Source organism: Leucopleurus acutus (genome assembly GCF_964270905.1).
Source record: "Leucopleurus acutus genome assembly, chromosome: 5".
NCBI classification, from domain to species: Eukaryota; Metazoa; Chordata; class Mammalia; order Artiodactyla; family Delphinidae; genus Leucopleurus; species Leucopleurus acutus.
The window spans coordinates 98,735,326-98,958,241 of record NC_139147.1 but is presented as its reverse complement, the minus strand read 5'-3'; the positions used below and the strand labels follow the sequence as shown (position 1 = coordinate 98,958,241).

Here is a 222,916-nt window from a genome sequence, read left to right as displayed (position 1 = left end):
CAGAAACTGGCCAAAAGCACTCTTTAATCTTCACTCCACTCTTGGCTTCTCAAACATTTTTACAGTTAGAAGTTGATGGTCAGTTCAGGATTGTAAAACAGGTTTTCCACCATCTCCCTTTTACACATCCTGAAATTTAGCTTTACTTTGAAATGGGGCATCTACTTTCTTCATGCCCCGGCAGACACTGACTATGTGTCCTGTTACATATGTGTGGGATTTTTCATATTGTCAAGGATAGCCAAGCTTTAGAGGCAACATAAAATTACAAAAAGATTTCTCAAAATGTGAATTAGTATGATATAAATATATTTAAATATATCTTAAGGACTAAACTTAAAAAGGAGAAAGAAGAAACTTGTAGTTAGGAGGTGAGATTGTCCTTTTATAATTTTTCTCGGCATTGTAATTTCTGGCTGTCACCTATGACACAGAATTCTTCAGCAAATAAATTTCCATAACACAAGGCAATGATCACTGATGTTTCAAAAGTGGAGGAAAATCATCAGGGCATATGATAAATTCCTGCTTCCTGCAATGTGCCGTCCTTTCCCAGTTGAAAAATAAATGTATAAGCTTTTTGGATGGGCATAGCATTTTTAACCAGCATTTATTCAACACCAGCTCTATTGCAGACACTGCCCTTAAGAGGGACACAAATAGGAACAAAGACTGTATCTCTGCCCTTGAGGAATCCACTGTCTATTGAGGGAAGTGTGAGATAACAAATAATTAATATGTAATGTAGCAAGTATTATATTCACAAAGTATGGGAGCAAGACGTGTGTGGCATGGCCAGAAGTTCTGGGTGGTTCAAACATACCATGTGTGGCAGGGAGATAGGATAAAAAGCTGTGCTGGGGTCAAATTTAAAAGCACCTCAGACATTACACTGTTCACAATGGAAATTACAAAATTGTTTTTAAAACAGAAATTAATCATCTCAGTATGCTTACAACAGCATCTTTTAAAGATAATTCTGGTGGTAATGTAAAAATAGAGCCAAAGGAGAAAATGGAGACAAAGAGACACACTTAAAATATGGTTATATTAGTCTGAGATAGAAATGATGAGTCTGGAATAAATCAACGCAGAGGGCACAGGCCAAAGATAATAGATTCAAGGGGATTTCATAAACTCCAACAGGATTTGAAGACTGAAGAAACGTGGTTGTCGAAGAACAGGGAACAGTTCCCAGAGTGCGGATTGAAGAGATGGCACAGAAATGAGTTCAGTTTTGAAGTTTTTACTTTTGAGTTAGCAATTGGAAATAATAAAAAGTAAAATATAGGTCAAGTTGTTGGGAAAGTGATGGGGTTGGCCGTGTATATTAGAGTGTCATCAGCGTATATAGAGTAACCAAAGCTAAAGGAGGAGTTTTGAAAACGTCCCAGGAGCCTTCAAAAAACTATGGAGGAGGGCTTCCCTGGTGGCGCAGTGGTTGAGAGTCTGCCTGCCGATGCAGGGGACACGGGTTCGTGCCCCGGTCCGGGAAGATCCCACATGCCACGGAGCAGCTGGGCCCGTGAGCCATGGCCGCTGGGCCTGCGCGTCCGGAGCCTGTGCTCCGCAACAGGAGAGGCCACAACAGTGAGAGGCCCGCGTACCGCAAAAAAAAGGGGGGAAAAAAAAAAACTATGGAGGAGGTGGTTTTGAGAGAGACATTCATCCGACATTGCTAAAATAGATGGGTATGAAACTCATACTTGGCCTTTTTTATCCAGCAGTGTTCATTGCAAGGTCCTCACAAATGAGCATGACACCCTGAATGAATTTATTAATGTGATCCTCAGTTATTCTCACTGTCATTCATATATTTACCACTGAGAAGCATGGACTACATAAGTGGTAAAAAAAAAAAAAAGAACTGGTATTGGTCCCTGAAACATGTGTTGCCAATACAAATACACCTACATACAACTTAGGTAAACAGGTTCAGAGTAGATGAAGATAGAACTCAGGTAAACTAGAAAGACACTTTATTTGAATATAACATTATGTTCCTTTTTTTTTTTTTACTATATCCTCTAATTTAATATGAGGTTAGTATTTCTTGGTTCCATCCAGAGATGAATAAACACCTATAGTGCACCAATAATCTGACCCTCGTTTCCCTCCCTTTGCCTGGCAACAATCTGTGAGCTTTGGCAGCCATGTTTTCCTGCACTACCCAGCCCACCCTTGTAATGATTTAGTGGACAGAGTCCATAAATAAGTGAATAAATTCAAACAACATTTTTTCTCGTGAGAATGTATATTTGAGACTGAGAGAGTGATTCTTGGGTTAACAATACTCTGCCATGTCGACTAGAGAAAGAAAAAAAAAAAAACGGAAGAAAGGACAAAATGAATTTTAAAAAGGAAGAAGGGAGGGAATTTTATGGAAGCTTTCCCTTTCCCGAGGACTAGCTACATTCTAGCCTTTGGGTTCCATGATACACTCTTATATCCTTAAAATAAATTTCCCTTTGTTACTTAAACTGGCATGGCTTGATTTCAGTTGTACAGAAAAAAGAATCTTGACTAAGACGACTGTCAGAATTGTAATACTAAAGTAACTTCCTTTATAAGGCAAGTCCAAAGTTAGATTGCCAGAGAATTATGTTAAACAATGGTTGAACATTAATCTATGTCTCTCATAATTTTAAATTAATATTCCTACATATACAAAGATAGGAAGGTCATTTGGCATTCTTTTGAAGCCATTCTATCAAAAAAAGGTAAAATCTCTTGTTTATTTTTTAATCAGCTTAATTTCTTACTTTATTTACTTTAAGTGTAGCTGTGCTAGTTTTGCTAGCAGACAGTTATTTATAATTGATGTAGCTTTAGGGAAAAGCTAACCTTAAAAAGAAAAATGCTGGCATTTCAGAGAAAAAGACATTCATTTTGATCCTTGACAAGTTTTAATAAGTGTATCATACTGTCTTCTTGAGATTTATGCACTGTTAGCTGTAGTTCATTTGGAAAATTTGCATTTTTTCTCTTATGCACTCAAGCTGGGAGGCACAAAACAAGAGTTATAAGGTTTGTTTGACATGAGATGTCTAACAGTAAATTTCTTTCATCAACTTTATTCTACAGCTCTGATCCCCAAGGGCATATTTTTCAGCATATTTTGTGAAATATTTTATAACAGCCTTACCTTTTGCAGAAGTTGCTCCCAAAACATTCCAAAGGAGCTGTTACAACTCTCTCCACTATAGAACAAACTAGATTTACCATTCTTATGCCCACTGTGAGTTAACATGACCTATGTATCCATCTTCACATTAATTCAGAAAACCATATGCATCTAATGTAGCCAGCTTTCATGAAGGTGTAGACATTCACCAAATACTTCTTGAGGACCTATTATGTCCCAGTGACTTGGATAAATAATGGCTACAATGATGAACAAGACAGATTTGCATTCTGTCCTTGCAGAAAAGACAGTTTAGATGGGAGGTACAGACAAGAAACTCAGAATAATAACTACTAAAACTGTATGAGAAATAACAGTCTAGAAGCAAAGAGGAAGGAACCTAACCCAACAGCTGAGGTTCAAGAAAGGTTTCTTAGCCTAAGTGATGCCCTATCTGGTTTTGGCCCAGTTGTTGAGTAGGAGCTCCAGACTGGTTTGGAGAAATGGGTGAAATTAGGGGGTATTCTGGGTAGAAAAACAAGCATAGGCAAACATCCCCACGATGAGTTAGAATATGGTTAAGTTTAGAGAATCTAAAAATGTCCAGCATTACTGAAACTTGAAAGGGACTTAGGAGAAGTGGGGAAGAGGGAGAAAAATAGTGGCAGTCACACAACTCTGGCAAAGACTTAGGAGAAGTGGGGAAGAGGGAGAAAAATAGTGACAGTCACACAACTTTGGCAAAGGGAGAATAAAAGCCCATTGCTATGGTCAGGCAGATACTAGTGGCCTAGGATAAGATAGCACGATTAAAAGAAAGTTTAAGGGTTCAATATTTATATGAAAAATTCATCAGTGGACTTGGAATTGATTAGATGAGAGGCTGAGGAATAAAGGGTGATCCTTAGTATCTATGGACCTGAAGATAGGATTTTTGTATTTATGTTCATGAGAGATATTGGTCTGTAGTTTTCTTTTCCTGTAATGTCTTTTTCTGGTTTTGTTATAAGGACAATGCTGACCCCATAGAACGAATTAGGAAGTATTCCCTCTGCTTCTATCTTCTGAAAATAATTGTACATGATTGGTATAATTCCTTCCTTAAATGTTTGGTGGAATTCACCAGTGTATCCATTGGGCCTGGTGCTTTCTGTTTTAAAAGCTTATTAATTATTGGTTCAGTTTATTTAATAGATATAGGCCTGTTCAGATAGTCTGTCTCTTCATATGTGTTGGCAAATTGTGTCTTTCAAGAAATCAGTCAGTTTCATCTAGGTTATCACATCTGTGGACACCGAGTTGTTCTCTCATTTTGCCTTAGGTGGCTTGGATAGAAGCTTATTGATTTTATTGATCATTTCAAAGAACCAGCTATTGGTTTCATTTATTTTCTCTATTGATTTCCTGTTTTCAATATTATTGATTTCTGCTCTAATTCTTATTTCTTTTCTTCTGCTAACTTTGGATTTAATTTTATCTTATTTTTCTAGTTTTCTAAGGTAGAAACTTAGGTGACTGATTTTAGATCTTTTCCCCTAATGTATGTATTCAATACTATAAATTTCTCACCTTAGCATTGCTTTCACTGTCCCACAAATATTGATAAATTGTGTCTTCTTTTTTATTTCGTTCAAAATATTTTTTCATTTCTCTTACATTTCTTCTTTGACCCTTGTGTTATTTAGAAGTGTGTTGTTTAATCTTCAAGTATTTGGAGACTTTCCAGCAATCATCCTGTTATTGATTTCTAGTTTAGTTTCATTATGATCTGAGAGCAGACACTATATGATTTCTATTATTTTTGTTACTGTGTGTTTTATGGCCTAGAATGTGCTCTATCTTGGTGAAAATCCATGTGAGCTTTATAAGAATGTATATTCGGCTCTTGTTGGATAAAGTAGTCTATTGATGTACTTTATATCCAGTTGATTGATGGCATTGATGACTTCAACTCTGTCCTTACTGATTTTCTGCCTGTTGGACTTGTCCATTTCCAATAGAGGAGTGTTGAAGTCTGCAACTATAATAATGAACTTATATATTTCTGCTTGCCATTCTTCCAGTTTTTGCCTCACATATTTGAACACTGTTGTTAAATATAATACATAAATATTAAGAATTGTTATGTCTTCTTGGAGAACTGATCCCTTTATCATAAGACAATGTCCCTCTTTATTCCTGATAACTTTCCTTGCTCTGAAGTCTGCTCTGTCTGAAATTAATATTACTTCTGCTTTCTTTTGATTAGTGTTAGCATGGTTTATATTTCTCCATCCTTTTACTTTTTTGTATATGGGTCTTTATTTTAAAGTGAGTTTCTTTTAGACAATGTATAGTTGGATTTTGGTTTTTGATCCACGCTGACACTCTTTTAATTGGTCCATTTAGTCCATTGGTATTCAAAGTAATTTTTGATATAGTTAAATTAATGTCTACAACTTTGTTACTTTTTTCTTTTTTTTTTTTTGCTCTTGTTCTTTGTTCTTTTTATCTTCCGCTTTTTTCTACTTTTTCTGATTTTAATTGAGCACTTTACATGATTCCATTTTCTCTCTTCTCTTAGTATGTTAGTTTACCTTTCTTAAAATGCTTTTTAGTTGTTGTCCTAGTATTTATCATATACATTTAGAACTAATCCAAGTCCACCTTCAAATAACACTAAACTGCTTCACAGATAGTATGAGTACCTTATAATAACAAAATAATCCTAATTCTCCCCTCACCTCTATTATATCACTGCTATCATTCACTTCATTATATATACATATGAATATATATATATATATATATACAACATTGAATACATTGTTGCTATTATCATTTTGAACAAACTTGTCTGTTAGCTCAATTGAGAATAAGAAACATAAAAGTTTTTCTTTTATCTTCACTTATTCCTTCTCCAGTGTTCTTCCTTTCTTTGTGTAGATCTGTTTCTGACCTATACCTTTTTCCTTCTCTCTAAAGAACTTTTTTAAAACATTTATTTCAAGAAAGTCTACTAGAAACAAATTCCTCAATTTTTGTTTATCTGAAATATTCTTTACTCCTCCTTCCCTCCTGAAGGATAATTCTATGTTAACTCTTAAATTACAGAATTCTAGGTCAGTGGGATGTTTTTCTCAACACTTTAAATATTTCATTCCACTGTCTCCTGGCTCACATGGTTTCTAAGCAGAAATCAGTCTTTACTCCTCTCTAGGTAAGGTGTTTCGCCCTCTGGCTTCTTTATCTTTGATTTTTTTATAATTTGAGAATGATATGCCTAGGTAAAGTTTTTGGCATTTATTCTGCTTCATCCTCTCTGACCTTCCTAGATCTGTAGTTTGGTGTCTGACATCTATTTGGGCAAATTCTCAGTCATTATTGTTTCAAATATTTCTCTCTTTCTTCTCCTTTTGGTATTCCCAGTGCATGTATGTTACACCTTCTGTAGTTGTCCCATAGCACTTGGATATTCTGGATTTTTTTAGGCTTTAATCTATTTGTTTTTCAGTTTTGGAGGTTCCTATTGAGATATCCTCCTGTTCAGAGACTCCTTCTTCAGCCATGTACGGTCCACTAATAAGTCTATCAAAGGCATTCTTCATTTCTGTCCCAGTGTTTTTGATTCCTAGCATTTCTCCTTGATTCTTTCTTAGAATATCCATCTCTCTGCTTACATTGCCCATCTGTTCTTGCATGATGTCTTCTTTATTCATTAAAGCTCTCAGCATATCAGTCATGCTTTATATCCTCTGAACTGATAATTCCAACATCCCTGACATATCTGGGTCTGGTTCTGATGCTTGCTTTGTCTCCTTGAACTATGCTTTTTGCCTTTTAGTATGTCTTGTAATGTTTTTCCTGATAGCAGGGCATGATGCACTTGGTAAAAGGAACTGGTGTAAGTAGGCCTTTAGTAATGTACTGAAAGGTGTGGGAAGAGGGGAAATGTTCATTTTATGACTAAGTCTCAGTCCTTTAGTGAGCCTGAGCCTCTGGACTGCGATCTTCCCATATGCTTCTCAGTTGTTCCACCTCCCCTTCAGCTGGGACAGAATGACTGAAGCAAGCTGGAGTTGGGTATTTCCCTTCCCCCAGGTCAGTTAGGCTCTGCTAAAACCCCAGCAGGTTAGACTCTGATTAAATAATTTTTCCTAAGGGTGAATCTTCTGAAGAAGAACAGAAAGCTCTGGTATATTTAAAAACAATTTTTTCCCCTCCCCTTGCCAAAAGCATAAAGGGTTTTCCTCCAATATTCACTGTGAGAACCTGGTAGAATTTCAGGAGGCAAAACACACAAAAGTGTGCGGTCCCTCCAATGACTGGGTCCTTCTGGAGTTTTTAACTTTCTGAGTTGTCTACACTGCACCTCCTTCAATTCTTCAATTACAGTTCAGGTTTCTTGGCCCTGGCACTGGTTCCCAAGGACATTTCTGGTCCAGAAAGTTGTGATTCTCTGTATTTGCCTATGGGTCTCTATAATTTGGAGGCAGTGGTTGGCCCTGTGACCTCACTTCTCTTGCGGATCTAAGAAGCACTGCTGATTTTTTCAGTTTATTCAGCTTTTTACTTGTTGTTAGGACTGAATGGTGACTTCCAACCTTCTTGCCAGTAGAAGCTCACCAGACCAGAAACCAGAATCCTATGTTTGTTTTTTAATAGTTCATATGAGACAATCATAAAAATTTGCAAATCTTAAACTTGCATTTACTTCATAGTGAGTTTAAACATTTTCTAATGGCCATTTGTATTTCTAGTTCTGCAAAGTGCTTCTTTTCAACATGATTGATTTTTAATTGTTACCATTTGGTCTCTACTGTAAATAAGGTCATCTTTTCTTTCACCCAAATTATTGAGATATATACTTAAAATGTAATACAATAGATTACACACATATTAAGTTTACAGCCAATGAGTTTTAACAAATGTGTACATGTAACTACCACTAAAATCAAGATAGAGAAAATATATATCATCCCCAAAAAGTTCCTGCTTGCCTCTTTGCAGTTAATACCCCCAAACAATCACTGGTCTGCTATCTTCCACTGTGGAATAATTTTTCCTGTTCTAGAATTTATTCTAAACATAAAGTTTGTTCTCTTTTGTGTAAATCTTCTTTCACTCAGCATAATGTTTTTGAAATATTTCCATGTTGATGTGTATATCAGCAATTTGTTCCCTTCTGTTGCTGAGAACTATTTCACTGGATAGATATACCACAATCTGTTTATACACACACCTTTTAATGGATATTTAATTGTATCTAGTTTTTGTCTCTTACAAATAAAGTTACTATAAATACTTATGTGAAAGCATGAGAGTTCAATTTGCCACCACTTCTTTTATGGGCATGACCTGGAAATTGTATGTATGCCTTCCGTCTATATCCCATTAAACAGGGCTTGGTCATGTGACAACACCTGGCTGTGAGGGAAGCTGGAAATATAGTCTGTATCTGGGAGACCAGGTATCTGTCTAAAACTCAGGGTTTCTATTACAATGGAAGAAAGTCAAGATGGAAATGTCAGGGATTGTCTTCATGCAAAGGGGAGAAGTCTAATCTGGCTTCTAGATTTTGGATGGGTGTTGGTGCCATTATCTGATTTGACATTTAAGTGGATGGATGAGTAAACTGTTCACTATAACACTCTGATATATTTCCAGCACTGATCAAAGCTGAGAATATAAATTTGGGCATCATCAACATATGGATGGAATTTAAAGCAATAGGATGAGATAAGAGTCCCTAGGGAGTAAGTGTAAGATATGGTTTCTATCTGATGATGCAATGATTTCACCAACTGCTTTCAGAGCCCAAAATATAACTATCGCTAGCAGAAGACTAGTTAGCCTAAAACAAAACAAAACAAAAAATCCTTTTACCTGGTAATATAGTAAACTACTTAAGGATTACATTTCCCAGACTCTCTAAAAGGTAGGTGTGGCTGTATGACTAAATTCTTACCAACAGAATGTGAGTGAATCTCCAGTCTGGATGCCCATCCCCAGACAGACTCTTCTATAAAAGGAAAAACTAACTTCTTTCCTATTTAAAGCCACTATATTTGAATTTATTTTTAGCAGCTTAAGTTTTTATTTTCAGGATCAGATGGCCAGATTTAATAAATAATATTAAAATTTGTCAAAGGCAACGAGTAAAAAAATTGGGATACTGACAAAAATTCACTATGAAGTCAGGAAGTTGTAGACCTGGTGTTTCTTTTATTAAGTTCTGAGGACCTTTTCCATCAGGATCACCACAGATCCTTCTTATTTTTTCCAATACAGATTTTGGGCGTCCACCTTGGATTTACTGAATCTGTCTCCTAGAATCTTCATTTTAATAAGTTCCATAACTGACTTGATATAAAATTTTTGAAAATCAACTTTATAGAAGGACATTAGAGCACTATTTTCCTCCCTCCTCAAGTAAATTAAATATAACTTTGTAGTAAGGATTTGTCCTTGGGGTAGAAAATTTATTTTACTGTAACAATAGTCAGGAACTGGTCTATCAGATTACTGTAGCAGCTTAATTTTTAACTGATTCAAGAAGTATATCCAATTATTTCTTATGCTCAACTAAATGAATCTCCACTGCCACTCATTTTATTCATTCTTATTGATTTTATCACAATCTTGGGATCTTTTTTAGCATTATTTATTTGGGTTTAGTTTTCAAAAAGTATCAGGTTGCTAGTATTTCTAAACTGCTCCAAGAAATAAAGATACTACCTTAAAGAATATTAATGAATATTTTCTTCATATACCTGCAATTCTTTCCAGTCATTGCCTCAATTAATTTTTGATGCTAAAGTTTAATAAATAATATTAAAATTTGTCAAAGGCAATTAGTTTAAAAAAAGATAGCTAATGTGGTTGTTCTCATTTCACTGAAGAGGAAACTGAAGTAGAGATAAAATTTGCCTATAAGGAAACCAAATTAATGGAGAAGGTGGAAGTAAAATGCAATTACCTCACTTCTGTCTTTATTGAACTATTGAATTACAAGTCACAACCAATTAAAAACATGATGTAAGAGCTAAGCAGTATAACCTGTTTATCATGTAAACTATGGGCCCCAAAAAACTGCCCATTAGCAGTTTGTAAAATGTTTCTTTTAGTGAATTTTATTGACCTTTTTCACTATTAAGTTTACATAGATATACATAGATATAGACAGATAGGTGAAGATGTAGAAACTATTTTTAAAATAGAAAATATATTCACTCCAAATTTTCCACACTTATCAAATCTGTTTATATCTGGATGTATTTTTTCCAGCCCTTTCTCCATCCATATCACTAATCATTTAATTTTCACATAATTGTGATCAAATATAAATTCAGATGGCATCTAAAAAACATAGTGTTTCTCAGCACAAGTGAAATTCAACAGAAATCCATTGGGTGGAGTTGTACTATAGCTTAACATTTCGAAGTATTTCTCAACTGTGTCTTTTTAACTTTTTCTCCAGTCTTTATATAGCTTATGGCTAAGCAATATTTGCTATTTGAAGACCTAAAAAATATTTTATTCCAACTAGAAATTGTTTGGAGATTATTGGTTTAGGCATTATTCTCTTTTCTGATTGTGTCTAACACAAGTCACATGCAATTTAGAATTTAATAATCCTGTCAAAGGATATAGTTGCTTATTTTCCAAAAAATATGCAGATTAATGAGATTAAATAGAAAATAACAACTGGCTTGGTAAAAAAAAAAAAAAATGCTGCTCTGTCTTTTCACCTCTCAAACTCATGTTTTTTCTGCCATCAAAAAAGACAGGTAGGGGCTTCCCTGGTGGCTCAGTGGTTGAGAGTCCGCCTGCCGATGCAGGGGACACAGGTTTGTGCCCCGGTCTGGGAGGATCCTACATGCCGCGGAGCGGCTGGGCCCGTGAGCCATGGCCACTGAGCCTGCATGTCCGGAGCCTGTGCTCCGCAACGGGAGAGGCCACAACAGTGAGAGGCCCGCGTACCGCAAAAAAAAAAAAAAAAAAAAGGTAAGCATCTGATATTCCAGCTCCTCTGAGACAAAATGCTACGTACACCAAATAGGCAAGGTTTCATTAATGTTCATCCATTCTAATACATGCTACAGAAAGTTGCCAAAAGTTTTACATATTCTTGAGGAACAAGCTCTCAAAAAAGTTTTGTACCTGCATACACAATCAGGTTAGTCTCTCTCTGGCAGAATTTCGGACTTAAGTGTGCATTAATATCAAGGACCCAATCTTAGAAATTCTGATTTAGCCATAAGAGGTGGATCTCAAGAATTTCACAGGTACCTGCAATAGTCCAAGGATCACATGTGAAAGCACCACCCTGAGGGAAGAACAAAGAAGATGGGGACTTGGCCTCAGTTAGTTCTCAGTCTTGAGCCATGGGAGGAAATAGAGGCATATTAAAACTGGCCTGTGACTCAATTAACCCTCCAATTCTGTTCATTCATCTTCTGAAGGAAGAAATAAAATTTTCTCACTTGCTCCCTAGGGTTCATTCCCCAACCCTCTCAAAAATGCACCAGCTACTTAAGTCATTTAGAAGAATGAAGGCCAAGATTGTAGTGGGAAAATGATGAGATATAGGAATTTACAGATTGTTCTAGATAAGCATTTTCTTTGATTCGTTAGGAATTACTAAAATTCTTTCTTAGGAAAAGATAATGTTCTTGAATATTCTGCTTTTTTTTCTCACAGTTTGTATATAATGGTTATCAATTTTGGTCCTAGCTGATTTCACAAGTAGTACTGGTCTTTTTATGCAGGAATAAGGTTGTGAATTTTCTTTTGCTGGGTATGCAGTAAGTATAGGCAGGATTACTAGTGTTAGAAAGCAGCCTGGCACCATGGAAAGATCATAAAGGATCCTGAGAACTGAATTTGAATCTTAATTCCATACGTAGTAGCTGAGTAAAAAAGGGGTAGGTTCTTGACACCCATGAGTTTCAGATTTGTAAAATATCAATAATAGTGCTTTAACAACTTCGTCATGATGGTTGTGATGAAGTTCTCAAGAGAGTAAATAATAAAAATACTTTGTAAGCTGTGAAATATTTTGAAAATGACAATAACCTTGTTTCTAACAACATATTCACACTTACAAGTCATTATCCAAAAGACCACTGGCTGTAAACTATGCATATGAATTGAAGGCTGGGAGTCTGTCAAAATGTTCATCAATGAACAAGTAAATCAACACTGAGCACCCTTTCTGTTTTCAGTGCAATGTCAACTCTGATACAGCCATTAAAGATATATTCCTCATGGGCTTTCCTGGTGGCGCACTGGTTGAGAGTCAGCTTGCCAATGCAGGGGACACAGGTTCGAGCCCTGGTCTGGGAGGATCCCACATGCCGCGGAGCAACTAGCCCCGTGAGCCACAACTACTGAGCATGCGCGTCCGGAGCCTGTGCTCCGCAACAAGAGAAGCCGCGACAGTGAGAGGCCCGCGCACCGTGATGAAGAGTGGCCCCCACTCGCCACAACTAGAGAAAGCCCACGCACAGAAGCGAAGACCCAACACAGCCATAAATAAATAAATAAATAAGAACCTATTCTAAAAAAAAAAAAAAGATATATTCCTCATGGTCCAGGTGATTACAATAGAATTACAGAATATTAGAGTGAGAGACACCTTATAGGTGTGTTTCTTGATCATAAGACTCACTTGGGGTGTTTGTTAAAATCTCCAGTTTCCTAGCCCCACATCAGATCTAGTGAATCAGAATCTCCAGGAGACCTGAGAATCTGCATTCTGTAATAAATACAAGGATATTGTTATGATCAGAAACAAAAACCTAGGAAACTGTTCCTAAGCCACTTTTCTCCGAACTCCTATACAATGTTAAGTATTGCTGAGACAATACCCTTTAACATTTTGTTGACTTAAAAAAAAATACATGCACTATGTGAGAGCTGCGAGTTAAGTTTTTTGGGGGCAAAATGAAGACTGCAGCCCTGGAGAGCACGTTTCAGATAACTCTGAAAAACTGCTCCAGGTGAGCGGTCGAGCCGGGATATATAGGAGGTTTTCAACAAAGGACAGGTAGTCGGGAACGTCAAAAATTATTGTTAATTGAAGAAAACCAGATATCTCAAGTTGAGGAATTTAGCGCTTTTCTATGTATGGGAAGATGCAAGAGTCTGGGCTCACTGAAATCATTCCTCTGATGTGCACCTCAGCTCTCTGGGGCCAGTATCCTGACACATCCTGAGTTTCCTCAGGGCCCACTACAGGGAGTGGCTGCAGTCTGATGGCTGTTAGATGGCAGGGGTTCTTTTCAGCCCTGAGTTTCCTCGCCTCATGTTGGAGGGTTGCAATCATTGATGACTATGATATCCTTTGTTTATTGATATGGCAGGAGATATTTCATTTCTCGGTTTCAAAGGGTAATGTATTCTATCATTAGTCTTTCAGTCAAAGAGTTGGAAAGACAAGATCACATACATGAAACAGCAGCAAGCACTGTAAGTGGTGAGTTTTGTGATGAGACACACTGATGCTATGTGCTGGACACCTTTGCTCCAAGTAATGTGGACAAAGACATACCTAAAAAATAAAAGCATCTAATTTGGTCTGGAGAGCATGACATATGTGCTTCTACAGTCATAAATATTCAAAAGGAGTAAGGTTTTTACTTTCTTATTTTTATGGCAACATCAATTAACCTATGAGTGACATCTTTAGAGCTCATACCACACCCACGCCAGACACTGTAGAAGGAAATAGGAAAAATTACATGTTGGTTTCCTCCATTCACATGTGGCCCTGAGCTTCCTCAGAGCAGGCACCATGCCTCATTTTTCTACCGGCCCCCTTTGCTCTGGGACGGAGAAAGAGCTGCACCTCCTTTCCCAACTCCAGCGTATAGAAGACCAACTTGGGTCATGTTTTAAGAGGCTTTGAAATAGCTAAAACGTCAACACCTTGCTTTACGTGCTCCCACCTTCTCCCTTCTCCTCCACTCAGTACAGGCTGGACGAGGAAAGCACCAGCGCCTGCCCCCTCACCATGACCCTGCCATCCTTCTCACCCTGCCTTGCCGACATAATTGTGAAGTTTACATGTACTGGCCCGGCCTGAGGCTCACCTAAGAGGCAACTTAAACCAGCTTCACCATTATCAGGGTGCACACTTTTTTTCCTCTTCCTTATATCTCTCTCTATTTGATTCTGGCCCATTTTGCCTTTCTGCCCACACACATCATAAATTACCAGTTTGGAGGCGCGAAGGCAAAAGTATGGAATTAAGAGAGAAAGCCACGTGGCCTGCTTTGGTTTGAGGGTTTGGCTTACTTGGTATATAAGGAGGCTTATTGCTTTCTGAACCATCTGACATTGCTGCAACATCCAATCCCCACGATTAGTGAACTTGTCTCATTGTGCAGAGCATAGAACAAAAATGTCAGTCCTCCACAGATTAAGGAAAAAAAGGACCTTCATCACACAGAGTTTAGGAAGCCCTGATCTAGATAATTCTGATGCAGATAGATCACGAACCAAAATTTGAAAAAATATGCCATTAGGAAGTTCCATGAAAATCTTAATTCGGTCACATTTGAAATGTATTTTATGTGTATAGAAAAGAAATATTGTGTGTGTGTGTGTGTGTGTGTGTGTGTGTGTGTGTGTGTGTGTATTTATTTAGTTATTTATCTATATATCCAAGTGTTATCCAAATGGACTCATAACTTTCAAAAGGTAGGTAAAATTGAGATTCACAAACCTAGAGATTTTTGTTATATCTTTATACCTAGATGTGACCTATCTTAAGAAGTAGCAGCTCATTTTGTTTTCTTTTTTTTTTTGTTGAAACAGGTCATGAATGCCTGGGCATGTTATAAATATTTATGATATATGACTGAGAGTGTGCAAATGACAAAGTCCTTGCAAAATAAACACGACGATCATGATACACTAAAGTCTAAAGGTTTTGTCAATGAACACTTTAATTGGAAAAATTGCATTAGCAAATTTTTTGTGTCCTTTTCTTTCGAAGAGCAAAGGGTAAGGAAGACTGAGATATATCAAAATGACCTCAGAGAACTTAAATGATCGCGATTTGTCTCTGCTTTTCGTAGGACTTAAATAAAATACCACCACAATGTCAGATTTGGTTGTTGTCACTGGAGAGGAAAGTCCAGGGAGAAAGGCGATGTGCCCTAGTCTCATATGGTAATCATGACACCGCCCACCTGTTTTTTTCTCTTTCTTAATCATTAAATCCTTTGAGTACCTCATTTATAAACATGCAGAACTCAGCTACTCGCCTGCAGAATTGTTGAGATATTCGTTAAGCACAGAGATTCTTGGTGGTAGAAATCTGGCTCCTTTCCACAAACTCTTTTTCTACATCTCACTTGACTTCCCTCATTTCCATTTCTTTGCACTTTTCAGGTTTTTTCTTCAACCACCAGTTGAATTGCTAAGTTTCATTTGACTGAGGAAGAGCACTGCCCTAGGCTTGCAAAGATACACAAGTCACCTCATAGACACTGTATGGATGAGACATGAAAATAAATAAATTACTCCCTATCCCATTTCAACATAAGTACACATGCGCATGAGTGCACACACACACACACACACACACACACACACACACACTTTTCCTCTTCCATGTCATGAGAAAATTATCAGATACATGTTATTTCCTTACTTTATCTTCCTTGAAACACTGCTTAGTCTCATATATTAATATTTCATTCCCAAATATAACATGTCAAAGTGGAGAGTTGTGTTGACCAGCAAGAAGTCAGAAGGTAAGAAATTGCCCTGCTACCAGAAAAACTGTTGTTAGTACAGCAGACAATAAATAAAAGGGAAAGGCAGGAGGGAGCCTTTATGCTGAGAAAAATGCAGACGATGACAGAACTCATAAGGCTAAGAAATAACAAATCATTTTTAGGAGAACTTTCACTCAAAATGGTTTTGCCTTTCAAAAGGAAAAATGCCCTGCTGAATCAGCAGCCTTTGGGGGGGAAAATCTTACGCGGTTTTCTAAATACTAAACTTAAACTCACTGGCAAAAAAGAAGGTTGTGTTTGTATGTAAAGTGAGAATGAGTTTAAGCTTGGCAAGTTTCAGATGAGGACAATCAAGCAGAGGGGTTGGGGAGAAAAGAAACAAAGCACTTTGGGGCTGGTGGCATCCTGACGTACAACAGAAAAATCCACATAGTTGGGAGTGGGCCCATTTCGCCCTTGCACTTTGTTTCATGGGTGTGCTACAAGATAAAAAATGAATGAGTTCTAATTCTTGCTCAGTCATAGAGCCTTTCAGTCAAGCAAGAAAACAGATAATGGACCTCTACATTGGAAAATTGATTTGTGGGCTCTCAAATTCTTCATTTTGTTTATGTTTCAGAAATTTATAGATGTGTAAGGATGTCTTACTAGGTTTTTTTCCCCTTTTCAATATTTTATCACAGCAAAAAGGGATAATTTGACTATCACTGTGAAATGCAAATTTATTTTATCTTGAAATGTCAGATATACTATTGTCAATCTACAACAAACATAAAAAGGAATAAGATTCTCTGAAGGACTGGATAACATAGGCAATAATATGCTTTTACTGTGGAAAATAAAGCCCCCCCTCCTTCAGAAAAATATTGTCTGGATTTTAATGAACTTTAAAATTACAGGCCATAAATTGTGATATGTATGTTGTATTAGCTAAGAAATATTTTCTATATCTAGTGAATTTATTATGTAATATGTACAAATCAAATATATAAAAATTTAATGAGTGTTTATAATCACTGCTGGTTGGTATTTACTCTAAATCCTTCTCTTTTTTGTCTAAAGAATTATGATAGCACATGAAAGAAAGTTTAGTTTTAGATATCTGATATTTGCAACCTTTTAGCAAAATTTAAGGACATGTGAGACACCAGACATATATTGTTCTTAAATAGGGTATTATCGTAGGCCAGTGTGGCTTCATTCCAAACCTTGTACAGGAGTAGATAATTAAGAGCCATTGTTAAACTGATGAGAATGAGCAAATATCAGACACAAGAAAGGGTAATTTACAGAGATAATCCACGCAAAAGCTAAAGCTGCTGAAAGTTTGATTAAATCACGACAGCTGTTGTTCATTCACTCACTCAGGAACTCATTCATTCAGTCACTCACTCAATAAGTCTCTTGTGAATACTTCATCACAACAACTATTTTGTTAATACAGCACAGGGACAGTAACTGCCATTTATAGAGTACCGGTTATGTGTCTGGAGAACAGGAAAAAGATCAAGTTAGAGATAATGGCAGCGACTGAAGTCATTGGAATTGTTGAAATAACCCAATGAGAAAAGGTAGATGATACAGAAATCTTGAACTCTGTCATAGAAAAGGTAGACAAAGGATAAGCACCCTGAGAGGGAGACTGAGAAGGAAAGAATGAGACGATGACCAGAAAAACTATGTCACAAAAAAAAAAAAACAAGGAAAGAGATTAATTCGAAATGAGGATAGTGTCCAAGGGAGCTAAATGCTGCAAGAGAATGAAGATTGAAGCACATTCATTGCACTTGGGGAATAGAAGATTGCTCCCGAACTCTAATAGGATATTTTCATGAAGAGGTGGGATGGAAAGCTGACTGCACTGAATTGCAGACAGAATGAGAGATGAAGGTGAAGAAAAAATTAATATAGATTTTTCTTTCCTGAACTTCTAAACTGAATGGGAACTCCTGACCTGAAATTAGTAATTGAAGAGGATATTCCAGTGAGTCGTTGTCACCAACAATTAAAAAGCCTATGATGTAGCACAGGGAGATCAGCTCGGTGCTTTTTGCCCACCTAGAGGGGTGGGATAGGGAGGGTGGGAGGGAGACACAAGAGGGAGGAGCTATGGAGATATATGTTTACGTATAGCTGGTTCACTTTGTTATACAGCAGAAACTAACACACCATTGTAAAGCAATTACACTCCAATAAAGATGTTAGAAAAGAAAAAGCCTATGATGAGAAAGATGCAGTAAGCGCTTTCTCCAACTTAAGCAACCAATAAATTCTTCCCAACTGGAAAAGAGATTATCATAGCTCCCTTTATGTTATGTTGATTTGCAACCTAAGTGACATCTTCAGAGATAATTAGCCCTTAATAATATGCTTTTATGAGCACCACTTCTGTGTGAAGGGTCTAGGTAAGGCATACATTTATAAAGAAGAATATCAATAAACGCTTAAAGGCAATTTGGGCAAAAGCCAACTTACATTTTTCCCAACAGTGGAAAAGTTTAACACATCTTTCTTAGTAATTTATACAATGGAGACACTTTCCAGGGAGCTCATGAGATTGAAAGTGTGTATGGAAAAGATGTAAATGTTAAGGGAAAACTAAACTATAGGCCCATTAATAAGATGTTTCTTAGGATGGTCCCCAATGTGAGCACCATGGATATATCTAGGAAAATGTTTTACACTTCAGATTTCACTGCAGATTAGTGAGCTCTCTCAGTTTTTCTACTGTGATCTCTAGGAAGGAAGGAGAAGGGAGAGGGAAGGACCTTGAGGTGTGGTAACCAAGAACTAAGCCCTAACATTATTCCTGAAAAGAAGGCAAGGAATGGAAATTGTAGAAGGTGGAAAAGTTCTAATTTTGTGGGTAGGACTTAGCATTTGAAAAATAATAATCTAACTCAAGAGATCAGTTTTCTCCTAGTAGCTCCTCAGTGGCCTGTCTGCCTACTGACACAGGAACGGGGAGGACAGGCTATTGCTTGCGAAGCTGGAAGCTTTCCCATTCAGTCCACCACTAGGAGCGCCTTCTGCCTGTTTGCTCCACTCTCTGTCCTAAGTGGCTACTACGTCAATGTTTACTTGATCTGCTGGGTGGCGCCAGATCACCACATAACTACAGAATCCCAGCAGCATCAAGCATTTCAAAACTTCAAATGCATAAGTATAAATGTACAACTTTCACTATATTTAAAAAATGTTTCCAACAAAATCCAAATAACGATACCAGAAAGAAAGAGTATGAAATCTCTCAAGTGTAATACATTAATTTAAAATAGTTTTTTTCTAAAGTTAATGCTAAAACATTTTTATATAGAAGGAATGCCCAAAGGTAATGTCTGTATCTACATGACTTTTCCAATCAGAGAGGCAAATAGAGGTGCAATATGGTTTATGAAAACAATATCCGAGTGTTATAATTACTGATACGCTCTCAGACGGTTCTGGGAAGATCTTGACCTAGTCTTACCACCAGCTCAGTGTAACATCTCCACTGTGCCCCAGTCCCTCATAGTGCCTCCAAGTTTATCTTTGGCTACCATATTCTCCTCCAAACTTATTTTAGGCAACTGTAAACTCAACTCCATATCCAACTCATAATCAGGCCCAAGTAGCCTACAGAGAGGGCTTATTCACTCTCTCCCCTTTAAAAATATTCTTGTCGTATGTCCCATACTTTCAAGTTTTCACTAAAGCAATAGTTACTTTATTGAGTTAATTATGAAGAAAATGTTCTGAATGATTCTATGGTAGATACTGCTACTGGTCTATCAAAATCCATACTCCTGTTTTTCCATAGTAATAGGGTTCAAACTGGATATGTGGCTGTCTAGCTAGAGACTATGTTTTCCAGGTTCCTTTGCAGCTGGGATGTGACTTAGTTATCATCAAGGGACTGTGCATGGAAGTGATAAGTGCAATTTCTACCTCACTGGTTTAAAATAAAATTGCCTGTCTTAGACTTCAGCCAGAACATGGACTTGTGGCAGTTCAGCTTTTATTGCAGAGATGAAGACATTTCCTAGGAACTGACAGATCTTTTAAAGTCATTGTATTTAGGACCTACTTTTTTTAAATAGCAATTTAGCCATTGCTTAACTAATACAGATGTTAATAGAGCAGTTAGTTTCATCTCCCACGTTTGCATTTTTGACACAGGTGGCCCAGAGACCTATTTACTTAATGACAAATAGCACCTCTACTACAAGAATTCTCCACACCTAGCAAGTCAACCATGTCCGCTACTCTCCCAGCACTAATGATTCGAAGGAAAAAACTATGTCTTTCTAGCTTTAGCATTTAGCACAGGTTTTAGTACAATGGTAGGTATAGAATAGATGTTTGCATAGAATAGATGTTTAAAAATATTGGGAATAGGAAAGGTTTACAGCCTCTAAAGTCCTGCCACATTGGCAGCCACTTAACCTACTTACACACAGGGTGAGCCCTGAAAAGGTTAGGCTTTATGAGAACTACTACTGCTACATTGATGGATATAATATCAAGCCAGAAAAAAGACCCTACGGCTAATGCATCCACATTTTGACCTGCCAGAAAATGTGGCAGCTCATCAGAAGATCAGCAGTAATATTGACATTGCTAACTTTACTGACCTCTGAACTGTGCTTTAATATTAGGTGTCATAAAATTACAGGAATGGTGAGATACCTATAGGCTTAATTAAAAAAATACTGTGGAATTAATTTACCAGATGAAAGATAATAAGAAATTTGAATCTTTAGCATTCATGTCACTGTCTGGATGCTGTATTAAAGCAGTCATGGCTCTCCCTGGTGCCCCATCAAAGGCTGTGTTTGGATAAGTTAGGGCACACCTGGGCAACACTGACCTCATTTAAGCATTATTCTCTAAAGGACACTGCTTAAGAGCATTTCTTAATCTGCTCTACACAATAATCTTAGTTTCAGTTGTATATTTGGTCTGCCAAGTCTAGGTACCCATCTATAACAACCCTGGAAAGTGATTTTTGTTCTGGACTTGACAATAACAGCAAAATAAGTCATGGAAGAATGTACTCAACCTATAGTTTTTTGACTTAATATATGCCCAAGAAATACAAATAATATCTTGATGGTAATTTTCAATGCCTCTTCACTAAAATCAGAGCCAAGTGTAGACAGAGAAAATGTCCCTCAGGACCCAGGATAAGTCTAAGATACAGGATGGTCCTAGTCTACTGTTCTCTGAGTCTTAGAGTGAGCCCTTTCTCCTTCACTCTTCTTTGTCAGGCATTTTTTTTAGATTCACCTTCCCTTGCTCTGGAAGATTGAATATAAAAGGGATGATAGGTAGCTCTGGGCTTGGGAGAGATATAAACAAGCTGCTCTGCCGGATCTGATTCCAGTTGAAGCTGCCCTATCATAAACCAGAGGATTTCATTTTCGTCTCTTTCTGTCCAGTTCAGCCGATGAAAAAAATACTCTAGAGTTAAGGCTAAAGGTCATTATTAATAAAGCATTTGCATTTTCCTGGTCTGGAAACTCCTAAGAATCTGGGCATGCTGACCGCTAATATTTGCAAGTCCTTGGGAAGAGTCAAATGGAGGCCCACATACCATATGTCCAAGTATTTAAAAGTTATAAATCCAGCCAAAAATTTAAAGGAAATATGTCTATTCTCTTACTTTAATAAATAAAACTTCAAAATAACCTGGAAGGCCAGATTTGAATTTAGAATTCTTGAATTAATTGGGTTCCTTTAGCAAAATAGGGCAGCATAAAGACAGCCAGCCCCCATCCCCAAAAGGAAGTAACCCACACTTTTCTCTTTCACCCTGCCTCTGGCTCACTCTGGAAGGAGTCTGGTTGCATGCCCATCCCAACCTGTAAGTCCAAGCTCCATCTACCACCCTGCAAATACCAGTCCTTTGGCCCTTTCTTGGGTCTCAAGATGGTCCCTCTAGCTGTGCAACAATTCTTAGAGGGAACAGACGCTTGGGAGTGCCCTACCCTAACGTTGAAAGAAGGCTTGGGACTGTTTGGGAAGTGAATTCTAGGATTTCAGGTATCCAAAGCATGATCTAAAAGAGAGAGTTCCAAGCTCTGGATGGACTCATTCCCTTGGTTTTGCAGATTTTTAGCTCCTTGGTCAAAGGAGGTTTATAACAGGGGACCCAAACTTTCTTGCCTGGGACTAATTGTGAATCTAGGGCAGCAGTAGGCAGTCAGGAGAAGATTTGGAAGTTGGGTTCTGGTCCTGTTTCCTAATACAGCCACCTGATTTCAACATTTGGGAAAGGATCCTTTTGAGTATATCAGTTGTGAGCTGTGTTATACAATGGGATGGGGATTGATCACATCAAATCAGGTTCCCAAGACTGGTGAAAGACTAGGAAGAAATAATTTGAGGCAGAGCTATGATAAGCATTGGAAATGAGAATTTTAGAATTGTTTACAAAAAGAACTATTACTAAAGCATATGTCATATTGCCCTAGTTACTAAATTAGTCTAATTAAGATCTAACTCTCTAGTCCCAAGTGTAGAGCTATAGAAATGATTTTTTTCCCCTTTAATTAAGTGGGTACTTACACAGGGACATGTGTAAGACAGTACTGATAAGACACAGGAAAGCCTGAATACCACTTCCAATTTCTCCCTTTAACTAGAGGAATCAAGGACAGTGCATGGCCAAGGAAGAGATTTGGGTGTTACATTTTTTCAGCATTCTCTAGGCAGGATTGAAGAGGAGTAGATCGCATTCGTAAACAGTGTTTTGGCTCTTCCAGGAGAAGCCCATGGTTGCATGTCAGACCAAATTGTTCGTGTCCTGCTGACTTAGGCTGTAAGGGTGGGATGGCATTTAGGCCTTCCATTTTATGAGTGCAACTGGGTGTAATTCTAACATCACCAACAGTGATGAGGCACTCTGACAAACAGCGTTCTGGACAGAGCACTTTAAAAATGGATGCCAATGCTAAAAGTCAACCACAGGCTCCCATTTCAGACTTACAGATATCACCAGTTATTTTCTCAGGTTGCATCAGCCCCCATTTATATATAGGTTCTGATTCATTTAAGTGAGAGTCTGGTGCCCAAAGAGAGAAAGTTCATTATAACATAGCAATTGCTTAGGGAGGCCCAAACTTCATAAAGAGAACTGTCCAGGGGACTTAACACCAAAACAATGATACGTAAAGAATGTGGTTTATGCCAGTTACTAAAACTGCAGTGATTACGTGCTGATATCATGATTGACTGAGACTCTGGGTAGGGTAACTAAGTTACTTAGATATAAGTAGAAATCTGTAGCATATAATTACATATCTCTTATTTCTAGTGAAAGGCAGTGTTTGTCCAGCTCTCAAGGCACTCCTCTGAGACCTAATTTATATTCCATCATGAACATCAGCCCCTAAATACCTGTAAGCAATAACTATGTTAATCAGGGCTGAACATATAACCCAAATTGGGCTAATCAGATTATTGCCAGCTGGAATAATCTGGAATCGGAATTCAGTGATGCTAGCCAGCCTCTGCTGGTGGGTTGGCTTGTAAATGTGGAAACTTACGTGGGAACTTACTTCATACTTAACCATATGCATAAAGCAGCAAAAAAGCTGATCTACAGAGACAAATGAATTTATCAGGATCCCAATGAGAAGCAAAGATGAGAAACCATAGTGTTCCAAAAAAAAAGGATAATGCTTTAATAACCTCCTGAACACTTGATGTTGGTTACTTCCAGTTTCTTGTCCTTTCTGAAACTTGGTTGCAGTTTCTCCCTTGGTAATCAAAATATCCCTATATCCTCACATAAAACCTCTTTCCTGTTTCAGCATGGTAGGTTTCTGTAGCCAGAGAGCCTTGACTAAACATTACTTGCATTTCTAATTTACCCTGTAAAGAGCTCTGCAAACACTGGGTAGATAAAGATGAGACTTGCTCTTCTTTTAATGCATGTTCTCTACAAAACAATTTCGATGATGTTTTATTTCCTCAGAGGAAAAAATACAAACACACACACACACGCACACGCACACACACACACACACGTAGTTTTTTTAATTGCATTAACGCTCTGTTGCCCTTCCTGTGCCTATATTCTGCTCTGTAGTCATGCTCTGCAGTCCATCTGTCCTGCAGTCACGTAAAGGATTTTATAGCTATTCTGTTTCTTTTTCTGGTATGAGAAAAAATTGGGGGGCTGGGGCACAGTAGTACTTGAAATAGTTACCCACATTATGTAGATATCTCTATGATGTGCCTACCTCACATTACCATACACTCCTGGTTCCCAGACTTATGCTGCTACTTCTTCCACCCATCAGTCATCTCATTTTTTTGTTTTTGTTTTTGTAATCTTTAACCATCTCCTATCAATGTGGCCTATGTAAATATATACTAGGGGTTTACAAGAATTTTGGTCTCAGTGTATCTTTCCACACTTAAAAATCACTGAGCACACCAGAGGTAAATATTTTTCATACTAAAGAATAAAACTGAGCAATTTTTTTAAATATTTATATTAGTTCATTTTAATATAGCAATAATAAACCTATGACATGTTAACATAAATTATGTATCTTTATTTTAAAAAACTACATTTTCCAAATTTTAAAACAATCACAGGAAAGAGTAGCAGGTGTTTATATTTTTCATATCTCCTTTTTATATCTCATTTAATAGAAGACAGTTATAGTTTCGTATCTATCTGCATTCAATTTGTTGCAATATCATATATTTTGCATGTAGCCTATTGAAACTCCAGTCCACGCTCATGAGAGACTGAGAGTGAAATGGGCAAATACCTTCATAATATTATTATGAAAATAGTTCAGACTCATAGAGTCTCAGATACTTTCAAGAGTTCCTAGACCATACTTCAAAAAGTGCTGCCATATACTATAAAACCACAATATTAATCTAACAATCAAAAAATAAAATATTAAATATTTAACAAAACATAAATCTTTCTGTTTTGGTTTTTAACTAAACTAAAAAAATTCACATATTTGTGGCACCTTATACCACTAATTTCTGAAGGGAAAATTACTTTCCTGTTATAAATTTGCTAATGCATAAAATACTTTCGTGAAATTTAAATTGAGTCTGGAAAAGCTTATATAATCTATCAATATAGTGGACTAGTTTGTTAACTTTTCATTGTCTGATAGATAGAATGAATAAATTAGTAACTTACTTTATTAAGTGTCTTAGAAGTCTAACATTACCCTTTTCCTTTGAATGCCCACATACAGAATTGGACTATTCTAGCATTTTTCAATTTGATATATTTTTTATCCTAACCTACTGGTACAATAAGTATATAAATAAATATACTAGTCAAAATCGAATTGCAGAATTCTATAAATCTCTAAAAGGAAAATGTATGCTGTGATTTGGTACATCTGAGAAAGCTCAAACACCCCAACTCCCAAATTACCTTTCTTCAATAATCTCTAGATAATTTGATCCAACACAATTTCCTCTCTTAACAGTCTTTTGAAAATGCACCAGAGTAGAACTCCCTTAAATATATTCTATCTGTTCTTAGATGATTAGTTCCATGTCAAATTCAATATTTATAAAGATATAGAAAGTTACCTCCTATTCTTTTCTCCACTCTGGGCAGGTACAACACTTCAAGGTGATGTTAAGGGCTGGGAAATCAATTTAAGAAGTAGCTTACCTGGATTGCAGTGAAACATTGCACAAGACATGGAGGAAAATATGTATCTACTTTTTCCCTGTTGAATTCTAGATTTTTTTTCCAAGGTGGAGACAAGATGAGAAAATATGGATACTAAACTAAATAAGTAACTATTTATGTTGACTTTAACAATCAGCAGGGAAAGCAATGTCAGCAGCTTCCAGTTCCTTTAAGACTTAACCCTTTTACATGCAAATCATATTCTTCCCTTTCATTTTCTGTATATAGCTGAATTTTCTGTCTTTGGCCTTGAAAACTTCAAACTGATGTGCAAGTCATTTATGGCTACTAATATAAAACTCAACTCTCTTTAAAGTCAGGCAACAAAATCCAGATCACAGCAACATAATAAAAACGTTAACAATGACCAGCACCTAATCAGAATCACTACATACGCAAAGAAGCAGAAATGTGATCCATCAGTAAAAGGAAATCAACCAAAATAACAGTGATAATGGATTTAGTTGACAAGGGCTTAAAATAGCTATTATAAATATATTTAAGGATCTAAAGGAAAACTTTTTAAAAATTGGAGAAAAAGGAAGGTTTTTTAAAAATAAAACTTCTAGAGCTAAAAATATAATATAATAAAAATTTTACTAGATGGAATTCAGTGAAGATTAGACCCTACAGAAGAAAAAACTAATGAACTTTAAATATATTAAAATGGAATCTATGCAAACCAACTTATAAATAAAAACATAAACAAAGCTACAGTGTCCTGTGGAGTGATGCAATGCAGTTACCATACATGCAATTGAAGTCCAGGTGGGGAGAGGAAAAAATGTTTGGAAAAATAATGGCCAAAAATTTCCAAAACTGATATTAACTATTAATCCATGAATCCAATAAGGACAACAACCCCAAGCAGAATAAACACAATGAAGATAACATCGCAGCACATTGTTATCAAATTGCTGAAAAGCAGTTAGAGAACAGGGCCACATTACCAAAAGGAAACACTTGAATTATGCATTTCTCAGTCTCAAGAACTGTGAGAATTAAATGTCTGTGTTAAGCGCACCCAGTCTATGGCATTTTGTTGTAGCAGCCTGAGCTGACTAAGATACAACACCATAGGGATGGAATTACTGAGGGAGATTGAGTCTCTGATAGTCATGGGACCTCTGTTCCAGCCATGGACTGACAGCCCCCAGTCAGTGAACTTTTGTTATTTTAAGTCACTATTTTTTGAGTCACTGTTATTCATGGTTGAAACAAATTCTACCTTACACAATTATCTACAATTTTGGGGTCCTCATACTGTCTGATAAGGCAAACATATACCTGAATTGGTGACTAACAAAGTTCTTTAATAACTTCGATTTGATGGCGCCCTCACTGAGCAACTGCCAGGACGCAGCAGAGTCCTAGGTCCTATGAGAAACAAATGTGAATAAGGCTTTATTATGATGCAGTTAAAAAACACACAACTCTTCCTGGGCCCATTGTTATATGAGCAACTCAAATAACTCTTATGATACAGGGGAGAATGTTGGAGGGAAGAAGTAGAAATCAAGAAAGACTTGGATGGCATTTTTAGGAAAGGAAATATTTGGACTAAGTCCTGACGCTCAATTAGAGCTTTGACAGACAGAAGAGTAAAGCATTTCCAGTCAAAGGAAGTAGCTTTAGTAGACACCACCCAAGGTGAGAGATCAGAGAGGTGCTGGATGACCAAGCACAGATGAGTGAAGCTTAGTCTAGAAGCTAGACTAGTCTAGAAGCTAGACTAGTCTAGAAGTCTTAGTCTAGAAGTCTGGGATTAAATTATGAAAGACTTTGAATATTGGCTGCAGAGTCTTGGTTTTATTCTTCATGCAATGAAGAGTCATCACCTTTGTAATTTATTTACCTCCTTTCATTTGGATTCTTTTTTTTTTTTTTTTTTCCGTGTCGGGTCTTCGTTACTGTGAGCAGGCTTTCACTAGTTGCCACAAGCGGGGGCTTCTCTTTGTTGCGGTGCCCAGGCTTCTCATCTTGGTGGCTTCTCTTGTTGCAGAGCATGGGCTCTAGGCACGCGGCCTTCAGTAGTTGTGGCATGTGGGCTCTAGAGCACAGGCTCAGTAGCTGTGACGCACAGGATTAGCTGCTCCGCGGCATGTGGGATCTTCCTGGATCAGGGCTCAAACCCGTGTCCCCAGCAGTGGCAGGCGGATTCTTAACAACTGCACCACCAGGGAAGCCCCCCTTTCATTTGGATTTTAAAGTAATCTTTTCTTATTGGCCTTTTTCTTCACTGAATCTTGTGTTCTGGTGGCTTCTTTCAAATCGTACTGATTATTGGATCATTCTAATTATAGCAAAAAAAAAAATCATAGAAGAGAAGCAGTTTATCTTATTTCAGTGGTTCTCAAAGTATGGTTCCCAGACCAGTAGCATCAGCACCATCTGGAAACTTGTTAGAAAGGTAAATAGTTAGGACCCAATCCAGACCTCCCAGGGTGGTCCTCACCTACCCTGAGGTAGGGACCAGCAATCTGTGATTTGACAAGCCCTCTAGGTGATTCTGATGCACAATGAAGTGTGAGAACTACTGGCTTAGTGATTAAGATGTGAGGTCTGGAGTCAGAGAACCAGAGTTCAAATACCAAATTTATACTCCATGCATGCCCTTAAGCAAAGTATCTAATATTTCAGTTTCAATTTTCTCATTTTGCAAAGGGTGGGGCAGAAATGTGAGGATTATGTAAGATGCTGTATATACTTTACTCAGTGATAGTAGGACCTCTGTAAATATAAGCTGTAATTAATTACAAAATTGAAATTTAATTGCCAGAAATTTTTCTCTGTATTCTTTCATGGATACAAAGAATATGAATAATGTGATACAGGCCATGACAAGCCAAAGAATTCAAATCTAATATGTATAGAGAATCCAAAAGAAAATCTGTTTTGATCTCCACAAATGCTTGTTGAGATCTTCTAAGACCAGCTTTTTTTCTAACATTTTCTGTGAATCATTGAGCACATGCTTTTAAGAATCATTAGCGAGGCCACATCTGCATCCCTTGCAAGTAGGCATAATTTTTTATATAAGTCAAAAATCTTTTCATGACAAATCTTTAAAGATACCCTCAACCACCACCTCCCACTTCCACACACACACGCACACTACACACACACACACCACACACACACCACACACACACCACACACACACTACACACACACACCACACAAACACACCCCCACACACACCACATACACACACACCACACACGCCACACACGCCACACACACACACATACCCCACACACGCACCACATACACACACCACACACACCACACACACACCATACACACACACCACATACACATACCACACACACCACGCCCCACACACACACTACACACACTGCACGCACACACAAACACACCACACACACTACACACACACACCACACACACCATACACACACACCACACCACACACCACACACACACACCACAAACACACCACACACACACCACACCCCCCACACACACACGCCCACCACACACACACCACACACACACACACACCACACACATCACACACACACACCACACACACACACCACACACACAAACACCACACACCACACACACACACACCACACGCCACACACACCACACAAACACACACACACCACATGCACAAACATACACCGCAAACACACACCACACACACACCACACCCCACACACTACACACACCGCACGCACACACACACACAACACACACAAACACCCACCCACACATGCACTATACACACACAACACAGACATACCACACACACCACAAACACAACATACACACACACAACACAAACACCACAACACACCCACACACCACACACACACTACACGCACACACACCCACCACACACACACCACACATACCACACACACACACTACACACACACACCCCACACACACCCCACACACACCACACACACACCACATACACACCACACACACACCACACACACATACCACAGCACACACACATCACACACCACACACACACCACACTCACCACACACCACACACACACCACACACACACAGACACACACACACACACACACCCCACACACACAAACACACACCGCAAACACACACCACACACCACGCCCCCACACACACACTACACACACTGCACGCACACACACACAACACACACAAACACCCCACACACACAACACACACATGTCACACACACACTACACACACACACCAAACATACACACCACATCAAACACACACACAGCACACACACACCACACGCCACACACACAGCACACACACCACACACATGCACAGACACACCACACACCATACACACACATCACACACACACACCACACACACACACCACACACACACCACACACACATACACACACACACCACAGACATACACCACACACACACACACCACACACCACACACACACACACTACACCACACACACACCACACACACACACCACACACACACACCACACACACACACCACAGACATACACCACACACCACACACACACACTACACCACACACACACCACACACACACACCACACACACACCACACACACATACACACACACACCACAGACATACACCACACACACACACACCACACACCACACACACACACACTACACCACACACACACCACACACACACACACCACACACACACACCACACACACACACCACAGACATACACCACACACCACACACACAAACACTACACCACACACACACACACACCACACACACAGAGTAACTAGGAGGTAAAGCTGGTTTTATATTACGAAAAGAGTCTCAATCAAGAAAGCTATGTGGCAGCCAGCAAAGCACCCCATTAGCGAGCTCTCTGCATTTTACATCCTTTCCTCTCTTTTGGTGAAGATACATTTTTACCCTGGAGCTGAGCAGCTAGCATGGGAAAATGCAGTGGATCATTCCTGAACTTCTTTCACAGAATTAGCCAAAATGAAATCGCATTCCAGAATCTGGTCTTACCAGGTGACAGCATCAGGATGAGAAAACGTACAGTACAGACTAATACATGGAAAACATGTATTAAAAACATAGGTGTACTACTTACTTGAGCACTAGGTACCTAGCTCCTGTGGCTTAACATCACATGGTATATTTCTTGTTCCTAGTAGAGTCCAGTATGGGAATCCCTGGTCAAGGGTGATGGGCAGAGAACAGAATGGTTGTGATCCATGTAATTATTCAGGAACCCAGGCTGATGGAGATTTGTCATGTTCCAGATGCCTTGTAAGGCTTTCCACGTCATCCTTGATGTTGATATGCAGCCAACAGAGTGAACAAAAGAGAAAGAAAAGTAGGCCAACTTGCTTCCTCACCACTGTGGCCAGAAGGGACACATAACATTTCTGCTCATATGCCACCTGGTGAAGACAGGTCAAGTAGTCTACCAAGTTCAAGTTCAAGAGAGAGATGAAATGTAGTCTCTAGCTAGATACTGGGTCTGTATACACATGGTTTACTTTCTAGGTTATCACAGGCAACAGTTACCAAATAGTTCCACAGCTTAACAAACTCTGCTGCTTTCAACCTGCTCTGTCTGTGTTCTTATTGTTGTTGTCATTGTTTTTGCTGTCCAACTACAAATTACACCACATACTTTCCATACTTTACAAAAGCATCCCATTAAAGGTACCAAATTAACACCCACTATTGTCACTTAAAACCTCTTAAATTTCAATGAAAATGTAACTCTTCCTCACATCAGTCCCAGGCCGGTAGGTATTCCTGATCGACTTTGGCCCCAGCAGCAGAGAGAATCTGGACACACGATGACAGAGGAACCCAGGCTAACAGAGGCTCTGTCATCTTCTAAATAGAGCTTCCAGGGTGTCCTTGAGTATTGGCATCTAGCTGGTACAGGAGAAGAGAGCAGTTAGAGAGGGACATTTATTTCTTAATCATTTGGGCTCACAAGTGACACACTCACCTCCACTCAAGTTCCACTAAGGAGAAATAATTACAAGGGTCCACTTAGATAAATGCAATGGTAGGAGAAATGAAGTCCTCAGCTAGGCTGCCACTGCCCAGCAACATCTCTGCACCTCAAAACCACGCTCAAAAGTCTTCACTAGATAGGGGTCTCTGCCACAATGGTAAAATTGTTTTATGTGCATTCTATTTTTAAAAATTAAATCTCAAATTTATGAAGAAACAACTGTATCATTTTTTATAACCTATATGAGGAAAGATCCGAAAAAGAGTTGATATATGTATATGTATAACTGAATCACTTTGCACACCTGAAACTAAAACTAAAACTGAATCACTTTGTACACCTGAAACTAAAACAACATTGTAAATCAACTATACTCCAATAAACTATTTCTTTAAAAAGAAACAACTGTAAATAGTTAAAGATAATGTCATGGATCAAAATTCTACTGAGAGATGCATCCTGGATTTTTGTTTTGTTTTATTTTATGAAAAAACACTGCTTATAGACAATATTGACTCAAAAGACATTATTCCAAATGTATCTTTGTTGAGAAGATTTACAAACATAGGACTTTGGGAAAAGGACTTAAATAGGATTTGTCCAACTTTTCACTGTACAGGTGAGGACATTGAAGTTCCAGAGAATTGAGGTGACAAGCCAAAAATATAACGTTAGGCAGTGAAACTATATATCATCTTTCATTTCCTTTATATTATATGCCATCAAGGTGGTGACTTGAGGCATCAAAAAGAGAAAGAAACTAGACTTTTGACCTCTTGAATTTTAGGCTTCAGATTTAGAGATGATCAAACAAGGAGCCAGAAAAAAAAGGAATGGCAGGAGGAAAAAGTGCTCTGACAGGGCTTCCCTGGTGGCGCAGTGGTTGCGAGTCCGCCTGCCGATGCAGGGGACACGGGTTCGTGCCCCGGTCCGGGAAGATCCCACATGCCGCGGAGCGGCTGGGCCCGTGAGCCATGGCTGCTGAGCCTGTGTGTCCGGAGCCTGTGCTCCACAACGGGAGAAGCCACAACCGCAAAAAAAAAAAAAAAAAAAAAAAAAAAAGAATACAGACTTTGATACCTAAGACAGGAAGCTGATATCTAAGCTATCTTAGATGGATTGTTCTACCATATTAATATTAATATCTTATGTAAGTTCACTACTTTTGATTCATGTATACTCTATAAAAATACAGAAAGAACAAAAACATTTAATGCATAATTTCATTTATTTATGAATACAGATTAATAAAGGCACAGTTTAAAACAGAAAAAGATATATAGAAAATATTTGATGATATTTTGACAATCAACTATTTTCCATATTCTGAGGCTGTGATTTTCATTCACAGTGAATCCAAATCTCTTGCCTTCATCTTCTGGGTGTCAGGATTTGTCACCCTTCCCATAAACAAAATTGAATCTAGGAAAAGAAAAAAAAACTTTCGGAATTTCTGGAGAAAAAAATGACAATAATATTTCTTAATATTTTAACAAATCATTGTCTTTTTTTCTCTATATGGTAAATAAGCAATGTCTAATAGCAAAACCCACTCCTTTGTCTAAAATAGATAATTATATCATTATTAATCATTTTCTGATAATTTATGAAGTAAATTAACACCCACAACAGCTTGTCATGGAAAATGCATTAGTCCTGTTTTTCATAAAGGAAAGCAAAAATAAAGTGACAGAGAGGTGTTCTTCTAAATATAGAGACTCAGTCAGGCAAACTTAGAATAATAAAATGGTCATGAGCATGGACGCATTTTAAATTTAAGGTATTAGCAGTCATCTCTTTATGCATGTAATATAAACTACTGGGGTTAACAGTGCAGCTTCTCACATCTCTTCCTTCAGCTCTGAATCAAAGCTTACTGCTAAAGACAATATTTTCACATCTCTAGTGCTTTCAAATCCTCACCGGTGATATAGTATAAAGCATAAATGTAAACACGTAAACATCTATTTCCAGCCATTCTGTGTGTGCAAGTGAAAAGGAACTAAGAACTAGAGGACAAAACAGAAATAAATATGTTAAAATGCATTCACCTTTCTTTTCAACTAGGGTAAGGGAAGTGGCTCTATGTCAAGCGTTGCCTTGAGTTATGTCCCTTAAAGTCATATGTAATAAAGGTTTATTTCAAAAGTGATAAAATAAAATTTTACATAATTTTAAAGCTTACATGTATTTGAAATAACAATGGCAGAAATGAAATAAAAAGGAAGAACAATTTTTCATTAACTCCTTACTGTTCAGTCCAAAGACAGACACAGTCTTAGAAGAGTCAATAACATGGAAATAGACATAATCTCTAGCAGATTTTTTCTTTTTATGATTATAATTAATAATACTTTGCCTCAAAATTCTCAGAATAATTCCCAAAACACAAGAAAACAAACACTCTATTTTTCAGATAGATAGAGATACATAAATAACTTCCTCAGGATGTATACTACATTTAGCCACAATAGGAATGAATAGTGACTCTTGTGTCTTTATAATTCTATGGCATTAAAATGCTTATCAGAATTGCTTGCTTGGGGAATTTTTCAAGTAACTTTCATAGCAACTAACCTCATAAATTGAAGTTAATAGTTTAAAGTTTTAAACACTGAGAAGTGTAGGACATTACATACAAGCCATTTGTCCCAGCCTTTTTAATCTGTTTTTTTGACCAAGAGAACCACATTTTGAGTAGAGTCTTCATGCAATCACCAATCTACTCAGTACTAAATTGGACAGATTAGTGAAATCTTCCTTGACATAGTCACAGTGGACTCACAGGCAGGCTGAAGCAGAAATCATTGTTGTTTCCACATTTCTTTTCATGCCCACTTCTTAAAAAGTGTCCCTCATATTTAATCAATATAGTTATAAAACATCTCCATCAGATGGAAGCAGTTTTTACTTCATAATGTAAAAATACAATAGCATAACCAAAGCTAATGACCTAGATAAAAAGATTTCTTAGTGAATACCCTGCAGTCTGCTTCTCCCTTCAACCCACGACCTGAAAAAGTTATAAACACAACGTTTTTTTATTATGTATGGAGTACTGTCAGTTTCAAAACCATGATTCACTACTTTCTGAGAAATGGCACATTTCATGTAGCATCTTTGACAATTTTCTTCTGAAAGTCTCTAACGCTGGCCTATACCCTCAGCCTAAAAGAAGAAAAATTGTTCTTCATTTCCCTAGAAGTTTGGCTTGGTAAGAGGTTTGGATGAATATACTGAAATATATATGATAGGAAGTCAAATACTGATAGGAAAATACAAGTAATGTATGGATTTTGCATAAGAGGATTGTTTGACCAAAACAAAATTTTAAATTGAGGTAAAAATTGGTTGTACTAAATCTAAACTTATTCACCCTCATACTCCAGAAATTGTCAAATGAATATATTTTATATAAATCATTAAGCCATTTAGTAGTTTACTACACCATGCTAAATCACCAGCTTCGTTAATCCCAATGATTTCTTCAGTTCATTTGTGAGAGGAAAAATAAATAAATCACTGAATGTGTATTGTCTTAAGGTAATAACCCATTCTACATTTTACATGGCAACAATTTACAGCCTCCAATAAATGAGTGGCCATTCATTTTAAACAATACTTTAAGGGAGTAACCCTAGTTTAGAAAGTCTCATTACAATAGAGATCATAAAACAGTGGAAATAGCCATTAAGGGTCTGATAGTTAATTATTATCATAAATAAATAAATAAGTGAATTATTTTGGGTTTTGAATTTTCACTGCTGTTTAACTGATAGCTATTACATGTCCATAGTCATCAACTTGGAAAATAAAGAGTAAAACATCATTATGCTAAACACCATTATTTCCCAGTGTATTGATGCCCAATGAGCTTCATTTCTTTCTGTTCTCCATACTCAGTAGTTACACACTAATGGCACGAAGTTAGAGTTACCCTAAGGTTAAAGATGTATAGATCAAGTGACATACTCAGAATATCTCTTAACACTGACATCCACTACTAGAATTGAAGTTGTGTTAATACAGTCTCAGCAAATCTGAAACTGTCCCATTGTTTCCAAGATATAACTTTCAGAAAGGTCATTCAGCATTAGTTTCATGGAACTTAAAAAAAGTGACTGATATATCCCTTAGGGAACCAATAATATCAGTATTGCTAGTTAATCTAACAGATTCAGATTCTGAAATTAACTCTGTCTCTTCTCCACGTAAAACAATTTATATAGAGAAAATTTCCATTTTTCTTCCTTCATTTATTCAGTCGTTCACTCATTTACATTTATTGATGTATTCACAATGAACACTATGTGCCAGGCAGTGTCACAGGTTTCATATATTCTTTTATTTAACTCTATGAGATAAGTACTAATATTATGTTCAAATAGGAGGTGGGGAAAATAAGGTTTAGAAAGTATGTGACTTGTCTTACAACTATTAGTTCATTAAGCTGGGACTTGAACTCCAAGTCCAAACCTTCAATCTCTAGGGGCACTGATATTAAGTGCAAGGCACTTTGCCAAATACTGGGCTGGATAAAGAAATGAATAAGATATAATCTATTTTCCCCTGGTTTAGAGTCCTCACATGGGGTTATGACTCCTGAGAAGTCCTAAATATACACTTAAAGAAAGTTTCCTCACTGTATCCACATTTCTGGCCTCTCTTTCTCATAAGAAAAATTGCAAAAACATCTACTCGGACAATCTACATTTACGTTGCCATCGTGTCTAACGCCAGTCCAATCGACTACTACCCCTACCTTTTGTGCCCCATTATCTTTCACAATTGCCCAGATTGCAGATTTGGAATAATATTTGACTCCTCCATCCCACTCAGAGCCTATAGCTAGTCATTTATTCTTTTGGAATCTACCTAGGAAACCTTTCACAACTGTGCAACTTCCAATTTCCACTCCCATTGTGGCATCATTGAAAGAAAAGTTGACTTCTGAAACAAAAACGTCTTATTCTCACTACGCCACTTTTCAGTTGTATGACCTTAGACAAACTACACAACCTCTCTCTGAGCATCTATGTCTTTATTCATCAGATATCTAACTTATTGGAATGGTGTTAGCTGTCGAGATTGGTATTTAAAATCACCAGCACGTATAGTAACTATCTCGGCAGCTATCACTACTATTGCTCTATTTTAGGTCACTGTCATCTCTTAACACACAATGCCGGGTACAAAACAAGCACTCAAGAAACAGACACTAAAAAAATTTTGAAAAACATTAAATTCAATAAATTGAAACAACAAATGATCTCAGATGTATAGACTGAGATTAACATCTAGGACTAAGTCTATTTAACTTAAGCAGTCCCTCCAGGGAATTCTCAAAAAGGTACCTGTTGGGTTATTCTTCATAATAAACAGAAACGGATGGTTTGCTATAAATTGGTTTCGAGGCAGACTCATGATCACAGGGACGTGTATGCCTATGAAATAGAGACAACAGTTATTTAGATGTGCACATTAAAAGATCAGTTAAGAAAATATATCCATAATATCCGTACTATTTTTTGGAGACAGAAAAGGTCATTTTGTTTGAGAAATTAACATATGGAAAAATCACCATTTTCTAAATACAAAGAAATTTGGAATAAATGTAAAAATCAAAGATCAGAAGAATAAATATTGGATTACTCATTGAATAATTCTGACTTCACATTTATGCTCAATGAAGAAGAAAACCAAAACTTGTTTCAGTTTAGTGAAAGCAGTTGAAAATTTCATCTGTTAAGCAGTAACTTTCTGCTCACTTTTTATTTGCGTTATATGATTTATCTCATAATTTTTCAACTCCTAATTCCTATCCAGGTATGTTTGTACTTTATTTCTATTCTCCAGGCTTGTAGTAATCACATCTGACTTCAAATTTATTTTTTTTAACTTTTCCAAAATTATTCTGTGAGCTCAGAACTTTTAGGATTTGTGCTGTGAATGTGTATGGGATTTTTATTATGATATTAGAAGTTTGCTGCCTTGACAATTATTTACTACAATAATTTGTATCATGCTTCTCCATTGTAGCATTTATCAATATTTCAGAGTGGATAAATTTAAATGGCTGGATTGCTTTTCTTTCTAGATTAAGTATTTCTGCACTCAATTCAGATGTTTTATTTACCAGTAATGTAATAATTTTGTATAATTTTTTCAGACCTATGAAAACGGTTTTTAAAATGCAACACGTGATCAGAATTGAAAAACAAATGTAGAGAAGGAAAAAACTATCCCTCTACACTTTTTGTTTGTAACTGGGGTGTGCAAATTACACTGACAAAAGACAGATGAACAAAATCAATGGTTTTATTTTGTATCCACACAGGAGCTTCACAGAAAAGAAGTGAATACCCAAAGAAGGGGTTATATCATTTTAACAAAAAGTGGTAAATTGTGGAGAAGTGACTACACAAAGGAAAAGGGGTTTGGATGTCTAGGGGTGGTAAACTGTGGGAAGGTAAATGTATGGGGAAAATTAATGGTATATAAGGATTATTTAGTAAGGTTTTCTTATGCAGACTCATATCAGTGCCCACTTTCATCTCCTATGCCAAAGGTTCCTTCTCTTGGCATGGAAGACAAGAAGGGAGATACCTCCACAAGGGAAATCTATGCCCTGATTTTAGACATGTAGGAGGAGGGTAGAGAGCTCTTTTTGTATCTGCTGTTTCTCAACTGCCTTCAGCTCAAAATAACTCTTCTGCAAAAATGGCATATTTGGGTATATTCTGAACCCCTGCACAATCCAAAATAACCTTAGTAATAATAAACGCATGGCATTCTCCTACCTGAAATAACAGGGCTATGGTAACCAAATTACCAGTGAATATAGACTCACGTCTGAATTAATGAGATAATACAGAAAAGCATAGTCAGGATCACGCCCATTCTCATTTGGGTGAATACTTGAGTTCTTTTGTTCCTAAACATCCACTGAGTAGATGCCTGAAAGTCAAAATACTCATACTAACTATTTAAGTGTGATACATCAGGGTCACTGCTGATCCCTTAATGATGGTTACATCCTCTTAGAGAGCTCTACACTTAAAACAAGAGGCATCAGGTGATAGCAGAAAGAGTTCTGAACTTGAAGTCAGGGAACCTGATTTCAGTCCAAACCCTACTGTCTATTATTAGCGTGACCTTAGGCAGACCACGTCACACGTGTGCCTGTTTCTTCACCGACATAATGAGAGGTTCAGACAATGGTCTATAAGGACTCTTCCAATTCTGTGTAAAAGCAAGTGGAAAATTTGTCTACGTGAACTAGCAACTTCATCCCAAAGCCACCTTTGATTTCTCCAAGGATTGTAATAGCTCATCCCCTCCAATCCAAGTTCCTTGAGCACAGTAATGCAAAGTCCTTCAGGAGATGACAGAACAGTAGTGGGAGTCCAGTGTGCCCCACCCAGATGTCAAAATCCATCGCCATTACATAGCATTATAAATTAATCAAGAAATTAATAATGTGGATATAAATTTATCAATATGACTATTTAAAGGATGCATATCTTTTACATACAGGTTAAAGTCATGGTCTGAAGAATTAAAATAGACTTATGAGGAATTCATTAAAGTTGCCCTTCCATTTCTAATTGAATTTAAGGCTTTTCTCCAATTATTTTTTTGAGTATTACTTTTACGCAGCACAGATACTATTCAAAATGTTCAAGGAAATAGATCATTTGTTCAAGGAAATATATCATAGAAGTGGTTCTCAAGCTGTAATATGCGCACAAGTCACTAAGAGACCTCGGAAAATGCTGATGCTGGATTCGTAGGTCTGGAGTTGAGCCTGAGGTTCTGCATTTCTAACTAGTTGCCAAGGGGCACTGATGCTGCTGGTCTATGCATTACACTCGCAGTTGCAAGGATAGGCTCCAAGTCACTGGAAAGCAGTGTTTCTCAACCTGGGATTCACATTGTTATCACTTAGGGAAAGGTAAGAAAATACTGAAGGCTGAATCTCATCCGCAGAGATACCGATCTAATTATTTTGGGGTGCGGTCTGGGCACAGAATTTTTAAAAGCTTTTCAGCTGACTCTAATGTGCAGCTAAGTTCGAGAGCCATTGCCATAGAGATAACAAGAGTCACATTAGAAAAGTAGGGACTAAGAGTGCAAAGGAAGAATGACATTAATACAATTTCTTACGAGTGAACATTCCTGAGCAATCATGATTTCAGGTTTGAGCCTACAGTTTTCTCCACGGGTCCTATCTGCTAATGGGCAGGTAATCCAACTGACAAATAAGTAGATATCAGTAGATAAGCCTCAACTCGTAATCAAGTCCCTTCCCTTTCCTTTTGCCTTAAGCTCCAGCCGCACAGATGCATAAATAGCTTCTATAGCCATTTTTCCCTTCCTTCAGTGTACTGGACAGCAGGAGGAGAAAAGCAGATCAGAGGACCACAAAGTGGCAGCATCCTCACGCTCATTTCCTCCAGTCCTTCCTCATGGCTCGCTGTGACATCATTTGTCCTACCGGTTGATGTTGCAGCTTCACTGCCATCTTCGTTTATCTCAAAGAAAACTTGTTGCATGACTTGGGAAACATACACCTCAGAGGAATCTGTAGGAAAATATGAAAGTGCATTGAAGGGTTAAAACTCAGGGCTATTACTTATTGGATCCCAGGTGAATTACATTTTCAAATGAACAAAGAAAAGGAAAAAATTCCAAGCTCTTTCCAAGTTAGTTAATTTGCTAGAGATAAATGTGGTTTAGGTTTAGCTCTTGCAGAGATGATGTAGAGAAGATATGGAGAGACCAAGTTTAGCTCAGATATAAAAGATAAAGATAGAAGGCGATAAGCCTCAAATCAGGTACCCCACTAAGTGAAATATTTGAATGGACAAAGGGTTTTGCCTGCCTTAGTCATGATCTACAGGCAAGATGAAAAAGGCTTTACAGATTTGAATTAATCCCACCCTATGTCTTCGACCTCAAAGCCAACTTGCCTTTTAAATTCCATATTGGGTTTTGATCTGAGTTTAGAACAAAATTTACTTTCCTTCAAGACTGATGAGGCGATAAAAGTCTAAAGAGCTTTTGTGTCATCTGTTACAAAATAGCTTCAGAGCTATGCTTTAAAACCTGTCAAATTTCTAGTGTAACATAGCGTCTTAATAACGTTTTGTCCTGCAGTGGAAACAAGCTGAGAGAGAAGGCCCCTCTCCTCCCCTTGGTGGAACTGATGTATGTGTGAAGCGTTTCTGGTATAGTGACCTGTGAAGAGTCTCCTTGAGAAGGGGGAGCGAAACCATGAGTTCAGAAGCCACCTGCCACCCCCCTGTGTCCAGACCAGATAGATCTGACAGTGTTCCTCAGAGAGACAACGGAAAGGTGGTCGTGAGTTCAGTGGTGGCAAAAGGGTGAGGAAAGGAAGCGAGCCTTGAAACTTGAAGAGAAGGGAGCTTTGTCCCTCATGAGAGAGAAAGCTGATGTGATGCAGGTGGACTCCACCAAGACGACCGAATTTAGAAGGATTCATGAAGAAATAATTTAGTCAAGGGGAACCAGCTCTGACAGCTTACAGAAAAGTAAATCCCCTCAGGCAAGATAGAGAGACGTCATCAGAGGGTTATTTGCATAAAAAATGGCTTCCTAAAAATAACTCCAAACTGCTTGTAATGACTCTGTCTGGGCCCCTGATTACCTCTCATCCTCATCTACTACCCTCCTCTCCGGGTCCAGTAGCTCCAGCTACAAGGTCAAGCATCAAGACTTTAGCCCCACCTCTCCATCTGCTGAAAATCCCTTTTCCCAGAACTTTCCCTGATTGGCTCCCTTGTTACTTAGGTCTCAGCAAAATGACACTTCCTCAAAGCAATTGTCCCTTCTCACCATGTCTAATTCTGCTCTTATCTGATCTAAATCTCTTTATCCCATGACTCTATTTTAGTTAATCCATAGCATCTATCACCTCACCATTTAATTAATTAATTACTTGTTAATTGTCCATCTGCCCTAACAGATGTAAACTTCATTAGAAGAGGGAATGTGTAGATTTTATTCAACTCTAGAAAACTGCCTGGCACATAGTTGGCTTTCAATAAATACTTACCAAATAAATCAATCAATGGATAAGGCTATGTCTAGTGATAGAAACATGTAAGATGGAGAAAAGGGGGCATCCACATCATTAGTGTGGGTTAACTAAAATGCAGGAGTGTGGTTTTTTTAAGGTCATGCAAATAAGCATGTTCTTTTCCCACAACCGCCTGGAATAAGATGGGATTCACATATAGAGCACAGAGTAGATGACCAAGGGGCTCATGCAAAGAATGAAGACCGAAAAGCAGGTTGGGGTGGAGTGGAGAATTTCACGCATGCGGTTTAGCACTGGCACCAGACCAAGTGACTCCCTGGCCATTAGACTGAGCAATTTGGTCTTCTGTATTCCATCTTACAAAGAGGGGGCCCAGTCTTGGAAAAAGAACAGGACTTGGGAGATGATAGATTAGAACAAGGGATCTGAACTTCATAAACTCACTGGTTTCTACATCTTTGCAATAATTCTTTCCCTTAATTTCCTATGAAAATTTCAAGTATGTCTTTGTCAAGTTAAGAGGACAAGAAACTTTCAATAGCTTTGCTAGAAGATGTGCAAGTAAATATTAATGTGCCATTTACTCACTTTTTTTTTGTATTTAACATTTACTGAGTGTCCACTATATAATAGATGTTGAACAAGGTGATTTACATATATTCTTTTTTTCCACCACTAGGATATATTATCTCATTTAATAGATTAGAAAGTTGAAGCTCAGAAAGGTTAAATATTTTACCAAAGGTGACACAAGAAGTAATAACTGTTAGAAGTCAAATATTCATCGTAAAGTTTCCAAAATAACTCTTTTGAAAACATTTCATTCAAAACTTGTGAATGACATGAGTATAAGATAGTGTCTCTTTTGTGTAACTATCACACAGCACTAGCATTGGACTGGTTCACAGTAGCCTTTAGCAAATGTTTATCGTCTACTTATAAATTGTAAGTAGGGATGGCAGGGAATTAATTCACTATTCTCCTGAAGACCAGAAATAGTGCCAGTCTTGACTGTGGTTGTTCTATTTCAGGCAATAAGACAGAACCAAAGAATCAAAGTAGTTAAAACAACTCAAATAGGCAACTCAGAGCAAAATATGTTGGACATTTATTCTTTTCTGTTCAGGGTTATTCTCTTGCACAAATTCTTTTATAAAGTATTTTGGAGGTATTTTCTTGATAAATCTTCTTGTAAAAGGAGATTTTATAGAAGTCACAAATTGCTGGGAATTTAAAGAGTGAGTGGCTGTTTGAAAGTCTGAGATATAGCAAGTGAGCTTCCGAAGCCAGAAAGAAATCTAAGGGGAAGTGGTATTTAAAAAATGGCTTGGTTTATTTCAAGTTGGTGAGGTGTCTGCATTCCAAGACACACTTAGATAGCATCCTGTTGCAGTATTTAATTTTGACTGTCTCATTCCTGATGCTGATGAAATTGTCAGAGAAGTCAGATCTATCTGGCAGCGTGAGAACAGCAGCTAAATCATGCGTGAAGGTGATAATGAACAGCTATGTCACCTGTGTACCCCACCCACCTCCTCCGCCAGGAAAATTCATTCATTCTATTCATTTACTCACATAATTGATGAGTGCATAAATTAATGAATACTTCTCCAAAGCCCAAATGTTATATAGGAATACACAATAAAGCTGGGTTATGATATCCAACCCCATCAGACAGACAAGCCTGTATCATTAGGACTGTTGTGTGTTTTTCTTTAAATATATAAAACAGAAGACTGAATTTAAAAAAGCGTAGATAACTTAGGACATATTGGCCCTCTTCATCCATTTTTTTTCTCTTTAGTTATTTTTGAACTAGTGGGTACTGCCAGGATGAGAAAAATTAAAGACTGTCTTAGGCTTTGTTGTGCAAGTAAGTGTCTTAACTGTACACAATTTCCCAGGTGCCAGTTAGCATAAAAGCTCCAGCTCCTCAGATATGTTGTCAGTCTCAAGCTAAATCTACAAACTGCAGCATTACAATTTCTAGATGGTGTTCATCATCCAGCAGCTCATGGATGTCTATTTCATGGCCTCTAATATTACCGAATTAACATTTGCTAATTGGTTTATAAAAGTTTTATTAGCTCTGCTTAGATGAGAGCCTCAAAGTTGTAATTCCCATTATTCAGATAAGGAAATCCAAACAGGGCTGGAATAAAAGCCCATATAATACTTTTCCTACACAGTCTCACTGTAAGCGTGGTTAGAAGTTATCTAACATTCTATAATGCTGTCTGACTTTCATTAAGCAAAACTACTTAAGTGCAAAGTAGAGTGCTTGTTTACAGACAGCTTGACGTGACTATGACATTTATTCTCTGTGCATGTGTCTTCTGGGGCCAAATGCTCTCTCAGTTTTAAGATCAGTCAGTTAACATCATTACTAAGAAAACATATTTACATGATAATATAAGAATAATTTTCCATATTACCTGTTATTCCAGAAAGGTCACAGCCAGCACTAAATATCTCAGTTATATTCAATGAATACAAAGCTTCTTTGAAGTCTAATTTTTGTTCTACTTTAAATCTGTTTTAAAAAATGAAGAGGAAAATTTTTGAAACACTGTACACATTTTCTACCAAAATGATTTTTATAAAATGGATAACTTGGAAGACATTTTATTGTGAAATATTTTGTTTTCATTATCCCAGTTACGTTTCCTCACTTTTCACACCATTTTTCCCCAGCTCCACTGAGCAGTTCTGAGTTGCTAATAACTTGTTTCCCAGATAAATGGTTGGCTGGGAAGGGAGAAGCAAATACTCTATTTTTTGAAGTAACACCTAACAAAACGGTGAATTCTAGCTAAGTTTTCAATTATTTGCTTCTTCGCTAGAAATGTAAAGCTTCCCTCCAGCAACTATACACACTCAGATTTTTCACATCATCAAAGATGGTTCCTGGCAGGCATCCAAGAGACTATGAGCCGGAAACAGAAGCCAACGGTCCTTAAAGAAGATTGTTGGCTACTGAGGTACAGAGAGGGGGCATTAGTAACCTATGAGGCTTCCCATCCATTGTCACAGTTGATGTGACTTCCTTCAGTTTACAGACACACCTAACATCTTTCCCCAAAGCCCTGTATTTTACAGGTAAAAGATTGAAAGGGAACTAAAGTCCTTTCCAATAAAGTAAAAATTATAGGAAAAAAAAAAGCTGGCCAACACTTCTAATTCAGGGCCCTAAGTTAGGACTCCAGATTCCAGATTCCAAGTCTCCAAGCCTCCATTTGCCTGAAGAGGGAGCTTCACCAAAGAATCTCAAAGATTCTCTCAGGTACTGATCTTCTTTGATTCCAAGTCAACAGCAATCAGTGACCCTCGCTTTCCTATTTCAATAATAAGGGGGCCGGGGGGGGGGGGGTGCGGAAAGAAGCTAGTACTTACTGGCTTTAGAGATGCTAAAAGAATCCATTTACATTTTACAACCAGGTTGGAGAATTTGTTTCTGAAAGAAAAGAGTCTAAAGTCCTCCAACATGGGGCTACGTATATTTCCTGCCTCAGGGAAATCCCAGGACAGCTCCTGCCCAAGGAGCTCTGTCTGTGCCCTAGCTGGGCCTTTGCCCCGTGCTCTCTGGTTTGGATGCAGACACGATTGCCCAAGCACAGGATCCTTGCTTAGCTAACAGGTAGGCCCACATCTGGGGCTAGAAATTAGCTTGTGCAATCAGTCTAATTAGATCATTGTTTTAATTGCCAAATACTGAACAAGCTTCTTAATTATAGTTCTTCCAAACAAGGAACATGCTGTGGCAATAATTTACTGGCCCTAAATTATTTCTTGGTAAAATTTTATGCCCTTTTGGAAGATGTTTATTCATTCAGAACCCTAGCTAACTGGAGATGGGCACAACTCAACATGCACATTAAAACCTACTGATAATGAAAATAACTTGTTTTATGCCAATCATTTTCAACTTCTTCCTTTTAACTTCCTGCTAAGAAAGATAATATGTAGCATGATGGCTTTGAGGCTTTGGGGTTGTTCTTTTTTTCTATTTTCATTACCACACTTTTTTTTATACTGAATGGAGTATGGGCTTCTAAAAGGTTGAGGAACAATGCTCTAGTCCACCCATAATTTGGCTATTTTTAGTATAATAGTGCAATGATTTGGGGATAATGACAAGAATACTGCAAGACTTATTACAACCTCTAATAAGGTCTAATCATACCAGAGAGTCACTTAAGTAACAGTCTTTCTCATAACATAGTCCAATGAAACCTACAGCGATAGAAACCCATTCAACCATTTAATAAAAGTATAATCTATGGCCGATTTCTAATTAGCCATAATTATTGGAGCCATGAATAGCCAGGTGTGAAGTATGCAGGTCCCTTCCCAGTCAGAGCTAATGTGCTAACTTCCACTGCCTTCTAATCTAAATATAATCCAAAATCGTAATCTCGATCAATACAATATGTGTAGTGTTAATTGTGTCCCTCTTCCAAATTTTGTGGATCTTAATATTTATTCTAGATGTGGTTCATTTCCTCTTTTCCTTGACTCTCCTCTAAAATTGTCAAAAAAAAATACAGCTAAAGGTAAAAGAATGAGTAGCAAAAGGACTGGATAGACAATGACCAACCAATGATGAAATGAATGTTTTAGCATCTGTAAACATTATCTGCCTCCTTAAAAGGCAGCAATTTACTGCCACAGGCTACCATTGTGCTTAAAGGGGTCTCACACAGGTTAAAGCTGCAGAAAACGAAGGAACACAATTCCGAATTTCTTTTTCTTTTTTTTTTTTTTTGCGGTACGTGGGCCTCTCACTGCTGTGGCCTCTCCCGCTGCGGAGCACAGGCTCCGGACGCGCAGGCTCAGCGGCCATGGCTCACGGGCCCAGCAGCTCCGCGGCATGTGGGATCTTCCCGGACGGGGGCACGAACTCATGTCCCCTGCATCGGCAGGCGGACTCTCTACCACTGCGTCACCAGGGAAGCCCCAGTTCAGAATTTCTGTTTGAAGAAGGAGTCACTCCTGGTCTGCAGGCCCTACTGTGGATTGGTGTTGTCCCTTTCTTCTCCTTTATACTCAGGACTCTTGTTTAATGACAAAATGTCTTCAACTGATTTCCGTCAAGGTTCCTGTCCTTATTGTTTGGAATTCCACTTTTGATACAGTGGGCTTGAGTCATCTTTGGAAGGTTCAGGCTTAGAAACAACCAAGTCTTAGGGCTGCCCACAAGGATAAAAATATAACACAATCCTTGACAGTGGTGGGCTTGGACTATTATGTGAGTACATAGTAGTTTCTGGTCACTTGTGTGTGTGTGTGTGTGTGTGTGTGTGTGTGTGTGTGTGTGAAATATTCCATTGGCCTCAAGGGCTGAATTAAAAATGCTTTCTGTCACATAGGAAACATATCTGGACAATGCTTAATGTAAACTTGGATTCCAATTTGTATCAGTGTTTAATAGACTAAAGTGAAAGAACATTTAGAATCATCCTTGCAGCTGGTCATGACTTATCTATTCTCACACCCAGCCTCATTTTCCCTGAGGTCACTTTCTCTCACCCACACACAGTTCACATTCACACACTTAGAGATCCAAAGCTGTTTGTTTGGGATTGACGTATATACACTACTATGCATGAAGTAGTTGGCTGGTGAGTGCCTACTGTATAGCACAGGGGGAAAAAAAAAGGTACAATCTGTTTGCAGGACATATATTAAGTTAACCTGAAAAATGCATTCAAATATACATTAGGTGCAGACAAATACTGTTTGATTCCACTTATTTGAGGTACCTAGAATAGTCAGATTCGTAGAGTCAGAAAGTACACTGGTTGATGCCAGGGGGCGGGGTGGGGGGCAGGGGAGAGGGGGAGTGGGGAGTTAGTGTTTAAAGGGGACAGTTTCAGTTTAGGAAGGTGAAAAATTCGGGAGACGGATGATGGTGAGAGTTGCACAACAATGTGAATGTACTTACTGCCACTGAACTGTGCAGTTAGATATGGTTAAAATAGTATGCTTTATATTATGTGACTTTTACCACAATAAAAAAAACATTTAAAAATAAAATAAAATAAAAGAGTAGTATTTTGAAATACAAATAGTTACAGCAGCTAATAATAGTAATTAGCTACCATTACTGACTGCTTGGAACTATACTAAGCTTTTTACATATATCATTTAATCCTTTAAATGACTTTATGAGGTACAGAGTAGTATTATCGATTTGCAGATGTGGAAGCTGAGGGTGTGAAAATTTAAGTAACTTTCCCAAGGCTAAATAGCTGCTCAGAGGTGGAGCTGGGATTTAAATCCAGAACTGTCAGACTCTAAGATCATGTTCTTCACCACTGTACATACCCCTTCTGAGTGTGTCTCAATAATTGTGCAAAATAGCACTCACAGTCAGTAGAGAACTTCCCAGAGATGCTTCCTTGTAGGAGCAAATGGCTTTGCTCAGTGGGATCTACCAACTTGCTAATTACATTGCATACAACACCCTGAGGTTAAGCAGGGGTACTGATCAAAGAACAGAGCAAAGCCCACCAAAGACAAAGGCCACTGAGCTAACCAGCCACCAATTCCCAAGGGAATCCTGACTTCTTATTCAGTCCCACCCCCCTGCCTAGAAATGAGCTAGTCTCTGGGGGAATCTCTTAGAACTAGATTTCCTGGGATTATTCCAAACATCCTAAACACTTCTCTCTTCCCTTTCGGATGTTGAGGTCGGATAGCATCGGCTAATCCAGTGCCAGAACCTCTAAATCACATGGGATCGTGCAGGAGAGAGACATCAGGTAGACATCAGACCCACCCCTCACCACCACCACACACAGACAGGGCCATGTTCTGAGCCTGTGGATGAAGAATTGCACCCAGAAAATGGCAATGGGGCCCCCCAGGACTTTGCACAATCTTTAGATTGCATTATTTGGTCAAGTGAACCCAGTACCTTAGTAGGTTTACATTTTCTACACCTCAGCAGCTATCTAGAAAAGCAAGCTCCTAACTCATTCTCATGTATTATCTTTTCTATTTGGCAGGCAAGCAGGGAGGAGAAAGAAATAGAAAATATAGAAAAGGAAAAACAAAATGTTCATAATGCCATAACCCTATTACAACTAATGTTAACATTTTGGTAAATTTCCTTTGTTTCTTTCTGTAGATTTGTTTCTTTACATAGCTGTAATCATTGTAAAAATTTTTTAATCCAGTTTTTTTTCTATTAAGATATACCATAATTTTTTCTCATTATCACAGCCTCCATACCTATCATTGTTATTGGCTAGGTTACATTCTACCACACTTTTCTTAAAATTCGTTTACTGTTGAACTTTTACATTATTTCTGTATTTTTTCAAAATAAACAATGTTGTGATAACATTGTTTGGAATTTGGTGCCTGGAATTTGTTTGGAAAAGGTGGTAAAACTACCAACTAATGTTTCTGCTTCCATATAACTGAAGATTCAATTTCACCTTTTAAGGCAAGTTCTTCATTTGTTTGGGAAAAGCAATGTAGTGAGCTTTTTTAATGCAAATAGAACCCCTGGGATAGAGATGGAGAAGTTTGAGATGATGAGAGTGGAATCTGTTCCACCCCATATGAAGACGCTGTTTTCACTAAGGGTTGAAATCTACTGTTATAGATTCCTATTACAACTAGGAATCTGGCCTTAGAGGGGATGGAAGAAAATCTGTGTTACCTTCATTTTATGCTAGGAAAAGTTGGAGGACTCTGGATGCTGGGTAGGATGGAGATGGGAAAGACACCCCTTTTGGGTGAGTGGGCCCTGGCACCCACACATGACAATGGCAGGCTAAGGATAATAATGGACAGGGGAAGACTCCCTGGTACAAGAAATGACCTACATTCCAGGAATACTCATCCCTGAAACCTGGTTTTAAATTTCTTTTCGCCTTGTAAGCCCTTTTTATTATTAGATTTCAGTAAAGTTTGGTTAAACATTGAAGTTGCTCTTACGTGTAGTAGCTTGCCAAGGGCTACCTTAACAAATTACCACAAACTATATGGCTTAAATAACAGAAATGTATTGTCTCACAGTTCTGGAGTTTAGAAGTCCAAAATCAAGGTGTCTGCAGCATTGGTTCCCTCTGAGAGCTGTGAGGGAAAGATCTGTTCCAGGCCTCTCACCTTGGTTTGTAGATGGCCATCTTCTCCCTATGTCTCTTCACATCATCTTCCCTCCCTGTGTATCTTTGTATCCAAATTCCTCCTTTATATAAGGACTCCATCCATACTGGATTAGGGCCACTCTAATGACTTCTCTTTAATTTGATTACCTCTACAAAGACTCTATCTCCAAATAAGGCCACATCCTGAGGTAGTGGGAGTTAGCATTTCAACATACGAATTTGCAGAGCTCATAATTCAACACATAACAGTTGTTCCTGGGCAAATTAAAAGCAAAGTCTGTGTCCACACTATGGGAGAAGTTGTATGAGAAGTGTGGCTACAGTTTGGAGTGGCTGATAACAGGGCCAAGCAGTTTGGAAAAGCTGTCCAGACTACAGTAGTCTAGGCAGATTTGTGGACCGTGAACCATTCCTGTTGGGATTCCTAAAATGTTGGAGAAGGGAATTCTGAAAAAAGCCTGTATTTCCTATTGTCAATTCAGTTTGGAACTTATACATTATTATCTAGGCATTTGTTACCTAGGCTAATGAAGATGAAGATACCTTAGTTATAGGTACCATTATCCCCATTTTGTACTAATAAAACCACAACTCAGGACATTAAGTGACTCTCCTAAGACCCCACTACTAGTACATAGCACAGACAGTTCTCAAACTCAGGGGTATTTTTGTGTGTGACCCCAAATATTAATCTTTCCAAAGGGAAAAGAGAGAGAGACGTAAATTTGAAAGTAACCAATTCCAAAAATTATTATTTCTATGATCAATAGGTAAACTATCTATCACATACACCATTATATCCCTGGTGTTTGGCACATAGTAGGAGCTAAAAGAAATACTCTTTGAAAGACTGAATAACATCCAAGTAGAGATTTACAGATGGTAGAGAACTGGAAGAGAGATTGGAAAGAGAGAGTCGATATTAGAGACATGAATAGTAAGGAACAAATAAAAGAGAGAAGAAGAGGAAATTTCTGAAAATGAAAGTCTGATAAATATTATCTGGGGACAGAAGGAAAAAAGGTATAAGTCAGGGAGAGGAAAATTTCACAGAAAGAGAGAAAAATAAATAGAAGTAAGTAATGCCATAGGGGTTAAAGAAAGAAGGGTTTTCAAGAAAAAGGGGATGGTTAAAAATATTTGGATCCAGAGCCCAGAGTTAGGGTGAGGGAATCATAGGATACCTCTTTCTCCAGGATATCAAGGAAGACAGAGGAAGAGAAGTTTAGCAAAAATGTACACAATTTTTGACGCGAAGGGTAGAGAGGTGAGTTTGCATGCTAATATGTTTTCTTTAAGGAACAGGTAGTTGAGACATACATTGAGAGTAAGAGAATGAACATGAAGCAGTGCCTGGAGAGCAGAGGTAAAGTCTTGGTGAGGTGTTAGAAGAGAAAGTTCTCTGAAGAGAAAGACTACTAAGCTCCAGCCTCAGGGAGACCAGAGTGACTGATTTGGAGAGTTTTGCTTAACAAAATCAGTAGTTGGGAAGCAGGAGTACCTTGCTGAGGAGAGAACTACAGAAGGACAAAGACAAGGTGACAGAAATATTTAAAACGTTTGGTGAGAGTACAGTTGAAATAACTGGCTGAATCCCGGGTTAAGTGGGAAAGTAAGGAAAAGTCAAGAGGGTGGAGAGGTGGAGGGCCAGGAAGGCCTTGATGAGTGTTTGAAGAAAAGTTTAGAAATGAAGGGACAGAAAATAATCTATTAGACATCTGTCTCTTTTTAGAAGTTCAGGTAGAGTGTGATTTATTTGGGCACCCCTTACTCTCTGAAGTTTCTCCTGTCTCCAGGAACCAGGATATCAAAAAATTAGTGTTTATAATTATGGCTTCCTGAGATACACCTTTGTGATTTCCATTTTGTATAAACTATCTGAAATGACCCCAATATTTCATAATAGCTATAAATGGAAAGTAACTTTTAAAATTGTGTAAAAATAAAAAAATTTTAAATATTTATATAAATATATATACCCCAATAATAAAAAATGACCCTAGGATTTATATTTTAATGACTCTTACAGCACTATCTGTCAAAGGCACTTTTACATATCTTTTAATTGTAGAGTAGCGCAAGAGTCTCGGGGATTATATTTTCCTTAAACACAATAGAAGACAAAATATTTTAAATTCCAATCAGGAAAAACAAGTTAGAGAAGGATAAGTTTGTATAATAAAAAGAATAATAATTCCCTTTAATCCCAGCATTCTGTTCTGAAGACTTACATTTCTTCATCTCTTTCAGAGAATACTGAGTACTTAAATTCCATCCTTGTCATGGCAAAGCAATGCTGGCAATGTTCAACCTGCCTCTGTAACCATAAAGTAGAGTAACAACTCCAAACGGGTTTTTTTCTTTTTATGTTTGTCAATAGACTTTTTGAGCATTGGCTATCTTTCAGCCGGCTATCCAAGTCCCTCTATAAGTGAAAACATAAGAAAAAGAATGATAAAATGACATTACCAACCTAGGGAGGCTTATTTCCACTTCCTCTTCTTGCATCTCAGAGAACCACTGCAGGATTTGATGAGCAGTAATTAGCTTTTCCATTTCTTCTATGTTCACATCTTCTGCAGGAAGTATGATAATTAAACTGAACTCATCACCTTTGTAAGGTAATTCTAAAACCTGGTAGTTCATGGAGGACTCCGAAAAATAACCTGGAACAGAGAAAATAAAATATTAATATACTTGGCAATTCCCAAAATAGTGCTTTAGAGTGTGATTTTTTCCATATTACCATATTTTGTTCTCAGAAGAGTCTTCATCATCGGAATTTCGACTGTTGCACCATATTTTTGAGTGAAATTCATCAGCCTTGTGTCTTCTTTTCTAAATTTCTGTTTCCAATCCCCCTTGAAATAAATAGCATTCACCAAAACAAGCCGAGTCAGAGGGCCAAATTCCTCCCCTGAAAATATGTCTTTAATTTTTCCTGTGAAAGGAATAGAGGAAGAGGTGGGAAGAAATATGCAATAGTTATTCAAAGGAACTGCTTTAAATAGAATTAAAACAAAAATTCATTTTGCTAATCAACTAAAAACAGGGTGCTTTATCATTAAAACTTGGCAATTTTGACAACAAAGGGGGGCTTTATTAAATATTTCATTTAGAAACAGATACAAACAGGATTTCACTAGGAAACAGGAGGTACAGGATTGTCTTAGGCAAATTTGGACAGACCTAGTAATGGCCTCTCTTTAGTGAGATTATTTGTGTAAATTGTTTTTCAGACAGAAAGAACAAAACCTAAGTATCTCTTCCTGCATATTTGTTGGTTATTTTTAAACTTTATTTCAAGGTTCTTCAGCAGGTCAATCAGAATTAATACATTAATGGTTCACTCAAATTCTCCACTCTTGCTACTGCAGCCACTGACCATTGGGAGAAGACAAGAATAAGGTTGCTAGTATGATTTTCCTCTTTTAAAAAACCAGTCTCCTGGACTTCCCTGATGGTGCAGTGGTTAAGAATCTGCCTGCCAGTGCAGGGGATGTGGGTTTGATCCCTGGTCCGGGAAGATCCCACATGCCGCGGAGCAAATAAGCCCGTGCGCCACAACTACTGAGCCTGCACTCTAGAGCCCGCCAGCCACAACTACTGAGCCCGCGTGCCATGACTACTGAAGCCTGAGCGCCTAGAGCCGGTTCCCCCACAACAAGAGAAGCCACTGCAATGAGAAGCCCACATACCGCAAGGAAGAGTAGCCCCCGCTCACCGCAACTAGGGAAAGCCCGCGCATAGCAACGAAGACCCAACGCAGCCAAAAATAACTTAATTAATTAATTTAAAATAAATAAAAATAAAAAACCAGTCTCCTATTTCTATGTCCAATGTATTTCCAAGCTGTGAGTCAACAGCATGATTAGGTGCCATGGAGCTGTCTAGGGATGCGTATCATTGTGTATCCCAATGATAGGACTTTCCTGTGAACACTGCTCGCAGCACCCATCTCATATTTTCAACTTATGCTTCCCCATAGGAGGCTCCCCATGAAAAATATAGTGGCGTCTTACACATCACAGCTTTTTGTAACAGAACGAATGAACAAAGAAACAAGCTACTATTAATTGAGGACCTGATATATGCTGTTCACTTCACATACATTTTTTTTAACCTTCCAATAATCCTGAAATGTTTCAATAGTATCCTCATTTTAAATGGAGCATAGTTTAGAACCTGCAGAATTTGAACTCACATCTGTATGAGTTTCATCTTGTGTTCTACCATGTCACTCAGTAGCACCTTTGGAATTTTTGCCAGCTTACACTTAAAGTTTAGATTACAACTTTATGACAGAACTATCAATATTTATTATGAAACATTAACACATCCAACTAACATGAGTTAATTATTTACAGTATATGTGGGAAAGAAGGCATCTGAGATGGACAGATCTAAGTTTTACCTGGCCAAAGATATTATTCCTGCTGCCATACTTAAAAATCCTATACTTAAACAAAAATTATTATTAAAATTCTTCCATCAAGAATTCTACAAATAGTTGTCTCTCTCAAACAAAAAATAATAATCTGTATACCTTTCAAAGCAGCTTACAATTTCTCTCTGTTTTACAATTTAGTATTAATTTGAATAACAGGAGAGCAAAATAGGAGATTTGATCCCTCTGAACCATAATTTAATAGGAAAATATTCAACCATTCTTTGCTTTAGGATATTAAAAACCATGAATACAATGGCAAATAATGACTTTATGAAAATAGGAAACTTTACCATCTGTTTTGCTTTCTACCCAGGTACTTATTGTCTCTGCACAAGCTTTTGCATTCTGAAAATCCACCAGTTTTATGGCACTCTGAAAAAATTCCTTGTTGCCATGGAGATACTGTTCTTTCACAGTGAATCCTTCTTGAAGGTAGAGGGCATTGGCAAGATTAAATGTAAATTCTTGTTTTTTCTCTGAGATGGCAGAGAAAAATGACTTCAGCACAGAAAATTCTTCTCCTAAAAAATAATTATAATGTATACTGACATATTGAACAACATAAGAACAACAGCTTCTCATCTTTGCTTCTAAACGCTCTGATTCATATCACCAGTTTTTGCACCCTTAGGTATAACTAACGATCCTTTATAAGTTAGTATAAATATTTTAAGCATTTATCTCCTGTGGAATATGCATTTTGTAGAGAAATCAGCTCTCATACAGGAAACAAAAATGTCCATGTAAATTTGAAGTTTGTCAAAAACAAGAATATGCATTTAAACAGGCTGAAGGAAACTCCCTCTTTATAATCAAATTTAGCTCATTCTTAGTTGTTGGAAAGGTATCCTTAGAATCTCATTCTTTGCATAACATGCAATATTTATGAAAGAGGAATACTAATGAATGCTGATGGGGGCTAAGACAGTGATGAGCAATCCTTTTCACTACTACTTTTATTTCAGCTTAAGAAAGAATTGCTCTCTTATGAGCAACTGTGCCTGTCCAAGTTTTGAAATTTATGAGGTACCCCTATAATTATCTCTGGAGATGCATAAGAATCAAAATTACCTATTTCTTCAGGTTCATGAATCTATATACTTTGGCTGTCTTTGTGAACAATAAAAATCTTTAACCATTCCAAATATAACCACTAGCCAAATGAGTCTGTCAGAGTCAGCTACTAATCACTGTTGGCCCATTACTTATTTATCACTGGGTCATTCTGACCACCATGTTTTCAGGAAGCTGTATGTGCTGAGAGAATTCAGCTCTGATCTTTACTCAGTGGCTTCCTATTTATTACCAGAGGGCACCAATATTTTTCATTCCTTTCTGGCTTAATTCTGGAACTCAACTGTTGAATCTGGGAACTGTATTTCAAATCCAAGGTTCCTTCAGAGCCTTTGTTTATTTTGAGTTAAATACTGAAAATACCGCTTTCATAACTTAAAAGTTGATTGCATGCAATTAATCTCTATTGAAGAAAACACAAATGGTTCATCATTGGGAGATGTCCATTGAATAAAGAGGGAAAATAAAGACTGAGAGGAACTTGCTATGAGGTGTCTATTGGAAATAAGGTGTGTAAGTGTGTGTGTAAACCTTTTGTCAGAGAGCTAGCAGTCCACAGGGCATTTTTGCGCAAATAAGAACTCATGCCCTCACTGAGTGGTGGTGGTAGGCTGCATGCCCATACCTTGTCCAGCTGAGTGGAGACTACATTTCAGTCCCCACTTGCCTCTTTGTCCTTGTGCTCTTGTGCAGATACAACCTACATAACCATAGAGCAGGCTTGGAAGGTATATTGCATCATATTTCAATCTCCATGATTCTCCATTTGTGGCGATATAGACACAGACATAAACAATTTTAGTTACAAAAGCTTACTTCCATATGATTGGATATGAAGAATATCAACAATTCTTTACAACCCTGGAATTCCTTACATAAGGAAGAATGTTAATCTATTTTACTTGTTTATACAATGATTTCAGATGCAATCATTTCTTGCTATTGGAAGCTGAGAGAATATCTCAACAACTGAGAGCCTACAAAGAAGACTTTCTGAGGGAAGGCATAGAGCTTCTCCAAAAGAATTAAGTAAGGTCAGAAATAAAGTGGCAGAATTTGAAACCAATTTTCAGAAGTTTGTAATTTATGAACATCTTTAAAGGAATGGGGAAAAAAGGAGAGGGGGAGAAAAAAATAGTTCCAACTCATTTGTCAGAGCAAATAAATTTATGTCATGTACTTAAGGTCTAAGACTGTTTGACAAACAGTCAGCTGCCCTTTGATAAATCACTGGACTCAGAAGTCAATGAAAAAATGTCACCAGTAGCACAAGTTTGAAGAATATAAAGTTATCTGCCTTATACATTTGATTTCATTTACAGATTAATAGTTTCTTTTAGCACAGATCAAAAAGAATACATATCCATGGCTCCTAGTAAGCAATGAGAATAAGTTTATTTCATTTCCTAAAATAGAGCCATGGAAAACCTACCAGTCATGGAGTGAATGTGACTTTTGGTTTGGTTGTACCAGACCTCCAAAAAAATGTTCTAAAATTTAGTACATGTTTACTTCTCCTGCTGTTAAAAGCCCAAAGACCAACCATGTGTACAATGTGAGAGATCCAAAGATGAAAACAAAGGCAGTCACAGAATTATAGATTATTTTAGCTGAAAGGTCCAGAGAAATCATCTAATCCAAACTCTTCTTTTTATAATGAGGAATCCAAAATCCAGAGAGAAAAAAAAATTAAATTAAATAAATAAATAAAATCCAGAGAGATAAGATAACTTGAAAGGTGCCCAATCTCAGTATGCTTAACTGAGACAGGAGTTCATGCTCTTCTCTTTCTATAACCCTCTTGGAATAAAGAAGCACCTTTAAGTTAGTCTTCGATTAATAAGCAGCATCATTAGAGGCAAAGCAAAATGGAGTATTATCAGATGCTCAGTAAACTGGAGAAGGTAAATTCTGAGCCGACACTTTGGCAATGGGGAAAGAAGGATAAGTGAGGATACTGAGAGCTCCAGTGGGGGTAGGGTGCTAGGAGTTGTATGCCCATCTGAAGAATAAGCAGTTTAGATGTGAAACACGTTGGTAGCTGGAAAAGTAAAATATAGCCTGACTGAACAGATAGCACCGTTTGACAATCAGAGGGAACTGAAGGCAGGGCCAGGACCAAGATGGGTCAATGAGACACTCATTTTGGCATAAAATTTAAGGAGTTGCCAAGAAATTCAGTAATCAAGATAAATAATATTTTACTGCAATATATTTTTAAATCAATATTAACACAAAGAAATCCATGATGAATAAAATATAAAAATTTTAAATAAATAAAGAAAGGCTCATTGTTACTGATTTTTCTTTTTGTCTTGGGTTCCAATATGGCTCTGCTAGGCACTACCTTCTAATCTGTCATACCCTTTGTTCTACCCTTAACACCATTTTGCTTTTCTTTCTTTTCATCTTCCTGCACTTTTTCTCTCTGTTCCCTTCCTTAACTCTGTCTTCTTTTTCTTTATTTCTTAATTTTCCCTTCCTTTTTTTATTTTCCAGAGTTTAATATTTCTATTTTCTCCCTTTTTGGTTGGTCTTCTTTTCTTTTTTGTACTAATCCTCCATCTGTCCTTCTTTCTCCCTCCCTTAACGAAGTATAATAGAAAGCAAGTTTGGTAGATTTTGTTATGTGTGTTAAAAGGTTAATGTTTAATTGTCCATATACACTCTTTCAAAGAAAATATTAAAATGTTCATTATTGCTCTTGTGACCTATAACCCTCAGGGAATCATTTTTAGAATTAGTTCTGGGCAAGTTACTCAACCTTTCTCTGACTTGGTATCCTCATCCGTATAGCAGGGTTATGTCTGACTCACAGAGTAATTGTGAGGATTAAATGAGATAAGCACATAAAACAGTGACTGGTACACTAGATATATATGTTTGATAATGTCATCATTATTATTACTATGATTATTATTATATTCACAATCCAGAGTTGTTAAGACTCCCATGTTCCTCTATAAGATGGATTCATTTAAAGTAATTTAAATTTCGGAGGCTCTAATTTTGCTAGTTGATCATGGAATCAACTTTACATATCTTCATAAACGCTCTATTACTTTCCAAAGCAGTATCATGTGATATAAATGTTTCCGGGACTGTGTAGTGGGATTTGCTGAAATTAATACAGACAATGAAGACTAGATCTGCAACACAGTGGCTTCATTTTACATTATCTACAAAGGAAAACTCTTGCAATTAACCTCACTATCACCAACTTCTTTTCTACATAAAATTGCCTTTATTTAAAACGAAGCAACTAAAACCTTGTAAATAGTTTATTCAGAAAAACAATTTCCTAAAAATAACTACTCTGTGCTAAGGCAAACATACTGCAATTGGTTATAGTTACAGTCACTAAATGTCCAAATCAAAAATCTGGAAGTCACCTCTGATGTTTAGGACACAGTATCTGACAGTGATATAAACATTTTAAACTAAAATGGAAATTGGAAGCACAGGATAACCAGGAAGATGGAAAACTACCCCCTGAAATGGGATACCAGCACTAAAGCATCAACACAGTATCTCAGATAGGCCTTTGGGACACTAGAAAACAACTACTCACATGCAATGGGTTATATAAATGCTTCTTTTTTAAAATTTTCTTTAAAAACTATTAAATAAGCTTTTAAAAAATATAAATGAATGCTTTTTCTTGGTCTCACTTAAGTGAAAAGGTTAAATTCTAATTAAAAACTAATCTTTAAAAGCTTACACAATAATAAGAGATGCACACAAAGATTTCTGGGTGAGGGTACTCACTGAAGCATTTTTATAAGAGAAGTATTGGATATTACCTAATGAAGAAGGGTTAGGTGAGTACGCAATAATGTTTTCATCAGAGGCAAAAAGACACAGCAATTAAAAACTACATTCTGAAGCAGTTGCATGATATGAAAAAATGATCAGGACACAGTAAATGCTAGTAGAAGAATATGTGTATACAAATATATGGGTGTATATCTACTCATACACATACACATGTGCACATACAACATAATCTCACTTAAAACTGGCTAAAACAGGCTAGAATAAAATATACAGACATAGTCACAATTTTTATGTGTATAGAATTAATTTTTTAATAAATTATTTTGGTAATATTTTCATTAAGAAACAATTATAATTATTTCCATTGACAATTATTTGCATTTAAAATTCTCCATTTTATTATAATTTCATACTTTTCATAACTTTTTATATTTATTAAAGTTCTATGACCCTGAGCTTCTCTGATAGTTTAAAAATAAATTTGGCCAGATCTTATCCAGTATAAATTATCATATGTAAGAATCTCACCAGTTGAGGTTCCTTGAAATTTTAAACTTTGTCTTATCTGCTGTTGTGTTATTCCTTTTGCTCCCAGTTGTACCATTCCAAGGGCCAGAGTTGTTCCAAAAGGGGAAATTATGATGTTGTTCTTATGAGATAAACAAACAGCTTGATAAAGATCCACTGCAAATTCGGTATTTCTTTGAGCCAAGGGGCTTGAGGCTTGACTTCCAGAAAAAGTCAACAGGAGACTCCACAACAAGATCTTATCCATTTTGACCTCTCTGCATTGGTTAATTCAAAATTTGTTAGTTTTCAAAATAATCAGAGTTTACCATAGTAAGCTCAATAGAAAGATTTCTATCTATTAGAACTTTCTATCTTATTAGAACAAACTACCACAAGAAGATTCTAATGCCAATTTTCAGACTAAGCATCTTCTATTAGGAGAAATAGGCCATGTGCTAATAGCATTTTTAATATGCATTCAGGAAGCAGTACAGATGTACTGCAGTTTTTTTAAATTAAAGGAGAAATTATAATGCTGGAATAGTAGCAATAGCAATACTATCTCTGAATAGCTATGTGATAGTTTTTTGCATCTTTTCCATGGTTTTAAATGGGATACTTGCAGCTCTGATATCAAGGGAAATTTCTGTTCAGACTACTCTAAAATAGTTTAAAGAACAAAAGGAGAAATGGAATAAAAACCTAACACACTCCAGTGTGGTTTTGAACCTACAATATTAGGAAATTCAAGTATTCTAAATCAGTTGAGTAATCTGGCTAACTTCTTACAGCAACAAGTCTCACACTTTATGGAATGGTGAAATAACCTCCAAACCCACCTTGTACTTTTCCAAAGAGAGGTTTTAAAAACTCAGAAAAAAATTATAAAGAAACAAAATTACAATCAAATATAAATGGTACAATAACAAGAAATGAAGAAAGCAATTTTTTTAAAATCAAAGAATAATTTGACAAATAAATTAACAAATATAAGAAAACTGCAACTGAAAACTGTAACCAATTCACAACACTAATGACACCGTATTAAACTGCTCTCCACTAAAACTCCAGGAAATTCAACCATCTCATTACCTCTGGAGCAGAATGAGTTTTACAATATTACTGCAGACTTAGTAGAATACTGACTCTGAAGTATTTTAAATTTTAAGTACTTTAAATGAATAAATTTAAAATAAAATTTCAAAGTATTTAAAATTTTAGTAACACTAGTTTTATCTTACAAATAATCCATTTTAGTCACTTTCAATAACTCCTACTAGTTTAATAGGTTACTAGGAAGTAACCCTTTATTGGACGTAAATATGAAAACCTCCGGAATAATGTTTTGTTAGCCTTAAAGAAATGAAGAACTATAGTTCTAGTGTGTTTTGCAGATTATTAGGAAGGCTTCCATGACCCCTAAATGGCTAAGAATCACTATTATACATAAAGATTACTAATAGTCAATTATTTTCCAAAACTAAGTTGTAGAGTCATTATCTAGATATTTCCATTTCTTTTCTAATATGTGTAGTTAAACTTAGATATACAATTTACAAAGGAAAAAAAACTCAAAACACAATCCAAAGCAATTGTTAGAAAATAATGTGTTGCTAAACTGATAATATAAATATACGTTATCAAGCAAATGTCTTATTGAAGATTAAATTAGCACATAAGGTTGTGAGTGGTAGTGCAACAATAGTAAAAGTAAAAGTGTAAAAGATGTTTTACGTGCAAAATAAATTTCTGAGTATCATTTTCTAATATATTCAATATCTCAGAAGATTTCTGACCAAAATACCAGTTTGTAGATACATAAATAGTCAAAATGTTATCAAAAATTCTAAGTCAGCAAGTGGCAATTCATTTGGCCCATTTTTAAGTACTTGGTTTATATTAGAATAATAAGCAATATTATGAAGGATGTAATTTTTCCCTAGTAGTAGAATCTGGGAGTTGCCTTATCATTATTAACAGTCTTAATAAGCAAAATGTATATTCTTTGAGCATCCATTTCTCCCAGGAAATTTTTAGGCCCTTAATAAACTACAAGCTCATGCAAAAAAATTGTTTTAAAAATTCACTTACCTCATTGGGTTTGGGATTATGTCTCATCAGAAAACACAAAGCACTGGTGAACTAAGCAACCTGATGAATAGTCTTATAAGAATTTGGCCTTCAAATTTGTAGTGAAAATTTAATCTTTTAAGGAAAATAAAAGTAATGTGTTAATTTGATACATTTAAATAATACCTGCACCAGAGTGAATTGAAATGCCATTCCCTTACTCTATTAAACACTCATGGTCAATGTTGTTGCACACATACTTCATTCAAACACTATTTAATTTCAAGGTACTTACCCGAAATTGGCTTCTGATTACTCACTGTAATGTTACAGCTAAAATGTGCCTGCTGGGAAACACTAGTACATGGAGCACCTGATCAGTCAAGGCCAACTCTACTTATCTTGAACACTGCTCGATTAATTCCTCTAAAACCAAAGCAGGTGTTCACATTTGTACAGAAGAACTAACATGACCAGGTTAATGATCAATTATGAAATATGCAAGAATTAAGGGAGAAAACAATAGAATTTTTTAAAATAATTAAGTTTGAATTATTATTTCATCCATTATTTCACTTCTTTTTTAAGTAGAAACAATGTGCTAGTGGTTGTAAATCTGCTAGTAATTAGTTCTTCTTGTTTTTTACAGAACTCCCATATCAGATTACCAATGTATTCCATCATAAATATTTCAGAATGCCTATAAGAAAAAGAATAAAGTTAAATCAAGTCCAAACTGCAGAGACAAATTACTGCTGCGTTTATAGAGTTCTCAACAATTCATCAAATTATACAATAGTCAGAGGAGTTTCCTGGGGATACAAGGCCCATTTGAATCCTTAGGAAACAGAGAGAATATTGAAGAAATATAGTCTTTATGTTGAGCATAAACACCAGATTAAGATTATTATCTTACCAAATTATCAGGATAATATCAAGATATTATTAAATATGAATAATTTGATAATAAACATCAGTGTTACTTGTATATGCTTTTAAAATTCTACATGATTTTCTCTACAAACAGGTTATTAATAAAAAATGGATGTACAATTGAATGGGTTTTGATCTCATTTTTCTAGTTCAAATCAATCACCTCAGGGACTTCCCTGGTGATGCAGTGGTTAAGAATCTGCCTGCCAATGCAGGGGACATGGGTTCGAGCCCTGGTCCAGGAAGATCCCATATGCTGTGGAGCAACTAAGCCCGTGCGTCACAACTACTGAGCCTGCGCTCTAGAGCCTGCAAGCCACAACTACGGAGCCCGCGTGCCACAACAACTGAGGCCTGCGCACGTAGAGCCCGTGCTCCACAACAAGAGAAGCCACTGCAATGAGAAGCCCAACACAGCCAAAAATAAATAAATTTTTTAAAAAATACTATTAAAAAAATCACCTCAATGACAATCAGATATTAAACACATTGTGTTATTCATCAGAGACCTCTGAGAAGAGAAGGGGAAATTTTGGTCCAGTTTCAATTAAACAAATATTCACTTTTTTTTTTTTTTTTTTTTTTGCGGTATGTGGGCCTCTCACTGCTGTGGCCTCTTGGCGTTGCGGAGCACAGGCTCCGGACGCGCAGGCTCCGTGGCCATGGCTCACGGGCCCAGCCGCTCCGCGGCATGTGGGTTCTTCCCGGACCAGGGCATGAACCTGTGTCCCCTGCATCGGCAGGCGGACTCTCAACCACTGCACCACCAGGGAAGCCCCAAATATTCACTATTGATCACTAAATGTAATATTATTTCTGATAAATTTATGAGAAAGAAATAAAATTAATGTAGATACCTTTAAAAAAATTCATTAAAAAAAAAACTTTTGCAAGGACCCTGTTAACCTCTTTCAGTGTCCTAACAGGGCTATAGCTCAGGCCACAGAAGGCTGATGATAGTCATAGGCCATAATCTCTTAATTTACTAAAATTCTTAATTTCCCATCTAGGTATCTCTAAATGTTTTCTAAATCTTGGGTTATATTCTAGTATTACTTACTCTAACATAAGCAAACTCTATTCCAGCTTCAACTTAACGCTGTTGGAGATAACTTTCCAAACACAGAATTATACAACACGAGAACATTATCATTCCTCCTGTTCTACTCGGCAATTCATAAATAAGTCTGAATGCCTAAGACTATCATTCAATCAACGCTCTTCTACCCATGCAGTGACACCAGCAAATATCCATCACAAGTACCCCTGGCTTCCAAATTATTATGTCTGTACATTACTCAGATCATAATGTGACTTACTCAGGGAAAGGCCATTACTTTTCCTTCCAATGACAGAGACGGACACTCCGTCTTAGTAAGATCACTTAATGAAGTTGTTCGGTAAGAACCTCACGTTACAGCAGTTCCAGCAGAATGTATACTTTCCTGTCTCTTGGGTAGTAAAAAGCAATGGCCATGAATTTCTCCTCCCTGGTTTAAGCTCTTTAAACTGACAGTAAAGATACCATGATTGTCCATAAAATATGGCTGCAAACCTTTCAAATATTTTCACAAATCTGTTTTCTCTATAACTCTATTTGCTCCTAGATCATCAAGAAAAAAAACATTCATTAGTGAGAGCCAAAGCATCCTGCTATAAATTTGAGCACCATCACTACCGCCACTGTAAAAAATACACTTGAATGTGTGTAAAAATAATAGCAAGGGGTTGCAGCTTCAATCTCATTATCTTTCTTAGCGTTTTATAGTTTTTTTTAAAGTAAAAATGTATTTAATTCCAAACTAAAAACATATAAGCAAGCGCTCTCATTTGTAAAGGACATAGAAGTTAATTCTTCCATCTGAGTATGGATTAATTTCAGGCATTCTTTCCTTTGTCAGTTTGCTCTATATATTTTGAGTGATAAGAGGAAAATGTTCTGTAAAGAGAACAGGCTAAATTATATTTAGTGTTAAGTCTACACAATACAAACAAAGTAGCCTATTGAAAATTATAGCACATGCTATTTTGCCATTTTTCCACTGCAGAAAAATGGCTCTTAAATAATTGAACCTAAATGTTAATTTCAGAAACAGCTTATAAAGTCTTCTGTTCTATTAACATTTGATAGGTGAGACCCTGCTACCTGCCTGGCACAATTAGATGCTGTAAGATATAAAAGAGTTAAGACATAATAACTAAATGTCTTTTTATTTTTTCCTTTTGTGAGTGTTTTTGTTCCACGTTATTAGAAACAGTAACATTAAAAGAGACTTTCATACACTTAAAAGTTCTATTCTCATTAAATATAGAGAATAGACAGCTCTATTAATGAGCTGTCTGACACAGCTCCTCTTAATTCCTTTTACAAAGCAGGCCCTGAAGTTAACTAAGGATGAATTAGGGTCACACACAGCATAGTGCTATGCACATATAGTAGGCCACAGAGAGAAGTTCTGTCTACATGAACCAAGCTATTTCAGAACAATCACTTCAAACAGAGTTGTCTCCAGGGCTAAAAAAATATAAAATAGTAAAAGAATTAATAATAGTAAAAGAATTTCCAAATTATAACAGAAAAACTAGAGGGCTCATTCAATCTTTACTTTAAAACCATTGCATTTTATGTGCCTTCACTCCAGAAAGCTGATGGCAGGAGAAGTGTATTCTATTTATATGTGTATTCTTGGTGTCTAAAACAGTCCCTTGCATATGCCTTCAATAACTGGTGAGAGAGATGGATGGATGGATGCAGAAAAGGGCCTTCACGAAGTATTTGGTAACCATATTACATCTCTTTAACATCTTAATATTCCTTTAAATTTCTGGAAATAAGGCTCAAATTTCACTCCACTGTACTGTCACCAATCTGTGATTCATAGATCATATGCTCTAAGTTTGAAATGATGTATTGTCCAGCCAAACCTGCCAACTAATCCAAGAATTCTCTTCAATATCCCTGTGAGAGTTATTCAGCCTCTGCTTGGACATCTCAAGGAACCTTTGGATTAAGGCAAAATTTTTCATTTTTTAAAAATAATTTACTTTAAATACCTTAAAGTTACAGAAGAGTTGCTGATATAATACAAAGAACTACCATCTCCATCTCTCCTTCTCTCTGTTTCTTCAGTTGTTAACATTTCACCACATATGTGTGCTCTATCTATATACCTATCTCTCTTTCCCTCCCTCTCTCTCTTTTTCCTTTCATATATATATATATATATATATATATATATATATATAGTGTGTGTGTGTGTGTAGATAAATATATGTGGTGTGTTTGTTGTATACATAAATATATATAAACATTATAATTAGTATTTTTTGAATCATTTGAGAGCAAGATGCAATCACAAGTTTCAATCACTCCTAAACATTTCATTCTATCTGTCTATCTATCTATCTATCTATCTAAAATCATGAGTTCACACTGTTATGTGTAATCCCAATCCCAAATCTCAGGGTTGTTTCTAGTGTTCTCCCTTTCAAATTTTATAAATACCTTCTATAACAGTGAGATACTCGGCTCTCATTATCCTCTATATATTTACTAATTTATTCATTTATTTACTCAATATTTATTTGTACAATATAACCAATCTCCCAACTATGCTGGTCATCTCCACTCACCCCTCTGCCTTCCCACCCACTAATTCCCTCTCCCATGGACCCCTCCCATACTCTTGGGTCCAGTAAGCTTATTTCTGCTGGGTCTTCTCTCAGCTCCTCCTATTTCCTTCCCTAGCTGTACAGTGGGCCTGCTGCCAACGTTTCTGTACCAAGATGAGAAGTGAAGATGGGAAGGAAAGGGAAAATAAGAACCCTTTTCAAGTTCAACAGGGATTAGGAAGAAATTCTAGAATCTGCCTTCTTAGCATTGTGCCTGTCAGTTCTACTCTCTTTCTTCCCTGCAGCTTTGAAATATTTGAGGATAGTTTGTATCTCTGCAGCTTTGAAATATTTGAGGATAGTTTGTATCTCCCATGAATTCTCTTTCTTAAGCCAGACCTCCCCATTTCTTTATTTGTTCCTCTAGAATATGGTTTCCAGGACCATTACTGCTCTGACAACATTCTCCAACATTTGTTGAGACTGATTCTTCCAAATATCTTTCTCCTACATTTTTCCCATATGTGACTGTCATTCAATGAGAAGGAGAAGGATATTCATAGAACTCACAATGTCTGACTCAGGATTCACTTAAACGTAGATGAAATAGGCAACTGTCTTCTGAAAATCTTTCTTCTGCCACCCTCTCTACCAAGCTAAATCATTTGCTCCACCGATGCTGAAAATTCTACAGTTAGAGTTCATTCCACTGACTTTATACTAATAAGAAATGTGTGAACAGAATAGTGAAAGGTGAAAACCATGGCCTTTGGAGTAAAACAGATCTAGGCTCCAATCCCAACTCTGCCATCAATAATTGGGCACTCTCCTAATGTATGCAAATCTCAGATTTTAACCTTAAAATAGATATATCTTATACAATTATTGTGAGGTTTAAATATGATAAACTTTTACAGTAACTGGACAGAGTAGACCATAGACCCTTACATATTGTCAATTTCTTTACTTGCGTGTGTTACTGCAAAATTCTTAAAAAACATATTTTTAAAGGAGTCTTTAAAATACAAAAAAAACTAAAGTTACGGGAACGAATTGATTAATTATTCCTACAGGACACATTAGCTAATGTTTTATAAGAATACTGGTTGCCTAGTAGATAATATTTATAAAGAAAAATGGATCAAAAAAGTGATGTGTTTCAGAACGAAACAGTCCCTACTTGACCTTACACATAAAATGAAGCTTTTACACAGCCCCAGTCCCCTATTTTTGCCCCAAGGCTATTCCCTCTTCGGTGTGCCATGCCTCTCAATTTTAGAGTATAGTATAACAAAGTATAGAAGTAGAACATATGCAGTAATTTCTCAAGAAGTACACAGAAGGATAAAGAAAAGTCATTAAAAATTAATAGTAATAGCTGCTATTGACAAGGTTTAATTGCATTATCAGAATCATTTTTTAAAAACCGAGAAAGTGCATGTAAGTCTGAATGCTTTTCTAAGTCAAGTTTATATAGATATTCACTGTGTCAGTACATGTTTAATTTCAATGCAAATTGATTTTACAATGAAAACTGACCAAAAAAATTTATCTATAGGAGCAACAAGAAGTGTGACTGGTTAGAACACTTTGTTCTGGAGTTGTACATTTTTTATATAAAAACACTTGAGAATAGATAATACCAATTGCTATTGCCCCCCTCTTTAGTCATATTTTTCTATTTAAAATGCAGAGAAAGTGAAAGGTGATGGATAAAAGCAGCACTAAAACATTGTTTCAAAATGAAGCTTCCTGAAGTTCAAATATAAAGTAAAAGAAAGGAACAATATTTTTGATTCCATTTTTTTTGCATTTTATATACATACTTTATGTGACCATGAAATATTTATTTTTCTTTCAATTATAATGGCTTCTTATTCCTTTTAATCTTTACGTCACTACTTGTGTCTTGACATAATTGCCTGGCTCTTCGTTCACGATCCAGAATTTCTTTGGGGAATAGGCTTTTCTCATCAAATACTGCTTTCAATGTTACAAAATGATGAAGAAAATGACATATAAATTATACTTGGCAAAAGATCCAATTAAATGAAATAGTGGGGAGAAATGTTCAAATTTCACTTCTCAAAATGTGGATGTTCTTAAAACCAAGAGTGCTCTGGGAAAATTTCCTCTTAAGCTTCTGCTATTCCTTTTAGTTCAATTCAAATTTAAAAGTTAAATTTTAACAGTTTGTTCTAGTAATGTATTTATAACATGATAGAGATCTACCATTTCACAGGAGAAGTCTAAAGAAGTTTGTGTTTTCCATTTTTGTTTTTTAATCTACCTAACAGCTATCAAGGACTCATAATAAGCAAAGAACAAATTATTCTGTATTGAAATAAGACAATTAAAAGCATCAAAACAGTTTGACTGGCTGCATGACTAAACAAGTACATCTGCAATCACATCCTTATAAGATAGTTTGACCTGCAGGGATCTGTGGCTTCAGAAGAAAAAGAGACAAATTATCCCCATGAATGGTTATATGTGCATCAGTGAGAAGTGGAATGAAACTGTGCCATGCATTCAAAAAAATAATTTTGGCCTTTTGCTAAATTTTGTCATTTCAACAAATGTTTATTGAAAATATATTACGTACTGTGCTCAGGCATAATGGGGCACAAATATGACTAAGTCACAGGCTTCCTTCCAACTGGTAGAAGATGGGAGCAGTAGCCTAATAACCAAAACGTCATCTATAATATGATACCATTCTAAGAGAATATGAGCAATGTAAATTATGTGGTTAAACATATAAAGAGCTTATAACAATACGCAGAGATCAGAGAAAGAGCTTGAAGAATCAGATGCTATTTGAGATAGATCTTGAAGCCCAGAGAGGATTTTCACAGATAATGAGGACTATGGAGATGAGGAAGGGTTTGCAAGGGGGAAAAGAAATGTCAACTAGAAGGAACAAAGTAAATACAAGTATGGAGAAACAGAGCTACTCTTCAGGTAACTCTGAGTAATTCAGTACAATTTAACATAAAGGAAAGGAAAGTAGAATGAGATTGGAGCTGGACTGAGGGGCACTTTAAATACCAAGCCAAGAGTTATGAAACAAAGAAACTACATGAACATTGAATAACCTCACAGTATAGAGGCATCTTTATATATTTGGATTAAAAAACAACAACAACAACAAAACTCTCCACTTCTCGTACAAACATAACTATAAAAGTCAATATCTTGCCCCCTTTGCCCTTGGATATTATACAAGAAAAACCAAGAAAATGAGGGGAAGTAACTCTGCGAATAAATTCCACGTTCAGCAAAACCCAAAGGTAGATGTAACCTGCAGCCTACATAACATGAAGAAGGGTAGCCAAACAGCTGAGCTTGGGCAGAAGTTACACAAGATAAATCAATCCGCATGGAGAGTATAAAAAGGCCAGCAGCAGCTGCAGCATTTCAGAAAGTGCTGGCAAAGAGATGCTCACTAAAGATGAGGGACTCACCCTGCGGTCCAAATGCTGTAACTTTCATTTATATCTATGGATGCTACACGGGGTGAAGAAGGCTGGGAGCAAAAGCTCTCCCCAACCTCATTTGGTTCAGCGAAACATATGAGGCAGGACTATATAAAGAAGCACACCCACGAGCCATCTTCTGCTAAAAGCAGTCCGCCTCTGTAGGTTGTAAAACTTGAAGGCCACACTGATCCCATGTCCCAGGCTCTCACCCAGGGACCTGCTACAAATTTCAAGTCTAAGAAAACTAAACTCATTAAAGATAATTGATTAAAAGGGTAAATTTTAAAAACTGGCATAGCATAGACATAAATGTGTTACAAGCAAAATTAAAAACTAAACAAAATGAATTTTAAAAAGAGCAGCAAAACTAATCAATACATAGATCGCCACCAGGAACGTGTTGCCATTGGACAAATACTGTTACTAAGCATTTTGCCACAAATTAAATTTGAAAACGCTCCTGTCTCTATGAAAGAAGATCACAGAGCAGAAGTCCCTTCATCTCAGGGATGAGATGAAGACACAACGGGAAGTGATGAAATGTCAGCTGGCAGAACTCAGGAAAAAAAAATCACAAGTGAGAATAGACTGCATGGTAACACAATGGGAAGCTAGAGTATATGAGTAAGAAAAACAAATAAGATGAAAATTAAAAACAGAACAAATTAGAAGGAAATGGTAGATATTGGGGAAAAAAAGACCCAACAAATACAGAAATGGGCTGAGTCCTTAAGAAAGAAAAATTAAGCAGAAAAATTATAAAGTGTCATGTAATAAAACTTCCTCAAATAAGAGACAACCTGACATATATAAAAAGGACATACTGTTAATTACCTCTTTAATGGACCTATCTTTAATGGAGTCACATTATACGATGCTGTGGGGTTAGGAATTTGGGGAAACACAGTTCAGCCCATAGCATATATTTTGGAACTTTTAAATGACCAGTGAAGCTGCAGGAGCTTCAGCTGTGCTTCTGCATTTTTGGTAACTCAGTTCCAAACACAATCACAGTTTTATTAATATGTCTTCGCTTTTCCAAAATCCTGATCCTTTTATTTCTTGGTAAATTTGGTATTTCTTGGTATAATTTATGTCTTGTATAGCTTAGAGATAGCCAATCTTTGCTACTGGCCTGAGACAATTTTTTAAAATTGTGGCAAAGATGGAGTTTGGCAATATCTCTAGTGGAAAGAAGGAGTTGGAGGCAAAAAGGATATAAATAAAAGACCTAACTTTTCTTGCTCTGGGGAAAAAAAAAGGACATAACTTGTGCCAGGAATAACAGAAGAGTCAAAAACAAGGCATATCCCACTAAAGTTACTAGACTTTAAAGATAAAGGCAGAATCATTTGGCAGCCAAGCAAAATGATCAAGCCACTCAAAAGAAGAGAAATAGGGCTTCCCTGGTGGCGCAGTGGTTGGGAGTCCGCCTGCCGATGCAGGGGACACAGGTTCGTGCCCCGGTCCGGGAAGATCCCACATGCCACGGAGCGGCTGGGCCCGTGAGCCATGGCCGCTGAGCCTGCGCGTCTGGAGCCTGTGCTCCGCAACAGAAGAGACCACAGCAGTGAGAGGCCCGTGTACCGAAAAAAAAAAAAAATAAAATAAAAAGTAAAAAACAAGAGAAATATATGTATTGCATTTGATATCTTCATAGCAATGATCAATACCAGTAGACAGTAAAGAGAGCAACTCCCACAAGATAAGTAAGGAAAGAACATGTGAGGTACGAATACTATAAACATCCAAACTGCCCATCAAATCTGAAAACTTCCAATAGTTTCAACGTTCAGGGAGTTCATGGACTATTGTTCCCAAGAGTCCTTTTTGAGGAAATTACTACAACATAAACTGAGAAATGACTGAGGAAAAGATTTGGTGGTGAGCACCAAATATATTTTAACGTAGAAGTGAGATTAAAACAACATAAAGTTTAGGATGACAAATTAGAAGGCAAATGCCACATGCCTGACAATGTAGAAATGATACAATTAACAAAAACTGGGAAAGTAAGAAAGGAGTTTCATTCATGATAGATCAGTAACAGCTGAGAGACAAAGGACTTAAACCAACAAGTCAAGTAATAGCCGTATAAGCAAATTTAACAAACCAGAAGCAGAAAGAAAAATCATATTATTGAACAAAATTGTGTGGTGGAAGAGGGGGAGGGGAATGAAGAAACACGTTCATTTATCATCAGTCAGCATGGATTTAATTGTTACTGCCCTAGAAAAATAAAGGGTGACAACAATTATAATTATATGAATCTATAAGTATAAAGGTACTACCAGAACAAACATATAACACCCACCCACCCACCCCCCTCAAATAAAACAAAGAAAAAGATTACAGGTCCAGTGAAAACTTCAAAAAATATATAAACAGTAAATAGCAGAAAAGAGTATGAGAAATACAAAACCAAACTGTCTAATAAACAACAAATTTAAATGTGCTCAATTTCACGATTTTAAAAAATTGATTTTTTAGTTGGATCAAAGGCAAAAACCCAATTCACGTCTAAAATAAAATGATTCCAAAAATTTGAAATAAAAGGATGGGAAAAGTATACCAGGCAAATCAAAATCAAAAGAAAGCGGGGATCAAAATCTAAAATCATAGATGCATGAAGAAACCCTCAAAGGATACACAGACACTCGCAGTAGTGGTTGCCAGAAATAGGTGATAGTGGGAACTGGACAGATCAGCATCATGGAAGGGAGGTAGACTTCTCACTGAATAATTTTTTATATGTTCTAATATTTGATCAGTGTGAATATATGTTGTTTTTCATATAAGAAAGTATATGAAAAACAGCATATTCTGTTTTTTAATAAGACAAAAATGCAACCTGGACCTACCTCATAAGCAAAGTTACAAACGAAAACCCTTTCCACTGGCCTAATACCAGTGGTACAAGATAGTGTGGATTTCTGCACATTAGTTGATTCTGTCCTCTGTTGTCTGAAGGTAAGCACGTCAGAATCACAAGGCATTCTGAATGCCTCAGAGCTCTTCTGAGGTCCACTGTGAAAGACAAAATGTTACTTCTGAAATAAACCCTAGCTGCTTTACTGAGATTTGTCTCTCAACTAGACAAGGAATTTTCATTGTAATTGACTGGGTTTCAGGACAATTAAACCAATAACTAACCGATAGGCCTTTGCAAGTTCTTTGACAGGGATAATCTTTCTGGGATAATTTATTTTTCTGAGTTAAAAAACAAGTGATAAAAAATTCATATGCAATTCACATGCAAGGGTAGATACCTGTTTCCTGGGCCCAAAGCTTACAATTTGGGGAGCTTTGTTTAAGAAAATGAACATAAAATTACAAATACAAAATTATTCATAAAAGTGGTTATGTACTTAGAATGAGAAAATAAATCTCAACAAATTACTGGAGTTTTGTAGAGCTGAATCCTTTTCCTTTCAGATCTCTTTCAGGAAAGGCACCTGAAATGCTTACCTGGAAATGATTCCTACTTGCAACCTGGCTTCCTTTCTTCACCCAGAACACTCTAAAACTCCCAGCAACTCCTAATACTCACAAGGGACTTTGTAGATAAGGCTTATAAAACAACCTACATTAGCTTCACTAGCAATCTCCTTTATGTGGCGAAAGCCATGTCATTAACCTAACACCTTCTAAATGAATAATGGTCATCAATTCCTCTCATTATTCAGAGTAACAGCATTTGCTGGGTTAATGGCATAATGTTTGCATATAACTGAGTCTGCCATGGATTATGATACATGTAAGAAACCATTAACCATTTATTGAACCTGTTTAAGATTATAAAAGCATGTCTTTAACCTTGCTGTGATGACTTGTTTTCTTGATGAACTTGGCAAGGCTTTTCCCAGTTATTCAATCAAACACTAATCTTCTGCTCTGAAGAAATTTTGCCTATATAGTTAAAGTCCCTAATCAATGGATTTTAAGTAAGGAGATTATCCTGGATAATTTGGGAGAGCCGGACTTAAATCAGTTGGAAGGCCTTAGAAGCAGGACTGAGGCTTCCCTAAGACAGAAGAGAAATGCCAACACTGGACAAAACTTCTGCCTGTGCCCATGGAGTTCAGTCCTCTTCCTTTCACTGCCTGTGGACAACAGCTTTAGCCTGTGCCCAGTCTGCGCTGATCTTCCCTCCTGGCGCAGCTCTACTCCTTTTGGACTTGCTCCACCAGCCCTCACAATCCCATAAGGCAATTCCTTGCCATAAATTTCAATACATGGTCCTGCTCGTTCTGTTTCCCTGCACCCTGACTGATACACTTGCCATAAAGTGCATTGTTTAACGCAGAATCATCGTGAAGGGTGAAGCATTCTTATTGAGACAAATAGACTGGTTTGCCAAGGTTCCTGCGGTTTGTGACTGGAGTCTGTCGGATACTCCTTGAAAAGAAAATTTACGTTTATTCAAATATACAGCTTATCTTAAAGCACCTTCAAGTTCCCACACAGGTGTTATGTGGGACCTCAAACCTTAAACTTCTTGCCTTATGGGTCCAACAACTTACTTAGAATCTTGGTGAGTAGTTCACTCAGAAGGGTTAGTAACAGCCAGTGTATTTGGACTCATTGCGTCCAAATGGACCCATCTTTAAACCTTCTAAAGGCTTCCTTCTCACTTAAAAGAAACCCAAGTTTCTTGCCCAGGCTACCTCATCCCACATGAACTGATCCCTAATTCTTCCACCCTCATCTTGGGCTCTCTGTGAGCATCTCACACTCTACCCTGGCAACGCTGACTTTTCTGTCCCTGGAATATGCCAACATTTTTCCCACCTCAGTAGCTTTACAGTTCTGCTCCCATCCTTGGAATGTTCTGTGCCCATTTGTTTGTGGAACTGCCTCCTCTTATCTTTCAGGATTCAGCCCAACAATCAGAGAGAACTTCACTGATGCCCCTCCTTAGTCACGTTCCATCACATTGTCTTGCTTTATTTTCCTCATACCTTTTATCAATATCACTATCCAAACGTATCTTCTTCTGTTCAGTTATTTATTTATTGTCTATCATGACCCTAGGTGATAAATTCAATGAAAGCAAAGACCTTGTTTGTCTTTATACCCCATATACCCTTAGCACCCAGCATTGTGTCTGGTATTTACAATAGAAGATGGTCACAAAAATGTATTTGTTGAATAAATGAGCAAATGAATGAAGATATCTCCAGGCTTGTAAAGGATCCCTCTTCACACTTTGGAATTCCTGCCTTCCAGAGACCCGAGGGACTCTATTATGGTAATAGAAGGCTGGTCCTCTGTGTCATTTATCTATATATCCATCCACTTACCGCAACCCCTGCTCTTAAAAATTAACATCAAGTGTTATTGGTAACCATTTATGTTCCCTATTTCCTACTTGGGAAAAGATGATGTTATACATTAATCACTTCATTTTATAGTTTGCTGCCCAACAAGGCTTGTTATAATGATAACCAAAAGTGTTTTAAAAGCAATGAAAATGAAAGATGTGGTAGCCATGAAGCATTCAAACATTTTCACTAAAATAAAATGATTCAGTGATTTTCATAAAGCAAAGTTAATCTTTATCATCTGATCCCTCCCTTGCCCCGTAATTGGAGACTAACTATATATCAGATGAACAACAGTGGCAAACCTCACAAAGGCACCCTGGTAAGAAGGGACTTAGTGACTATGTCAACACAGCACTGCAATGACCAGCTGTTGTTAGCTTATGAACATACGGTATTCTGAAAACTTTCTCTTCAATTCACATCCTCCATCCTATTCTAAGTCCTCTAGGTAAGTGCTTCTCAAACTTTAACGTGCATAAAAATCACCTAGAAGTCTTGTTAAAATGCAGATTCTGATTCCATAGATCTGAGTTGAGGCCTGTGATGCTGCATTTCTAACATGCTCCTGGGTGACGCCCAGGCTCTATCCACTGCCCACATTTTGACATCAAGCTTCTAATTCCTAAATACAGACTAGATCAGGATGGCCAGGCTGTCATTTAATTTCAGCCATCACTGTGTAACAATCAGGTAACAAAGCAACAGGTTGTTGGCAGAGTAGTGAGAGTTTATCAAAATGCTTTAGTGGTCTTCATATGGCTCTTAAATGATCGTGCTTGGGACCTGTTCAACCTTTTTTTTAAGACATTTTTTTATGAGCCGTTTTATTTTTACAACAAAAGTGAAAGGAAGGTACAAGTATTTCTTATATATCCCCTGCCCGCACACATGCAAACCCTCCCCTGTTATCAACGTCAGTCACCAGAATGGTATATTTTTTAGTAAGGATGAATCTACACTGACACATCGTTATCACCCAAAGTGTATTGTTTACCTAAAGTTTCACTCTTGGTGTTGCACAGTTTAAGGATATTTAAAGGATAATGACAAATATCCTTCATTATAATATCATACCGAGTATTTACATTGCCCTAAAAAAATCCTCTGTGGTCCCCCTATTCACCTCTTCTCCTCCTCCCCTGGCAACCACTGATCTTTTTATTGTCTCCATAGCTTCGCCTTTTTAGAATCTCATAGAGTAGGAATCATACAGTGTGTACCTTCTCAGATGAGTTTCTTCCACTTAATAATATTCATTTAAGATTCTTCCATATCTTTTCATGGCTTGACAGCTCTTTTTTTTTAAGTGCTAAATAATATTCCATTGTCTGGATAGTAAACTGTACCACAGTTTACTTATCCATTCACATGCTGAAGGACATCTTCGTTGCTTCCAAGTTTTGGCAATTATGAATAAAGCTGCTATAAAGATCTGTGTGCAGGCTTTTGTATGAAGATAAGTTTTCAGGTCCTTTGGGTAAATACCAAAGAGCATGATTGCTGGATTGCATGTTAAGAGTATGTTTAGTTTGTAAGAAACTGACAAACTGTCTTCCAAAGTGGCTGTACAATTTTGCATTCCCACCAGCAATAAATGAGAGTTCCTGTTGCCCCACATTCTCACCAGCATTTGGTGGTGTGAGCATTCTGGAGTTTGGCCATTCTAATGCGTGTGTAGTGATAACTCATTGTTCTCTCACTTTGCATTTCCCTGATGACATATGATGTGAAGCATCTGTTGACTCTTTTAAAAAAACGTTTTTCACATGTTAATGACTTCTGTTTTATAGGACTCAAATTATGGTGATATGATATAAACAAAGATATAAAATAATAGGAAGGATTTTTTTACTTCTAAGATATCTCTGAGTTTTGTGCTCAGTCTGGATCTTCAGTTATCTAAGACTTCCTGGCATGAATCATGTGTAGAAATCTCTCATTTCCTACTAAAAATGAATATATCTATAAATGCATTCTTCTTGTATTTAATTATTTGTTCAAGTAAGAAGATTTCCACAATATTTGATTCTTTTTCTTTACTGGTACTAGATTTAAGATAGCACTTTAAAGCAAAGATATATAAGGTTGATTTTCCTAAAATCCTGTGTGTATACTTTCTACCTATAGCTTAAGAATTATAGAGAGTAAGTTTGTATATCAATGAAAAACCAGTATTGTCTCTAGCACAGCCTTCTGAGTAGGCAGATTCTGGCTGAGTTCACCATTTCTGAACTATTTTGCCCCTCTTTGTAAATTGCAGGTTACCATGGATATGCAAACTCTGTCTCATCTGGTAGAGTGTTAACTGACTCGCTCCCCTTCCTTGGAAGCACCGTTTTTGTACCTACCTGCAAATTGGGTCAGGGACAGTTATCTTGCACAAATTATCAATTCTCACCAAATTTTCAATCCTCCCACTTTTCTTCAATATCTGACCACAATCTTCCAAACTTTTTCAATTCTCACGTCTGTCTAAAACTGAGAACTAAAACCTGACAGCCCAAATCTTTATTCAGACTCTGTGCTGCCTTGCAGCTGTCCTTTGCTCTCAGGACCTTCAGGACACCAAAACAACTGACCTTCCCCCCTCCTAACATCTGGTTCTACAGAAGCAATGCCAACAAGAATCCCTGAGAGACACTTCTCAGACACTGTTCTGCCCCACCCAGAAGATTCATGATCACCTCTGGGCTGTTCAACAATGAGCGGTAATCATTCATCTTGAACAAAAGTAAGGGGGCTGAGGGCTTCCCTGGTGGCGCAGTGGTTGAGAGTCCGCCTGCCGGTGCAGGGGACACGGGTTCGTGCCCCGGTCCGGGAGGATCCTACATGCCGCGGAGCGGCTGGGCCCGTGGGCCATGGCCGCTAAGCCTGCGCGTCCCGAGCCTGTGCTCCGCAACGGGAGAGAACAGGAGAGGCCACAACAGTGAGAGGCCCGCGTACCGCAAAAAAAAAAAAAAAAAAAAAAAAAAAGTAAGGGGGCTGACAACATTAACCTTTACCCTGTGCAACTAGAAAGTGGAGGCAGTTAAGAAATGGCCCGACCCTCTTGCGTTCCAGAAACAGATAACAGCAAAGGACCACTCTTCTCTCTCTCATTCTGAGATAAGACCCTCTTCACCCTCCTCCCTAGTCTAATAAGACTCATGGATTCATTGACCTGTCTCTACAATAGCTCAAGCCCCCTTCCTTTTTTTGAGATACTCCTCTTTAATGACTATTCTCCCTGTTGCAATAGCTTGAATAAAATCATCTCTTTAATTGTCCCGCACATTTTGTCTTTGACAAACAACAACAACAAAACAATTCACCTGAGGTATCACTAATGCAGCATTTTCTCTACGCTGGAAGTTTTAAAGATTTTATAGGTACAATATGATGACTTCTGGGGAATTTATTGGCAAAACCTGACCCAGAGGCACTTCTAAGTAGATTCCAGTTTTTTGAATAAAGCATATCAAAAAGGGATTTCAAGCTGTTTGAGAACCCACGGGGAACAACTTGGAAGCTAAAGAGAGAGTGTGAAAGATGTTTCAACTTGAAAGGGAAAGAAAGAAAATACAAAAGGACATTAAAAACACAGTAGGTAAAACTGAAAAGTCACCTGGGGCTTATGAAGTGTTTGAAACTGTCCCAAGTTCCAAAGCGGTAGTTTAGAATGTTGAAAGTAAGTCTGGCAAAATGCCTCTCATCGTACAATTGCCAAAGAACCTTCAGCACACTGTAATTATGGAGATTTCAGGAATGTGTGTAAAATGCAGTGCGAAGACTTAAGGTAGACTCTGTAATGATAGTGTGGAGGAGGGCATGTATTAGTAATTGAGATTTTTTTTAAGTGCTCATTTATAATAACAATTTTTAAATTCAGTAACCTCCTACGAAAAAGGAGATGAACAATTTTAAATGAAAGTGTTAAAAATAGGTAATATTATAGTGAAATAGCTGGTTTTAGAAAGCCGCATAAGAATAGGCTGCCTAAGGACTATGATTTCAACGTTATCTGAACAAGGGAGGCTGTACCTAGAAATATTAATAACATGGACACCTGTAAAACAGGGACACTTCTCAACTAGGGTCCACCTTTTACTAGCTATGTGAGACTAGGTATATTATTTAATCTCTTTTTTCTATCCCACAGAGTCTATGCCAGAGACTCTTTATATAGTAAATAGGGGCAATAATAATTCCTGTAACAAAGAGCCATTTAGTGGAATAATAATAATAAAATACCATCAATAAAGAAATGTATCAAACTCTTATTAGGTGAAGGCTCTGTGCTAAGGGCTTCACATGGGTTATTTCACTTAATGTTCACAGCAACATTATGAAGACGGTAACTTATACGATGCCCATTATTAGTTGAAGAAACTAAGGCATAGAGAGTTTAACTGACCTGCTCAAGGTCATATAGCTAGCAAGTGGTAGAGTCTTGATTTGAAGCCAGGTTTATGCTTGAAATTTTGCCCTTACTATACCTTTATTGCTTTGAGTCTTCCAAGTTTTATTCATTCTATAAATGGAAATTCTCCAAAAGACAACCATAACCGTTAACACCTTATAACTGAGTAGGAATCATGACTGTGATTTCAAAGCTTATAAAATAATGTAAAGGACCAGGAGTGGGATAAAAAGCATGAATAGCCAGGGAAGATGGTACTATGCCAATGATCAGTGCATTGCCCCTGAGCTCCAAAGCCACTCTTCACTGCTCGCTGCGTGATAATGGACCAGAGTCTTGTAAATGGTTCTCCTTTGACAGCTGGTACAATGTTGAGCTCTGTCACTAGAGGGACGCTGGAGGGGAAGTGGATTTCTCTCCAAGTGGGTGTTCCCCTCACCAGGCTCCTGCAGGGCAGTTCCTCCAGCACTAGACTCCTACAGCATGACTTCCCCAGGACCAAGCTCCTCCAGTGCCTTCTGCAGCTCCAGACTCCTGTGATGCAAGGATGGCTTTTCCAGAGCCACAGCTTCCCTTGCCACCCTCCCAGGTGACTTTGCAGCAGAGTGCCACCTGTCTGCCAGCATGCAATGAATGACTTTCTGTAATACCCCAGGAGGCAAGCAGAGGGCCGCCAGTGTGACTCCTCTCTGTGAACAGCCTCCCCTGCAGCCCCTTGATGGCTCTGCAGTGAGTTCTGAGACACATCACCTCCCTGTGGATGGCTTCCCCGGATGCCCCTGAGAGCAGATTTCTGCAAGTTCCATCTGCAGCAGCTCTGCCAACTTGCCAGGTGGCAAAACAGCTATAAGCACTCTTGCACAAGGTCTGGGTCTCCGCCCTAGCTTAGGTGGGCCTATTCCTTGGTCTGTCTCAGGCCTGGGAGTAGTGGCTTCTCTTTAGATCTTCTATTCCTGTGTTCTTTAGAATTCTCTTTGCTGCTGACTAGCCAATGTTCTATAATGTGCATATACTATATCTAAAATCGGAAGAAAAAATGAACTGAAAAATAAAATTAATTCTAAAACAAGCCTTGACTGTAGTTGCTCTTCAGTTACCATTCTTTTTCTTTCCTCCCTACTATAGTCAGTTTCTTGGAAAAGTGTTAGCTTTTCTTGGTAGATGCCCCACAGGTACCTCCGACTCAACATATTCCGAAAACTAACTCTAAATCATCTTCTCCTCCTATATTCCCTCTCTCAGTAATTGCCTCTCTTTGACACAGTTATCTGGGCTGGAAACCTGATAGTCATACATGTCTTAACATCTCATCAGGGCACAAAATCCTTTAAATTCTATCTCTGTAACACTTCTCAAATTAATAGTTACTTCCTTTCTAGGGTCCCCTTATCTTCAAAATAATAATAGTTACCATTTATGAGTGCTTAGTATGTGCTAGTCGTTGTGCTAAAATTAACCCACACAACTTCAGGAAGCAGGTACCATTAGCCCCATTTTACAGATGAGAAAACTGAGACTTTGTAGCTTATTTAATTTATCCAGATATAAACAACTAGTAGAAGGCAAAGTGAAAATTCAAAAGAAGATAGCTGCATCATACAACAAGTTCCCACCACTCTAATACATACACTGCCTTCAGTCTAGCCCCATTATAATGCATCAACTACAGAGTTTCCAGAAAGCTTTCTAGAATGCAAATCTGGTCATGTCACTTGCCTGCTTAAACATTTCAACAGGAATTTTGTTTCTGGATAGGATTTAATAAGTAGTGGGGGCTTCCCTGGTGGAGCAGTGGTTGGGAGTCTGCCTGCTGATGCGGGGGACGCGGGTTCGTGCCCTGGTCTGGGAGGATCCCACATGCCGCGGAGCAGCTGGGCCCGTGAGCCATGGCCGCTGAGCCTGCGCGTCCGCAGCCTGTGCTCTGCAACGGGAGAGGCCACAACAGTGAGAGGCCCGCGTACCGCAAAAAAAATAAAATAAATAAGTAGTGGCAGGTCTTCCTTCTCACTGCACCAGATAGGAAAAAAGAAGGTAAATTACAGAAATAATATTCTTAAAGCCTTCAGAGAGCTGTGAAAACAAATATTATCAAATTAAAATTCACGAGATAGTAGAACCATTCTCAGATGAGTTGAGATTGCCAAATCTTTTCTTCCCTTTGGGGATTAATCATGTCTGGGCATTGCTAAGAAACAGGCTTGCCATAGACAGATTTTCTAAGGGAAGGGAAAATCAGAAGAGCTTTTGATGACTGTGTGGGTTGGTGTGATGAACTGCAATTTGGAGACACTTTGTAACTGTGGCCAGGGTTCCCCACAGGACATATTCTGAGTGCTGGGGTAGTGTAGCAGGCTATGGATTGGACTGGGGAGACAGATTAATGTTTCCTGCGGTCACAATATGCCACTACAGGGAGAGGCCTAAAACAAACATTTGGAACTGAAAGTAAATGAAGTCTAACTAAAGCCATAACCCAGCACTGACCCAACTCCATCCCTAATTGGATTAACATGATCCACCCTTCATGCTCTCTGTCCAGCTAAGGAAAGGGTGCACTGCCTCAGAGAAAAAACTTAAGTTCAATATCTGTAGATCTTTAACACATAATTTCTGCCATATAATAAAAAATTATACAGAAATTACAGGACTTGCAAGAAAGAAGGAAAATGTGACCAATGACCAAGAGGAAAAAATAGACATTAGAAACAGATCCAAGGATCACCCAGATACTGATGTTAGCAGGCCAGGACTTTAAAATTATTATAAATATGTTAAAGAAAACAGAAAATTTGGACAAAATGGATGAAAACAGAAGTAATTTCAACAGAGTATTAGAATATATATAAACAAGATTCAAATGGCATTTTAGAAATATATACATATATATATGTACACACACATACATATAAAATCTGAAATTGGGAACTGATATCATGGGTTTAAAAGAGACTGGCAAAAGAGACAGGACTAGTGAATGCAAAGGTAAGTCAATATAAAATATCCAAAATGAAGCCCAGAGAAGAAAATAAAATGGAAAAATGAGAAGAACATAAGAAATGTTTGTGATATAATGAAAATCCAACATATGTGTAATTGCAATCCCAGAAGGACTGGAGAGTGGTAACTGGAAAGAAACAATATTTGAAAAGATAATAGCTGAGAATTATTCAACATTGAAGAAAGATGTATTCAAGGATTCCTATCAACCCCAACCAGTATATATACAGAGAAAAGTGTATTTATGCCCACTGTGATAAAACTGCTAAAAAACAAGGATAACGATAAAAATCTGTAAAGCAGCCAGAAAAAAAATTACATTCAAAGAAACAACAATAATATGAAGAGTGGAATTTTAAACAGGAACTATAGGAGCAAGGAAGCAGTGGGATGGTATCTTTAAAGAGTTGAAAAAAACTGCTATCTAGGGTTTTAAACCCAGTGAAAAAATCCTTCCAAAGTCAAAATGAAATAAACGCATTTTTCAGACACATAAAGCTGGGAAAATTACTCATCAGCAGACCAACATTATAAGAAATACTGCAGAAATTTCTTCTGAATAAAGGAAAATAATCTCAGATGGAAGCCTAGTACCCCAAAAAGAAATAAAGTACTGTAACCTCTAGAGTAATCACTAAAAGGCTAACACAAAGAGGTCTAAAAACTGAAGAATTAATAGAAGAGATAAAATGGGATAATTCAGAATACTTGCCTAAAACATTCCAATGGTTCCGCATTTCTGGTAAAATAAATACCAAAGTCCTTAACACAGTACACCAGGTGCTCCATGATTTGGCCCCCATTTACCTCTCTGGCCTTAATTCTCATCATGTCCCTTCAAGAACCCAGCCATTTGGGACTACTCATAGCTCCCTTAGCACACCATCCACATACTGTTCCTTTGCCAGAAATATCATCCCCCTTTTTTCTTACCTAACTAATATCAATTTAACTTTTAATATCTAGCTCAGGCACAATCTGGTTTCTCTGAAAAATCATCTATGAACCTCCACGTGATCCCACAGTACCCAGGGCTTATCTCTATTATAGCCTTTGTTGTAAAACATAATGATTTGTTTCCTTATCTAGTTCCCCAACTAGTCTTCCAGAGCTTTGAAGGCTGTGCCTCTACAAGTCAGCTCTGCGCCTCCACCACCCAGCACAAGGGCCAGCACAGAGAAGGCATTCAATATTCACCAGGAGGGCTAAACAAACACATGAGCAAACATGATTTCTGCATCAGCTATTTGAAGACTGCTATTATGCAGAGTATGTTACCATCCTCTCCCATTCTCCAGACTCTTATTTCTAAATAGCGCACCAGTACCTCAAACTCAACACATTCCAAACTCAACCCTATTCATCTGTGTCAAACTCAGTCAACGTGGCACCATCTGAAGTCACCCATTGCAGCCGGCCTGGAATCATTTGGACTTGTGCCCTACTTAAACCACAATGCGTCTTTCCTTATGTTTCCTTGATCTTGACTTCCTCTTCTCCTCCCTCACCCTTTGAACGCCTACTCATTTTAAGTTCCAGCTCTGAGCTGACTTCCACTAATTCCTTCTTATGCCCCAGGCAGAGTTAATCTGCCTTCTTCTCTGAGGCATCCACAGAACCTCATTTGTGGTGGCATGTGTCATGCATTCTGTTGTCCTCAGTAGTTTACATCTGTCTCTCCCTCAAGCCGGTGAAACTTTTTTAAAAAAGGAACTATTTTCATTTGCAGAGAAGGCAGATGAGTGGAAATATTTTAAAGGGAGCAAAGAAGAAAAATAGAAAAGCAAAAGAGAGAAAACATCTTTTTTAAACGGTGTGGAAATTATAGAAAAATTTTATATTAAGAAATCCAGGAGAAAAAATTCTCTTTGAAAATGTATTAGAGGTTTTTTTTTTCTATTTCCAACCAGCCATTCACCCCCAACTTCCCCTACACGTCCTCCCTGCCCATGAGGAGAATTTATCTGCCGATGAAGGAGAATTCTCCTGCTGCAGAACGTGCAAGGCTCCTCACAAAAACAGGAGCTCCCAGGGCTGAGGAGAGGCATTTGCTGCCCTCACCCTTGCTATCTCCCACTTCCTGGCTCTCCAGCTTCTGCAATCTCCTTCTCTCCTATTTCTCTTGCCTCTATTCTGACTCGTTGCTCCATCTTGCATGTTCTATGTCTGGACCGTCTTTACACTTTGTTCTGGCTCCCTGGATCTTGTCTTACTGTCTGTTCCCCACACTCTCTTCCGTCTGTGACTCAGCAGGACAAGATAAGTCCTCCCCATGTTTATTCTTGAAGATGAATCATCCTGGGGAAAAAGCAGTAGGCTGATAGACTGAAAGCCCAGTCAGATGCACTAAAGGTTATTTAAAGCCCTAATGTTTGTGGATTCATGTTTTTAGAAGAAATGAGCAGATATCATAGATGATCCTCCTGAGAGCAAATGAACTATTATAGATTTAGAAAAGAGAAACTGAGAAAAAGCAAAGGAAGCTGATAATAATTAGACTGGAAACATAGCGGTGAGAAATGACAGCTGTATCTTGTTTACAAGTGGAATTAAAAAAAAAAAAATGTTGACCAGCTGTTATAGGGAACCAAGCAGAGACAAGAGGCTTAAACTTCCCCAAGTGTAGACATAAATGCCTCCCTCCTACAAGGGTTATTATTTCTCAAGGATGATGTTGAACCCCCATCTCAGAGGATTTGAAAAGTTTAGAAACCACAGATCTCAGATGGTTCGAGTGCAGTTCTGATCTTTTGACTGTTACAAGTTGAAAACTTCTCTTTTCATTAATTATTTTAAATGAGTTCCCTGCAGTGTCCATATGCTTTCTGAGTGCCTCGCTGAGTAGCAGGTTGTGTTGCCTGCACTCCCGTCGGGTCCCTCTTTGCTGGTAGGATGCTTGTACAGAAGTTACTCTTCAAATTCTTAGACACTCGGAAGCCTATAACAGTCCGAAAAATAGAGCATTCTTTTGCACATCTTGTTTCCAAATCCTCAGAGATCATTCACTTCTGTTTTCTAAATTAAGCTTTCTTGTCAACTCATCATATTAGCCTAGCACAACAGCTGGAAGGCTCTAAGACAATACACTTTAAGTAGCTGCTATTTATAGTGTTTCACATGAAAAGAACAAAACCAGATTGTCAGAGACTCTGTTCTGAAGCTGCCTTAGGATATCTCTTTCTCTGGTATCAGATCTGAAAATTAAGAATGATTGGGGGGAATGGGTTCTTATTCATAGCAGACTCATTATATATATTCATGGCATTCTGACTTCAGAAAGGTGGCAAAACAAAAATATTCCTCTTATGTATTTTGGCCTGTTGGCTGTCCTTTCTGAGAACACAGATCGGCAGCTGAGCTATAAATCTTAGCTGTCAAACCATACTTCATTTCACTGCAACCTACAAGGCGAACAGTGTCACTTTCGTGCTTTTCTACTTTGTTTTCTTAATTGGTTGAGTTTCGTGGGGAGAGAGGGTGGACGTGGTATGATGGTTGAGGACTTACTTTCAGGAAGTGATGGAAGCTCTGGAATTTGGGGACATTCCTCCTCTGGCTCTTCCCTAAAGTATTTCTCAGGGTCTAGAAGAAAAGCTGACTTCAGGTAGTTCTTTCAAGTTTCCAATGCTTAATGACCTAAAACCGCCTTTACAACAGCAGGTTTTAAGGGAGGATGGGAAAAAAAAGTATAATATCATTAATTCCTCAGAAAGGGCTAGCACATTTCCAAGTTAACTTTTTAAAAAAAAAAATCTAACCTCCCTGTTACTCAGCTGGTACAGCTGCAGAACAGCAAACCCTATAAACACAGCTGTTCAAGATAAATCCATGTTCCTTTTATGCAAAGGGACCAAAAGAAACTCAAGGCTCCCCATTCATTTATTTTTCATTTTGTATTCTTTGCTATTTTCCCTTGAAAATGAATATTCTGCAGTTTTGGAAAAGCTCCAGTTTCTCTTTTATCTGCAAGAAAACTGTAGGCTTTGTGAGATGGAATCTATTTTTCAGCGTTTAACAACATATCTAAAATTTTGAGTTTGCAGGTTCACTTTCATTTTGCTAAAATGTAAACCAGATCTTTATTATTGTATCTACGATGCACACAATGAGATAATGGGAAGGAAGACTCTTAATTATGCCCTTACAGGCAAAGTCTTGGACAAAATTAAAAAGTTTTCCTTTTGCTTCATGGGATAAATGGATAATGGAATGGAAGTCTACAAAAACTTAATTCAAGATGTGATTCTATGTTTGTTTAACTGTTAGCTCTGTGAAGGTAAAAACTATCTGTGCTTTTGTCATTGTGGTAGCTCAGTATCTAGGAAAAGTAAACTAACAGGTAAGTAGCACCTGCTCAGAGACAAGTCATGTGCCATGTCAGTGGTTCTCAAACTGTACCAGGCATCAGAATCATCTGCAGGGCTTATCAAAGCATAAACCACTTGCACCATTCCCGTTTCTAACTTAGTTGGGTGGGGATGGGGTCCCAGAATGTACCTAAATTCCCAGTGATGCTGATGCTGGTAGACCAGGGAACGTACTTTGGGAACCAATGTGTTATATTAAACCAAAGGAGAAATCTTCACAACCTTTAAAGTATCATTATGCCCTTTTGACAGATGAGGAAATCAAGGCTCAAGATGCTTTAGTAACTTGCCTGAATTTACATAACTGGTAAATGGTAGACCTTGGACATCAACTCAAGTATATTTCACCCTAAAAGTCATGCTCCAAGGTATAATAATAATAAATAACATTACTAATAAAACTGTATTGAGTTTCTACAATATGCCAGGCACTAAGTGCTTCACATATATTTTCTCATGTAATCCTGACAAAACCCCTATAGAGTAGATTAGTTTATAAATATGCATTGAATACTAACAAATAATAATGTACCTTTTGACAGCAAAATTTCAACAGAAATGAGCACATTTGCTCTGTGAAAGTGCAGCTTCCCCTTGGACATAAGTTGACAAAAGATTTGTAATGAGTGAAATATTCTCGTCATATGATAGAGCTTCGAGAATGATTCTCACTACTCTTCTAAACAACACACTTCAATATGATAACAATTCTTTTGTTTCAATTACTTTTTTTTACAGTTTTTTTCTGGTCAGCCACAACTAAACAAGTACGTTGTTCTGTGTGGCTTTAGGCTTTCTGAGAACAAAAATAGTTTTAATTTTATTTTTATCTTTTAAACACTTAGGAGAGAGAATTAACATCCTGTGCCAACTCTATTTTGGAAACTATAGTGGGCACTTTCCACATGTTTTCTGCTTCAGACCTTATACTTCTGCCTATTATACACTGTGAAGGCTTGGACAAGTCACTTAATATCTCTGAGCCTCGCTTTCCTCCTTTGTTAAAATGAGATCACAAGAGCTTACTTTCAGATTTATTAAGGAACACCAACATTCCTGGCACATAGAGTAGTTACTTGTTTTCTTCACACCAATCTATAAAATAATAACATGATAAACATATATCAACAGTGATTACTTACTGAATAATTTTTTTATAACTTCACCATTGTAAAGGTTATGTGTTTTTTTCTTATAAACATTTCTTTCCTTATATTCATACCTAAATTTGTAACTTCTGATGGTCTGACATCGGAAGAAAATAATTTATGATGAAACAAAATATCAACCACAAAGGATGAACAGACACTTTCTGGCTATAAATATACACCTTTAACAACAACAAAAAAAATCTCTATCCTGTGGACCTAAGTAGTGACAATTGTTTACACTAATCAAGTTATATATTTGAATAAAATGCCTACTAGCCAGGTGATGGTATAAAAGGGTAAGAGCCACGAAGGAGGAGAAGCTAGTTAAGCAAAGGTCCTGTCCCCATAAAAACTGGAAGGTCAGAGAAAAAACTATGAAGAAGAAAATGCCACAGAAATGCACACTATCCTTGCCCTGTGTGTAAACTATATGGACTAATCAGTGGTATGTGTCAAAAGCTCTTTTACCCAGTGTTATGCCTGGATCTTCATTTATGGTATCCAAAATGCAAAAAGAAAAAAAAAGTTCAGTGCTTTTGAGGCTTGTTATATGAATCGATAGATTAGCTTGAATCCACAGGAAAAGTTTTTATCAATAAAACACAGGAAGTGAAACCAGTCCATAGTTGTATATAATTCCAGTCAGAAAACAGGAAATGGTCTCAAATATATTTAACATTCACTGTCACAGACCTCAACCTTAACAGCTACAAGCCATGTTTCCAAAAATTGTTATTATTCTCTTGGAAGCCTCGGGCCAGAAAACATACCTATTTTTCACAAAATCATTGAGAGCCATGGGGTCTGCCCTCTCCCTTCTGCCTCCTTTCCTTGCACCCTTTAACCCTTTGTGATTACTGCTGCCCTTAACCTTTATTCCCTATTTTGCTACACATTAAGCAGCTATAGAAACTTGAGATGTTTCCTATACTCTCAGCCTCAATTTCCTGCTCTGTATGAGATTCTTACTGTGATTTTAAAGGAGATAAGATGGATGAATGCTCAGCGATGTGTCTAATAAATAATAGTATTCAATAAATGTTTATTTCCCTCCTTCCTTTTCCTCTCCCCTACTTGACTGTATCTCCCAAACCCAAATGAGCTTAAAAGTAAACGTTTCATTTTAGAGTAGTTTTAGAGTTACAGAAAAGTTGCAAAGATAGTACAGAGTTCTGGTATACCCCTCACCCAAATTTCCCTGTTGTTAATATCTTATATTACCCTTTGTCACAATCAATACTGATATATTATGATTAACTAACCTTAGTATTTTATTAGGATTTTCCTAGCTTTTCCTAATGTCCTTTTTCTATCCCAGGATACCACATTACATTTAGTTTTCTGACTCCTTAGTTTTCTCTGGTCTATGATAATTTCTCAGACTTGCCTTGTTTTTGATGACCTTGACAATTTTAAGAAATATCAGTCAGTTTTTTTGTAGAATCTCCTTCAATTTGGGTTTGTCTGATGTTTATTTATGGTTACATGAGGATTATGGGTTGTGGGGAGGAAGATAACAGAGATGAAGTGCTATTCTCATTATATCTTATCAAGGGCACAGGCTATCAACCTGACTTACCACTGTTGATGTTAACTTTATCACCTGGCCAAAGTTGTGTTTCCCAAGTTTCTGTAAAGTTACTTTTTCCCTTCCTGTCTATACACTACTCTCTGGAGGCAAGTTTCCGAGCACAGTCTACACTTAAGGAAGATGAAGAGGAGAATTAAGCTCTACATCCTTGATTGGGAGGCGTATCTACATAAATTATTTGGAATTATAGATTTTTTTTTTTAAGGAAATCTTTGCCATCCAAAAGGCTGATGGTAGGTAGCAGCTTTTCCCCAAATCACACTGGAATGATCTCCCTCACAACATACTATCTCCCATGAATAAGACATATTATTCAACCCTCAGAACGGGAGAAAATATTTTCAAACAAAGCAACTGACAAAGGATTAATCTCCAAAATATACAAACAGTTCATGCAGCTCAATATCAAAAAACAAATAACCCAATCAAAAAATGGGCAGAAGATCTACACAGACATTTCTCCAAAGAAGATATACAGATAGATGGCCAACAAACACATGAAAAGATGCTCAACATCACTAATTAATAGAGAAATGCAAATCAAAACTACAATGAGGTATCACCTCATAGGAGTTAGAATGGCCATCATCAAAAAATCTACAAACAATAAATGATGGAGAGGGTGTGGAGAAACAGGAACTCTCTTACACTGTTGGTGGGAATGTAAATTGATACAGCCACTATGGAGAACAGTATGGAGGTTCCTCAAAAAATTAAAAATAGAACTACCATATGACCCAGCAATCCCACTACTGGGCATACACCCAGAGAAAACCATAATTCCAAAAGATACATGCACCCCAATGTTCACTGCAGCACTATTTACAATAGCCAGGACATGGAAGCAACATAAATGTCCATCAACAGAGGAATGGATAAAGAAGATGTGGTACATATATACAATGAATATTACCCATCTATAAGAAGGAACGAAATAGTGCCATTTGCAGAGACGTTGGTAGACCTAGAGACTGTCATACAGAGTGAGGTAAGTCAGAAAGAGAAAAACAATATTGTATATCACTTATATGTGGAGTCTAGAGAAATGGTACAGATGAACTTATTTGCAAAGCAGAAATAGAGAGAAAGGTAGAGAACAAACGTATGGATACCGGGGGGGGGAGGGGTTTGGGATGAATTGTGAGATTTGGAATTGACATATACACACTACTATGTATAAAACAGATAACTAATGAGAACCTACTGTATAGTACAGGGAACTCTACTCAGTGCTCTGTGGTGACCTAAATGGGAAGGAAATCTAAAAAAGAGGGGATATGTGTATACATATAACTTATTCACTTTGCTGTATAGCAGAAATTAACACAACATTGTAAAGCAACTATACCCCAATAAAAATTAATTTAAAAAAAAGACATGTTTATTCAGCCACTATCCGGGCTTTGAAGACAAGAATGATGGTACCTTTAGAGAGTCATTTTAAATAGTAAGAGAATCTGTAAAAATAAGAAGTTGGTGGTGGATGCAGGAAAGGTAGATTACGGTGCAGTTAGGTCTGGCAGTTACTAGGTTAAGAATATATTTTTTTCCTCAGAAAAGTATAACTGAAATAAACTGAGGTGCAAAAGTTTGAGGGAGGTCTAACTTTGGACTAGTTAACACCAGACCTTAGTTTTTCTCCAAACACCCTGAATGGTTTCCTGCTTTTAGACTCTTTGTTTTCCAGCTCTCTCATCCAGTGGCATTTAAACTGAGTATCTTTTGTACGAAACGAAAGACTTTGTCTATCTCCACTGAAGAATTTAATCCACAGAGGGAAAGAGGAAGGCGGACAGTAAGAGAAACTCTTCTAGAGAGTCATAACAATCTGCACTAATTAGATGACTGCCTAGGAAATGGAGCCATACTGATAAAACTCCAAGACAAAGGGCAGTTCTATGAACAACTAGACTGTAGAATCAACTTCGATTTACAGGCCAACCTATTGCTTCTTTTCCATAGACATTTGACTTCTTGGAAAGTGGTTACTATGAAAATGTACAGGGAAATGGAAAGAGGTGAATATTCCTAAGAGTCCAATATTCCTAGTGGTCGAATACAAAAAAGCTAAAGAATGTAATAAGGAACACAGATAGAGTTTAAAACTTTTCCAAAAATGTCTTATGTGGTGATGCAAGAAGGGAGCCTACTATGGGCTCTGGCATCCTTGCCATCAATTCTATGAGAAGGAAAGACTCTAAATCTGCCATCTCTCGGTTCTGGATATAGGAAGTAGGAACGATGTGTGACAACTCCCCAAGTGCCCTAAAGGAAAGTGAAGGTGCCTAGAGTAGTGGCTTACCCATAGCAGGTACTTGACAAAACATTTGATCACTTGACTCAGAGACCAGCAACTTTTCAACATGGTCACATGTTGCTTGTCAGACAGGCAGAATAGAGCAGTGGCAAAGTGTACTGACTCTGGAATTAGAATGCCTGCTTTGGGGTCCCTGACTCACCTCTTGTTCATTGTGTAAATCACTTAACTTTTTTCTGTCTTGCTTTCCTAGTTATGAAATAGAGATTATAATTGTAGATATCACCAAGGATTATAGTGACAATTAAATGTTAAACATAAAAAACCCTAGAACAGTGCCTGGAATATGGTAAGAACTCAATAAGTATTGGCTACTATCTCTTTAAGAAAGAATAATACAATATTTTTCACTCAAAGCAGGAGTTCCAACACCCCCTACAGCCAGTTCTAATACTCTTATTTTATTTTATGTTTGTATTTTTTATATTTATAATATTCCTATTTTATTTTCTCACATAAGCTCTACTGGCAGAATAATTAGATAATCAACAGCTTATAAATGATATTAAATATCAGTTCCCATCTAATAATAATATGGAATTTAGAACATAATTATTTCATATTTCTAAGGAACATTAATTTTAAGTGTACCTTCTGCCTTATATAAACTTACAGAGAAATTAATGGAATTTATGTTTCATTTCCCATCTAATTATTTATCCTGGTTTCTAATAATCATTTCCCCATAAATATTTTTTTAATGGTAGCGAAAGAAAAATTTGTCAGATAGTAGAAGATGGGGTAGATTTGCTCTTTGTTGCCCTAGAATAAGATGAAGATGGATGAGAGCATGTCCTACAAATGGATAGATCTGACCTACAATTAGAGCCCTTCTATAACAGAGTGGTTGACTAACAGAGAAGGCTATCTGCACAATGGTGAGTGCAGCCCCTAGGATATATTCAAGAGGCTGGGATGTGCTTCTCTTAAGGCCTCAAGAGGAATTAGTCTAGCAGACATCAGATACCTCTTTCAAGTTCATTATCGAACTATTAAAGATTAACAAACGTGAAAAAATAATTAAAAAACAAAACTGATGATTTATCAGAGTGGCAATTTAAATTAAAAATAATAATTTTTTAAATTTTTAAAAATTTTAAATTTTTTTAAATTTAAAATTAAAAAAAAAATAAAACTGATGATTTATCAGAGTGGCAAGTTTAAATTTTTTAAAAAATAAACTGATGATTTATCAGAGTGGCAATTTTAAGACAATGACAATAGTCAGTGCTGGTTCAGAGACAGCCATTTCTATATACTGCTGGTGGTGGAGCCTTCACACCATTGGGATGGCAATTTAGCAAGACTCAGAGGCCTTTAAAACTTTGACTCAGCAACTCCAATTCAAAGAATTTATTGTAATGATGAATTCAGTCAGGTACTCTTAACACGTGTGCATGAAGGTATTTCAATAAATGTTTCTCAGTTAAAATTTGTAAACAGCGTAAATATTTTAAAAGAAGAGAATGTTTAAAAAGCTACGTGATAAATTCCTAAGAGGTCATTTCGAGTACTGATGTCTGTAGATACTCATATTAAGTAACTCGGAAGTGTACTGGCTGTATGTTTTTAAGTAGTAAAACAGGTTATAAACTGTGTGTATTATATCCTCACGTTTATAAAATGTATATTTGTTTATTTGTATACGCATGCTCAGAACAAGACCTGAAGAGTGAAATGCCTGTTATTGGTGGTTTTGCTGCTAATGATTTCTTGTCATCTTTTTCTTCTTGCTTGTTTGTATTTGTAATTTTTCTCCTAATGAACATGTACTATTTTCATAATAAAGAAATACTCTAAGGTTATACTGTCTAAATTATTCATTTTACCTACAATTTTTCTAGACTACAATAATTTTGTGTGAATCCAGAAACCAAGTATTGCCATAGGTTAAGAAAAATGCATGTCCACTGTGGTTTTTGTTCCCCCATTTACTTTTTTCAGTTATTTCTTTTTTTCCCCACTTTCTAGTGGTAATATGACTTTTGCAGAACCTACAGAAGGAGAAAAATCTATTTCTTTGTGTCAATTTTTAACTCAGCATTAGGACTTCCTATTTTCTCTTAAATTCCATATTCATCTGCATATCCCCAGGACTTAAATTGAAGACCACATTTTACCACCTACCTACTTCTCACACACAATACTATAAAATACCTTAAGCACTATGAAAACCTGGTATTTATGTATAAGACAGAACATCATAAATGCCAAGCTTTTATCCTGGAAAGAGAATCTTAGGAGTTAAGGTGAGAACATGGCTTTAAATTATTAAATTTTTCCTTCATTTTTCATGCTTCTTTCATTTTCTATTGGCTTTTTTCTTTTTTCATCTCTATCTTTCTTACTCTTCCTCCCCTTCCATTTAAACCTCCCTCCACCCGCATACACACACCAAATGTGCTTTTCCCCTTTTAGTCTCTCTAAATTCTTTCACATGTTTACTTTTCTTTCATACTTTTGCATATGGACAAGAACTGGCATGATTTTCTCCTTGGATTTCCTAATCTGATTAGAAATACGGCACATTCTTCAGAATATTTTCTTAGGGAAAAAAGTGATCTGTAATCTCTTCAGTACTGGATGGAGGCCACAAGGGACATTCTACAGCTGACAATTGTATTTCATTTGTAGGTTTTCTCCATAGGATTCATGGACATGTTTCTGGGAGAAGTGAGGGCTGTACCTGCCAAGTCAATTCTGAGGATACGTTTTTAACCTTTTCCTTTCAAATAGTTCAAAAATTCCAAAATGATATTATTCCCTTCTATCTCATTATTACAGTCTTAAAATTTATTTCAATTCACTCATTTGAATTAAAGGTAGAAATTTTAAATATCACAGGTATTTTGGGATGTGTTGTCACTTGAAAAGATGTGGTATAAACAGAGATAACTTTGCTTTTTACTGCCGGAAACATCTCCCAAGGCCCACAGAAATGTATAACGAAGGTGAGATGATCACTCTGCTGTAGTCTTATTTCCTCTGGCAGAATGCAAAGCTCTAGTTTTAAGAGAAATCTGTGAAGTTAGGAACCTATACATCAGCACTAATTTTCAGAAGACAAGCAAAGTGTCATGGAACAAAAGGAAATGAAATAAGATGGATAGAAGTCAGGAAAGAAGTCAACAGTTTAAAGTGCCAATTTTTAAATCTAAGGAAAGGCTAATTTTAAAAAAAAAGAATAACTGAGATTGTCATAAGTAATGGGAAATTAATATCTTGGCTGAAATACTCAAACAGGAATCTGTGACACTTGCATTCACTCTTCTAGAAGTGTCACAGGAAGAGAAACAATGATCAATCTGTGTTACCCTGGGGTAACTTTATCTCCTGATCTGTACAATTGAGTTGGGTGACTGGGTGGGGGCATTTTATCGTACACCAAGTCTTTCCATTCTCAACCCTCTATTCTCGTACAGGGTCGGTCATGCTGTATTTCTGAACTGAAAGATTCTTCTGCCTGAAAGTAAAATGCCACTTGACATTTCAGCAAGCCATAATTCAAGGAAATGGAGGAACAAATACCAAAAGGTAATTTAGTGTAACAGGATGTTTAAAGGGGAATTTTTTTTTTCTCTCCTACCTCGTCATCAGAGGTCCAAAAAATTTGAAAGCAAAATAATTAATTAATTAAGAGGTAAAAAGTATTCCCACATTCCAAAGTGAGGTGCTAGATCGATTCCTTGCGCAGGCCCACTTTGTCAAGGAGGTGGCATCTTGTGATGCTCAGGCCAACCACCACGCTAGGATAGAAACAGACTAAGGATGCAGCAATCCTAAGAGAGGACTGCACTGGAGAGAGTCGTAGGTGTGCACTGAGAACCACTCCCACGGGAGAGGAGGAATGCTTCCCCCTCAGTTCTAGCTCCTGTTCACATAAACCAGGCAAAGAGTTTAACACATGCCCCCTGGGGTAACCATTAGAGGGACACAGTGAACCAGTGACTCATTAATATCTGAGAAAGTCTACTGTGGTTGAAAGTACCTCAGTGAGAGGAGGAGAAGGGGTAGCTGTGGAGCAGTTGGTGTGGCAAGGACGTGTGAGCTTCCTATTGGTCAAGCAGAAGTTAACCCAAGAGAAGCTGTGCGAGAGGCGAGGCTGCCAGTGTGAGGGGGCTGGAACAGAAAAACCCCAACTGGTGGGTTTGAGCCCCAAGAGTTTAGCCAAAGAGTGCATTAATTTAGAAAGGTGCAATGCAGAGGTCTCTGCCTGGTGTCATCAGAGAACCCTCAACTGTACTCCCTTAATGTAAACTATGGACTTTAGTTAACAATAAAGTATCAATATTGGTTCATCAATCATAACAAACGTACCACACTAATGTTTGACACTGTGTGGGATGGGCGTGGGGCATGTAGGAATTCTCTGTGCTTTCTATGCAATTATTCTGTAGACCTTAAAAAAAGTCATATAGGCACATGGTAATAAAAATGCCAATTGTATCAAAGAAAATACAATGAACAAAATTGTTTTCTCAAAAGATTGTTTAATATGAAAGGTGAAATTATGAGAGCATGAGTTAGCAAGAATATGGGAAACAAAAGAAACAATTAAAACTGCCTGGCATTAGAGTTAGAGGAATGTAAGAATGGGATCCATCAGAGTGGCATGAAAAGAAGAAATGGCTGAACAACAGGAAGGAAAGGCTAGAAGTCATAAAAGGAGAGTGATATCCAATATTCAAAGTCAAGCTCTTTGAACTTCTGACATATATACCTCTGTGTGCCTTACCAAAACCAGGAGTAAAATCTGACATACATTCTAAGATGGACAGGTAACTAGCTAGGTAGATACATACATACACATATACACACATATATTGCTTTTAAAGAAAGGGGTTAATTTCCAAAATTAGGTTGATAATGGAGTAGAAACAAGAGACTGGAAGACACAGAACAGAAGTCAAGCATTCAACAGAGACAAGAAGTAAGAATCAGATATCACCCTGAGAACATACGTTCTCTCGTTGCTACACACACATACCTACCAATAACCTAAATGTTAGCAAAATCTTGAAGTAGTCATTGAACATTCCACAAAGCACAGAAGGAATTTGGGGCCAATTTTACGCCTTACAGGTAAGATGTACTTACTTGTATGTTGACTCTTTGTTTTACTTATCAAGTAGAGAATGTTTTGATGGGTCTAACCATGATTCCTCCTTAGAAAGCAAAGGAATTTCCTTTATGCTTTTCTCTTGAATCTTATCTTCCATTAAATTAGTATTTCTTTTAGGAAGGGAAAAACAGTTCTCAAGTTGCCAATGCTTTGCCTGAAAAAACAGAGATTTACTTTTATAAAATGTATTTTCCTTGAACATTTATATGTGTCTAACATGTGCTAGATTATTAATTGAAGTCCTGGGGACACCAGAAATGAAGATGATATGGTTCCTGAACTCAAGGAGCTTACAGTCTTCTAAGGGAGATGGGACATATACATGTAACTTTAGTAAAGTTAGAAAGTGATGTATCATAAGAAACAAACAGATATTTTCTGAAGATATAATAATGAACTGCTAAAAAGAAATTAACATTCCCACTTTAAAATCCTGTATAGCAAGATGTATATGAACTAAAAAGAAAAACAAAGCTTTGGTTGAAGCTGAATTTTTCATACTACTACTTTCTTTGCATCTTCCCCTCCCAAAATCTCAAAAGCCAGTCCAATTACTGAGTACTTTTTCCTAGAAAAATATATGTGTTACATGATAGTTTTCACAGATCTTGGCTACCGCTCTTAATGTGTATCCATCTAGCGAGAGCTCCCCATTGACAATTTATGTTTTAAATACAGAAGCAATTTCCTTGTCTTCTATTTGTTCACACTGTATCCACAGGAACGCAGCAGGGAACACAGCCTGTGTGATATGAGGGAACGTTAGGGATCCCCAGCATATCTGACTGGCCTATGAATGAACCTTTGTCAGGGGATTTACAAAGTACAATGCCTACAGGGGTCAGGAAGGCAGTGTCAGTGAATACATCAAGTCTCGTATAAGACGATAAATAGCAAATGAAAGTCAGCCTCAGTGTTCATAGGCAAAAGGGAAAGAAAGGTGGCATTACACTGACTTAGAGGGAACCTATTTTCCATAAAGGGGGCCACAGCTACTCTCAGGGAATGACATGTTCTTTTCCAAGAGAAGCAAGAAATTTGGATATTACATGAAACCTCTTAATGTTTAAACATGGGCAACTAAATCAAATTTTAAACACTGGGTGAATAGGCTCGATCAAAGTCACTGGCCATCAAAGCAATCAGCTGAGGAGGGGTACCAGTACACACTCTGCCCAACACAACAGTGGTCAGTGCTGAGATGGACACTGGAGAAGCACAAGCATCATCTAATGTCTTTTTATACCACAATCATCTGACAGTTTCTTGGGATAAATGTATCTCCACAGATAAACCATCCCTACCCCTATCTCTCCAACTCTAGAAATAGACATAGCACACCACATACTTTTAAAACTCTAACTTGAAAACCAACCTCAGATCAATAGCTATGTTATAAAACTGATTCACAGTTATTAAAAAAAAACTTCTTTTTTGAAATATACTGAATCACACTGCATTAAATTTTGAATACTTTAATCAGACTGAATGTGATTGGAAAATGAAGCCTTAGTGTAAGAAATTAAAATACACGATTGCTTTCCCTTTTGTTTTTATAACTGCTAGAACAGAATTAATTCCACGAAAAGACAAATGCAACATTCAAATGTAGGTCAAAAGTCACTACACTGTACAAATCAAGCTGGTTCAGGAAAAATTGCTCTGATCCGAGCTATATTTAAGAATTGAGTCTCTTCTTATCTCTGTATTTCCGTCTGCCTCGCGTATCTTTCTGTTCTTTCTGTGAAAGGGTGTCTCTTCTCACACTATGAGAAGGACATTCACTGTTGCTTTTTTCCAGTATCTGCTAATTTTCTCTCTTTCTTCCTCCCCTCCTCTCCATTGCCCTCTCCTCCCACTGCCTCCTGTGGCCCTTGGAACTAACAGCACCCATATCCAAGACAGCTTGACAAAAGTGAGTTCTTAAAAACATTTAAAGCTCAAGCAGAAGGGACTAGAAAACCCAGCTGTCCCCCGCTTTGCCCGCCTTTACTTTCTAAAACTACCCAGCTCTGGTGGCTCTTTTCCTATCTCGAACAGAAGGGAAAAAAACCAAACTATTTTCACGCAGGCTTTCTGAGGCTGAGTTCTTTGAAATACAAAAGCAGAGATGTGGATGGACCTAGAGACTGTCATACAGAGTGAAGTAAGTCAGAAAGAGAAAAACAAATATCGTATATTAACGCATATACATGGAACCCAGAAAAATGGTACAGAAGAACCAGTGTGCAGGGCAGAAATAGAGACACAGATGTAGAGAACAAACGTATGGACACCAAGGGGGGAAAGTGGCAGGGGCGGGGGGCAGTGGTGGGATGAATTGGGAGATTTTGATTGATATATATACACTAATATATATAAAATGGATAATGAATATGTGACGACCTATATACATGATGAAGTTCATCAATTTCATCAAATAGCTGATTTTACTGTTGATTTTTTTTCTTTCCATCCTCCCCCATCCCCTCCTTCCTTTCTTTCCACTTCTCAAGTTAGTTAAATCAGTTAGAAACCTTCTTTTGAACGTTCGTACCATTTTCCTAACCTCTGTTACCATGAGCTGTTCTTTTGCATTTGTATCACAGATTGCTGTTCCCAAATGTACCTTTTTCAATTTCCGTATCAGACTTTAAAAAAAAGTGTTACATCACTGCAATCATTTAATATTTGCACATTTTAGAATTCTGGTATTTCTGTTCATTCAGGAGTACTGTCTTAATTCCAGTAAGAACAAACTCACAGAAGCCCCAACTCTGATAAGGTCGCTCCGACCTCATGAAGACTGGATAAGTTCCGTAGAGATGTGTGAGCCAGGCGGCCGCTTATTGGTTCTCTCCGCCTCTGAAGACTGCAGCATTTGTGTGACTGTTGTCTGTGGTGCTCCTGTCCAGATCTTTGGTCAGGTAGAAATATCATTTTCTTATTATTCTAATATTTACTTGACATTTATTATGAGCTAGGCCTGATTTCCATTTGAATCTCATCGGCCATTCAAGTTCATCAGTCATGAAAGAACTGACTTCCATTTCTGGAACTGTAGCTCCAGGCCTCCCTTATTAACCAAGGCAGTTCTATCAAGTGGAGGACACTGGAGACATGAAAAGTTTGGGGCCTCAACGCAGCTCAAAATGTACCAGGATTTCTGAGAAAAATTTCTCCTCCAAAATAAGTGGATCCCTTCAATTTCAAAATTTAGTAGAAACACACTACAATGTGGATAGATTTACTGCATTATTATCAAACAGGTGACTATGACAGCCAAGTAATCATCAGGTAATAATCAAATATAGAAAAATTTAGGAAAAAACCAAACTCTTCTGTTCATTGTCTGATTTATTCCTGCCTAAATAACAATTGCTAATGTTTGCTGAGCTTCTCCTGTTCTAAGGTCTCTACATGAATAATTTCATGTAATCTTCACAATTGCCCGTCCCATGAGGGATGAATGCTCATTATTCCCATTTTATAGATGAGGAAACAGAGGCCAGAGAGTATGAATAAATTGCCTGAGCTCACAGAAGCTAGTAAGTGGTAGAGTTTGGCGTTTGACTCAAGCTGGCTCATTTCAGAGCTCATGCTTTTAACCCCTTCCTCCCATGAAACTAAGCTGTGATTTATACCTGCTTATAAAAAAATAGAAGAAAGAAAATATTTATTGTCTCACAGTTCTTTTCTTTTTTCCATTTATTTTCATGGGAACTCAGCTCCTGTTCCCTTTGTACTTTGGGGGACAAAATATCATCCCGATCTGTTTCAACCAGCACTGTTCAGACATGGTGGTGTGAGCATAGCCTGGAACCTCAGTTTCTATCTGGCCAGTTAAATGGTCCTATTCAGCAGCCTCAGGTGCCACTCTCATGCCCTGAGTATGGCGATTCTCTTCATGCTGGAAGACGAAGTCTGCTGTTGCTCCCTTTGTGAAGTCGGCTTGAGGATATCAACCTGTGCTGACAGAATTCCGTACAGCCCTTTAGGACACGGAGGGTGATGGTAAATCAGAAAATGATGGTAAATTGTGCAGGTAGACCGTTTGGGGCCGGGTAATGCGGAAGTCTCCAAGAGCTGTACAGCCTCTTCTGCTCTGTAAATAAGGCAAGTGCCAGACTCTTCTCAGGAAAAAGAGTGTCTGGGTGGGAACTCAAATCGGTGTGTGGGCAGGTGTGATGAGACAGCGTGGGGCAAAGCTGGCATTCTGAACATGAAAGGAGTTGAAAAGCTGCTTCTGGCAGTTGGAGAAGTTAATGCAATGCTGACATTGCTATATGGCCATGCCACATGGGCTCTGGTGAGATGAGGTGCAAAAAAAAAAAGAGTGTCTTCAAGCGGGTGTTGTCTGGAGTATAAGTCCTTTAGATGGTGCTGAAGCAAGAAATAGGGCTGTTCCAGGTATGCGTGCCATACAAACTGTGTCCACCAAACACAATCTGTACTGCAATTTTATTTTAATTAAGAAATATGTGCTAGTAAAACTGTTCATTTTATACCTTTGATAGTTTTCCTTAGTTATTTCGTAAAGTCTTTTTCTTGTATAAAATACAAAAAATACTACTATTTTATAGTATTATTAGAAAATTGAGCAGGTAATCAGTGACACAAAAATCCCAAACTAACTCAGGAGGACAATAATGTTAGATGAAAGGCCAGGACTCTATTTAAATTATGTTTACGGTCTCATTTCAAATAAGGCATATCTTAACTGTTTATTCTCAAACAATGCATGGTATATTACTGACAATACTGCATTCCTAAATTGGGGGATTGACTTGATGATATATTAACAGAGGATTTTCAGTATTGAGAAAAATCTGGTTTTCCCCATGAATTATTTAAAAGAAGTCTGGTCAATACATATGTTTTCTTTAAAATACTCAGATTGATCGTGTCTTCCTTTATCTAGAAAACAGACAAGACCTGATTCATAGTTATCTGCAACAAAAAGCAGTCAAAAATTATAAAGATAATGTTAGAATTTTTTCAATGTACCTCTGTATTCCAGATTTTCAACCACCCCTCAAGATCTCCTGTGGCGACTTACCAGTAGACACAATAATGGAACCAACAACGTTATGAGCCAAAAATTCAGCCAGAAGGTGCTTCTTAAATGTATCCCAGAATCTGACATACCCAGATCCTCCACATGACACCAGGTTGGCACACCCTAATATGTAAGAGAACCCCTAATTAGGAAACTACAAACACAAGAAACAACTTCCTCACTGGTTTGCCCTGTAGAAAGCATATGGATGTTGGAGAGGTGAGTAGCCCCAAAATCAACTTCCAGCACTCTGATTCTCTCAAATATAAACTGGAAAAAACCCTATGATACATTCACTGGTTTTTGTTGAATATTAAATGAGATAGGATGTGTAAGATGGTCCATTAAATCTAGTTACCACTCCTTCGTTCATTGTTTTGATATTATTTGGGTTTTTAAATTTTGATAGAAGTAATCTGTTACTTCAAATAAACTTACAAAATACTAATTTCAACATTATAATAATATTTCAATTACATAAAACACATCTTTCTTAATTACCCGTTGGACACATATACCAAAGAAGTAAAATTCCTCTTGCACAGAGCTGGATGCGTATAAGTAGTTATAGCAGCATAGCTATTGATTCCTCTATGTAGCTGTATGCTTTGAATTCTACTTATGAGCTTGTTTTTTAATCTTTCATCAAGAATTCATTGTAAGTCCTTATGGAACACTTTCTTGGTTCATAGGCCTAGAACTAACCTTTTCATTTTCCATTTTTATAGGCTTGTAGAAGCACTTTACCTAAATTATTCTTCTGTGGCAAAGTTCCTATTATTATTTGATAAATCTGTAGACTTCCAATTTGCTTCACAAATGTGCTGCCTATTAACAATCATATCTGTTTAAGGTAGAAATAATGGTATGTAGCCGCTTCAGTGGAAACAATTTGGGAATACTGATAACAGTAAGAAGAATTAGTGTTGAGAGCAATTTCAGGATAATAGTTCATTTTGTAAGTATAAGTGCGTCCTGGAAAATAGAGAGCTTTAGAATCTGTTTCAAGGTCTATTCTAAATATTTCGCAATGGTTCTAAAACTCTATAGGGGTATACCTTTATTGACTTTTAATGCAGAAAAATTATATAAGAAAATCATGCAGATTTTCCATCTGCAAATTGAATATGCGAGAGTGAATGCGGAAAACATGGTTCAGATTTCTTTTTTCAATCATATAACATATATATGTCTAGATTCCTATTGTTGAGGAAAAATATTTCTAAAATTTAAAACTTACTTTTTTAGGTGAAAGGTCAAAACTACGCCTTGTTCTCAGGAGCAGATTTTTACTCTGGGAGCACGTAGGCTGCATCAACACCACACTAACACAGCCATTGAAGACAAAGGGGAAATTAAGCAAAGAGTTATTCAATCTATTATAATATCAAATAACTATGGTAAATCATACGTTAGCGTACATCTTAGAAGAAGCTCTAACCAGAACTCTGACTTATTCTGGAAAGGATTCATAGTTGGTAAAGACACCCAAAGCATTACCCACACCAAAAATATTAAGACAAAGAGCAGGCAGCTCTCTTGACCTGGGATCAGCAGTCAGCAGCAGCTGTTTCAAGTTTTGCTATTGCCCCCCATCTCCAAGTTTGTCACTATTTTCTCATAGCCCGCTTTGATAATAAGTGCCAGTGTGGTCATCTCAAGACTCAACCCTTCTACCCCATGCAGACCTAAGCTTTGGCTCGTATATTTGGAGCATGTTTCTTGCTGTGCCCTCTACCCTACCAAATCTCTACGCCACGGCTGCAACACCAATTCTGATTGTTGCCCAGAGTTTTTCTCACTCTGATCCTGACACACGCAGCACTGTATAAATTGCTTGTGGGGTCTGGTCTAGCTCCTGTTCCTGGACCCATCCTCCTGAATCCTAACCTCGTCTGCCACGGCCTGTGGCTTCCTGTGACCTGGTGCTGACTGTTCGCTAGACGCAGTCAAACTCTACAAGACCTAGATCGGATTAGATTGAACTTTCTTTATTGTTCCCTGCTCCAACACTTTACAATATATCAAAGCAGTCTACAGTCAAAATATAAATATATATTTTACCTGTGGCTGCAATGTTTTTTCTTGCTTCAAGGAAGCAAAGCCTCCTAACAGCTTTATTGCACTCAGCGTCTGTCTCAAAGGAACAGGCTCCCAGAGTAGCCTGGTCAGCCAATGGGGTGCGTGAAGCAGCTCCTCCCGGCACCAGGAAGCTTTTGAGGCTCTCTATCTGAGATGGAGAGAAGCCAGGTGTCTTAATGAAGAGACATATGCTTTTCAAACAAAACACTTATGAAAAACAATAGGCTCACCCCCATCACAGCCTCCAAAGACTCCAGCAAATCTCATAATATGTTTCCAGTCAACATCTACGGAGCCTTGTGCTGTTCACTTCCTCAACCCCAACTACAAGGATTGCTTGATTCCATTGTTATTTCTCATACTCCCTACAAGCTTACTGTGTTTTCCCTTGATGTGAATTAATAGGGACTTCATTTTATAGTCCCTGCTAACACCTTAGAGATCCTGATATGTTCAAGACAAATGTGATTTTAATATCATGGCATTTTCAACTTATTAATCATTAATATTAAGCTTGCAAATAATTTAATGAACATGAGATACGACTGTGTAATGTATTTCAATGATCACTCTTAAGCAATATTATTTTAGTGAGTTACCCTGGAAAGGATATTCCTAATGGTGCTTCAATGATCTAATGATATCATCTCCAAGCCACACTAATAAAAACTGGGGATATTCATCTCAGAATCTATAAACAGTCTGCACACAGTTATGAAAAACCTATACAGAGGTGTCTTCAAAATTTCAAAGCAAGAAATCTATAGCATGCCTCTTGTGTCTTTTATACATTTGACATTATCTGCTTTTCTTTCCTATCTGACTGTCTGTTTTTAATCATAGCCACAATTAGGTTCACTATCAGAACAAGACTGTGCTCTCCTGAGGACTAATGCAGACAAAGAGGCAGAATTCCACCCTCTCCATGGAGAATTCAGATGAACCCTCATGATTAGCTCTTTGGACATAAAGCAGGTCAGAGTTTTGTGCCTGCAGCCAAGTAAACTCTAAATCTCTTAAGTTAGTCATTTTCCTTCTAAAAAATTACTCCCTTAGCTTTTCACACACACACACAAAAGCTGTGTCTGATGACCAGTCCTTTCATAAGGTCTAACTCAGCCTCTGTGAGTTTATCCAGTTGAGACAACAGAACCTCACTGGGCCCTGAGGAATGACATATTCATTACCCAAATAAATTAGTGTAAGGAAAAACCTTTAGTATCTAAAGAAACTAAAATAAAATGTGAAAGGCAATTGTCAAGACATTTTGCTTAAGTATAAAATATTCATCTGCTATGCTAAACTCCCACCAGACACAAGTTACTCCCATCTCATGCTTCTCACAGGTTTCTAAAGCAAGAAATAATGTAAGATTTCCAGGTGGTATAATATTTAATACAAGCTCTAGATTGAGCCTGAGCAGCCTATCAAGTGAACATGAGCTCCCATCTTCCTACCAAGGAGCGCCCAAGGTTCAGCCAAAGGCAATTTGGCGACGTTTATTGGCAAAAAATAAACTAGATAAAAATGAGAGGCCTGCTCCCTGCTGTCAGTAATTCAGAAACGCTGATATAGCATAAAGAGAAGGAACGGCAGCCACGGAGAATTTGCTAAGCCAAGTAAATCTCAAGGTTCTTTTTAGTCACGTTGACAAGACGACATCACTAATCCCTTGCGCTGATAGCCAATCATCTATAATTTAGGAGCAAGCTGCAGCAGGTCCATGAACAAACAACCAGGCTTACCGTGGCTGAACTCAGCCACATTATTTTAGCTGCAAACTTAGGCTCACCCGATTTGGATTTTAGCAGCCGCTGATAATCAGGGTGAAGGATATAGTGAGCATTTTCTGTGCTACTGTTCCACAGGACAGTTTCTCCATCATAGCTCCCTATATGAGCCAAGACAGAGAACAGAACTTGCCTGAAAGTTAGATAGAAAATATGAGCAACAGCAATTAGAAGAAATCATTATCAAAATAACTTACACGGAATCTGGCGCTTCGTAAGTTCTCACTGTGTATTTGGAGACATGAACGAATAGTAATTACTAGTGTTTTTATTAAACTTTAGAACTTAGAAACTTCATGAAATATCTGTTCAGTAAGTGTGACAGAAATTATTGTTACATCTTTTTCATTTTATAGTAATAAAGCATTCAGAATAAAAGCTTTGTAACTAAACAGCTGGAGTCTGAGTCCCGCTTCTACCACCTACTAGCTGTGTAACCTTGGGCAAGTTAGTTAACTTTACTTGATGCCCCAAGTTCCTCACCTATAAACCTTGGTTAATAATTTTATTTTTTTCATAGGGCTGCTGTGAAGAATGAAAAGCACTTAGTGCCTAGCATATTACAAATACTGAAAAAGTGTTAATAATTTTTGTCATATTTGTTTATTATTGAGGGCAAATTAAGTCCTTCTTGGTTTCTGTTTCCTACAGTCTTCGTGTGTGTGTGTGTGTGTGTGTGTGTGTGTGTGTGTGCGCGTGTGTGTTCTTTTTTTTTAATTGAAGTATAGTTGATGTGTGTGTGTTCTTTCAGTTCCTTCTCTTTTATGTCCTTTATGGAATGCTGCTTTCTCCAATATTAAAAGTTTCCCTACACAAAGTCCTTCCCTACTTGCTCATTACAGAAAACATAGAAAAGCCCAAATAGCGAGGCTAAGTCTGACCAAGCCTGTCTCGGGAGGAGCAGTGCATGCCCAGACCACTGCTCTCAGCAGCCCAGTGAGGAAAGCTCCCTAGTGAGCAGAATGCCAACATCAAGTGGAGAGCAGAAGACAAGAGCTGAGTGGGCTGTACTGATGGTGTCTTTCTTGGGATTTGGAGAGAGAAGAGAGTAATACCTGCTGAACTCTGTAAACTGCCCGAGGATGATGGGTTTCCACGGATTACCTGTCCATGGGAGTAGACTTCCAGCAGCTACATAGCAAATTCAACGGCAGAGTTGGCCCCCCAGAAGATAATCAGGCAAGTTCTGAAAACAATGAAACTGTAAGTGGATATAGAGCAGGAAACCTTGTATTGTAACACTTCATAGATATCCAAGCTCTTTTCCTGTAATTTTTCATTCCTCTTAATTGATGACATTTCTGGTTCTATAAAAAAAAAATTAGTCTGTCAAAATACAGACTTGATAATTTCATGGTGCAATCTGTCTCTATAAATTTATTTCTTTGGCTGGAAATGATTCAGCAATTTCTGATCCTCTTTAATATATCATGTCAAAGTATGCCTGTAGATCCTTTCAAGAGCTTGGATTTATAGACGTTTCATGAGACCAGTCTTTAACCAATGTTATTTAGACTAAATTGTGCCACAGGGTTAATGTGTTCCCATTATAAAATATCTGAGTACCACGGAAGTGTGATTTGTACCCAACAGCCCTAATGCTGCTCCTCAAAAAAGGACAGTGAAAATAAAAGCTTGTATTTACTGATGAGCTTATTGTGAGCACTGGGTTAAATCCTTACACAGATTATCTTGCGCAATCTTCACTATAAACCAAGATACTGATATATTATTATTAATCAGAAAAAATTATAATTTAGAGTTTAAATAACTTTCTCCATACGAGGTAGTGGCAAGTGGTGGAACCATTATCTGAAGCCAGGTAGCCAAGCTCAGGAGCTGACGGTCATAACCATTATCACCCAGCCCTAGAAATAAGGACCAAGAGTATCTCTAAGGGCAAGGACTGCTTCTTTAAGAAATCTTTTCATTTTGCAGTTGAGAAAAGGCTTTTTCAAAGTGAGTGAGGCAAAAAAATACAATTTTCACAACTGATGGTCAAGTGAAGGTTCAAGGAACCTGTAACAAGAATTTGTGGAGGTAAAAATGCAGTGCGTACGATATCATTACGGTGTTGTACTCCTCCCTTCCATTCTTCAGGCTGGATGAAAAACTGATTGAAGTTTTTACTTAGAGTAAAACAGAGTAATAGCCCTAGTAAAAAAGGATATAGCACTTAGCTGTGGATATAAAAGTGAAATAGATATTGAGTAGCCATCATGCACTTGGATGGTGTGATTTGAGAGGTCTAAAAGATGCTGCTGCCCAAAATTTTATCCCTACTTGTCATCCATAAGGCTGAATCCCCACACTGAACTTGCTTTTGGATTCTCTCCTGAATTCTCTGGCAAATTATAAATATTTAATATCAGAAGGTTAATCTTCCTTTCATAATCATTAAACCAACCATGCATGCATCTATCAGATTAATTATCCACAACCAAGACCCTAAAACAAAATTTCTCCAACATGGAACCACCGAAAGGGTTTTGACAGTAACAATAAAAAAGGGTAGAGTCTGTGGGTCCTTTTTCATACAGCATCTTGAGGAACTATATTTGTGGCACACTTGAAAATGCCACTTCAAAGAAATGGGATGGAGGACAGATATGTTTTCAACAGAAACAGTAGTTTTGAAAAGGTCAGTATTCTGGGGCACTTCTGGTGATTTGAGGACAGACCAGAAAAGACAGAGAATGAAATGTCTTGTGCCTGGTAGGGAAGGGAGGAGCCTAAAGTTAAATTGGGGGGGCATCGAAATATGGGGCCACCGTGTTTCCTCTTGATTACAACTCTGGCTCCCAGCCTCTGGTAAGCCTCTCCCTCCTTCTAGAGCCACACACATTTCAAAGGAGCATTTGTAACCCCAGGCTTGATGTCTCCACCCACGTTCTCTCTTCACCTTTCTGAAATCTTGCTTTCTATTCCGCCCACGCTAAAGGTCTCCCAACTGCCCTGCCAGTGTAACTAACTCCTCACCCTCTGATGGATGTGAGTTTGTTCCTGGAAACTCTTCTGTTTCCAAACACCCTGCTTCTCTTCCTGCCTCCCCAACCTTTCATTCCTTGTACTCTACTTCACCTCCCTTTTCTCTATTTCTCTTGTTAATATGGACATTACTCACTGTCATTCCTCCACTCCCCTCTCACTGCTCAAAAGGGCTTGTTCAGAGATTTTGTACACCATCGTAATTTCCAATCTCACTTCTGTACAAATGGCTCTTAAATTTATCTGCATTTAGAACTTTTTCCAGTGTTGAGTCACTCCCACTTGACACCTGACAGTTCCATTATAGTTTCCATCATCAACACATCAAAAATCCAAATGTGTCATCTTCGCTCCACAGGAGGACTCCCTAAATTCCCAAAATTGGTTAATAGACCAGAATTCCACCTTCCTGCATGCCTTTCTCTTCTCTAGTCAAATAAAATACTCAGATTCTTCCTCTGTGATACGTTACATATTCATTCCTTCCTTTTTATTTTAAATAACCAATGACAGCTTCCTAGCTCAGCACTCACTAGCTCATGGTGGAAAATTTTTAATAGCCTCTTAACCCATTTCACTGTTTCTAGGCCACACATCTCTGGTACATTCTTCATCCTGCAACCAGATTAATCATTCCATTCAGGAGCTCTTAATATACATTCATTCTACAAGCATTTCTTTTCTCCTTGGAAGTCCCTGTTCATGGTGCTGCAGGGGACAGAGCCATGAATATAAAGTGATTAAAATGCAAAGTGAAATGTGCTAAGTGCCAAGGAAGTACTGACCAACTGCCATGGAAATCCAGGTGTAGAAATCACAGAAGGCTGAGTGAAGGGGTTATTTTTGAGCTGGACCATAACGGATGGGTAAGATTTGGAAGAGGAAGTCGCTCTAGGCAGAGTGGGGAAACAGCATGATCAAAAGGTAAGGCTAAGGCCCTGTTAAAAACCATTTCTTAGTTTTTTCCATTTCCTACATGACAAAATTCAAATGTCTGGGGGCCTGTTATTCAAGATCTAATAATATTTGGATCCAATCAACTTTTTTAGAGTTTTTCCCTTTATCCTTCTATCCTTGGTTTTCAAAGTAAAATGTGAATGTCCAGCTATTTGAGAGGGCTACTAGAAGCCACAGGGTAAATATGGCATGCCTTCCTAAGTGTTCATTTTACTCAAAGGGTTTTAGGGAAAATATTTTTATATTAAAAATAAAGATACATCCCACTACTGGGCATATACCCTGAGAAAACCAAAATTCAAAAAGAGTCATGTACCAAACTGTTCATTGCAGCTCTATTTACAATAGCCCGGAGATGGAAAAAATCCTAAGTGCCCATTATCAGATGAATGGATAAAGAAGATGTGGCACATATATACAATGGAATATTACTCAGCTATAAAAAGAAATGAAATTGAGCTATTTGTAATGAGGTGGATAGACCTAGAGTCTGTCATACAGAGTGAAGTAAGTCAGAAAGAGAGAGACAAATACCGTATGCTAACACATATATATGGAATTTAAGAAAAAAAAATGTCATGAAGAACCTAGGGGTAAGACAGGAATAAAGACACAGACCTACTGGAGAACAGACTTGAGGATAAGGGGAGGGGGAAGGGTGAGCTGTGACAGGGCGAGAGAGAGTCATGGACATATATACACTAACAAACGTAAGGTAGATAGCTAGTGGGAAGCAGCCGCACGGCACAGGGATATCAGCTCGGTGCTTTGTGACCGCCTGGAGGGGTGGGATAGGGAGGGTGGGAGGGAGGGAGACGCAAGAGGGAAGACATATGGGAACATATATATATGTATAACTGATTCACTTTGTTATAAAGCAGAAACTAACACACCATTGTAAAGCAATTATACTCCAATAAAGATGTTAAAAAAATTTTAAAAATAAAAAAAAATAAAGATACATGAATTCATGAAATAGAATGTAAAATTCACCTGGATTTTATAGATAGAATGCAAATTTTCAAATAACTTTCTTGCTTGTAGGAGCTGTTTTGAGCTGTTAGGAGTATTCAGAGGCTGTTTCTGAAGCACATCTCAGGTTCAAGCCAAGCAATACTCTTACTGCTCTCTAAGTATGCTTTGCATTTCTAGTTGCCTTTTTTTTTTTTTTAATTTATTTTATTTATTTTTGGCTGCGTCAGGTCTTAGTTGTGGCACGCAGGATCTTCGTTGAGGCATGGGGATCTTTCGCTGTGGCACGCCGGCTCTTCGCTGTGGTGCGCGGACTTCTCTCTAGCTGTGGTGTGTGGGTTTTCTCTAGTTGTGGTGCACAGGCTCCAGGGCACATGGGCTCTGTAGTTGTGGCATGCGGGTTCCAGAGCTTGTGGGCTCTGTAGTTTGTGGCACGGCGGGCTCTCTAGTTGAGGTGCATGAGCTCAGTAGTTGTGGCGTGCAGGCTTGGTTGACCCACAGCATGTGGGATCTTAGTTCCCTGATCAGGGATAACCCGCGTCTCCTGCATTGTAAGACGGATGCTTTACCACTGGACCACCAGGGAAGTCCCCTAGCTGCTTTGTTTTTATTCATGATGGGTTCTTCGATTCCTCCATAGATTTCCTTCCACACACAGACCCACATCTACCTGTCTACACACCCATTTGTTAAGTCTACCTTGTTCTGTAGTCTTTCTTAATAACTAGTGCTGAAAGAAATATTTCCCTCTTCTGACCTCTTACATCATTTACAGTTTACTTACAACATTTAATTAATATTATATAGTCTCTGCTCCTCTGCTAGATTGTAAGCTCTCAGAAACCAGGGATCGTGTCTTATTCTACAACCCTCAGTGGCAATCATAGTGACCTACACATATTAAGTATTCAATAAATATTTGTCAAATGAAGGAAGGAAAAATTCTCTGCTCAGATGTTACCTCCTTGGGTAAGTCTTCCCTGACCACCCAAGCTAAAGACTCTTCCTTGAGTTTCTCATTCTTCATCTATATCATTTTTCTTTATTACATTATCATTATGTGATATTGGGGTCTTTACCTATTTGTCTGTTTCTTTTCTGTCTCTCCTACCATAAGTAGGCTCTAGGAGAGCAAAGACTTTGTTTCTTCCCCTCAGCATCAGTAGTGCCTAGAACAGTACCTAGAAAATAATAGGCATTTCATAAAAACTTGCTGAATCAATATATGAATTATTTTATTTTTAAATCAACAATTTAATGTTACCTTAGTATTAATATAAGGCTTAGCAAGAAAAGATAATATAAATAAGGTAATTTGCAGTTCTGAAATTGTCATTAATCTCATAATAGCTTTATATGCATATATTTTTAATTTTCTCTCTACCTATTGGTAAGTTTGGTTGAAGAGGTTACCTTTTGGGAATGGAGAATGTGAGGGTGGGAGTGAGAGAGAAGTGATCAGTCCATATCTCTTCTATTATCTCTCAGACAAAATACAATGTCAGATGTCTTCTTTGCCAAGCTATCCATATTAACTAGGTATATTTAGGGAGTACCACCCAAAGGCACAAAATCCCTTTCATAAGATGGTATAAAGAGCCCTTCTGATATTTGACCTTGTGTGTCAAAATGGTGAGAAACTAATTAGCTGCCACCTTTCCCTTGAAACCTAACCTGAAACTTTCATTTGAAATGAGTTATCCTTAAAATACCTTCAGAATCCACACTGTATTTCTTACTTTGTACATTTCCAAGATAACTATTTTTTTTAAGTTTGTACTTTTGCCAAAAGCAAAATTGAAGTGCAGAATGAGCCCATTTTTAGGCCATTTTAGGAGTCTGAGAGATTTGTTCTTTCAGACATTGAAGGCGTTTACTAGCTCCATTCCACACCTCACATTTGAAATCCTGGGAGTACTGCTACCGAGTCTTTGTGTCTTCTTGTGATGCCAACCTTATCTCTAATTCAGAATTTAGATATGATGACCAACTCTGTGAAAGCAAAATTAGTTTACCTGTCTAGGGCAAAATTTTTTTGAATGTTTTAAAAAACAATCTCTTTTAGGACGAATGAGATAGGAAAATAACTTTTACCAAAACTTATCATGTAGAAAGTGTCATGGTGAGAACAAAGGAACACAGTCAACTATTTGTTCCCTCGGAGATTAATTGTTCATGTTTTGCTAGTCCAATGGTCATAAGAACGTATCTGTGTTCAATCCATTGCTTTTTAGGCCAGAAGGATTATCTCAAAGATAGAGAATGAGGTCAAAATAAATCAGTTCATTTTTATTCTTTTTCCTAAAATTTGCGGAGTCCAATTTTGGATACTGAAACTGTCACAAAATTAGTTTTGAGGGTTACTTGTGAATTTCAAACATACTCGCCCCCTCCTAGCCTCCAACAATATTATTCAGAATAAGTCACAACTTTGGAAATTTTCATTCTGATTTTTATCCTAATAATAGAAACTGACTGAGTCATATATAAGATTATGTATAGTTCCCTAGCAAGGCAATTATTAAGAATTTAATATCTTGTGATAGATAAGTTTTATTGTTGAGGAACTTCAAATCCCTAATCTCATTTCCCTTAAAAATACTTTTAGACATAAAATTATATCAACAGCTATTTACTGACCATTTACTTTTTAAAGGACGCTACTATCAATCATATTTTCAGAATTATTTGTAATTATATGAAAGATTCTCTTTTTATTTGTATAAGTCTAGATATTTTAGAGATAAAACCTTCATAAAGAGAGGTTTCTCCTTTAACTAAAAGAAGAGAAATAAAGTGGGGAAAACAAAGAGCTTGAGTTTATTTCTACAGAGAGTTGCAAATACAGAATCATGGAATTTTAGGGCATAAAATTAAGATAAAAATAAGATCAAATCTTAAACTATTATGATTATTTATTTGATTTCACCAGAACTATACATATTAGATGACTACTTTTAACAAATGCAAAGGTAATTGATCATCTATTCACTTAGTTTTACCAACATAAATACGGCTAGGTATTTAACCAGGTATTTTTTAACTGACCCTATGTCAATTCACAACTTTGTCTCTAAGCATATTTTGCTTAAGGTGATAAGAAACATATTTCTAGAAGTTCTGAATTTGGGGCTTCTTTTTTCTGATGGAAATATTCTCTAGATATGAAAGGTCATATTTCTAAATAACCAGCATGGGCTCTCTGATTCAGGCTTTGCTTAGGCCCATTTCACAGCGACATTTTCCATATCTTGCCTTGTATGCTTCAACTCCCCAACTAGAATGTGATGCCCTTGAAGGAAGGAATCCTGCTTCTTCACTTTCAGTCCATCATTGTTCCTAACTCCATGTTTTCCATCTAGGTGCAGTTTAAAGATATTTGTGGAAAGGAAAGGGGAAAAATCATGGTAAGCTAAAATTCTAAGGTATTGTTAAGTTGATAAATGTGTGGGTTTTTATGTGTTTCTTCAAGTGCACAAAACTGATTCATTAGCTTTGACATGACCAACCTACTCATTCATATTATTTATTTAAAAGTATATAATTGATCTCCCAAGATTTAATGACTCCGTCTGTAACTCAGGAATGGTGGAAAGAGCATGGACCTTGGCATAGAATTCTAACTCGGCTGCCTGCTAGCCTTGGCCAGGCTACCCAACCTCTTCAAGCCTTGCCTCCCTCTTTGTGAAAGAGAATTGGTAATACTTAGCTTTCTGGCTTACTGTAATGAGAGAATAGATTTGAATAGCTAGTCTGCTTTCCTCTAATTCAGAGTGTAATTACTGGGTAATCAATCTCTCTAATCCTCAGATTCCCTGTCTATTCAATAAACATTAATTAAGCCATTCAACAAATATCATTGAGCATCTAATGAGCCCCAGAAACTATATATATATAGCATATGTATATATATATATATGCTTATTAAATGCTCAGTATATATATTCTTAGGTTAGATAAAGTACAGGAAACTAAATAACACAAAGACAAAAGGGGGCATATTTCCACCCTGGGCGTAAAGAGAAAGGTTCTGATGGAGAAGATATATGAATGAGACTTGAAATAGGAATAAACATTAGCCACATGAAGAATATTGGAGAGAGTTCTAGGTAAGGGGAGAGAATAAAAGCATGGGGTTGAGAAACAGTACGGTTTGTATGGAAAGAGTCTGAGAGCAGGTTGTTATTTAAGTTTGGAATGTACACAAGAATGGGTGAGTATGAAGCTCAGAAAAGTCCAGGCCAGAGGGCGTTTCGTGGGTTTTCTTGTAGACACTTTAAAAAGCTTTAAACAGGGACGTGACATAGACAGATCGCATTGTAGAAAGAAATCACTGTAGAATTCATTAAAATGAGCAAGTCTACTTAAGAGGTAAAAGGGAAGCATTACTAGAGGAAAGGACAAATAAGAAGGCTGTGACATTCATGTATGTAGAAATGATGCTCTGAATTATACAGTTTAGTAGTAATAGGAACAGATTTGAAAAAATATTCAGAATATAAAACAGATAAGGCTTAGAGACTACTTGGTTGTGAAGTTGAGTGAGAAGGGAAAACCAAGGTGGATGAACAGGGTGTCTAGCAATTAACTGAAGCTCCGAATCTAAGAGAAGAAGCAGATTTGGGGAAAGGGAATGAATAATACACTCCGTTTAGAATATGTAGAATTGGGGATTGCAGTCAGACGCATCCAGGAAGCAAACGGATAAGTGAGCTTGGAGAGAGAAGAGCTGAAGATAGAGATTTGAGATATCTATAAAATATTGCCTACCTTCCGAGAGGAAGCTAAGGATTAAGTTAGATAGTGTATGTAAAGTGGGTAATGCTACAAAGCACTATGAATAAAATAAATTGGATGGCATATTTATGCACCTAACTCAATAAATGTAATTTCTATTCCATCTTGGGCAGAATTATCAGATCAATTTCTTTATTTAAATAGAGCCTAAAGTTACAGTATAACTTAACAGCCTCCTCTGGGTTTTAAAGAAAGCTTAATAAGCGGACGGTCAATCTTCCAGTTATTTCTTCTCAAATCACTAAACTATTATGGAGTTGGCGTAATGGACCATCCTCCCCAAGCCAGAACCAAAAAACCGACCTGTTCTCTTGCCTCTTTTGCTAAATGCCTCTTGGTTAAAAAAAGACCCTGCGAAGATCCTGCAAAATCCATCCTAACGTAAGACCTTCTACTTAGGAAATATAATTTTTAAATTCATCAACATGAAAGTAAAACGATATAATTGAGAATGCATTCATTCAACTTTCAATTCCAACCACAGGGATCCAAGTCCTGACAACCTTGTGGAAGATGGAAAAGATGGAGGAAAATGAGAGGAGTGGTAAGTTTTCCTCCACTCATTTCAATCCTCCCAAAAACTCCTCCCCAAGATTATAGAAAGTGACCACCCACCATGTTGGGGAAGCTAGTAAAGTAGTCTTGTTCAGGCTTCAGAGGTGGCACTAGGCCTCTCTCTGACCAGACAATGACGCTAAAGCTGGCTGCATGCCAAACTGCTGAGCTACACCCAGGCCAGCAGGGGTGGCACCAGCACACATTGTAAACCATTAGATAAGACAGGGAGTAGGTCATGGGACTTCTTGCACCTTGAGGGTCTGGCCAGCCCCCGGGGCTCAAGGACATTCTCAGACTTAAGAGTTAAGACCAAGGCATTTATGACAACAACCAGAGCTGCAAACTTCCACGTAGGCTGATCGTTATCAGCCTGTGGCCTGGTGCCAAAAGCTGGGCTCCTTTGAGTGGCAAACTGAAGTCTCAGCAATGGAGTGGACGCACCGCCTGGGACCTTCCCAAATGGGACTCCGGATAGCTGTTCAAGGGACTTCCCAGCGTTGCTTGGGTCTGGATGTAGCTGCTTCCCCAATTCGATGATGTGTAAACCTGTCTTTACCATTCTTTCTTAGTTAGTTATACTATCCTTTTCTTAATTAGTATACTGTAATCTTTGTTAATTCAATAAACTCTCTCTAAATTCTTGTTTGAGTGTAGAGCGGTTATTTTGCCAGCGAATCCTACTAACCTTGAAACCGAAAGTAAGGCTTTCAGCAAAACACACCAATACCGATCAAATCATTGGGTGTTCTTTTAAGCCACTTTTGAATGACTCTATATATCTAATCTTTAAAAATGTCCCCCTGTAACCAATTAAAAAAACTCACATTTGATGCTATTTCTAGCCATGGATGTATAAAAAATATAACTAAGAAAATGGTGTGTCTCCATAGTTTTGACTAACATTAAGTTTTAAAGTTCTTTTTTGTTAAGTTCAAAATTTAAAGTGGCTCAGCTGTATATTACACATGTACCCTGCCATGATATTAGAGAACTTCACTTATTCATTGCCATAGGCTAATTATAGAGATCATTAGGCCGTAGTCCGCTGGAGTGGTTATGAGTCATTGACGGATCATGATTGCTCCCAGGGATGTGAAGAAGCTGTGTCTTTCAAAGGTGGGGATGATTAAATTAGTTCTTAATAGCACATAGAATATACACCCTATTAAGAACTATAATGAATGAACTATACTTTCTTTACTTATAGTCAAACCACCCCTGAAAACTAAGCTGTGTGTGTGGGTCACTATATTTTCTAGTCTGTGTTTACATTTACATTAGGCAAAAGCCTTCCCTATGACTGATAAAAATCCCCTAATAAATACTGCTGGTTTTCTAGGTATAAAATCTGATTTAGTCCTACTTCAAACCATTAAGATCATATTTCTATAGTGAATAATCTTGTGCAAATTACCTATTAGAGCAATATTTTGTGAACTGTCGAATTTATGGACAATATATTTTCAAAACACATCACACTTTAATTTTCCTAGTGCTTATACAATGCCATAGAAAAGGCCATTTATGATCCCTTAGTTCTCTCAGGAAAAGAGGAAAGAAAAGTAATTTTCCTTATAATGAATGGAAAAATTGCTCCTTGAGAACAGTAAGTGGGCTGTGAAAGGCCCTTCTCTGCACTGATATGAAGGAGGTGCTAACATAGATTTCAGCAGGCTGTTCCCCTCTTGTGCTGTCATTTAAACTAAGTAACAAGAGAAGAAGGAATGAGTTCCTTTTACAGTTGAAGGAATGCAATTTATACATTAAGAATTTATTGACTATAAAATTTGGGAAACTTTTGGATTTAATCCCCAGGAAGTGGTATTATGTTTCTATCTGGAATGGTTAAAGAAGAAGATTCCCAAAGCCAGGAGAAAGCAACGAAACACTTCTCAAAGCCACTCAAACTACGTGATCATAGAATATTTTATTCACAAGCATTCAGTCAATTCCAAATAGAATTTCACTCACCTAGGTCACCAGCGAGTTAAAGACGCAGAATCAGTCAGGATTTCTATGTTCTTTTTTCCTTTAGATTTTGATTTAAATGAAACTTTCTCCTTTTACCTTCCTACAGTTTTGCATGAAGCACATCATACCTGTCCCAGCCTGTAACCAGGATTTTCTTCTTAAGAACCAGGATGTGTGAAATAGCCACAGCTCCCTCTTGCCCAACATTTAGTGTGTGGTGACGATAGCCATTGAGGTCCCAGACCTTCAAGAGAAATAGTAAAATCAGCTTTGAGACAAGAAAAGAGAACGTCTTCTTCAATGAGTACATTAACAGAGTGTAATAGGATTATTTTACACGGTTTTGTTTACATCCTGGACTGGGGTTGATTGACTTGAGATACATAATAATTAAAGAAAATCCTCTCACCATTTGAATTTAGCTATTATATCTATTACTCAGTTTGTAACCTTATCAGTCTATTCTAATATTGTTGATTCAAAGGCTATAAATAAGTGTATATTTTTTAGGGGGAGACAATACAAAATCATGAAAAGCCACATTTTGGAGTCTGTCAAAATCCTGGTTCTTTCTCAAAGTCTTTCTAAATTTTAGTTTCCTCATTTATGACACAGGACCTTTACTCTTCAGCCATGCTTGGAATTTTAAACATCTAATACAGAGCCTGAAATACTGTCATCATGTCCTAGGTTTCCTATCTTCTGCCAATAAAACCTCCTGTTGACAGTGCGTGCCAGACCCGAGCCCACAGAAGCACAAGCAATTCCAGTTCACCTCCTCGGGCAGTGGGTGAGGACGTAGACCTGATGGGTATACTTTAAGAGAGAAGGTCATTAGGTCACCGGCAGTTAAAACTAAGCCCTGCTATGAAACATTATTGGTTCATCATCAAAGAGCAAGTTGGCACCTTCTATCAAGATTAAAACACATATACGCTTTGCCTCAAAAATTCAACTTCTAGAAAATCATCACACAGAGACACTCATAGGTATGAAATGACATATTTTGAAGGATATTCTGGATGCTTTGTTTACAAAAGCTAAAGATTTAAATCAACTTAATTGCTCACTAACACGAGACTGAACATCAGAACATGGAATATCTACAGTAGCATATAATGTAACTATTAAGAAGGATGAGTCACCTCCAAGTGTCCAAGCTTTGCCCAGAGTCGACCAGCTATGGAAACTTAAAGCAAGTTGCTTTATCTCCTTGGGCTTCAGTTTCCTCCTCTGGTATAATAATAGTACCAACCATGTAGAGGTGTGTGTGCGTAAAGTGCTTAGCACAGTGCCTGGCTCATAGTAACCATGCGATAAAATTTAACTAACATCATTATTGCTGTTGTTTGCATTCATATGAATCAATGTCCAATACAGGAAAATGCAGAGCAGCATGGACAGTGGACTCTGCCACTGAGAAAAAAATGGTGCTCATGGTCTAGAAAGATGTTCAAGAAACTAGTACCACTGGTAGCCACAAGGGAGGAGCTGGGAACAGGGGTAAGAAAGAGACTTTCTCTTCACTGTATATCCCTTTTATGTTTAAAATCTTATTGTGTGCATACATTATTCAAAACAATTAATTTAAAAACAGACACTTCAAAACCGTGATAAATAGGGCAATACTTTTAAATCTTTGATTGCATAGGTACTGGGTTTTAGATTCTAAATTATAAATGAGATTGGAAAATATCATTCATTCTTGTTTCTTCATAGAATATGGCCAGCGCAGCTCAACCTTGATTTATGCATCCGACATACCTACACTGAAATTGTCAAAGTTCAGAATTCTGTTGTGCTATTGTGATAAAGATAAATGTACCTTCAAAAGCTGCGACTGTAATACTAAATTCACATTAACTTCTAACATGTCAAGGCTTGAGCTGAGACACTGAGGGGTATACATGCTCTTCACCCACATCACTTTTTTCTCCTCTAAATATGGCTCTTACCAAGTCCAGATAAAATAATACCCACAAAAAAGTATTGTAAAGACCTGACTGTCTCCAGATCCTATCAAGCTGTGACCCTTAGCTGGGACCATTTTTGCAACCATCTACAAGTCTGCCCTACGCTAGACTCTATGACCAGTTATTCCCAAGATAGGGATAAAAATAATCTAATCCATTCCCTTCATTTTTCACTTCAGCCTTGTATCCAAGGACTGGTAAGTGGGATTCTCACTTGTTCCTTTTGCCTAAGCCACTGTCTAATACTCCAGTTCCAGTTATTCTTGTTTTATTCTACCTTGACTTATTAGGATTGGGATTATCCCATTACCTTCCCACATTTTACCAGTTCTCCCATGAACTAGATTACTTTACTTAAACACATTCTCCCAGTCCATACCTCATGCCATTACCCTTCCCAGAGGCCACGTTCTGCTGATTTCTAGAGAGTCTCACTGCAACATGCTTCACACTGACCTTTGCAGCCTGGAATCTCCCGGAATACTTGCCCCCAACTTCCATAATGTTCTACCTACATATCTAGGTAGCTTTCCACTACCCTCCCATGCAGCCTACCTGAATGCATCTCACAACCTAACACAGAAGGTACATCTAATTAACAGCCTTCTGACCCCAGTTAGGACAGAAATTTGAGAACCATTCAAAGCTTATTCAAGAAACTGCCTTCTGTTGCCTCAGACTGTCACAAGTCATCTCTCATCCAACACTGTCATCTCTCTTGAAGCTGAGAAGAACAGAGAAGATTCACTGGTAAGCATGATTTCAGATTGTAAGTATCTAGTTTTGCCTGAAATTTTGATCACCTTTGCAAAGTAAAATACCACTTTCCTCCCAGAAGAAATTAATAATAGTTACAAAATTTAAAAACTGAGAGGATGAAATAGTGTTAGTTTAGGATGGATAATAAATAAAATTATGATTGTTCTTCCTACTTTCCTTCTTTACTGTCTTATTACCTTCACATAAAAATGCAGATTACAAAATGGGTAACTTCTAAATATTCATTTTCCAAAAAATTTGCATCTATGCAATTTTTAAAGTTTACTTACTTGCCCTGATTTCTCATTTTATATACCAAAAAAAAAAAAAAAAAAAAAAAAAAACAGCAAGAAAAATGAAAACTAGAGACATTAGCTGAAGCACATGAAAATTATTCAGGCTTCTTATTCCCCAGAGTGGTCCTCTATGACTTTCTGAAATAAGTAAGCCAAGTTGTGCTTTGATTCTAAATAATTTATTCAGAAAAAACATTTATTCATTTTTCCTCAGAGGTTTATTTTCCTAACAGCTTTGTTATTAGATGGTTTGGGTTATTTAGCTCTTCTTATCTTCTCATCTCTCTTCTTGAAAGGCCAAAAATACCAACACAAATATAGCCAAAGCTGTGTCTCCTCACACAATATTTTAGCCCCCTCATATCTGGATAGAAAAGCGTCACTGTGTTCGCACCTTTACAGTCCCATCTGTGCTGCCAGTCAAAAGCCGTGTCTCATTTGCATCGAGGGCCATTGTGCTGATTTCTGCGTTGCCATGGCAACCAGTAAACTGTTTGATTTTCTGCCCAGTGTCTATCATCCAGAAGGAAACCGTCGACCCCGCATCAGAACTGATTACCTACAAGAAAATAACACTGTAGAGAAATTAAATATAGTTCCAGAATCCACCATTTTTATTTAAATAAAATATCCAGCCTGTGCATTTCCACCAGTGAGATTCCCCCAACAGTGACATTTCGTAATGTATTTGCTTTCTTTTTATTAAGCTGATAACATTTCAATTTCTAGGCCAGAACTGAGGTAATGAAGTCATGATTCTCTTTATCAGAGAAGATAGGAATCTTCTTTCCTTACCCAGCTTAGTGTCTAGAGGCCATCCTGAAATCGAATCCTACTGAAATAAACTTATAAATCTTTCACATTTAGATGAGAAACTTGATTTTATCAGTCATGATGTTCCGACACTATTTACTATATGAAAAGAAACCTTTTATTATATATTAGCTTCCATTTAGCATTCGGAAAATAAAGCACTACCAGCCATTATGGGGAAAAGTTCATTTCAGCAAGTTGCTAGAGTTACTGCTTCTAATGCCATTAGTCCCTTTTTTTCCTCAAGGTACTGTGTATGTTTTTACAACTAACACAATTTTTGATGGGTCACTAAAAACAAAGAACACAGGAAGATTAAATATAAATCTGCATATACACTCCAAGAGGAAGGCAACCAAACAAATGCAAGAAGGGATAGGATTATATATAATAGTTCCGTAGTAAGAAATTTAATAGTGTCAAGTAGACTGCTAATTTCAGCTCTAGGTATTTAGGCATCCTTTAAGAGATTTATAGGTTAAAACTACCTTGCCCATATGACTTTCGGACCCAAAGGCATGAAAGAAAAAACAAAAAAAACACTGAACATAAAAATGTGTAGATAGAAAGTTGCCTGAAGCAATATCTAGATTTTAAGAAAATTTAAAGTGCATCTTTACCCACTTAGGTATTGATTACCAATGTATAAATATAAATGTATTAAGAATATGTTAAAATGTCACATTTTCATAATTAAATGGGTTAAAGTTTATCAAATGTATGTTCGGAAGGCCTGGATAACTGGCTGTCATACACGTATTCACTCATTCATTCACTCATTCATTCACTTTACAGGCGTTCACTGAACGTCCACTGGGTGCCAGCTCCATGGGGGCAGTGGGGCTTCACTGATGCATCCCTGCTCTCAAGGGGTCTATAGTCTAGGCTTGTACACTAGAATCACTTTAAAAATCACAGTTGTATACCAGACCAGAGACTCAGACTTGATTGGATCAGGCAGTGGAATTTTTAAAGAGCTCTGCAGGTTATTTAAGTATGCAACCGGGTCAGGTACTACTGGGCTAGAGGGAGAAACAGACAAGAAGTAAATCAATGCCCAATAATCCTACAAGTTTAGAGGTATCACTCCTGGGTGATCTGGGGGCACAGAGAGTAAAACCACAAATCCATTCATTGGAGTGGGGAATGGGGATAAAATGTGAGGAGGATCAATCAGGGGTTGAAGATAGGAACATGTATGTATTGAGTGCCAAGCCCTTTACACCCACTACCGCATTTGATCTTGAAAGAAACTCTGTAAAATTATGTTATCACCCTCTCTCTACCAGTGATGAACTTGAGATTCTAATCAGTTAAGTACCATTCCCAAGCTTATATAACGAGGTTTGAATCCTGGGCCTTCTATGACAGACACATCATAAGGCCTTCCTCTATTTCAGCATCCTACCCCAGATAATTAAGAGTGATGAGAAGACAGAACTTGGAGGCTATTCCAAGCATGAGAAACAGTAAGAAGTGTAATGGAGCCAGAGTACAGACGATGAGATAAATGGTGGAATATCAGGTGAAGAAGCAAACTGACGACAGATATTTGAAATCCCTAATGAGCAATGCCAGAGAATAATGGGTAGTGTGTATTGTTTTTTTTTTTTTAAACTGGGAAAGGGTTCATGGCTTTCATTGGTTATCAGTGGCATGTATGACTCAAAATAAAATTAGGAACAATCTCTTTGTTCTTAATAAGGAGGAGAGAGATACTGTATTTTTGTTGGTTGGTTTGTGAAGGTACCTCTGGCAGCAGTGTGGAAAACAAACAGGTTGTGAGAAGACCATTTAGAGGCTGATGTATCTGTCCAAGTGGAGATGCTCACCTGAGACAGTAGTCCCAGAGGTAAAAAAGAAGAGGAGGGATTGAATGAAAGGGTCACCGTTTAGCAATCTTTATGCCTCAGCAAAGAACTGATCGTGAGTGTGGGAGCTCTCACAGACCTTTCTTCCCCTGATATTACAACTCTTAATCAGACAATTTCTTAAATGATGTAAAACTATGTCTATGCTACACATTTTCTCTCTGTGAAATCAAAAGTAGCTTCAAAGTTTAATTACCGTTATTAAGCTACAGTGCAATTTCTAGAACAAAAGACCTGGATCTTCATAATAATGTGACCTAACACTTTAATTATCATTCCATGTAACTGTGTTTCTGTTTGTTTTGGTTTGTGCAATATGTATGGCGGTTAAGCACTGGCTCAAGCCAGCATGCCTGAGTTTAAATGTCAGTGTCTGACCTTGGATTCATTACTCAATCTCTCTAAGCTTCAGTTTCCTCACCTATAAACCAGAGAGAACCATTGTCACTACCTTAAACCATTTTTAAGAGGTTGAAGTAAGCTAATATTTGTAAATCATTTAGCACAGTTCATGGCATACAATAAATGTCATAAAAGTTAGCTAGTGTTACTATTCTATTTAAGCTTAATCATCTGACCTTTTATTTGGACTCATATCCCTTTTCATATCCGAATCAATTTAAGAAAAACATTTAATGTCTTGTTTTCTTCCAACCATGAGAGTGAATGTAGACAGCTACATTTCAGAAACCAGCTTTTAAGATGTACGTTGAAATTTAAAATTATATCACACTTGGAATTTTCTCACATAACTGTTTAAGGATTTGGATTGTATTCATTAAAGATAAAGCCATGAAAACATAATATTCCAAGCATGAGTAAAAATTTTGATAGTCATCTTTGAAGAAAAGGTTAGGGGATTTTATGATTTCAATTCAAAAAGCGTTTATTGAGCATCTATTATATGCTAGGCATTTCAGTACTAAAAGATGGGTATTCCCTGATAGAAACAAAAAAGGCAAAATAAAGTAAACAATGTTCAAAGAGAGACTTGCTTACTTGTTTAAGACTGGCATCACGCACATTACAAAGCATTTCATCATCCACTCACCACTTTTATCTAATGTAGACATTCGACCAAGAATTAGTAACCTTTGCTTTTTACTATTTTGCACTCTCCCTCCTCTGCCTTACCTGGCTAAACCCCAACATACTGTTCATCACTTTTCAGCACTTTACTCATTTCACAATTTCTCATGAAATCGGAATCAATAATGACAACAGTGTACAGCCAGTCAGATTTCATTTTATGGCAAGCTACCTTAAGGCGCAGTCTTCAGGAAGACAACGTGTTGAAATGCAAGGACCGACTATGTCACAAACACACACCTGGTATTAACCAGAATCTGCTCAAACTATGACAATATCAGAATACAAGAATAACAAGGCAGGTGAAAAGATGTTCAAAGTCAAGTGAGAGAGGAGGGCGTTTCCCATCACTTGGCAGATGAAGCGGTTTGACTACAGGACCGTGAGGACCGTGTTTTTAGCAAGCTGTTTTCATCTGCAATAAACTCCAGGAATAAGTATTGGCATCATATTTATATGCCACATTTTGATGATACCAAGTCCCTTTAGGTTTTCAGTTTCCTCTTGGCTGCTTCTTATCAGATGAGACCTTAACCTTTGAGGACAGGGCCTTGGTGTCTGCAGAGCAGAAGCGGCACTTTCCTAATAACTACACTTCAGCGCAAACGGACCCTGTGAGCAAATCGTTCTGATGGAGGTGCGCTCCACCTTATGTATCTGAGTTAATAACTGTTTAGGAACATATGGGTCTTTTTTGTCTCTCTCATCTGAAGCTGTCACAGCCAATCAGACAATTCTAAGATATGTGAGGCTCTATCCATGTCCCCTAATTGTCTTTTTGCTATTCCAACAACAATAAGCACTTCTGTTCTCTTTTATATGCATCTCAAATTCTAGGTCTAAGCAAGAAAAGCCAAAAATTGCAGCAGCAAATATTGCTGGCTACCAAGGGATCAGGACATTTGACTTAATTGCTGTTTATAATTTTATTTTTTTAAGTCAGTGCTGTTTGTGGTCCCGTAATATAAAGCAGGTTGTCTCCTTTATTTCTATTTCGCATCGAAACTCTAGAAGTTACTTACCAGTAAGTAGTGAAGTGAGGAGAATGATAATATCTCAGAGTACTGGTACAGACAAAGAATTCAAATATTTTAAGGCAGCCATTCTCTATTTATAAATCTTATTTGTCAGAATATCACTTCTTTGTAGATTAATTTGTAATTGGATCTTTCAGACTCATTCCTTTAGTTTGTCAAACCCCTACCGTATGCAAGGCACAGGATCTAGGCATTGGGGATCCAACAGTAAAATATTCCTGCCCTTATATTTAGTGAGGGAAGAGGGGAGAGATGCAACTAAATGAGAAAAAAAGCATGCGCGCACACACACACACAAATACACACACACACGATGTTTAGCGGTGATAAGCGTTATAGAGAAAAATATAACCAAGAAGGAGGTAGAGATCACTGAGAGTGGGTGAAAAGCTGGGGGCTCTGGGAAGGTTTCCCTGAGGAATTATTTGAAGAAAGACACAGAGGTCAGGGAGGGAGCCATGCAGATACCTGGGTGAAGAGAGTCCCAGGAAAAGGAAACAGCAACACAAAAGCCCTGAGACACAGTGTCCTTGGTATGTTCAAGGACTAGAAAGGAGGCCAGCAAGGCTTAGGCAGTATGAGTAACGGGAAGGACCACGGGCTGTGACCGCCTGTGGTCATTATACAGGTGCTCAGAACACTCCCCCAATCAGTAGGCACCCACAGGGATTAGGGTATGAAGTCAGAAAAGTATCACTTCCCTTTTTTGGGGTAATTTTATTTAGCTTTTACTCCCACTTTGTTCTATGTATCTTTATACACAATATTCTTTGTCTTTCACAGAAAATCTACACAGGAGGTATTATAATTCTTATTTTACAGATAAGAAAACATTGCTTAGAGAAATTCAATTACTTGCTCAATGGAAAGCATTAGGAACTCTGACTCTAAAACTTCACCATGTCCCTCCTTCTAAAAAACTGCTAAGAAAAACTACTTCAAAAAATAGTTGAGACTGCATTGGACTTGCAGGTCCTGGCGCTGCAAGCTTGGAAGTTGTCACTCCATCCTAACAGTGAGTAAAAACCCGGAAAAACCGAAAGATCAACAACTCCTCTTAGATCAGTAAGAGAAGTGAGGTCACAGGGCAGATCACTGCCCTCCAAACTGGAGAGACCAACAGGCAGATGGAGAAAATCACAACCTACCAGAGCAGAAACTCATGAACTGAAAGCTCCCCAGGAAACAGAGCCAAGAGAGGAAAACCTGAACTGTAACTTACGAATCACTGGAGGCTCAAAGTGGATAAGTCTGAGAGTTAAAAATTCTGGGAGCTGGTGATAGGGGAGCCTCCACAAGTTTATGAGTTTTATTTTGAGGTTATGGACCAGGTTCTCCCTATAAATATTAGAGAAAAATCCCCTCATGCTCTGGCAGGGTCAGAGGGAAGGGAACAGCTTCAAAATACGTCAGACAGCTCTGTTCTTCTTAACAAGGTCTGCCCTCGGGAGAAAATGTATAACAGAGCCTAACTTGCTGGGGTTTCATCAGAGCCTAACTGATATGGGAAAAGAAAAGACAAAATTCTAGCTAGTTCTAGCCTTCTTGTTTCACCGAAGGGTGGAAGACAACTGAGAAGCATAGGTGAAGTGCACAGTCCAGAGGCACAGGCTCACTAAAAGACTGCGACCTAATCACAGAACTACAGAATACTCCCACCCCCACCACCTGGCCACCACATCTCGAGAGGCCTGTTTACGTCAGTCCCTTTGGCCCAGCACAACATGTCCGACTATCAAGAAAATTTACAAAACATACTAAAAGGCAAAATAACATAGTCTGAAGAAATAGAGCAAGCATCAGACTCAGACATGGCAGAGATGTTAGAATGATCGGATCTGGAATTCAAGACAACTAATGTTAATAAGCTAAGGGGTCTAATGGGTAAAATAGACAGCTTGTAAGAACAGGTGGGCTGGGTAACATAAGCAGAGAAATGGAAATCCTTAAGAAGAATCAAGAAGAAATGCTAGAGCTAGATCAAAAATATTGTAACAGAAATGAAGCATGCCTTTGATGGGCTTACTAGTAGCCTGGATATGTCTGGGGAAAGCATCTCTGAGCTTGAGGATAAATCAGAAACCTCAGAAACTGAAAAGCAATGCGCGCAGAGACTGAAAAAAAAATACAGTATCCAAGAACTGTGGGAAAATTAAAGAAGGTGTAACATTCACATAATGAGAATACCAGAAGGAGAAGAAAGAAAGGAAGAGAAGAAATACTTCAAACAATAATGACTGAGAACTTCCCCTAATTAGTGTTGGACATCAAACCACAGATTCAGGAAGCTCACATAACACCAGGAAGGATACATGTAAAAAAACTACACCTAGGTGTATCATATTCAAACTACAGAAAATCAAGGATAAGGAAAAGATCTTGAAAGAAGCCAGTGGAAAAAGATACCTACCTTACCTACAAAGGAACAAAGATAAGAATTACACCTGACTTCTCAGAAAACATGCAAGCAAGAAGGGATTGGAGTGAAATTAAAGTGCTGACAGCAAAAAGTCACCAACCCAGAATTGTGTATCCTGCAAAAACAACTAAAAATAAAGGAGAAATAAAGACATTCTCAGACAAAGAAAAATTGAGGGAATTTGTTGCCAGTAGACCTGACTTCAGAATAGACGTTCTTCAGAGAAAAGAAAATTAATATAGGTCAGAAAATTGGATCTACAAAAAGAAAGGAAGAATATTGAATAGGAATAAGTGAAGATTAAAAAAACTTTTGTTTTAACCTTAATTGACTTAATAGGTAACAGTTTGCTCAAACCAATAATGGCAACAATGTATTAAATTATATATTTAATATGTATTATATATATACATAATGTATAATTATGTATATAATTAAATTATGTACTTAAGGGAAATGAATGACAGCAATGATACAAGGGACAAGAGGGAGGAATTAGATTATTTTATTAGTATAAGGTACTAACACTACCTGTGAAACAATATAGTGTTATTTGAAAGTAGACTTGGATTAGTTATAAATGTATATTGAAAACTCCAGGGCAATCTAAAGAAAGTTTTAAAAATATATATATATGACTGATAATGCTAAGAAAGGAAAGGAAACAGAAACATTTAAAATACTCAATTAACACCATAAGAGGCAAAAAAAAATGTAAAGGACAAAAATAGGAGCAAAGAATAAGGGCAACCAACAGAAAACAGTAACAAATATGGTAGATATTAATCCAACTCTATCAATATTAATCCAACTATATCAATAATCACTTAAAATGTCAAAGGTCAAAATGTACAAATCAAGTCAAATTGTCAGAGCAGATAAAAAATAAGACCAACTATATATATGTAGTCTAAAAAAAAACCCACTTGTGGGTCTCTTGTAGACAGTATATATATAGGTCTTCTTTTTGTATCCATTCAGCGAGCCTGTGTCTTATGGTTGGAGCATTTAATCCGTTCACATTTAAGGTAATTATCGATATGTATGTTCCTATTACCATTTTCTAGTTTTGGGTTTGTTTTTGTAGGTCCTTTTCTTCTCTTGTGTTTCCCACTTAGAGAAATTCCTTTGGCATTTGTTGTACAGCTGGTTTGATGGTGCTGAATTCTCTTAGCTTTTGCTTGTTTATAAAGCTTTTGATTTCTCCATTGAATGTGAATGAGATCCTTGCCGGGTAGAGTATCGTTTGTTGTAGTTTCTTCCCTTTCATCATTTTAAATATATAGTGCCACTCCCTTCTGGCTTGTAGAGTTTCTGCTGAGATATCAGCTGTTAACCTTAAGGGAGTTCCCTTTTAAGTTATTTGTTGTTTTTCCCTTGTTGCTTTTAATAATTTTTCTTTGCCTTTAATTTTTGTCAATTTGATTACTATGTGTCTCAATGTGTTTCTCCTTGGGTTTATCCTGCCTGGGACTCTCTGTGCTTCCTGGAGTTGGGTGGCTATTTCATTTCCTATGTTAGGGAAGTTTTCAACTATAAACTCTTCAAATATTTTCTCAGGTCCTTTCTCTCTCTCTTCTCCTTCTGGGGCCCCTATAATGCAAATGTTGTTGCATTTAATGTTGTCCCAGAGGTCCCTCAAGCTGTCTTTATTTCTTTTGATTCTTTTTTCTTTATTCTGATCCATGGCAGTGAATTCCACCATTCTGTCTTCCAGGTCACTTATCCATTCTTCTGCCTCAGTTATTCTGCTATTGATTCCTTCTAGTGTATTTCTCACTTCAGTTATTGTATTGTTCATCTCTGTTTGTTTGTTCTTTAATTCTTCTCGGTGTTTATTCTTTAATTCTTCTAGGTCTTTGTTAAACATTTCTTGCATTTTCTCAGTCTTTGCCTCCATTCTTTTTCCGAGGTCTGGGATCATCTTCACTATCATTATTCTGAATTCTTTTTCTGGAAGGTTGCCTATCTCCACTTCATTTAGTTGTTTTTCAGGGGGTTTATCTTGTTCGTTCATCTGGTACATAGTCCTCTGCCTTCTCATTTTGTCTATGTTTCTGTGAATGTGGTTTTCCTTCCACAGGCTGCAGGATTGTAGTTCTTCTTGCTTCTGCTGTCTGCTCTCTGGTGGATGAGGCTATCTAGGAGGCTGTGCAAGTTTCCTGATGGGAGGGACTGGTGGTGGGTAGAGCTGGGTGTTGCTCTGGTGGGCAGAGCTCAGTAAAACTTTAATCTGCTTGTCTGCTGATGGGTAGGGCTGGGTTCTGTCCCTGTTGGTTGTTTGGTCTGAGGCAACCCAACACTGGAGCCTAGCTGGCTCTTTGGTGGGGCTAATGGTCAACTCTGGGAGAGCTCACACTAAGGAGTACTTTCCAGAATTTCTTCTACCAGTGTCCTTGTCCTTGTGGTGAGCCACAGCCACCCCCCGCCTCTGCAGGAGACCCTCCAACACTAGCAGGTAGGTCTGGTTCAGTCTCCTATGGGGTCACTGCTCCTTCCCCTGGGTCCCGATGCGCACACTACTTTGTGTGTGCCCTCCAAGAGTGGAGTCTCTGTTTTCCCCAGTCCTGTTGAAGTCCTGCAATCAAATCCCACTAGGCTTCGAAGTCTGATTCTCTAGGAATTCCTCCTCCCTTTGCTGGACTCCCAGGTTGGGAAGCCTGACATGAGGCTCAGAACCTTCACTCTAGTGGGTGGACTTCTGTGATATAAGTGTTCTCCAGTCTGTGAGTCACCCACCCAGCAGCTATGGGATTTGATTTTATTGTGATTGCACCCCTTCTACTGTCTTATTGTGGCTTCTCCTTTGTCTTTCGATGTGGGATATCTTTTTCAGTGAGTTCCAGTGTCTTCCTGTTGATGATTGTTCAGCAGTTAGTTGTGACTCCAGTGCTCTAGCAAGACGGAGTGAGCGCACATCCTCCTACTCTGCCATCTTGAACCAATCTTCAAAAAAAAATTTTTTTAAATCAACTCCAACAATGAATCAGAAGAATTTGGTTGGTTCAACTTCTGAAAATTAATTAATGTAAACGAGGGGGCCCCAACCCCTGGGCCTGTAAGGAACCAGGCTGCACAGCAGGAGGTGAGCAGCGGGCAAGCAAGTAAAGTTTCATCCGCTACTCCCCATCGCTCCCCAGCACTCACATAACCACCAGAACCATCCCCCACCCCCACCCCCCATGGAATTCCCCATCCATGGAAAAACTGTCTTCCACGAAACCAGTCCCTGGCGCCAAAAAGGTTGGGTAATGCTGATGTAAACCATCATATCAATAGGCTTAGAAAGAAAAATCACATGATTATATATATCAACAGATGCAAAAAAAAAAAAAACCCATGACAAAATCCAACACCCACTTATGATTAAAAACTCTCAGTAAAATAAGAATAGAGGGGAACTTCCTTCACTTGACAAAAAATATCTACAAAAAACATGGAGCTACTCTCATACTTAATAGTGAGAATCTTGACTCTTTCTTACTAAGATCAGGTACAAGGCAAGGATGTTCCCTCTCATCACTCCTTTTCAACATTATATGGAAGCTCTGCCTAATGCAATAAGACAAGTAAAGGGGAAAAGGCATAAAGGTTGGGAACAAAGAAATAAAACTGCCTTTGCTAGCAGATGACATGATCCTCTATGTAGAAAATCTTAAAGAACTGACCAAAAAAATCTCCTGGAACTAAGAAGCGATTATTGCAGGATTGCAGGATACAAAGTTAATATACAAAAATCAATCATTTTCCTATACAGCAGCAATGAACAAGAGGAATTTGGAAATAATACCACAATACAATTTACATTAGCATTCACAAAGCTGAAATAATATAAATCTAATAAAATATGTAGAAGATCTATATGAGGTAAAGTAAAAAACTCTGATGAATGAAATCAAAGACTAAATAAATGAGAGATAGTCCATGTTCATGGTTAGGAAGACTTAATATTGTCCAGATCTCAGTTCTTTCCAAGTTAATCTATATGTTTCATGCAATTCAAATCAAAATCCCAATACGTTACTTTGTGGATGGATATCAACAAACTGATCTAAAGTTTATAGAGAAAGAACACATACTCAGATGTAGCAACACAATATCGCAGAAGAAGAACAAATCAGAGGATTGACACTACCTGACTTCACAACTTACTATAAAGCTGCAATAATCAAGACAGTATGATACTGGTAAAAGAATAGACAACTAGATCAGTAGAACAAAATAGAGAGCACAAAATTAGACTACATAAATATAGTCAACTGATCTTTGACAAAAAAGCAAAGGCAATACAATGGAGAAAAGATAATCTTTTCAACAAATGGTCCTTGAACAACTGGACGTCCACATATAAAAATAAGAATTTGGACACAGACCTTACACCTTTCACAAAAACTAACTTGAAATGGATCACAGACCTAAATATAAAACACAAAACTATAAAACTCAAAGAAGATAACATAGGAGAAAATTTAAATAACCTTGGGTTTGATGATGAATTTTTAGATAAAACACCAAAGGTATAGTACACGAAAAAATAATTGAAAGCTAGACTTCATTAAATTTAAAATTTTCTGCCCTGCAAAAGACACTGTCAGGAGAATAAAAAGACAAGCCAAGATCGGGAAAAAATATTTTCAAAAGACCTATTTGATGAATCACTGTTACCCAAAATACACAAAGAACACTTAAAATTCAACAATAAGAAAACAAAAAAACCCAATTAAAAAAATGGGCCAGAGACATTAACAGACACCTCACTAAGGAAGGTAAACAAATGGCAAGTAAGCATTTGAAAAGATACTTCCCATCATATGTCATCAAGGAAATACAAAGTAAAACAAAAATGTGATACTACACATCTATTAGAGTGGTCTAAATCTAGAACACCGACAACACCAAATGCTGACAAGGATGTGGAGCAATAGGAACTCTCATTCTTTGATGGTGGGAAAGTAAGATGGTACAGCCACTTTAGAAGGCAACTGACAATCTTTTTACAAAACTAAATATACTCTTACCATATAATCCAGCCACCATGCTGTTTGATGTTTACCCCAAGGGGCTGAAAACTCATGTCCACACGAAAGCCTGCACACAGATGTTTATAGTTGCTTTATTCATAATTGCCAGTACTTGGAAGCAACTAAGATGTCCTTCAGCAGGTGAATGGATAAATAATCTGCAGTACATCCATACAATGGAATATTATTCAGTGTTCTAAAAAAATAAGCTATCAAGACATTAAGATACGTAGAGGAAATGTAAATGCATACTACTGAGTAATAGAAGCCAATCTGAAAAGTCTACGTACTGTATTCCAATTATATGACACTCTGAAAAAACTAAACTATGTAGACAGTAAAAATATCAGTGGGTGCCAGGGATTAGGGGAGGTGGGATAAATAGGTGGAGCACAGAGGATTTTTATGATGTTATAATGATGGACATGTCATTATACATTTGTCTAAACTCTTAAAGTATATAACACCAAGAGTGGACCCCTTATATAAACTGTGATTACACTTGATGGTAAGGATGTGTCAATATAGTTTTATCAAGTGTAACAAATATACCATTCTACTGGGGAATGTGGATAAAGGAAGAGGTTATGGATGTGAGGGACAGGAGTATACGGGATATTTCTGTACCTTGTTCTTAATTTTGCTATGAACCTAAAAATGCTCTTAAAAAAATTTTTTTTAAATAGTCTTAAAAAAATAGCTGAGGGGCTTCCCTGGTGGCGCAGTGGTTGAGAGTCCCCCTGCCGATGCAGGGGACACGGGTTCATGCCCCAGTCTGGGAAGATCCCACTTGCTGCAGAGCGGCTGGGCCCGTGAGCCATGGCCACTGAGCCTGCGCGTCCGGAGCCTGTGCTCCGCAACAGGAGAGGCCACAACAGGGAGAGGCCCGCGTACCGCAAAAAAAAAAAAAAAAAAAAATAGCTGAGACTGTGTTAATGAGAGAGGCTAAGGAAAGGGTCATCTTTTACGCTGCTGATGGATTTAATGCACCTTTTATGCAGAAAATTTGACAACATCTGTCAAGGTTACTGTCTTAAATACTCTCTGACCCACTAATTCCAGTTCTAGAAATTTATCTCACAGATATTTCCTCACTAGTGCCAAAATTTGTGCATTCAAGGTAAAAAATTACTACATTAATTGTAATACAAAAATACTGGAATCCATCTAAATGCCCATAAGAACTGATTAATAAAGTTTGGCACATCCATTTAATAGAATACCATGCAGCTGACAAAAAGAAAGAGGATACTCTGGATAAGGAGATAAATAAAATGATCTTTTGGCTGTATTGTTGGGTGGAAAATCAATGTACGGAGCAGTGTTTCTGTGCAAAGAGCAATTAAAATAATAAATACTCTTAAATATTAAGAATTATTATATACATCTATTTAAAAGTGAGTATACATATTTACTTGTATATGAATACAACGGCCCTTAAAGGGTTGCTCATGGATCTCATGAACTGGTTGCCTCCAGGGAAGGAAACTGGTAGGTAAAAACAGGGATAAGAGGAAATTTTCACTGTATACCCTTTGTCCATTTGAGTTTTATAACACTGAAATATATTATTCCTTCTAAGTAACCACATTTAAATAAGTGTGTGTGTGTGTGTGTGTGTGTGTGTGTGCGTGTGTGTGTTTGAGTTTTATAACCCTGAAATATATTATTCCTTCTAAGTAACCATATTTAAATAAGTGTGTGTGTGTGTGTGTGTGTGTGTGTGTGTGTGTGTGTTGGTTTAACCTTAAGGCTAGGGTGTTTCCCACAACTCCATCAAGTGACCAGAGCTCATAGCCTCAGTATTGACATGTAACCAAGGACAGCCTTAAGCTGACCAGTGAAGAAAAGCCACGTTAACTGAAGGCTGGTCACTTGGAGCCCAGCAGTAAGTAGGCAAAGAGAAAGTTTTCACTAGTTTTCATCCAGTTCTTTTCAATTAGAAGCTCATTGATTTTGCCTTAAATGCAAGCACTGAAGAGGTGCTTTGTAAGGTGGGGATAAATTTCCCTCAAGCTTGTCCCCTTCCCTCTGCTCAGGTATTACATTTCCCACAGGAACTACCAATTGAATTGGTTAGATTCTCAAATATCTCAATTCCCCCAAAATCATATGCAGAAACGAGGACAGGAGATGCACTGTCACTAAAAAATTATACCCCAGTCCCATTTTTAATGAATGATTGGCATCATGTTACCTGTGAGATTGGTTCTCAAGAAAAAACACTACTCTGGGTAAAGTAGAGGTCTAATCTTCAAATTTTCAAAGCCAACATCCCATGCTGAATTACAGGAGCCCTGTCAGGGATCTCAGGAGTCCTGCTGGAGGCCGCCAGGCAGCCACTGTCTGACAGGTCTCTTTACGTACGTATGTGATTAATGTTTTTACTCTTAGAGATCAGGTAAAATGGGAAGATTCAGGAAGCCATTTTTGTATCAAATTGTCTCATATGCATATATTGTAACCTAGAAATTCATTCTCAAGATTTTACCTTACAGAGATAAAGTCATGAGTGTGAATATATTTATGCATAAAGAAATGCATAATAGCAAAATGCTCGTCAAGGCAAATGGATCAGTAAATTATGATACATACATACAACGAGACACTGTGCTGCCTTTTTAAAATGATGAAGTAGATCTACATTTAGGTACAAGGAAATAATTCCAATATGTTTCGGAATAAGAAAGTAAGTTACAGAACCATATTCAGGTGAAATAGTCTATGCACAGAGAGACATTTAGATATTTTGATGATGTTTCAGCAATATTTAATTCTTTACCTGAACTTACTGCATTGTTTTAATTTCTTATAATAAGCAAGTAATGTTTTACAAAAAATAAATTATTGCAATGAGAAAAATAGTAAATATCATTGTCTGTCAAGATTTGATGATACTGATATATTTAGCCTGACGATAAATATGTCTAGATGCAAAACACACTGAAACATGACCTATTTTACAAAAACACATAAACCCACATCATTAGGATGAGAGCCATGGTGATAAGTCAGAAATTTTATCTATTCCAGTTTATATGCTACCTACAAATACATTTTTAAAGTTCCCCAGCATTCATGGGTTTTTAAGAAAAGCTTTATTTAAGAATTCTATGCAAAGACAGTTCATTAGAACTACCTCCAGGATACTGAGTGACTTTGATTCTTTCAAAATTGTGCATTCCAGGGACTCCCTCAACCTGTCCCAACTTGTTCTGCCACTAGCTGTGAGGGCAAGCTTTGCTGGTGAAATAAAGCATAAGGTTCCTTTTCAAAGGCCCTGTGTGGCTTAACATCACTTTCTTAGATTAGGATGCGAGGGTACGAAAAGGCAGGAAGATAAAGAAAAGTCACAGAAATATGCCATGTCACTTTCATATAGAAATAATGGTAGGTTCCCACTGATGACCAAATAGAATGAAATAATAGTAAAGTGTCAGCAACATGTTGAAATGACAATGCAAGGGAAGGTTTTCATTAGATTCAGATAAAAGGAAAGTCTTTCAAAAAGACACCAAACCAAATAACCAAAGAGCAAGCACCAGTGGACTGAAAAAGCATGCGTTCGTTTTGAACTTAGAATTAGAAATAGCAGTAAAAGGAATCGAACATCCATTGGTGCTCAGAAGAGTGTTGGGAGTTGTAGGAAAACACAGAAGGGGAAGACAAGGATCTTTCCCTTCCATCAAACATGTGAGGGGAGAAAGTGAGAATTTAGCCAAGTGTTTAATTGGAAAACAACTAGAAATGCAACCGACGCGCAGAGAGGGGAGAGAGGTACGGTAGGAGATGTCCCTGGAGACCTCGGATGTCGAGAGGACCAGAGATGAGCCCCGGAACTGAATGTTTACCAGCAGGAACTTCAATGGCAGAGGAGAGAAGGGGTAGAAAAAAACTCTTCCTCACCTCAAGGGACCAGAGACAAAGCCCAATTCAGGGGCCCCTCCACCTTTCTAACTCTTCCCAACATCTGCTTTCATATGACACATGGGTAAAATAAAGAGTAAGAAATATCAAGATGTTAATAAGAAAAAGAGGTGTCCTAAAGCATCGCCCTTCAACCTGAGAGGTATGGGGGAGCCAGGGAGACTTGCCAGGGCTGGCCGCCTGGGAGGAAGGAGGACGACTTCCAAGAGGCAGGACACAGTAAGGCAATGCTGCAGAGATACCTGTTGTTACCATTATTACGTCTATGCTCACACCACCCCCACCCTGCCACACACACACTTTTGAAAGTCAATAAACTGAAGCTTAGACACGATAAATAGTCTGCCCAACATTTGAACTCACGTTTCTCTAACTCAGCAGTTCTCAAAACTTTTGATCTCGGAATCCCTTTATACTACTAAAAATTATTGAAGAATCCAAATAGCTTCTATTTATGTGGGCAATAGAGACAGAGACAGAGGTAGAGACAAAGACAGAGACAGACAGAGAAACATATATATTTACCAAAGTAGAAATTTAAACTGAGAAATTGTTAAAACACAGGAATACAAAAGCACATATTCCTTTAGCCATCAGAGCAACGATGTCCTCACTCATCACAGAGCCTCTAGAAAGCTCCCTTGTACACTCATGAAACAAGAGAGGAAAAAGTAAACAGCAAGTTAATATTATAATGAAAAGAGCTGTGATCTTGAAGATCCTTTGAAAGGATCTGACTTCCCCAGGGATCTGAGATCACGCTGTGAGAACTGCTATTCTAACCTCAAGTCTATATTTTTCCAAGACTAGACCTTGGTACATTGAGTGAATGACCTTCACAGTCTGGTTCTAAGCTCCCTTCACTGCCTCAAGGCCCACAGTTTTTGCTAAGTCTCCCCCAAACTAGCCATACCAGAATAAACCCTCTCCCTGAAAAAAAATGTAGAGTCTGTGCTCAAGCTTCTTTGCAGGTGGCCATGTTGTACCTTCTGTCTGGAACTACTTCCTTCTCTCCTCTTAGGGGTTCCCACTCTAGATTTCAGGGCTCTGCTGAATGTCACCCACCCCAGCCCCAGCCAGATTTGATCACTTTCCAAGGAGAGCGCTTTGCTTTTACCCCTATTCATTTCACTCTACTCCATTGTTTCCTTGTGAGTTGGTCATGTGTCTACTTCCTCTTCTTTCACCCCACCATCCTGTAATGAGCACCTACCCAGCAATGAGCTCTTGGAAGACGCCCAGAACCTGAGTCTCCCTGAACTACGGGGGCAAAGAAACTATGTGGCACGTGAATCTTTGATCCCTCATTCCTGGCACCTGAAACTTATTCAAAACTGTTTTATTTGCTTTGCCTAATTATTCTGAAATGATAAATTATCACCGGCTGATGGGACTGTGGGTGATATTATTTTCTTTGCACTTGACTGCAACATATTTTTACAATTATAAATGTTATACAACATTAAAGTGTTCCTCTATAACTTAGCTGCTAATAGTCAGGAAACACTTATGTATGACACACAGCTCTATGTGCTTTATATACATATTAATGCATTTAATTATTTATACTTTTAACAGCAGAAATAAGTAGAGGCATGAATATCCAACTCATTTGTACAGATTCTTTCTATATGATATTCCATATGTGCATAGTCTATTGTTGCCTATAACTTGCATATCTTTGTGTTATCTTGGCTTTATCTTCGTGTTCCAAATGGAAGATTCCAGACCTTCTTTGTGTCCCATTTCCTGAATTCCTCATGGAAGATTGCTCATTTTATGGTCAGGCAATAGCAGATCGTAACATCAACACACAAACCTAGCACTTTAACTTTGCAGATCTCAATTAGCAGAATGTTCTCCTGGAAACAAATACATCTCTCGGTGGCCACCAGGGAGTCGCATTAACTGGTTGCGTTCATAAAGTTCAGCAAAACATTTACAAGGGAATGTTCTCCCTGAAGATGGAATTCAAAATGGATCGTTTTGTAAAGGATTTTTATCTCCTAGAATAACCGGAAAACAGAGTGCTTGAAGTAGTGACATGACACACGACTCATTACTAACAAAGGGCTCTCCTCCCCTTGCACCCAATCTGAACTACTCATTTCTGTGTAGATGCGGAAGCTTCTGCAGCAGGGAAAGATAGAACGGGCTAGAGTTACTGTTTAATTGGCTACAAGCTAGATACTGGCTGTCTGCTTGGCTCCAGCTGTGCTGTGACTATCAGGCCTGAGGTGATCACGGTCGCAGACTAAGCTCCATGGGTGCCCGCTCGCTCTGTGATATCCACAGGCTGGCCCTCCCTTTCCTCTAAGAAGGCCTGTGGTCCTTGCGGCACCTCCACTCCAGAGGAGCCCGCTTCCTCATTGACATGCAGGGAGCGCTCCCATAAGCAAAAGCTGCAAAGCATCATTACCGTGGTCAGGAGACAAACAACACTCGCACTGCATACCAAGTGGTACCACATTTAACTGAATCATTTTATTATGAATACATTCCGGGCTGCCACTGTGAGCCACTTGCCTAAACTACGCCGGCAAAATGGATCTTTGCTAATTACATTTCATGCATATTTCAGATCTTTCCATGGGGATGCAGGAGGATGGTGTTCATAAAAGGGAATTTTACAGCCAGGTTCACTTGCATTTGGCATCAAAACCCAAACTAGCGGGTAACAAAGATAAGTTCAATTACATTCCACGTTGTGTTTGTTTTAGCTGGAATGTTTCCTCCTAGTAACTCTATCAGTGCTGCTCTGGTCACTGGTTGAAAATGAAATCACTCTTCAAATCCACCTGAATACACATTATTGCAGAAATGCAACAGTTATTAAATCATTTCTTTTCCACATTTCCTTTTCTATATTTGTCCTTAGATTGAATTAAGGAAATAAGCCTCTGGATGTGGGGACATGTCAGGAGAGTGACAGAAAAACATCATTCCCTGCTTCAAGACTGAATTGTAAAGCACACAAGTGACTGCTTTCTTGTGGCTTTTCACCCTCTTGCCGGAATCACTTTTCACTGCCAGCAATGCTAGCTGGTTATTAAATGAGATGAAAAGCCGTCCGTGGGCTTCATCAAAGTGGAAGAGACATCTGAAGTCCTGACTTTTGGAGAAAGAACAAGCTATCCTCTGGATGGACAGCTGGTGCTGAATATCCCAGAGTCTCAAAACCTGCATGAAACGTAACAAAGTCACAGGAGTATGTCAAGAATAATTCTAATTTTTTAGCCAGATTTTCTCTAGCTCACCCTCGATCCCAGGCAGGCTCTGCATAGTGCTGTAATCGTTCACACTTCTCTCATAGCACATATTTTTTGTATTTCCCTTCTCTGTTTCAGTATCTCCTCAACTGTAATCTCTTCTAGGGAAGGGACTGTGTTTTGTCTCAGTCCCCAGAAAAGTGCATGCATTTAGTAGGTGCTTATGATAGGCAGAGTAATCATCTTCAAAGATGCCCACGTCCTAATCCCTGGAAAATGTGAATATGCTATCTTACATGCCAAAAGAGATTTTGCAGATGTCATAAATTAAGGCCTTTGAGATGGAGAGATTATCCTGGTTGATTTGGGCAAGTCCAATGTAATCACAAGGGAGATCAGAGTGATGGGATGTGAGATGGACTCTACCTAATGTTCCTGGCTTCAAGAAAGGAGAAAGGGGGGGCCATGAACCGGAGAGCTGGAGAAGGCAAGGAAACGATTCTCCCCCAGAACCTCCAGAAAAGAAGACAGCCCTTGGAGTACCTTGATTTTAGCCCAGTGAGACCCAGGCTGGAATTCTAACCTACAAAACATTAAAGGTGTGTTGTTTCAAACCACTGAGTTTGTGGTTATCTGTCACAGTAGCAATAGAGAACGAATACAACCTCTTTCGATAGATAGATAGATAGGTAGACAGATAATATATGTATATATTTTTTGATGAAATAAAAGACTTGTTATTAAATGAAATCAAGTTCAGATAAAACACAGATAATTAAGACACAAAAAATGACATGCAGATGGAACAAGGTAAACACTGAAGGAAATGGGAAGAGCAGCTCTGCAGATGCAAGTGTTGCCGCTGTCAGTCATGGTGCAGAATTAACACAGGGCAGTGAGGGAGAGTCAGGGTGAAGACAGCGAAAATCCTCTCCAATAGGGGCCAGCAGGCCAGCTCTAGGGCCAAACTTTTGGGGTTCTGATTTTGGCTCTATCCCTTACTGCAGGGTGGCCTCTAGTACGTTTCTTTGTCTCTCTGAGTTTTTGATGTGGTACCTACCTAATCTGATGCTATGAAGAGTGAATGAGAGCCCATGTCAAGCATTTAGCATGATGACCAGTATGTGGTCAGTAAATGTTTTTTTTTTCATTATTAAGTGTATTTTATTCTTTTTATTGTATAAACATTAGAACCTAAGAGCAAAAAAGTTTCTTTCAAATAAACTAGTGCATCTTATCCAGTATGAGAATTATTTTAAATTATCTATAAAAGATGACCTCTGTTTACACGAGTGTTTATTACTCCATAGGGCAGGCTACCCAGTCGTTTTTAACCTATTTTAAATCATATACTCCTTTGGGGGAAAAAAAAAATCATTTGAAAATGATGGTCCATCCCCTCCTGCTAAATGCATATACCCATACATGCACACAATTTTCCACATAATTTCTTTGGATACATAGACACACACATCTCCCATACAGATCCTGATATCCCATGGGATAGGAATTCCTAGAGTAGTCATTATGATTAGCCAAAGATGTCCTCTTCTACCTTTTGATTCTATCCTACTCTCTTTTCCTACATAAGCCTCTTCGTATACCTCTTTATCCAGGGTAAATGGCCCCAGTTCTTTCAACATCATAACATCATTTTTAGATCCCCCTCCACCATGGCAGCCTCTCGATTCTCTCACTTTGTCTTTTTTTTTCATTTTCTCTCCAGGGGAGGATGGTCATCCAGGCTTTGTTTACCTTTTAAAAAATATAATAAGATATGTCCATGGTGTAAAATGCAATAGCACCGAAGGGATTTTTCTTCAGCCCATCCCTCTCGGCCTCAAGTCCCACTCCTCAGAGACAGCCTTCTTTAACTTTTTTTGAGTTATGGTTTTCCCCGTAACACCAAATAATAGCTGTGTGTGTGTGTGTGTGTGTGTGTGTGTGTGTGTGTGTGTGTGCGCGTGCACGCGCGTGAACACGGCATATATTAATCATACATTGAATGACATTCTCCTCTGAAAGTAATGCAGTTACTTACACTCATTTTCTCCCTTTCTCTTCTCATGGCCCCAATCTCAACATTGTATTTTTTTAGTCCTATTGTTACTATGCTTTAAAATAATACACTTACACATTAATTACTGCACTATCAATATAAGACAGTATCTCTCTGCTCACTAATATGTAAAATGAATACCTTAGGGTCCTCAAGGACCTTTTAAGCAAAGTGCTCAGAATTGAGCCAATATTTCAGGTGTGTTCTTACCACTGTTACAGGCACTGTGACTTCTTTAAAGCAGCCTACTTTTACGTGAGCTGATTAAGCCACTCCAACATGCATTGCCCTTACCTTGGGGTCCTGACTGAGCAAAACTCTAAATCTTATTCCCATGAACAAATAATCAAGCCAGACATCTACCATCCTACCTTCAAAAATCTGATGTTGTAAGCTAAAACTAGGATTTTTCTAGTTTCAAAGTGTAAAGATATAATTTTGAATCCTAATTCTATTATATTGATAATTCCTCCCTGATGTGTCCACACATCCCATGGAATACAGTAGATGGTCAATAGATATTTTCTTAATTTGTTGAAGGTTGTGGTTCATTTAACAACTATGTTTTTATCCCACTCACTGTTAAAAATATTAGCTAGGATAAGTCCAAAACTATAACACTTCCATAAAAAAGCTTGCCTCACTTCTACATGGTTATTTACCCAATTGCAGATCGCATCTAATTCACATTGAAATTTTATGAGACTTTTTCAAACATCTTGCAGAAATGAGTATGCTTGATGTATAGGGTAACCTCTCCATTTACTAACACTTATAACAAACTTAAACTGACCTAGTCAAATTCTACCAGATAAGCAGCATTACCAATCCCTCTAATCCCAAGAATATATATTTATAAAGTAAATTGGGTTTTCTTGGCAAGAATTTTTTATTAAACAACTTATTCTAGTTCTCAAACCTTACTATTTTTATTTAAAACATTCTGGCCACTCTCCAGAAAATGTTTATCCTCAAAAATATAAACTCTATAAGAACTAAGACTTGCAAATATATTTCAAAGTGTTCTAAATATAAATAGGATTGATAAGCTATTATTTTGAATGTTAAAACCACATAGATTAGATGCATCTAAGATTAGATGCATCTAGATCATTCTCAAACACTCATATAACTTACAATAGTCATATCATCATTGTTCAAAATCCTGTCTTGTTTGGTATGGACTCCCTCCTAAAAAACTGAAATTAACTTCATTTCAGAAAAATACTCTGGGGCATGGTTGAGTATAGATTAAGAATAACTCAACAGTATTAATGGACTATAATTTCCCCAGAATCATTTTCTGCATGTTGTTCAAATCATTTATGTCGACTTTAATATTTCATTGACATTTAGTCACATAAATTAAATGAAAAATTAAAAAGAGATGAGTGATAACCTCTACTCTATGACAGGTGAGTTCTTGCTATTAGCAATTAAAATTAGAGGTGCGTTTTTTAAGCAAAATGTGTATATTCATTAATTTTTCTTAAAATTAGTTTTTACTTTTCTTCTTTCCCTTCTTCCCTTGAAGAACCCTTGACTCTCGTAATTAGTGATCCTACTAAGTCCCCTTCCATCTTTAATTCTCTAATTTTTCTTTCTGCTGAGAACCAAAGCCAACAACATTTATATACTGTCATCAATGTATAAAACAGTGTTTCAGCATTCTCCCAGAAATCATATCATGGTAGGTGACCTCCCATATGGTTTCCAATTTTTTCTACACTTCACATTCTATACCAGTGGTTCTTAATCTTGACATTAGAAACACCTATGCTGTTTAGAAATTGCTTATGTTTGAGACTTTTCTCAAACCTATTAAATCAGACTCTCTGAGGATGGGGCTCAGGTATTAGTTTTTTGTTTTTTTTAATTTCCCAAGTATTTTCATTGTATTGTACTTTAACTTCTCAATTTGGTTTTAAGATCAATGCTAATCTCCTTGAACAAGACATCTTTCTCTCAGCTTAGTCAGTAATACCATGTGGCTTGGCTTTAAACCAGATAACTGTACTCCCCTATTCAGTCTATATCTTTTTAATCAAGAAAAAATCTCACATTAATTCTATTTTATTAATCAAGTCCTCTTGCAAAATATCACTTAAATATCTAGTTAATATTTGAGAATCCTTGATTTTCCTTTTTCTGTATTCAAATTGATTTCTGAAATAGAATTAGGTCATATTTCAGAAAGGAGTATATTTAATATCATTTTCCATTCCGATATCCTAGAGAAGTTTTCTTTATTCTTAGTAGGAAAAATAAAGAAATTGGTAAACACCCAGGCTTAAAAATTATAATTGAGGAACTGATTATTTTTTAATTTCTATTTTCCATATATTTTTATCTAAACTGTACTTTCTATTTTCAACATGATACCTGAGAACTTGTGATGCTTGTCCAAACTCAGACTTACTAAGCCTAGTCCTTGAAATGCTGTGTATAGGGGCTCTTTACTTCATCTCCATGTTTATAGTATTAGGAGGAGCAAGCATCCAAGCTTGTGATTTTATATCAAGGCAAAATTTAGCTTTTCACATAATGATGAGGACTTATTTTTCTACTTAATCTTTATCTTGTTTCAACTGTTACCCAGTTAATAATGCAGGATTATAAAAGCAAATCCTGTGTTATTCATATACACTAGCACTAGAAACCAGTGGATTGGGACTCCAGACTCCAGTCATCTCGATCCTAGTTTTAATATTCCTCAGGTCTGTCAGCTTAGGTGTATTATATTACTTCTCCATTTTCTCACGTTTATACGGAAGGGGACGCCGCCAGCTCTAAAATTCTGTCAATTTTGTCTAGAATGTACTGAAATTGCTCCATCCATTATCTATAGATTCCAAAATAACAACAACTGAAGCAATTTCAAGAAGGTGTATTGTGAAGATTGGGCTAAAGAAATGTAGTCTAATTTTACAAAAAAGTTCTTCCTGCCCCCTGCCAGAGATGGACAGAATCACTTCACATAGGCATAATAAAACTATAATAAATAAATAATAAATAAATTAACAAAACTTTTCTTTTATCCTATAAATATTAGAATTATAAATGGGTAACTTCATGGATGGGTGGGTACAAAAATATATGTATGGATGGATACAGAATCTGTTTTCAGTGCACTTTTTAAAACCAAATCAGCATTATGTACATATTGGCAACATGTCCAAATTTAATTCAAAGTAGTTAGGGGGAAAAAAGATTCATAATTTCCAATAATGATATAAAAGTGAGGGAAAAGTAGAAGACAGACTTAGAGAACTGCATCAAAATGAGATTTGTTTGGCTGCATCAAATATTTGCTACTAACTCCTACCATCCTGTAGGGCATAGATATAAAATGACAATAAGAAAAAGAGAGAAAGAGTATATATCGCTAAGGGGATTTTGAAGACAGCAGTGCAGCAGCCCAGCTCTCTGGGATAATCCACAAAAATGGATAGCCTACTTGCAGATAATAGGATAACAGGAACTGAGGGCATTGGCTTTCCTGAATATACCTTTATGTATTAACAAGTCTATTTATTTAGAATTTAAGCCTTTGGATAATCCACAAAGGCATAATCAGTGAATGCTTAAAGGCAATTTTGTTTGACATAGCACACATATTCTACTGAATAGCTCAGCTAATGTTTTTATCTTGAAGTAATATAACAGATCTTCCTTTAAGAAAGATTTTTGCCCTTTTTGTCCTCAGGATTGAGGTCCACCTTAAAATATTAGTGGAAGGTTAAAATCTTCTCTTGTGCTATTCATTGTTAAATTGTTACCATAGCCATTATCATCTGTTTTTCATTCTTTTCAACAAAAATGAAAGAAGACATACAGCTCTAGGACACAGATTTCTATTGTGTGTGTGTTTGTGTATTCTATCATTGACCTTGAAAAAGTCAAAATGTTTCTTAATGCTATGAATTGTTCTTCAAAAATCTCATTAATTTCCCAGTTGAAGTTCAAAATAAATTTAACTAATATCAACATTTTATTTAATTGGCTTTCTTTTCAGAACAAAAGTCCTTTGGGGAATTTTTAAATTTCAGTTAAATTGATTTTTTTGCTATTATCATTGCTCACAAACACTGAAAAACATAACAGAATTTTCCGCAGTCTTTAAACAAAAGTTTTCTAACTTTGCCTTTCAAAGATCACTGTTCCTCTTTTACTTCACAAAGTAAACCTAAACACTTTAATTTTTTTTCTTTCTTTTTTTAACTCAATATTTATACTAACAACTGCTTTGAAGAAAGTAAGTGAAAACCAGCTAGAACAAGGGAATCTTGGTTCAATTATCATTCCAGACTAGGTTTCTGTGGGGGGTCTTCCTGCTTCAAAGAAAAACAACTCTGAATAAAACATAATTTCTGCTGCCTTGCTGGACCTTCAGGGATTGGAGACAATCTCCACAGGTCCAAAAGAAGAAGAAGGAAAAAAAGAAGCAAACTTCACAAGGAGACAGTGAACAGTAGGCATAAATGAGTAGACTATAACCAGGAGAGAGGGCAGACAGCAGAAGCAAGAAAAACTACAATCCTGTAGCCTGTGGAACAAAAACCATATTCACAGAAAGACAGACAAAATGAAAAGGCAGAGGACGATGTACCAGATGAAGGAAAAAGATAAAACCTCAGAAAAACAACCAAATGAAGTGAACATAGGGAACCTTCCAAAAAAGAATTCAGAATAATGTTAGTAAAGATGATCCAAGACCTCAGAAAAAGAATGGACGCAAAGATCGAGAAGATGCAAGAAATGTTTAACAAAGACCTAGAAGAATTAAAGAACAAACACCTAGAAGAATTAACAAACAGAGATGAACAATACCATAATTGAAATGAAAAATACACTAGAAGGAATCAAAAGCAGAATAACTGAGGCAGAAGAATGGGTAAGTAACGCGGAAGACATAATGGTGGAATTCACTGTCACAAACAGAATATAGAAAAAGAATGAAAAGAAAAGAAGACAGCCTAAAAGACCTCTGGGACAACATTAAATGCACCAACATTAGCATTATAGGGGTTCCAGAAGGAGAAGAGAGAGAGAAAGGACCTGAGAAAATATTTGAAGAGTTTATAGTCAAAACTTCCCTAACATAGGAAATGAAATAGCCACCCAAGTCCAGGAAGCACAGAGAGTCCCAGGCAGGATAAACCCAAAGAGAAACACATTGAGACACATAGTAATCAAATTGACAAAAATTAAAGGCAAAGAAAAATTATTAAAAGCAACAAGGGAAAAACAACAAATAACATAAAAGGGAACTCCCATAAGGTTAACAGCTGATTTCTCAGCAGAAACTCTACAAGCCAGAAGCGAGTGGCATGATATATTTAAAGTGATGAAAAGGAAGAACCTACAACAAAGGATACTCTACCCAGCAAGGATCTCATTCACATTCAACGGAGAAATCAAAAGCTTTATAAACAAGCAAAAGCTAAGAGAATTCAGCACCACCAAACCAGCTGTACAAAAAAATGCTAAGGGAACTTCTCTAAGTGGGAAATACAAGAGAAGAAAAGGACCTACAAAAAGAAACCTAGGGCTTCCCTGGTGGCACAGTGGTTGAGAATCCGCCTGCCAATGCAGGGGACACAGGTTCGTGCCCCAGTCTGGGAAGATCCCACATGCCGCAGAGCAGCTAGGCCTGTGAGCCATGGCCGCTAAGCCTGCACATCCGGAGCCTGTGCTCCGCAACAGGAGAGGCCACGACAGTGAGAGACCCACGTACCACAAAAAAAAAAAAAAAAGGAAACCTAAAACAATTAAGAAAATGGTAATAGGAACATACATATCGATAATTACCTTAAATGTGAATGGATTAAATGCTCCAACCAAAAGACAGAGGCTCACTGAATGGATACAAAAAGATGACCTATATATATACTGTCTACAAGAGACCCACTTCAGACCGAGGGACACATACAGATTGAAAATTAGGGGATAGAAAAAGATATTCCATAAAAATGGAAATCAAAAGAAAGCTGGAGTAGCAATACTCATATCAGATAAAATAGACTTTAAAATAAAGAATGTTATAAGAGACAAGGAAGGACACAACATAATGATCAAGGGATCAGTCCAAGAAGAACATATAACAATTATAAATATATATGCATCCAACATAGGAGCACCTCAATACATAAGGCAAATACTAAGGCTATAGAAGAGGAAATCGACAGTAACACAATAATAGTGGGGGAATTTAACACCTCACTTACACCAATGGACAGATCATTCAGACAGAAAATTAATAAGGAAAGACAAGCTTTAAATGACACAGTAGACCAGATAGATTTAATTGATATTTATAGGACATTCCATCTGAAAACAGCAGATTACACTTTCTTCTCAGGTGCACACGGAACATTCTCCAGGATAGATCACATCTTGGGTCACAAATCCAGCCTCAGTAAATTTAAGAAATTGAAATCACATCAAGCATCTGTTCTGACCACAACGCTATGAGATTAGAAATCAATTACAGGGAAAAAAAACCCATAAAAAGCACAAATACGTGGAGGCTAAACAATACGTTACTAAATAACCAAGAGATTACTGAAGAAATCAACGAGGAAATCAGAAAATACCTAGAGACAAATGACAATGAAAACACGATGATCCAAAACCTATGGGATGCAGCAAAAGCAGTTCTAAGAGGGAAGTTTATAGCAATACAAGCCTACCTGAAGAAACAAGAAAAATCTCACATAAACAATCTAACCTTACACCTAAAGGGACTAGAGAAAGAAGAACAAACAAAACCCAAAGTTAGTAGAAAGAAAGAATCATAAAGATCAGAGCAGAAATAAATGAAATAGAAACAAAGAAAACAATAGTAAAGATCAATAAAACTAAAAGTTGGTTCTTTGAGAAGATAAACAAATTGATAAGCCTTTAGCCAGACTCGTCGAGAAAAAGAGGGAGAGGACTCAAATCAATAACACTAGAAACGAAAAAGAAGTTACAATGGACACCGCAGAAATACAAAGCAACCTAAGAGACTACTACAAGCAACTCTATGTCAATAAAATGGACAACCTGGAAGAAATGGACAAATTCTTAGAAAGGTATAACTTTCCAAGACTAAACCAGGAAGAAATAGAAAATATGAACAGACCAATCACAAGTAATGAAATTGAAACTGTGATTAAAAATCTTCCAACAAACAAAAGTCCAGGACCAGATGGCTTCACAGGTGAATTCTATCAAACATTTAGAGAAGAGCTAACACCGATCCTTCTCAAACTCTTCCAAAAACACTGCAGAGGAAGAAACACTCCCCAACTCATTCTATGAGGCCATCATCACCCTGATACCAAAACCAGACAAAGATACTACAAAAAAAGAAAATTACAGACCAATATCACTGATGAATATAGATGCAAAAATCCTCAACAAAATACTAGCAAACAGAATCCAACAACACATTAAAAGGATCATACACCATGATCAAGTGGGATTTATCCCAGGGATGCAAGGATTATTCAATATACGCAAATCAATCAATGTGATACACCGTATTAACAAATTGAAGAATAAAAACCATATGATCATCTCAATAGATGCAGAAAAAGATTTTGACAAAATTCGACACCTATTTAGGATAAAAAACTCTCCAGAAAGTGGGCATAGAGGGAACCTACCTCAACAGAATAAAGGCCATATAGGACAAACCCATAGCAAACATCATTCTCAATGGTGAAAATCTGAAAGCATTTCCTCTAAGATCAGGAACAAGACAAGGATGTCCACTCTCGCCACTATTATCCAACATAGTTTTGGAAGTCCTAGCCACGATAGAGGAGAAAAAGAAATAAAAGGAATACAAATTGGAAAAGAAGTAAACTGTCACTGTTTGCAGATGACATGATGTTATACATAGATAATCCTAAAGATGCCACCAGAAAATGACTAGAGCTAATCAATGAATTCGATAAAGTTGCAGGATACAAAATTAATGCACAGAAATCTCTTGCATTCCTATACACTAACAACGGAAGATTATAAAGAGAAATTAAGGAAACACTCCCATTCACCGTTGCAACAAAAAGAATAAAATACCTGGGAATAAACCTACCTTAGGAGGTAAAAGACCTGTAATCAGAAAACTATAAGACACTGCTGAAAGAAATCAAAGATGACACAAACACATGGAGAGATATACAATGTTCTTGGATTGGAAGAATCAATATTGTGAAAAATGACACTACTACCCAAACCAATCTACAGTTTCAATGTAATCTCTATGAAATTACCAATGGCATTTGTTACAGAACTAGAACAAAAAAGTCTTACAATTTGTATGGAACAACAAAAGACCCCAAATAGCCAGAGCAGTCTTGAGGGACAAAAAAACAGACCTGAAGGAATCAGACTCCCTGACTTCAGGCGATACTACAAAGCTACAGTAATCAAGACAATATGGTATGGGCACAAAAACAGAAATATAGCTCAATGGAACAGGATAGAAAGCCCAGAGATAAACCCACGCACATATGGTCACCTTATGTTTGATAAAGGAGACAAGAATATACAATGAAGAAAAGACAGCCTCTTCAATAAGTGGTGCTGGGAAAACTGGACAGCTACATGTAAAAGAAAATAATTAGAACACTCCCTAACACCATCCACAAAAATAAACTCAAAATGGATTAAAGACCTAAATGTAAGGCCAGACACTATAAAACTCTTAGAGGAAAACATCAGCAGAACACTCTATGACATAAATCACAGCAATATCCTTTTTGACCCACCTCCTAGAGAAATGGAAATAAAAACAAAAATAAACAAATGGGACCTAATGAAACTTAAAAGCTTTTGCACAGCAAAGGAAACTATAAACAAGACGAAAAGACAACCCTCAGAATGGGAGAAGATATTTGCAAATGAATCAACAGACAAAGGATTAATCTCCAAAATATACAAACAGCTCATGCAGCTCAATATTAAAAAAAACGAAGAACCCAATCCAAAAAATGGGCAGAAGACCTAAATAGACATTTCTCCAAAGAAGACATACAGATGGCCAAGAGGCACATGAAAAGCTGCTCAACATCAGTAATTATTAGAGAAATGCAGATCAAAACTACAATGAGGTATCACCTCACACCAGTTAGAATGGGCATCATCAGAAAATCTACAAAGAATAAATGCTGGAGAGGGTGTGGAGAAAAGGGAACCCTCTTGCATTGTTGGTGGGAATGTAAATTGATACAGCCACTATGGAGGACAGCCTGGAGGTTCCTTAAAAAACTAAAATTAGAATTACCATATGACCCAGCAATCCCACTACTGGGCATATACCCAGAGAAAACTATAATTCACAAAGACACATGCACCCCAATGTTCACTGCAGCACTATTTACATTAGCTAGGTCATTGAAGCAACCTAAATGTCCATGGACAGACAAATGGATAAAGAAGATGTGGTACATATATACAATGGAATATTACTCACCCATAAAAAGCAATGAAATTGGATCATTTGTAGAGACATGGATGGACCTAGAAACTTTAGTACAGAGTGAAGTAAGTCAGAAAGAGAAAAACAAATATTGTATATTAACGCATATATGTGGAATCTAGAAAAATGGTACAGATGAACCAGTTTGCAAGGCAGAAATAGAGACACAGATGTAGAGAACAAACGTATGGACACCAAGGGGGCAAAGCGGCGTGGGGAGTGGTGGTGGGATGAATTGGGAGATTGGGATTGACATATATACACTAATATGTATAAAACAGATAACTAATAAGAATGAACATGCTGTATAAAAATAAAAAAGTAAAAACTATAACCAGGAGCCTAAGCCTTGGACCAGCAGTGAGTCGGAGGCACTGAGGCAAGACTGTTCAATTAAAAGGACAACAGGGGCTTCCCTGGTGGCGCAGTGGTTGAGAATCTGCCTGCCAATGCAGGGGACACGGGTTCAAGCCCTTGTCTGGGAAGATCCCACATGCCACGGAGCAACTAGGCCCGTGAGCCACAACTACCGAGCCTGCGTGTCTGGAGCCTGTGCTCTGCAACAAGAGAGGCCGCGACAGTGAAAGGCCCACGCACCGTGATGAAGAGTGGCCTCCGCTCACCGCAACTAGAGAAAGCCCTCGCACAGAAACAAAGACCCAACACTGCCAAAAATAAATAAATAAATAAATTTAAAAGGATAACAAATAAGGAAAATGCAGTAGCCTCAGGACAGTAGCTTTACTCATTTTCATTCTGCAGAAACAAACACAAATCTTCTCTGGAGGAAAGCATTTTCAATTTCATTCCTCAGAATGCCTATAGTTTAGCAATAGCAAAAAATGAGGTAACAATAAAAGATACCAAACATAGAAAGGAAACAATAAGGAACAATTCACCATGACGAAGAATCATCAGAATAGTAAATATCTAATTTGGATCCCCAAGGACTCCAGGTATTAGAATTATTTGATAAGAAAATGCAGTAATTAATATGAAATTAAAGAGCTAAAAGTCAAAATCCCCTAAATGAGCAAACAACAAAAGAGCATACAAAATTACCAGGCAGTTAAAACACGTTTTAGGAAAAAATTGTTACATTTTAAAACTAAATGTATAGGTTATATAGAAAGTGGGCACATCCCATTATAAACATTCCCATAAAAGTCAAGAATATGATAAGATGCCACCTGAAATGTGCAGGAGAAACCTCAATAAGGAATGGGAAATTTTTGTACAACTTTTCTGAAAGGCATTTAAAAAAAGGAATAAATGGATAAATACAGGGTGTACTTTCTCAATATTTTAAAGATGTCACCTATCAAATTCAATGTAAATCCAATCCAAAAATTAATATGGTTTTTCATGAAACATGAATACTGATCCTAACATTTACTTAGAAGGATAAGATGCCAGAGGATTGTTAAAATTAAAAACAAAAAACAAAAAAACCCCACAGAAGTAGAAATTTCTCTACCAGATATCAAAACATACAATAAAGCTATGCTGGTTAAAGCAGTGGTGTACTTACGCAGGAAAAGGCAAATAGACTAATGGAAAGAATAAAGCAACCAGAAACAAATTCATGTATACCTGGAAATTCAAATGATAATAATGGAACTTCAAACCAGTGAGGGAGAAAAATTTTTCAAAAGAAATTATTCAAAAAAACCTTGGATGTCCATTTGTAGAAAAAAAACATTTTACACAAAAATAAACTGCCAAGTTAAATGCAAAAAAAAAAATTTGACAACAGAATAAGTATTAGCAGAAACTAAAGGAGAACATCTCTATAAATATGAATTGTGGAACATGTTCCTAAGCTAGATACAAAACCAGAGCCACAAAGAAAATCATTTCTTAGACTCAACTTCATAAAAATTTAAAACTTTTAAATGATAAAAATCACATAAACAGGGCTTCCCTGGTGGCGCAGTGGTTGAGAGTCCGCCTGCCGATTCAGGGGATACGGGTTCGTGCCCCAGTCCAGGAGGATCCCACATGCCACGGAGTGGCTATGCCCGTGAGCCATGGCCGCTGAGCCTGCGCGTCTGGAGCCTGTGCTCCGCAACGGGAGAGGCCACAACAGTGAGAGGCCCGCGTATCGCAAAAAAAAAAAAAAAAAAAAAAATCACATAAACAAAGTTAAAAGATGTATGCTTGAAAGAGGCAAGATATTTGCATCATATATAATAAAGGATAATCAATATTTTTCAAACTACTACTATTGATAGTATTCCCGAGTCCAGTTGATAGGATAAAGGGCTTGATCAGATAATGCACAAAAAACAAGAAATATAAATGGCTAATAAATAATTGAAGAAATTCATCCTAATTTTTTGTCCATTAGATTCACAAAAGAATGAACACATTAGTGGTATCTATCATTGACAAGAATATGGGGAAAGAAACACCTTTACACACCTCTGACGTGTATACCAACTGGAACAATATTCCTGCATCTAAACCATCCTTTAAGAATTGAATCCCTGTTGACCCAATAGCATCACTTCTAGAAATGTATCTCAAAGAACATATCACAAGAAATTAGTTATGTGGTCTTAAAGATGTGTGTGTGCATGTGTGTGTAAATGTGTGTATGTATGTGTGACAGTTGGTTAGAGATAATATCTATTATAATCAACAGGTGATTGAATAATTAAATTATGACCATCCATACTATGAATTACTATGTAGCAGGTAAAAATTCAGGTCTATGTATACTCACATTGAAAGATCTCCAGGAGATATTGTTTAGGGAAAAGCAAGTTCCAAGAAAGTATGTCTCACGTGATGCCACTTACATAAAAATTAATAATAAATACTACCTTGTATTTGTATACACACATAGGATGGTATATAGTATATAATAATAAATTATAACACCACATATTATTATAACACAATATGTTATAGTATATAAGTATGTGATATAAATATAAGACAATACACATCGTGTTAATAATAGATATTTCTTGGAAGAGGGATTGATTTGAAGGGGGAGTGAAGAAAAGGGATATTCACTTCTTGTACTACATGCTTTCTCATTTGTAATTTTTACAGAAGAGCATTAATCTGTTTACTTGGCATAATTTAAACAAAATGAAAGTGGCTTTGTCTCTGGATGGATAGAGGAAAGTTGAGGAGAGAGGGTACGCAGAAGGGGAATGAAGACACACAGGTAAGAGCTAGTCACCAGCACAAGAGTCTTTGAATTTTCCTTCCCAACCTTGGGTGCACAATACAGAAACCAGACTCTGGGAAAAATCAAAACCTCAAACAAAAGATTAAGTTACAAACTGATCTGTTTCTGGTGGCCAAATCAGGATAAGTAGCCCAGGAGAGAAGAGTTAGGAGCAATAGAAAAGCCTAATCAGATTCACTGGTTGAGATATTTCCCAGAGGCTTTGAAAATCCTTTTACTCCCATGGTGATTCCTCCTCTAAATGACCAAGTTACTGGCTCCCAGCAGGGCCTTGCCATCAGTGATTGCCATCTTAGGAGACAATTTAGGAGTCCAAAGCAAAATGCAATTGGACTATTACTTATACCAAATGCTATAGGGATAAACTTATTGTTTAATAATCACTGGAAAGCACAATAGAGAAGTTTTCCAAAAAAGAACTGAAGTAAGTCTCAGGAAATTATTTGGATCTAAATTACTTTGGTCTGAAAATCCTCTAATTTAGCAATTCATAGACCAAAATATGGTTCAGTCAAAGGCTCTTTGAAAAAAGAATGTTTTCTCTCATTTTCCCTGTTCCCTAAATTAACCCTAGTCCTATAAAATATCCAAAAGAATTTTATGCAATAAAACAAAGGTTTAACCTGGTAGCTGAAAGCTCTGTTGTTTGTTGTGAAGACATACAGGCTAAGATTATTATGCATTTATCGAAGTGAAATGGATTTAGACTAATGTGAAAGACGGCATAACAAGCTTCATTATAATGTAATGGTTTAAAAGTCAAAGCAAAAATAGGATGATAAAACTGACTTGAAAGAGGCCAGGTAGTCTTAACATTGATGATAGCTATACACAATCAATTCTGACTCTAAGAACATTTTTTTCACTTGCTTTTAAAGTTATAACACCTTTCAGGGAATTCTATAATGATAAAATATCTGTTATTTCTTTCATATTTAGCTTTGATAAAGATTTGTTCATTTAACTAAGATTTATTGAGGACCTACTATGTATATGGCACAACCCAAAAAGAGAGTTCCAAACCTCGTGAATCCTGTCGGTTAGTTGATAGTTACACTATTTTATATGCTTTATTCAACATGTATTTAATGTACATTAATATGTGCTAGATACTGGGAAACACAAAAATGAATTCAACAAATAATCTTTGTCTTTAAGCACTCAAAATACAGTGAAAGATAGAGTATACATATACAACCTTCAAGTATACATGTCAGGCTGTGTTAAATTCAATAATGGGGGACTTCCCTGGTGGTCCAGTGGTTAAGAATCCGTCTTGCAGTGCAGGGGATGCCGGTTCGATCCCTGGTCAGGGAAATAAGATTCCCACATGCCGTGGGGCAACTAAGCCCGCAGGCCACAACTACAGCAACAAAGAGCCCACACACCAAACGGAAAGATCCTGCACACGCAACTAAGATCTGAGGCAGCCAAAAAAACCCCACAAATAAATAAATATTTTAAAAAACAAATTCAATAATGGGAGTTAGAACAAAGTGCTAAAAGATCTCAGAAAATAGAACAACTAAAAGCTAAGGCATCAAAAAAGTCTTCATTCTGACTTTCTTTGGTATTTAAGATTCACAGTAATATGTATTCACTTCAAACTGTCAAAAAATAATCACTGGGGCTTCCTGATGGTGCAGTGGTTAAGAATCTGCCTGCCAATGCAGGGGACACGGGTTCGAGCCCTGGTCCGGGAAGATCCCACATGCCACAGAGCAACTAAGCCTGTGCGCCACAACTACTGAGCCTGTGCTCTAGAGCCTGTGAGCCACAACTACTGAGCCTGTCAAGCTAGAGCCCGTGCTCCGCAACAAGAGAAGCCACCGCAGTGAGAAGCACACTTGCTGCAACTAGAGAAAGCCCGCGTGCAGCAACGAAGACCCAATGCAGCCAAAAAAAAACACTGAACAAACACTGCAAGGTGACAAGCACTGTGACTGATACCAAGTGTACAAGCTGAAAAGACACTGACCCTACTTAGGAAAGTTAACTACAATTTCAGTACAATAGAACACATGTTCTAAGGAGGGACACAGAGGTGCAATGGGAGTGCAGAGAAAGAAACACCTAGGTCTGTCTGAAAGACTCCAGAAAGTCTGAAACTTCAAGGATAAATAGGCTTTTGCCAGTTGAGAATGGAGGAGAGGGAACTGAAGGCAGAAAGAAGGGCACGTGGCAGAGCCATGAGGCAGCATGGTGGAAACAGGCAAAGTGTGATGCGGAGCATCAGATGAATGGAAGAGAAAAGCAAGAAGTGAGGTGGGCCTGGTAGACTGGGGGAGGGCTTTATATAAAAGCTTAAGAATTTTAGAGCTGATATTTAGAATGAGGGTAAGAGGAGGTATTGAAGATTTTTTCTTAGATACCACTTAATTAACAGGATGAAGGGCAGATTGGAATCAGACCCGTATGCAAGAAGGGAGACATGTTAGGCAACCTTGCAATGTTTTGGATGAGCTAACTCGAAAGATAATAATTCAAAAGAGGATGAGATTTTGAATTAGAGCAATGGCAGTTGAGAGGGAGAGGTGAGGCTGATAAATATATTTGATGGTAGAATCAACTAGAATTGGCAGTTGAGTGGTGAAGTTTCAGGTGAAGGGAGGAGATTTACGGTCTGATAGGTAATACAGTAAAATAAGCAAGTTTGGCAGGACTTATGCATAGGGTGAGGCTAAGGATTTGAAGATGAATTTCTATTTTTTCTATTTAATTTTCACATATACAAGTATCACTTTAGAATAGAATTAAAAGTCAGAGTCACTGAAAAAGTCTCAGAGGCTGTCCCCAATAAGCCTATTGCCCATCCTTCTTCTCTTCATAGATTTCTATTCTTGAAATCTATCACATGTTAACTGGATCTATATCAGGCATTATGTAAAACAGAAGCTTTACAGAGGAACACACGATGAGATTATTAGAGATAAAGAAATTTTTCTGGGAGATACGAGTAGTGAATAATGTGATCAGGATACAACCGGGACTACCTGGTTTTGGTACAATGTTTTTTCCACCATATTTAGAATTTGCACCAATATTGTCAAATAGAATGGGCTAATATATTTAACTGAAATGTTATTAATGTACTTGATATTCTTCAGATTAACTTTGATTTCTAATTTACTGAGTCTCTTCAGTGGAAAAGCAACAATAGTTAATTGGCTGTGCCAATTAACAAGAATTCTATATCTTATCAAAGCAACATTTTCTCATTCCCATTTCTGTTTTGTATTTTTATTGGATTAGTGAGTACTTTGGAAACTCTCAAGATGTGGCCTATTGAGAACCCAAAAATAAGGATTACATCTATGAGTACATGGTTTAAAACAATTTTTTTTTAATGAAACACCTTGTCCAGTTGCCCAGGACTATTCCTAAATTACCATCAGTATCATTTTTAAAATACAGATTTCCAAAAACATAGTAGTAAGTCACTATATTATAAAAATCTATACCAGCTCTAAGAGGAATTTCAGACCAAAGATAGATTTGAATAGGAACTGGGGAGGCAGAACTAAATAAATTAAATGCACACTGTTACTAACTTTATCTTTGGAGAAGATGAAAAGTTTTCTTGCAGCAAAGAATTGGACAGCTATTACACTGGCTGAGTGACCCCAAAGGACACCAACTGGCTTAGAGACAACATAGGGGTTCCAAAGGCAAACTTCATTGTTAAAGCCAGCAGCTGCTAATCAGAATTAGAAAGAAAAAAAATGTTTTTAATAACTTGAATACTCTACTTTTTTTTGAAACGAGTATATCACATCCTATATCACCGTAGGTAGATAAAAGCCTTCTGAGCACTAATGCACCCTTGTCTTGAAGGAAGGAAAATCTTATCATTGTCCAATAGCCCAGGCTAATGCATGAATGTTATCACTGGAAATAGCTGAAATGCAGGGTGGAGGGGAGAAGGAGTCTGCATGGGGTGAAAGGACAAGACAGTTCCATTAAGAGGCAACCAGTAGCCCAACCCGGAGGGCAGAAAATCCTTCTCCCAGTCCCAAAGTTCCCCCTCTACAGCCATCACAGCCTAGGAATGCAGACCACGTTAAAATTATCCCAGGGGTAAGAGAGAACTAAAACAATATTTAAAGTTCCCAAATTAATGAAAAAGTGTAAGGAAACCAATTATTTTCACTGTCATGTAAATAATCAAGTATTTGCAAGCAAATAAGCAGCTGAAATATGTTTGACCTGCTCTATTGAGGCAATAGTTTTGTTTTGTTTTGTTTTAACACAAATTGATTATATTCAGGGAGCACATCAAAAACTGGGAGCACAGTGCTTCTTCAGGTCTGGGGAAACTCAGCAGAGCCCTCTTTGTCGTTCCCTTGTTTAGGGCCAACTGTGGAGCTGAACTTATTCACATTTATGGAATCGCCATAAATGGCAGACCCCTATTTGGATTAATACCCAGTGTAAGGGTTATAGCAATAAGAGGAAGTGAATCCACTCTTGTTTCAAGTCTTTACCCCATAGTATGAAATTAGTAAGACAACTGATAAATTTTACCCTGAGTGTTACTGCATACCGTAATATGTAATACCAGCACTGTGCCAGGTACAAGGTAGCGATCAGTATAAAGGGGCTGAAATAATCCATGAATCAATGCAATGGTTGATATTTGAGTCCTCCCAAACTCAATTCACTAACTCCTCCAGCTTTCTCTAATAAACCTACAATCCTCCTTGAAAGTCTGATGTTGGCATATTCCTGAGTTCAAAGTCAAGGTCTCTTTTTACCGTGATTGTCAGCTGTGACTGTTGGAAATTTTAGAGACTCTGCTTAGCTGATATCAATACTCTCTATAAATGATAATTTTTGAAAGAGGGTTAATATGACCCATTCTGTAGGCCATGTATGTTCATTCTCTGTACTACCCTATTAATTTTTAAAATAATACCTCACTTTTTTATAATATTTGAACTAATATCATATATATTAAATTATCAGCTTTCAAAATACCTAAATATTTTATTTAAATAGATAATGCCTGAAAACCTTTATCGCTTATTTCTTCAGCAAAAATTTACATCAGAAAAAGAACTCTCTTTTAGTATGCTAAAGGACAAATCTGAAAATTTTCAAAAACCATTAGAAGTTGTATTCTGAAAGGTGACTGAAAAACATCCTACATTTTGCATTTCTCTAGTAAGTGAGTGTGTGTGCGTGTGTGTGCGCACGCACATAAGAAAATGATGTATAGGTTGAGCATTTGGTGATGTTAGGAAGATGGCAGAAGGCAGACACTGCATTCTTTCTCTATGTCATTTAACATTCCCCACCAATTCTGATAAAAAGACTCATTAAAGCACTGGGGAACTTTCTCATCTTGTCACCCCAATGTAGTTCCTATACGCTGCACATCATAATTCATCATTGTCAGACGTAATAAAATGTGAGCTGCTCAAGTTGGTCTCTCTGGCAATAAAGCAACATGGCGAAGAGGCTCCATGTGTGCAGATATGCATCCCAGACTATTGATGAGTCCCTCATAGTTATCATGATTTATTTTACATACCAATTAACTTGAGACGAGAGCGGTAATCAAAAGCACGAATGCCCTGGGCAATGTTGAAGGATGTCATTTTAAGACGCTTTTTTGATTTCTCTCTCCATGCCAGCACCCCAGTGTTTGTATTGCTGGTTGTACTGGAAATAATAGCATCTAAGGACGCATTGTAAGTAACTGAGTAAAAAAGAAAAGAAAAGAAAACAACCTTTAGTCGATTTCTCAAAAGATACAGGCAAAATAGAATTGTTTTAAAAGATAAAATTAAAACTTAAATTCAGATTACGATGATGCCACCTGACACTTAGAAAACACCTCACTAAACCCTTCTCACCAAAGAACCCACAGTGAAAAGTTACATCAAAGTCTGCATCCAGACTTTTCCTCGCCCCCAACGATAGCTTAAACATTTTTTTAATTAGAACACATGACAGGAAACAACATTAATCACAAGAATCATGTGGGATTCTCGAGATATAAGCATCTGGCCAAAACACTGGGTTCTTCCTCCTGGGCCAAAAGCAGGCAAACAGGAACTCAGCAGCTATCTGCTGCTCTCAAGGTCCGGCTCACGCCCAACCCATTGTTTTGTTTATGTTTTGACTGGTCTAGAATGTTTGAAAGTGCGGTGTCCTGGACTCAATGCTCTGCCTAGAGTCACAAACACAGCTAGAAGCCCAGGCTGATTGGCTGTTCCCCTGTTCCTGATTATCTAGTACTAAACGGGCAGCAAAATCCCACTTCCCAAGCAACAAAAGTGATCCTGCTGCCTTTTGTCAGAACGACCTGTGCATTCCTATCAGACTCTCGGGCCCCAAAAGACATAGCTACTCTGTCACCAACTTCAAACCACTAAGCCCTCCACGGTTAGAGGGCAGTTCTCTTTTGCATTTTAGTAAGACAATGATTTGTGCCCCAAAGTAAAAGATTTCTGATTTGACCTCAAGCCCAAATTTCAGCCTCACATAAAGAGGGATGTTGGAACTTTGTACAGCTTAAGAAAAGTTGCTTTAATAGGACAGCTCTTGAAAACGTTTCTGATCTGTTTATTATACAGAATCAAGAATAACACTCTTGGAATACAATTCTCAATGGATCGCTAGCATTCCTGCACTTCTTATGAAACTAATCCCTGACAGCAGTTCGTTCCACACTATCTTGTTAAAGATGTTTACATAGAAAACAGCCTTAGAATGTAAGATCGCTTCTCCCTTTGCAGCAAATGATAGACAAACTTACTACTAAGAACAACTCTGGAGCAAAAGATAGCACGCGCCTGCCCACTGTAGGAGATTCAGGTTCTCTAAACTCAGGGTTCCTCTCCTGTAACATGACCCACTGCGTGCGCAGGCATTCATCTGCAACTGTCTGCTTTGCCTCTGTGGGACTTGGGTGTCAAGGGGAACTGACACAAATATGCGGATACTCATGGGGCTTGCTGTGCTGGGAGTAACGAAGTCTTTTTGCTCTAACACAGGAGTCTTCTGTCCTCTGTCATTTTAAGATTATTTTAAAACTTCTTTCTCCAAGTGAGAACCACAGTATTTGTATTGTTAGCTGTGCTGGAAATGGCAGGCTAACTTATTAGGAACTAACTTGGAAATAGTCTTACTATTTTGGTGAAAGAATTTACTTTGCTTTATATAGATGTGTGTATATGCATATGCATATATATACACACATATATGAATACATACATTTCCGAATTACTAAAGACAAGGAAATTCTGAGAGGCAGAAGTATAGCTCAATACATTCTTTCCTTTGAGCTTCTTCTATTAAGATGATTGCTTCTAAAAGCAACTGGGACTTATATGTTTTAACATGACCAATTTAAAACTAAGAAGACTGGGGCTCTTCATGTGTCACATATAGATGTCCTCTCTCAAAACACAGCATCCAATCTTCAGACTTATTAGGCGTCTACTACATGCCCTGTGCTATGATACCTTTACTAAGAGAAGAAATAGACATAGCTTGGATGGTCCCAAGCTTGGAAAACAAGATATGCAAATCAAACAATTACAGAAAACTTTAGTATACAATAAAGGGATAAATTGAGTAGTACAGAAATTATAATAGAAGTTCAAAGATGAAAGAAACCAGTGTGGGCTTCAGGGTTTGGAAGACATTTGGTGGGCCCTGACAAAAAGAGAGCATTTCAAGAGATAAGCGGTGACAAAACACATGTGTGGGAAACAAAAAGTAAATTCAGAGCTCAAAGAAGACGAATCTACTCCTTTATTTTACAGGCTAAGAAATAGAGACCCGTGCAGGTTCAGAGATTTGGCCAAAGTCAGCAACTGACTGCTGTCCAACTCAGAACTAGAGCCCAAGCATTCCGATTCTGAGTTTGGTAGTTTAATGTCATATAATGTGCGATATTAAAAATCCAGTCGGGATTGGACATTAGCATTTGGCAGAGCCAGAGTACAAAGTCAAATCTGATCTCCTGACACCTGGAACAGGGCTTCTCATATTTTAATATGCACAACTGTCACCTAGAGATCGGTGTTAAAACGCAGATACTCATTCAGAAAACCTAAGGTGCTGCATTGCTAACGATCTGCAGTTGTGGTTGTTGATGCTCTCTCAGGACCACACTTGGAGTAGCAAGACACTAGAATACATTCCTTAGAGCACTGCCACCCTTCTATAGTCTAGAGAATTAAACCATAGTTCTTAAAACTTGAGATATTAAATGCTCCTTTGGGAATCTGATGAAAGATATAGACCTTCTCCACCAGAAAGATGTGTATACACACAAAATTTTGTATAAAATATCAGGATCTGGGGAACCTCCCCCCTTCTACTCATGAAGCCCAACCATGATAGATCTGAAGAACTCAGGTAATTAATCCCCAGCTACCAAGTAATTTGGGATTGCAAAACACTTCACCTGCTTTTTCAAGGGATTCTTCAAGTTTCTGTTACTAAGGATGGGTATGCTTTGCTCTTTTCAGGGAAGAGCCCTTTGCAGGAAGCAGCTCTCTGCAGGAGGCCCCTTTTGTCTTGTCACTTTAGCAAAGCTATACTGTAACTAACCTTTAAACTAGGCGCCCCCATGCTCTACTCACCTCCTGCCCAAGCACAATGCCTTGCCTAACCTGTTGATTCTTTCCTTAGATCAAAGAAATAGAAATGAAGACTAAGTAATTAACAGATGACTCCATCTTTCCCCCAGCTTCCCCTTCTGTAATCCCTCAAGCCAACTGTGTGAACAAGACAGCATTTAAAGAAAGATCACAAGGAGTCCATAAGTCTGCATGCAATGGGAGATGGTGATGAATCTGACCCCCTACCTCAATGATTAAATGAGTTTACTCCCCCTTTTTCCCTTTAAAAACTTTCATGGCCGAGCAGAATCTTCTGAGTTGGTTCTAGAACACAAGTCCGCCTTCTCCCCAGGTTGCAGGCCTCCTGAATAAAGCAACCTTTCCATTCCTACCAGCACTTGTCTCTCAAGTATTGACTTTCAAGTGGTGAGCAGTCCAACCTGAGTTCAGTAATGCCCACTTTGGCGCAGCTAAGGAGCCCGCGAGCTGCAACTAAGGAGCCTGCCTGCCACAATTAAGACCCCACGCAACCAAATTAATTAATTAATTTTTAAAAAATACCCACTTTGGGTTTCTCTTTTTAGTTTCTACTTCTTTAAAATAAATGAGTTTAACTGATCTTTGATGCCGGGGTTCTACAAATCAATTCCAGAAAACAATTTCTAAGGAAAAAAGGAGGAGGTGCAATAATGCAAAGGAGACTTTCAGAAAGGAGAGCTCACAGAGCTCTAGGCAAACAGAATAATTTACTGAGCAGTGTATTGTGAAATGTGAAACACAAAAAGACTGCTAAGGGCCAAACTGGTCTATTTCTCCACTCGGCCCAGAATTCACCTGGATGGTACGTTTCTTGCTCATCCCCCATCATGTAATCTCCCTCAATCTATGGATTACTTATAATAATTATGCAGGTAAATTTTTGAATCCCTCCCATTCATTACCAGGTATCATCATGCCAGATGCCCTCACCCTGTAGTCATCTTTAGTGGACAGATATCCCAAATTTACTGATGAGGAAATAGTCCAAAAGCCATATCACCCAAAGGCATGTGGCTAATTGGAGGTGGAGATGAGATTGAGCCCAGTCCTGTCTGGCTGTGAGCTTTCCATTTTGTACTACTGCATCCTTATTTTTCACTAAGCCACACTGCTGTAAGTATGCCAGGTTCTTTCTATTACATGATCTGAAGTTCTTTCTATTACCAGCTACATTTATGTTCCCCATACTCTCAATCCCAGACCAAACTCCCACTTCATCTTCAGTTTTTCCTGATCTCTTCACTTTTTTATTGCTACTTATCCCCCTAGGACATAGTATTCCTATGTCCTCTTGTTTTCCATCTTTTTCTCATCTACTCTTTCCTTCTTAAAAAAAAAAAAAGAAAGAAAGAGAGAGAGATAAATGAAGGAAGGAAGGAGTAGTCAGTTCCTATAAAACTGAGTTCTTTGAGCCTCATTGGGGAGCAATTAATTTTAGGAGCATAAAGGTTGCTGATCACTTTTACACTAACACCGCTACTTTACTAGACGGACCAACAGTATAAAATCTGAGGACAAGTATCCTCAACAGGAGCAACCTCAATGAAAATATTCCCTTTGTTTACAGAAAATGCTAAGTTATTATAACTTGACTTAATGAAGCAATATTATAATACATAAAGTATACAACACAGCACTATAATTATATCTTCAAATCCATGGAAATTCCATAATATCATTACACTACAATCAAAATAAAGTATTTCTACCCAGAAAATTGCTTTGTCATGTGTTTCCACATTATATCCAAGTATCTTCTTTAGTTTTGAGGCTATAAAGAAAGACATATAAAGAAGTACATTCTGCCCTGGTATTTAAAGTATTGCTGTAAGATTTGAACCTGGAGGTTAGCAAGTGACATTCATGGGCCTGTATTACATATTAGAGGCTCAACAATTCACACTTTATTTCTAAACCAAGATATAACCCGTTTCTGATTAAATCGTAAAATGCCAGAGCTCCTGAAAATGCCTGAGTAAAAGGTGAAAGTAAAGCCATTTCCTTAAAATCAGATTACCTGATATATAAAAATGTGTCAATGTGTTCCTCCCTTCTTGAAGAGAGGAAAGGAAATAATGGGTTATGATGAAAACGTTTTTAAAATATCAAGCTAGGGAATGGGATGAACTGATAAAGTATATGAGTTGTTTTTAACATTCTCACTGAGTTTGGGGATTGGTAAAGAAACATTTAAAAATTACTTTTCAATAATATTTGAGAGGATAAAAGACAATTTGATCATGTCTGTCCATTACGATGCTAACTTTCAGCTCTTCCACTATCTTGCCCCTTAGTCATTAAAAGGCACTAAGGCAAGCTGTCATGGATTTTTGTCCTCATGTTGCTGTCAAAATAACCCTGTGTAATAACAATTAGTTAATGTGAAAAAAGTGATTTGAAAATGAAAAGTGATGCCTAAAAACTAAGTAAGTAATTCTATTAAGTACCCTTAGAGTAAGCTAGAATGAGGCCACTCTTTTATCATTTGCCAACAGATGAAAGCTATAGCAGGGTAGAAAATTGGGCCATTTCTAACTAGGAATTCTTATTATCATTTTTCAGGCTTTTACTTTATGAGTCACGTGACTTAGGAAAACTCCCTACCTTGAACTTTCTTTGATGCCCTCTTGTGTGAGGGAGTTTATTTTCAGTTGCATTTCTTATTTTGAAGTTGGAGTCCCATTCTCTGAGACCACCACAGGGCTCTCTACATTCTGAGCAGCTGCCATTTCAAAGAGGAAAGATAAGAAAGAATAATTCTATCTATTCCATTTTTAAAAATCAAAATACATCTAACTCAGCACTGGTAGGTACATTAAAAATAATAATGCAATTCATTTAATGAATTTTCAGAATACTGATTAGACCTAGGTTCACAATACAATGGATCTTACCCTTCCACCACACTGTGGAACGAGCTGCAGGAAAAGATCTTTTACTTCAAACTGAGGCCAGTGGCTCACAGCTGATTTCAACTGCTTTAAACCCAGTGAGGGCGCTGGCAGGAAGGGCAGCGTGTTCCAGCTGACTCAGTGGTGCACCATTTTTGTCTGGAGGACTGATTTAGATGCAGGGAAGTGGAAAAACACACCAGCAAGACACTAAATCTGGCTTCTCTTCCAAACTTAGTCCCATCAATTATGAAGGCTCCCGAAGGAAACGACCTGCTGCCTGGATTCTAAATTCCCTGGCACAGTTCCATTAATTAGCTCAGCAATTACTGATTTTATCAGTTCAAACTCGCAGCCGTGGTCAAAGAAAGGGGGCGAAACACCTTTCAACATAATAAAAAGTCAATCATTTTCATTATTGGCAATTTAGTATTCACTCTTTCCAGAGCTGTACTTCAGTCTCTGGTTTCCAAGGTTTCCAATGATATTGTCTATATGAAAAGGCACTTCTTTGGGACCAAAAAAAAAGAGAAACTTCTTTGAGGCTGAAGACATTTATGTCTTGCCGCTACTGCCCAAAATCACTGTACTTACTTTTCAAGCATTTCAGAAGGTAATTATTTTTCCGTTAACATACACCACAGAACCACTCAGACACAATGAAAACATTTTCTCCTTCAAAGTTTTAAATAAGTATGAACCTTACCTTAAAGCAGTAAGCTAATATTCGCATGTCTGAAACTGAGTTTTTCTTTTGACATTTCAATTTTACAGATATTTTGTCATTAGCTTCAGTGAAACATTATCACCAAACTTGCCATGTATTAGTTTCTTTCCTCAATTGTACATTCCCTCCTCACACTGAGAAGGAAATCAGTACAAATATTTCTTTCTTTTTTTTTTTTTTTTTGCGGTACGCGGGCCTCTCACTGTTGTGGCCTCTCCCGTTGCGGAGCACAGGCTCCGGACGCACAGGCTCCGTGGCATGTGGGATCTTCCCGGACCGGGGCATGAACCTGTGTCCCCTGCATCGGCAGGCGGACTCTCAACCACTGCGCCACCAGGGAAGCCCAGTACAAATATTTCTTGAGGAGGCCTAAGAATATCAATTCATGTTGCTGGGGTAAAAAGAGTATCACATGGATGCAGCCATTGTTTGCTTGCTCCCGACACAGTAAGTCTTACAGACCAAGGAGCACAATCACTACTAAGCCCACTGTCCTCTACTTGACTCCAGCCTGCCTTCTTCCTTTTCCTGGCTCCTCATTTCAGCCTTCTTGCATTCTCCTCATAGGGAAATAACCGACCTGCAAGCAAACCCAAAACAAAAAAGTTGTATTTAAGCTTCGAGTCCCAGTGACTAAATCTGGGAAAAGGCAGTCATCCACTGCTTAGGACGGAAGCCAGTCCCCTTTCAGAGGTACCTGAGTTTTAAATCTAAAACTTGAAATAAGACAAAGTCTTATATAGATACTTCACCTTTCCATATTCTCTACTTTCTCCTTTTTGAGTTATCTTCTCTTCTGCTGCATTTCTTCAACAGCCATTCATCGAGTATTACACTATACATTATCGGTAAATATATTTTTCTCACGCTGACCATTTTCTTTTTACCATAAATAACCCCCCTTAAAAAAATGTCTACCAATATTTGCAAGATTTCTTTTGGTTTCTCTTTTCTTCTGAAATATTTTTAATAACATTTATTCAATGTCTTAGTCCAGGCTGCTGTAACAAAATATAGAGACCTAGTGATTTAAACAACAAACATTTATCTCCCACAGTTCTGGAGACTGGGAAGTCCAAGACCAAGGTGCTGACAGATTTGGTGTCTGGTCAGGGTCTACTTCCTAGTTCACAGATGCCCTACTTCTCACTGTGCCCTCATGTGGGGAAGAAGTGAGAGAGCTCTCTGGGGGTCTCTTTCTGTTCACAAGAGCTACACCTTCATGACTTAATCACCTCCCAAAGGCACCATTATAAGGGAGTAGGCGATGGGCTTAGGACTTCAACATATGAATTTGGGGAGGAGAAGGACACAAAAATCCAGTCCATACACTCTGCCCCTGCCCCTCTCCCCAAATTCATGTCCTTCTCACATGTAAAATACATCTCAAGAGTCCTAGAAGTCTTAACTCATTCCAACAACAACTCTACAGTCTAAGTTCAAATCTCATCCAGATAGCTAAATCAGACATGGGTAAAACTCAGGATACAACCCATCCTGAGGTAAATTGCTCTCCAAGCTGTGAACTTGTGAAATCAAACAAGTTACACGTTTCCAAAATAAAATGGTAGAACAGGCATGTGACAGGCATTCCCATTCCAAAAAGAAGAAAGAACAAAGAGGTGATAGGTCTCAAGTAAATATAAAACCTAACAGGGGGGAACGCCATTAAACTTTATGGCTCAAAAATAGCCCATTGGTCTGATAATCTGCCTTCCAAATGTACTGGGATAGCAACATCACCCCCAAAGGTTCTGCCCACGCTGTGGTAACGGCCCCACCTATGCCGCAGCTCTCTGAAGTAGCCCCACTCTTGTCAGGGCTCCATTGGCTGCAGCCCACACCACAGGTCTCTGCAGGGATGCCCCCAAGCAAGGCACTAGACTGGGGGACGCTAGCCCACCTGAACCACAGAGGCAGCCTCACTCACCCTTTGAAACCACTCTGCAATATCTCAGAAGAAAAGATCCAGGAACTTGAAGACATAGAAGTAGAATCCAACTCAACTAAAGCATAGTGATTTAAAAAAAGAACCAGCTGAATAAAAATGAAAAAGCCTCCATAACTAGTAGGGCAATATCAAGCATCTTACAGAAAAGAAAAAAAAAAAAGAGGGGGAGACAAAAAACTTCAGAAAAAATAGCAATAGAAAAATTTTCAAATTTAATGAAAATCCAAGAATCACAATGAATTCCAGTCAGCATAAACACACACACACACACACACACACACACACACACACACACACACACACACACCAAGACAACTGAGGCACATCACAATCAGATTGCTTAAAATCAGTGAGAAAGGGAAAGTTGTATGAAACATTATACTACGTGTTATAAAGGACACTAAGAGAATAAAGGACATATTTCCTGCCCTAAGAATATTGTTTTAATTTTCAATTTATGTATAAATGTGATTTGTATGTGAGACATCCAAATTTGGGACATCTGGGATTGGGAGGGTTATGACAGGCAGAACCAAAATTCTGATGTGGGTACAGAAATTTGTAGGAACCCAGGAGCAAAGCCAAAATTGAGCAGTTTGCAAATTACACAAGGAAGAGTCCATCTGAATTAGATGGTTGAAGAGACAAATATGAAGCTTGGCAAAGGGAAGGGAAGTATCAGAACAATACTGGTAAGAAAGAGTCTTCTTTTGTGGCAGATCAGGAGTATCTCAGAATAAAGAATCCTAGAAGTAGTCAACATTGAGAAAGTGAGCCGGGGAGAGTCTGAGCACTGGGCCCAGGAGGGCATCTGTCAACTGCAAGTAGAACATTCCCAACCTGGGAACAGAAGTCTTTGTGAGATATTCTAAAACGGCTCATCATTCCACATTCCAGACCTCAAGTCCTGAAGATTCCTGTTTCAAAAGGTTGCTTGTTTGTCTCCTTGCTTTATCATTTCCATTTTCTCATGATCCCAACTAGCCAATCTGATTGCAGTTTCTTTCTTTGTCCTCCAATCTATGCTGGACAGAACTACTAAATAAAATTTTCCTAAATGCTGTCTACATCAGGTCTGCCCATATTTCCTCAAAAACCTTCAGTGCTTCACTGTTTCATTTTTTCTGTTAAATGTGAACTTGGCCTGGTTGCCAAGATCTTCCAACAGACATCCTATTAGACCTAGGCACTGTTATGTCCTTAATACTCCATCTCTGATCTAGTCATGTCCATCTCGCCCTCCATTATTGTGCCTACTTGCCTACTTTTATTTATGTTCACCATGCTCTCTTTTTTTCCCTCTACCCATCCATCCTTTGAATACCACCACTCACCCTTAAAGTTCTTCCTCATGTCTTTTCCTGCTTAAGAATTACAATAGGAGTCAAAATCTTGTTTATATGATTTAGTAGTTAATTTTCAGTACCATTGTACAATGTTCAAATACATGCTTTTATATGACTTTAATTCTTACTTACCTATTAAGTTTTTTGAGTTAAGCCTATAATTTATCTTTCTTCCACTGCCTCCAATGCCAAAGACAGTTTTAAAGCACATAAAATATAAATAATTGTCGACTGATTTAAATAAGTGGACTAAAGTAAATATATTCTTTCAGCTATTCTTCCAAAGACTATTCGCTTGATTATGAGTTTTAATTCAAAGAGCTAAGACATATATAATCCAAATTAGGTAACAAAGATCCCTAATTTTTTAATATATATAAAACTTTTCTGTAGCCAATTCTTAATTGCCGTGGTTTAGAGGCTAAACTCCAAAGGTGGATTCCTTAGGTCATAAACATGAATATCTACTGCTGATACTAAACTAAGTTCGCATATTCTTTTGTCAGTAGGTAAAAGAACTACAAATCAGAATGATATGTTGGAAATATGATGAGCAATGAATTCACATTGACCTAGAGAAAAATTCTTGTCCTGCAACTTAACAGACAAGAGCTCATCAGCAGATTACTTCACCAGTAGTGTTGGTTTTTGAGAGGTTTAAATGAAATTGTGACAGAGTCTAGAGTGAGAGCTTTTCATTCTCTCCCTGAGTGTGAAGAGAGTATTTAGACACTCTTCATATTCAGACAAATGATCTCAATTTTAAAACCTTGTTACATCCCCAACCTTTTCAAAAACAGAATTCTATTAGCTTTTTCTCTGTATTTATTCATATTAAAGGTCATGGAACTCAAACTAAACTTCAGGGAACTTACTACAAGCAGATTTCAAGAACTATAACTTTACTACTGTGGTCTTTTTAGTCTTTAGTTTATGTATTAAAATATCATGCTTGTTTGGAAGCAGCTGTAATACCTCCCTCACTTTCAAGGACTCTCTTCACTTTCTAGTACTTTCTTGTTTCCAAGTATGAAAACATAACACATAATTTTGTGCCTGTCACACATAGTGGATGACCAAAAAATTTTATCTTTTGGTTTTCCCACAATTTATATCATGCCAGAATTACAGGATAGGTAGAAAGTACCAAAGACATGGTATGATTTATATTGAAGAAAAAAGTGCAAAACCTATAGCTTATCATGTGGGATATTATTATTGTAGGTCATGCATTAAGGAATTAGTTCCAAACTCCTAAAGCTCAAAGAGGGGAAAACTACCATAAAAGCCAACAGTTGGGTCCATTTTGACTACCTCTTCTTCAAAGAATATTAGGAATATACCTACAATACAACAATGAGATTGACAGTTTCCATTCCAATCATTACTGGAATGTAGCATTATTTAATGTAGCAGTTTAGAAGTGAGAAAAATAACATAGTCCTTAGTGTCTGGACCAAAGGAGGTATCAGAGCTGAAACTGCACATCTGGATCTTGAACCATCAGATGCAAATTCTGTAAAAAATCAGGCATATTGTGAAACTAACAAACTCATTGTTGACTAGGTTTTAAGAAAGTCCTGGCCTTCCATAGATGCTGTTTTTAACATAATCCTATCACACAGAAAACTGCCACTCAAGTACTCTAGATCAGAGCAACTCAGTCATTATATCAAAAAAGAGAAAAAAGAAAAGAAAACTGAGAAGAGTCCATTCTGAAGGCAGTCAAACTAATATACTTGCCATGAGAATATAAAGAAAGCAAGGGAGTGTTTTGAGGGTACCTGTTAAATTCTTTTATTAAGCAGGCCCAAATGTGACTAAACAAAATTAGTTCGGATCAGAGTTGGGGTGAAGTTAAATAGATTCTGTGACAATTTTCTCTCCTGTCTTGAGATTTCTTGACTGCACAGCTCGCCTGAATTAATTGTAAGAGGCATAAATTTTAGAAGGAAAAAAAAGAAAGAAGTAATTCCTGCTAGTGTGCAGGGGATAGCAGAGTCCAGGTCAAAACCTCCAGGGAATCAATTATTAGTTTCTAGACTTGAACACTGTGTGTGAAACATTTTCATTAAGAATGTAAATGTAGAAGTCTAAGGTGACTGTTTCTTTCATTGTTGTTTAAATTCAGTACCTTGTCTGACCCAGTCTCCACAATGAAGTTTGTGCCCTAACGTATAGCAACATTTGTGACGTCCAGAGCACGGCTCTGCCCAGTTAATGGTCACAGTTGCTTCTTCATCTTCACCTGCACCAGCAGGATGCTCAAAAAGGGAAATCAAGGCCGTTGTGAAAGCAATTACTTGAACCTTGAGAGAGACATTACAAGAAAAACAAACATGGGTAGGGTAACTGTTGCAAGAAGATTCTATGCTCTTTATTATTAATAAGGAATAGGTATTGAATTAACAGGTATTTCTTTAATATTATTTAAAGGTTGCAGGCAGTTATATTGAAAGACATGACACTACAAGGTTGCTAATGCAATTACCAAGGGCATTTTATTTGTTTGCTTTTATGATCTATTTGTCATTAAAAACAGTAAAGATGAGGGCTTCCCTGGTGGCACAGTGGTTGAGAGTCCGCCTGCCGATGCAGGGGACACGGGTTCGTGCCCTGATCTGGGAAGATCCCACATGCCACGGAGCGGCTGGGCCCGTGAGCCGTGGCCGCTGAGCCTGCGCGTCCGGAGCCTGTGCTCCACAACGGGAGAGGCCACAACGGTGAGGGGCCCGCGTACCAGAAAAAAAAAAAAAAAAAAAAAACAGTAAAGATGAAAGGCTTACATAATTATGAGTGGAAATTGTTCAAATTAGACTATTTCAGCATTCACAGGCATATTCTACTGTCGTTCAGTAAGAAGTCATTTTTCAGAGGTCGGGTGGAATTTGATGGGAAGACAGAAATCATTGTATGCAGTGTCTGGGGCTCAGTGCTGCTCTCTCTCATGCACCTATTCCTTTGTCACATGGGACAGGAAATAAGCATTTCCCAGGAGCTTGCTACTGAGAAGCCTGAAATCTTATAAATGAAAATGTGAACAATTTGAAAGAATTATTAGAGATAACTTCAGACACAATATTAAATGTTTATTAATATTGGGGTCTAATAGGTTAAGCATCTTATGGTGAAAAAGTTAGCAAATACTTTTTTCCTAAATAAGGAAGATGAGACTATACACAGGCAAGAAAACCATAGGGCAGATTGGTTTTCATATGCAAGGAGGGGAATTATGACCTAATCCATCTTTTTCATGTCCAAGGTGTGTGGCCTTGTAATCTATAAAGTAGTTCAATTAGGGGGTCACATTCATTGTACTCTATTTCTATTTTGAGCTAAGCGTTGATGATTAAATCCATAGTGTTCAACCTTATCCTTCCCTCACTTACCTTTCCGGTTATGTCCCCAAGAGAAAGAATTGACTCTTTGGCGTCAAAAGGGTCGTACCAATAATCCATGCAAATTGGTGTTCCTTTCAGGCCTTGGAGATTATATTGACAAGGAAATTCTTCTTTGGACAGCAGATCATAGAAACAAATCTCTTTTCTTGTAAAAGCCACCTGCTATCTAAAGTAGCAAAGTAGAAAATCAGAAAATATTTCTGATGAATTTAGTGAAAACAATATGAAAAGCAGACATGCAAATCTTAGCACGAAATCAGACATTTTCACCTGAGGGTCCTTAATGTATTACAGAAGTATAGCATGGTGGCACAAATGTGCTTTATTCTAACCAAGTATTCTAGGCAAGATAAAAACTTTCCCATTTGAACACACTTTCTTCCCTATCGCTACTTCACAGACCCCCAACTTCTTCCACCCATGGGAGACAAGGCAACTAATCACAGGAAAGACAAAGACATAGAGGTCTACAGCATCACACAACCATACAGAAACTTTACAAACCATGTTTTATGAGGCAAGCAGAGGCTTTCACAGAAATAAATTGATAAAAATTCTGTAAGTAGCCTTCCTAAGTCAAATAAAATCCTAAAAACTATTTAAGAGAGGGTAAATACATTTGTAAATAAAATTGACAAAGCTTTAGCTAGACTAACCCCCCCAAAAAAGAGAGAAGATACACATTACTAAATCCAGAAATAAAAGAGTAGATATTACCATCAACCTTACAGAAATTGAGAAAAGGATTGTAAGAGAATACCATGACCAACTGTGAGCCAACAAATTAGATAACTGAAACGAAAGGTACAAATGCCTAGAAACACAAAATGACCTAAACTAACTTAAGAAGAAATAGAAAATCTCGGCAGACATATAATAAATAGAAAGATTGGATTTGTAATCAAAAAAATTTCCCACAAAGAAAATCCCAGGCCTGGATGGCTTTTCATTAATAAGTTCTATCAAACATTTAAAGAATTAACCCCAATCTTTCTCAGACTCTTCCAAAAACTAGAAATGGAGGAAACACTTTCCAAATCATTTTATGAGGCCAGTATTTCCTAATACCAAAACCACACGAAGACATCACAAGAAAAGAAAACTGCAGACCAATATTCCTAATGAATAGAGATGTAAAAATCTTCAGCTAAATACCATCAAAGAGAACCTAGCAACATATGAAAAAGGTTACACACCGTGACCAAGTAATATTTATACCAGCGTAGGGAAACAAAATTTGCCACCTCAAAATGTGTCTATTTGGCATGAGGATTAATTTAGGTTGATTATTTTTAAGGAACAGAAGACTCAAGAAGTTTTTCTTTTTACCTCCCCCCTAGCTGCCTGAAGAATTCGGATAAAGGGCCTGTTCCTAGAATAGAGCTATCACCAGAGATATCTGCAAAGACCATGGGCTAGATGCAATGGCAGAAACTTAGGGTCTAGAGTCCACTCTGAGTCCCAGCATCTCTGTATGGCCCAGCAAATATTTGTATACCAAATATTTGCTTTTCCATCCTCATGTAAATTGCCTTCATCCCCTTTGAGATCCCAAACCACCATCCCAACACCCTCTTTTGTCTTTGTTAAAGATGATATTTAAGGTGAAGACTTTGGACACTTTGGTGAATTACTCAGTTTTCCTGGGTCCCTTCCATATATACATGTTATTAGACTTTTGTTTGATTTCCCTTATTAATCTGTCTCATTTCAGTTTAATTATTGGACCAACCTAGAAGGGTAGAGGAAAATTTCTTCCTCCCAACACCAGGAATACCAGGTTAGTTTAACACATACAAATATCAACTAATGTAATACACAATATTAATAGAATAAAGGAAAAAGGTGGTATGTATGATCATCTTAATAAATACAAAAAAGCATTTAACAAAACCCAATGCATTTTCATGATAAGAATATTCAACAAATTAGGAATAGAAAGAAACTTGATAAAGAGCATGTACAAAACAAAACAAAACAAAAACACAACCTACAGCTGATATCATACTTAATGGTGAAAACTTGATTGTATTCTCCCTAAGATCAGAAATAAGACGAGGCTGTTCACTCTCACCACTTCTATTCAACACTGTGCTGGAGTTTCTAGCCAGGGAGATTAGGCAAGAAAAGTAAATAAAAGGCATCCAGATTGGAAAGGAAGAAGTTAAACTAACTCTATTCGTAGATGACACGATCTTATATACAGAAAATCTTAGGGAATCAACAACAACAACAAAACCAATTAGAACCAATAAGTGAGTTCAGCAAAGTTGTAGAATATAAGATTACTTTTTAAAAACTATTTATATTCACTAGCAATGAACAATCTTGAAAATGAAATATCAAAGGCAGTGTAAGAGAAAGAAAAGACAAAGCACAAACTGGGATACAATATTTGTAAATTATCCATCATATAATTGCATATAACCAGAATATATAAAGAACTCTCAAAACTCAATGATAACAAAATAAACTCAATAAAAAATGGGCAAAGGATTTGGACAGACACTTCACCGAAGAGGATAAATAGCAAATCAGCACATGGAAATATACTCAACATTATTAGTCATTAGGTGATTCAAACTATCAAACAAACAATTAACAAACTATTAAAAAAATCATAAGACACAGAAATATGTACATGAGTGGATATTTGATGATATTAAGGAATTATTGCTATTGATATTAAATGTGATATGGTATTATGGTTGCTAAAAAGACTTTTTTTGAAATACTGAAATATTTACAGATTAGATGATTGGATGTTTTGGATTTCAATAGAGGGGAGATGTAGATGAAACAAGATTGGCTATGAATTGTAAATGGATACGGGTGGATATTGGTTCTTAATGGGATTATCTCTGCTTGTGTGTAAGCTTAAATTTTTTCATAGTAAAATTTACCATCTGCTTAATGTAAAATACTAAGAATATGGATTTTTTTAAGCTGCATTCTTCCCTCACAAATTGATTTTCCTTTCAGTATGTTATCTTTCTCATAGGTCTAGTTATATGAGGGTATTTGGGCTGAACGGGCCCTACCCAACAAAATTAAGAAACTGACTAGTACAGTGGTCAACATCAGATAAGCAATTCCCTGAAATTGCACTGAGCTGTGCTATGCACTGATATAGCCTCTCAGCTCTGCGTACAGATCCAAGACTCTGCTAAAAACTACAGTCATAAAGGTCTTATCAGCTAGTAATGCAGCATGGCCTCACTGGGGACAGAGCCAAGAATCTGAGTCACTACCGGCCTTGCTATTTAAAGGCACAAAACAGAACAGTCTGTGAATTGGAGTAACTCACTTGGCTTTACTTGCATTCCCTCCAGGTGAGATGAGAGGTACAAAAGAGTGATGCAGCTCTCTGTCACTGCTCGTGTTACACTTGCTATTGATCAGGAGCCCTGTCCTATCATTTCCCCCCTTTTACACGCAATAAATTTATTTCTACAGACTCTGAACCTTGTTTACATTTTCCAGAGAAGCCATACTTGTCAGCCACAGGTGTTTAAGCTTGTTGGCATCTGAAGTGATGGGAAGCATTTCTTGCAGCTTTAAATTCTCTCCCCAGATTCCTACTACACCTTCCTTCCTGATGATCAGATAACGACTTGAACTTTTTAAGAAAATTACTTTTTGAATGGTGTCCTTGCGTTTCACTGGGAGGCATTCAAGGTCTTTCCACTGGGGAACCACCATTGCCTTTGCTTGTTCATCTTTCTCATAAAGTGTTAACAGCATAAATGAAGTCAGCTTGTCCCAATTAATACAGCCATCTTGGGCCACATCCACTTTATCAAACAGCTCTCCATGGGCTTCCCTGGTGGCGCAGTGGTTGAGAGTCTGCCTGCCGATGCAGGGGACGCGGGTTCGTGCCCCGGTCCGGGAGGATCCCACATGCCGCGGAGCGGCTGGGCCCGTGAGCCATGGCCGCCGAGCCTGCGCGTCCGGAGCCTGTGCTCCGAAACGGGAGAGGCCGCAACACTGAGAGGCCCGCCTACCGCAAAAAAAAAAAAAAAAAAAAAGCTCTCCATATTCTTCCTTTGTGCCCCAACCAACAATCTCTGTCATCCTCTGCAAAAACTCTTCTCTGGACATACAAATGGTTTGACTTGGCTCTGAGGGCTAGAAACAGGAAAAAAAACAAGACATCAGTGAAAACGTCCTAAATACCAGAGCACTGTGCTACCCGCAAAGGTGGATCTAATCAGCAATTCTTCCAAGATGCAAAGAAAAACATCTACTTTATAATGGTGCTATACTTAAATGAATTGGGGCTGCAGAGCAAATAACTGACAGACCTACAAGCTGACATCCTCAATCACAGATGTCCTTATAACTGGCAGAGGGAGATAGGAGAGTCAGAGGTTTGATATGATGATGGATGCAGAGGTCAGAGTGATGCAGGGCTATGAACCAAGGACTGCAGATGACCTCCAGAAGCTGGACAAGGTAAGGAAAGAGATTATCCCCTAGAGGCTCCAGAAGGAAGACAATCTTGACGACACATTGATTTTAGCCCTGTAAAACCCATTTTGGAATTCTGAGCTGTAGAACTGTAAAATGATACATTTGTGAGGTTTGTGCTACTAAGTTTGTGGTAATTTGTCAGAGCATCAATAGGAAACAAATACAGTAGTTTAGAGAAAATGGGTGAATCCCTGAAGAGAGCTTAGCATAGCCAGTAAAATGATATCCCAGTGACACTTTAATCCAAGGGCAAGAAGTCACCTCTATGAACACACCATTACAAAGACAGTGAAACCTTATAAGCTGATTTTCTTTATTCGTGGTAGTTATGTTCTATAAAGCCTTTGCAAACACTAAATTAGCAGATACTGAACCATGGCTTTTATGAGAAATACAACATTAGGTTTCTGTGAGCCTCTGGTCACAATATTTTCATCGTCAATTCATAATCTTGTTTTATGTCTGTTTCCACTGAAAGACATTTTAATATATATTGTTAATTCATTAACAGTGAATTCATGGCCAACATTACTATAAGTCAAGACAGAGTGAAGCTTATCTAACACACGTATTTTCTCCATAAGGCACAGCACAACCTTCTTGCACTTAGACAGAACTTTACACTACACTTGGGGAGCCATTTTAAACAGTGAAGTCACCGAAAAAAGCACAAAATGCAAAAGCTTGGCACCAAGTGGAGCACAAATAGGACACTTGTTTACAGTACGAGAGCTGGAATAAGAAGGTAGGGTGTCACTGAGTTTGACCTCAGCACTGAACCAGCGCACTGGAAGACTGCAACTTTTTGCCACTCTGTACATGTGTGTGAATGACCATGAAGGTGCCTTGAGTATTGACTTGGGGGTTACAAATAAATTTTAGCAAGTAGGCAAATTCGCAAATACAGAATCCATGAATAATGAGAAGCATCTGTATTTCAAATAAGTATATAGCTTAATATTGATAGGCTGTTTAGTTCGGTGAGCTTCATGATGAGAGAATCTATTTTTCTACTACCTCAGAGCCAAAGAGTCAGAATTGACAGTAAGCACAGGGAGGCAGCATATTGTAGAGCAGGTCAAACAATTGTAGGTTTAATCCTGGTTCCATCAGAGACTGTGGGAACTACTGGCAAGTTACTTCACTGTTGAGGCTTAATTCTCCCATCTGTGAAGTGGATATAGCAAAATATCAGTCTCAAGAAAATGATTATGAAGGTTAAATGACATATCAGTAAATGCAGAAAAAGCATTTGACAAAATTCAACACCCATTCATGATCAAAACTCTCAGTAAACTAAGAATAGAAGGAAACTTCCTCAGCTTGGTAGAGAATATCTGCCAAAAACATACAGCTAACATCATACTTAATGGTGAAACTTGTAGCATTCCTACTAAGGCTCAGGTACAAGGCAAGCAAGTCTTCCTCTCACCATTGCTTTTCAACATCATATTGGAAGCTCTACTTAATGCAATAAGACAAGAAAAGGAAGTAAAATTATAATGATTGGGAAGAAAAATAAAACTGTCTTTGTTCACAGATGACATGATCATCTATGTAGAAAATCTGAAAGAATCAACAAAAAAGCTCCTGGAACTAAGAAGCGATGATAACAAGATTGCAGGATACAAGATTAATATACAAAAGTCAGTAGATTTCCTATACACCAGCAATGAATGAGAAGAATTTGATATTAAAACCACAGTATCATTTTACATTAGCACCCTCAAAAATGAAATACATATAAATCTAACAAAGTGTGTATGAGATCTATATGAGGAAAACTACAAAATTCCTATCAGCAAAGTCAAGAACTAAATTATTGGAGAGATATTCCATGTTCACAGAGAGGAAGATTCAGTATTGTCAAGAGCTCAGTTCTTCCCAAGATAATCTATAGATTCCATGCAATTCCAATAAAACTCTCAGCAAGTTATTTTGTGGATATTGAAAAACTGACTCCAAATTTATATGGTGAGGCCAAAGACTGAGATGAGCTAACACAATGTGAAGGACAAGAACAAAGTTGGAAGCCTGACTCTACCCAACTTCAAGATTTATTATAAAACTGCAGTAACCCAGACAGTGTGGTTGGCATAAGAATTGGCATAAGAATATAGAACCAGATCAATGAAACAGAATAAAGAGCCCAGAAACAGACCCATATAAACACAGTCAACTGATCTTTGACAAAGGACAAAAAGCAATACAATGGAGAAAAGATAAAATCTTCAACAAATGGTGCTGGAATAACTGTACATCCACATAGCAAAAAAATGAATCTAGACACAGACCTTATACCATTCACAAAAATTAACTCAAAATGGATCACAGACCTAAATGTAACACACAAAACTATAAAACTCTTAGAAGATAACATAGAAACAAACCTTAATGACCTTGAGTTTGGTCATTTAGGTTTGTTTTTAGATGCAACACCAAAGGCACAATCCATGAAAGAAAGAATTCATAATCTGGATTTCATTAAAATTTAAAACCTTCTCATGAAAAACAATTTCAAGAGAATTAGTAGACAAGCCATAGACAGGGAAGTATTTTCAAAAGCTACATCTGATAAATAATTCATCCAACATATACAAAGAATTCTTAAAGTTCAACTATAAGAAAACAAATAATCCAATTAAAAATGGGCCAAGGACCTTAATAGATACCTCACCAAAGAACATATACAGATGGCAAATAAGCATATGAAAGGATGTTCCATACCATATGTCATCAGGGAAATGCAAATTAAAACAACAGTGATATATTACTACATACCTGTTAGAATGGCCAAAATCTGCAACACTAACAACAGTAAATGCTGACACAGATGTAAAGTAACAGGAATTCTCATACGTTGCTGGTGGCAACGTAAAATCATAGAGCCACTTTGGAAGAGAGGTTAGCAGTTTCTTACAAAATTAAACATACTCTTACCATATGTAGATCCAGCAATCACACTCCTTAGGATTTACTCAAAGGATTTGAAAACTAATATCCACATGAAAGCCTGCACACTGATCTTTATAGCAGCTTTATTCATAATTAGCAATACTTGGAAGCAACCAAGATGTACTTCATAGGTGAATGGATAAATAAACTATAGTACATCCACAGAACAGAATAGTATTCAGTGCTAAAAAGAAATGAGCTCTCAAGCCATGAAAAGACATGGAGCAAACTTAAATGCATGTTACTAACTGAAAGAAGCCAATCTGAAAAGGTTACACGCTGTATGATTCCAACAACATGACATTCTGGAAAACGCAAAATTATGGAGACAGTAAAAAGATCAGTGGTTGCCAGGGATTAGAGAAGTGGAGGACGATGACTAGGCAGAGCACAGAGAATTTTCAGGGCAGTGAAGCTACTCTGTATGGAACCACATTAACGCATACATGTCGTGATACATTCGTCCAAACCCATAGAACGTACAACACCAAGAGTGAACCTTAATGCAAACTGTGGACTTTGGGTGAGTATGATGTGTCAAAGTAGATTTATGAGTTGTAACAAGTGTACTACTCTGGTGGGGATGCGGATAATGGGGGAGGGTATGCATGTTTCAGGGTAAGGGGTATATGTGTAACCTCTGTACATTCCCCTTAATTTTGTTATGAACCTAAAACTGCTCTAAAAATATAAAGTCTTAATAAGAACGGTTAACTGAGATACCACGTGTGTGAGAACTAAGTAATCAAGTGTTTAACAGAAGTTAGTCTAAGCTTTTAATTAATTAAATTAACTTTCTGAGAAATAATTGGTATTTAGCCGTTTGAACTACTCAGAAGTCCATCATTCTTAACTTTGTTAAATTATTTTTAGACTAAAAAGTTTAGATGATGGAAATTTTTCAGTGACCCAGATTTTGAGTACGGAAAGAAACCTGATCTTAACAACACTCCATTTGAGCCCAAACTGCAAACTGTTCCTGAAAGCGAAGTCAAGTTGATCTTGTATTTTAAACTATTATGTAATGACATCAATCAGCCTCTCAAATCTATATCATTATCCCTTTAACAAAAAGCATTTTAAAGCCAAACCTTATTTTCTTCCTGTAAGTTTGTAATTTATTTTTATTTCTACGAACAAGAAACTGTCTGACAAATACCAAGACAACTTCTTTTTTTACATTCTAGAATATGGAATGGCAAATAGACCATAAACAAAGAAGAAAATAAATTTTCTTCCCCAAAGTAACATATATAATCAACTTTATAATTTTCTGCACATGGATAATGCCAATATGCACCAGGGGAAAATTTGAGAAATACTTCCAATTTATGAAATGTGACAGAGAAGCACAATTGTATGACATACTTGGCAATTCTATTACTAATTGTTCACTCACTAGCTTTTTTTGCTTTTAGTTTTAAAATAAAACCATGGTTTTACCATGAAAATCCTTCATTCTAAATAAATATGCACCAGGGAAGTCCCACATTAAACAATTTTATTCAAACAATATTTATTATTGTTGAAGACACATCCACGTCAAGTTAAATTCACAAGCATATATTTAGTCTAGCTAGGGAAATATTAAGAATTTATGAAATTGGATTTCATTGTAAAACATAGAGCATAAAATAATTCTCAGTCCCTTCAACTGAAAATTTAATTAGTATAGCTTTAACAAAACCTTCTTCCCATAGACAATTTGTTCTAATTTGAATGCAGGCCTTCCAAATAAAAACTACCTCATAATGTTTTAAAGTATACCCTTTCACTACTATTAGTCATGATTCTCTGTCTGGTCTTTTTGAGCAATAATTAGTACTCCTGCATCTATTAGAACTCCTTTTCTAATAAAATTGAAGAGTGAATGATCCGTTAGAAAACGTATTCTCATTCAGCTCTTCCTAAGATGATGTTAACAAATTTATTTTGCTATGTCTAGGTAACTATGAGTAAGAAAATAACCAGCTATGGCCTCTCATTGTTCTTGCAAGGAAGCTAATATACTCAGAATGTCTGGCTGATTATCTCAGCAAGCATGACTTTAGACCTTTAGAAAATCTTCCTGTCTTCCTGAATCCCTTTCAAAGAATATTCTAAAAATCATCTCCTTTTGCCTAGAAAGCATTTTCTGCAGCTACAGTCAGTTCTTGTGAGCTGTCTTTAAGAAAAAAAAAAAAAAAGCATGAACTCTGTTACATACTCTTCAGCTTTTGAGCTTTGTTAAGATTTGGATTTCACTGTAACTTATATGAAAACTGAGCACTAAGGCTACGCTCAAAATTCTGAAAATATACCCTTTCTAAGAAACTTGACAGCCCTTTTTTTCACCAAGAAGAGATCATGTACTTTCAATTAGCAATATATGAGTGTGCCAACACATTTAAAAATTATTTATTTTTGCATAAAATAATCCTTGTTTACTATAGAAAAGGCAAAATATAGATAAGCCAAAAATTAAAATCCTCCGTAACGCCAAAAGCCTACCAGACTTGTTCCTAGGCAGAAACAGAAATACCTGTGCATTACTTACCAAATGGTGTCATGATTTACATACCTCTGTGCGCTGCTTTTTCCATCATACCATGAAGCTATGCCTTGTATAATATATATTGGTCTTTAACATCATTTTAATGGCCACGGAATATTCTATGGAAAGGCATAAAAGGTATAACCCCTGTTAATAAAAACTTCAATAGTTCCCAATGCGTTCCCGTTTCATATAAACCACCCTGCAACATACATCTTTGCTTGTTTGTCCAATTATTTCCTGAGGGAAATTCCCTAGAAGCAGAATTGCTGAGTCAAAGAATTTGCACAAGTTTTTGATATATTTTGCAAAATCTTCCTCCAGAAGACTCAACAAATTTACATTTCCATTAACAAAGTATGAGACTGCCTATACCTCACCAAGCTGGGGTATTCTCATTCTTCTTAAGAGTCACCAACTGGTTTCTAAAAAATAGTTCCAGTACGGCTGAACACCGACATACTTGCTGGCAAAACAGATCAAACATTCCCAAAGCAGACACAAATCTTTCCAAATCTGCCGACTCTTAGAAATGTTGTTTATCTTTGTTTTTTCCTTGACTTTTTCCTATAGCAATATTTTATAATGAAATGAGGGGAAAAAATTTTTCTTTTTTTTCCTACTCTGTAAACATGGACTTTCCCAAGACAAGAATACAAGTCCTACTTTAAAACTACATAGAGATCACAATCCAATTTAGTCAGAAATCTGGGTATTTTCTCCTTTGTCAAAGCTGATAGTGGGTTAACATGTCACTGACCCAAGTTGCACTGCCTTTATCCATTGCTGAGTATTTACTTTCAGATTCTGAAAATTAATGTCAAATGGCAAGTTGTAAACCACTTAGAGAAGTACTTCCATCCATTGACCTATTTATTAATAAAAATATATATTGAACATGTACATCATACAAGGTATCATGAGGTAGATTTATTCATTCATTCAACAAACACTTATTAAGTGACTTCTCCATGCCAAACACTATTCTAAGCCCTCAGCACCAGCTCTGAACAAGGTAGTTGAAGTCTATGCTCTTTGAGTACTTACGTTAGAGTGGGGAGCCCAGGGATGCTGATCCCATTGAATGACACATGGCTCTAGGTTACCAAAAGTAAAAAAACCACAAGAATCACACTAATTATTGCTTTTCCTAATTTCAAACTGAATTTAGGACTTAAACATGGCAAAAACATTCCATGAACTGAAATCTTGTGTGGACCAGAAATCTTTCTTAAGTCTGAAAAAAAAAATTTTTTTTTAGGTGATTAAAATTCTGCAGTGCTTCTTTTTCTCTACATAAAAAAATAGTTTCTAATAGGATCTCAGAATCTTGTTTTCCCCAGAATCTGCTGGTTTTATCAAGTACTTAACCAAAAATAATATTTCTTCTGTCAAATATGTAGCATGATTTTTTGGTAATGCTCCATGACAGCTGGATGAAGATATACTATCTCAGTGCATCCTTCCCCCCATCTCTATAATTAAATTTAAAACTGGCATGCTGCTTCCTCACACTTCATTCCGTTGCACTTGCCTCAATTTCCCTTGGTCACAAAGTGTATTGGTTATGAATATGTATTAGAGTTTGCTGTCAAACCCTGTGAACATCTTCTGGAGAAGAAGATTAGATATGTTATTTCAAACAGATGCATCAGTTTATATCATCCCTTGCAATTTTCATTTACCAGTGAACATTCATGAGAGATTGAACAACAGAAGAGACTAGTCTGCCAGCCAAGGTTCATACTGCTATCTTTTCTTGCTTCAATGGATTTTAGTTGGTTTTAATTTTCATTTACATTATGATATCAATGATTCAAGAGCTCACCAATCTAAATGGAGTTAAATTTTTGTGACTAACAAAGACACAGGCCTTGAAACCCCCATACTGAATTTAAGGTTTAGAACTAAACTCTCGCAAACCAAAAATTCAACAGTTAGATTTCCTATCCAACTGGTAAATTAGAATTGAATGGCAGCTGCAGGATAAAAAGTCAATAAATCTTTCTCTTTTAAATAAAGATCATATTCCCTGAGAAGCGTAAGTGTCATAATATTTTTCTCTAAGTCTATGGAAGTCTTTAATTTTCTGCTATGGACCTAAACCATGTTTATCACTATCATCTGTTTTGCCTAAGCTTAAAAAGTTGTTGGGATGAGCCTGACCAGTGGAATGGTATAGCCAAGAGACATTTGAGCTTCATTGATCTTCATTTGAAAATATCCTTACAGTAGGATAAACATATACTGTTTTTAAAAACAATTGCTCTCTCTTCACTGGAAACCACAGACGGAGTCAAAGAATTGCACACATCCATGAACTTCAGGCATGTTAGAGCTGGAAGAAAGTTAGAGAGTCTACACCAAACCCTTCATTTAAAAGGAAGAAACTGAGGCCCAGAGAATTAAAAAAAACTTCTCTGAGGTCACATAGCTCACTGTTGGCAGAAATAGGCTTAGAACCTAGGATTTCCAATTCCTAACCACTTTCATCATGTCACAAATATGTTGACTTCAACAAAATCTGATTCTCTCTAGGATAGCACATTCATCAAAAAAACAGAAAAGTATGAGGTTGGAATGTGTATACCCAAATGGTCTCATGCAATTTTGCTAAAATCTATTTACTTAGAACCCTAAAGCTTTCTGTTGGTCTACTTAAAATTTACATATGAACTCTGAATCAATAGAGTAAGCAGGAAGTGACTAAACAGTCAGAAAGATTCCAACCCAGGTTCCAAAGGAAAATTTTTTAAACCAAATTATCAGCTCCTTCCTGCTCTTCGTATCCTCCTCAAACTAGAAATCCAACACTTCAACCAATCTCTGGCCATTATACTCATTCCTTTTCTCTGTCACACTTCCATCCCAGGTGTCTAGCGAAACACTAGCCCTGGAAAAGCATCTTCTCCATGCCTACATCCAGGCTGCTGAACAAATATCACAGAAATGGGCAGAATGGTGTCACAGTAATAAAATGCATGATCTCCAACCTCAAAAGGTCCCTCCTATGCTACTAGGAATGCTTCCATGTTTCCTGGCTGAACTCTTACCCTTATTTTCACTTTCTTCAAACACCTACTTGATCATTTCCCTGTCCATTCCTATAAGAGAAGTCTGAATACTAATTCACAGCAATGAAGAAGGAAAATAGAGAGGAAGAGGAAGAGGGGTAGGGGACATCAAGCAGATGGGAACTTCCTCAGTTTTCTGCACGCACATAGAGACTGACCTGCATCGGTAGCCATTTCCTTCCTTCCTTCCCGTGGTAACAGAAATCCTCCTGTTTCCTTCCCCCACCACCTCAGTGAACTCTCTTCTCTTGCTCTCTATTGACTCCTTTTCATAAGCATTTCAACATAATCAAATTACTTGAACTGTTAAAAATCTTCTCTGACATTCCCATCTGCTTTCAGCTACTGGCCCACCTTCTCCTTTCAAACAACCATCTCAAAGGAATCACGTTCACACACTGTCTCAATTTCCTCTCCTCCAATTTACTCAACCTTTGCAATCCAGCTTCTTCCCCTTTACCTCCACTGAAATGGTTCTTACCAAGAAGATTAAAAACCATTAACTAAATCTTTTAGTGGATTCTTTCCAGTTCTTATAAGGTGAAAAATGTACCAAGTTAATATTTGATGCCAAAATATCTTTGTTTGAGAAAATTTCTTGAGACTTCTATTTAGTTAGAAAGTGAAACCTGAGGCCCATGAAAGACATCGATCAAGAAAGCAAAAGGTTCAAGCTGCTCTAAAGGAGAGAAGAAGAATTTGGTATTTGTTTTTGTTGTTTGTTTAAGCAGACGGGAAGAGAATAGTGTCAGAAAGGGCAGGTGGACAGGATGGGAGACAACAAGAGAGCAGACGGTGACGTGGCAATAAAGGGCCATTGAGAAAATCCCGTAGGCAACATAGCCATTGATAAAATATAGATATGAATACTTGTTAGTTTTTCATGAACCTCCCTCCATGTGGCTTCAAGCCACTAAGATATAGCCCCCCCCCCCCCACACACACATATACACACCCTTAATCTCCTCCTCAGCTCTTCTGATGAAGAATTTGGCCTCCCATGCACCTACAGTCACCTAATCTATGACATAGGAGGCAAGAATATACAATGGAGAAAAGACAGTCTCTTCAATAAGTGGTGCTGGGAAAACTGGACAGCTACTTGTAAAAGAATGAAATTAGAACACTCCCTAACACCATACACAAAAATAAACTCAAAATGGATTAAAGACCTAAATGTAAGGCCAGACACTATAAAACTCTTAGAGGAAAACATAGGCAGAACACTCTTTGACATAAATCACAGCAAGACCTTTTTTGACCCACCTCCTAGAATAATGAAAACAAAAACAAAAATAAACAAATGGGACCTAATGAAACTTCAAAGCTTTTGCACTGCAAAGGAAACCGTAAATAAGATGAAAAGACAGCACTCAGAATGGGAGAAAATATTTGCAAATGAAGCAACTGACAAGGGACTAATCTCCAAATATACAAACAGCTCATGCAGCTCAACATCAAAAAAACAAACAACCCCATCAAAAAATGGGCAGAAGACCTAAATAGACATTTCTCCAAAGAAGACAATACAGATGGCCAAGAGGCACGTGAAAAGATACTCAATATCACTAATTATTAGAGAAATGCAAATCAAAACTACAATGAGGTATCACCTCACACCAGTCAGAATGGTCATCATCAAAAAATCTACAAACAATAAATGCTGGAAAGGGTATGGAGAAAAGGGAACCCTCCTACACTGTTGGTGGGAATGTAAATTGATACAGCCACTATGGAAAACAGTATGGAAGTTCCTTAACAAACTAAAAATAGAACTACCATACGACCCAGCAATCCCACTACTGGGCATATACCCGGAGAAAACCATAATTCAAAAAGATACACGCACCCCAATGTTCAGCGCAGCACTATTTACAATAGCCAGGACATGCAAGCAACCTAAATGTCCATCAACAGAGGAATGGATAAAGAAGATGTGGCACATATATACAACGGAATATTACTCAGCCATAAGAAGGAATGAAATAGTGCCATTTGTAGAGACGTGGATAGAACTAGAGACTGTCATACAGAGTGAAGTAAGTCAGAAAGAGAAAAACAAGTATTGTATAATATCACTTACACGTGTAGTCTAGAAAAATGGTGCAGATGACTTATTGGCAGCAAAGCAGAAATAGAGACATAGATGTAGAGAACAAACATATGGATACCAAGGGGGGGAAGGCGGGGGTGGGATGAACTGGGAGATTGGGATTGACATATATACACTATTGATACTGTGTATAAAATAGATAACTAATGAGAACCTATTGTATAGCACAGGGAACTCTATTCAGTGCTCTGTGGTGACCTAAATGGGAAGGAAATCCAAAAAGGAGGGGATATACGTTTACATATAGCTGATTCACTTTGCTGTACAGAAGAAACTAACACAACATTGTAAAGCAACTTACTCCAATAAAAAAAAAATTTTTTTTAAACTCATCAAACTGAAAAAAAAAGAATTTGGCCTTTATGACAGGCTGCTTTGGGGGTTTTTCCTTCCCCAGAACTTTACAGTAGTCTAATCATACCACATCAATGGTGGGAGAAGCTCCAGTATTTTTTCTGGCAGCATTTACCAGTGTCTGTTCACTGACCAAAGTCCACAGTTGTTTAAGGTTGACTGTTAATGCAGAAGCTCTGCCAGAAAGCAAGGAAGTGATAAAAGATTGATGGAAACATGTAAAAAGGATGCAGGAGCTGGCTTGAAGGGGCTCACACTGTCCAAACTTCGGCAATTTCAGTATCAGAAAGAATAATGATGGTAATAGATAGTAATGCATTGAATAGAATAAATGAATCCACAAGTCTGTAGTAACACCCAAGATACAGACAGACAGACAGACAGACAAACAGACAATAGAAGGAAGAGAGAAAAGGGAGTGAGAAAGAGGAAGCTTCTTTATTACAGAGGAATGCTACATTGAGAATAAACAAGGATCAAAAGAATTTAAAAGTCACCATTTTCCAAGCCTATGTAGTCATTGTTTCAAGCAAAGATCATCAATTAATGCTTAAACTAATGGGTGAAAGATATTGAAGAATACTATAACACAATATCATAGTACCACGCCACAGGTACCTTTAAAAGGTAGAACTCTAGTGGACCCACTTTATCAAGCAATCCAACTTATAGCATCACCAGTAATGAGACAAACTGACATGCTGTGCCTCTGGTGTCATTCAAGAGGTGGACATAACATTTCTTACGTAGTATCCTTTCCAAAAATGGTGAACCTAAATCTAACAGTGAAGAATCAATAAGAAAATCCAGATTGTGAGATGTTCTAGACATCTGACATGACCCTTCAAAAATATCTATGTCATGATAGATGAGAAAAAGTAAGAGAATGCTTCTAGATTAAAGGAAACTAAAGGAAATGTGTGATCCTGGAAAGGATCTATAATTAAAAAAAAAAAAACATGAAAGACATTACCAGGGCAAACAGGGATATTTTAATACACACATTTTTATTAGGTAATATATGATGTTAAATTTCCTGGGTAAGATAATTTCATAGTTGTTATTTAGAAGAAGACCCTTGTTCCTAGGAGATATATTTTGAGTTAATTGGGGCAAACTATCATCATGCCTGAAATAACTTTTAAATGACTGAGGTAAAACCGTGTGCCATGTTCTGAATATTCGTGTCGCTCCAAAATTAACAAGTTGAAACCTTAATGCCCCGTGTGATGATATTAGGAGGTGGGACCATTGGGAAGTGATAGGTTATGAAGATGGAGCCCTTATAGATGGAATTAGTGCTCTTATAAAAGAGACCTCAGAGAGCTCCCTAGCCCCTTCCACCATGTGAAGACACAACAAGAAGTCTACAGCCTGGGGCTGTAGTGGGCCCTCACCCACCCAAGCTGGTACCCTGATCTCAGACTCCCAGCCTCCAGAACTGTGAGAAATAAGTTTCTGTTGTTTATAAGCTACCCAGGAAGCAAAATATTAACAATTGCTGAATCTGGGTGGAGGGTATATATTCACTGCACTTGTCTTTCCATTTTCAAATTTCTGTAGGTTTGATATTTTTCAAAATAAAAAGTTCAAGGAGAAAAAAAACAATACTCATTTCTCTTCCTGTGTTCCCCAACTCAATGTATGTTACCGCCTTAATACACTCAATTGATCAACGAGTTCTGCGCACCATCACTCCCGCATCTCTCCACTAACCTCTGCTGTGCAGGCAGGCCATTGTACCAGCCCTTTAGTGGCCTCTCCGCCTCCTTTCGGTCCTGCTCCCACCTCCACCCCCCCGAACCATTTCAAAAACTACAGCCTTAGTGATCATTTCCAAAATGTCAATCCCATCATGTCATTCCCATGATTAAAACATGTCAGGGGCTCCGTACAGTCCTCCAATATCTGCCTCTTTATTTATATGTGTGTGTGTGTGTGTGTGTGTGTGTGTATCACTTCTTCTTTATCCATTCATCTATTGATGTAGGTTGCTTCCACATATTGACTATTATAAATAATGCTGAAATGAACCTAAGGGTGCATACATTTTTTTTCAATTTTATTTTATTTATTTTTTATACAACAGGTCCTTACTAGCTATCTATTTCATACATATTAGTGTATATATGTCAATCCCAATCTCCCAATTCATCCCACCACCACCACCACCACCACCACCCACTTCCCCCCTTGGTGTCCATACATTTGTTCTCTACATCTGTGTCTCTATTTCTGCCTTGCAAACCTGTTCATCTGTACCATTTTTCTAGATTCCACATACATGCGTTTATATACGATATTTGTTTTTCTCTTTCTGACTTACTTCACTCTGTATGACAGTCTCTAGGTCCACCCACGTCTCTACAAATGACCCAATTTCGTTCCTTTTTATGGCTGAGTAATACTCCATTGTATATATGTACCACATCTTCTTTATCTGTCCGTCTCTTTGTCCATCTCTTTAACACAGCTCTCTAAGGCCCTCTAGATGGTTCTGGCTTGATGCTCCAGCCTTATCTTTCCTTCCTTTCCCCTTTGCAGATGAGTTTTCTGACTTCTTCAAAAAGCATCATACTGCTTCTGCTCAAGCAAACTTTGTACTTCCCATCCTCTTTCTAGAAAACTACTCTCCCAAGCCCCATTTACCTGCCTGAGTGATGCCCTTCTTTCAGATGGCAGCCTGGATGTTTCTTTCTCCAGGAAGCCTCCCCGGAGTCCCCTCCCCAATGTGAGCTATGTGCTCCCCCAACATTGCTCTCTCCTCAGAGCACTGAGTGATTACACAATAACTCCAAGTTTATTTGTCAATATAGCTCTCCGTGAGGGAAGGTCTGGGTCTAGGCAGTTTTCAACTTCCAAAGGGTTAACATTCAATAAATATCTGTTGTAAGAATCAGTAAATGAATGAATGTATTGTTAATATTCTCATCTATATTGTAGAAGTGGTGCTTATCTGTTTTACCAATAATAGCCAGGTTGGGGAGGGGGTCAGAGTAGTGAACAATGGTCAAGTTATAGAATCATACTGTGTAAAATAATGTTGGAAGATGAGAAATAAATTTGAGTAAAGTTTAGCATTGTTCACTAAGAGAAAAGAGACAAAAATGGAAATCAGACCACTTTGGGTGATGTTCTGGTTTTGCCAACAACTCAAATGGACAAATCCCTTCATTTGGATTTTTGTTTCCTCACCTGAGAAATAAAGGCAACAATGCCTCTCTATAGTCTCTCTCTTAATGCTAAAGTTCAATGAAAGGAAGGGGATGGAGAAAACTACTTCATAGAGAGACAAAGTATGTATAAAAGGTGCTGCTTTTAAATTCAGCATCATTAGACCATACATTTAGAAAATAGTAGCACCGAGTCTTTAGGCTATTAAGATATACTGACACTTTAATAACATTCACCTTTGCATTGAATTATGGTATAGATAAGGAGTCCACAAAGCCATTTGCCATACCTTACCCTGCTACAAGCACAGTTCTATTTTTCCATAATTGAGACCTTGACACACAAGGTCTCAATTATGGAAAATACACACATTTTTCATTTTAGAATATGATTATGCACTGTTCTGCAATTTTCTTTTTTTCACTGAACAGTAAATCTTGGCAATCTTATGTCTTCCTTATTCTTTTTAATAGCTGAGTAGTAGAAGTATACCATAATTAATTTATCCATTAATTTATTGATGAATATTTGGGGTGTTTTAAATACTCCATTTTATTGACAATATTACAATGAATATTTTTATACAAATTTTATTTCTGTACCTGTCATAATTTATTTAGGATAGCTTGTAGAATTGGAATTGCTGGTTCAAAAAGTATGCATTTGATACATTTTACATTTGATATATTCCAGAAAATTGCCTACCAAAAAAGCCTTCACAATTTACAATCTTAGTAATAGTGTTCATTTCCCTGATTCTTCGCCAACAGTAAACATTATTGATCTTTTTAATCTTTGCCAAGTTGATGAATGAAAAAGGATGTCTTCTGTTTTGATTAAAGTTTCAAATCCAATTCCTAGTGAGTTGGATTATATTTTCACATGATTAGCAGCTATTTATGTGGCACTCTTCCTTGAATGCACAAAATAAAATATGTAATATATATTATATGTAAAATACACTGTATGTAAAATAAAGCTACATGTGATATGTGTACATGCATATATGGGTAGAAATGAATGAAAAATACACTAGAAGTATGCAACATTAAGAGTAGTTATCCAGGGTACTGTAGTTGCTAAGGGTAAGCCATGGTAAGAGGAGACTTTCATGTGTAACTTTGATTTTGTACAATGAAAATAATGTATTCCTTCTTTTTCTTTTAATAATAAAAGAACTCTGGGCTTCCCTGGTGGCGCAGTGGTTGAGAATCCGCCTGCCAATGCAGGGGACACGGGTTCGTGCCCCGGTCCGGGAAGATCCCACATGCCGCGGAGCGGCTGGGCCCGTGAGCCATGGCCGCTGAGCCTGCGCGTCCGGAGCCTGTGCTCCGCAACGGAAGAGGCCACAACAGTGAGAGGCCCGCGTACCGCAAAAAAAAATAATAATAATAAAAGAACACTTAAATAAATAGGAATCATAAAAATTGTATATGACTGACTGCACCCCTTTTTTCTGTTTGTTTCTCCTCCCTCAACTTCCAGGAAATAAACCTGCTTCTTTATTTATGGTATGGACTCCAGTTGTTTCTCTACCCCCTTGAAGGATTCCTCTAAGATCCTGTCTTAGACACTCTGCTCCTTCCTCAAGATAATCTCATTTGCATCCAGGGTCGCCACGCTCTGGGGTCTCACACCGATTTCTCTCTGCCAGCCTGATCCTTCTACATGGCTCTACTTGTACTTAATCAGAGCATCTGCAATTAGAGAAAGAAAAGAACACACAGGAGCTATGAAGAGAGAAAACAGGAACAGGATAAGGTGCTAACCCAGCCTGGGTAGTGAGAGAAGACTTTCTGGGATGGTGATATTTAAACATGAAGTATGAGTGAGGAGTTGCCTGGAGATTGGGGGGAGGGAAGCGGGAATATTCCAACATGAGGCACCAGCATTTGATAGGTCCTAAAACAGGAATACTGTTAAAGCATTCAAGTAACTAAAATACCACCAGCATGAACAATTTGGGTAATGTGCCAGTGTCAGATAATTTTGTGACTGACTTGTTGGAACCATAAATCCAGACTGAATACCGGTGGCGATGGGAGGGGGCCTTGAAGGAGGAGGTAAGGATTCCCTTGGAAGAAATAGATGTTCCCATTCTTTACAGCCCTAGGAAAGCGGAGAGATAGGTCTTAGACTAAAGTAAAGGAAAATATTTTCTGGTATCTCTGGGGCCAATAATCAGTTTGGCCTCCAGGCTCTAACGAATGAGCAGTCTGGTATATTTCCAGGGGGATTAAGGCGCTGAAAGTAGCCGCTTGGCCATATAAATGTGGCCAGAAGTGAGGAAGGGGAACAAGTTAGAAGGATACCAAGAGAAAGGTCTGACACAGCCTTATCTAATAGGACTTTCTGTGATGAAGAAAATCTTCTGTTATCTGCACTGTCCGATGTGATGCCTACAAGCTACATGAGCCTCCTGAATACTCTCGATGTGGCCGGTGCTTGTGAGTAACTGAATTTTTTATTTTATTAAATTCTAACTTTATTTCATTTTAACTTAAATAGCCACATGTGGCCCATGGCCACCATATTGGACAGATCTGGAGGAAGACCAGTGTGACAACCTGGCCTCAGGGGTGTTGAGAGAATTAGGGAGGGAGAACATGGGAGGCGATGGAGTAGAGGAAAACCGTGTCCCTGGAAGTCCTCAGCAGAGAATGCTGGCGCCCAGAGAATCAATATCTCACAAGATGCTTATCCATAACATGGTGGTAAGACGTGAGGAGGGAAGAAAAGACCCAAGGGATTCGTGTCTGAGCAAGCGTGAGGCAGAGCTTCAGGCAAAGGTCAGAAATCAACAAGAGACAATTCAGAGGATTCCTATTTCTAGCAACAAAGTTGGTGGGGTCTCGTCTCATCATTGGGTGTGCTATACTTGTCAACACAGGACAAACGTGAAATCAAAATGGCACAAATTATAGTTCTCCAGTTGTCTTTCTTCATGCTGCTTTTTTTTTTTTTTTTTTTTTGGTACGCGGGCCTCTCACTGCTGTGGCCTCTCCCGTTGCGGAGCACAGGCTCCGGACGCGCAGGCTCAGCGGCCATGGCTCACGGGCCCAGCCGCTCCGCGGCATGTGGGATCCTCCCGGACCGGGCCACGAACCCGTGTCCCCTGCATCGGCAGGCGGACTCTCAACCTCTGCGCCACCAGGGAAGCCCCATGTTCCTTTTTTAATTTTCAGGAAATTACAAAGGTAGGCTGTGCCCTAGGTCTAAAGGTCTGGCTAAGTTGATATACTACAAATGAATAGCAATAGGCATCTTTGCTTTCTTTCTTTCTCCTTTATGACCAGTTTCTTGGTTGCCTTCTCTGCTTCAGTCCTGGCCAAAGCTTAAGGTTAAAATATCTGTCCCCCAATAGCACTCTTCACCACCCTCTCTCCAAGATTAATTTTTATAAGCACCTGTTATGAAAGCACACAGAGAAATTAGAAAAGGCATGAAGCCGTTAGAACTTGTCACAAAATTTAGCACAAAGGCAGCAGTGTTCAGGAAGACCGATTTTTCATATGTGTTGACAAAGAACTTCACTTGCTTGTGCTTTGGTGATGGCATCGTTTGTTAACCTCACCCATGAATTCTAGCAACTCGGACAAAACCACCAGAGAATTCCTCTGTCGTTTCCAGTTGTGCCAGCTGCAGGGCTGTTGGATTTGTCTTCACGCTATTACCTTAGTGCTGAGGAGGGGTGCCTGCAGGGTTCACTGATTTTCTACTGCCATCCAAAATAGGTTTTTTGGATTCCACTAAGGGAGTTGGGGCGAGAAATGCTCTGCCCTGCTGCCTTTGTTCGGCAGGTGATGGATTGACTGAGATTGCTGAATGTACTCTGCACTATGGAATAAAGTTATAGATTAAGCTTTACCTGTTTACTTTCTCTCAAGCCTCCATTGAATGCCTTTAGAAAGGAAAAAATAATAATAAAAAAGCAATGAGTTATTCCTATCTTTCCCTTTTATTCTTCCACCCTTCTCTGCATTGATTTTATTGTAGGAAGTGTTGATTATTTGCTGATTGTGCATTAATTCCAAGTTACCAAGGCACAGTGCCTGTGTGCTACTAACTTGACATGCTCATTTTATTAATGAAGTCCTTATCCTATTGGATTCCTATTCCTTAGAGCAAATCTCAAAGGGAGACTGCCTGGTGGCCAGTGGTAGCCATGCCATACAATGGGCTGGGAAATTGGCAATCTACCACAGAACCCTGGCTCTGCCCCATGGGACAACTCAATTAAATATCTTTGAGCTTTATTCTCCTTATGTGTAAATGGGAAATAAAAATATCTGCCCTGCCTACATTTCAGGCTGGTGAGAGGATCAAATAACACGATACCTACAGAAGTGTTTTATAAAATCTTACTGAACTTCAAAGATATTAAATTTTTATTCATCATTTTTACCTCCACTGATTTCTAGAAGGAATTTTAGTTCAGTTACAATAGAAGGTACATAGGCAGTTGGGCCATTAAAGCAAAGATAAAAGAGCAAGGATCATATAATGAAAACAGAAGATAATTGTTCCAGAAAAATCTATGTTAAGAATAGTTGTATCAGTTGAACTCTGAATTTAGCTTTGAACTTCCTGGCAGCTAAGGCGAAACACAAAACACCATTAGGCACACGACTTTCCTTAATCTATGAGATAAGTATGCTGGTTTATTAGGAGAGATGGAAATTTTCCTACCATTCACTCTAAGGATTGTGGGTGAGACTGTTTTCTGGGCACACACCTGCCTACACTTTCCAGATGGCCTTGCAATTGGGACGGGAACCTGGCCCACAAAACCTTTCCCCATGTGCTCCTTCATGCTCTTTCCCCATGACTAGCTTGACATATGGCCATTGTGGAAGGAGGAAGATGGAAGGAGCCTGGGGACAAGAATCCCTACTTGGAGCTGCCTGCCTATTAGAAATATCTGCTCTCTATATGAGCAAGAAATAAGTCTTTATCATGAATGTGCTAGTATATATTTTACACAGTTTGCACACCCTATAAAAATAAAGATTTTCTAATTTTGGAACTTTATTGGATTCCATAATATACAGTTTTTAACTATCAGTCTTACCTTAAAAATATATTTTTTAAATGATCTTCATGGGCTGTCTCATATTTTGACAGAGGCAAACAAAATCTAACAGTTCTGAGGAAAGGGAATGAAACAAAGATGGGTGATCTTATTTATGTGTTTGGAATGGTGATGTCTGGGGTAGAAAAGAAAGAAGCAAGAGGTAAGAATAGTTCTGGAACATGAGCCATAGCCAGGAAGGCCTGTCCATTTGGGTAACTTAATAGTGAAGATACAGTGAGCAATGAGAAGGCGGGTCCCTAATAAACTGGGAGAATCCTGACAGTTCGGAAAGAAGGATAAATAATGGAAAGGTGGGAATCTGATTGTCTGTATATTTTTTTTCAATCTCATAGCCTTTTAATAGATTAGCCCCACCTCACTTTAAAAATACAGACCAACACTGTCACCACCAAGCGGGTTCCTCATTTCTCCTTCTCATCCCTGGAAGAGGTAAGGATGGAAGGGGTGGGGCAGGAGGTCTTGGTTTATTTTTGGGGGGGTTAATACGATTTATTTAATTGTAACTGTATGTAATTAAATTTTTTGTAACAGTTACTGTCTGTATTCCCTTAGAGTCTAGCCTGCCCAGCAGGCTTTGTCCTGTTGGTACAAGGAAGCGTTGTTCATAGGCCCTACTGTAGACAGGAATCTTGGGAATTTTATAAAGACAATCAAGCATGAAGATATCATACATTCTGTGGATTTAATCATTTATTATACCTTAAGCACAATTTTCAGACCTGCAAAAGTGCCTTCTGAATTTCTCTGGTCTTTTAGATTGTCAGCACAAGTGTGTTGTGTTTAGATTCCATTCAGCTCCCCAAGACAAGTTTGTTCAGAGAACCTTCCCCTAACATCTCTGGGGACTTCCTGTTAGGATTTTTATTCTTCCTTTCTCACACTGAACTGTCCTGGCCCTTCCTACTTTAAGCAAAAATAGTTCACCTCTTACATGCGGTTTAGGAGATTTCATTTCAAGCTATTTAACCTAAAGATTTAGTAGGACTTCGGCAAACAGCAGCATGGAGTAGACAGGGTAGGGCCAGGCCATGGCTCTGGGCCAGAAAGAATGTACCAGGAGGTGATACAGACACAGTTGCTGACAGAGGCAGGTCAGGACCCAGTCCAGTGAGTCCAGCAGTATAGGCAAACTAGATACAGGCCAAATAGGCAACAAGGCTTCCAAGATCAAAGAGCAGACTGTCCTGACATGAAGTGGTCAACAATGGAGAAATAAAGAAAAGAAATATTCAGGAACCTACATAGCCACAGTCTTGGAAGAAAGTCAGTATACATCAAGTCTCAATACGGCTTTTCCAAAATTCCATTTCCCTTGGACCATAATTTCTATTGCTCAGAATTCCTATAAAATTAGCAAATCACAGCCATCCTTCCTCACACAGTAACTGACTTCTGAAGTATCTAAGAAAATGTAAAATATGTTTGACATTAAAACAATATGAATATCCAGAGACCACATCATTTCTCTAAGCGTTACGAGTGCTACAGGAAAGTTTAAGTAACAAGCATTTTACAATGCTATGAATAATACAAGTTTCATTCCCTGCGAGCTGATATATGACTTTTTGGGCACCATCACTTGAAAGAAAAAGAAATCCACAAGTTACTTTTCTAGTACTTCTATCCAGATAACTTCTTTGTTCTAAAGAAGAGGATCAAGACATCACTTAAAATCTTCCACATGCTAATAGAATATGAAGACATGGAAAGATGATGCTTTTGTACTCTTCTATGTGAATTTGTGTCTTTGCAACACATTGCTTCCATTTCCTACCCCAATTAAAAGGAATGTAAAAGCATAGTTGTGAGTGTTATTCAAAGCTTAGTTTTTTTTTAGGAAATGCATGAGTTAAAATTAAGAGAATGTTAAAGACCATATTGTTCAACCGCTACTCACTGAACATATAATACCTATGTTAATTGAGCACTTTTTCTGTGTCAAGCACTCTTTCGGATAATACCCCATTTAATCCTCACAACAACCCTATTATTCGCACGTTAGAAACAAAGGAAACTGAGGCTCAGAGAGATTAAGCAATTTGCACAAAGTCTCATTGTCGGTGGCAAAACTGGGACTCAAATCCAAGAAGTCTGACCCCTGACTCTTATACACTAAGTGATTCTGACTCATATACCATCATGCAATAAACATAAGCATTACTCACTTCATTCCTAAATGTTACTACTAAGATTTATATGGTAGGTAATATCTCATTTGGAAACATATGTGAAACATTGACTACAGGAAGACTCAGCTTCCCATTTTTCAATAAAGCATTGCTACTGCTATTTAAGGACATGGACTTTACCTACTGTCTGAAAACTCTTCAGCCCCAAATAAGCAATCTGGGTACAAAAAACAAAATAGGAGATGAAAGGATCCAGTGCCAGAATCGTGGCATTCCAAGAGCATGTCTTTAGTGACTGGACTACAAATCACTGACTTTGGGGTTCTGTGTTGCAGGACAGCCCCTGAGGGCAATTTTTCTTTTCACAACAATCTACACCTGTGGCCTGTGGGCCCAACGCTCATGGCAGATGGAAGAGAGTCCACAGAAATCATCTAGTATATGATTCTTCTCTAGGTGTCCATGCTGTGTGTGGAAACCATGTTGTCTCAAGGGCCTAACTTTTATTCCCGGTTGTACATTTGCCATTGGATCGTTCCATTCTGTCTGTTGAATCTGGTAAAAATCGATGGACTTCATTTTTTCTTGAAGTATGCCTGCAAAGCTCAATTTTTTTTTTAAATTACATTTTTAAAAAAGATTGTAATTAGATTGTCTAGGTTCATGCAAGCCCTGAACAGCAATTTCTTTCTCCCTTTTGGTCCATCAGTGGTACCTGCTGTTCCAACTGGTTAATTTCAAAATAAGTGATCCAGCCTTTGAAACATTTAAAGTTAAAAATCTATATATCTTGAGATCCAATTTTCCTATTTCACTTGGGTTCACTCCAGACTAATTGGTAATTTGAAAAGAACACCCACCCCTAACCTTTTATAGCAGTTTCACTTTCTAACACATTGACTTTATACAGTTGACCCTCCTAATAGACCCTAGCGTTCAACTTTGTGTTCTTAACACCAGAAAAAAACTGCCACATTTCTGTTCATTCCAGAGTCAAAGCTGTCCTAGTCTGCTGTTACGTTTTTCTGAATGTCCTCAAGCTGTCAAAATGTTTGCTATGTCTATCAAACTATGCCAGATTCATTTGGGGCATTGGACATGAGCATCACTAAAATCTTCAGACAAATGGGTTTGGATGAACTGCAAATACATGAAGATTAAAATGAGAAAAGTGTAGGGCAGAGCATGTCTTTGCTACTAAATATGATAGTCTATTAAAAAGAAATGATTGATACTATTGGGACATTCTCAACACAGGTAAAATTTAACTTGTTATACAAAACAGGGTATAGTAGAGTATTTCAGTGGTTAGCAACTCTTTTTTTTTTAGATAGGTAAAGATTAAAATTTGTGCCAACTACAGACCAATATAACGGTGAGATTTCATCATGCTTTATTAATTTCAAGGTGGTATTCCCAAACATTGTATGTCTGTTTCAAATTAATATGACACTCTCAAGCACCCCAGAGGACATTCTGAAGCCCTGAGATCATATTTTAGCAACTGTAATGCAGCAGGAAGGATGGAGGCTCCTGTCTACCTAAATTCCACAGCACGGAAGAGCACTTCTTCCTATCAGCATGAGAAGCTAAGAATCATTTTGATATATGCTGTTCATTAGGCATAGCTGCAGAATTCAAAATTAAGATAGAGAGAAGGAACTTATTCATTTACAGTTAAAATTCCTATGGTAATTAAAATTTTTTAAATTTTGTTTTCATTGGCATTGCTCCAATATTTGCAAAAAGAGTGGCAGACTGGTCCCTCCCATGGGATCTGGGACAATAAAGTACCACAATCTGCTCTGAAAAGGAGCTGCGTCGCTGGGGTGAGGCAGGGGAGAATGTTTGCACACCGGGAAGTGGCTATTTGCATTTCCAGAGGGATACTTCCATGTTACCTGCAAGGACAGTTATTATTGGGAGTCACCCTAGAGATCTGGCTTCCCCCTGTCACCGTCGTAACTTTCTGTTTTCCAAAACTATGTTGATCTCTAAGAAAAAAATTTGTCCAAGAATTCATTTTCCTTCCTGGATGGTAATGATATTCAACAGCAGCAATTTCATACTAAATAATATTATTTGTCCCGAAGAACTGAGGGATAAAGTTACTCTGGTGTTAAATCCAGGTCTGACCAATTCTTTTCAGTTCCCTGTTTTAACCATTAAGCATATTTAAAAAAAAAAAAAACTTTTAAGAGAAAATCTGTTTCATCCTGGTCTCCTTCATGAGCAACTCAAAGTCTCCAGGAAATAAGATTAACACTTACCTCAAAGGCTCTTTGTATTTGGACAAAGTCGCCCAGGCTGAGTTGGTTTTCAAGCAGGGCTATGCAGGCATCTTCCTCTGCAGTTTCACCTTGTGAAATTCTCTCTGGGTTCTCTGGCCCGGGCTGCGATCCTTTGTTCAACTCAAGGGTAGCATTCTGGCAACTCATAATGGCTTTACCTCTTTTTAACAGCCGTCATTTTAAGAGCCGTCAACTCTCTAAGTATTTTTCTTTTTCTTTTTCTTTTCCTTCAACAGGTGACTTTGAAAAGAAACAACTTAGCAATCGAATTCCAGAATCAAAGTACATTTCAAGGTACTCAATTAGGAGGCAAAAAGTTCAAGCCCAGAGGTAGGGAATGAAAGCTCCCAACCCCCACACTTTCTTAATTCCGCAGTTTATTTTCAAAACCCACTGTTGAATTGTTTTAAAACATCCCCTCCTTATACTCTGTTTAACCTGGCTTGACTTTAAAAAGTATAAAAGCTTCCCCTGTGTTTATAGCAACTGACACAGAATGCAACATCTAATACTCATTTTAAATGCATTAGAAAAGCAATTTCTCAAAATCTCTTTGGCTAACCTTGCTTCTATTCACATGTTGTGGTTTTAAAGTCCATTTTCTTGTGTGGAGGCCTGAGGTAACACAGCTGCAAGGTTTCCGCCCCAGTGAAGCGCTTGCCTCTGAAGGCCACCTTCCCAGCAATGTGGCCTTGTTTGTTTCATCCCTCCCTGCTGCCTTTGTGTGCTTCCTGGCAACCAACATAAAGCCCTTCACCTCCCCAACTAATGAATGACCTGAAGGTTGGAATATACAATGTAAACATTGCGGCTTTTTTAAAGGACAATTCAGCGCACTCATTTTTTATTAAATTTCAGCCCTGCATTATTTAATGACAACTTTTATAAATACATTTTCTATGAAGCATGTTATGTATTATGAAACAAGATGATTAGCCAAAGAAAAGAGCAATGAATTTAGGAATGTTACATTTTCCATATAAAAAAATGTTTCATTCTTATTTAATAAGAATCCATTCCTATATTCTCTTTGTCTTAGTTTCTATGTATATAAAATGGGGATGGTTTAGCATAGGCTTCCAATTCATTGAAAGTACGTGGTGGGGGGGAACACAGCATAACATAATATGATAAACCTTATGATAAAACTTACAGTACCATCACTGGTTCAGCTAATATTAATGAAAAGGAAAAAGGAGAAAGTTAATATTTTGTTTTAGTATTTACCATATGCCAGGCACTACACTAAGCACTTTGTAATTCCTTATCTTGTTAAAGCTTCACAATAACCCTGCAAGGCAGACAAGACCACTCTTCCCACTTTACAGATGAAGAAGCAACGTAAAGGCCAAAGGCCACGCAGTCAGTAAGGCGTGGAAAACGGCAGAGTGGCTCTGCCTTCGGAGCCTGCCCTTTAGATGGAGGCCATCTCTGCACTTTATTTTCATCTCTGTAAAACTGGAAAGTTGTCACTAGATATTCTCTAAGTTCTTTTTCCTACAATTTCATTCAATGAGCTAGTGTTCACAGGCACGTAGTGGTACAAAGCACACTCCCTACAACACAGAGATGCAAGTATCCCAAGGCTTTCCTGGACCAGTTTTGGAAAAAAAAAAAGAAATATCATTCATGCAGCCATTAATTCATCAATTTCTCTGTCCATCATTCATTCCAAAATCCATTTACGAAGGACCTGGTGCCGACTCGTGAGGGGTTTACAGTCTTATAGGAGCTGTTACCTGTCTAGTTCATCTTTCATGCCAATCCCAACCTCTTGCTGTCTATAGTGCTGTGTTGAGAAGAATCGTGAAGTTATATGTAGGCTCAGAGGAAAAGAGTGGCATTATAAATTACAGATGTGTATCATGGGGACAGAAGGGCTGAGGGAAGCATATTTACCACACATTTGCCTTTCCTGGTTTAGCCCTTCATGTAAATTAGAAAAACAACTTTAAGCCCTAATATGATAAATTTCCCTAAATCATCTCACATAGGGATAAAATTTGTCTTCTTACCATCCTAATTAGTAAATTAATAATAGTTTAGTTCAGCCACATCAGTCCTATAAATGTCTGTAAAATGTTTTATGGTGATATGTTGAGGAGTTGGGCTTAAATAACAGACACTAACGAGGGAAGGAAGAGGAAACAGAAAAAGTATTCTGTGACGCTGCACAGGGAGAGGTAGGCATCCCATTGGATGACGATGCAAAATTCTCTAATTATTCTAAGACAGTCAACCTGCCTGGACTACTTAGTTTTCATAAAGATGCAGCTCTAAATGTTTTCATTAGTCAAAACAGGAGAGTATAATGAACAGCTAACAAATTACTGTAGAAGTTAATTAACTGACGCAGTTTTCTTTCGGTAAAATCGTGGCATTAGAAATCATTCTTGATCATAAAATCTTCGATGGCTTTCACCTTCTTTGTAACTGTGTGGTTAATTTTCAGGTTAAATTTCCACTGCTCTGAAAAGTCCACAACTAGCCTCTTGCCGATACTGAAATTTTCCTTCTTGCCTGCCATGAATCAATTATCAGTTTGTGAAAATCTGCCACGTGCCCAGTGCCATCCTAGGCTCTGTGGGGAACGGTGCACTGATGAAGACAGTCTGTGTTCTCAAAAAGTGGAAGGTTCAGGACTTCCCTCGTGGCACAGTGGTTAAGAATCAGCCTGCCAATGCAGGGGACACGGGTTCAAGCCCTGGTCCAGGAAGATCCCACATGCCGCGGAGCAACTAAACCCGTGCACCACAACTACTGAACCCACGTGCCACAACTACTGAAGCCCACACGCCTAGAGCCCGTGCTCCACAACAAGAGAAGCCACCGCAATGAGAAGCCTGTGTGCCACAACAAAAAGTAGCCCCCTCTCGCCGCAACTAGAGAAAGCTCGCACACAGCAATGAAGACCCAACACAGCCAAAAATAAATGACTAAATAAATAAATAAAAATTAAAAAAAAAAAGTGTAAGGTTCAGTCTGGAGAGAAAGCTGACTGACTGACGGACACTTGCTCTCTTCTCCGGTAGGGACCAGCCAACAGCTTCTAGCGTAGCGGAGCACTCGGCACCCAAAAGGACAATGCAAGCAGATACATCCACTAGCTTTTGCTTTTCTTGGAACCTTGGGACTGAATCATTCTCCCCCACTGAACAGACACTCCCATACATGTCCTTGTCACAACTCCCAGTCTACCCCCAAATCCCTGCGCTCTTCCTCCCCCGAAATTCATCCGCACCAACACAAATGCAGGCCCTGTCTTTCCTCTTAATTTCCCTTCCCTTTTGTTCGTCCTCCTGTCACCCCGGACCTGTTCTTACTAACATTCTTAATCTTTGCCTAGAATTCTCCCACTACCTCCTTCCTATAATAGAAAGCCGCTTCCCCTTATAAACCCCATTTCCCACCAAACCATTTCCAGCTGAAGCTCCTCCTTGGCCCAGGCTCCGTCCCTCAGGGTCAGTGGAAAGGTGTCTTCTCACGGTCTCTTCGCTTCTTGAACCCACACCTTCCCAACATGGTCCCAGTGGCCAAACACCCCTACAGCCCTCCCCTTTCAGCCCCCAGCTCACTTTAAACATCACCTGCTCCCAGAGCCTGAAAGCACCAGCCCAGCCTTTGGCACCTTTATTTTTTAATAGATCTTTATTGGAGTATAATTGCTTCGCAATACCGTGTTAGTTTCTGTTGCACAACAAAGCGAATCACCCATATGTATACATATGTCCGCATACCGTACCTCCCTCTTGAGCCTCCCTCCCACCCTCCCTGTCCCACCTTTCTAGGTGGTCACAAAGCACGGAGCTGATCTCCCTCTGCTATGCAGCTGCTTCCCACCAGCCAGTTATTTTACATTCGGTAGTGTACCTTTTAAGCCCTCAATAAATACTAGTTTCTTTCCTTCCTTGTTCCGGATCCTCCTGGTTCAAATTAATTCCTCCTTCCACTCTGCAACCACAGCATCGTGTTTACACTTTCACTACAGCAGTTTTTCTTTCTGCCTTGCAATATAATTAGTTGCCTTTGTATCTATCTCTCTCCCACAACATTAACTCCCTGAGAACAAGGATGGTACCTCACTAACGCCCACAGCCCTACATTGCCCAACGCAGAACTTTGTATAAACTACACAGTGGTATGGTCATGTGTACTCATTTGTAAAATAGGATGGGCTGAAAGCGAAATTCTCCTATAGTTTTGAGTTTTCAGTGCCAGGTCCTGGGAATGGGTGGCACTGAGTCCGAAACGGAGGCAGAATTCCACACAAAAAAATTAATGAGGGAAACAAAGTTTGAGGTTGTATCTTCAAGGCTCTTAGAATAAACTGTTCAAGCACTTTTGAAACAAAGCATTTGTTTTTTTTTTTAATTTTTATTTATTTTTTGGCTGTGTTGGATCTTCATTGCTGCATGCAGGCTTTCTCTAGTTGCGGCGAGTGGGGGCTACTCTTCGTTGCGGTACACAGGCTTCTCATTGCAGTGGGTTCTCTTGTGGAGCACAGGCTCTAGGGATACAGGCTTCAGTAGCGGCCCATGGGCTCAGTAGTTGTGGCTTGTGGGCTCTAAAGCACAGGCTCAGTAGTTGTGGCGTACGGGCTTAGTTGCTCCGTGGCATGTGGGATCTTCCCGGACCAGGGCTCGAATCCATGTCCCCTGCATCAGCAGGCAGATTCTCAACCACTGCGCCACCAGGGAAGCCCAAGCATTTATTTTTATACACGCAATTTCTACGTAAGATGCTCCCGTGTTGAGGCCCTACTCTGTCCCAGGCACTGCTTTAGACACCAGAAAAGCAAAAATGAATTAGACACAGCTCTGTGCTCACTGTTGCTCAGAGACATATAACAGTAAATGCTGGTTTTAAGTTAATTTTACCTTTGGACAAAGCAGGTCCCCTGTTAACTCTTAGGCAACAAAATATTTCCTTTTTTTGATCTGCTGAACAATGTCTAAAGTAAGAAAACTATATTTTTATAACAGCATTTCTCAGGCTGTTCAAGTATTTAAACACTGAGAATTCATGAAATAATGATATCCTGAAATAACTAAATGTATATTTTGCGATAAATTGCAAATTGATATATGTCAAGTTCTAGTCTAAGCAAGCAGTTGTAGACAAATTTTAAAATATATGGAAGTGGGGCTTCCCTACTGGCGCAGTGGTTGAGAGCCCGCCTGCTGATGCAGAGGACACAGGTTCGTGCCCCGGTCTGGGAAGATCCCACATGCCGCGGAGTGGCTGGGCCCCTGAGCCATGGCTGCTGAGCCTGCGTGTCCGGAGCCTGTGCTCCACAACGGGAGAGGCCACAGCAGTGAGAGGCCCACGTACCGCAATAAATAAATAAATAAATAAATAAATAAATAAATAAATAAATAAATAAATAAATATGGAAGTGGAAGGTAAAATTAGGAAAATCCTAATTTTTGACTTAAGCATTCCTACTCATTTGAAAAAAGCAACTGCGATTTTTATATTATCAGTAGATACTTAGGATCCACTGAACTGAATATTGAGAATAAGTGCTTAAAAATATTCTCAAATTCAATCTTTTTTATGCAAATTCTGATAGGCCTTCCCAACAGTTAATCACCTTTTGAGCCCTCTTTGCTTTAACATAAAAATCCTTGTCTTTGAAATCCAGTGTCCACGTTCAAAGTCCCACATGGGCTTGTTGTTTGTCAGCGGGATTTCCACGAGGGAGCCACTTTCTGGGCAATTACTCTGAACTACCAAATTCCTTTATGTTTCCGATCTAAGAGGACACTGCATTTTATTCCATTTGGAGATTGAGAACAGTTTGTCAAAGTCACCTTGATATTGAGCACTTGCATCCATGTATAGAACCACTAAAAAGTAGTCACAAAATCATTGCATGAAAGGAGTCACCGAAAATCCAGTAAACATTTATTGATTTCTTCCTTGAAGAAAGAAGGAAAGCAGGTAGGTGGGAAATTAACAATTATTGAGTCCCTAGTATATGCTAAACACTGTGTTAGGCACTTTCACAAATGTAATTTTATGAAGCCTCATGATATCGCTGCAAGACACTTGATATCTTCCCAATTTTGTTTTACTGATGAGGGTACCAAACAAGATTAAGTATCTTGCCCAACTTCACACAACTTGCAAATTATATAATATAATAATATCATAGTATGGTCTCTGCTAAGACTTGACACATTTTTTCATTTAATTCTCTTTGAAACTCTATGATGTGGGCACCATTATGGTCACCATTTTACAGATGAAGAAACTGAGGCTTAGATGGATTAAATAACTTGTCTAAGATCACCCAGCAAAGCTGTAATTCAAAACTCGGATCCTTCTATGTACTCCACAGTGTAGAACTCTGTAAAGAGTAATCTGCTAGACACCATAGCAAATTCTAATCCAGTTTGGGAGCTGAGATGTGTGAAAAGTGGGGAAACGAGAAAGCATATATTTGGTAATAAAGTCAAAGGAACTTAAGAATTTGGACTCAGTACACCGGGCTTAAGTCTTAATTCTCTCACTTTCAATCCTTTATTTCTTGGGCAAGCTGAATCATTTCTCAAAATGAAGACAGTAATACTGTTTATTTCAGAATAGTTTTAAGGTTAAAATGAGATAATATGATGAAAGCTGTATGTAAATTGTAAAACTTTATGCACATGAATTAGCATTAATGTTAGTACACAGTCAGAGAAAGGGAAATTCCCTGCAAACTCAGAAAGATTGGGTAGGAGTTCACAGAGAGATTGGAATATTGTAATTGTAAAACAGAATGAAGCAAAATCATCCATGTCATGACATTTTCTATTGAAGCTGAGATTCTATAACCATCTTCATTGCTCCTAGGAAGTTCTTACATCTAAATCCATCCCAGAGAGATCAAAGCCATATCAATATATTCAAGGTTAGTTATTAAAAACAATGCTTAGTGTGTGTGTGTGTGTGTGTGTGTGTGTGTGTGTGTGTGTGTGTGTTATACTTAACACTTTGAAAAAACATTTTCTGCCTTAGAATTAGTTAGAGATAATGGCAGCTACAGAAGTCTCCTCTAATGGATCTGGTCTGATTGGCACTGAACCTACTCTTTTTTTCTTTAACTTTTTTTTTTTTTTTTGTGGTACGCGGGCCTCTCACTGTTGTGGCCTCTCCCGTTGCGGAGCACAGGCTCCGGACGCGCAAGCTCGGCGGCCATGGCTCACGAGCCCAGCCACTCCGCGGCATGTGGGATCCTCCCGGACCGGGACACGAACCTGTGTCCCCTGCATCGGCAGGCGGACTCTCAACCACTGCGCCACCAGGGAAGCCCTGAGCCTACTTTTAATAACAACAGAAATAGCTCTTCACCATCACCAAAACAGTGTTACCACTATCCGTCATAACATGAGCCTCTTACTCTTCAAGTGCCCAAATCCCCAGAATCAGATGTTTTGTTTATAAAACTCTGTTTTAGAAGGAAAGTACTCTCTAGATGGCTTAGCCTCAAGGGAGGATACATGCATGCATATACATATGCATATGCATATAGGAGAAGAAAGACAGAGGGGGAGGAGCCACGTAAGAGTGTAAGATTGGGAGCTTCTAGACAAGTTGTCTCAAAGCAAGGGAAGGTCATGGGCAGTCACAGCGCTGGTCACTACCTGGGGTGGCAGAGGTGTAATTGAGAGATAAAAATATCTCCAGAAGAGATAAAATGTAAGGGAACAAGAGCTCTAAGGTCAGAGTCAGGAGACCTGGATCTTAATGTAGTCCTACCATGTCCATGTAACACTGGACATTTACCTTTGGGCTTCAGTTTCCTTGGTCGTAAGTGGAGATAATAATTCCTACAAACCCACTTCAAAGACTCACTTTAAGGCTCTAAGAAGATCATGTATGTGAAAACATTTGCCAACCAGAAAGAGCTATGTAAATATTTATTTGTTGGTTGATTCATTCATTCATTTTATAATACTTTTATGTCACTTAACATGTGTAGGGCATCATCGTCATGATACCAATGCTTATCAGTCATGGGTCTTAACAGTAAAGGGCATAAAGTCTAAAAAATGAATCATGTAGGTAAAATAAATGTTATAGATGAAGTACTACGTGGATTTGGTTAAGAAAGAGATTGCTTAAATATATTTGAAGGGGCATTGTGAATGGAGCAAAGATGTCTTTGGAAGAGGTGGCACTGGAGTTGCTGTTATGGCTTGCTTCGTATGTTGAAGTCTTAAGCCCTGATACCTCAGAATGTGACCTTATATGTTATAGGGTCATTGCAGAGCCAATTAGTTAAATTAAGATGAGGTCATATTGGAGTAAGGTTGGCCGCTAAGCCAGTATGACTGGTATTCTTATAAAAAGAGGAAATTTGTACATAAACACACACACACACACACACACACACACACACACACACACAGAGTACCACGTGAAGATTAGAGTTACTCTGCTAGAAGCCAAGGAAATACTAGAAGCTAGAAGTGAGGGCTGGAACAGATCTTTCCTTAGTGCTTGCAGAGGGAGCATGCCTGCTGTCACCTTGATTTCAGACTTCCAGCCTCCAGAACTGTGAGATAATAAATTTCTGTTGTTTAATGAAGCCACTCGGTCTGTGGTACTGTGTTATGGCAGCCCTTGGAAATTACTACGATTGTTTATATGGTAATACAAGAAAAACTGTTTATGTATAGAAATGTATATTATTAATATATTTATTATTTTTATTAAGCTAATAAAAATGTAAATATAATCATTGTAATACAATAGTATGCTATTATTATATAATTATATCGAATACAATATACTATTATAATATTATATAATATTAAGCACCTAGCACAGTGCTTGGTACATAGTAGGCACAAAATATTGATAAATACTTATTGAGTTAATTTTTTTATATTTATTTATTCATTTATTTGGCTGCGCTAGGTCTTAGTTGCCGCATGCGGGATCTAGTTCCCTGACCCAGGATCAAACCTGGGCCCCCTGCATTGGGAGCATGGAGTCTTAACCACTGGACCACCAGGGAAGTCCCCGAATGAATGTTTTAATAAATAAAAAGGAGATCGCAGAAAGAGGAATGGATTGGCAACAAACATACATTTTTTATCTGTTTCATACTTTCTTTCCCCCCCCTGGACCAATCCTTTACTTATCACACACAAGAAAAATCAGAAAAATCCACACTCCTATGAAAAACGCTGCCATTTCACCTTTGTTTACTCTAAGAAATCCTGTCTAGGAAAGCAAAGAAATAGAAAAAGTCAAAACTTGTAAAAATCAAAGTTCTGAGACAAACTGCACTTTAAAAGATTGAAAGCTGTGATCACCAGAGAGAACACTGCCACAACAATATTTCTCACAGAACATAATGCTCCCAGACACGGTGCTCTGATGAAAGCCCTGAAGACCACAGGCCTCTATTTTTCTGCAGCAGAAACAGCAAGGGTCAAATTAATATCAGAAATACACTCCTAAATCAATTGTTGTACGTGTACCCATAGAGAAGGCATCTTAGAAAATGCAGATGGAATGTTTGCAATCATTGCCTAGACCAAATGCTGTCAGAGAAAATGGATCTTAATTTACTCAACATATTTTGGTTTTATAATTTTCACAATTAATTCTTGACAATGTCTGAAGAAACATGAGGCCCTTAAAGGCAAGCTTTAAAAATGCACTCTGGAATGGGGCAGGGAGTTAGGCATGTTCAGAGCAGATGGCAGGAGGTTTGATTACTCTGTTCATGTCCTCTACAGATGTGTGTGTGTGTAGGGGGCCAGTTAGCTCAGGAAAAAGCTTATCTACCTATTGGGAAAATACAGCAGTGGTAATGGTCAGGAACACAGATTTACCAAGTGGGATGCTAAATTTAGGGAAGTGAGTCAGATTTTCAACTAAGGAGAAAAATGATACAAATCTATGATCATAACCAGCTGCATGACCTTGGGAAAGTTACTCAACTTCTCCGGTTTCAGAATCTTCATCTGTAAAATTAAAAGGTTAAATCATATGATCTTTAAGTTCTCTTCCAGTACCTAATTTTAAGAAAAAGGAGAGAGGAAAGCATAAGAGCTCTGTGAGCTCTGCAGGAAGAGAAAATATTCCATGTCCTAGGTAATATTATTGCATTTGTACCCACAGTACCCAGGACATGTCTTTTGACATCATAAATACTTTTTTGATGATAAATTAAATTATCATATAGACCAATTAATGGACCTGTCGGTCAAGCATTTGCCCACCTGCCACACTCTGAGCCCAACACTACCTGCTTCTCTCATTGGATTAGCAGTGGAGATTTCAGCAGTTGATTACAGCAAATGGATTCTGTCAAAAGAATACAGTTCAAATGGATTTGTTTATTCACACATTTATTTCCCCAGACACTGGTTGATAGTGTGGGCCACGCATAGTGTTATGCACTGGTGCTATAAAGTGACAAAGAAAGACTGGCTCCTACTCTCATGAAGCTTACAATCTAGTAGGGTAAGAGGTGGATTCAAGGAAGAACATACAGGGGCTCGTAATCCTGAGTTGGAAAGATGGCGAAAGGAAGATGCATTGAAAACAAAGTCATAGTTATGATAACTCCCAAATGATGAGTAGGTATTAGCCATATAAAGAATAGGATGAAGGGGGTTTAAATAGAAGAAACAATATGTGCAAAGGTCTGGAGGTGACTGAGTTCATGGTGGATTCCTGGGGATAAAAATAATTTAGTTTGGATGGCTCATACAGCATAGGGAAGGAGGGCTGGGGGAAGGGGTGGGAGTCTGGCTGGAGAAGTGAGCTGGTCTAGATCATGACAGCTGTGCTGGGGAGCCAGGTGGTCATGCTGAGGGCAGTAAAGCTATGGAAAATTTAAGCAGAGGATGTAACATGATGAGATGTGCATTCATGGAAGATCACTGATGCCCAGTGGTTCTCATCTAGGTAATTTTTAAGTGATCTAGGCAGCTTTAAAAAAATTCAATGCCCAGTTCCACTTCAGAACAATTATTTAAAATCTCTGGAGGTGGGGAGCTTCCCTGGTGGCACAGTGGTTAAGAATCCGCCTGCCAATACAGGGGACACGGGTTTGAGCTCTGGTCTGGGAAGATCCCACATGCCATGGGGCAACTAAGCCCATGCACCACAACTACTGAGCCTGTGCTCTAGAGCCCACAAGCCACAACTACTGAAGCACATGCACCTAGAGCCCGTGCTCTGCAACAAAAGAAGCCACTGCAATGAGAAGCCCTCACACTACAGTGAAGACCCAACCCAGACAAAAATAAATTTATTAAAAAAATTAAATCTCTGGAGGTGGAATCCAGGCACCAGTAATTTTTTGAGTTCCTCAGATGATTCCATTGTACAATTAAAATTCAGAACTACTGGGTCAAAAAGAGGCAGGGGCTTCCCTGATGGCGCTGTGGTTGAGAGTCCGTCCGCCGATGCAGGGGACACGGGTTCGTGCCCCGGTCCGGGAAGATCCCATATGCCGCAAAGCACCTGGGCCCGTGAGCCATGGCCGCTGAGCCTGCGCGTCCGGAGCCTGTGTTCCGCAACGGGAGAGTCCACAACAGTGAGAGGCCCGCGTACAGCAAAAAAAAAAAGAGGCAGGCTCAACTAGGAAACAATTGAAGTAATAAAGCTGACAGCTGATGATGGTTTTTATTTATCCCAGAAAAGTATCAGAAATACAAGAGAGAGTATTTGATAAGTGTGGAGGAGAGAAAAATCCAGAATAAGCATCAACACAATTCTGAAACCTCTTATTGTATGTTTTAGATTTCAGAAATCATTTTAATAGTTTAAATATTTTAAAAAATAAAAATAATTAAATAAGATGGGGGAAAAAATGAAAATTGAACACAAATAGAAACAAGTGTACCCAGCCAAATGCATAACATAACCACAAGGAAAGAAAAAACAAAACCAGTCCAGAGAATGCTTGAGCATAGGACCTTGACTATATAACCTCAATTTAAGGACAAAAAGAACTACAAAGAATCTTGAACTCTAAAGTTTTCTTGATTGCAGTGACATTTTGAAACTATTCTGAAACTATTTTGTGTGTATTACAGGGTTGCACAAATAAATGAACATTGATTTTGTTAGGAATCAGGGTTTTCACTGTAGCAGAAGGGAGATACAAATATGGAATGGGAAGAGGTGAGAAGAACTCTATGCTGTTGCATTGGAATTAGAAGATATCAGTATAAACTAATTTCTCTCTCTCTCTCTCTCTCTCTCTCTCTCTCACACACACACACACACACACACTTATTTCCTAGCTCTGACTGCTGAGACAACTCAAATGCAATAAGCACATTTAGGTCTTCATTTCTAAATATGATTCTTCTTGGAGAACTAAATGATTCCAGAACCAGGGCAGGAGTAGTACAAGACAAACCTTGGATATCTTGTTTGCTAGAAAGTAAAAAAAAAAAAAAAGCTTTAAAAATGATAGACACATCAAAAAGAAATCGGTGAAGGCAAAAAGGGACTCATACTGGCCAAACTGGAGTCAATTTGAGCAACAAAATGAATAATGACAGGAATGGGTAACATAAAGAACTTTTAAGAAGGGTCCATGATTCTATACTGATACAAATATATATATATATATATATATAGAGAGAGAGAGAGAGAGAGAGAGAGAGAGGAAGAAAGTGGAAAGAAGGAAACAAGGAAGGAAGGAAGGGAGGGAGGAAGGGAGGAAGGAAAGGGTGGAAGGAAGGAAGTGGACAGGTAGGGAATAAAAAGAGGTAAAATGATAGAGTTAGAAAATCACTATTTCACAACCAACTTTAGTAATAATTGATTCAGGAAAAGATCATCAATTGATTAAAGTTTCTTAAAAAATAAAATATTTACACAATTTCGAAGTATCTTCCTCACAGATAACTTACATTACAGAAGCAAAAGGGGTACCTTGCAGTGGAGTAAGTTTTTGGAGTTAATGTCGCCAATAATGGGACAGGCTGACATCATGTGCATCTGGATGTGATGTGCCGAGAAGGACCCAGCATCACTTCCACAATATCCCTGACAAACCCAGAACTGAATCTATTCATGAGTAAACAGACACATCCACATAGATAGAATTCCATAAGACATCCAACCATCCTCTTCCCAAAATGTCAATGTCATGAAATGATAAAGAATCATTGAAACTGAAAACACAAGGCAACTACATGCAACTCATAATCCCAGACTGGCTCCTTGAATTGGGGTTGAGTGAAGGGAGGGAACAGCATTGGGGGGAAAGGCAACATTTAAATATGGACTGTATATTAGAAAATAGTATTGAATCAATATGAAATTTTCCAAATTTGATAATTGGCCCGTGGTTATGTAAGAGAATGTATTTGTTCTTAGAGATAAATGGCGATGTAGTTAGGATAAGGGTCATGATGCCTGTAATGTTTGCAACTGGCTCAACAATAATGATCATATATAACAACTCTAAATACACACTTACACACATCGATGGATATTATTGTACTCTTCTTACAGCTCTGTAGCTTTAAAATTTTTTCAAGATAAAAGTACAAACTTCAGGATTTGAGCTTCAGCAGGGGAAGCACCCACTGTCACCCAGCTGAGTGTGTGAGGACATCCTCACTTAGGGAAGCCAGTGGCTTTGGGGTCACTTTGGCTTTTACAGCTGGGAGTCACCCAGTACCCCTCCTCCCACCCAGGTGCCCAAGACCGTGTCTATTCTCCAGCACAGCCTGCATCTCATAGTACTGAAGACACTACGAGAATACCTTGTTAGGAAAATAAATACGAGTACCTTAATATCAATACTCCACAAAGAGAGCTACCCAAACACTACCATCAGGCAATGTAGGTCAGGCTATTTGGGTCATAAAAACCAAACTCACTTACATAGTCAAGTAATGGGGGTTTGTTATATAGTGTGATTAAAAGGAGGAAGAGAGGGATACACTGGGCACTCCTGGAGAAGTAATGAATTACAGGCGTACCTTGTTTTATTGTGCTTCACAAATACAGCATGTTTTACAAAATAAAGGTTTGTGGACACCACAGTTAGCTGGTTCCCAGAAACCTAGGTCCAGCAAGTCTAAAACTGTGCTTATTGCTTTTAACCTTGTGTATTCTCCAGTATTTTCTAACAAGACAAATGTTATCATCTTCCTAATTGTTTGTATCTATTAGGAATGTACTAGCTTGCAAGTAGCAACAGGAATTGTTTTGTTTTTTGTTTTAATATAGCTAGAAATCTAGAAAAAGCCAGTTGCTGATGTTGGTTAAGTGACTCCAGTATGAACTTCCTGAGGATGAAGGGAAGAGGGAACGCGTTTCCTATTTTATCATGTAAAAGCAAAGCCCCGAAGCCCCAGAGCCCCGAACAGTCTTCCACTTATGGTTTCATTGGCCAGAATCGTGTCATTTGTCATGTGGTCATTTCTGCCTATGAGGCAGTCTGGGAAATGCAGGCTATCTTGCCTGGTGTTGGGTACAATGTTCTTCTGTATGAAAACAGGGTTTTGTTACCAAGGAAAAGACAGGGAAGGGATGCTGGGTAGGAAACCCAAACTGCTTGCAAGATGGCTAGAAAAAAATTAACGGCTTTTTCAGTAGGTTTTCAAGTGAATCGTCCTTGCCATATTAACTCCAGGACTTATAAGGAGTTTATGTAAACTGGACCTAAGAAAAATGAGAGTCTGACTAAGGACTGCCACAATTCAAGCACCTGTACTTCCCTGTTGCAAATGACTTTGGAGAAATGAATAACCAGTACTATGAGAGGCAGGCTGTGCTGGAGAATGGACACGGTCTTGGGCACCTGGGTGGGAGGAGGGGTGCTGGGTGATTCCCAGCTGTAAAAGCCAAAGTGGCAACCCTGTGTTGAGCAATTTTTCCAATAGCATTTGCTCACTTTGTGTCTTTGTGTAATTTTTGTAATATTTCAAACTTTTTCATTATTATTATGTTTGTTATGGTCACCTGTGATCAGTGATTTTGACGTTACTGTTGCAAAAAGATTACAACTCACTAAAGGCTCAGATGACAGTTAGCATTTTTTAGCAATAAAGTATTTTTTAATTAAGGCATGTACTTTTTTCTTTTAGACATAATGCTATCACACACTTACTAGACTACAGTATAGTGTAGACATAACTTGTATATGCACTGGGAAACCAAAAAATTTTTATGACTTGCTTTATTGTGGCGATCTGGAACTGAACCCTCAACACCTCCGAGGTATGCCTTCACAGTAGTGCCAAGTCTGATGCAGTACTGGAAGGTTATTCTGGAACAAAACCAAGTCTGGGAATTGGATTATCTTATCTCAATAGCAGTCAATTGAATTTTCACCTAAATGTAACTCGAGCAACTCTTCTGCTGTTTGTTTCTGTGTTTCTACACCCTACTTTTTCACTACAAACTGACAACTTATCCTCTGATCAGTTTTCTCCACCTCATCCTTACTGGTGGTCTCTGTTTCCTCCTAATGTTGGCCCATATGTCTTCTGCTTCATGGCTTCATTGTATTATTTTAGTTTCCTCTCCCACTGCAAAGCAATTTTCAGAATTACCTAGTTTAGAATTTAGAGCAAGGGTCTGAAGTGGCCCGGCTTATCACGGTGGAGCAGAGCTGTACTTCAGACTGGCTATCTCAAAGGCCAACCCCAGTAATTTTTGCCATTGGATAAGCTTTCCACCCCTGTTCCAATCAGTGTTGATAGGGAGGGTCACGTAAAAATAGCCAAGATCCCTTTCCTTCAGCAATGACCATGGCTGGGGCATTCCTTCAAGACAGGAGTCTGGAGGAAACCAAGTAACTCATGTAGGGTTTGTGAGTACTATCAGAAAAAAAAGGGAAACATAGGAAATATGTTAGTGCTTTTTGTGTCCAGGAGTCCTACTGGGTCCTGCTTGGTTTCAGTAGGGGCTTGGATCCAGGCATTTTACATGCACTTATCCTCCCAGCAAAACAGACTGCTAACCCTGACTCTGCTTTGCAGACAGGGAACAGGTTCAGAGAGTGTGTATGTGTATTCTTCTTTGTGTGCTTTTGTCTGTATAGCTTTGTTTTTACCATTTTTCTTAGGGTTCTGTCTGTCCATTTTATTTTTTGTTTGTTTGTTTGTCTTTTAGTATAGATTTTAGCGCTTCTTATCATTGGTGGATTTCTTTTTTGGTTTGGTTGCTCTCTTTTTTCTTTTTTTTAATTACTTTTTAATTTTTAATAATATTTTTAAAATTTTTTATTTTAATAACTTTACTTATTTTCTTTCTGTTCCTTTATTTTCTTTCATTCTTTTTTTTTTTCTCCCTTTTCTTCTGAGGCTGTATCGCTGACAGGATCTTGGTGCTCCAGCCAGGTGTCAGGCCTGAGCCTCTGAGGTGGGAGAGCCAAGTTTAGGACATTGGTCCATCAGAGACCTCCCGGCTCCATGTAATATCAAACGGCTAAACCTCTCCCAGAAATCTCCATCTGAACACTAAGACCCAGCTCCACTCAATGACTAGCAAGTGACAGTGCTGGACACCCTATGCCAAACAACTAGCAAGACAGGAACGCAACACCCCCCATTAGCAGAGAGGCTGCCTAAAATCATAATAAGATCACTGACACCCCAAAGCACACCACCAGACATGGACCTGCCCACCAGAAAGACAAGATCCAGCCTCATCCAGCAGAACACAAGCACCAGTCCCCTCCACCAGCAACCCTATACAACCCACTGAACCAACCTTAGCCACTGGGGGCAGACACCAAAAACAATGGGAACTGCGAACCCGCAGCCTGCGAAAAGGAGACCCCAAACACAGTAAGTTAAGGAAAATGAGAAGACAGATAAATACGCAGCAATGAAGGAGCAAGGTAAAAACCCACCAGACCAAACAAATGAAGAGGAAACAGGCAGTCTACCTGAAAAAGAATTCAGAGTAATGATGGTAAACATGATCCAAAATCTTGGAAAGAGAATGGAGAAAATACAAGAAACATTCAACAAGGACATAGAAGAACTAAAGAGCAAACAAACAGAGATGAACAACACAATAAATGAAATTAAAAATTCTCTAGAAGAAATCCATAGCAGAAGAACCGATAAGTGACCTGGAAGATAAAATAGTGGAAATAACTACCACAGAGCAGAATAAAGGAAAAAGAATGAAAAGAATTGAAGACAGTCTTAGAGACCTCTGGGACAACATTAAATGCGCCAACATTTGAATTATGGGGGTCCCAGAAGAAGAAGAGAAAAAGAAAGTGACTGAGAAAACATTTGAAGAGATTATAGTTGAAAACTTCCCCAATATGGGAAAGGAAATAGTCAATCAAGTCCAGGAAGCACAGAAAGTCCCATACAGGATAAATCCAAGGAGAAACATGCCAAAACACATATTAATTAAATTATCAAAAATGAATTACAAAGAAAAAATATTAAAAGCAGCAAGGGAAAAGCAACAATTAACATACAAGGGAATCCCCCATAAGGTTAACAGCTGATCTTTCAGCAGAAACTCTGCAAGCCAGAAGGGACATATTTAAAGTGATGAAAGGGAAAAACCTACAACCAAGATTATTCTACCCAGCAAGGATCTCATTCAGATTCGATGGAGAAATTAAAACCTTTACAGACAAGCAAAAGCTAAGAGAATTCAGCACCACCAAACCAGCTTTACAACAAATGCCAAAGGAACTTCTCTAGGCAGGAAACACAACAGAAGGAAAAGACCTACAAAAACAAACCCAAAACAATTAAGAAAATGGTAATGGGAACATACATATCTATAACTACCTTAAATGTAAATGGATTAAATGCTCCAACCAAAAGACATAGACTGGCTGAACGGATACAAAAACAAGACCTGTATATATGCTGTCTACAAGAGACCCACTTCAGACCTAGGGACACATACAGACTGACAGTCAGGGGATGGAAAAAGATATTCTATGCAAATGGAAATCAAAAGAAAGCTGGAGTAGCAGTTCTCATATCAGATAAAATAGACTTTAAAATAAAGACTATTACAAGAGACAAAGAAGGACACTACATAATGATCAAGGGATCAATCCAAGAAGAAGATATAACAATTGTAAATATTTATGCACCCAACATAGGAGCACCTCAATACATAAGGCAAATGCTAACAGCCATAAGGGAAAATTGACAGTGACACAATAATAGTAGCGGACTTTAACACCCCACTTTCACCAATGGACAGATCATCCAAAATGAAAATAAATAAGGAAACACAAGCTCTAAATGATACATTAAACGAGAGACTTAATTGATATTTATAGGACATTCCATCCAAAAACAACAGAATACACTTTCTTCTCAAGTGCACATGGAACGTTTTCCAGGATAGATGGTATCTTGGGTCACAAATAAAGCCTTGGTAAACTTAAGAAAATTGAAATTGTATAAAGTATCTTTCCTGACCACAACGCTATGAGACTAGATACTAATTACAGGAAAAAATCTGTAAAAAATACAAACACATGGAGGCTAAACAATACACTACTTAATAACCAAGAGATCACTGAAGAAATCAAAGAGGAAATAAAAAAATACCTAGAAACAAATGACAATGAAAACACGATGACCCAAAACCTATGGGATGCAGCAAAAGCAGTTCTAAGAGGGAAGTTTATAGCAATAAAATCCTACCTCAAGAAACAAGAAACATCCCAAATAAACAACCTAAATTGACACTTAAAGCAATTAGAGAAAGAAGAACAAAAAACCCCCAAAGTTAGCAGAAGGAAAGAAATCATAAGCATCAGATCAGAAATAAATGAAAAAGAAATGAAGGAAATGATAGGAAAGATCAATAAAACTAAAAGGTGGTTCTTTGAGAAGATAAACAAAATTGATAAACCACTGGCCAAACTCATCAAGAAAAAGAGGGAGATGACTCAGATCAATAGAATTAGAAATGAAAAAGGAGAAGTAACAACTGACACTGCAGAAATACAAAGGATCATGAGAGATTACTACAAGCAAGTATATGCCAATAAAATGGAAAACCTGGAAGAAATGGACAAATTCTTAGAAAAGCACAGCCTTGCAAGACTGAACCAGGAAGAAATAGAAAATATAAACAGACTAATCACAAGCACTGAAATTGAAACTGTGATTAAACATCTTCCAAAAAACAAAAGCCCAGGACCAGATGGCTTCACAGGCGAATTTTATAAAACATTTAGAGAAGAGCTAACACCTATCTTTCTCAAACTCTTCCAAAATATAGCAGAGGGAGAAACACTCCCAAAGTCATTCTGTGAGGCCACCATCACCCTGATACCAAAACCAGACAAAGATGTCACAAAGAAAGAAAACTACAGGCCAATATCATTGATGAACATAGATGCAAAAATCCTCAACAAAATACCAGCACACAGTATCCAACAGCACATTGAAAGGATCATACACCATATTCAAGTGGGGTTTATCCCAGGAACACAAGAATTCTTCAATATACGCAAATCAATCAATGTGATACACCATATTAGCAAACTGAAGGATAAAACCATATGATCATCTCAGTAGATGCAGAAAAAGCTTTCAACAAAATTCAACACCCATTTATGATAAAAATCCTCCAGAAAGTAGGCATAGAGGGAACTTACCTCAACATAATAAAGGCCATATATGACACACCCACAGCTGACATGGTTCTCAATGGTGAAAAACTGAAACCATTTCCACTAAGGTCAGGAACAAGACAAGGTTGCCCACTCTCACCACTACTATTCAACATAGTTTTGGAAGTTTCAGCCACATCAATACAAGAAGAAAAAGAAATAAAAGGAATCCAAATCAGAAAAGAAGAAGTTAAAACTGTCACTGTTTGCAGATGACATGACACTATACATAGAGAATCCTAAAGATGCCACAAGAAAACTACTAGAGCTAATCAATGAATTTGGTAAAGCAGCAGGATACAAAATTAATGCACAAAAATCTCTTGTGTTCCTATACACTAATGATGAAAAATCTGAAAGAGAAATTAAGGAAACACTCCATTTACCATTGCAACAACAACAAAAAAAAATATCTAGGAATAAACCTACCTAAGGAGACAAAAGACCTGTATGCAGAAAACTATAAGACACTGATGAAAGAAATTAAGGAGGATACAAACAGATGGAGAGATATACCATGTTCTTGGATTGGAAGAATGAACATTGTGAAAAAGACTATGGTACCCAAAACAATCTACAGATTCAATGCAATCCCTATCAAATTACCAATGGCATTTTTCACAGAACTAGAATAAAAAATTGCACAATTTGGGCTTCCCTGGTAGCGCAGTGGTTGAGAGTCTGCCTGCCGATGCAGGGGACAAGGGTTCGTGCCCTGGTCCGGGAAGATCCCACATGCCACAGAGCGGCTGGGCCCGTGGGCCATAGCCGCTGAGCCTGCGCATCTGGAGCCTGTGCTCCGCAATGGGAGAGGCCACAACAGTGAGAGGCCCGTGTACCGTAAAAAAAAAAAAAAATTGCACAATTTGTTTGGAAACAAAAAAGACTCTGAATAGCCAAAGCAATGTTGAGAAAGAAAAACGGAGCTGGAGCAACCAGGCTCCCTGACCTCAGACTGTACTACAAAGCTACAGTAATCAAGACAGTATGGTACTGGCACAAAAAC

At 37.8% G+C, this 222,916-nt stretch overlaps 2 protein-coding genes across 2 annotated transcripts; both read right to left on the bottom strand.

Annotated features, from left to right (window-relative positions):
* Positions 1-32,856: 32,856 nt before the first annotated feature.
* SERPINI2 (serpin family I member 2) lies at positions 32,857-61,683 on the bottom strand (the record flags this gene model as incomplete). The annotated part of the gene is made up of 9 exons (XM_082839810.1): positions 61,600-61,683; positions 59,527-59,783; positions 54,438-54,668; positions 52,444-52,638; positions 52,171-52,363; positions 44,010-44,107; positions 40,009-40,095; positions 36,866-36,955; positions 32,857-32,933 (listed from the first exon to the last, which is right to left on the bottom strand). Exons 1-9 carry the CDS (start codon positions 61,602-61,604, stop codon positions 32,857-32,859), a joined length of 1,233 nt encoding a protein of 410 aa, XP_082695936.1. The 5' UTR covers positions 61,605-61,683.
* A 6,301-nt stretch (positions 61,684-67,984) lies between these two features.
* On the bottom strand, positions 67,985-202,522 carry WDR49 (WD repeat domain 49; the record flags this gene model as incomplete). The annotated part of the gene is given in 22 exon segments (XM_082839275.1): positions 67,985-68,115; positions 85,836-85,924; positions 85,926-85,964; positions 96,852-96,871; positions 96,875-97,030; positions 101,863-101,909; positions 101,912-102,037; positions 103,979-104,093; positions 104,095-104,144; positions 105,789-105,887; positions 107,806-107,915; positions 107,917-107,940; positions 118,158-118,273; positions 121,452-121,608; positions 140,173-140,414; positions 158,731-158,876; positions 160,713-160,880; positions 172,847-173,021; positions 174,102-174,275; positions 177,579-177,922; positions 178,118-178,241; positions 202,284-202,522. Coding segments are annotated over 22 exon segments (2,820 nt in total). The 5' UTR covers positions 202,452-202,522.
* Positions 202,523-222,916: the final 20,394 nt, after the last annotated feature.